We start from the raw sequence: 288,358 nt of genomic DNA, 5'->3' as shown, positions 1-288,358 counted from the left end.
ATTTCAAACGTTCTAACGAAATTGATGGTTCTTTTGTGTTATTGCAAAAGTAATGAAATAATAAGATTTTTAATTAGGTCATATTTTATCTATACAGAAATTTTACCTATTTTCACAAGTTAAATAAACGTACTACTTTCATCAGAATTTTTTGATATTTATTTTATATAAAAACAAAAAGAAATATTTAACATATGATGTTTAAACTAACAATAAGTAAAATATTTTTATAATATTTAATACTTTTATTATTATTTTTACAATTAAATGTATTTTATTCCCAATTTATTAATGATTGATAATTTTCTGTATGAATTGATACAAATTATTTAATAAAACAAAACAAAAATAACGAATAATAAAAATATGGTGTTGAAATTTGGGGGTAGGTGTAGGGGGTTAATAAGAGGAACAAACGAACTTGAAAATGTATTGCCAGATATATACTTATCGATGAACACGTGATACGAGCTTTTCAATTGAAAAAGTCACATGATAAGATTTATTGAATATATCCTCTATAAAAATTCAATTTGGTAATGCTTATCGAACGATAAATCATTCAAATGTCAAAAAGGGAATACCTAACTTGAGCTTCCCTTCATGGAAATTCGTAAAAAAGAATACAGGATATATGCACGTATACACGCGACACGATATTATTTCTCATAACGTTTCTCTTCAAAATGTTCACATACTTTCTTAATTCACAATCATCCCTGACAAATTTTTTAATATAAAACTGTAACAGAAAAATTAGCATGAAGTAATTATTACATTCTGTTTTTATTTTTTGTACAAAGTGTAACCCTTTTTGATCAAACAAGACCTTGAACTACAATCCATAAAAGGAATCATACTTAAATCTTAGCATTATTATTAAAACTTTGTGAGAAACTATAGAAAAATTTAATTAAAAAATTATTCTAATTAAATAATGTATATTAAGGTACATAATATAAATATTAAATAAATATATTAAAATAATATAAATAAATAATCAAAATAGTTTTATTCTACATTAATTAATTAAATGTAATTAAAATAGTTTTGTATTAATTTTAGGTTAGAATAATTTATTAGGATACAATATAATCAATGTAGTACAAAACAGATTTATGATAAAACTTTTATATATTATTTAACAATAATATAATAAATAAATATATTTTAATAATGGAAAAAGATGTGTTTATTTTAATATTATTTAATTTAATTATTATTTTATCTATTTAATAATAATAAAAATGTGCGCCTGTAAAGATGCAACCCTTCAGACACACTTGAAAATGTTGCTTTTAAGCGCTATCTTTTGAACCGGTACTTTTTTGCTACCCAAACTGTTTATACGCGTTTGTATTATAAGTTGCCTATCTTTAAAGCAAAACAAAAATAATTCTGTCTCAATAAATGGCGCTTGCAATTAACATTTTCAAATGTGTCTGGCGAGTTGCATTCCAACAGGCGTAAAGTTTTTATAAATAATGATAAGAATTGAATTTAAATTTTGTAATTAATACGCTTCGTAGTATAAAGTCATATTTAATAGTTTCTTATTAATCTTTCGTTAGAATATAATCAATTTAATAAATAACACGATTCTAAGGGAAAACTTTGAAGTAAACTAGCGAATGGATTACACGTGCTTATACGTCTTTAATCTCGTTGCTTTAGTCTAGTTACGCGTCTAGTCTGGTTACAGTTTGCTTCTCTTCTAAAATCTAAACACCAGGCTTCTACTTACTCGTTTGTACCACCATAGGAACCACCAACATCCTATTAAGAGACAAGCTTAAGTTGCATCAACAACTTTTCCCTTTTATATTTATTACAAAGTGTGTCAACGAATGACATAGACTATAGTAAATGGAACAACGTCGGTTAAAGAAAAATGATCGAAACGATAAGAAAGAAAATGGATCGTAATCGTTTCACTTTAGAAAATGGCTGCTTCTTTCTAAAAAGATCTTCTTGAAAAATTTCATTTTCAATCAAAATAAAATAATATTGATCTATAAGAAATGGATAGATAAGTTTTATCTAACTTATTGGATAATACATTAAAATGACAAATAATCAAATATCAATTTGTTAAATAAATAATCAATTGTTTGAACTATTCAATCATGTTTTTTTAATAATTTAATGTTCATTTTATTATCTCATTATTTTACTCATTTTTCAATAAAAAAACTTTGTATCTATTAATTTATTTTATTAAACTAAAAGAAGCATCCAATTAGAGGTAACGAAAGTTAGTAATATTTCAAAAGGATTAAAATTACTAAATATATTTTTAACAAGCATGAATCGTGTATCTTCCCTCTAATTAAATTAATAATAATTATTTAAAAAATTACAAATCTTTTTCTAAAAAGTTCGGAAAATTACATTGCATTACGAAAGAAACATTAAAAAAAGAAAAGAACAAAAAAGGGTCTAACAACTGTAAGAAAGTAATATTAGATTCATTACAAAACGAAGCTTAAATACTTACAATTAAATCAGAGTAACATAGAGAAATAGAAAAAAAGAAAGAGAAAGTAAAAAAAAAAGAACTGTCTTAGAAAGTCTGCCAGTTAAGACTTTGACTTAGAAAAAGAAAATTAAAGGGACCGAAAAGTAATGTCGTTACTGCGCATGTCAAATTTTTATATTAATATTTTAATCAAAGAACCGCTTGATAATTTTTATTGTTGCGATATAAAATATTTTGCATATCAGATAGAAAAAAATGCTCATAACCTGGGTAATAATACCATTTTTAAATATTGATAATAATTTGTTGATAAAATTTATTCATTCGAACTTACAATTCAAATTTTAAGATTAAAAAGTGACATTACATTTCAGTCAACCTAACATATATATATATATATATAATGTAATTTTATTTATAATCTTTAACTTGTAATAAACAAATGATTCTCTTTTACATAAATTATCAATTTTAACTCGTAGTAATGATGATTTAATGGTAATTTTATTGTAAATCGTTTGTGAATATATTATTACAGTATACATTATTGCAAGAAAAGAAAGAAAAAAATCCCTCAAAAAGTTGTAAAAATTATTTTGCAAAATTAATATAAAATAAAAATTGTAAGAATTTACTTCACAATTTAATTTTAAATAAAAATTCTGAAAAATTCGGTATATTTAGGATTAAATATTTTATAATGTCTTTTCCGTTCTTTTTATTTTTTTTTTTGTATCTTTTTTCTGTTGATACATTGCCCACATGTTGTAGCCCTTTTTGATTAAAAGCCAGACACAACTTTTACGTTATAATATATCACAATGAAATTATTTTGTCATCAGACACTTAGTAGTAGATTCTACATTTGATTGTATTAGAAAATATCTATTTTCGCATACTTTTACATGCATACATTCATTTATACAGTACATACATACTTAGGAGTGCACACGTCAGTGCAAATATTTTATTTAAGGGTTCATTTTGGTTTATACGCCGAAAAAAAGGCTATTTTCACGATTTTTTTTTAGGCTTTGTAGGATACACATACATATGAAAGTTGTTGGGTATGATAAATACACTCTAGAAGTACAAGAAAAATTTTTTTTTTATTGTTTTTAACGTTTTTTGACATCCGAAATGGCTGACAGACGTGAACCCGTCAAAAGTAGGTATGCTGTTGGCGGGCATCGAAATTTGAGAACGGGTGATCTAAAACAACAAAATTAAACGGTTTCAAATTCAGTATGACAATGGCTATCAGGTATGCTAAAACTATCAATTTTTATGAAAACAAAACAAAATGACGGTCATTTTTCGAAAAAGAAAAAAATCGTTGATTTTTTTCGCAGTTTTTTGTATCAAAAAAAATAGTAAAAATTAATATTTTGACTTGGATATAGCATGCAAGATAGCTATTCATGTTTAGAGTATGTGGTTAAATTTTCAGAAGGATCGGTTGAGTAGTTTCAGAGATATCATGCCTGCCAACCGAAACAACGTTGTTTCGAGAAAAACGCATTTAAAGTTTTTCTAAAAAAATTTTTAAAAAGTCTGATGTTACCTTATTTTGCGATGCCTGCTCCATACAGTGTGCCTTTTGCTTCTCCAAAACATTCATTATCTTCCACTGTAGCCTTTTTTCGTTGTGTCTTGGCCTCTTTTAAAAAATTCTCCGCTCAAATGATTGGTTAAGCGTACACGCGTGTTGTCGCGGGTACTAGCGTAATTAACTGCGATAGGGCCAAGTTTTATCCCCAAAACGTGCATTATTTTCAGTATTGGATCAAAACCTTCGTTGAATATACAAGCTGCCAATTTAATAGCTATTTCAACAATTTTTTTACCATTAAATATGTGCTTAGGCATTATAGCTCAAACGCACTTTTTAAAGCACTCATTATTATTTTGAGTGTAGCCACCTAAACATCTTTCAAGTAATTCTGTTTTTATCAGGTCAACATCAACCTTTTGTTTTTTGCTGCTATATTCATGCAGAGACATTTCCACTTACACCATCGCAGATGGTTTGTCTCCTCTATCTGTAATATCTCTATGTGTTTGGGTTGCAAAATAATATACTTAGACTGCTCGGAACGTTCTAAAATTGTTGTATGATAATTTTACATATATCTACTTTCGAAAAATGCAAAAAAAAATTGATTTTCTCAAAATGATAGACTAGAATGAACCCTTAAACTTAATTTAATAAAAATTGCAATTTTTTGCATAATGAATTTTGCCGTAATATTAACTTGACTAATTAAACCTCATCTTGTTAGCTAGGATAGTATCGTATGCGGACGATATAATAGGAGATCACAAGTGCGGTTTTAGGATAAATAGATCGACTACGGACCAAATCTTTGCTATTAGGCAAATCTTAGAAAAAAAGTGGGAATTTAATCAGCAGGTACAAAAACTTAATATAGATTTCCAAAAAGCATACGACTCGATAAAACGAGAAAAAATGCTAAAAATCCTAATACGACAGGGGACACCAAGAAAATTGGTCAAACTTGTTCAACTTTGCCTAAAGGAAACGAGGGGTAAAGTGTGGTTAGGTAACAAAATGTCGGAAGATTTTAATATCTATAAGGGGTACAACAGAGGGACGCATTGTTACCCCTTTTGTTCAATTTAGTATTGGAATTCACTGTCAAAGAATTGCAGAAAAGTAAAGATGGTCTACAGTTAAACGGAACGACACAATTGTTGACATATGCGGACGATATTGCTTTCTTAGGGGACAATGAAGAGTTATTAATTTTTAACGCAAAAATATTAATAGATAATACTAAAGATCGGCTACTGCAAATAAGCGCGGAAAAAACCAAATATATGGTAACTAATAGAGTTCAGAATAGGCCTAGTACTGGAACTTTGGTCGTCCGGGATAAAACTTTTTGAACGGGTTAGAAACTTTAGATATTTAGGATCGATCATAAACTAGACGAACGAAATTAACAAATATCTTAAGAAAAAAATCAATTTAGGCAATTCATGTTTTTATTTGGTTAAAAAATTACTAAGCTTACAGTTGCAGTCTAGGCGATTAAAAATCAGGATATACAGGACAATCATCCTGCCGGTAGTCCTTTATGGTAGCGAATCGTAGTCGCTTACGTTACGGGACGTAAAGAAATGTAGGGTTTTCGAAAAAAAAGTTCTTCGTAAAATCTTCGGTGCAAAACTCAATGAGGTCACGGGCGAATGGTGAAAACTCCATAACGTTAAAATACATCGATTGTACAACAAATCGGACATTATCAACATCGTAAAATCAAGCCGAATAAGATGAGCTGGTCACGTGGCGCGCATGGGGGAAGATCGAAGGGCGCACAAAATATTGGTCGGCATACCAAACAGGAAAAGACCTTTTGGTAGACCGAGACATAGATGGAAGGATAATATTATAAGAGATCTGAAAGAAATAGGATACGAAGACCGTGAATGGAAAGATCGCGCTCAGGGACGGGAGCAATAGCGGGATTTGGTATGTGCGGCAATGAATTTCCTAGTTCCTAATCACAATTAATAATAATAATCATACTTTAGGAGCTATTTAGGTTTCAAAAGCTGGTTAATCACATTGTATATTGTAAAATAATTACCACAAAATATATTTAACATTAAAATATAATTAACATATTTATAAAAATGAATATGACTATTTAATTTATACTGGTAAATTATAAAGCGAATCTAATTATATTGTATATACAAAAATTATGATTTATTTTTAATATAATTAGGAACTAATAAAATATTTCATTGTAAATGTTGCGATACTTTCTTAAGTCACTGTATTGTATAATAAATACTGTATTTTTTGTTTACTATGAATAAAATAGTTCTAAAAAAGTTCAGAACTCAGTATATTGATGAAAGTTTTTTATAAAAAAACAAGAATAAATTAGGAATATTTATTTGCAAAGAAAAACTCTTATAATTTATTTACCAAAAACATTACGCATTACGCGAAAGCGTAAATGCGTGTAAATATGTTATCTTGAATTGTGGGGCCGAACATAAGTGTAGTTGTTTGAAAGTAACCCATTCTTAGATTTTGCTGAGCCGTCGGACCACACTCGTTGTATGTTACAGTTCTGTATTCGTTTGAAAGCTGTTCTGCTAATTTAAAGAAGAATTCTTTTAATAGTATTTTTATTCCTGTCGTTTTTCTTGTAAAGGATCCAAGCATTTATAGCAGCCAAATCTAAAGTATTGAAGAATATTTTGAGTGGAATAGATGCCGCATATATGCGGCGCTTGGCGCGAAAGAGTAAAGAACACATCAATTTCGTGAAATACCCCATTATACCTATCTAACGCGAACAATAGTTTATTATCGGTCTGATACAAGTCTTGTATATTCGTATCTTGCTTTTGCTGCTTATGTTTGTTTCTTCATATAATATCCCTAAAGTATCCAAAGATTATGGAAGCTTTGATTGTTTGGACCTCCTCTTCTAGGATTCTATTGCTCGTAATGATCGCTAATAGGTATTTAAATCGCATCACTTGGTTGACACTTTGATTGTGTATTGCTAACTTGCATCGTCTAAGCTCCTTGAAGATGGGGAGTGATTCGGTCTTCTGTACAAAAACAATCATATTAAGTTTACCTCCCGTTTTATCGAACTTGTATAACATCCATTTAGAATCATCTTCATCTTCCGGCATGTTGACTGCGTAGTTGGCGTACCATATAATTTTTAGGTTTTTTTTCCTAGCTTAACTTCATCTCCAGATTTTTTCACCTCCTGGATTATTTCGCCAATAATCAGGTTAAAAAGGATCGAACTTAGACTGTCTCCTTGTCTGATTTCGCTTGTTATTTGGATATTTTTCGTTGTCATGTTACCTGTTATTATTATTGTTCTGTTTTGGGTGTTGAGTTATTTTATTATATGCATTATATTTTCGTTCACTCCTCTGGCTCTTAAGAGCTGTTGCACGTCACCAAGCTTCACCTTGTCAAACGCTTGCTGGAGGTCAACGAAGCATATAAATATTGGTTTGCTAATTTCTATAGCTTTTTCAGCTATTTGTCGTAGTATGAATATTGCGTCTACCGTGAATTTGTTCTGCTGGAAGCTTTGCTCTTCTTCGCTTAATCCTGTCTGTTCTATTTCCTTCGCCGGAATATTCCTCATTAACTTCTGTACTGCACTAAAGATGCTAATTCCGCGGTAGTTGTTTATATCTGTCTTTGACAATTTTTTAAATATAAGTGTATTATACCCTCCATTCCACTGCACTGGTACTGTTTTTTTATTTAATATTTTGTTGAAGAGGATACTTAATTCCTCGGTTAGTTTATTCCCTCCATATTTGATTAGTTCGTTTGTAATCTCATATGTTCCTGGAGTTTTGCGGCTTTTTAGATTGTCCCTTGTTCTATAAACTTCTTCAGTGCTTCTAATGTAGTCATGTGATTTTTCTTCTTCTTCTTTTATGCGTATATTATTAGTTTTCTTCGTCCTATCTCTGTACGGCTCTGAGAAATCTTTTTCTCATTCGTCTGTTGTGATTCTAGCGATCTGTACGTATTCGCTTACTTGTTTCTTTCGGTTTCTTAGCATGTTCCATACTTTCTTGTGTGCTCCATATAGATCATGTTCCATGTAAGCTGAAAATTTTTCCCAGTAATCGCGTTTGATCTGTCTTATTGCTTCGTTTATCCTGTTTGTAGTTCGTCGGTAAACGTCATATGTTATTATGTTATTTCGGTTCTGTAAATAGGTTTATCTTTTTTCTTCCGCTAGGGGCCATTACTTTTGCTTTAAACCATAGAGTATTATTTCGTTTTGTGTTTATGTTTTATTTTCTTCTGCCAAGGGCTTCTCCATCTGGACCTATGATGTTCGCTTTTATCTTTAGCCATGCCGTCTCTATGGAATCTGTTTCTAGGAAATTTTTTCTTTCTATTTTTCCCTCTAGTCGCCTTTGGTACAGGTTTCGTATTGTATTATTGCTCATCGATTCAAAATTAAGTTTCTTTGTTGTAATCTGTTTTTTTTTATTTTATTTTTTTTATGATAAGCGTGTTTTTTTTTATTTTCGCCTGCACCAGATTGTGATTAGTGCATGTATTTTCTGAGCTTAGCATTTTGACGTCTAATATCTTTGTGGGATGTATATTTCTGTTTAATATTATATAATCTATTGTTGATTTATGTATTCTTGTGTTTTCGTAGATAAATTTATGTTGTGGGTAATGTTGGTAGAATGAATTATTAATACGTGGTTCGTCTATGACAATAAAGTTAGTCAGCCTGTCCCTATTGTCATTTTAAATGTCCTCAATAAAACGATTTTTTATCCCATTAAAAGTCTTTTTACCGATCCTTGCGTTAAAACCCCCAAGAATTATAATCTTTTCTTTTCCAGGAATGTTGTCTAGGTACGCTTAAAGCAGTTTGTAGAATTATTCTTTTTGTTTTTGTGGTTTATCTTGTTTATATCTTTTGACTGTTATATTCAACTTCGAACTTAATTGGTGTCGTTCCCGTATAGGGAAAATAAGAGCTAGTGTATCAAGCCGTTACGGTAGGCGAGTGTCGCTACGGAGAGAGCTCCATTTACCGACTGTACTTTAACGGCTATTTTGAATCTGTCATCGGTAATAGATGCTGTGTAGAATGTAAAGTTTTTCATCCTATAAATTCCAAGGTAATTAAAAAATAATTTTTAACGTAAGATTTTTAATATATATTAAATGATTATTTTCAAAGAAACAATTTTTAAGTGGTATAATCAAAACGTTAGAATTATATCGAGAATAACAAATATTTGCATAGTAAATAAATTTATGAATTTGTTCCATATATGTGTAAGATAACAAATTCATTATATTTGTGTAATAGTAATAAACGAAAGAATATTTTTCTGTGAACAAAGAAACGACAATTTAGGTTTATATTCATCACATTCTGTTCCCTATTCAATTTCTTTACTGCTTTTATTTATAACCGTATAACCGTCTCTTTTTTTCAAAATCATCTAATCATAATTATGTTGATGTTAATGTTTATGTTATCAAATATAAATAAAGATAATATATTTTGTTTACATATATATGTAATGTATTTAATACAGTTCTAACTATGGTTTATTATATTATATTAAAGCTTTTGTAATGAAACAAATGAAAAACAATTATCATTGCAAAAAATTTAAATTATATTAATTGGCAATAATTTTATTATTGCTAAAGTAAGAATAAAATCATCGTTGTTTTAAAAATTTTCATTTCTTTGTTCAATGTAAGTACAGGTTGCCCTCATACAACACGCATCTTATAACAAGGTTTTGCTATAAAACGATTGATAATATTGCGGGAACCCTTCTACACCACGGATTCCTATAAAACGGTTTTTTTCAAAAAACCTTTGTTCAACAATGTACTTTGTTATTCAGTCAAAATCGAGAATCTTTTATATATAGCTCTTGAGAATGTTCAATGTTTATTAGTAAAAGAATATTTAACGAAGCGGAAATGATGAAAATACCATGCGAAACTTTAAATTAAAACGATTCTAAGGACTTTAGCGATGATGAAGATTGTGCAGTTAGTAATTGATCATTAAAAAAATTATAACAGCGCCTAAGTTTAGTGAAAAATCTCGAGTTATCTATCTTCAATGCCGAAAGAAGCAGAAAGGAGCAAAAAATTCAAAAGAAAGCATCATACCTATCTAGCTCCATACCGAGAAATTCAGAATGACCTGGTAAGAAACAACAAGCAAAGTAAAATTACAGATTTTGTAAAGAGGGAAGAAGATGCAAGAACTTAAGAAAAAAGAAAAACGTTCTGAAAGTCAAGGCGATATTATTTCACCGAAAAAAACGTTCTCGGTTGAATTAATCGAGCAGTGACGACGAAGAAATAAATTAAATATAATGTTGCGATAAATTTATACTTTTGTCTTGTATTGTACATTTATTTATATTTATAATTAAATTAAGTTTTTTATTTAAAAAAAAATTATATGTTTTTAATAAGTATTCGGAACATAACCCCCTTTTTTGTATTGGCTCTAGGTCTCATACTACACGGTTTAACACAACACGGCATTTTCTTGATACCAATCTACCGTGTTATAGGAGGGTTACCTGTACATACATACATATGTATAAATAAACTATTGAAGAACAATTAGGCATTTTGTTTTCACAAGCGAGTTATTTTTTACATACCTTAAATTTAATTTCATTAATATAAAATATAATAATGTATTTGCTTTATTTAATCAGTTTTATTTTATTTCATTAGGATTAAATTATTATATTTTCTATTTAATATTAGAATTTAATATTGGCATATATAATAAAAATAATTTTTTATATATTAATTAAATTTTTCAATTTTTTTTGGGTAGGTTAATTATGCTATAAGATTTATCTCTACTCTTAAATGCACTCAAAGTCAATTACTACTACGTTCGAAAAACATAACCTCTAATTGTAAGTAAAACATAATTTATATCATTACCAGAAATAATTTGAAACGTTTGCGGCACGTCAGTCAACTGTGGCTGACACTAAACTTTATTTTTAGGCCACGTTGGACACTGATGACTGATACGTTTAACTGTCTTTTCAATACAAAGTAATACCTTTGGCCTGACGAAATACTCCCTAAGTATGTATATGCATTGTAATTAGTTTACCAAAACTTTGAGATCAATTAAGCAATATTTTTGTTTTATTTTCATCAACTATTTTATTTTAATTTTTTTTATTCATAATTATTATATGCAGGTAACCCTTCTACGACGCGACATTCTATAACAAGGTTTCCTTTCAAAAAATCTTTATACAATTAAGCAGCATTAAAACAAAAGTGTCCTACGCTACTGCAAGGCAGACTGCGTTGAGCAACGGTGTTTTAAGGAATAACTTTTCATCTTTAAGACATTAAGTTTCAGTTCTAAGCCATGTCAGATAAAGATAAAAAAATAGTTGCAAAGAGGAAGAGGACTTCTATTACTTTAAAAGTCAAGATACAAATCTTGGATCGTCATGAGAAAGGAGAAAAAGTATCTGACATTGCAAAAAAGCCTGAATATGAGTCAACGAGCAGTCTATTATATTATCAAAAGAAAAAAAGCATTAAGAAGTGCAGTTTCTGCAGGAACTTCGATAACCGCAACTGATATAGTTGCCAGGCAGCCGCCAATAATTAAGAATATGGAAAAGGAACTAAAGCTTATATTGATGATTGCTTTAGAAAAAGGAATTTTAATGGATAATAATACCATTAAACAAAAAGCAATCAAGATTTACAAAAGTCTTCAAGAAAAGGGAGAACCCTCTGGCAGCAAAGCTTTTGTGGCAAGTAATGGTTGGCTCCACAGATTCAAAAAGCGGTATGCATTTGATACCAGAAAAGTTAAAAGGAGAATCTGTCGACTGATCATAAAGCCGCCAGAACGTATCCAGAAAATATTGAAAAGATTATAGAAGAGGAAGTATTCACAGAAGATCAGGTTTTCCATACCAAAAGAAAATAGACTTTGGTGGAAAAAAATGCTCAAAAAAAGATTTATATCCAAAGAATCTTAAGGTGAAATAGAAAACGTGTGTGAATCATCACAAAACGAAATTGGTGACACATTTGAACTTGGTGATTGAATCGAAAGTACAGATTTTATGAATATAGATCTTGAAAACGATCAATTGGAATTAGTGGAAGAAGTTGACAAAGCAAATTTGATGGAAATAGCATCCAAAGACTTAAATCAAATCGATCCTGGTGGCTCTAGCAATGATGAAGATTGTGCAGTGAATAAGTAAACATTAAAACAATTAGAAGAAGGCCGAAGCTTAGCTGAAAAAATCGAGACATTTTTCTTGAATGCAGGTTATTGCGCAGAAAGAAGCAGAATATTTAAAAGTGAGCTGCAAAATTGTCTAGCTTTATACCGAGAAATTTACAATGACCTGGTAAAAAAAATCAGGCAAAGTAAAATTAGATTTCGTAAGGAGGGAAAAAGGTGCAGAAACTTGAAATGGAGGAAAACGTCCTGTATGTGAAGGCGATATTATTTTATCGAAAAAAGACGTTCTGGTTTGATAAATCTCAGCAGTGACGACGAAGAAATTTGTTAAATTAAAGATGCATTCAATTAAAATAAAATTTTTAATCCTTAAACGGGGCTGCGGTATGGAATCGTCTAGGATCAAACCACTATTTAAGCCAACACACACCACTGAAACCCTATCATTTATTGTGAGTTACAAGCTTTGAAACATGCCATAGAGATAGTAGCAAACAACCACAAAAAGAAAAAAAAAAGAAAAAAAAAGAAAAAAGAATAAAAATTGAAAGAAAAAAAATTAATTTTTAAATATCAATTATTTCGAATGATGCCTTATTATTATTCATTTTATAAACATTTTTAAACATTTTATTTTGTTTTTTGTTTCTATACTTTTTCTAACTTTCATCCATTTTTTTTATAATCGTTTTATACTCGTCCTAAAAAGTTTTTTCTTTTCTTTTTTTCTCCTCGTAGCTAAAAAACTCAAAATTCAAAATTAAGGTTATTTTTCTTTTAAACTATATATTCACTTCTTTTCCTTTTTTTTTTTTTTATTTGTTAAGAATATACATTGTATATTGTACATATCTGGGACCGTGGATGTTCCACACACACATGTACGACTCCCCACCTAGTATGTATGATAGTGTCGTACGAGAGAAAGACGCGCGACGATGTGGTGGCGCTGTAGGAGTTCCGCTATTGTTTTTGTTGCACGCACGCTTCGTTAGTTTTGAATATAATAAGTGAAGTAATAAAATAACCGGTACATATAATGGCTAGCTTTAATATAAATTCCCTCCTGTTTTCCCTAACATGGTAGCAGAGCGTGGTTGCTAAAAGTTTTGTGGAAGAATTGCGATGAAGCTGTGATGTGAATGGATTAAGATTCCGGACTGTAAAACACGTGGTCGTATGGAAGAAACCGATAAGCCGGTAGTCAAGAAAGAAACCAAGCCTGTGCGTAAAAATTCTGAACACGAAGGAACGTTCGAGAAGTACGAAGACAAAATGGCAGGTAATTGTGATATAACAATTCCAGTATTTGATGGTGAAGACTACGGTATGTGGAAAAAAACGAATAATGATGTACTTGAAACTCAAAAAGTGTCATGAAGTGGTTGAAAGAGAAAAGGTAGCTACAGATAGAGATGACTGGGAAGAAAAAGACTTAAAAGCAATTAATTATATATACAGTGCTATTTCAAATAAGCAGTTGGAATTTGTATGCGAAGAAGATACCGCGTATAAAATTATGCAGAAACTTGATAGCATGCATTTGAGAGAATCAACGGCTTTACAGTTACTGTGTAGAATCAAGTTGGAAAAAATGAAATTGAACAATTATAGTGATTCGTCATCATTCTTTAGTGATTTTGAAAAGTCGATAAACGAACTGAAAGCCGCGGGTGCTAAAATTGGTGAGAAAGAAAAGTTGAACTATATGCTAAATATATTGCCGGAATCTTATAGTTATATAGGTGATTTGATAGATACATTGAAAGTTGAAGATCAAACGGCTGATTATGTTAAAAATAAGATTAAGTTAGCAGAGATAAAAAACAATGACCAAGGAGGTAATAAATCAAACGTGTTCGCTGTAAATAAAAAAGGAGCATGTTACAAGTGTGGAAAAATTGGACATTATTCACGTAATTGCAAAGATGGCGGACAAGATGGACGCAACAGGGAAACCTCGCAAGATTCGACACGTGGTCGAGGCAGAGGCAGAGGCGGAAGGAGCCATTATGGAAGATGGCGTGGACCTCCGCAACAGGCAGCCAGCACGAGCCAGCAAAGCAGCGGAAGAATGGATGCTTGGTTAGCGACGGTGGCTCACACAGCGCACGGCGTAAATTTAAATAAGATAAGTAAATACGAAATAAAGTGGCTGCTCGACAGCGGTTGTACAGACCACATAATAAATAATGATGAATATTTTGAAAAATGTATTACTTTAAAAGAGCCGGTAAATATCTACTTCGAAAATGGTAGATCGATTAAAGCGACTAAAATCGGAAATGTAATTAGTTATTTCCAAGCATTCGGAAAGAGAAATAAAGTAGATATTAAAAATGTATATTTTGCGAAAGAAATGAATGCAAATTTGATTAGTTATGGAAAATTAATGAATAAAAATAAAATTGTATCTTTTGGAAATGTAACAAAAATATTTAATGAAAATAATGAATTAACAGCAGTCGCATTTAGAGAGAATGATACACTTAAATTTAATAGTGAATTAGAAAATTATTGTAAACTAGGTATAAACTCAACTAACTATGCAAACAGTAATGGCATGAGCCAGAAAGAAAGGTGGCATAGAATATTAGGACATGTAAACTTCAAATATTTGAATATATTATGTAAACAGAAGTTGTTAACGGGCATTCCTAATGAATTTGAAACCGAGTTTATGAAATGTAAGACATGTATTGAAAATAAAATGAGAAATTTACCTTTTGAAAATAATAGAAATAAGGCAAAAGAGATATTAGAGATAATTCATACGGATTTGTGCGGTCCATTTAAAACTACAGGGTTTACAGGAGAAAAATATTTTGTTTCTTTTATTGATGACTATAGTAAAATTGCTAAAGTCTATTGTATTAAAACGAAAGATGAAGTTCATGATTGCTTAGTTAAATTCATAAATGAGTGCGAAAATTTAACAGGAAAAAGAGTAAAAGTATTAAGATGCGATAATGGTAAAGAATATATTAATAATCGTACATATAAATTTATAAAAGAAAAAGGTATAATTCTAAATAAATGCCCACCGTATGTACACGAGTTAAACGGCACGGCAGAAAGATTTAACCGAACGATAATGGATATGTCGAGATGTTTACTAACAGAAGCTCAAGTTCATAAGAGATTTTGGCCAGAGATTGTTACCGCTGCGACTTATTTGAAAAATCGAACTCTAGCTAATACGTTAGAAAATAAAACGCCTTATGAAATATTTTTCTACAAAAGACCGGATGTTAAACATTTACGTTTGTATGGAAGTAAAGTCTTTGTCAGAGTACCGGAACAAAAACGCTTGTCTAAATGGGATAAAAAATCTGATATGGGAATTTTGTTAGGCTATAGTCAAGTAGGATACAGAGTACTGATAAATAATAAGATAGTTATTGCTAGAAATGTTGACGTAATAGAAAAAGATGTAAAATGTATAGGTCTTGATGTAAATAAAAACGAGTATAGATGTACACTTCCGTCACTCGAGTCAGGTAGAGGAAGATATAACTCTGTAAGTAGCGAAAAGCGACGAGGAATCTGATGGACCAGTAAAAGATAAAGAACATGTAGTTCAAGATAGTCCGCGAAGGTCCGTACGCGAGAGAAAACCTACTGTAAGGTATCCGGAACCAGAAAGTTATAACATATATGTAAATTATAGTAAAATAGATACTCCTTGTACATTTGAGGAGGCGATAGAAAGTATAGATCACGAAAACTGGAAAAAGTCTATGGATCAAGAAATAAAATTTATAAATAAAAATAAAACTTGGAAGTTGGTAGAAAGAGTAAAAGATAAAAAAATACTCGATGTTAAATGGGTCTATACAAGAAAGAATGATAATAGATATAAAGCTCGTTTAGTTGTAAGAGGTTTTCAACAAACTGATGTACCTGATGATATATACTCTCCGGTAGCAAAGAATCAAACATTAAAAGTATTATTTTCATATTGTTGCCAAAATGGCTTGATTATTGAACAAATGGACGTTGAGACTGCTTTTTTGAATGGCAAAGTAAATACGGAGGTATATATCAGTCAGCCTAAGGGTTATGAAGATGGGTCCAATAAAGTGTATAAATTGTATAAAGCGTTATACGGTCTGAGAGAAAGTCCTCGGGACTAGTATGAATGTTTTGATGAATATATTATAAGTCTAGGATTTAAGAGAAATAATGTCGATTTATGTTTATACTCGCTTCATGAAGGACAAGTTTATTTACTAATATATGTCGATGATTTACTAATCTGCGGTAAAGATAAAATAAAAATTCGGGAAATAAAGAATTTATTAGCGAAAAGATTTAAAATGAAAGACTTAGGAGAAATAAAAGAATATCTCGGAATCAACGTAGAGTATGACTATAATAACCGAAAAATGAAACTAAACCAAACAAAGTATATCGAATGGTTAGCAAACAAGTATAAGATAGAGAACAGTAAACTGTATAGCACGCCTATGGAAACAAACTTAAAAATTGATAAGGCAGATGATAGTGAACCAAATTTAACATATAGGAATTTGATAGGTGCTTTACTATATATAAGTTCGAGCACACGGCCCGATATAAGTCAAAGTGTGAATTATCTAAGTAGATTCCAAAATTGTTATAATGAGACACATTGGAAATACGCTTTGCGAATCTTGAAATATTTGTATTTAACGAAAAATTTGAGTTTGAATTATGAGGAAAATGATAAATGTGAAATTATAGATTGCTTTGTAGATGCAGATTGGGCCGGGGATAGTATTGATAGAAAATCTACGTCAGGATACGTAATTAGATTATTTGGTAATGTGATCGATTGGAGATCAAGGAAGCAAAAATGTGTAACAAAAGCTTCAACGTACGCAGAATATGTAGCGTTATCAGAGACTGTAAGCGAGTTGAAATATATAAAAGAATTGTTAAAGATGTTTTACTTAGATATTAAGGATCCAATAAAAATATATGAAGATAATTCTGGTGCAATAAACATTGCAAATTATGGTAACTTTACGAAAAATTCTAAAAATATTGAAATACATTATCATTATGTACATGAAAGTGTAAAAAATAAGGAAATTGAGATTGTAAAAATAGATACGAATGATAATGTCGCAGATATATTCACAAAGGCTCTATGTAAGGAAAAAATTTGTAAAATTTCGAGAGCTATTAAATATAATGTAAGATTCAATGGTTGTACAATATAAATGTATGGAGGCGTGTTAAGAATATACATTGTATATTGTACATATCTGGGACCGTGGATGTTCCACACACACATGTACGACTCCCCACCTAGTATGTATGAGGGTGTCGTACGAGAGAAAGACGCGCGACGATGTGGTGGCGCTGTAGGAGTTCCGCTATTGTTTTTGTTGCACGCACGCTTCGTTAGTTTTGAATATAATAAGTAAAGTAATAAAATAACCGGTACATATAATGGCTAGCTTTAATATAAATTCCCTCCTGTTTTCCTTAACATTATTCTATGCGAAAAAAGTAATATATATATATATATATATTGTTACGTCCTAGAGGACGAAGTAAGTTAAGTAGTATAAGTAATGCCTGTTGTGGTCACTCTGCTTTCACCGAGTTTAACCGGGACCAGGCTGGTTCGTTTCTCGTTTAGAATAGTGATATAGTCTGGCAAAAAGCGTACGATAAGAGGATGGATTGAGGAAGGTTTTGAAGCAAGGAGAAGATTAGTGGACCGCAGCTCTGATTTAACAACAATTTAATGATAAAAAAATGATTGGTGACTTACAGTATTCGGTACAGTTGCTGGTTGCTTTCGAGATTGCACAGGAGGCTTGGGCTGGTTTTCTTTCCAAAGGGGTCGAGACACTCAAAGACCCGAAAGTTAATTATTTATTATAACTGATCAGTCAGATAATATTTAGATATTAAATAGCTGGTAGCTAGTAGTAACGATCAAGATATAAATTTAAGTCAAACTATAATTTGAGGTCAAAATTGTAAGTAGAACTATAAGTTAAAACTGAAGTGAAAACTGAAGTGCAGTGAGTACTGAAGTAAAGTGAAAAACTGAAGTGAGAACTGCAAAAACGCAAGTGAAGGCAAAAACGTAAGTGACCGCGGGGGCGATGAACTCTGGCTTATATAGCCCCCGAAAATCCTTCGTGGAGGGGGTAGTTTTGGTACCCCCACTCCTAGTCCTAGCTGGCCCAAGCGTCCCGGGCATCCTCGTTCGAGAAAATTCTCTCGCCTGCATGGACTACAAATACATTTATATATCTAGCATTTTCTCAATATACATATGACCTCGTAGCTTACTATTCGAGTGTTAACATCTTCCTTATGCTTATTACAATTATTCTCATTTACATTTAGTCAACCATGAATTCGTTATTCTCGAACGGTTGCATTATATTATCCTTCGATTAGCTACTTAGCGCAATTCTAGAAATTAATTATTTGTACTTTATCCTAGGACATTCCTTATCCTAAGGTATCCTTAATTACATATATTCCATCAGGCGCATAATATCGCAATTTACATTGTATCGACGCGAAAGTATTTTAGAATTATCCTCGATTACACATATTCAATCAGGCGCATAATATCGCAATTTACATTGTCTCGACGCGAAAGTATTCTGGAATTGTCCTCGATTACACATGTTCAATCAGGCGCATAATATCGCAATTTACATTGTATCGACGCGAAAGTATTTTAGAATATTCTTTGATTCTCGAAGGTTCTACAGAGTAATATTTCGTTGGGCTTACGTAGCCTTTGCCAGCATTTCCTAGCCTGGCGGCACCTAGTCGCGGGAAAAGGTTTTATGACTTGAGAGGGTTAACATTCGGTTGCAAGGGGGACGGTCATTCCCTGGATGCAGGTAAGGGTTGCCTACCTGCGTTATAGGCGGTGGTTTTATGATAGGTTTGCGAAGGTGGAGGAATTTCCTGGGGAGATCTCCTTTTTATTAGTGGGCCCATGCGAAAGGATCGGAACATATCGATTGCTATTAACACCTTTTAGTTGGTTAAAGGAAGTTAGGGGTTCAGCAGTAAATATTACTGATGCCACGGAAAATCTTGGAGTGGTTTCAGAATTTAATATATAAACCGGTATTTATTCTTCTAGGAAAACATTCTTCGAGGAATGTTTCTATCGTTCCGACTTTGTGCTTTGCACGGGACAGTCTTTCCACTAGTTTATTTCGATAAAGAGAACGAATGTTCGAGAGTTACGAGTCATAATTATTCTTCTATCTGTACTACTTATAATTGTTTCTATTGTTATTTGGTGAACTACTCGAATGATGTCTCGCGAAACTGGATTTGAATCACTGCGAAAAATTTTGGGTGGCGAATCGTGGCGGAACATCACAATATATATATATTATTTTTGTAATGAAAAAAATTAATAAAATAGGTAAAATTAAAATAATTGATAAGAAAAGACAAATTTACATTAACATTATCTTTTTTTATTACTATTATTTTTTTTTGCAAAAGTAATATTATTTACACGTTTAGTTTTTTAACGTAAAACAACAATAAAACAGTATAAAAATATTTTATTTATTAGATGAATTTTATCTCTTTTAACTTAAAAAAAAAAATGTAAAAGAAAACAAAACAAATTATTTAATATATTTTTAATTTTCGTAGAAAAAAAAATAAATTACATATCAATAGTAATAGATTTAATAATATGTAATACAAAAGAAATATTGTTACTCAAGGAATAATATTGTATTAATAATTTATTGTTTATTATTATATTTGTAGCATATACTTTACATGTTTTTGTGTAACATACGTTTAATAATTTTATTAAATATAATTCAATAGCTTTTAAATTAGAAACCTTAAATATTATTATATAGAGGTAGCAATGCATGTTTAAATAAATAAATATATAAATAAATAAATAAAATAAGACAAAATAAATAAATAGTAAAGAGGAAGAGAAAGAGTATGAATAAATAATCACGATTGTGTGTTCATAATAATATGTCGTATCATTTATATAAAAAAATCAAACGAATATAAAAATGAATTAAAGAGAGAAAAAATAAAATACCACATAAAAATAATCGAAATAAAGAATTATAATATTTTATTGACGAGTAAGAATATGTTTTGTTATCATTTGACATAATTGTTATCGTGAAAAATTTTTAATGAACTGTTTTTTTTTTACCTAAAAAAATTATTGTCAGAAAGAGAGAAAGGGAATTTGACAGAGAAAAAAAATAATATAAAAATGTAAAATTTAATAAATAATCTTTGAAAATAGAAAAATAGGAAAAAGAAGAAAATAAAATGATAAAAACAAGTTGTAAATAAACGAAATATCAAAGACATAATAAAACAATAAAATATATTAAAAGATTATTAGCGATCGATATGTGATAAAAAAGTTAATACACACACATACTAATAAACCTAGAATTTTTTTATTTGAATGATAAAATTATTGTAACAAATAATCAGTAGATCTCGTGATAAAAAAATAAATGAATCACAAAATATATCACATAAATTTTGATTTACGTATTATATAATAATTATTGTTTTGTTTTTTGTTATTTGTATTTTTTATTTTACTACGACAATGAACAAAATGATAAATGTTGTTTGAAAAGGTGAATAACGAATAATTAATTTAGGATATTTCATTAAAAGTACTCTTCGCGTTTTAAATAAAACATTTGCACAAACGTGTGTACTCCTAAGTATGCATGTACTGTATGTAAAAGTATGCGAAAGTAGATATTTTCTAATAGAATCAAATGTATAATCTAGTAATAATACGTGTCTGATGACAAAATAATTTGATTGTGATATATTATACCGTAAAAGTTGTGTTTGGCTTTTAAACAAAAAGAGTTGCAACATTTTGTACAAAGTATCAACAGAAAAAGATTTTAAAAAAAATTAAAAAGAATGGAAAAGACATTATGAAATATTTAATCCTACTTATTCCGAATTTATCAAAATTTTTATTTTAAATTAAAACTGTGATATAAATTCTTACAATTTTTATTTCATTTTAAATTTGTTAAATAATTTTTACAACTTTTGGGGGGGATTTTTTCCTTTTTTCATGTAATAAATTAATACAATTTAATTAATAAAATTTGAATATTCAGTTAGAATGAATAAATTTTATCAACGATTTTTTATTAATAATAAAAAATTTTATTATTACCTATGTCTGTTCTATTTCCTTTGCCAGGATTTTTGTTTTCAACTTCTGTACTGCACTTTGAGGACTAGTTTAGCGGTAGTTCTTTATGTCTGTATGTGACCCTTTCTTGAATATAGGTAAGATTATACCCTCTTTTCACTGCACGTGTACTTTTTGTTCATTTAATACTTTGGTAAAGAGGATACTTAATTCCCTTTGTTAGTTTATTCTCTCCATATTTTATTAGTTTGTTTGTAATCTCATTTGTTGCTGGAGTTTTTCGGTTTTTTACTTTGTTCCTTATTCTATAAACTTCTTCAGTGCTGCTGATGTAGTCATGTGATTTTTCTTCTTCTTCTTCCATGCGTATATTATTAGTTTTCTTCGTCCTATTTCTGTACAGATCTGAGAAATATTTTTCTCATTTGTCTCATTTGTACGTATTCGTTTACGTTTCTTTCGGTTTCTTAGCATGTTCCATACTTTCTTTTGTGCTTCGTATAGATCGTGTTCCATGTAAGCTGAAAATTTTTCCCAGTAAACGCGTTTGATCGGTCTTATTGCTTCGTTTACCCTGTTTCTAGTTCGTCGTTAAACGTCATATGTTATTATGTTATTTCGGTCCTGTTAATAGGTTTACCTTTTTCTTTCGCTAGGGGCCATTACTTTTGCTTCAAATCATGGAGTAATATTTTGTTTTGTGTTGATGTTTCATTTTCTTCTGCCAAGGGCTTCTCCATCTGGACCTATGATATTCGCTCTTATCTTTTGCCATGCCGTCTCTAAGTTATCTGTTTCTAGGACTTTTTTTCTTTCTATTCTTCCTTCTAGTCGTCTTTGGTACAGGTTTTGTGTTGTATAATTGCTTATCGATTCTAAATTAAGTTTCTCCGTTGTTGTCTGTTTTTTTTTCCTTTGTTTTTACGATAAGCGTGTTTTTTCTTATTTTTGCCTATACCAGATTGTGATTAGTTCATGTATTTGCTGAGCTTAGCATTTTGACGTCTAATATCTTTGTGGGATATATATTTCTGTTTGTTATTACATACTTTATTGTTTATTTATGTATTCTTGTGTTTTCGAAGGTGATTTTATGTTGTAGGTCATGTTAGTAAGATGTTTTATGAATACGTGGCTCGTTTATAACATAAAAAGTCAGTATACTTGTCCCTACTGTCATTTTTTAAGTACTCAATAAGACGATTTTTTATCCCATTAAAAGTCTTGTTACTAATTCTGTCGTTAAAATCTTCAAGAATTTCAGTCTCCTCTTTCTCAGGTATGTTGTCTAGGTATGCTTGCAGCAGTTTGTAGAATTCTTCTTTTTGTTTTTGTGGTTTATCTTGTTTATATATTTTTGACTGTTATATTCAACTTCGAACTAATTTCGGGAGTGATCTGAAAAGTAAATAAATGGAAACAGAGCTATGTAACGAAGCTATGAAACAGCTGCTATACTAAATAATGAGAGAAAAAGAGACAAACATATAGGATTGAGCCTACGAGAGAATGAGACGGAATATAGCTATACAGTTTTTCCTATTCTCGGTCTCCTCTTTATGCTATGCTTCGTAGTTATCGCTCCTGGTTGTATATGTGTGTGTTTGTGTGCGACTGCATACAACAAAGCGTGGACACGTATTCTTTCGATACTCGAAATGTTTGTAGGTACGAGCGGAAAAAGGGTACAAGAATAATTAGAGATAAACACGTAGGTATGCGACAAAAGTGTAAGGTTAAATGAACAGACGCTCGAAATAGAGAAAGAAGGTGTGAAGTCTGTCTTTATAGGTTGTATAAATGTGTAAGTCTGTGTGAGTCTGGAAGCTATATATATACATATCTTTTTTAATTTTACAAATTAATTTAGAAATGTGCTATTATTTAGAGTCGAGGATTGTGAAAACCTCTAGCCTAAAGACTGTTCCTAGCGTCTGCTACACAGATTTCTAATAAAGCTCCCCTTAGCGAAATTAAGGAGACCTTCTACTCTGCAATTTAAAAAAATTTTTTTTTTTTTTTTTTCACATTTTTCGAATGTATATATATGTAGAAATATTGTGTTAAAATTTCAAAAAGATCCGATGTCACTAACTACATTTTTGGTGCCTGAACGTGACTACCTCGGACCGCTTTCCTGAGCGTTCGGCGCGCACAGACGACTCTTATCTTGTTCAATCCCTTTCTCTTTCATTGTTTATTCAAGCAGTTTTTTTTATTGTAATCTGTATAATCCTTCGTATTGTCAGGTATATTTTTCGGGGGATCAGACATAGAGAAATATATAACTGTCTGAAGATGATGATATATAGATTATTAAATTATGATGATGTTAATGGGCTAATAATTTGAATAATACGTGGCTCATTGCTGGGCCCATTAATCGGCCAATGATCAACTACCATTAATGGGCCGATGATAACTACCATTAATGGGCCGATGATAACTACCATTAATAGGCCGATGATAACTGCCATTAATGGGCCGATAATAACTGCCATTAATGGGCCGATATTAAATGCCGGTAATGGGCCGATAATAAATGCCGGTAATGGGCCGATAATAACCGCCATTAATGGGCCGATAATAACTGCCGGTAATGGGCCGATAATAAATGCCGGTAATGGGCCGATAATAAATGCCGGTAATGGGCCGATAATAAATGCCGGTAATGGGCCGATAATAAATGCCGGTAATGGGCCGATAATAAATGCCGGTAATGGGCCGATAATAAATGCCGGTAATGGGCCGATAATAAATGCCGGTAATGGGCCGATAATAAATGCCGGTAATGGGCCGATAATAAATGCCGGTAATGGGCCGATAATAACTGCCGGTAATGGGCCGATGATCAACTATTATTAATCGGCCAATGATCAATTACCATTAATGGGCCAGGGTTATCATTTGGATATTGAGCCCTCTATGGGCTATTAGAAAACGTCAATGATCGGCCGTTAGTTGTCATCCTTTGCCCGGCGATTGGCCATCCAAGGGCCTGTTTTCAAACTTTGTATGGGGAATTATTAATATCACTCGACTTGAAAAAAAATAAATAAATAAAAGAATAACTCCACCCCAACTTTTCACCTTTACCAACCCCTACCTTAACTTCTTCTTCATATTCTTCTTCTTCCTCTTCCTTTTCCGCGTTGTGTTTACACTTCCCTTATTATTTTCATTTCAATTCTCATTCTAATATCTTCGACAAGGAAACATTTTTATTTCATAAAAAGAAAAAGAAATGAGAAATGTTTAATTGATCATTGAAGTTTAATTTTATAAAATAACAGATCCATGTTCTCAACCCTTTTCAAAGTTTGTTTGCATTTTAATTTATTTTCAATTCAATTTGTTCGTACACTTTCGACGGAGACTGTATCTTTCCTTACAAATAGAAAGGTATCATAATATCTCACGATTCATAAAAAAAAAAAAGATAATAATAATTACCATACGTGTTCCATCGACTGGTGTAAGTACCTCAAAACTAAGGCACTGAAGCAAAAATACAAGCATCCTCCGGCACTTTCTAAAGATGTACAGAAAGTGCTAAAGCCTATTTATGAGAATCTGACTAAGACAGAACTGCTGGAAAGATGTTTAGGTGGACATACGCAGAATAATAATGAAAGCTTTAATAACTGTGTATGGAACATGGCACCTAAACACCTGTTTAATGGCAAAAAAGTTGTTGAAATTGCGTGCAAAGTTTCAGCATGTATCTTTAACGAAGGATTTCAAACAGTGATGAAGATAATGGAAACGATGGGCATGAAACTTGGGCCAGGAGCGATCGACTTTGCTAAAAGACGCGACGACCGACGTATCGAATCTGCGAACCGTCGAAGCTCTGAGTGCTCAAAAGATACCAGATCAAAGTGGAAGAAGGCAAGACTGGAAGAAATTGAAGAATATGAACAAGAAGAAGGTCTATTGTACGGTCCAGGCATCGCAGATTAAGTTTAGGTAAGAATTTTTAACGATTTTGAGTAGAAAAAAACTTTAAACGCGTTTATCTCGAAACTATGTTGTGAAATACTAGCTCCATCGTATCTCACGAACCAGTAAACCGATTCTTATAAAATTTAATCCACATATTCTACACATGAGCTGTAACAAAGTGACAAAGAGTTTTTTCTTATATTTTAATTTTTACTATTTATTTTTAGTCAAAAACAATAAAAAAAAGGTCAAATTTACGTTTTTTTTGTAATTTGTTAACCATTTTTTTATTTATTGATAAAATTTTTTATATAAAACTGTCACTTTGTAGCTGAAGTCATACAGAATATAAAACCATTTTACTTTTATGTTTCAGGTAAGCCATTCTCAAGTTCTGATGGAGTTACCAAAGCACTAAAGTTTTAAGGTGTTTTTTATACTACTGTTTTTGCAATAAAAAATTAATTAAAATGAAAAAATAAAAATTCATTTATATAGTTTAAGACTCAATTTAACAAACCCAACAACTTTTAGATCGATATCTTTTATAGTTTTCTTGGAAAAAAATTCGCGAAAATAGCCTTTTTTTTAGGTGCTCAGAGTAGAAGATCCCCTTAAATAAGCGATTGGCATTTAGTTCTTAATCTAATTGTTATATAAATTACGCGTTTTTAGAATTAATTATACTTCAAACATTTGTTTATTTCTTTAGTTGTGTAAAATATATTGTAATTTCTTGTGCTAAAATAAACATATTAAAAAGTCAAAGTCAAGCGTATCGAACTAAACTCTTAATCTAGAGATCGTTGGATCAAGTCTCATCAGATTAACTTCTTAATTTCCTTTTTTCTATTTTTCTACAGTAAGTTGTAATATTTTTATTAATAATATAATAGCAAATATGGTCTGTTTTTTATTACCAAACATGTCATATTTTTTCTATTTAGAAATGTTTCTATTTTATTTAAAAATTAGTATTAAATTCTTTATTTCGCAAATATTATAATTAATAATTATGAAATACATAGAATATATATAATAATTGTATTTTCTGAAATATTTTACAAAAAAGAATGATTACAAGATATATAAGAGAAAAAGAATTAGATAACAGTGTAGAATTTATTAGGAGAAGATGATGAATTCCATTCAAAAGCAAGTAAATTACTGTCAAATTTTTATTTTGCTTCTATATAAAATATATTTGATTCATAAAAACATTATATTAATAATTGTAACATTTGCGTATTTAAGAAACTTGTACTAATATTTTAATAAAATGAAAGCATTTTTAGGATTTTGAACACCCCACGTGAATCGGTGGAGTTTACCACTGAGCTGAAATCTGAGACTCGTAGTGTACACAGTTCGATAAGCTGAGAGAGCGATACTAGACTACGGGCCCGACCTAAAAAATCGATTGGTCATATGATCCCGCAGGAAACCTGTATTGGACGATAGAAGAGCATAAAATAATAATTTTTAGCACTATGCCGTGACTTGTAAGCTGTCCAACTGAGTGCAGGTGAGAATTAAAAAGCACAAAATAACCGGGTGCTTTTTGATCAAATGATTTTTTACGGCATTCTTATCACCTATAGATCCATCAAAAATAATGAGAAAACACGTAGTGCCGTTAAAAAATAGTAAGCCACAAAGTCGGAAAAAATTTTTGATTTTCTGACAAAACCCCGGGTCTTTTACATCATTTGATTATGAACGGCGTTTGTTGCATACAATTTAAATACCTATTCTAATTGATTATTCCGCAACACCGTGAAAATATCATGCAACAAGGGAGAAAAATCAAGGGTTAAAATCCACCTTTTTCCACGGGGCTGGGGGATAATCTGAAAATCCACGGCATCACTTTCAGTTTATTTTTTAGCACTCAAAAGTACTAACTAAAATAATGCCGTTTAAAAATTGTGGTTTTTTGGATGTATATCAATTATTAACTTAACTTAATCGTATATTTGATTTTTAAAGCTGTAAAATCATTTGACTCTGTACGGCAACTTGTTTTTTAACATGATATTGCTAAGTACAATTGTTCTGTATTACTGCCGATAAAAAAAACTGTTCTAAAAAAAAATATAGAGAAAACAAAAAATAAATATTTTTCAATTTTTGTAAAAGTTTAAGTTTTCGTACAATAATAACTTAAAACAATTTCTTCAATGTTATTGTTGTTTTAAATAGTATAAGGGTCAATGAATTAAAAAAAAATCATGCCGTTGATTTTAATGCAGACCATATTTTCTGGCGGATAAAAATAACACTTCTGTTTTAGGGGGGTACTTTATGGTCATCTAAAACTGCACGGCAAAAACATATTTTTAAGGGAAACAGTTAATGATATGTAAAAATCATTATGCCGTTTATTGAAAGTAAACCAGTGTCATTATTATATTTAAAAAATAAAAACTATCAAACTCAGTATTACCATTTTTTTAATAATTTTCGATGGAATATACTTCAAATATTGTTATAATTTGTTTATATAGGAAATAAGAATAACAAATAAAAAAGAACTACAATTTTATTAAATAATTTTACATATGTTTTATGAGTAAACAATAAAATTGCTGATAGTTGACTTAAACTACACATTATTTATGTGGAAATATATATATTTTTAATTTTATGACTTGCTTATTTAATATTGAAAGTACTATTAAAAATAACTAGTATTGTTAAACTAAAAAGTTGTTATAAAGAATTTTTTTTTGTTACGAAATTCCCAGCAAAAAAAATAAAAGTAAAGTCTATTGCTGTGTATTTGGTTGTACAAACATAGCTAGTTGTGATGAAAAAATTAAGTTTTTTACCTTCACGTAAGTATTTTCAACAATTATTTTTTCTGGTTATTATAAATTGTTAAATGAATAAATTTACTCATGCCTATATTGTTTTTGTGTATTGTTATAGATATTGATTCAACTCGAACTTATTTAAAAGAAAAACAAGTATTCCTAGTCAAAATCTTCCTTTAGGATCATCTAAAGAATGTGCTTGTCCTGTACATCAAATAGATTCTCGAGAAGAAAGAATACGTAGAAGATCAATTAAATTAGTGACAGTTAATGATATTGCAATACTGCAACAACATATTTACAAATACCACTTAAGCCAGCCTTGTATGAACAACTCATTCCAACTATTCAACCATTTTTTAATATTCCACCAGTTATTTCATGTGGATTTCCTTTATTATGTCAAGTTTGTAAACAAAAAGCTGAAATACTTATAATATTACAATCACGACTTGGTACTTGCCCACACTTAATCACATGTCCAGCATTTAATACACTTTCACTACATACAAAATTTTTATTGCTTGGTTTTGTAATATATTTATCTAATATACACATACACATACATATACAATATGCGCATATATTATATTGTATGTATACTTCGCGTTCATACAACCCTCCTGAACACTATATGTATGTATTAAAAATATAAATTAAAAAATAGACAAGGATTTTAATAAATAAAACATTAATTTAATAAATTATATTTATTATTTAAATAATAATAATTTAAAAAGTAGAGTTCATTTTACGAAACAAACATAAAATGAAAATTATACATAGTTATTATTTTTATTACTTTTTTATGAATATAAACTACCAGATTTGTACGGCATTGATTTTTTATAGACGATTGCATTAAATAAAAAATAAACTATCTAAACGCCGTACAAAAAAATATCGTACTTAATATCACCCAAAAGTACATATTTTTACATGGATTTTTCTGTAGTTTTTTTCCTCCTACAGACCCATTGACCAAAAAAAAATTTACAGCATGTGGAAAAATGTTATCTATGCATGAAATACTTTCAAAATAAATTAATTTTATGTAGTATCAGATCATCCCCCAGACCCGTGGAAAAAGGTGGATTTTAACCCTGGATTTTTCTCCCTTGTTGCATAATTTTGGCACGGCATTGCGGAATAATCAATCAGAATAGGTATTTAAATTGTATGCAACAAACGCCGTTTATAATCAAATGATGTAATAGACCCGGGGTTTTGTCAGAAAATCAAAAATTTTTTCCGACTTTTAGTAGCTTACTATTTTTTAACGGCACTACGTGTTTTCTCATTATTTTTGATGGATCTATAGGTGATAAGAATGCCGTAAAAAATCATTTGATCAAAAAGCACTTGGTTATTTTGTGCTTTTTAATTCTCACCTGCACTCAGTTGGACAGCTTACAAGTCACGGCATAGTGCTAAAAATTATTATTTTATGCATTTCTATCGTCCCATACAGGTGTTTTGCGGGATCATATGACCTATCGATTTTTTAGGTCGGGCCCGTAGTCTATTCCCCTATTTGCCGCAAACGCGTTGTTCTGGCATCTCTCCGATAAGAATTTATGAATCTTGCTATCAAAGCATACAGTACATAATATTTAATGAAAAACATGAAAATTAAAAACCATAATAAAAACTCTATCATTGCTATTATGAGAACCATCTTGTATTCGTATTTGTTCTCTATGTTGCCTTGCAGTTGTTCTGTAAAAGAAACAAAATTAACATGAAAGAAAAGATTTAAAATATATAAGTACAGGTAAATAAAAAACAAAAGTACATATATGTAGGAGATTTTTAAGTGTAGCAGAGGTAGACAAAAACTATTATTCAGTCCTTTCTGTAGATCTTATTTTATTGAAAAGAAAAACTCTATTCAGACTAAAAGAAAAGATTAGGTAGGCCATAAAACCATAAATGTACCTTAAGGATTATCAGGATACATTGGTTAATAAGATTTGTAAGCTCCTTCCCTCTCAAAAGGGGTGTAGGTCATTTCTGATATAAAAGACGTAGAAAGAAAGAGAAAGAAGTCTCAGTCGTAGAAGTAAAGCAGTCTCAGTCGTAGAAGTAGAGCAGTAGTCACAGTAGTAGTCATAGCCGTAGTTAGTCATCAGTCATAACAGTCGCAGTTGTATTATAAGTCGTTATCAGTTGTAAGAATACAGTCGCTCATCTAAGTTGTAACCGTAAGATTGTGAAACTAATATTGTACTTTTTCTAATACCTGTTTTAAATAAATCTCATTAGTAGGATTAAATTGGGTGTATGTTCACCTACGCACCTCTCACCCTAAATAAAATTTTCCCTACATATATTGATTTTGTGCATAATTTTTTTCTGTCCTTATATAATTTATAAGAATCCATAGATAATGTTCTGTGCAAAATCAAACTAATAATCACTATGTAAAAATGAATTTAAACATCAGTATCTGGTTTTTTTCGTAAGAAACAAACAATGTGAGAAGTGCCAGCGCTCAATGGGTCTATATGTTATTATAGTAATGATTTTGTTTGTTTTTATTTCCGAAAAATATGTTAAGAATATATGTGTATATAGTTTTTACTTACCCATCTCTAATCCTCTATACCAATTTAAACTAATTATAATAGTTATATTATCTTATATTATAAAAATAGATCTATTTAGAGAGAAAAAATATAACAATTTGATACGTGTCACACGAAAAAGTAAAATATACTGACAGAGAGAATGGTGAAAAGGGCGCTTATATAGGCCTTGGTATATGATAAGAAAAGGGCAAAGGAGCAAACTCGTGATTCAAAGTAAATTATTTCGTCTTTTATCATTTATAAAAATATAAATCACATATCTCAAATGACTAATAAGAATTTCCGAAAATAGGCCTTATTTATTTATTTATAGATAACTAACGAGCAAAGGTAAAAAGGGTCAGGGTATAATAGTATGCAAGATTTTTTTTATAAATATAGAATCAGTGGTAACCCATTGATTCATACCACGAAGATGCTTTCACTTTTTAAATAGATGTATTCATTTCAAATAAAATGTGTATGTAAGATTACATTTCTATAATCATAATTATCAATTATCCTAATACTATTTTAAAATAAAAACAATATCAAATTCTAATAACTTTAATTTGAGTTTTCTAATATTTAAAAAGACGAATAAAATAAGATAAATATTAGGAAAATCGTACTGCTGCAACCATTACGCACTGTGTATACAAATCCAGTAAACGATCAAATTCTAAAAAGAAAAATTTTTATTCTGATGGTGCAAATTAGTAAAAGAAATAATTGATAAAATTTAATATGGATTGATACGTAGCAAATGCATGTAACTCAAAAAATGTAATGCATACGTGAAATAAGGAGACGTCATATTTTCTTTTCGCTCGAAAATATTTCCGTTAACAGTGTCAAACAAGAAAGTTCTTGACTTTTATTCAAATATCTCATCTCAAGATCACTAAAGTACTTGACTTTGGCTATAAGTGTCAAATAAATGCTTTTAGGGATATATTTTCTTTTTCTTTTATCCTATTTGTGAGGATACTAGTTGATATTAAATGTTTAATGTTGTGTTGCTCTTATACTTGCATAAGTATAATTTTGCAATCACGGGAAAAATCATTTGGAAGGGTAAATGTGTAACATCATGTTAAAAAAGGAATAAGAAAGTAATCCTCAATTTCATCTAACCTTAATGTAATATTCAAATATGCGCGCTCAAAGAACAATAGTTACTAATAGGTAAGACAAAAGAGGGATAGGAAGTATATCGGGAAATAGTTACTAGACAGTTGAAGAAGATCACTTAAGAAGCGCGGACGTATTATAAGAAAGGTTCTATTATAAAATTTAAGTGTTATACAATCTTTAATATTAAAAATAAAGTAAGACTGAAGCTTTGCATTTAATATAATATAATATAAAACCTTGCCGAACCCGCTGCAATTTTCCTTAATTCAAAAGGGAAAAATTAACAGGTTATGGGCCCAGAGCACGTGTTCGGCAATTGAAACGACCGCGTGTAAAATAAAATAAAATAAAATAAAATAAAACTAAGTGTGCAAGAAAATATACATGAATATCAAGAGAGAAATGATGGCTAGTGAAAACAATATAACTGGAACAATGGATAATATTGAGAAATTGCGAGATGCAAATGGATATAACATGTGGAAATTCCAAATGACGATCTTTCTAGAAGCAGCTGATCTGCACAATCAAATAAATGATGAAACACCAATAGAAAAACGCAATGAAGTTTGGAGGAGAAAAGATGCGAAAGCAAAAGGATTTATTGTAAGTACGATAGATAATACCCTTAAAATTCATCTAATAACATGTGATTCAGCATATGCCATGTGGCACAAATTAAAAGGAATCTTTGAAAGAGACACTGCACAGCAAAAATGCTCTGCAATGCAAGAATTTTTTGAATATAAAATGAAAAGAGACCACAATGTGGCAACACACATTGCTGAATTAAATAATATAGCATATAAAATAAAATCTCTTGGAGGAAATATCGATAATAGCATGTTGATATCCAAAATATTAACGACATTACCAGAAAAGTACAGGTACTTCATCAGTGCATGGGAATCAACACCAGCAGATAATCGAACCCTCACAAACTTGACGGCTCGTCTTTTAGCTAAAGAAGCAAGGGACCATGTAGCTGAAGAGGAAGAGATAGCAATGAAAGTTGAAACAAGAGAATGTTTCAAGTGTCACAAAAGAGGACACATTGCAGCAAACTGTAAGAAAAGTGGAAAAGACACTATGTATTGTCACAACTGCAAGAGAAATAATCATAACACCAGGAATTGCAGAAAAGGATCAACTGCAGCATGTAAAATTTGTAAGAAAACTAATCATACTGAAAATAGTTGTTTTTTTAGAAAGCGATTAAATGAATATGAACCAGGAACAAGTAGTGGAAAAGTGGCATTTATGGCAGGTATGGAAGAGTCCAAGGAAGAATGGATAGTCGACTCGGGAGCCTCGGTACACATGACAAACCAGAAGGATCATCTGACAAAGTCAAAGCCAGTAGATACTAAGATCAACATAGCTAGTACCAAAGGCACAATGACAGCACGAGAGCTCGGATCACTAGAAATGGCTAGGTGCGAACTAAAAAATGTTCTCTATGTTCCCGACTTAACACAGAATTTACTTTCAGTGAACGAAATTACTAAAGCTGGAGGAAAGGTAACATTCAATAAAGATAAAGTAGTTATAAGTAAAAATAATAAAATTATATTAGAAGGAAGAAAAAACACAGTTGGATTATATACTATCAATGCAAGAGAAGAAGCTATGCAAACATCACTTAAGATTAATGCAGAACTACTTTGGCACAAAAGACTTGGACACCTGGGTGTAGATAATATGAAAAAACTCCTGGAAATCTCAACTGGAATGGAGATAGACAAGGGGATACTTGGTCAGCTAAGCAATTGTGAAACCTGTATAAAAGCAAATCAGAAAAGGAAACCATTTAACAGTGTAAGAGAAAGAGCAACAAGACCTTTGCAGATAATACACACTGACGTTTGCGGCCCAATAACACCAGTAACATGGGATAAAAAGAGGTATTTCTGCACATTCATTGATGACTATACTAATTTCACAATGGTATTTCTCCTAGCACATAAAAATGAGATGGAAGATAAAATAAAAGAATACATAAAATTAGCAGAAAATAAATGGGAGAAACGGGTAAAAACAATTAGATGTGACAATGGCAAGGAATATGCCAATAATGCAGTAAGGCAATGGTGTAAATATAAAGGAATTAAAATGGACTTTACTCCACCATACACACCTCAACTAAATGGTAAAGCTGAAAGGATGAATAAAACATTAACTGAAAAGGTAAGAGCAATGCTTACAGAAAGTAACACAAATAAAAACCTTTGGGGTGAAGCAGTGCGAGTTGCAGCTTATTTACACAACAGAAGTCCAACCACCATAAATGAGAAAACTGCATATGAGTTGTGGAACTCAAGAAAACCTAACCTCAAAAACTTAAGAATATTCGGTTGTAAAGCATATGTAAAAACTCCAGGACCATTGAAGAAACTGGATGTTAGAAGCAAGGAAATGATATTTGTTGGATATGCTGAAAATGGATATCGACTATGGGATCCAGAGAATAGGAAAATAAGAATTTCATGAGAAGTAACATGCATTGAAGAAAAGATGGTGAACAGCACAATAAGAATAAACTGTAATACAATTGAAAATATTAAGACCAATGAGGAATTTAATGAAAAGAAAGAACAGCATGATGAAAAATGGAAGGATCCAGAAACAAAAGTCTATGAAGAACAATCCGACAGTGAAAAAGAGATGCTGAATGTAGAGGAAGACCAAGAAGGATTGGAACAGATACTAAGAAGATCAAAAAGACCAAGAAAAAGCCCAGAACGATATGGAGAACCCATTGCATATTTAACATACAGTGAGGTTATGAACAGTGATGAAAAGGAAGAATGGAAAAGGGCAATTGAGGATGAAAAGGATTCATTACATAAGAATAATACATGGGACATCGTAGATGAAGAAGAAGCAATGAAGAACCAATGCATTTCCACAAAATGGATATTTACAAAAAAGGAAGACGGGAGACACAAAGCACGTTTGGTTGCAAGAGGATTTGAACAAAAGGACCAACTAGACTACGAGAAACTCTTCTGTCCGGTTGTCAATACCGCAACCTTAAGAGCACTATTTGCATTAGCATGTAAAAACAAATGGAAATATATAAAATTTGATATACGAACAGCATTCCTATATGGAATTATAGAGGAGGACATATTTATAAAACTGCCTGAAGGTTATGGAAAAGAAGAAAAATTTGGAAAATTAAAAAAGGCATTGTATGGACTGAAACAAGCACCAAATTGCTGGAATAAAAAATTTACTGAAACACTAAAGGAACATGGATTTCAACAGCTCATTACTGAAAAATGTATCTTCAAGAGGAAGAACAACACAGCAATTTTGGCAATTCATGTTGATGATGGAATAATGTTCGGAGATAATAAAGATGTTTTAAAAGACATTGTTTCCAGATTAAGAGAAATTTTCGACCTATTAATAATTACTAATCCAAAATCTTTTCTAGGTATACAGATAAAAAACGGTGATGGTAAAATAAAATTGTCTTTAGAACAATATACCAGGAAAATTCTGGATACGTTTAACATGAAGGATGCAAATCCAGTAAACACACCCATACTTGGAAACAGCAATGTGAAAAATGAAGTCCAAGAAGAAAATAAAAATTATCCATACAGAGAGGCCATTGGTAATCTGATGTATCTTACTGCGAAAACAAGACCAGATATATGTTATGCAGTAAATTTTTGTAGCAGATCAATGGAAAAACCCAATGGTAGTGATATAACAAATGTTAAAAGAATTTTTAGATATTTACAGGGTTCTTTGGACTGTGGAATCTCATACACATCGACTGGGAATGACGATATACTGCACTGCTACTGTGATGCAGATTTTTCAGTTAATGAAAACAGGTATATTTAATAGAAGATCTAAGCACATAGATGTAAGATATCACTTTCTAAGTGACCACATAAAATTAAATAATGTTACCATAAAACATGTTAGCACCAATAACCAAATAGCTGATATATTAACAAAAGCATTGAATTACAACAAGTTTGAGAGATTTAAAGAATATTTAGTAACAAAATAACATTGTAAAATACAACCAAATTTTTTTCTGCGAGATAGCTATTTAAGAGAACTAAAATTTATTTTTTCTTGTAGTATTGTTAGAGTTAATAATTGATTAGGCATACAAAAGGATTACATATTTGTAAAAAAGGTATATATATAAAAAATATAATGTAAGGAGGAAATTGAGGATTAAGAGGAAGTGTTAAAAAAGGAATAAGAAAGTAATCCTCAATTTCATCTAACCTTAATGTAATATTCAAATATGCGCGCTCAAAGAACAATAGTTACTAATAGGTAAGACAAAAGAGGGATAGGAAGTATATCGGGAAATAGTTACTAGACAGTTGAAGAAGATCACTTAAGAAGCGCGGACGTATTATAAGAAAGGTTCTATTATAAAATTTAAGTGTTATACAATCTTTAATATTAAAAATAAAGTAAGACTGAAGCTTTGCATTTAATATAATATAATATAAAACCTTGCCGAACCCGCTGCAATTTTCCTTAATTCAAAAGGAAAAATTAACACATCAAAATCAATATAAAAAAACACCCCATGCTAAAGAAGTTTTTATTTTAAAAATTTGCTATATTATCGAAAACTAATGAATCAAAACAGTTAGTACCTTGTTTAAAATATATATGTTTTGTGAAGTGGTTGACTTGGGCTATCCCCAAACCAGCCTGGGACTGTTGTGCACATTACTTCAGGCTGGCCGGCATGTCTGATTTTCCTCACAGTTTGTTGGTCAGCCTTCTAGGTATCCGTCTATTCGTTTTTGTATGAGTATGTACGTCACGTAGCGCGACACGTCATCTCACTTGTTCTGGTCCTGAGTCATACCGGACACAATGTTGTCCGGGGTTAAATCTCCTGTCCTGGTTCGTAGCGTCCGTCTGGCGTCTGTCCGGTGCGGGCACACGAAAAATGTGTGCTCAGCGTCGTCTTAAGTATGTCCGCAGTACCTGCACGACGGGGATGTTACTTTCCCCATACGATACTTGCAGAAGTATCCGTGGCCAGAGAGAAACTGAGTTAAGTAAAAGTTTACTTCCCCGTGGTTTCTTTTCGACCACGATCGTACGTCCGTTATGAGCCGTCTCGTCCACCTCGTCTTTGTCGCCTTCCATCCAGCGGGATTGCCAGTTGTTCATAGTCCCTATCCGCGCCTCTGTGACGGCCCTTTCCTGCCCCGACTTCTACGCATGACGCGAATATCTTTTTACGCTCCTGCGCTAAGAGGTCTATGGGAATGACGCCTGCTATCACGAGCACCGCTGCCGCGGAGACAATGCGGTAAGCGCACGCAATGCGAAGTGTCCCCCGCCGCTGTACCGCAATCATCGCCTGTCGGTATTTCTTGACCCGCATCGCGTCCCCCCATATCTCGGCCCCATAGAGAAGGATCGAGTGGGTGACCGTCATCAGAAGTATCCTAATTTTTTGACTGGGTTCTCTTGTGTTTGCAATGAGGTGGGCGAGGGCAGTCGTCTTAATAGCCGCCTTTTGTGCAGCGGCCTTGATATGTGGCCAGAAGGACAACTTCGTATCTAGGGTTACCCCTAGGTATTTAGCAGTACCTCCCGGCAGCAATCGGGTCGTATCCACCGCTATAGGAGCAGTCGTGTCTATCCGTCTTCTCGTCAGGTAGAGTAATTCTGTCTTGTTTACCGCTAACTCCAGGCCGTGTCCGTGCATCCATTCGCAGATTTGTCTGAACGCCCGGCTCAGCCACGTTTGCGCCAGGTTAGTGTCCTTTGCGACTATTACTATAGCAATGTCGTCTGCGTACCCTACACGGGAGACCCCAGGCGGCATCGGAAGGCCGAGAACCTCGTCGTAGAGTCCGTTCCAGATGTCGGGGCCCAAGATTGAGCCCTGCGCTACGCCTGCTGTCAGATTTCTCGTCTTTACCCCTTGTCTCCGTCATGTACGTAATGTGGCGCTCACGTAGGTAATCCTTCAAGACTCGGAGAAGGTAGGGCGGCAGCGGGAAGACGATTAAAAACGCCTGCACGATGTCCACCTACCTCGCCGAGTTGAAGGCGTTTCGTACGTCTAGTGTTGCCAGGAGCACTACTGGCCTGTCTTTGTGGGGTTTAGTCTGTGTTCTGTCAAACGCGGCCACGACCCTTTGGATCGCGCCCATCGTAGATCGTCCTTTTCTAAAACCATATTGTCTGTCGCTCTGGTCCCCCGGCCGCCCGTACAGCCTGCTGGATCCGGGTTCTGAGTAGTGTTTCGAAGAGCTTGCCGAGAGAGTTCAGCAAGCTCAACGGTCTATAGGAAGACGGCACCTCGGGGCCCCACCCTTGCCTTCAGGGATGAGGATCACGCGGGCCGTCTTCCACTCTCTGCAGAACACTCCCGTCTTCAAACATGCGTTGTACAGGCTGAGAAGGATCCCCGGGCGTAGTCTTGCAACTATCCCGAGGACATCCGCCGGGATGCCGTCCGGTCTCGGAGCTTTTCCCCCCGCGAGCTGAGTCACCGCCACTGTAAGCTCAGCCCGAGAGAATTCCGGGATTTCGTCTTCGTCTTCATCGTCCCCCGTCCACACTTGTTCAGGGTGCGTCCGCAAAAGTCCGTCGACGATCCTGTCCATGGTCTTTTCGTCTCTGATGGCAGGTAGTCCGGACCGTCCCAGGTTGCGGGTCACGATCCTGTAGCCCGTTCCCCAAGGGTCCGAATCCACCTCGTCAATAAGTTTGGTCCAACTCTCGCGTTTGTTCACGTTGATCGCACGCCTTAGTTTCCGGCGCGTAGCCCGGTATTCCTCGGAGAGGGCCAGCGCTTTCGCTCGTTCACGTGAGCGCTGGGCCCTCCGTCGGAGTCCTAGGCATACGCTGCGGAGGCGTGCAATCTCGTCCGTCCACCAGTACGCTGGTTCCCTGTCGCGTCTCGTCTGTCTTCTGGGCATAGACGCGTCGCAGAGCTGCCTCAGGAGTCCCGCCGTCTCCTGGAACCAACCTCTCCGACTTTTTCCTACCCCCGATGTCGCAGGGGATCAGCATTGCAGGGTCAGGTTCCGTCTCCAGTTTTTCTGTCAGTCTGTTCACGTCGAGTCTCTTAACGTTCCACCCTATAGGAGGTTGAAGAGCTCCCGTCCTTATTTGTGGTCTTGCTCTGATTTTCGAAGGTTATAAATTGGTGGTCGCTGGCAGTATAGTCTTCCAGCACTCTTCAATTTATAACCCTCGCTAAAAATTTTTCGGACGCAAACGTCACATCCGGAATGGATGCACCGTAGCCTGGTCTCTTGTAACGTTTCTACCCTACCCACGTTGGCTACCGCCAGGTCCAGTCTTGCTGTCATGTTAAGTAACAGTCGTCCGCGTTTGTTTGTCCTTGGCATCCCCCACTCAACCGCCCTAGCATTGACGTTCCCTGCGAGTACGACTTCCCCCACCGAGGCATCGAATCGCGTCCTCGAGAGCCACCACTTTACGGTCGATTTCCCCTGAGCTACAGATTGGGGATAGGTACACACTTGCGTAAGTTATGCCCCAGACGAAGTCCTTCCCCGCTCTGTGCCCCGTCACGCGGGACGTAGCTCCCCCACGAACCCAGATAGCCGCGGTGCGCGAGGGGTTAATGTACCATGTGGGGGAGTCGCGATCCCGATAGGGTTCGGAGATCAAAATGATCTCCACGCCTTTTTCGTCCGCCAGCTGTGGAAGTAAGGCGTGGGCCAGGCTACTCCTATTTAAGTTGGCTTGGAGAACCTTGGCCATATTCATTTCAAGTGTTAACCTGCTTTGTCCGTGCCTCCGTTAGAGCTCTCCTGAAAGAGGTTCAGAGGGCAAAGCCCGGCGCGTGCGACCCTAGCCTCGTGTCCCTTTTTTACGCATTGCTGGTATGCATCACTTCGGTCGGGTCCCTTGCATCCCGCACGAAAATGTCCGTATCCGAGGAACCTATGGCATCTGGGTACCTTCACCCGAACGCTAACCCGGCAACTTATAAATCCCACCCTTATACGGCCGGCTTGTAGAAGACGGTGGCGTCCAGCCTGGTCATCTCGCGGACAGCCAGTCTCTGCCCTAGGCTATTGGGGCCCAGGACAGAGATCTTTTCTGTCCGCGTTTTTGCCAAGCTGTGCGTCAAGCGCTTCTTTACCTCTTGTTTTTCGGCCAGAATATCCAGATCAAGCGATCTCTAGGAGTTTCCTTGGAGGTCATATCTTTGATCTCGCCGTGATTTCGGAGCACCTTCCGGAGACGGTCGTTAAAACCTGGTTTGCGTCCCCGCTGGTACGTACGAGGAAGGCTCCCTTTTTTGTCTGCGTAATCCCCCTAATGTAATCGTCCTTGTCTCGGGCATCAGTTGAACGTAATGTCCGCACAACATCCACGAGCGAATTACCCTCTTTGGGAACGATCAGAATAGCCCCCCTTCGTTGTCCAGGCTTCTTCCTTTGTGTTAGTTTCTCTGTCTGCTTAACCGCAGGGAGGGTCGAGGGTTCATTTTCTCTTTTGCCCCTACCTCTCCGCGTTACTGTGGCCCAGGTCTCTTCCTGGGAGTGCTCTGAGCAGGACCCCAGTCTATCGGCCGGGGCGCCGCATCTTCCGTGACCTTGATGACCGGGGTTCTGCTATTGGCCACCCTCTTCTTACTAGCCCCGTCTGCGGCCTCTGAGCTGTCCCTCGTCCTCTTAACTGGCCAAGGCTGTTTGGTAGCTTTTTCCCCTTGCCTTGCCTCATCTCTTACATTTTGAGGTCCTCGATGTGGGCCTTGAAACGTTTCATGCCCTCGGTGACCTTCCTCGAGATCACTTTCTGGGAACTGGCCGCCTCCTCCATAGTCGTGATCTCGCGCATCATCTTTTGTGTGATCTGGTCAATCTTGATTAGTATCAGTTCAATGGTGTCTGCTGTAGCGGCCGTCCCAGCCGCTATCTCTACTCTCCTCCTCTAGTTCGCTCCCGCCGCTGGTGAAGCTGTGGTAGCTGGAGGTGCTATCCACTCTGCTGCGTGGTTTCAGCATGTTATTTTTGTTATTACTTTGATTCATATTCATTTTGTAATTGTTATTTGTAAAGACGGTTCGCCCATCATGGGAGCCACACCGCGGTGTGGCTGCTATCCCCGCCTCGGAAAAACCCTAGTTAAGGATGCCGAAGCCGAGAAGCAGTTTATCAGGTAGTCAGCCCTGTCAGCATCACATGACTCTATCAAAAAGGTTACGGGGTAGGCCCGCGCCATATTTTAACAAAAGTTTTAACGTCACCCCTATCGAATGAGCGATACCGGATCCGAACCGATACCAGACCCAGACCTCATGCTAGACGGTGTGCGATTTGCCCTACGCAGCTTCGAGTATAAGGAAATACTGACCAGGTAATCCTTCACACCTGCGCCCGACCTGCTTAGCTTCAACCCCCCCATTGGCTCCAGTCGGTGACACGGAGCGGTTTGCCCACTTTAAACGTGCGTTTTCGCGTGATCACAACTCGTTGGGAGGAGTCCCAGCGAGCTGAAACCACGCTACTAGCACAGAGGTTAGGTACAGACATCACGTGTCACCCCGGTCGAGGTGTTTACTACTCACCCCTTGGCTAGTCTGAAGGGAATATCCACTGAACCACGGCCGCAGCCCATTCACACTTCCCATTCACTCGCAACTCCATGTGGCGTCCCCGTGTCTGTCTGCTAGTGAGCATTTGGGTTCGTGCCAGTGAATTTTATTCGATCGTAAAAACCTTTTCGGTTTTTATTAAATTTCGTGTTTGACATTTTCCTTTGTCTATCCCTAGACAAAATTCTGTAATAGTTTTTCTAACGTTTGATTTAAGCTGAGTCGTTAGATTTAAATTCAGTGTTTTAAATTTCAGTCGTTAACTGTTATTTCGAAAAATTTCTATCCATCAGGTGTAGTTATTGAAATTATGCATTTAATATCTGATTTTTTCATCTGCTTTTGGTTTCACCGCCGACTTAAATCTTTACGTATTTTGTAAAATATTTGCAGAAGATATTGTATTTTAATGAGTTTTCCATTTGGTTAGAATCTTTGATACGTTATCTTTTCAGATAAAGACAAGGCGTTACACGTTTTGAAATTTTTTTTTTTTTCTTTTCCTTCAACATTAATTTTGCGTGGGGATGAGGTTTAGTTTTCACTTTTTTCACATTTCTTTTACGTGCCGGTACTCGTTTCTTTGGCAGCAAGTTACGTACGAAGTTTTCGACTTGGCGACAAAGGAGCGTGTTTACGCTTCGGCGGTTGCGCACGTACTCGCCTTGTTTAAAATACCGCATTTACATTTACATAGATGGAACAAATGATCAAATAGTTAAATAACTACTTTTATATTAAAGTCTTATTAAAAATTATTTCCCCTTTTTTATAATAATAATAATAAGAATTTTTATACTTTAATATTTATAGCTAATCTCTATCTCTATCTTCTACCAATCTCTATCTTACTCTTATTATTGTATTTTTATAATTTCTAATTATTGCATTTTTTTCTAATCACTGTATTAATAAATTCTTGCTGTTCCAATTTTGATTTGAATCTTAATCTCAGTTACAAAATGCCTTTCAGAAATTTTCTTCCGTTACCTCTATCCACCTATTTTCTTCACCGAAAAGTTGTCAGCGATCTTAACGCGGAAATTATGGTGAATTTTGTCCTTTCCTCCAGAATTCATTTCAGTACTTCAAACATTCAGAAAATAATTGTTTTACGAATATTTAAAAAATGCCCTAATGAGATGTGATATTTTTGAAAAAGGCGGCTTTAAGGTACAGTAAAGCTGTATTTAAAGGAATTTTTGAGTATAGTGGTAATTAAGTAAATATATTTCTTACAACATTACACCTTTTTACGCAAAAAAAATGTCTTATTATCTTCATGATCGACTCGCAATAAAAGGAACCGTTCTGGTAGCAAGTATTTCTGATAGCGATAGTGGTAAAATATTATATTTATAAAATATAATATTATATTTATTATATTTATTTATTATATAATTTTATATTTGTTCCGTGACTAATGTAGTACTGGATATTAAAAATCACTAATATGAATTCTTAAAAGATTGCAGTAATTTATTTCTGTAAGTTTCAAACTTATCTTTGATAATAATAAAAGGTTATTTTTTTAATGCTTAAAGTTAGGAGATATCATGTTATATTTTAAATAAAGTGGCAATAGTGAGATAAGTGATATACACTTATTATTAGACAGTAATTATATCGACTAAGAAATTCAGCGCATCTCTGTTTCAACATTAACTCATACTTCTTTCATGTTTATTTTCTTTTGATATGAATTTATCTTATAATTTTAATCATGAAGTCAATAGGTTTCATGTATTGATATCATGCACGTAATGAAAAGTAAACATATAAAATTCGCGCAGAGTTTACTACTGGATCAACGCGCGATCTGTGGTACTGATCTTGCTACCAGAAGAAACGATACAAAAGTAACTTGAAATAATATTTTTAGAATAAGTTTATTTTCAATATTTTTCTTTTAATTATTATGGAAATCGTCAATAGAAAGTTTTTAATTTCACTTTGCTGTGAGTAATACAATTACATTATATTATCTTATATTTCGAAAGATTTATATAAACTTTGAATTTTTTTATATGAACTTGATGCTTTACTTAAAATTATAGAACTAGATAATTGTTTGTAATGTAAGTTTGTAAGATAATATTTAAAATTAAGTTTTCTAGAATATTCGAAAAAAAATATGTAAATAGTATTAGTAATCTTATTGAATTAGGTCAAAAATAAATTAAACAAATGTATCGCAAGTAAAAGTATCCAGTAAATAGTGTAGATTTTATCATTAAAATTAATAGTACTTTTATTAAATAAATGAATAATAATTTGTATAGAAAAAATTGGTCAATAAATGAGTTAATGCACACGGATATGACCTGTTTTGATATAAGAAATCAGAAACCAGATTTACGTATGATTATAAAATGTTCTTGAACTCAACGAATAATATTACTCATATTCACGAAGGTAGAAAGACCATGTTATTATAAAAGATTTTTATCTATTACTCTGTATAGTTCTTATAATATACTTTAGTAAACACACACACACACAAATAATGAGATGTTTAATCAATTACTTTTCTTTCTTAGACTTCTTAACACGAATATCACCTTCCAGTAGTGTTGAAATTGCAAATACTTGCTTAGTCCCTCCCCAGCCTAAAAAATGGTAATCGGAGATTACATTATTTAAAAAGTCACAAACAGAAAAACCTCACGGTACAAGAAGTTGCATGAAATCCTATTTGGATCCGTTCTACTATATAAATGTAATCCGAGTTACGAAATAAGGGGCTGTTCTCTTGTTGTTTGTGATTACGATGGAAATTGAACAAATATTCCAGTGTGTACAGGTGAAATTAATAATCTTTACCGTAACCAACAAGTTGTCAATATATACACAAAATGTTTTGTATAGTATTTTAATTTTATTTCGTAAATTATATTTTTATTATTCTAGAAATACCTTGCAAAACACTGGTATCAGAATTAACGGACGCTGATTGTACATTTAATGGTCAGGTTGTATCTTGCGAATCTCCTGTTTTGTATGAGACGTTAGCAGTAGTGAGTTGTCGCTACGATTATCGCAAAGAAATATATTATTTGTCAACACGAAGTAATCAGGTTAAATGTAACGAGAGAGGCGAATGGGAACCAGAACCAATGCAATGTTAACAAGGTTTGATTTGTGTTAATGTTCATGTTAGGCGTAGCAGCATAATGTTTTAACCTATTTATAAGAAAAATCACTCATCCACTACATAGTACTAATTAATACCACTCGAAATTATAATGAATGCAGGTAGTCGAATCCTAAATAATTTGGATATCGTTGTTAGAATTGTAATGTTCCTTAGAGCGGACAGGGGTTTGTTTACACCAAAAACAAACTTTTTAGCCTCCATAAAAGAGATGTTATCATAAGCCATGATAATATTAACTCTGGCATATTGCTTATAAACTGGACATTTGGAATCAAAACTCCTGTGGGATTCCTTACAATTTGCACAATTTGGTATTTTTCCAGCTCAATCTCTCCATGTGACTCATTTCCACACATTACGCATTTCTTTTTACCTCTACATATCTTGGCCGTATGGCCAAACAGATAGCAATTAAAACATTGCATTGGTTTTAGCACATAGGGTTCAACAGAACTTCTTACATGGAAGATTGATATTTCTCTTGGGAGAGATTATCTAGCAAAAGTTACGAGAATAGTTTCGCTATTAATTCATTTATCTTCTTCATTAGTAGGCGTTCTATTTTTCCTTTTTAATCTGATGACTCCAATAACTTCAATTTCTGACTTAATAGATTCCAAAATTTTTTCGTTGGAAAGTTCTACAGGAATATTTTTAACTATACGTTTTCTGCTTTTCCCGTATCCAGGGAGAAAAGCCTCTAGGTTGTGTGATTTTAAAGAAGTGTCTTTTAAAATTTTGTTTGCCTCTGATCTAGTTTTAAAAAAATTTAAACATTCGATTTGCCTCTCATTTTTATGTCAATAACCTCTTTATAGGATTTGTTTCTTACCTTAAAGGCATTTAAATCAATATTGTCTAATTTAGATTTACGTATCCAGACACCAAAAGGACCAGCGTTATTTTCATTCAAAAAATTTTGAGTTAAGCTAGCCATTTTGCTTGATCTTTGTCTTTGTGGACCATAAGTATCCAAACTTGAGCTTGAATTCGGGTTCTTCTGACTTCCCGCATTGGTTATGCCATTGCATTTTATAAATCCTTTTTTCGCATTACGAACATCAAGATCGTCTATAAAAGGTCCTTTTCTTTTAGTTGCTGCTCCATCAACTTCCATATTTTCGTATAATAAGCCACCCGTATAAACGGGGGCGATCGAACTGAAGACCACTAAGTAGTGATTGAGGTTAGTTTATGCTCGAACTAATAACCACGCACTATGCGAGGAATCACCGCGACTATAATACTTGCACAAGTTATTTTGCAGTTCAAAAACAGTCACGGTTAAATTACGGTTAATTTATTAAAGAAAACGGTTAAAAAAAAAGAAAAATAATAAATTAATCACTGCACATTAATGCTCGTTCCCATCCTCTCTCTATGACGAATCATACAAACCGAGATATCGACGCTAGCACCATCTATTAGCAAATTCCGAGGATATTTTCTTTCAATCCAATATCCGATACCATAAAAGATATTGATAATATTGCATTGAAAATAAATTTTTAACGATTTAATGTAAACACGAGCTGAGAAACGACCACGAAATATGATAAGATTCAAAAGTTCGATAATATGTGAATGCAGCATTCGTACATCAATTCTGGGCCTATAATTTGAGTAATGCGTTTGAAATCAATAGACGCATAATGGCTGTGATGGGACTCTTGGAAATCGCAGCAACTGAGTGAATCTTTCTTTCGTTTTATAGATCTAATACGTAAATTTCATACTCAAATTTTCAGTAGATAATTTGCGAATTTATAGACAACAGCAGAATAAATTTTTAAATTGAGTACGTAAAGCGCTACAGAAGAAGAGAATAATATGATGTGGGAGAAAGAAGGTTCTGAGTCAAATTTGTCGATTTCTGGAGATAGCATGTGGAGAAAACGTAGCCATACTTCATGTTTTGGCGTAGTAACGCTTCCAAAACAGTACAGTAAGAAGATCATCGACTTGTGTGTCAAGTCTAGTTACTATCAGAGTTGTGTCTTATAGGAATAAAAAGTTGGTCATTCTGAGGGTTTTTGAAGAATGGCTCTCGCATATAATGATTGCTACATCAATCACAAAAGATCTGCTTCAAAAATAAAAGTTAACAGTGTAAAAAAGATTTTTGGTCGATCAATTGATAATTACGAGATGGAATATACGCCAGAATCACAAAAGAAGAATGGGGAAAACATTTCACAAAATTGTACAAAGATGGAACAAAAGAGAATAACAACATATGCGAGAAAAGGGCAGAAGAAAAATCACATGAATACACCATTAGCACTGAAGAAGTCCAAAAAACAGCGGATAAACTAAAAAATCGTAAGACTCCAAGAACGAATCAGATTAAAAACTAACTGATCAAACATGCAGGAAAAAAAACTAACACAGGAATTAAGTATTTTTCTTCTCTTTACCGTTACTAACGCAACACGTGCCTTCTCATTCCAAGTTAAAGTTCTCTCGCGTAAAGGGTGTTAATGTGATTAATAGAATCATCATTGCCTAGCTCTTATCTAATTAATATAGTGAGAGCCTGCTTGTAGTAGTCTAGCGGAATTAACGCAAATAAATCTGTTGTTTAACGGTCACTCATTTGAATTTTCATAATCGACACGCGGTGTACGCTTATGTCAATAAATCTGATTATTAGTGCTAGTGTTCGGCGTCCATCTCATTTTTACTCCACTCATTCCCCAACAATTGCTCCTTCGAGCCGGATCAAGCACTTGCATTTGCAGATTTGTGAAAATTCATCGTGTGCGTTACATATTGCCATCTCTCTCGCTTTCGTACGGTGCGAGACAAATTGCCATCACTCTCGCTTTCGTGCGACAAGTTAAGTGGTGCCTTTTCACTCGCACTCGCGCGACGCGTGAAATAGTGCCATCTCTTTCGCTTTCGTGCGACAAGTTAAGTAGTGTGTCTCTCACTGCACTCTTACAGCGCTTGAACTAGTGCCATCTTTCTCACTCTCGTGCAGTGTGTAGAATATTGCAATCTCTCTTGCATGTGCCGTTCAAAACATAGTGCTATCCCCCTAACTCGACATTGACTTCTCGTTCGCACGGCAGCTCTAACCTGCTCGTTCCGCAGTGTTGTATTCAGTGTATGTTCGTAGCTATTGTTTGCAAGCTCCTCAAACAGTGACACTCAACCTTAAGACATCTCAATCCGTATTTACAATGGTTCTCGTGCTCGATGAGGATCAGAAGGTCAAGGGTAAGGTGACCATGATGACCAAGCAACATCTCAGGCATCTCAACCTTCCAGCTTGACCATACCAATGGTGTCTTCTCATGGCCAAGGTCCCTGGACCAGAAGCCAGTCTCTGGCTCATCAGCGAGTTGACGCGTCAGAATGAGCTTATCGAGACGATAGAAGACATGCTTACTCAGGTCAGTGAACCGTCGGAAGGAATCACTTTGACTGAGGTCAACATGATGCTCGAACAATTTGAAGAGCTGCATCAGGCCTTCCGACTCGAGCACGCGCAGCTCGCATGCAATTCGCCTCCCAGCCAATTAGAACACCCGTATTTTAATCAAGGGTCAGCATCACAGAGTCAAAGCTGATGCTAAAAATCAAGAGATGGCTTGGTCGACTCAAGGAGCAGCTCACTCAGGCCGCTCAACCAGCTCCTCCACCTGAAGCTGGGGCTCGTGCCCGCTCACAGCTACCGGAAATGACCGTGCCGAAGTTTAGTGGCAAATGATGGAAGGGGCCAGATTTTAAGGCCATGTTCAGCTCAGTGATAGGGAACCGCTCAGATCTCAGTGACCTGGAGAAAATCCAGTACCTGAAGTCAGCGATGCAGGGTGAGGCCTATGAGCTCATCGCCAACATCACTCCAGACCACTCTTCGTATGAATCGGCTTGAAATCTGCTAAATTCACGCTTTGAAAATAAACGACTAATGATCAAGTCACATACAGAACGACTGCTCAATATCAAGCCGATGCAGAGGCGACAGGCCACCTCGCTTACAAAGATGGTTAAAATCATTAATAAGACAACTCAGGCTCTCAGGACACTCACAGTGGAAAGCAATAAAGATTGTCTCATGGTTACTCTCGTCACGGGACTAATCGATCGAGACACTCGTGAGAGGTGGGAGACGTCTCTTGCATCCACCGATGAGTTTCCTACCCTCAGCCAACTCACTGACTTCCTTGTTGCTCGTGCTCGCACATTGGAGACTATTAAGGCAACCTCAGCGCCGGCTCAATCTAATGTGTCAAAGGGGGCTGTGTCCACTCGCGCTAGCTCACATCAGGCGTCTCAACAGCCCCAAGTCAGCTCAGCCAGGTCAGATACTCATCAGGCATCTTATCCAGCTTAATCTCGGACGGTTTATCCTTATGACTGCTGCGGGCAAGATCACTATGATGCCATCTGTCCAAGGATGCGAGGCTACTCTGTCGACCAACGTTTGAGGGTGCTCAAAGAAAGGAGTTTATGCTGCAACTGCCTAGGCAGGCACAACTCTACGGAAGTGCAACAGCCGTCGGCATTGCAAGAGTTGCAACGATTTCCACCAAACCTTGTTGCAGTGCGCAGACCTCTCGACCATCTTCGGTCCACCGAAAGATCGAACTCAGACAGATCAGGAGGCGTCAGATGCATCCCCTTCCTCAGAAAAACCGTCACCAGCATGAAGCTCAGGGCAGATCGTCGAGAGTTGCGATCTCCCTGTGTCGATCTCAGTAGCCAGTCTCAGTCATCTCACCTTGCTGGCCACAGCTACAGCAGTAGTCATCTCATCAACCCTTCAAGTTCGTGTTCTCATTGACCCTGGATTAGAAATCTCATTCGTCTCAGAAAGTCTCACCCAGTAGCCTAATCTTGAACGAAGACATTCAAGGCTGGACGTTTATGGCGTTGGCGGAAAACGGACTTCTCAAACAAGAGGAGATGTCACGCTCGACCTTCACTCAAGGTACAGACCACTCACAGCGACAATCTCAGCTCATGTTCTCAAGACAGTTACTACTATCCTGCCGACCCTAAAGATACATTAAGAACCCGAATGACAGCATCTCAAGGGTTTAAATCTCGCTGATCCAGAGTTTCTCATCCCAAAGGCAGTAGATGTTATAATCAGAGCAGACTTCTACATCCAACTCATTAGGCCTAATATCGTCAGGCACTCAGACAGATCTCCCATTGCTTAGTTGTCCATCTTCGGGTGGCTGGTCATTGGCCCAATTCACTCATTTTCACACTTGCAAGAACGGCACATCATTGCATTTTACAGGTATCAAACTCATCCTTGCAGGAATTGTTGACAAGGTTTTGGGTCCAAGAAGAACCTTCAGCATCAAACAACTCACAACTTACTCCTGAGGAGCAGGAGTGTGAACTCCATTTCAAGACTACTCATACAAGGGACTCAACAGGGCGTTACATCGTTAGGATACCGCTCAAGTTGCCCCTAACAGTCCTGGAAGATTCTCATCTGTGAGACAGCTCAACTCGTAGAAGGCCACACTATTACCTGCCTCATCATGGGGTGCTCTAAGCCAGACAGCTCAACCACGAAGCTTAGAGTTTTTTTCAATGGTTCCAGCGCCAGCTCCACTGGTCACTCGCTCAATGACATCATGCACGCTGGTTCGAATCTGATGCTCAACATCTTCGACTTGCTCATTTGGATACGCCGACTCAAGTATCTGTTTGCAACTGACATCACAAAAATTTATCAGCAAATCAAGATACACCCGGATGATCGAGATGTACAACGCATCTTGTGGGTGAACGAGCAGCAAGTTAAATCTTATTTTCAGCTCACGACCGTCACGTATGGAACAAAGTCAGTACCGTTCCTAGCAGTAAGGACGCTGCTTCAGCTCGCTGAAGATGAAGGCTCCCGCTACCCGCTTGCTGTGACACCGATCACTCACGGGCGATACGTTGACGACATCTTCGGAGAATAAAGATACAGTGGAAGAGCTCGTGAAGACAGCTCACCAACTCATACGGCTCTGCCATGCGGGTGGATTCTCGCTGGCCAAGTGGCACTCTACATCTTAGCAACTGTTGAGAGAGGTTTCGTCGGAACTTGGCGAGACCTCAGGCATCTCATGCGACGATTGTGATACCAAGATTCTTGGTATACGATTGTCACCTCAACAGGATGCATTTAATTTTTCAACAATCTCGTTTACTCTCTCAAACCGATTCTCGAAGCGCCTCGTCCTATAAGAAGTAGCACAAATATTTGATCCATTAGGTTTTGCCTCTCCAGTCATAATAAGAGCTAAGATGTTCCTTCAATCTCTCTGGTTGCACAACCTCGACTGGGACGACTCACTTTCAGAACAGCTCATCTCTCAATAACTCAGCATCAGACAAGATCTCACTAGTCTGGCCAGACTCTGCATCCCACGTTGGTTCAACACGCTCTCTGACTCAGCTGTTGAACTACATGGCCGAAGCGTGCATCGGCGAGCGTCGTTTCCCCATTTCGTGTGGTAATAACAAGTGCCATTGAGGTTTAGTGTCAGTTATCTCCGTCTCGAACGTGCACGACTTTCGTACCGTAATGTGTTTTGTAGCTGGTTTATGGTCTGTAATTTTTGTTGCTGTTAAGAATGCATCTCATACAATTGTTTCTGGATGAGCTGTTGACTCGCTTGTAGGTTAGCTAAACTATTTAAACAGTCTTTTAAAGCAGTGTTAATTTCAAATGATTGTCGTTCGATTTGTGGAGTTGTCGTGCTGCCGGAGTACTTGACGTGACTGGTTGTATCTGCACCATGTACAGCCAAAACTGGAAGTATATCTAAATTATTCACAAGCTGGTCAGCTATTGCAGCGAGTTCATTGAGACCTAGGTATTCCGATATTATCAACAACGGACGTATTTTTGGTGGGAGACGTTCGGTCCAGAGTTAGTGAAGCACGTCTTCCTGCACAGAGTCCTGAGCTAGTGCTCTTATTTCGCGTAGTAGTTGTGAGGGTCGTTTATCACTAATAACCCTTTCATTTAAAAGCTTTTGCAACTTTTTTCTTCGTGATAGAGAAAAACGTTTAAGAATCGTTTTTTAAGGTTTTGTACTTATCTTGTGCGGGAGGATTGTTAACAATGTTCTGTAACTGTTCTGCAATTTGATAGAGTAAGGCCTTGAGAAGTTGAACGTATTTTTGTGCATCATTTGTTATGAGATTCACGTTGAAATCCACCTCGGCTATTGAGAACCATAGATCAGGTGACTTGTGGTTGAATTAAGGTAGTTGCAGATTCACCGTATAGACGACTTTAAGAGCATTATCCGGTGAAGTCTGTTTAGTGGACGGAATGGTTCCAGAACATGATGGAAGATCAAGCATAAATTGATTTTGTCGATCAGTTGTTGTGTTGTCCACTGGGCTTTTATTGTCGGCCTGGCAAATCATGTTAGATGTTGCTTTTTTAGGTGTCCTGTAGATTAGTTGAATGGCAGCTAGAGTTGTGTTTCGTCGCACAAAGATACAGCGTATAGGTTAACAACTTGTATATCACGTCGGGGTCACCAACTTGTAGCATCACTACTCACTAATACCACTAGATTAAAGATATACAAAATGATTGACGTATATAGAAAACTTTATTGATAAATCTGTATATATATAATATGTATAACAAGTAGTTAAATTCAGTCTTGGAACACGTGGTGAATGCAATGCGTTATGTGTCGTGTAGTATCTATATGCCATTAACTATTGTTCTTTTTGTTTTATATGTTGTTGGTCTATTTTATCATTTAAGGTATAGTTGTATAAGCGGCCTGCAGGGGCGTGACTGTAGATACGTGTCCGCCACAGCTGCTGCTGACATACACCACCTCTCTGCTGCTGCTGGAAGTTTCCGCGCCTTCTGACGTAACTTCCTCTTCCTCTGCCGCTGCCACGAGGCGATCCTTTCTCGCCGTTGCTGTTTCTGAAACCGCCGCCATCTTGTCCCGCATGGCATTCTCGTGCGAAATGCCCATACTGTCCATACTTGTAGCATATTTCTATTCTTCTAGACTACAGGCCCAACCTAAAAAAATCGATGGGTCATATGATCCCGCAGGAAACCTGTATTGGACGATAGAAATGCATAAAATAATAATTTTTAGCACTATTCCGTGACTTTTAAGCTGTCCAACTGAGTGCACGTGAGAATTAAAAAGCACAAAATAACCAGGTGCTTTTTTATCAAATGATTTTTTACGGCATTCTTACCACCTATAGATCCATCAAAAATAATGAGAAAACACGTAGTGCCGTTAAAAAATAGTAAGCCACAAAGTAGGAAAAAAATTTTTAATTTTCTGACAAAACCCCGGGTCTATTACAACATTTGATTATAAACGGCGTTTGTTTCATACAGTTTAAATACCTATTCTAATTGATTATTCCGCAACGCCATGAAAAAATCATGCAACAAGGGAGAAAAATTAAGGGTTAAAATCCACCTTTTTCCACGGATCTGGGGGATGATCTGAAAAACAACGGCATCAGTTTCAGTTTATTTTTTAGCATTTAGAAGTACTAATTAAAATAATGCTGTTCAAAAATTGTTGTTTTTTGAATGTATATCAATAATATACTTAATTTAATAGTATATTTGATTTTACAGCTGTAAAATCATTTGACTCTGTACCACAACTTGTTTTTTACCATGATATTGCTAAGTACAATTGTTCTGTATTACTGCCGATAAAAAAAACTGTTCTAAAAAAAAAATATGGAGAAATCAAAAAATGAAAATTTTTCAATTTTTTTGTTAAAGTTTAAGTTTTCGTACGATAATAACATAAAACAATTTCTTCAATGTTATTGTTGTTTTAAATAGTATAAGGTTCAATGAATTAAACAAAATCATGCCGTTGATTTTAATGCAGACCATATTTTCTGGCAGATAAAAATAACACTACTGTTTTAGGGGCTACTTTATGGTCATCTACTGTACGGCATAAACATATTTTTAAGAGGAACAGTTAATGATATGTAAAAATTATTATGCCATTTATTAAAAGTTAAACAGTGTCAATATTATATTTAAAAAATAAAAACTATTAAACTCAGTATTAACATTTTTCAATAATTTTTGATGAAATATACTTCAAATATTGTTATAATCTGTTTATATAGGAAATATTATTAAAAAATAAAAAGTACTACAATATTATTAAATAATTTCACATATGTTTTATTAGTAAACAATAAAATTGCTGATAGTTGACTTAAACTACACAATATTTATGTGGAAATATATATATTTTTAATTTTATGACTTGCTTATTTAATATTGAAAGTACTATTGAAAATAACTAATATTGTTAAACTAAAAAGTTGTTATAACGAATTTTTTTTTGTTACGGAATTCCAGCAAGAAAAATAAAAGTAAAGTCTATTGCTGTGTATTTGGTTGGACAAACATAGCTTGTCGTGATGAAAAAATTAGGTTTTTTACCTTCACGTAAGTATTTTCAACAATTATTTTTTCTGGTTATTAAAAATTGTTAAATCAATAAATTTACTCATGCCTATATTGTTTTTGTGTATTATTATAGCTATTGATTACACTCAAACTTATTTAAAAAAAAAACAAGTATTCCTAGTCAAAATCTTCTTTTAGGATCATCTAAAGAATGTGCTTGTCCTGTAGATCAAATAGATTCTCGAGAAGAAAGAATACGTAGAAGATCAATTAAATTAGTGACAGTTAATGATATTGCAATACTGCAACAACATATTTACAAATACCACTTAAACCAGCCTTGTATGAGCACCTCCCCGAAGGTCTACCACCTTGTCGTGGTGGGGAGGCTTAGGTGCTACCATGGCCTCTGTATGGGATTATTCCTTCACACTGGTCGGGAGCACTGACCAAGAGTAGACCAAGGTAGCGGTCATCATTGTCCTGTGGTCCTGACAGGACATTGCTCTGACTCAAGGTTCCGCCCTTGCCTTCGCTAGGCATGCTTAACACTTACTCCTTTTGCCGAGTGTAGCATGATCCTAAAATCCCCTTTTTCCACTCCCCGTAACAGCTTAACCCCTCCTCTCCTATTCTCAACTTTGGAGCTTGCCTCCAACCAGTATTAAATATGATAATGGAAGCTAAAATTATGATTACAAAACGGAGCGGGAGGGATACCCGATCCACGGCGGCTTTAGGGGTGGTCTGACAGGCCCCCGGTCGTCGACAGCCAGCGACTGTCATGAGTTTGAGGCAGGCAACCCGGCCTCAACTCTGGAAAAGGCGACGGGAAGGCCTCTGCAGGTGAGCAACCTGGCCTGCAGTGGCAGTTATGCTACAGTAAGCTTAGCCGGTGATGATGGCTCGGAAATTGAAGAGTGGCAGAAAGCTACTCAAGCCATCAAGAAACTTGGTCTTAGCGGAGCGGTTACTATAACCGCCTCTCAAGGCCAAAAAGGAGACGACAGACTACTATGTCTGACGAAGAGGAGGATCTGGTGACGGAATCGTCCAAATCCGAAAAACTATTTTCGAAGACGTCGATTCGTCTGCTAGAACCAGGGCGGCTGGCGGAAAAGGCCAAAAATCTGATCTCCGCCGCGGAAGAAGAAAGAAAGAAGTCCAAAAACATGAAGGGAGAAGTTTCTGGGCGCATGAAGAGTAATCTCATGGGTGCCTTGAGCCTCGTTGCAGAGATGGAGAGGCGTCTCATCCAGGGGGACGAGACCCTCTCCGAGAGCGTGGCGATCAGTTCATTGAGAAGAGAACTGAAGGAGCTTGAAGCCTGCCATGAAGCAGCTCTTGAAAAAATCAAGTCGCTAGAGCGGAGCCAGAGGGCAAAAAAATATACGTTGCCCCCCTTCTCTGATAACATCAGTGACAAGGTCCTTGCGGAGGTGCGGACTCTTGCCAAATCGGTGGCAGAGCTGCAGCGGTCGAAAAGGGAGGTGCCGGCCCCGGCTGCGGCTGTATCTGCGGCCCCGCCCGCAATTAAATTTAATTTTGGACCCAAGACGGGTGGTGCATTCGGGTTGGGAGCGGGAGTTGCTTCACGCCCTGGTACTTTTCGCACCACGAACAAGTGGGGTATCATGCCCGACCGAGGGTATTCAGCGTTCTAAGCCTGGGGTTGCGCCGGAACCAGCGTCCAAAAAGGACGAGATCTTCACGGTAGCGCTGGGCAAGAAGAAAACGCAGGGCCATGGCAAAACTTGCCAAACCTGCATCTTGCCAGGGTACTGTCCCCACTGTTGGAGGAGCTCCCCTCAAAAGGGAGGAATAACACTAAGGGTGTTAAAAATGCTCCCACTAGGGCTAACAACAAAAAGAAACGTGATACGGGAGTGGAGCGATCCGCAGCTGTCTCCCTCACGTGCCCGGGGGAGTTATCATACCGGGATGCCATACTCCGAGCAACGGAGAAAATTAACCTTAAGGAGCTCGGGGTTACAGACATGCGGTATAGGAGAGGCCTAACAGGCTCCTTAATATGGCAGGTCCGGGGTGCTAACGCGGACAAAAAAGGCTGATAGTGTCGCTGAGGCTCTCAAGGGAATCCTCCCGGAGGCCAAAATTACAAGACCTCAGCGTATGATCGACGTGCGGCTTATTAGGCTAGATGTCGCCGCAACAAGCACGTCGATTAGGTGCTCTCTCATGGAGACTAAATCGGGCATAGACCCAAATTCAATAAAAGTCGGAGAGATTCGCGCGGGCCGTGGGAGAGCAGGGGAAGCAACAGTCTCCGTCCCTGCTGCCATGGCTCAGGCTGCCCTTAAAAAAGGGAAGATAGTGGTCGGGCTCTCGACTGTACGAGTCAGAGAGCTCAAACAAAGACCTCTAAAGTGCTATAAATGCTGGGCCAGAGGTCACGTTGCGGCCTGCTGCCCATCATCGTCTGACAGGGATGGTCTATGTTTCACGTGCAGCAAGCCGGGGCACAAGGCCAAGGGTTGTACTGAGAAGAAACCCTGTTGCCCGGTTTGCTCGTCTGCGGGGCGCCCTCAGGCAAACCACCGGGCTGGATCTTGGGACTGCCCAGTCGTCCCTCCCAGAAGAGAGGGGAAGGCAGTGCCCTCTCTGGAGGAGAGAACACCTGATGTAAGTAATGTGTCCAGTAATTCAACCGCAGTGTTGGAGGAGGTTGAAATGGTGGTCATCACCTCTGACACTGAAGGAGCTGAAGAGGACAATACATCCAAAGAGGATCCGGAAGGCCAGATAACTGCAGGTGAAAATCTTGACAAAAAATGATGGAACGGATCATTCAGATAAATCTGAATCATGCGCGCCAGGCACAACATCTCCTGGCTCAACGCATAACTGAGCTAAAAGCCAGCATTGCGGTTATCTCGGAGCCGTGGTGGGTTCCCGAGGGGGACAGAAGCTGGTTCTCGTCCAAGGGAGACGACCCGCTCTCTGCAGTGCTGGTTAGCCGAAGCAGAAGGGCCTGCAGCCTAGTGCGCCAGGGCTCTTATTATGTTGCGGTTAAGTGGGGGGACTCACTGATAATATCGGTGTACTTCCCCCCCAGCGAGGACATCACGCGATTTGAAGAGCTCCTCGAAGAGCTCCTACGGCTTATGGAGGACTTCCCTGCCCTCCCGGTACTGCTGTCCGGAGACTTTAATGCTCGGTCTCCTAACTGGGACCCAAACGGCAGGGGTAATCGCAGGGGTGCCCTACTTAATGATTGGGCCAGCGAGCTGAACCTACGGCTTGCGAACCAGGCTGGCCACCCCACGTGCATTCGGCCGTCTGGGTCGAGTGTTATAGACCTTACGTGGGGCTCATCAATCGCTAGCGCCCGCCTCTCGGGTTGGAGAGTCGATGAGGTTGAGTCCCTCTCGGACCACCTCTATATTAGCTTCTGCTATGATCAGGGGACCGCAGGGCCCGGAAACTTCCGCTCATCAGGAAGGAAACTTCCCCGCTCGGGCCATTGGTACTTTAGACGGAGACAAGCTCTCCGCGGCACTCCCTGACGGGGAGCCTGGTCCTGCCTGACACCGAGGCGATGGGTGATTCCAGAAGCCTTGTTGGGTGGGTTCGGGATACCCTGAGGCAGACGTGCGACACGGCCATGTCTAAATCAAGACCTGGGTCTGGCTGGAGGAAGAATGTTCCCTGGTGGTCAAGCGAGATCGCTGACCTCAGGGCATCTGCGACGGCCGCTAGGAGACGGCTGACTAGGGCACGCAGGAGAAACGATGCGGCGCAGGTAGATCAATACCTGGAAGCTCGGCGGGCAGCAAGGGGAGCTCTTACCAAGGCCATTAAAAAGGCCAAGAGGAGCGTTTGGCAGGACTTCCTGAGCCTACTCGAAGATGACCCTTAGGGCAAACCATACAAAATAGTTATGGGAAAATTAAGGCCCTTTGCACCACCTATCACCGAGACAATGGAGGAGGCGGATCTAGAGCGGGTCTTGGCGGGGCTGTTTCCAAACCAACCGGAATATGCCCCGCCGCCCGTGACTGCCGTCGGTGACACAAACATCACGGAGGAAGAGGTAATTACCGCTGCCAAAAAGATTGCGGGAGGAAAGGCTCCTGGCCCTGATGGGGTGCCGGGCTGTGTCGTGCGCCAAGCAGCGACACTCTGTTGTCGTGGCCTTGCGAGATGCTTCTCGGCCTGCATAAGTAACGGCACATTTCTGACCGAATGGAAGGAAACAAGACTAATACTTATAAAAAAAGGGCAGAGATAGGCCCCTGGATCAACCCGGGTCATTCAGACCAATCTGCCTCATCAATGAGATAGCGAAGTTATTTGAAAGAGTCCTCGCTAATCAAATAAATAACTTCTTGGAGCGAAACGAGGCCTTGTCCCCGGCACAATATGGGTTTCGGACGGGCCGGTCAACAATCGACGCCATATTGTCGGTAAGGGAGTTTGTTGGCGTGGCTCTGCGAGATCGCAAGGTGGTAATTTTGGTCAGCCTCGATATCCAAAATGCCTTCAACTCGCTGCCGTGGCCAATAATTATCGAGGCAATGGAACGTAGGGGTCTCCCGCCACACTTACTTGGCGTTTTGCGGGATTACTTTCGAGACCGCAAGTTGGTTTACAGCACTAAGGACGGTGGACTGGCGACCAGGGTTGTGAGATGCGGGGTGCCACAGGGGTCGGTCCTTGGCCCTACTCTATGGAATGTGGCCTATGACAGTGTCCTCCGTGTCCCGCTGACTAGCGGTTTCCGTGTGGTCTGCTATGCGGACGACACGGCCCTCTTGTCGGTGGGGCGGGACCTGTTGTCGGCCACTAAGAACGCTGAACGGGACCTCCGGGGCATCGTTGACGCGATCAAAGGATTGGGCCTTGTGGTTGCGGCGCAAAAGTCAGAGGCTATGGCCTTCCCCGCCTCTGTCCTCCGTAGACGCAGAGGTGCTGCCCCTCTTGAAATTCAAATAGGGGGATCATCTATCCCAGTGGGATTTAAAGTTAAATACCTTGGAGTATTGTTAGACTCAGATCTAACATTTAGGCCCCACTTCGAATCCTTGATTCCAAGGATCGATAAAACCTTTCGGGCCATCCAAAGGATCCTCCCGAATCTACATGGACCAAGGGAGAAGAGGCGGCGCCTCTATAGTGGGGTAGTCCACTCGATGCTCCTTTATGGAGCCCCAGTATGGTGGCGCACGGTGGTGGAAGACCAGAAGGTGAAGAGGGCTGTCCGGGGTGTGCAGCGCAGGATTGCTATCCGGGTGTGCTGCGCATACCGGACGGTCTCCTTCCACGCGGCCATGATGGTTGCGGGGATTATCCCCCTCGACCATCTGGCTCCTCGGCTGGCGGAGTCCTATGACGTCCTTAGAAGTCTGGAGGGACCCGTCCTTCTAGGCACTAGGGCCAGGCTGGGGGTTCTTGCCAGGCGTGGTGCAATCGCGGCGTGGAGGGGAAGAAGAACTTGAGCTATTGGATTCCCCAGGCTCAACGGGAGTACGTGTGAGGGAGGCACTGGCCGATAGGTTGGTTAAGTGGGTCGAGAGGCCACACTCTATTGAGTCGACCTTTCGCACCACCCAGCTGATGACCGGTCATGGATGCTTCTCGGCATACGTGCACTGGATTGGGAGGAGAGAGTCCACGCAGTGCTTCCACTGTGAGGCACCGTGCGACGATGTAGAGCACACGCTGCTCGACTGCCCGGCATGGGGTGACGCCAGAGACAATCTGGCTGCTGCAGTAGGAGCGGGAAGGCCCACACTCCCTGAAATAATCAGGGCCTCCCTGGATACTCCGGGAGGGTGGTCCGCCTTCCAATCCTTCGCTGAACGCGTCATAAAGACGAAGGAGGAAGAAGAGAGGAGAGAAAGGCGTAGAGTGCCCGGGAGGACGCATGCGGAGCCGCAGGAGAGAGTGCCTCCAAGACGGCCGCCGCGGGCGAGGCTTCGGCCAACCCCGGCAGCGTCTGGCTTAGCCTAGCGCGCTGCCACACTCCCATCGTTTGGTGACTAAACACAATAGGTGCACGGCGTTACGGTCGGTTTTTTGTTGCTTCGCCTTAGGAGAGTAACAAGACTGACCTTCACGTCATGACACAACTCCAGGGAAGATCCCCGTGGAGTAACCTCTAACTTCGACGATTCTTTGGTACATTAGTACCAGCTGATTAGAGATCGGGGAAATACCGCCCCAGATCGTACGGGGTGGACGTAGGGCAAAGTAATCTGCATAAGTGGAGTTTCTGCCTATCCACACCCAACTGATGCAAGTAATCAGGAGGTTTTTTAGTCGGTAGGCGATGTTTTTACATCGAATCCGACACTCCCCTGGGTACCGGGCCCAGGGAGTCTTTGAAAGATTTTTCCTCCCGACGAAAAAAAAAAAAAAAAAAAAAAAAGCCTTGTATGAGCAACTCATTCCAACTATTCAACCATTTTTTAATATTCCACTAGTAATTTCATGTGGATTTCCTCTTTAATATGTCAAGTTTGTAAACAAAAAGCTGAAATACTTATAATATTACAATCACGACTTGGTACTTGCCCACACTTAATCACATGTCCAGCATTTAAGGGTTCATTCTGGTTTATAATTTTGAAAAAATTAATTTTTTTTTTTTTTTTTTGCATTTTTCGAAAGTAGACATATGTAGAATTATCATACAAAAATTTTAGAACGATCCGAACAGTCTAAGTATATTATTTTGCGACCCAAACACAGAGATATTACAGAGAGAGGAGACAAACCATAAACGGTTGTTTAAGTGGAAATGTCTCTGCATATTATTCAGAATGGTGTAGGAAAACAAAACTAGTATTCAGTTTTTTTCGCTATATTCTTTTTTTTGGAAAGGTTTTTTGGTATTGGTGTGCATGGTATAAATATGTTTTGCAAACTTATGGACCTCGGAAAAGGTTTAAGTATCTCTGCATATTATGGAATCGTTGACTTTATACTAATCGCGGTCAATACTGTTTTTAACGTAGTGTCGCATAAAGCCGTCACCAAAGAGCAACTCGAAGACAAGATACGAGGAGAACCAGAGAATATTCTGTCTGTTTCTGGCGACGGCTCTTGGGCTAAAAGAGGATTCTCTTCGTTGATTGGAATAGTTTTTCTAATTTTAAAATACAGTGGAAAAATTGTCGTCGTTTCTATAAGGTCAACTTACTGTAAGGGATGTGAGATGTGGAAAAGAAAAGTGAAGGAAGTAAACTATCTTGCCTGGTACGAACAGCATAAAACGCATTGTACGATAAACCATGAAGGTAGTGCCGGGAAGATGGAGGTTGATGGTATCGTGGAGATGTTTCTTTGATCACTCAAGAAGATCTCCGTAAAATATGGTTTTTATATCGGCGATGGCGCCACAAAAACTTTTCAAATGTTGCTAAATGTTTTTCCCTACGGCAAAGATTTTGTTATCAAAAAATTAGAGTGTGTTTTACATGTTGCCAAACGAGTTTTCAACCGTGCTAATGAAGCACGAAAAGCACTGATTCAAAAGAGAAAAGCTTTGAAACAAGCGGAAGCCAAGAAACCTGCTGCAAAAAAAGGACCGAAGAAAGTTGTAAAAAAGAAAAAAGTTATTAAAAAAAGTGTTCCAGTGATTAAAACTCAACGATTGACTATAAAGTTGATGAAGGAATTGTCAACTAACTATGGGTTAGCTGTTCAAAGAAATAAAAATTCAATTGAGAACATGAGAAAGGAAATTTGGGCGGGGTACTATCGAAAAATTTCTACTGATGATGACCCGCAACATACATACTGTTCTAGCAACTGGTGTAAGTATCGTAAAGTTGAGGCAGCTAAAACCCTTGATACTTATAAACATCCTCCTCCTCTCGCTAAAGATGTCCAAGAAGTATTAAAGCCAGTGTACGAAGACCTGACAAAACCAGAAATGCTTGAAAGATGTTTAGGTGGCAACACTCAAAATAATAATGAGTGCTTCAACAAATGCGTTTGGGCTATGGTGCCTAAACATCTATTTAATGGTAAAAAAATTTGTGGAAATAGCTTGTCAATTGGCAGCTTGTATATTTAACGAAGGTTTTGATCCAATACTAAAAATAATGCACGTTTTGGAGATAAAACTTGGCCCTATCGCAGTCAATTACGCTAGTCACCGCGACAACACGCGTGTGCGTTCAGCCAATCGTTTGAGCGGAGAATCTTTAAAAGAGGCCAGGACACAACGAAAAAAGGTTAGAGTTGAAGAAAATGAGTATTTTGAAGAAGCAGAAGGCATACTGTATGGTGCAGGCATCGCAGAATAAGGTAGAGTCAGACTTTTTAAAAATTTGTTAAAAGAAACTTTAAACGCGTTTTTCTCGAAACAACGTTTTTTCGGTTGGCGGGCATGATATCTCCGAAACTACTCAACCGATCCTTCTGAAATTTTAACCACATACTCTACACATGAATGGCTATCTCGCATGCTACAACCAAGTCAAAATATTAATTTTTACTATTTTTTTTCACAAAAAACTGCGAAAAAAATCAACGATTTTTTTTTTTTTCGAAAAATGGCTGTCATTTTGTTTTGCTTTCATAAAAATTGATAGTTTTAGCATACCCGATAGCCATTGTCATACTAAATTTAAAACCGTTTAATTTTTTTGTTTTAGACCACCCGTTCTCAAATTTCGATGCCCGCCAACAGCATACCTTTTTTTGACGGGTTCACGTTTGTCAGCCATTTTGGATGTCAAAAAACGTTAAAAACAATAAAAAAAAATTTTTTTCTTGTACTTCTAGAGTGTATTTATCATACCCAACAACTTTCATATGTATATGTATTCTACAAAGCCTAAAAAAAAATCGTGAAAATAGCCTTTTTTTTCGGCGTAGAAACCAGAATGAACCCTTAATACACTTTCACTACCAACAAAATTTTTATTGCTTAGTTTTGTAATATGTTTATCTAATATACACATACACATACATATACAATATGCGCATATATTATATTGTATGTATACTTCGCGTTCATACAACCCTCCTGAACACTATATGTACGTATTAAAAATGTAAATTAAAAAATAGACAAGTATTTTAATAAATAAAACATTAATTTAATAAATTATATTTATTATTTAAATAATAATAATTTAAAAGTAGAGTTCATTTTACGAAACAAACATAAAATGAAAATTATACATAGTTATTATTTTTATTACTTTTTTATGAATATAAACTACCAGATTTGTACGGCATTGATTTTTTATAGACGATTGCATTAAATAAAAATAAACTATCTAAACGCCGTACAAAAAAATGTCGTACTCAATATCACCCAAAAGTACATTTTTTTACATCGATTTTTCGGAAGTTTTTTTCCTCCTACAGACCCTTGGACAAAAAAAAATTTACGGCATGTGAAAAAATGTTATCTATGCATGAAATACTTTCAAAATAAATTAATTTTATGTCGTATCTGATCATCCCCCAGACCCTTGAAAAAAGGTGGATTTTAACCCTAGATTTTTCTCCCTTGTGTCATGATTTTTTCATGGCGTGGCGAAATAATCAATTAGAATAAGTATTTAAATTGTATGAAACAAACGCCGTTCATAATCAAATGATGTAATAGACCCGGGGTTTTGTCAGAAAATCAAAAATTTTTTCCGACTTTGTGGCTTACTATTTTTTAACGGCACTACGTGTTTTCTCATTATTTTTGATGGATCTATAGATGGTAAGAATGCCGTAAAAAAATCATTTGATAAAAAAGCACCTGGTTATTTTGTGCTTTTTAATTCTCACCTGCACTCAGTTGGACAGCTTACAAGTCACGGAATAGTGCTAAAAATTATTATTTTATGCATTTCTATCGTCCAATACAGGTTTTCTGCGGGATCACATGATCCATCGATTTTTTAGGTCGGGCCTGTAGTCTATTCCCCTATTTGCAGCAAACGCGTTTGTGTTTTTATCTGCTTGCTCCATCTTATTTTTCATTTCATTTAACTGAATTTTACTTTTAATATATGCCACAGTTTGTTCTTCTTCTTTCAACATGTCAATCAAATCTCCGACGTAACTGCATTTACATGGAAGTGTGTTTAAGATATAATTTAATTTTTCTTTTTCACTAACTACTGCGCTCGCATTTTTCAGCACGTTAATATTCTTCTTAAAGTCACTAAAAAATATTGATGTATCACTATATTGTTCTAATCTCATTTTTTCTATTTTGTTTCTACAAACAATCTGTAATGCCGACGACTTTTTCAAAAAAATCTCGTCAAGTTTCTTAATAATTTCAAATGCTGTTGTCTCTGCTTCTAGAAAATTCAGCTGCCTGTTCGATATTGCACTATATATCACACGTTTATGGTTTTCATATCTTTTTCATCCCATTCGTCTTTATCTGCAGAAGTTTTTGCTCTTGTTACCACTACTTCACATTTTTGCCATTTTAAGGAAGTTAAGACTCTTTTCTTCTACATAGAATAGTCTTTTATATCAAACACTGGTAACGTGATTCCATTCACTTCCCTTTTGAATAAACTTCTCTTCTCTTTTCTCGAACTTTCTTTTCTTTCGTTCTAAACACGTGGCACTTCGGCGTTTCACTTCCGCACAAAAAACAAAAAAAATTCAAAAACTGCCTTTCCCAAACAAACCAACGAACTGCTACCATGTAAAGAAAAGTGGATAATTGGGTAAAGGCAAAGTAACTTGAGAAGTTTTATTATAATCACTGTATGAAAGCTTTTACAACAAAGTATACGCGTTGCGACTTCTTTGCCGTTACGTCTTGAACTGAGCGTACGTTACAAAACAACGAGTTAGCTTATCTCACACACACATACACACATACTATTCCTTACTATGTATGCGTGCCTATACAGTATATGCTTAATATTCAAATACAATGTAACTGTAACTCTATTTTCAACATTAATAAAAGTCCATTCTCCTTTTTCTGCGTTTTCCTTGCTTCCATTCAGTATTCCTAAGCTGTTTTCCGCTACCATCTTCAGTAATTCATATTTTTGTGCGTTTATCACTCTGTCCTTTGATTTTCTTCTCTCCGCTTCTCCTATCCAGCATGTTCCTCCTTTATCCGAAATCCTTGCATTGAAATCACCGATTATTAGCAAATTTTTTTCTTCATTTCTTTCTATGCAGTCCTCCACTTCTCTCAGTTTTTTCCTCTCTCCTCCTCTGTTGTATACAATTATTATTGTTAAATTGATTTGAGATCTGGAAAAACATAAAGCAAAAAAATTTTACTAATTATTTATTAAACAAAAGAACAAAGACTATTTTATAACTACACATCATGCGTTCGAGAGCAGTTCTTCATTGTGCCGTCGCTTGCGGCATCTCAGTTCCAACTGACGTCATACATCATACAGTTACACACGCATACTTCTACTCTATTTAGAGTGCGTTCGCAACGCTCATCTCATGATACGATAGAAATGTACCTTTATTTTCCAACAATTATGTGTCAAATTTCTTTTACCATTCTTATCTCAAGCTGTATAATTTCTTCATTGCGTGCTTCTGCTTTCTTTATCTCTAAGTCCTTTCTTATTCGTACTGCAAATCCACCAATGTATCTACCTTTTATTCTATCCTTCTTTGCCTCTTGAACTATCCAGTTGTAGTTTCTTGAGATTGAGTCTTCTGTCTTCTTCCATTCTTTCTTGTCTAACCATGTCTTCTGTAGTCCTATTATGTCGAATTGTTCTATGTATTCTCCAAAATCCTTTTCTTTATTCTTTATCCCTGCTACATTCCATGCTATTATTCTCACATTTTTTCTTTTCTTTGCCTCTATTCTTTTTCCATTCTGTTTTTTTTCTTTTCTCCTTCTTGATTCTTCTTGTTTTTCTTTTTTCTTTCCTTTCTAATTAATTTCTGTTCTCCTCTATCATTTGAAAATCTCTGTCTCTAGTTAACTCTAAGTTAACTCTAGTTAACTCTAGTTAACACATTGTACGCCGGATGGCATCTGAGCCATTCAAAGTCTGAGCGCCAGCACCGTGTCAACCGCCTAAAGCGTGGGCGCCGGCATGATTCGCTTGTTGACGACCAATGAATAGGTGAAGAAAATATTTAAAATTTTATACTGTTAATTTTTCCTTTTGAATTAAGGAAAATTGCAGCGGGTTCGGCAAGGTTTTATATTATATTATATTAAATGCAAAGCTTCAGTCTTACTTTATTTTAATATTAAAGATTGTATAACACTTATATTTTATAATAGAACCTTTCTTATAATACGTCCGCGCTTCTTAAGTGATCTTCTTCAACTGTCTAGTAACTATTTTTCCGATATACTTCCTATCCCTCTTTTGTCTTACCTATTAGTAACTATTGTTCTTTGAGCGCGCATATTTGAATATTACATTAAGGTTAGATGAAATTGAGGATTACTTTCTTATTCCTTTTTTTAACACTTCCTCTTAATCCTCAATTTCCTCCTTACATTATATTATATATATATATACTTTTTTTTACAAATATGTAATCCTTTTGTATGCCTAATCAATTATTAACTCTAACAATACTACAAGAAAAAATAAATTTTAGTTCTCTTAAATAGCTATCTCGCAGAAAAAAATTTGGTTGTATTTTACAATGTTATTTTGTTACTAAATATTCTTTAAATCTCTCAAACTTGTTGTAATTCAATGCTTTTGTTAATATATCAGCTATTTGGTTATTGGTGCTAACATGTTTTATGGTAACATTATTTAATTTTATGTGGTCACTTAGAAAGTGATATCTTACATCTATGTGCTTAGATCTTCTATTAAATATACCTGTTTTCATTAACTGAAAAATCTGCATCACAGTAGCAGTGCAGTATATCGTCATTCCCAGTCGATGTGTATGAGATTCCACAGTCCAAAGAACCCTGTAAATATCTAAAAATTCTTTTAACATTTGTTATATCACTACCATTGGGTTTTTCCATTGATCTGCTACAAAAATTTACTGCATAACATATATCTGGTCTTGTTTTCGCAGTAAGATACATCAGATTACCAATGGCCTCTCTGTATGGATAATTTTTATTTTCTTCTTGGACTTCATTTTTCACATTGCTGTTTCCAAGTATGGGTGTGTTTACTGGATTTGCATCCTTCATGTTAAACGTATCCAGAATTTTCCTGGTATATTGTTCTAAAGACAATTTTATTTTACCATCACCGTTTTTTATCTGTATACCTAGAAAAGATTTTGGATTAGTAATTATTAATAGGTCGAAAATTTCTCTTAATCTGGAAACAATGTCTTTTAAAACATCTTTATTATCTCCGAACATTATTCCATCATCAACATGAATTGCCAAAATTGCTGTGTTGTTCTTCCTCTTGAAGATACATTTTTCAGTAATGAGCTGTTGAAATCCATGTTCCTTTAGTGTTTCAGTAAATTTTTTATTCCAGCAATTTGGTGCTTGTTTCAGTCCATACAATGCCTTTTTTAATTTTCCAAATTTTTCTTCTTTTCCATAACCTTCAGGCAGTTTTATAAATATGTCCTCCTCTATAATTCCATATAGGAATGCTGTTCGTATATCAAATTTTATATATTTCCATTTGTTTTTACATGCTAATGCAAATAGTGCTCTTAAGGTTGCGGTATTGACAACCGGACAGAAGAGTTTCTCGTAGTCTAGTTGGTCCTTTTGTTCAAATCCTCTTGCAACCAAACGTGCTTTGTGTCTCCCGTCTTCCTTTTTTGTAAATATCCATTTTGTGGAAATGCATTGGTTCTTCATTGCTTCTTCTTCATCTACGATGTCCCATGTATTATTCTTATGTAATGAATCCTTTTCATCCTCAATTGCCCTTTTCCATTCTTCCTTTTCATCACTGTTCATAACCTCACTGTATGTTAAATATGCAATGGGTTCTCCATATCGTTCTGGGCTTTTTCTTGGTCTTTTTGATCTTCTTAGTATCTGTTCCAATCCTTCTTGGTCTTCCTCTACATTCAGCATCTCTTTTTCACTGTCGGATTGTTCTTCATAGATTTTTGTTTCTGGACCCTTCCATTTTTCATCATGCTGTTCTTTCTTTTCATTAAATTCCTCATTGGTCTTAATATTTTCAATTGTATTACAGTTTATTCTTATTGTGCTGTTCACCATCTTTTCTTCAATGCATGTTACTTCTCGTGAAATTCTTATTTTCCTATTCTCTGGATCCCATAGTCGATATCCATTTTCAGTATATCCAACAAATATCATTTCCTTGCTTCTAACATCCAGTTTCTTCAATGGTCCTGGAGTTTTTACATATGCTTTACAACCGAATATTCTTAAGTTTTTGAGGTTTGGTTTTCTTGAGTTCCACAACTCATATGCAGTTTTCTCATTTATGGTGGTTGGACTTCTGTTGTGTAAATAAGCTGCAACTCGCACTGCTTCACCCCAAAGGTTTTTATTTGTGTTACTTTCTGTAAGCATTGCTCTTACCTTTTCAGTTAATGTTTTATTCATCCTTTCAGCTTTACCATTTAGTTGAGGTGTGTATGGTGGAGTAAAGTCCATTTTAATTCCTTTATATTTACACCATTGCCTTACTGCATTATTGGCATATTCCTTGCCATTGTCACATCTAATTGTTTTTACCCGTTTCTCCCATTTATTTTCTGCTAATTTTATGTATTCTTTTATTTTATCTTCCATCTCATTTTTATGTGCTAGGAGAAATACCATTGTGAAATTAGTATAGTCATCAATGAATGTGCAGAAATACCTCTTTTTATCCCATGTTACTGGTGTTATTGGGCCGCAAACGTCAGTGTGTATTATCTGCAAAGGTCTTGTTGCTCTTTCTCTTACACTGTTAAATGGTTTCCTTTTCTGATTTGCTTTTATACAGGTTTCACAATTGCTTAGCTGACCAAGTATCCCCTTGTCTATCTCCATTCCAGTTGAGATTTCCAGGAGTTTTTTCATATTATCTACACCCAGGTGTCCAAGTCTTTTGTGCCAAAGTAGTTCTGTATTAATCTTAAGTGATGTTTGCATAGCTTCTTCTCTTGCATTGATAGTATATAATCCAACTGTGTTTTTTCTTCCTTCTAATATAATTTTATTATTTTTACTTATAACTACTTTATCTTTATTGAATGTTACCTTTCCTCCAGCTTTAGTAATTTCGTTCACTGAAAGTAAATTCTGTGTTAAGTCGGGAACATAGAGAACATTTTTTAGTTTGCACCTAGCCATTTCTAGTGATCCGAGCTCTCGTGCTGTCATTGTGCCTTTGGTACTAGCTATGTTGATCTTAGTATCTACTGGCTTTGACTTTGTCAGATGATCCTTCTGGTTTGTCATGTGTACTGAGGCTCCCGAGTCGACTATCCATTCTTCCTTGGACTCTTCCATACCTGCCATAAATGCCGCTTTTCCACTACTTATTCCTGGTTCATATTCATTTAATCGCTTTCTAAAAAAACAACTATTTTCATTATGATTAGTTTTCTTACAAATTTTACATGCTGCAGTTGATCCTTTTCTGCAATTCCTGGTGTTATGATTATTTCTCTTGCAGTTGTAACAATACATAGTGTCTTTTCCACTTTTCTTACAGTTTGCTGCAATGTGTCCTCTTTTGTGACACTTGAAACATTCTCTTGTTTCAACTTTCATTGCTATCTCTTCCTCTTCAGCCACATGGTCCCTTGCTTCTTCAGCTAAAAGACGAGCCGTCAAGTTTGTGAGGGTTCGATTATCTGCTGGTGTTGATTCCCATGCACTGATGAAGTACCTGTACTTTTCTGGTAATGTCGTTAATATTTTGGATATCAACATGCTATTATCGATATTTCCTCCAAGAGATTTTATTTTATATGCTATATTATTTAATTCAGCAATGTGTGTTGCCACATTGTGGTCTCTTTTCATTTTATATTCAAAAAATTCTTGCATTGCAGAGCATTTTTGCTGTGCAGTGTCTCTTTCAAAGATTCCTTTTAATTTGTGCCACATGGCATATGCTGAATCACATGTTATTAGATGAATTTTAAGGGTATTATCTATCGTACTTACAATAAATCCTTTTGCTTTCGCATCTTTTCTCCTCCAAACTTCATTGCGTTCTTCTATTGGTGTTTCATCATTTATTTGATTGTGCAGATCAGCTGCTTCTAGAAAGATCGTCATTTGGAATTTCCACATGTTATATCCATTTGCATCTCGCAATTTCTCAATATTATCCATTGTTCCAGTTATATTGTTTTCACTAGCCATCATTTCTCTCTTGTCTTTTGTGTATATTTTCTTGCACACTTAGTTTTATTTTATTTTATTTTATTTTATTTTACACGCGGTCGTTTCAATTGCCGAACACGTGCTCTGGGCCCATAACCTGTTAAATTTTCCCTTTTGAATTAAGGAAAATTGCAGCGGGTTCGGCAATGTTTTATATTATAATATATTAAATGCAAAGCTTCAGTCTTACTTTATTTTAATATTAAAGATTGTATAACACTTATATTTTATAATAGAACCTTTCTTATAATACGTCCGCGCTTCTTAAGTGATCTTCTTCAACTGTCTAGTAACTATTTTTCCGATATACTTCCTATCCCTCTTTTGTCTTACCTATTAGTAACTATTGTTCTTTGAGCGCGCATATTTGAATATTACATTAAGGTTAGATGAAATTGAGGATTACTTTCTTATTCCTTTTTTTAACATATACATTATTGTAAAACACTAAATTTGGTTTGCATATTCGTTATATGCAATTTAACGATAACGAAAAATAGAAGCAAAATAAACAAATTTAATTTATAATTATAAAAAAATATACCTGTTTTATTTGATGATTGATTATTACATATATATATAATATAAACACAAAGAAAAATATTAGTATTTAAGGGATGTATGGTATTGTTCAAAACATTTTCCAAGATGTAAAGGTACTTGGCAAAGAGAACACATAAAGCTACTCTCGCTTCTTTTTTTGCTAGCAGAGCAAACTTTGCATGGACGTCGTACATATCGGTTTTTGTTCCCAGATCCAATAATTCGAGTAACGTTGTGCTTCTTCATATCACCCGATAGTCTCTGATGGTGATCATATTTTGATGTGCGAGGTGTAGGAACTAATACCGAAGGTTGTTCGCCACGAACATTCGATACATCTTGAGTACTTGTATATTCTTCGATCCATAAAAGTGCAACAGCATGTAAAAATTTCTGATATTTTATAGTGTTACCATTGAACTCAACATATAATCTATATGCATTGAACAATGCGCAGTTTCAAAGAAACAAAACTGTTTTTTTTTGTCCATTTCACGGTTTTCCTCATATTGGAAAAATATGATAAAAACTGATCGGCCAAATCTACGCCCATCATATATTTGTTATAATCTATGACCGATTGAGGTTTTATAATTTCTTGTTTTGTTTTCCAATGTACTTTTTTTGTGTTTGTTAGTTCTCCCGAATGTATTGTAGAAACCATGTATACGATTTTGCGTTTTGGCTTCCATGCCTGTACTAAAATTTCATTTTTTCTTTTAAATGTATAATCTCCAGTTTTTAAACTGATATGCTTCATAGATTCTGGAACACCTCTATTTACTCTCATTGTACCGCAAACTCGTGTGCCATTTTTCAGAAGCAATTCTGCGGTACGAATACTGTTATAGTAATTATCCATCTATACATGATATCCCAAACCTATATTTTTATCGAGCAACGACATTATAGTTTGGTCCAGTTTTTTGCCGTTCGCACAGTATATTTCTAAGTTGCAAATATATCCACTTCTAGCTTCACATAACATACGACAAAGTAGGCCATACTTTACTATTTTTGCTGGATTGTACGTTTTTATAGACAATTTTCCACGCCATGGAATGATGGATTCGTCAAGCGAAAGCTCTTTTTTAGGCGTGTATACTGATTTAAATTTATCTAATAAATAACTTAGTATCGGCTGAATCTTCTCGAGCTTATTAAAACCAGCTGTTGTAAGATTATTTGAAAAATGCCATGTGTCCTAAATCTGGCGAAATCTGTTACGCGACATTACCGTGGAGAACGATGGTGTTTTGGTATAAAACTCTGAGGACCAGTAATCATCTTTTCGATCTTTCTTTACTTGGCCCATCAATATAATCAAACCAGGAAATTTCTTCATGTCGGCCAGAGAAACATCATTCCACTTAGGCATTTTTTTACCCTTACACATCTTATCCTTATTTTGGTGATAATAGATGTTTGATTCATTTACCATCAATTGAAATAAATCATTGCCAATAAACATTTCCACAATTTCTTTTATGCTTTGCTTATTGGCAGGAAGGACTTTTGGACCAGATTGCGCAATAAAATCTGGTACATTAGGAGCTTTATCAGCATCCGACCATGATTCGATGTAACTAGGTGATTCTGTAAACATTTCACTATCACTCAGATCATCGGAATCACTGGAATACTGTAATGGAGCAGCTCTTGATCTTCTTTTTGGCATCACATCACTGTCACTGTCCTCGACCCCTATATCAGAATCTTCTGATTGTATTGAATAATCTGATAGAGGATCAGCAATATAGTCAGTAAATTAACTCATATTAGAGGGGTAAAAATGCACAGAATAAGAAGGCTTATTATGCTGTTCAACTAAAAGCGTAAAGCTATGAAGGATGTACTAGCTACGGAACACGATACTCAAGAATGACTCTTGTTTGTACTTGTTCCTGAACCATCGTATACATTTTGTTTCGACGTAATAAAAAATGACGATCGGCGTAGTCATGACGACAGCAAACAAATCGCCAAAAAAAAGAATGTTTCATTATCGCAGAGCCGGCGCTGAAACGACAGACCTTGAAACCCGCGTTTTCGCGGGGGCGGCGCTCAAGCGATAGACTTCGAATCCCGCGTTTTCGCGGGGCCGGCGTACAATGTGTTAAGACTTTCTTGCTTAGTTGTACCCATATGATCTTCAACTCATATCCCATTAAATTTGCTTCTTCTACCTTCACTTCTGTGTTCAATTTTCGTTGGAAGAATGCCTCCATCTCTTTCTCTAAACCTTTTCTTTCTTTTTTGAGCCTTCTTATTATTATGCATCTTTTTTTTCTTCTGCCTCTAACTTTTTCCATCTCTTTTCTACCACTTTTACCTATTTTTCCACTTCCGTTTGTTTTTCTGTTTCAATCTTTAAGTTCTGCTGCTCCCTGCTACGGCTTTGATTCTTGCTTTCATTTTGTTTTTCCTATCCTGTAGGTTTTTTTTCTATCCTTTTTTCTAATTCTTGACTTCTTCTCACCCACTCCTTTCTAAATTCCTTCTTATAAAACTCCTCATTATTATAAATTTTTTTAAGTTACTCGGCCTTGAACCAACTATCCATTTTTCTTAACAGTAATTAATTGATTTAACGGAACTGCAAAGCTCGACATTGATATGAGCCTCATACGTTGTTGAAAGTAATAGTGAGTATGGTACCACTCACTGATTGTCAATGTCTACTTGATTTGTAGAATTTGGCAGTCGCATTGTGAATGTGTAGTCACCAATCTCAACATTTCTGCGGTGATACATTGGATAACCGTCAATATCTGTGATAGTGTCATTCGTATACGGCTTTGGGAAACTCTTCTTACATTTTCCATTTTCCATGCATAGTGCCCCATGTTGAAAGCACCGCACGGTCCGTGAGTCATGTGTTTGGTAACAATATCAAAAAATTCTTGATCAGTTAATGGGTCTGGAATTTCCGACTGAAATTATTTGATCAATTTCTTCTAGACAGATTTTATCTTGAAATCAAATTAAAATGTGAGCATAAGGCAAACCTCGCTTTCGCCACTTAACCCAAAACAGCTAACAATGTGTGTTACCAAAAATTAAATATTTAACAATGAAATCAGATAAGGATATCAGTTTTTGTTTGAATACACGTACAGTAATGTAATAATGATGAATTGTTTTTTGTCCTGGTAATAATAAAGTTTGTATCTTCTATCCAATTCGGATTACATACAGATACAGATAAACTTTATTTCATGTCTACCCTCGCGGGTTTCAACATAACCTCCTTGCTACATACAGTGTCATACATCTCTTATACTACTTTCTTATATCTACTTATTTCTTATGCCCTTCCCTTCGCTACCTTCTCAAAAATCCTCGCTACCTCACACATGTCCTCTACTATCACTTTCCCTTCCAACGCCTTCTCCCATCAACTATCCGGGTCCCTCTCTCTGCTGTTCTTCCCATTCTCTAAAGTTCCTATGAGTCTGCTCTATCCATCCGCCTCAGGGTCTCCTCATGCCTCTGGGCATGTGCCCTAAGGTTTCCTCCGCTCTCCCACATACTCTGCACCTCGTGTCTCTAAAGCCTCTCCATGCTTCTCTCCCTACGCTCCCGCATCTCATTCTTGCCCATATTTCCTTGTTTTCTCCTCTCGTAGTTCCTTTGTCCAAATACCCTTCTCTTCCCGGTGCTTTTTTCCTTTCCTTGTACTCTACGCAGAAATTTGAGGCGTTTATTTTTCTCCCCACATCCTCTGTACTTCTTGCCCCGCCAGCTTCTGCACCGCTCTTCCCGCCTTCATCCTCCACTCTTCCACATTTCCTCTTCTTATTGCTTCTCCAATCTGACCCTCTCCTGCCTTCTCCAATGCTGCCTTCATTTCCTTACCCCATTTGCTTCCATCGTTGTTTATCAGGCACCACGCCTCCTCCATTAGACATTTCTTTGGCCATCTTCCTTCCTCCATCTTTATTATTTTTCCTATGTAGGAAACTCAACTCTCTCTCTTCTTTTCCAGCCCCACACTTCAACCCCGTACAGCAACCTGCTCCTCGCTATTGCATCCGTTATTCTTAGCCTATCCGTCAGTCTTCTGATTCTCGCTCTCTTTGCTATTCCCAACGCTCCGTTCGCTGCCTTCCTTAGCTTGCTTTCCACCATCCTTGTGTGCTTGTCGTAGGTGTTCCTAGTTGAAAAGCACACACCAAGGTATTTATACTCTTTCACCACCTCCAGTTCTTTACCATTTATTGTCCAGCTCTTCTCTTTTTTCAATCTCCCTCCTTTCCTAAAGATCATTACTTTAGTCTCTTCGATTTTATTTCCAACTTGTTCTTCCTGCAGTACTTTTCTAGCTCTCTAAGCATGTCTCTCAGTCCCTAACCAGTATCTGCCACCAGGGCTACGTCGTCCGCGTATTTCAAGGCATATATCTTCTCACCTCTCATTACCGTACCCCCCCTCTTTTCGTTTTTTTTCCATTCGCTCTCCATGTCCTCTATGAACAGGTTGAAGAGCGTAGGGCTCAGGGCACATCCCTGCCTTACTCCTCTTGTTGTGCTAAATTTTTTCGTAAACCCTTCTGTCGTTATAATCTCATTCTGCGTGTCCTTGTATATCCTCTTGATCATTCCTAGCGCCCTTCCTTGTACTCCCCGCCTTCTCTAGCTTCTTTAGCATTTCCTGTCTGTCCACTGAGTCAAAAGCCGTTCTAAAATCTACGAACGCCGTGAAGAGCTTGCCTCCTCAAGCTTTTAATCTGTTGTTGATGAGCGCGTTTAACATGAAGACTTGGTCTCTAGTTCCTCTTCCCGCCCTGAATCCCGCTTGCCCCTCTCCCATTATCTTATTCGCTTCCAGCTGGTTCCTCACTCTGTTGTTCAATATTCTGGTCATCACTCTGTATCCTGTGTCCATTAGCGTTATCCCGCAATAATTTTGTGCCTTAGATGCGTCGCTAGCCTTGTGAATGTGGTATATTCTTCCGATTTTCCACCCCCTTGCTATTTTCTCTTCCTTCCACAGCTCGTTTAAAATCTTCGCCAGTTCTATTCTCCCCCCCCCTTCCTTCGGCATTCCCTGGAAGAATTCTACCGAGAGTCCGTCTTGTCCGGCAGCCTTGCCCTTCTTCATCCTCTTTAATTCTCTCTCCACCTCATCCGTGCTTATTTCGCTGTTTAATATTTCTTCCTTTCTAGTGCCTCTACTCTGTCCTCTTGTGCCCTCCTCCTCCTCTATGTTCATCAGGCCCGTCTTTTCTCTCTCTGATTCCTTGTGTGGGCTGTCTCCCTTACTTTTCAGCAGTTCCTGGAAGTGGTTTATCCATTCCTCCTCAGTTACCTGACTGCCGCTTCTTCCCGTCTTCTTGGCTCTAAAGGGTTTTAGTGCTCTACACAGTTTCGTAAGATTTCTATTTTGGCATACAAGTTAACATCGCTCCCCTCCAGCTCTCCTCGGTTTCCTCCTTCCCGATTCTCTTCAGCACTCTCCTTGCCTCTCTTAGCCGCTCTTTTTCTTCTTCCTCTGGTTTTTTAAGAAATTCCTTCAGACATTTCCACACTACTCCTTTCTGTTCTTTTATTTTTGCACTTGTCCTCTTGGCTCCTTCGCTGTCTGCTCCGACCCATCGCGTCATTCCCGCTTCTTCGGCTGCTTGCCTTATGATCTCTGTTAGCTGTTTCCCATCTATCTCGTGCTCCGATCTTCCTCTCCTTTATCTTCCATGCTGCGGTAAACTTTTCGGCGTACTCTTCTGCTTTTCTTGATTCCACTTTGGCTTCTTTTTTCTTTTTCCTTTTTCCCGTTTTCGTGGGTCTTTCTGCCTCTCGCCTTCCCCCACCCTATCGCGTCTCTCAAACGTTACTACTATCGGTAGGTGGTCCGATTCCGTTCTAGCCTCAATTTCTACTTTCTTTACCATTCCCTCTGCAAAACTGTTTATTACTATATAATCTATGACCGATCCCCCTCCTCCTTTGTCACCTACATACGTCAGGCTTCCCTGCCTGTCTCCTTCCCACCTTCCGTTTGCTACTAGCAGCCCATTTTTTGCGCAGATTTCGAGCATTTTCTTCCCTTCCGCGTTCTCTGTTTTGTCTTTTGATTCCCTCTAGCCCTCCCGCCCTTCCCTACCCGCTATGTCCGCCTGTCGGCTCCCTATTCTTGCGTTAAAATCCCCAAGCATTACTACCGTTTTCCCCCCTTTCCTCTGCCTCGTCTATAATTACATTCAAATCTCCTTCTAACTCATTCAAGTTTTTATTGTATATGCTTATCAGGGTACCTTTCTTGTGTCGGTTTTTTCCTAGTTGTATAGACTTTATTACTAATCCCCCCTTCCTGCGTCTCACATTTCCCTCGCCCAGTATATTTTTCCTGACTCCTACTAGTTGCCCACCCTTCGCCCTTCCTTTCCTTTTTTCCCTAATCGCTGTTAACGTGAACCATACAAAGTCCATCTTATTTCTTTGTTTTTCCTCCTCATTCTCTTCCATCCACGTTTCCTGTACTGCGATGATGTCAAACTCCTTAAGCCACTTCCAGGTCTCCGTCACTGTTTTCATTCCTGCCACGTTCCACGTTACCGCTCGTATCTCCCGATATGCTGCGGACCCTTCCATCGCGGGTCCAACCGTTGAAACCCCGCCGTCGTTTCTCATGCCTCCGGCTTGTCTTGCTTGTATCTGTTCGTTTCCTCCAGATCTCCAATCCTTTCGTTCCATATCTTCCATCTCCCTTCTACCAGAGCTTTGAGGTATCCGGCTCTCGCTTCCTTTCCATGCTTCCTCTTGATCTCCGCGTATTCCTCTATCCATTTTTGAATCTCTCCTTCTCTGCGGGTGGCGTCGTCTCTTAGCGTTCGCTGCCTCCCTCTGATTCAAGATGGGTGTTTCGGGTGAAACAAGATTCTGAGACGGGTTCTAAAAAGTTCAAGGCGAGACTTTGTGCGCGGGGATTCAAGCAGCGACCAGGAATCGATTTCTCGAAGACATTCGCGCCGGTCGTGCGATACGATTCTCTTCGAACGGTACTGGCAACGGTGGCAGAACGTGATTTGAAGCTTATGCAATTTGACGTGCAGACGGCATTCCTCTACGGCCAACTGAAGGAGGAGATCTACATAGAGATTCCGGAGGGCTTCAACAGCGAAAAGAATGCAGTTAACAGTGAGATAAGTGACGTGGTGTGTAAACTAGAAATATCGTTGTACTGGCTAAAACAAGCTCCAAGGTGTTGGAACGAAAGATTCCACGAGTTCCTGAATGAGTATGAGTTTGAGGCTAGTGAGGCTGATCAGGGTGTGCTTATTGGCAAAGTAGAGAATGAGAGAGTGTATCTAGCAATATTTGTTGACGAGGGTTTGCTCGCTGCGCGATCAAAACATACCTTAGAGACAATATTGAATAGGTTAAGTACAGCGTTTAATATAACTATCGGGGATGCGTCACTGTTTGTAGGATTGCAAATCAAGCGTGATAGAGACACTAAGTCACTCTCGATACACCAAACGGCGTACACGAAAAAGGTAATCGAAAGATTTAGCATGACTGAGTCAAAGTCAGTCGGTGTGCCTGCCGATCCGCACACAGTTTTTTCTCCAGTTGAGAAGGGTGGCGAAACAATAAACGTACCATACAGAGAAGCAGTGGGGTCTTTAATGTTTTTAGCAGTAGTGTCTAGACCAGATATAGCATTTGCTGTAAACTCAGTAAGTAAATTTACAAACAATCATAATCAATCCCATTGGCAAGCTATCAAGAGAATACTTGCATACCTGAATGGAACGACGGATTATGGGATAATGTATCAAAGCGGCGGTAGCGAGTCAAGCCTGAAGGGCTACTCAGACGCAGATTTCGCCAGCGATGTGAGGACAAGGCGATCGAATACTGGTTTTGTGTTTTTCTTATCGAATGGACCAATAACCTAGTCTTCGGAAAGACAAAAACTTGTTACATTAAGGGGTTATATACAGTTAGAATTTTCAAAAAAATCGATTTTTTTTTAATTTTATTTTCTTAATGTACATATATTTAAGAATACACACAGAAAATTTCATATCGTTCCGGTGAATATTTTCAAAGTTACAAGCTAATTTGAAAAGGCGTTTCAGAGTGCTTGGAAGTACAAGGTCGGAGCAGCAGCGACTACCTGGAACGCTATCCCTTTTATGTACCTGCCTATTGTAAATTTTCCCTTCTAATGTATTTAGATGTGTAAAGCAACAGTGTGTTAGTGTTTTGCTATACCTGAAATGTAAATTTGTATTTTTCTAACCCCAAACTGGAAAATATTTAAGAGTGGTAGTCAGTATAAACAACAAAGCCAAGCAGTAAACTTGTGAGTTTGTTGATATTTTTTGTGTAATTTTTCGTGAAAATGAAGGCTTCCAGAGAAATCAGAAAATCTCTTAACATACGTAAGTCGAGAACAAAAAAAGCGCAAAAATGTTTTTAATCCAAAAACAGCTGAAACGGATGAAAGTAGTTTCAGTGCTTCGGCGAAAAAATTTAAAGAACAAGAGGAAATCTCAGTTCCACGTGATCCGTCTATTGAGTATCGCATTTTAAATTTTATTACAGTATTTGCAACAATTTCTGAATATGTGAAATGTAAGATCTGTGACGGAAATGTCAAGTTTTAAACTGCTTCTGAACGAGGACTTGGTTTTAAAATTGTTTTGCTGTGTGATAAGTGTGCAGATCGTAACATAAATTCTAGTCCTTTTGTCGCGCATTCTTATGAAATAAATCGACGATTTTTATTTGTCATGAGAGTCCTCGGATTAGGGTTAAAAGGTACAACAAAATTTTGTGGATTAATGGACATGCGAGCCTTTATATCACAGCCCACTTACAATTTGATAATAGATAATATTCACTCCAGTATAAAAACAACCACCGAAAAACTTTTTCAAAAGGCTTGTACTGAAGAAAAACATTTGACTTCCGAACATCAAGGCAATGAAGATTCGACAGAATTAACTGTATCTGGCGATGGTACATGGAAAAAGCGAGGGTTTTGTTCCTTGTACGGTGTGACATCGATTGATCGGATACTATTCTGGTAAAATCATAGATATTGTTGTGAAAAGTTCCTACTGCAAACAGTGTGAAACTTGGAAGAAGAAACTCAGTACCGAAGAGTATAAGGAATGGTATGCAGAACATGAAGATACTTGCACTGCAAATCATTCTGGTTCTTCTGGAAAAATGAAAGTTGATTCAGTCATCGAAATGTTCCAATGTTCATTGAAAAAAACTTGGAGTCATGTACAAAAATTACATCTGAGATGGTGACTCCAAAACGTACTCAGGAATTTTAAAGGCTGCACCTTATGGTGATCAAGAAGTTGTAAAAAAGAGATGTGTAGGTATTTTTAACCAAAACAACAACGAGAGCTACAATCAACTGATTTGGAAAATCTCTCCCAAAATTGTTCCAGCCGGTTCGAAAACTGTGGAAATTGCTGCATACATAGCTGCTGGCATATTTAATGAAGGAATGGCATCACTATTGTATTATATGAATGCAATAGGAATTACACTTGGGCCCAATGCGCATTCATATGCCGAAAAAGAAGATGAGAAGCGCGTGAGAGCACCCGAGATGGAAGGATGGCTCGCAGACAACATCTCCAATAAATTCTCACTGCTGAGATCTGTGAAAATCGGATGTATAGCCTCAGCAACATCTTTTGGTAATGGCTCATAATCATGTTTGAAAGTGGATAATTGATTGGTAGCTGCAGCCTTCTGCCAGTCGCACCATGATTCTGGTCCTTCCGGGCACTTGTGGTGCTGAGGTTCTTCGTCACTTGAACAATAATGGTAATATGTGGCCCATATAGCATTATACATTTTTTGAAGGGAATCACAATTTCTCCTTATTGCTAAGCCATAATAAACTGTCAACTTATCGATCATCTTTCCAGTAAGTTTGCCTTTTCCCCCGAGAGTTTTTTTTTTGTATTTTTTTTTCCTTTTTTGTTTTCAACTGTTTTAACATTTTTGTTGACACAATCTCTGAGTCGCGTGCCCATTCGTTTCTGTACGTGTCCAATACATTCTTTTTTTACAACTTCTTGATCACCATAAGGTGCAGCCTTTAAAATTCCTGAGTACGTTTTGGAGTCACCATCTCAGATGTAATTTTTGTACATGACTCCAAGTTTTTTCAATGAACATTGGAACATTTCGATGACTGAATCAACTTTCATTTTCCCAGAAGAACCAGAATGATTTGCAGTGCAAGTATCTTCATGTTCTGCATACCATTCCTTATATTCTTCGGTACTGAGTTTCTTCTTCCAAGTTTCACACTGTTTGCAGTAGGAACTTTTCACAACAATATCTATGATTTTACCAGAATAGTATCCGATCAATGATGTCACACCGTACAAGGAACAAAACCCTCGCTTTTTCCATGTACCATCGCCAGATACAGTTAATTCTGTCGAATCTTCATTGCCTTGATGTTCGGAAGTCAAATGTTTTTCTTCAGTACAAGCCTTTTGAAAAAGTTTTTCGGTGGTTGTTTTTATACTGGAGTGAATATTATCTATTATCAAATTGTAAGTGGGCTGTGATATAAAGGCTCGCATGTCCATTAATCCACAAAATTTTGCTGTACCTTTTAACCCTAATCCGAGGACTCTCATGACAAATAAAAATCGTCGATTTATTTCATAAGAATGCGCGACAAAAGGACTAGAATTTATGTTACGATCTGCACACTTATCACACAGCAAAACAATTTTAAAACCAAGTCCTCGTTCAGAAGCAGTTTAAAACTTGACATTTCCGTCACAGATCTTACATTTCACATATTCAGAAATTGCTGCAAATACTGTAATAAAATTTAAAATGCGATACTCAATAGACGGATCACGTGGAACTGAGATTTCCTCTTGTTCTTTAAATTTTTTCGCCGAAGCACTGAAACTACTTTCATCCGTTTCAGCTGTTTTTGGATTAAAAACATTTTTGCGCTTTTTTGTTCTCGACTTACGTATGTTAAGAGATTTTCTGATTTCTCTGGAAGCCTTCATTTTCACGAAAAATTACACAAAAAATATCAACAAACTCACAAGTTTACTGCTTGGCTTTGTTGTTTATACTGACTACCACTCTTAAATATTTTCCAGTTTGGGGTTAGAAAAATACAAATTTACATTTCAGGTATAGCAAAACACTAACACACTGTTGCTTTACACATCTAAATACATTAGAAGGGAAAATTTACAATAGGCAGGTACATAAAAGGGATAGCGTTCCAGGTAGTCGCTGCCGCTCCGACCTTGTACTTCCAAGCACTCTGAAACGCCTTTTCAAATTAGCTTGTAACTTTGAAAATATTCACCGGAACGATATGAAATTTTCTGTGTGTATTCTTAAATATATGTACATTAAGAAAATAAAATTAAAAAAAAAATCGATTTTTTGAAAATTCTAACTGTATATAACCCTTAAGCACGACTGAATCAGAGTACGTAGCAGCGAGCGCTGCAACCAAAGAAGCTGTTTGGCTAAAAAAGTTAGTCAAATGTCTGGAATACTCATGTGAGGAACCAACAGTATTATTTGTAAACAACTTGAACGCGATACGACTTGTGAAGAATGCTGAGTTTCACAAGCGTACAAAACATATAGATATAAGGTATCATTGCATAAGAGAAAAGGCAAAGAACAATGAAATCCGTGTAGAGCATATAGAGCCTCAGATATACAGCGCGCGGATATTTTTGCGAAGGCGTTGCTAAGAGAACATTTCCAAATGTTGAGGGAAAGTCTAAACATGTGTAGGGTTTAGGTGAAGCATGCAAACGGCGGTAGTGTGATGTAGGTTTGTCACGCTTCACATGTTGCCGATCGGGCACATGCTACTGCGACGGCGCGCGTGTCTCCTCGGACGAAGTCGGAGGCGTTCGAGTGAGATCAGGCGCGAGCATCGATTGTTTATCGATTACGATTAGGTTAGTTAGTTAGTTAGTTGATTGTCTTAACGCGTTACGAACGTAATAACGGGACTTTAAGTGGAATAAAACTATCTAAGTACAATTCTCATTATTTCTATGTTTTTACCTACCTCCCTACCTCACATCGAACAATTACCGAGCTGCGTTAACAGTTTATATTGAAGAGATTTTACAAACAGTAAATTAAAAATAAAACGCTAATGTATGATCGGATAACAAAGCAAGACTAAAACAGTTTTCATTTGCTAGTTCTCAAGTGATACTAGGTAAATTATTATTTAACGCAAACTCTATTAGCTGAATAGGCAGACTACCGACAGGAAAGAACACAGTTTTTCCCGCCAGGCCCAATTCGGAAGGGTGGGAACACCTCCCACTTGCGCAAAATGCTTCCCCCACTACCCACTTTCATTCGGTATTCTGCTAATTTAGTGATATAATATACTGCTGACTACGATTTTACGAGCTGGATAAATATCAGTTATTATCAACCGTGGATCCCGCGAATTAAGAAAAATATTCATTTTCATTTCTCTGAAGCGTGATCTCGACTATAGTCAGCAGGAGAGTGAGTACTGTAGGATTGCAAAAGTTTAATTATCATTTACTTCACAAAATAAAATAAAATTAAGAATACAAATATTTCAAAGTACGAATATAGCTAAAGTAGTAATTAGTAAATGACTTATAAGTAGGACACTCGCACAATTGGCATAGCAAAGTTCGAAATTAGTCGTCACTAGACCCTGACACCTTCCCCTTTAAAGAGAACGTTAGGGAATTTATTCCCTAAGGTTTCGCAACTTGTGAATTTTGTAAAGGAGTTCGTAGTCCATTTGGAACCGCACTTGTTTACTGGATGTATCGTCGGTTTGGGAGCTGGCCCTCGTCGTTTGAGGTCTGCCAGCTACGCTGCAGGTCGGCTGTGGTTGCTCCGTGAAGATTTCTCGAAGTTCAGGTCCCTCCTCTATTTCTGATGTGTAAGACGTAGCCACGCAAAATAGAGTCGATCCAACTAATTTAACCAGTTGGAATATAAATATAATACCTAATATTGCTGCACTGACTGATCCGAATTTCAAAAGTCTGTTCCACACTCGTGAAGTTACACTTTCCGCAAATTTGTCTATATCGTGTTCACTCACAAGGTTCATGAGGTTCAAAGTTTCTGTTAGGACTTTTTGTCCTGCTGCTCCCCTGGTGATTGTATTCAATATGGAAGGCTGTTCTATGGGAAACATTACGTGATTCCTCAAGTTATCCAAATCGGCTTACGAATAGATTCCACTCGTTGTCAAGGATCCCGCATCGGTATATTTCCATAACATATTCGTGCTTGGTTGCAAAATTTGTGGATCCCTCACGTAAGTTGATTTGGGTAGCAATTGGTACCAAACTCCTTCAACCTGATATTCCTTCGGTAGTAGTGCACTGTAATATTCCTCGGTACCCTTACTGACCAGAATTCTAGATTTGGGTTTCAGGTACATGCTAATGTTCTGATATGTCACCGGAGTACGCGATAGAACTCATTTGAGTGCCTGACCTTCACTGGAACCGGGGTGCATTTGATGATGTGTGCAACTTCGCTGCCTATCACTGTCATGTATCCCGGTTTCTTCATCACTGTGTATGAAAACACATCGGGGAGAATAGTTGCTAAAGACAATTCCAGTTGCTCACGATGGTGTTTCTAGAATACAATACGAATTTTGAGTTTATGTAGGCGAATAAATCCATATTATTGGTGTTATTCTTGCCTTTGTTGTAAACTTTTGTCCTTATTGTGTTTCCAAAATGAATAATGTAGGGTGTTCTGTCGTGATCAAACTATATCCACAGTTATAATGCTCTTCCTTGAGGTGGTGATAGGTGATGGTATTATTGTTGCTAAACCGTCATACAAGGATGTGTATACTGTTCGAAGTTGCACGCTGATTTAGGAAATATTTCCCAGAAGGCACTCCAATTTTCGTCCGTGTGAAAAGGTGCATCGGGCGTGCCCCCTCAGTGAGATCACATCATCCCTAACTTTCACTGTGAACTTATATGTTCTAATGTTTGTTCGCACTACACTTTGCACTACTGCACTGTCCCATGTTCCGTCGGTGTCTGAGTACTGCGTGCCGTGACACCTACCGTCGGTAGCTATAAAGCCTGCCAGTGTAACACTCCGAAAGTCGGTTGTATTTACGCGTAATCCGTTCAACTGAGTGAACGAGTTCAAAGAAAGTGCACCGGTATTAATGATGGATCTGCAAACGTCAGCAGACACGTCCATCAAATACATGCGGCTTCCGTTGTGAACAGCTGATATGTGTGAGTTCATGCCGCAATAGTAGATGTCGACCTCAATCTGACACTGGTATACCAGTGTCGTCTCATGGCCAGTCAGCTGCAACAGCTGTACGTAGGTCATCTTCTTGGGCGTCTTGGTTGAAAGATTGCACTCCTCCGTCTCTAACAATGATGCCGACGTTATGTTTGCGGCTGTTCTGCCGCAATCGTATCCCAACAATGCAGAAGCTACGGTAACGTAAAAGATGATGCAGCAACGTTCGGAATGTATCTTCTCTGTTGCAAACGTACAGTTCGTTACAAGATTATTTTAAAAAAAACATAAATATACAGGGTGGAGCAATAACTATTAAAAAAAAAAAAAAAAAAAAAAAAAAAAATAGCACCACAGATATCTTCGAAACTATAAGGTTCACAGAAATATTTACTGAAATAAAATTGCACAGTACGAAGGGATACATCAGTATCAATGCAACATTGGATTCTTTTACGATTGATTGACTTGCAAGTCTTACAGTGTCAGAACTTATTAATGTACAGGCTGCAATAATTCTTTGTTGCATGTCGTAGAGTGTAGTTGGTACTTCTTTGTACACTTTATCTTTCAGTGTTCCCCATAGAAAGAAATCTAGAGGTGTTAAGTTTGGGGAACGAGCTGGCCACGATATTGGACCGCTGCGTCCAATCCAACGATTTCGAAATTTTTCATCGAGTTCTCTTCGTGCAATCAATGAATAATGTGCTGGACATCCATCATGTTGATACCACATGATTTGTCGAGTAAGTAAAGGTAACTCCTCTAGCAGAAGACCCAATGTATCCTTGATAAAATTAGCGTAGATGTTGCCATTCAAATTTCCATTGATAAAATAAGGACCAATAATTTTAGCACCTATGATACCGCATTATACATTCACAGACCATTGTCTCTGGTGTTCAACCTGCCGCAGCCAATGTGGATTTTCCGTTGCCCATAAATGCATGTTATGCAAATTAACATTCCCGTGATTTGTGAATGTTGCCTCATCAGTAAATAAAACGGTATTCAATAATAACTCATTGTTTTGGATCTGAACTTTAATCCATCGACAAAACTCAACGCGATTCATGAAGTCGTTTCCGTGCAATTCTTGTTGAAGACTAACATGGTACGGATGAAATTTGTGACGGTGCACAATGCGAAGTACGCTCCTCCTACTAATGCCAGATTCATTTTCAATTTGTCGCGAACTAATGTGAGGATTTTTAGCCACACTTCCGAGCACACCGATTTCCATTTCTTCATTTGTTACTCGTTTCTGGCGTTCACTTTTACGAACACTGAAACTACCGGTTTGCCTAAGTTTAACACAAACATTTTTAAATGTTTGACGCGGAAGCTGGGACCGATGTGGATATCATTCAGCATACAAGTTTTTCGCCCTTACAGAATTTTGTTGGCATTCGCCATAAATAAGAAGCATATCGACTTGCTCTTCAAACGGATATATTGTGCCCGATTGACCGGTTTATCGATACTAATCTTATCATGTTTATCTTATCCTGCAAACTTATTAAAGTGTCCTTGAAACAATGTTTATTTCTAGTGAAGTAAACCGTAAGTATTATCATTTCAAACACCTACTAAACGTATAATTTTATTTACTGCCAAAACTGTAAGTATTATCGCTTTTATGTACTTTCAATGACCTTCAATGACCTTATGTGATAGGTTGTTGAACTCGTTTTAAGCTCCTCTATCATGGAACAGAAACAAAAACATACCGATCCATTTGAAAAAATGTAGGTGACCTTCAAATGTCCAAAGTACCTCCACCTGCAAAAAAACTATTATCGCTATCGGATGACCCCCTTCGTACTGTGCAGTTTTATTTCAAAAAATATTTCTGTGAACCTTATAGTTTCAAAGATATCTGTGGTGCTAATAGTTATTGCCCAACCCTGTATACATATTATGTCATTTTACAAAGAGAAATGTAAATTCGTTATAAATGTAAAATTTCGTTATATTCTAATTTTTTTGTGTAGCTATTTTCACTTTGTCTCGATGGACAATTTTTCTTCCATTTTTAAACCTGATTTTAATATTATTTCTAGGCAGCACTTCTAGAATTTGGTGGGGGCCAGTGTATTGATCTCCAAATATAGGTGTTGCGTACAGGTGCCTTAATCAGTACGATGTTCTTCATTTATCGTAAAATGAAAAGGTTTTAAGGGATTGTGGAGGAATGTGAATCGAATTGTTCCTTTATTGCTTGTTATATAATACGCTGTTGCGTTGTTGTATGTTAACTATCGCCCCGATGCTGAGCTGCCTGATGATTGCGTGATGAGATGTGGTTAGGCTGCTTTGTCGGGTGCCGATGAGTTTTCCTTGCTCTTGATGCGTTGGTTGTATGTGAATCGAGAAATGTTGCTGACTGAATGAATGCATTGACGATTTTCCGTGGCCTTTTATAGGGAACGGATAGTCCTGTGCACCCCCTTCCCCAAATTGATTGACCAATGACCGTCGGATCACTCTCCATGGTCCGCCGAACTAGCATAGGGTTGTAGAGGGAAATCAAGCTGCGCGGGAAAGCCTTGTCTTAAAGAAGCAGCGTTGTGTCCACTTGTGCTAGCGCATGCGCCGAAAGAACCGGCGCCGGTAGGTCCTGCTTCTGTGTGTCTTGTTCAAAACTTTGATCGCGTCAAACAACACCTCACACAATCCACATCATATATTGCGCAATACGCAACAATAGGTATCTATTGTTTTAAAAGATAAATGTTTTGTCAGACTGCAAGATTCTGGCAGCGAGCATTTCGATCATAATACAATTTTGATTTTCTCTTTGCACCCACCAGGTTCTGTCTTGCTATTTTCTGAGCTGTCCTAACCTTATGAACTAGATCTATGTAATATTTCAAATATGTGTTTTCTAACTCGGTATTATTAAGCGTTGTTCCCGAAGGAACATTGGCTTGTCTGCCAAATATTAACTCGAGAGGGTGAACCTTGTTCCCTCATGAGTACTCATGAGAGTGTTATACGCGAACATAGCGTATATTTGACTGTAAAAAATGCGACAAAAAGAATAAAATGTAGATTATGTACTCTTGAATAAAAGAAAATATATTTTTATACTGGTAAGCTGGCTATGGGTCTGCATTCAATATTGCAAAATATAAGTTGTGAACGACCGGTCATTTGACAGAACGCAGTAGGAATAGGTATACGTGAAGTGTCGGTAGGAATAGTATTAAATCATTAAGTAAAAATAATGCAAAGGGACAAAAAGAAAATGCTTATGATTCTGATTAATATATTTCTTTTTAATGTTAGCAATACTTTCATATCTTCTAGCAAAATTTAAATATTTTATATTTTATAGTTAATTAAGGTATAAATTATAAAAATATTTTCACAAGTTTCTTAATATGAAGAACTTGAATTTTCATAAGTCGTTTGCATCCATAAAAATTTCATAACTATTAATAACAATAATTATTATTATCATTAATGGTTATTTAGTAAAACTTTAACATAATCTTATTTAAATAGAAAGTAAGTGAGTAATTTTAACAGATTAATAACTATTCTCTTAATATCAAAGATTTTATGGTAAATTGAGTATCGTAAGAACTGTTAGTAAGTTAACGCAATAGTTGAGAGAGCGTTAGCACTTCTACGTGTTACTCGAACAACGTACCGATGAGAAGAGGAAAAGGAATGAACGGTAAGACAAAGGGACCGAGGCCCTAATACAAAGGAATGCCTAATCAAGCCAGAAGGGCGCGCACGCATCATTACCCTGTCGATAAGTTATAGATGGATCGCATATCGCCGTGTGCACCGGCACACCAATTACCGACACTTCTCCTCGAGATGCGAGTCCACCTCGCAAACTACGACGAATGACCTCCAACGCTCAAAATCTCCACGCATCGCCGGAACTTGTTACCGGGCAATGCCTTCGTTAGCACGTCCGCCACCATGTCTTCAGTAGGAATGTATGCAGCCTCCAGCTGCTTGTCTTCGAGCGCTTCTCGTATGAAGTGGTGTCTGACGTCTATGTGTTTATTCCTAGAGTGGAACACCGGGTTTTGCGCCAACTTCAGTACGCCCATGTTGTCGTTCAGTATCCTAGCCCTGGCCAGCGTCGCGAAACCTAGCTCGGTCAGTATCGCCTTTAGATACAATGCCTGCTTCGCAGCCTCGGCCAGCCCCATGTACTCAGCCTCAGTTGATGATAAGGCAACGGTCCTCTGCTTCTTCGAGTCCCAAGTAATGGCCCCTCCGCTAAGGATGAACGCGTGTCCCGTATAGGACCGCCGGTCTATTGTACATCCAGCCCAATCCGCATCCACGCAGCCTGTCAATGGCCTTCTCGATGGACTAAAGTGTAGACCCAAGTCAGCCGTTCCCTTTAAGTACCTAAGAACGCGCTTTGCCGCCACCTAGTGGCGTTGTCCGAGCTTGTCGTTGAACTAGCTCAAAACGCTGACAGCATGTGCGATGTCCGGTCTTGTTGCTACAGCCAGATACATCAGGAAGCTTATCAACTCCCAATATGGGAGGCTATTTTCCTCCCCGTTCTGGGGTCGTATCAGCTCCGTTAACTTGGTGTTTATGTCCAGTGGAGTGCCAACGGGCTTCGACTCGCCTATTCCGAAACGCTCCAGGATCTCGAGCACGTACCCCTCCTGACGCATGCTTATTCCGCTGGCTGTTCGCTGGAACTCTATGCCCAAACAGTACCCCGGTTTCCCAAGATCCTTGACCTGAAAATTGGAACTTAAGCGATCTTTTAACCGCGTCAGAAGATTAGCGTTACGAGAAAATGCCAAATTGTCATCGACATAAATGGCGATGTACAATGACCCTTCCCCTTGCTCGAGTTTGTATATGCACGAGTCCGACTCGGTGGGTTTCGCTCCAAATCTTCTAAGGACGTCATCAAGTCTTTTATGCCAACTTCTTCCGGCCTGGCGTAGACCGTATAACGCCTTTTTCAACCTACAAACCTTATCCCCGGTTTGCAAAGCCTTCAGCATGCTCCTTGCCTTTATTCCAATGTCGCTCCTCTCGGCCTCTGTTTCGCCGATTAGCTCGAGCGCCTTGGACAACGAACCCGGCACCTCCATGTAGATTTCCTCTTCTAGTGCCCCGTTCAAGTACGCGGTCTCGATGTCAAACTGCCGCATTTCCATCCCCTCGTTCGCCGCCAGTGCCACCAACAAGCGTATAGAGCTCAGACGTGCGACTGGTGCGAAAGTCTGGTTAAAATGAATGCGTGGCTTCTGAGCGAATCCTCTGGCAACTACCCTTGCTTTTCTCCTAATCAGCGTACCATCAGGATCGTACTTGTTCCGTAATACCATGCGAGATCCGATGACCTGTCGACCCGCAGGACGTTCAACCAGTTCCCATGTGTCATTCCTCAGAAAAAACCTGATCTCGCTCGCCATAGCGCGAAACCACTTCTCAGCATCCGGACCTGAAATAGCCGCCCTCATGAGTACCTCGGCCAACGATGCATACACAGCATCCGCTTATCTGGCTTCCTCTGGTCTCACATGGAACAACTTCCGAGGTCTTCCCCTTCCGCCGGTCCTTAATATGATCGGACTTCCGGGACCTCGTCTCGGTGTTGCCGCCACCTCGACCACGCTGTCCTCGTCAGCGTCGTCCTAAACTGCGGTTTCCTCGCCGACGTCGTCCTCAACCGCGCATTCCTCGTCGACGCCGCCCCCCTCGGTCTCCACCGGGGCAGGACCCAACTGGATTTCGATGTAGCTGGAGTCCGGGACCTCAGCACGCTCCAGATACGAGTCTGATTCCTCTTCTGGGGCGAAATCCATGCTAGCGGACTCTGACGTCGCCTTGCGAGTACCTTGAGTCTCGATGTCCCTCGTTCTTATGACGCTTCTTTCTTCGGGACGCCATACTCTGTACCCTTTAGCATCCGCTGCGTATCCCAGGAAAATTCCCTTTTTGGCTCGAGGTTTCAGCTTCCCCTTTCCGGATGATCTATCGAGATAAAGCACGTTAGCTCAAAATTCGTGGAAATAAGTTACGTCAGGCGTTGTTTCAATCCACAACTCGTGCGGTGTCCGACCGTTCAAACGTTTTGTCGGGCACCTATTTCGAATAAAGTTAGCGGTCGAGACCGCTTCGGCCCAAAAAGACGCCGGCAGTCCAGATTGTATGAGGAGGCACCTCGCTATCTCGACAAAGAGTCCTATTTTTCCGTTCAGCGATACCGTTCTGCTCTGGGTTGTACGCCACGGAAAGACGCCGCTGAAATCCATTCCTCTTCAAGTACTGGTTGAACTCTGAATTCACGAATTCTCTCCCGTTGTCTAATTGCAAGAACTTTATTTTTCTATCCATCATGTTCTCCACCGAGGCCTTATATTCCCTAAATGCTTCAAAGGAATCGCTTTTGTTCTTCAGAAAACGTGCCTCGCACCACCTGAAATATTCGTCGATGAACGTGATGTAATACCTGGCTCGACTGTTAGATTCCACTTGAATCGGTCCACATATGTCCGAGTGAGTAACCTCCAACAGCTCGCGATCACCCTTCCGTTTTGCTGAAAAGACTGCTCTAGTCATTTTGCCTCGAATGCATACCTCGCAATCCAACGAATCCCCGCAATTCTCGAGATTCAACCTCCGTATCGCTTTGTATTTTTCGGCCCTCTTAAGATCTTGTATGTTGAGGTGACCTAAGCGACGGTGCCATATCTCCAGTGGGTTTATTTGTCCTTTGCAGTCACTTCGTTCTGCTATTGCGTTGCATTCAGCCTGTTCCTGTTCGCGTACGTAATATAATTCGCCGATTCGATTCGCCTGCAACCTCACAGTACCGTCACAGTCGATTACCGAAGCGACATCTTTATCGAACCTAACCTCAAAACCCCTGTCCGTTATCTTGGCGACCGACAATAGATTAGTGCGAAGATCCGGAACATGAAGCACGTCACTTAACCTTACTTTTCTTTCTCCGTCGCGATCTTCACATACGAAGTTGACTGTTCCCCTAGCGAGAATTTCCGCCGACGCGTCACTAGCCAGCTTCAGTGTGCCACGCTTCGTGTCACTCACTTCGGTGAAGTTCTGTAGCTCTCCACACAAGTGGGATGTGGCGCCGCTATCAAGGCACCATGCTGCCGCGAGCAAAGTGTCCTTCGCGTGCAGCACCTCTTGCGACGTGGCAACAGCGCACAGCGACACGCTTTCCGTATTGTTGGCTGCGTGGGATCCCCCACTTTTCCGATTCGGATAATCTGCGTATTTGTGCCCCTTCTCCTTACATCGAAAACAACGAATGTTCAATTCCTTCTTGTTCTCTGTTTTACCGGCAGCGGGCTTACGCTTGTTTGAACACCGACCTTTGTATGCAACCATGGCTTCCCGCGTGGAGGCGGCCGCGTCGTTCCTTCGAGCGTCACTTTCCTCGATGATTTTCCCACGCAACGCTTCCGGTGATGGCAATTTGTCCCTCGACTCAATGGCGCACCGAAAATTCTCGAACGAAGACGGTAGACTATACAACAGCAGGGTGGCCTGCATATCCGGATGGACTCCTACCTCCATCTCGCTGAGTTTGTCTACAGTGTCAAAATATATTCGCACGTGCTCTCGCACGTCGCCATTTTCGTCCATTCGTTGAAACGCTAGACGCTTCAACAACGTAGCTTCCTAGCCGGTCCCCTAGACTCGTATATGCCTTCCAGCTTCAACCACAATTCACGAGACGTTTTACAGCCCTTTATCGGTTTTAATTCGGATGGACTCATCGTTAAGATCAGATCCGACCTCGCTTTCTCATCAATCTTAATCCACGATTCCACCGCGCGTTCGGATTCCACGTTTCCAGGTACTAACTCGGGTTTTGGAATCTTACCGTTTACGTAGCCCTACGCCTCGTTTTTGATCAGCAACGCTTGCATCTGTATCTTCCACGTGTCGAAATTATCTTTGTTCAAGGTTTCAATCCGGGCGAGACCCGACGCGCTTATTGTCTCAATTTTGCGACGCACAACGTAACAAAGATTCACCTAAAAAATCTCATGATTTCTGCGAAGTCATTTCGACTCATAGTTGTCGAGAAAAATGACGGACCCCATTTCGTGTTCCATAAGTTTGATAAATTAATATTTTTTGCCTCATATGCGCCGCGTGCGTATAGAAGTCCAATAAATGCATATAATTTTGCAATAGATAAATTCCATTTCGTTTTCAACACTCGAAAAGCCTCTGATTCCGTATATTCTCTTACATGTTCAATCATTTTATGATCAATAATCAAAGAAAATGCTGATTTACCTCTGCCCTTCATAATATTTCGTTTAGCGTATCCTGTTGGTCCTGATATTTCCTTAAAAATATTATAAATCGATGTTCTTCCACTGTTAGACCCTTCTTTTATTTTTTCAAACAGTTCCGTCCATAGCAGTTTCAATCTCTTCCTCATTTTCACTTTCGGAACTAACTATAAATCTCTTTCTTTTTGTCCTCTTCGTATATTCAAAATATTCTCTTCGTCCGTATCGCTGTCAAATTAGTCACAATAATTTTCTGCAGTATCATCATTAATATGGTAAACTTCTTGATCATCTTCCGAACAATCCTCGTCGATATTATTTATTTTGTCTAATAAATTGATATTCCTCGAATGTCTTAACATTTTGGGGGATGAATATACAAATGATAAAGTAAAAACTAAAATATAAAAATTTAAATCAAACGGGGCAAAAACATTGAGACCAGAAATAAAAAAATAATTGTAAATCATACAGCAAAATATTGTTTGCTCTGTTGACTTTGTCGAAACTATCACTTATACCACTAATAATTTTTATTATAATAAAATTATAATTTCTATTATACACTGAAATTTTGATGCTCTCTGTTCGTATCGCAAGACCTTACTGTCGTACCAAAAATACTATTTTCTTTTGCTCCAATAACAACAAAAACGCCATGCATTGATTCTAATCGCACATTTGTCTACAATGTAGACACATTGATTAGATTGTAGATTGTCTACAATTACATTATAGACTCGTAAAATAATTTCAACAATGCGATTATCGAAGATATATAGTCGTAAATAACAAATTTTTCAAACGGTCAAATTACCGTTCGTGGTAGACTAGACATGGTATAATTTGTTTTCGGAAAATAAACGATAAAAAAAGTTGTAGATATGGAAAAATAGGTTGTATGTATATTTTAGGAAAAGTCAATAAGCTACATGATGATACAGTAACGTTACATGCGAGAAAATTTTAACGAAATTTTAAAAACGGTCGTTTGATCGCGCATGGTAGGTTTAGTGTTAACCTATCTTAACACTACTCTCTCCCTTACTTCTCCCTTCCCCCTCAACCGGTCCAAAACCTCCACTTCTTCCTTCTTCAATCCCAACCTTGTCCCTCTTTCCCCTCTCTTATACTCCCAATCCTCTTCATCCACTCCTCCCCCATTCCACTCTCATCCATAGTGTAGGATTATTGGGTTCTTCTAAATGAATATTAACACAAAATATAACTTTATAACCAGAAAACTTTAATATTTAAGTGCACAAGGAATGGCACGTCTTTACCGAAGGGCTGTTTCTTGTAGACTAAAAAAGGAACGAACGCTTACACACAATAGGCATATGGCCAGTTCAGTCCATCTGCGGCATCCATGACGTCAGCCGATCTCCACACCATGCAAGTTTAAACGTGTTAATAGAAAACTATGGCCTTCTAGACAAGAAAGAAGAAAACCACAGAGATTGATTTTCGTTCTTGAATCCGAGTTACATATTCCAACACGCCCCCTCGAAAATTAATCCTCTTTATAAAGTAAAACTTTTGAATAAAAACTTACATGATTCAAGCTTGATAACAAATTACTATTACTATTACACAGACGGCTATTCCTTGTACTGTTGCGAAAATACAAATGGTCCAGCATTCACTGCAAGGATAAGGAAAACCCAACCAAAACCTTATCAGACCATACCAAAATCATAAAAATACATAATTATTGTTATGGTTTATTGTATAAATTGTTTCTGCAGGTTGTTCTCATTTAAGACCTATCCCTGTTCTTAGTTCCAGGAATTTTGCAGCTGGCAGAGGTTTTGTCAGTATGTCTGCCAATTGAATACCTGTTGGAACATGAATAAGTTTAATCACATTATTTTCAACCTGTTCTCTCGAAAAATGATATTTTATATCAATGTGCTTAGATCTTTTGTGGCTTGTTAGATTGCTGGCAATACTTATCCAACCGGTATTATCCTCATATACAATAATAGGTTTATCAATATTTATATTAATACTATTTGCTAATGACTTTAACCAAAGAGCCTCTTTCACAGCTTCATAAAAAGCCATATATTCCGCATGAGTTGAGGCACTTGCGACCGATGCTTGCCTTTTTGTATTCCAACATATCGTGCATCGTTTAAATAATTTAAATAAGAAACCACTAGTACTTTTTCTATCAGTTCCGTGATCTCCGCCCCAATCTGAATCAACATAGCCACATAAGATTTTATCATAAGCACCTCGCTTATAAGTTAATTTTAAATTTATTGAGCCTTTTGAATACCGAAGGACTCTTTGCTAACATTGCCAAAGTTCTTTGTTATTATTATTGGAGTATCTACTCAAAATATTTATTGTTGTACTTAAATCAGGTCTTGTGCATACCATTAGATACATTAAACAACCAATAACATTTCTACAAGGGGCATCATAATTTTCATCTGAATCTAATAATTCATAGTTTAATTTACTCGGAAGAGGAGTATTAACTGGATTGCAATTATACATATTGAACTTAGTCAACACTGTTTTAATGTATGCACTTTGATCTAAACTTATTTGGTTTTCATTTCTTTCTATTATTATTCCAAGAAAGAGTTTTATATCTTTCAAATCTGTCATATAGAATTTATGCTTCAAATAATTTTTAAATTTATGCATTGTGTCATTATTAGCCGTAGCTATTACTAAATCATCAACATACAGTACAACATAAATATTTTCCGAGACATCACCTCTGTCTAATATGTAAATACATCGGAATACTGGAATTGTTATATCACAATTACCTGCCATTTTGTCTTCGTACTTCTCGAACGTTCCTTCGTGTTCAGAATTTTTACGCACAGGCTTGGTTTCTTTCTTGACTACCGGCTTATCGGTTTCTTCCATACAACCACGTGTTTTACAGTCCGGAATCTTAATCCATTCACATCACAGCTCCATCGCAATTCTTCCACAAAACTTCTAGCAACCACGCTCTGCTACCATGTTAAGGAAAACAGGAGGGAATTTATATGAAGGTTAACCATTATATGTACCGGTGATTTTACTAACTCTCTTTTTTATTATAAAAAAAACTAACGAAGCGTGAGTGTAACAAACGATAGCGGAACTCCTACAGCGCCACCACATCGTCGCGCGTCTTTCTCTCGTACGACACTCTCATACATACTAGGTGGGGAGTCGTACATGTGTGTGTGGAATATCCACGGTCCCAGATATGTACAATATACAATGTATATTCTTAACACGCCTCCATACATTTATATTGTACAACCATTGAATCTTACATTATATTTAATAGCTCTCGAAATTTTACAAATTTTTCCTTACATAGAGCCTTTGTGAATATATCTGCGACATTATCATTCGTATCTATTTTTACAATCTCAATTTCCTTATTTTTTACACTTTCATGTACATAATGATAATGTATTTCAATATGTTTCGAATTTTTCGTAAAGTTACCATAATTTGCAATGTTTATTGCACCAGAATTATCTTCATATATTTTTATTGAATCCTTAATATCTAAGTAAAACATCTTTAACAATTCTTTTATATATTTCAACTCGCTTACAGTCTCTGATAACGCTACATATTCTGCGTACGTTGAAGCTTTTGTTACACATTTTTGCTTCCTTGATCTCCAATCGATCACATTACCAAATAATCTAATTACGTATCCTGACGTAGATTTTCTATCAATACTATCCCCGGCCCAATCTGCATCTACAAAGCAATCTATAATTTCACATTTTTCATTTTTCTCATAATTCAAACTCAAATTTTTCGTTAAATACAAATATTTCAAGATTCGCAAAGCGTATTTCCAATGTGTCTCATTATAACAATTTTGGAATCTACTTAGATAATTAACACTTTGACTTATATCGGGCCGTGTGCTTGAACTTATATATAGTAAAGCACCTATCAAATTCCTATATGTTAAATTTGGTTCACTATCATCTGCCTTTTCAATTTTTAAGTTTGTTTCCATAGGCGTGCTATACAGTTTACTGTTCTCTATCTTATACTTATTTGCTAACCATTCGATATACTTTGTTTGGTTTAGTTTCATTTTTCGGTTACTATAGTCATACTCTACGTTGATTCCGAGATATTCTTTTATTTCTCCTAAGTCTTTCATTTTAAATCTTTTCGCTAATAAATTCTTTATTTCCCGAATTTTTATTTTATCTTTACCGCAGATTAGTAAATCATCGACATATATTAGTAAATAAACTTCTCCTTCATGAAGCGAGTATAAACATAAATCAACATTATTTCTCTTAAATCCTAGACTTATAATATATTCATCAAAACATTCATACCAGTCTCGAGGACTTTCTCTCAGACCGTATAACGCTTTATACAATTTATACACTTTATTGGACCCATCTTCATAACCCTTAGGCTGACTGATATATACCTCCGTATTTACTTTGCCATTCAAAAAAGCAGTCTCAACGTCCATTTGTTCAATAATCAAGCCATTTTGGCAACAATATGAAAATAATACTTTTAATGTTTGATTCTTTGCTACCGGAGAGTATATATCATCAGGTACATCAGTTTGTTGAAAACCTCTTACAACTAAACGAGCTTTATATCTATTATCATTCTTTCTTGTATAGACCCATTTAACATCGAGTACTTTTTTATCTTTTACTCTTTCTACCAACTTCCAAGTTTTATTTTTATTTATACATTTTATTTCTTGATCCATAGACTTTTTCCAGTTTTCGTGACCTATACTTTCTATCGCCTCCTCAAATGTACAAGGAGTATCTATTTTACTATAATTTACATATATGTTATAACTTTCTGGTTCCGGATACCTTACAGTAGGTTTTCTCTCGCGTACGGACCTTCGCGGACCATCTTGAACTACATGTTCTTTATCTTTTACTGGTCCATCAGATTCATCGTCGCTTTCAAAAACATTATCGTCGCCTTCGCTACTTACAGAGTTATATCTTCCTCTACCTGACTCGAGTGACGGAAGTGTACATCTATACTCGTTTTTATTTACATCAAGACCTATACATTTTACATCTTTTTCTATTACGTCAACATTTCTAGCAATAACTATCTTATTATTTATCAGTACTCTGTATTCTACTTGACTATAGCCTAACAAAATTCCCATATCAGATTTTTTATCCCATTTAGACAAGCGCTTTTGTTCCGGTACTCTGACAAAGACTTTACTTCCATACAAACGTAAATGTTTAACATCCGGTCTTTTGTTGAAAAATATTTCATAAGGCGTTTTATTTTCTAACGTATTAGCTAGAGTTCGATTCTTCAAATAAGTCGCAGCGGTAACAATCTTCGGCCAAAATCTCTTATGAACTTGAGCTTCTGTTAGTAAACATCTTGACATATCCATTATCGTTCGGTTAAATCTTTCTGCCGTGCCGTTTAACTCGTGTACATACGGTGGGCATTTATTTAGAATTATACCTTTTTCTTTTATAAATTTATATGTACGATTATTAATATATTCTTTACCATTATCGCATCTTAATACTTTTACTCTTTTTCCTGTTAAATTTTCGCACTCATTTATGAATTTAACTAAGCAATCATGAACTTCATCTTTCGTTTTAATACAATAGACTTTAGCAATTTTACTATAGTCATCAATAAAAGAAACAAAATATTTTTCTCCTGTAAACCCTGTAGTTTTAAATGGACCGCACAAATCCGTATGAATTATCTCTAATATCTCTTTTGCCTTATTTCTATTATTTTCAAAAGGTAAATTTCTCATTTTATTTTCAATACATGTCTTACATTTCATAAACTCGGTTTCAAGTTCATTAGGAATGCCCGTTAACAACTTCTGTTTACATAATATATTCAAATATTTGAAGTTTACATGTCCTAATATTCTATGCCACTTTTCTTTCTGGCTCATGCCATTTCTGTTTGCATAGTTAGTTGAGTTTATACCTAGTTTACAATAATTTTCTAATTCACTATTAAATTTAAGTGTATCATTCTCTCTAAATGCGACTGCTGTTAATTCATTATTTTCATTAAATATTTTTGTTACATTTCCATAAGATACAATTTTATTTTTATTCATTAATTTTCCATAACTAATCAAATTTGCATTCATTTCTTTCGCAAAATATACATTTTTAATATCTACTTTATTTCTCTTTCCGAATGCTTGGAAATAACTAATTACATTTCCGATTTTAGTCGCTTTAATCGATCTACCATCTCCGAGGTAGATATTTACCGGCTCTTTTAAAGTAATAAATTTTTCAAAATATTCATCATTATTTATTATGTGGTCTGTACAACCGCTGTCGAGCAGCCACTTTATTTCGTATTTACTTATCTTATTTAAATTTACGCCGTGCGCTGTGTGAGCCACCGTCGCTAACCAAGCATCCATTCTTCCGCTGCTTTGCTGGCTCGTGCTGGCTGCCTGTTGCGGAGGTCCACGCCATCTTCCATAATGGCTCCTTCCGCCTCTGCCTCTGCCTCGACCACGTGTCGAATCTTGCGAGGTTTCCCTGTTGCGTCCATCTTGTCCGCCATCTTTGCAATTACGTGAATAATGTCCAATTTTTCCACACTTATAACACGCTCCTTTTTTATTTACAGCAAACACGTTCGATTTATTACCTCCTTGGTCATTGTTTTTTATCTCTGCTAACTTAATCTTATTTTTTACATAATCAGCCATTTGATCTTCAACTTTCAATGTATCTATCAAGTCACCTATATAACTATAAGATTCCGGCAATGTATTTAGCATATAGTTCAACTTTTCTTTCTCACCAATTTTAGCACCCGCGGCTTTCAGTTCGTTTATCGACTTTTCAAAATCACTAAAGAATGATGACGAATCACTATAATTGTTCAATTTCATTTTTTCCAACTTGATTCTACACAGTAGTAACTGTAAAGCCGTTGATTCTCTCAAAATACAAATTCCAACTGCTTATTTGAAATAGCACTGTATATATAATTAATTGCTTTTAAGTCTTTTTCTTCCCAGTCATCTCTATCTGTAGCTACCTTTTCTCTTTTAACCACTTCATGACACTTTTTGAGTTTCAAGTACATCATTATTCGTTTTTTCCACATACCGTAGTCTTCACCATCAAATACTGGAATTGTTATATCACAATTACCTGCCATTTTGTCTTCGTACTTCTCGAACGTTCCTTCGTGTTCAGAATTTTTACGCACAGGCTTGGTTTCTTTCTTGACTACCGGCTTATCGGTTTCTTCCATACAACCACGTGTTTTACAGTCCGGAATCTTAATCCATTCACATCACAGCTCCATCGCAATTCTTCCACAAAAACTTTTAGCAACCACACTCTGCTACCATGTTAAGGAAAACAGGAGGGAATTTATATGAAGGTTAACCATTATATGTACCGGTGATTTTACTAACTCTCTTTTATTATAAAAAACTAACGAAGCGTGAGTGTAACAAGCGATAGCGGAACTCCTACAGCGCCACCACATCGTCGCGCGTCTTTCTCTCGTACGACACTCTCATACATACTAGGTGGGGAGTCGTACATGTGTGTGTGGAATATCCACGGTCCCAGATATGTACAATATACAATGTATATTCTTAACAATTAGACACCGCACTTTCATACATTTGGGGTACTACATCCGCTATGGAGGCATAACCAAACTCGTTATAGCGGTCTGGCACACGTAATGTTCTTCTATCGCGCAATTGTCTACCGGTTTGTTGCACTTCATCCTGTTGACGGTTGCTTACAATTGGAGATGCTTCGTCATTATCTTCACCTGATGATTCAGCCGACTCAAAATCTTCTTCGTTCTCTTCAAGTGATTCATTATAATTTCCAAAATCCAAGTTTACAGAAAAACGTTTACAGGACTCTTCATCAAAATTTTCTGTAGCTTCTTCATTAAAGGTGACTTTACAGGCTATATGTATTTTCCGTGATTTCTTGTCCCATAGTCTATAATTAGTAGAATCGCTTTCGTAGCAAACCAAAACCAACCGAAGACTTTTACTATCCAACTTCTTCCTACTTTCCTTGGGAATGTTCTTGTAGGCGATGCTTCCGAAAATTCGCATATGTTGTACTTCCGGTTTTCGTCCAGTCCATTTTTCATATGCAGTCATTTCATCCAACTGTTTTGTAACAGTCCTGTTAAGAATGTACGCTGCTGTTTTTACCGCTTCCGCCCACAAATATTTTGGTAAGCCTTTTGAAATTAACATGGACCTTGCACTTTCTACAAGAGTTCGCATTTCCCTCTCGGATCGTCCATTCTATTGAGGAACGTACTGCGTAGATTTTTCGTGGATGATTCTTCTCGATTGTAGAAAATCTCGAAATTCTTTCGAAATATATTCTCTCCCATTATCCGAACGTAGAATTTTTATCTTGTTACCTGTCTGCCTGTGGACAAGAGCTTCAAATTCCTTAAATTTATTTAGAACCTCCGATTTGTTCCGTAGGAAATAAATTGTTCGAAAACCTGTACAATCATCCTTAAACAGTAGAAAATACCGCGATCCACCTGCAGACTCCACATTTATTGGGCCATACACATCCGAATGCATCATCTCGCCCGGTTTATCTGCCTTGACCCGCCTACTTGAGAAATGAGGTTTTTTTGCCTGTTTCCCCAGCGTACAAGCCTCACAGAAAAACTGTGATCCATTTTTAATTTTCATACCATTTACAGCTTTCATTTCATCAGTTTTCTTGATGGCGTTTACATTGATATGGCCTAATCGCTCGTGCCATAATTTTAACGAGCTTTCTTGTATTAAATAACATTCCATAGACTTCTTCGTTTTAAATAGCATTTTAAATAATTGTCCATGGCGCTCTCCCACTGAAGATAAAGCACCGCTACTATTTCCGAACTTCGCACCGCTTTCCGATAACATGAAATGAGAACCCTCTTTCAGTAATCGCTCCCACTGAAAACAAATTCTGTTCCAAATCCGGAACAAAAAGAACATTTGAAAGTTGGCGGCTCTCCTCTTTACCGTCCACACACGCGACGATATCTATTGTCCCCATACCCGCCACGGATAAAGTTTCGCCTCCTGCCACTTTCACATATCTTATCTTATCGGCCGGTCTCAATTCTCGAAATATTTCTTTATGTGGCGACATATGCATCGACGCCCCCGAGTCAGCTATCCATATCGATTGTTTTCATTTGTTGCCTCCAAAGAAAACGCCGCGACATTATATGTTTCTTCAAGATTAGACGGCTTATCCGATTTCTTTTTATTTTCTTTATCAGCAATTCTTTTCTTACATTCACGATACCAGTGTCCTTTTTCATGGCAATAATTATAGGAAAATTTTTGTTTCATTTCATCCACTCTGGCTTTACTTTTCTTTTTCCCAGCTTGATTACTAGAAACTGCCTTATCGTTGGACCTCCCGGGCTGCAAATTCATATTTCTCACCTTTAACGCTAACGACGATTCTTCTGCTTCGACCGATGTGAGACGCTTATCTTCTCGGATTATTCTTGCGATTAATTTATCTTTCTTCCTCTCTCCTGCAGTTGTACTCTCCCATGCCATTCTAAATGTAGAAAACTTCGACGGTAAACTATCTAGAAGTCTCGACATAACCGCGCTATCGGAAGGCTTATCTCCGGCATTTTCTAATTTCCTACAAATGCTTTCGAATTTTTCAATACTCGATGCTACTGATTCACCATCAGAAATTCGAAATTTGTAGAAAGCTTGCCAGTTGCTCTGCTTCAGATCTTCACTGGTATCCCCGTACAGCGTATTTAGTTTTTCCCAAATTTCTTTCGGCGTGTCACAGTTTATCAAATTTCCATGTAAGGACGTTTCCACCGAGCTAAGGAGAATAACCGACGTTTTTAGCACGAAGCGTTTTCCAATCTTTCCATTCCTTTGACGTTTTACTTTCTGGCTCTGTGTCCGTTCCTTTGACAAAAGTCGTTAAATCTTCTGCTTCAAGCAAGAACGATACACTGTATTTCCATAAAGCAAAATTTTTCCCATCGAATTTTGTAAGACTATATTTCTCCCTATCTGCCATTTTGTTCTATATTACAATAAAACACAGCCGAGAAAACACACTACGGAACACTACAGAATATTCTTTTACAAGTAACGCGCACGTATCATAACCCAGAAAATAACACTTTAAGCGCAGTGGAAGCGTGCTGGGCCCATAACCTATTGGAAAATTCTATCCAATGATTTCCAACACTCTTGGTTAAGATACTGAACAACTATATTTCAGATATAATAATATGCATTACATAAAAGAACAAAAGAAAACTAAGAATAAGAAACGCTACGTCCACGCATTTCGGTTGACGTCCTATAACTAACAACGCACGCACTTCGAGGCGTACAGCACTCAAAAAAACAACGGAAGAACAATGTAGCGTCTACGAGTCCACCGTCACGACGCCACCTGGCACTCTCAATACTACATTAGCCTAAATATTCTTCCAATACGATAGATGTAGCACACAATAAATAATCATTGCTTGTATTAATTTCCTCATATGAAACATGAGGCTTGCGTTTTATCCTATCACTCCTTCTGGGTTCGGGCTCAATTTGTTTTTCACTCTTATTATTGTGATTCTGATTATTGTGTACATCTGTTTCAATCACAGATTTATCATTATTTAAAGGCATTTTATCTAGTTCAATTGCTTTACTAGATTTTTCTTCTTGAGTTGACTCAGACATTTCTGATTCAGAATCATCAGAATTATCTGTTAGTGTTATATCTGATTTATTACTATCAGATTTATGAGACTTTACGGTTTTTATAATATTACCAAATATACCGGATTTATCCGTTCCTGAATTTTCAGTATTTATTCCGTTTAGTCTCATTTCCGGCCTTGATTCCAGATAATTTGTTTCGTCAACAATGACATCTCTTGCCACTATAAACTTTTCATTTTCCACGTCCCACACTTTATAACCGTTTGGCTCATAACCAACCAATATTCTTTTGAATGATTTATTATCAAACTTTCTTTTTCGAACTTTGTCATGTATATACACCGTACTACCAAAAACTTTCAAATATCTTAATTGAGGCTTTTTGCCATGCCAAAGTTCGTATGGTGTTTTCTTTTGCTTCAAAGCTTTTGTTGGGATTATATTAATTAAATAAGTAGCAGTTAAAACTGCTTCACCCCAAAATGCTTTGTTTAACCTAGCACCGCTTAGCATTGCGCGGGCTTTTTCAGTGACCGTTCTAACCATGCGTTCAGATACACCATTTAATTGAGGGGTTCGTGGAACAGTTAAATGAAAAGTTATGCCTTTTTGTACACAAAAATCTTTCATCTCACTTGATAAATATTCCCTTCCATTGTCAGAATAAAAATTAACTACTTTAAAATTAAAATGAGCCTCGCTTTTTAAAATAAAATCTTTGAAAACCGAAAATACATCTGATTTATAACTAATCAGGTACGTGACACAATAATGAGTGAACCCATCAATAAATAAAACAAAATAATTTTTATTATTTATTGTAGGAGGAGTGATTGGACCGCATACATCAGAATGAACAATGAACAATGGTCTTTTTACATTACTTTTATCTTTTGCCTTATTAAAACGTAAACGCGCTTGTTTGCCATATACACAAGCTTCACACAAGTTGTCATTAGGCGTTACGTTATTTATTTCACTTATATTATAGACCATTTGTTTATTCTTCAATTCTTAAAATTTACTTTTGCCAATATGACCTAAGCGTTGATGCCACAATTCATAATTATTTTGTATGGCACTATAAGCTTTCAAACTAGAGCTTACTTTACTTAAATCAACACTGAAGTCAATTGCAATTAAATTATTCAATGGCTTACCTTTCATTACGGCTTTACCATTTTTTATTACCTCAACGCCTTTGTCATTAAAAAGGATACTCATCCCGGCTTGTTGCATCTTTCTCACAGACAGCAAGTTGTGAGGAACTTCTGGGCAGTATAGAACGTCTTCGAGGATTCCTTTGATACCCAAGTTGCTTGTTACGTTGACGACTCCCTTTTTCGATGCAGTTATGTAGACGCCGTCCTTTGCTACAGCTATTTTTACCGGCGGATCCAATTCGATAAAATTATCGAATAAGTCGTCGTTGTTGATCAGATGATCAGATGCTCCAGAGTCCAGTAGAAAATTTATATTATTGCTTAATCCTTCGATGTGTTTGAGTATGACGTTGATGATTGAGTTTCTTGTGTCATTTGAGCAGACTTCTTTTTCTTCTCTTCCTCCAAAAATTTTTCTCTCCTCTTACGGAAAATACAATCTTTGATGACATGATTTTTTCTACCGCAAAAATGACAGTTTATGCCTGATTGTCTGGAATTATTATTGCGCTTGAAGCCTTTCTTGTGTAGTCCTCCTTTCTTGAATGGTTTCGACTTTTGAGAATTTCTATAGATAGTCACTTTATTATTATTGTTGTTACTAGTTGATTTTTCTTGACAGGCTACTTGCAAAACTTTTGCACTTGTATCAATACTCTCATTTTTCAATTTTATCTCGTGGTCTAAGAGCCTTGTTTTTACAAAAGCTAATGTTATATATTCATCAGACAAAGTTTCGATCGCTGTTATTATGCTACTATATGTATTTGGCAACGTTAATAGTAAGTGAGCTATTTTGTCACTCTCTTCAAGTTTGGCACCGGCAGCAGCTAGGTCGGAAACTAATTCGTAAACACTTACACGTGGTGCGACAACAACCGGGTGCGAAGCAACTCCCGCTCGCGAGACCGTTCCCGACCCGGATGCACCGCCCATCCCCGACCCAAAACCGAACTCTACAGCAGATGGGGCCGCAAACCGCACCGCGACGCCCGCAAACCTGCCTCATTGCTGCCCCTGCTTTCTTTACCCTATCCTTCAAGTGCGCTTCCTGTCCTCCATTCTTTTTGAACACATAGCCCAGATACCTGAATTCCTTCACCTCCTCTATCCTCTTCCCCTTCCAATTCCAGTCTATTTCTCTATTTCTTCCCCCTCCTCTTCTTAATCTTAATATCTTCGTTTTCTCCACGTTGACCTCTAATTTCTTCCTGTCGCAATACTCCTCCATTCTCCTCAGCATACTCTCCATTTCCTCTTCTCTTTCCGCTAACAAAACCACATCATCTGCGTACGCTAACGAACCTATCCTTTTCCCTCTCACCCTTACACCACCCGATCTTCTTTTCATCAATTCCTCCTCTAAATCCGCTATCAATACGTTAAAGAGCATCGGACTCATTGGGCACCCCTGCCTGACCCCTCTTGCCGTCCAGAATCTATCCCTCCCGCTGCCTTCACCCTACTCGCCGTTTCCTGATAAACCTCCTTCACCCTTTCTCTAAATCCCTCTCTAATCCCTCTCTTCTCCATTTCACGCAGCAGAACCGCCGCCTTCAGGTCTACGAACGCCGCCACCAGCTTCCCTCTCTCTTTCCCTACCCTGTCTTCCCACCAGATAATTTATTCATATCTCCATTCACATATACTGTCACCACCGTCCAAATCTCCTCCCTTGCCTTCACCCTCCTCACCATGATTCTCTCTTCTTCCTCCTCCTTATATCCCTCCCCCTCCTCCGCCATCTCCTTCCTCACCCTTACGACTATTCCCCCTATCCCTCTTCCTCTCTTATTTTTCCTCTTTGCTCCTTGCACCGTCCACACATATCCTCCCGGCAATCTTCTCTTTACCTTCTCCCAGCTTTTTTCTTCCATCCATGTCTCAATTAAAACAATTACTTCCCACTTTTCTATTTCCTTTAAAAAATCCTTGTCCTTACTCATTAAGCCTGCCACATTTCAGAACCCTATCTTCCAGTTCCCCCCTTCTGTCCTACTCCCTCCCTTCAACTCCTTTAGTTTTTTTCCAGCTTCCGTTCACCACATTTCTCTTCTCCCTGATCTTCCTCCCTCTCTCCTTCCCTGCCCCCATACCCCCCTCCCTGCAAGCTTTCAAAGTCTCTTTCTCTTCGTCCCATACCCATATCCTTCCATTTATGAAGATCTTCGCATATTCTACTCTTACCCTCTTCCCTTTCCTTACCTCCCTACTCCCCACCTCCCTAAGTATCCATTGCAACTTTTTCTCTTTCCACGCCCAATCATCCCCTATTAGCTTCCTCCTTCCTTGGAGCCTGCACCTTTTAACCATCACCTCCCTTTTTTCCTCCACATTCCTTAGCCTCACCTTCAGTACCGTCTCCTCCGCTTCCCTCCTCCTCCTTCCTATCTCCTCCACCTCCTCTACCTTCACTCCTGCCCCTATTCTATCAAGCAACCTCTCCGCCGTTTCTTTCGCCGAACCTCTTCTTACCACTCTTTTAATTGTTAAATTTCTTCTCCTATCCTCCCTTTCTTTCATCTTCATCCTCTTCTCCATTTCCTTCACTTTCCACCTTATCCCTTCCCCCTCATCCTTCTTTGCCCCCATATCCACTGCTCCCCCTGCCACCCCCTCTTCTGCTTTTACCCCAACCTTGTCACCCTCTCCACCCTCCCCTTTCCCCTCCAACTCTTCTATCCTTTTCTCTAATTTCTCTCTTTCTTCCCTTCATTTCGCTTCCTTTTCCTCCATCTCACCTCTCACTCTTTCTAGCTCATTTTTCACCCCACTAATTTCTTTCTTTACTATTTTCTTCACCTCCTTCATCCAATCTTTGTCCAACTCCATTCTTACTTCACTTCTTCCCATCTCCCTTATCCGCTCCTCTTGCCCATCTTCCACCTCCCCTTTTCTCTTGCACGCCACCTCTTCCTTCCTCACCCCTCCCCGGCGACCTAGATATCTTCTGACTTCTTCTAAACGCTCTCTCTTCCTCTTCATCCTCCATCTCTCTCTTTCTCATCCACATTTCCTTCACTCCCGCAGTTCTCCCCCGGCTCTCACTTCTCGTTCTAACCATCCTTTCCGCGTTTGTCTTCCTCCCTCTCTTCTTCTCACCTCCTATCCCCTTCTCTTCACTCATCCGCCTGCTTGTCTCCTGACTCTCCGTACCTCTTCTCCCACCTAATTCCACGCTCCTCCACCGATGTCGCTGTCGCTGTCGTCACATCAACATGAATTGCCAAAATTGCTGTGTTGTTCTTCCTCTTGAAGATACATTTTTCAGTAATGAGCTGCTGAAATCCATGTTCCTTTAGTTTTTCAGTAAATTTTTTATTCCAGCAATTTGGTGCTTGTTTCAGTCCATACAATGCCTTTTTAGTTTTCCAAATTTTTCTTCTTTTCTATAACCTTCAGGCAGTTTTATAAATATGTCTTCCTCTATAATTTCATATAGGAATGCTGTTCGTATATCAAATTTTATATATTTTCATTTGTTTTTACATGCTAATGCAAATAGTGCTCTTAAGGTTGCGGTGTTGACAACTGGACAGAAGAGTTTCTCGTAGTCTAATTGCTCCTTTTGTTCAAATCCTCTTACAACCAAACGTGCTTTGTGTCTTCCGTCTTCCTTTTTTGTAAATATCCATTTTGTGGAAATGCATTAATTCTTCATTGCTTCTGCTTCATCTACGATATCCCATGTATTATTTTTACGTAATGAATCCTTTTCATTCTCAATTCCCCTTTTCCATTCTTCTGATTAATCATTCTGATGATCATCTGACAAAGTCAAGGTCAGTAGACACTAAGATCAACATAGCTAGTACCAAAGGCACAATGACAGCACGAGAGCTCGGATCACTAGAAATGGCTAGGTGCAAACTAAGAAATGTTCTCTATGTTCCCGACTTAACACAGAATCTACTTTCAGTGAACGAAATCACTAAAGCGGGAGGAGAGGTAACATTCAATAAAAATAAAGTAGTAATGAGTAAAAATAATAAAGTTATATTACAAGGAAGAAAAAACACAGCTTGATTATATACTATCAATGCAAGAGAAGAAGCTATGCAAGCATCACTTAAGATTAATGCAGAACTACTTTGGCACAAAAGACTTGGACACCTGGGTGTAAATAATATGAAAAAGCTTTTGGCAATCTCAACTGGAATGGAGATAGACAAGGGGATACTTGGTCAGCTAGGCAATTGTAAAATCTATATTAAAGCAAATCAGAAAAAGAAACCATTTAACAGTGTAAGAGAAAGAGCGACAAGACCTTTGCAGATAATACACACTGACGTTTGCGGCCCAATAACACCAGCAACATGGGATAAAAAGAGGTATTTCTGCACATTTATTGATGACTATTCTAATTTCACTATGGTATTTCTCCTAGCACATAAAAATGAGAGAAGATAAAATAAAAAAATACATAAAATTAGCAGAAAATAAATGGGAGAAAAGGGTAAAAACAATCAGATGTGACAATGGCAAGGAATATGCGAATAATGAAGTAAGACAATGGTGTAAAGATAAAGGAATTAAAATGGACTTTACTCCACCTCTTAATGGACTTTACACCACACACCTCAACTTAATGGTAAAGCTGAAAGGATGAATAAAACATTAATTAAAAAGGTAAGAGCAATGCTTACAGAAAGTAACACAAATAAAAACCTTTGGGGTGAAGCAGTGCGAGTTGCAGCATATTTACACAACAGAAGTCCAACCACCATAAATGAAAAAACTGCATATGAGTTGTGGAACTCAAGAAAACCTAACCTCAAAAACTTAAGAATATTCGATTGTAAAGCATATGTAAAAACTCCAGGACCATTGAAGAAACTGGATGTTAAAAGCAAGGAAATGATATTTGTTGGATATACTGAAAATGGATATGGACTACGGGATTCAGAGAATAGGAAAATAAGAATCTCACGAGAAGTGACATGCATTGAAGAAAAGATGGTGAACAGCACAATAAGAATAAACTGTAATACAACTAAAAATAATAAAACCAATGAGAAATTTAATGAAAAGAAAGAACAGCATGATGAAAAATGGAAGGATCCCGAAACAAAAATCGATGAAGAACAATCCGACAGTGAAGAAAAGATGCTGAATGCAGAGAAAGACCAAGAAGGATTGGAACAGATACTAAGAAGATCAAAAATTCCAAGAAAAAGCCCAGAACGATATGGAGAACCCATTGCATATTTAACATACAGTAAAGTTATGAACAGTGATGAAAAAGGAAGAATGGAAAAGGGGAATTGAGAATGAAAAGGATTCATTACGTAAAAATAATACATGGGATATCGTAGATGAAGCAGAAGCAATGAAGAATTAATGCATTTCCACAAAATGGATATTTACAAAAAAGGAAGACGGAAGACACAAAGCACGTTTGGTTGTAAGAGGATTTGAACAAAAGGAGCAATTAGACTACGAGAAACTCTTCTGTCCAGTTGTCAACACCGCAACCTTAAGAGCACTATTTGCATTAGCATGTAAAAACAAATGAAAATATATAAAATTTGATATACGAACAGCATTCCTATATGAAATTATAGAGGAAGACATATTTATAAAACTGCCTGAAGGTTATAGAAAAGAAGAAAAATTTGGAAAACTAAAAAGGCATTGTATGGACTGAAACAAGCACCAAATTGCTGGAATAAAAAAATTTACTGAAAAACTAAAGGAACATGGATTTCAGCAGCTCATTACTGAAAAATGTATCTTCAAGAGGAAGAACAACACAGCAATTTTGGCAATTCATGTTGATGTGACGACAGCGACAGCGACATCGGTGGAGGAGCGTGGAATTAGGTGGGAGAAGAGGTACGGAGAGTCAGGAGACAAGCAGGCGGATGAGTGAAGAGAAGGGGATAGGAGGTGAGAAGAAGAGAGGGAGGAAGACAAACGCGGAAAGGATGGTTAGAACGAGAAGTGAGAGCCGGGGGAGAACTGCGGGAGTGAAGGAAATGTGGATGAGAAAGAGAGAGATGGAGGATGAAGAGGAAGAGAGAGCGTTTAGAAGAAGTCAGAAGATATCTAGGTCGCCGGGGAGGGGTGAGGAAGGAAGAGGTGGCGTGCAAGAGAAAAGGGAGGTGGAAGATGGGCAAGAGGAGCGGATAAGGGAGATGGGAAGAAGTGAAGTAAGAATGGAGTTGGACAAAGATTGGATGAAGGAGGTGAAGAAAATAGTAAAGAAAGAAATTAGTGGGGTGAAAAATGAGCTAGAAAGAGTGAGAGGTGAGATGGAGGAAAAGGAAGCGAAATGAAGGGAAGAAAGAGAGAAATTAGAGAAAAGGATAGAAGAGTTGGAGGGGAAAGGGGAGGGTGGAGAGGGGTGACAAGGTTGGGGTAAAAGCAGAAGAGGGGTGGCAGGGGGAGCAGTGGATATGGGGGCAAAGAAGGATGAGGGGGAAGGGATAAGGTGGAAAGTGAAGGAAATGGAGAAGAGGATGAAGATGAAAGAAAGGGAGGATAGGAGAAGAAATTTAACAATTAAAAGAGTGGTAAGAAGAGGTTCGGCGAAAGAAACGGCGGAGAGGTTGCTTGATAGAATAGGGGCAGGAGTGAAGGTAGAGGAGGTGGAGGAGATAGGAAGGAGGAGGAGGGAAGCGGAGGAGACGGTACTGAAGGTGAGGCTAAGGAATGTGGAGGAAAAAAGGGAGGTGATGGTTAAAAGGTGCAGGCTCCAAGGAAGGAGGAAGCTAATAGGGGATGATTGGGCGTGGAAAGAGAAAAAGTTGCAATGGATACTTAGGGAGGTGGGGAGTAGGGAGGTAAGGAAAGGGAAGAGGGTAAGAGTAGAATATGCGAAGATCTTCATAAATGGAAGGATATGGGTATGGGACGAAGAGAAAGAGACTTTGAAAGCTTGCAGGGAGGGGGGTATGGGGGCAGGGAAGGAGAGAGGGAGGAAGATCAGGGAGAAGAGAAATGTGGTGAACGGAAGCTGGAAAAAAACTAAAGGAGTTGAAGGGAGGGAGTAGGACAGAAGGGGGGAACTGGAAGATAGGGTTCTGAAATGTGGCAGGCTTAATGAGTAAGGACAAGGATTTTTTAAAGGAAATAGAAAAGTGGGAAGTAATTGTTTTAATTGAGACATGGATGGAAGAAAAAAGCTGGGAGAAGGTAAAGAGAAGATTGCCGGGAGGATATGTGTGGACGGTGCAAGGAGCAAAGAGGAAAAATAAGAGAGGAAGAGGGATAGGGGGAATAGTCGTAAGGGTGAGGAAGGAGATGGCGGAGGAGGGGGAGGGATATAAGGAGGAGGAAGAAGAGAGAATCATGGTGAGGAGGGTGAAGGCAAGGGAGGAGATTTGGACGGTGGTGACAGTATATGTGAATGGAGATATGAATAAATTATCTGGTGGGAAGACAGGGTAGGGAAAGAGAGAGGGAAGCTGGTGGCGGCGTTCGTAGACCTGAAGGCGGCGGTTCTGCTGCGTGAAATGGAGAAGAGAGGGATTAGAGAGGGATTTAGAGAAAGGGTGAAGGAGGTTTATCAGGAAACGGCGAGTAGGGTGAAGGCAGCGGGAGGGATAGATTCTGGACGGCAAGAGGGGTCAGGCAGGGGTGCCCAATGAGTCCGATGCTCTTTAACGTATTGATAGCGGATTTAGAGGAGGAATTGATGAAAAGAAGATCGGGTGGTGTAAGGGTGAGAGGGAAAAGGATAGGTTCGTTAGCGTACGCAGATGATGTGGTTTTGTTAGCGGAAAGAGAAGAGGAAATGGAGAGTATGCTGAGGAGAATGGAGGAGTATTGCGACAGGAAGAAATTAGAGGTCAACGTGGAGAAAACGAAGATATTAAGATTAAGAAGAGGAGGGGGAAGAAATAGAGAAATAGACTGGAATTGGAAGGGGAAGAGGATAGAGGAGGTGAAGGAATTCAGGTATCTGGGCTATGTGTTCAAAAAGAATGGAGGACAGGAAGCGCACTTGAAGGATAGGGTAAAGAAAGCAGGGGCAGCAATGAGGCAGGTTTGCGGGCGTCGCGGTGCGGTTTGCGGCCCCATCTGCTGTAGAGTTCGGTTTTGGGTCGGGGATGGGCGGTGCATCCGGGTCGGGAACGGTCTCGCGAGCGGGAGTTGCTTCGCACCCGGTTGTTGTCGCACCACGTGTAAGTGTTTACGAATTAGTTTCCGACCTAGCTGCTGCCGGTGCCAAACTTGAAGAGAGTGACAAAATAGCTCACTTACTATTAACGTTGCCAAATACATATAGTAGCATAATAACAGCGATCGAAACTTTGTCTGATGAATATATAACATTAGCTTTTGTAAAAACAAGGCTCTTAGACCACGAGATAAAATTGAAAAATGAGAGTATTGATACAAGTGCAAAAGTTTTGCAAGTAGCCTGTCAAGAAAAATCAACTAGTAACAACAATAATAATAAAGTGACTATCTATAGAAATTCTCAAAAGTCGAAACCATTCAAGAAAGGAGGACTACACAAGAAAGGCTTCAAGCGCAATAATAATTCCAGACAATCAGGCATAAACTGTCATTTTTGCGGTAGAAAAAATCATGTCATCAAAGATTGTATTTTCCGTAAGAGGAGAGAAAAATTTTTGGAGGAAGAGAAGAAAAAGAAGTCTGCTCAAATGACACAAGAAACTCAATCATCAACGTCATACTCAAACACATCGAAGGATTAAGCAATAATATAAATTTTCTACTGGACTCTGGAGCATCTGATCATCTGATCAACAACGACGACTTATTCGATAATTTTATCGAATTGGATCCGCCGGTAAAAATAGCTGTAGCAAAGGACGGCGTCTACATAACTGCATCGAAAAAGGGAGTCGTCAACGTAACAAGCAACTTGGGTATCAAAGGAATCCTCGAAGACGTTCTATACTGCCCAGAAGTTCCTCACAACTTGCTGTCTGTGAGAAAGATGCAACAAGCCGGGATGAGTATCCTTTTTAATGACAAAGGCGTTGAGGTAATAAAAAATGGTAAAGCCGTAATGAAAGGTAAGCCATTGAATAATTTAATTGCAATTGACTTCAGTGTTGATTTAAGTAAAGTAAGCTCTAGTTTGAAAGCTTATAGTGCCATACAAAATAATTATGAATTGTGGCATCAACGCTTAGGTCATATTGGCAAAAGTAAATTTTAAGAATTGAAGAATAAACAAATGGTCTATAATATAAGTGAAATAAATAACGTAACGCCTAATGACAACTTGTGTGAAGCTTGTGTATATGGCAAACAAGCGCGTTTACGTTTTAATAAGGCAAAAGATAAAAGTAATGTAAAAAGACCATTGTTCATTGTTCATTCTGATGTATGCGGTCCAATCACTCCTCCTACAATAAATAATAAAAATTATTTTGTTTTATTTATTGATGGGTTCACTCATTATTGTGTCACGTACCTGATTAGTTATAAATCAGATGTATTTTCGGTTTTCAAAGATTTTATTTTAAAAAGCGAGGCTCATTTTAATTTTAAAGTAGTTAATTTTTATTCTGACAATGGAAGGGAATATTTATCAAGTGAGATGAAAGATTTTTGTGTACAAAAAGGCATAACTTTTCATTTAACTGTTCCACGAACCCCTCAATTAAATGGTGTATCTGAACGCATGGTTAGAACGGTCACTGAAAAAGCCCGCGCAATGCTAAGCGGTGCTAGGTTAAACAAAGCATTTTGGGGTGAAGCAGTTTTAACTGCTACTTATTTAATTAATATAATCCCAACAAAAGCTTTGAAGCAAAAGAAAACACCATACGAACTTTGGCATGGCAAAAAGCCTCAATTAAGATATTTGAAAGTTTTTGGTAGTACGGTGTATATACATGACAAAGTTCGAAAAAGAAAGTTTGATAATAAATCATTCAAAAGAATATTGGTTGGTTATGAGCCAAACGGTTATAAAGTGTGGGACGTGGAAAATGAAAAGTTTATAGTGGCAAGAGATGTCATTGTTGACGAAACAAATTATCTGGAATCAAGGCCGGAAATGAGACTAAACGGAATAAATACTGAAAATTCAGGAACGGATAAATCCGGTATATTTGGTAATATTATAAAAACCGTAAAGTCTCATAAATCTGATAGTAATAAATCAGATATAACACTAACAGATAATTCTGATGATTCTGAATCAGAAATGTCTGAGTCAACTCAAGAAGAAAAATCTAGTAAAGCAATTGAACTAGATAAAATGCCTTTAAATAATGATAAATCTGTGATTGAAACAGATGTACACAATAATCAGAATCACAATAATAAGAGTGAAAAACAAATTGAGCCCGAACCCAGAAGGAGTGATAGGATAAAACGCAAGCCTCATGTTTCATATGAGGAAATTAATACAAGCAATGATTATTTATTGTGTGCTACATCTATCGTATTGGAAGAATATTTAGGCTAATGTAGTATTGAGAGTGCCAGGTGGCGTCGTGACGGTGGACTCGTAGACGCTACATTGTTCTTCCGTTGTTTTTTTTTGAGTGCTGTACGCCTCGAAGTGCGTGCGTTGTTAGTTATAGGACGTCAACCGAAATGCGTGGACGTAGCGTTTCTTATTCTTAGTTTTCTTTTGTTCTTTTATGTAATGCATATTATTATATCTGAAATATAGTTGTTCAGTATCTTAACCAAGAGTGTTGGAAATCATTGGATAGAATTTTCCAATAGGTTATGGGCCCAGCACGCTTCCACTGCGCTTAAAGTGTTATTTTCTGGGTTATGATACGTGCGCGTTACTTGTAAAAGAATATTCTGTAGTGTTCCGTAGTGTGTTTTCTCGGCTGTGTTTTATTGTAATATAGAACAAAATGGCAGATAGGGAGAAATATAGTCTTACAAAATTCGATGGGAAAAATTTTGCTTTATGGAAATACAGTGTATCGTTCTTGCTTGAAGCAGAAGATTTAACGACTTTTGTCAAAGGAACGGACACAGAGCCAGAAAGTAAAACGTCAAAGGAATGGAAAGATTGGAAAACGCTTCGTGCTAAAACGTCGGTTATTCTCCTTAGCTCGGTGGAAACGTCCTTACATGGAAATTTGATAAACTGTGACACGCCGAAAGAAATTTGGGAAAAACTAAATACGCTGTACGGGGATACCAGTGAAGATCTGAAGCAGAGCAACTGGCAAGCTTTCTACAAATTTCGAATTTCTGATGGTGAATCAGTAGCATCGAGTATTGAAAAATTCGAAAGCATTTGTAGGAAATTAGAAAATGCCGGAGATAAGCCTTCCGATAGCGCGGTTATGTCGAGACTTCTAGATAGTTTACCGTCGAAGTTTTCTACATTTAGAATGGCATGGGAGAGTACAACTGCAGGAGAGAGGAAGAAAGATAAATTAATCGCAAGAATAATCCGAGAAGATAAGCGTCTCACATCGGTCGAAGCAGAAGAATCGTCGTTAGCGTTAAAGGTGAGAAATATGAATTTGCAGCCCGGGAGGTCCAACGATAAGGCAGTTTCTAGTAATCAAGCTGGGAAAAAGAAAAGTAAAGCCAGAGTGGATGAAATGAAACAAAAATTTTCCTATAATTATTGCCATGAAAAAGGACACTGGTATCGTGAATGTAAGAAAAGAATTGCTGATAAAGAAAATAAAAAGAAATCGGATAAGCCGTCTAATCTTGAAGAAACATATAATGTCGCGGCGTTTTCTTTGGAGGCAACAAATGAAAAACAATCGATATGGATAGCTGACTCGGGGGCGTCGATGCATATGTCGCCACATAAAGAAATATTTCGAGAATTGAGACCGGCCGATAAGATAAGATATGTGAAAGTGGCAGGAGGCGAAACTTTATCCGTGGCGGGTATGGGGACAATAGATATCGTCGCGTGTGTGGACGGTAAAGAGGAGAGCCGCCAACTTTCAAATGTTCTTTTTGTTCCGGATTTGGAACAGAATTTGTTTTCAGTGGGAGCGATTACTGAAAGAGGGTTCTCATTTCATGTTATCGGAAAGCGGTGCGAAGTTCGAAATAGTAGCGGTGCTTTATCTTCAGTGGGAGAGCGCCATGGACAATTATTTAAAATGCTATTTAAAACGAAGAAGTCTATGGAATGTTATTTAATACAAGAAAGCTCGTTAAAATTATGGCACGAGCGATTAGGCCATATCAATGTAAACGCCATCAAGAAAACTGATGAAATGAAAGCTGTAAATGGTATGAAAATTAAAAATGGATCACAGTTTTTCTGTGAGGCTTGTACGCTGGGGAAACAGGCAAAAAAACCTCATTTCTCAAGTAGGCGGGTCAAGGCAGATAAACCGGGCGAGATGATGCATTCGGATGTGTATGGCCCAATAAATGTGGAGTCTGCAGGTGGATCGCGGTATTTTCTACTGTTTAAGGATGATTGTACAGGTTTTCGAACAATTTATTTCCTACGGAACAAATCGGAGGTTCTAAATAAATTTAAGGAATTTGAAGCTCTTGTCCACAGGCAGACAGGTAACAAGATAAAAATTCTACGTTCGGATAATGGGAGAGAATATATTTCGAAAGAATTTCGAGATTTTCTACAATCGAGAAGAATCATCCACGAAAAATCTACGCAGTACGTTCCTCAATAGAATGGACGATCCGAGAGGGAAATGCGAACTCTTGTAGAAAGTGCAAGGTCCATGTTAATTTCAAAAGGCTTACCAAAATATTTGTGGGCGGAAGCGGTAAAAACAGCAGCGTACATTCTTAACAGGACTGTTACAAAACAGTTGGATGAAATGACTGCATATGAAAAATGGACTGGACGAAAACCGGAAGTACAACATATGCGAATTTTCGGAAGCATCGCCTACAAGAACATTCCCAAGGAAAGTAGGAAGAAGTTGGATAGTAAAAGTCTTCGGTTGGTTTTGGTTTGCTACGAAAGCGATTCTACTAATTATAGACTATGGGACAAGAAATCACGGAAAATACATATAGCCTGTAAAGTCACCTTTAATGAAGAAGCTACAGAAAATTTTGATGAAGAGTCCTGTAAACGTTTTTCTGTAAACTTGGATTTTGGAAATTATAATGAATCACTTGAAGAGAACGAAGAAGATTTTGAGTCGGCTGAATCATCAGGTGAAGATAATGACGAAGCATCTCCAATTGTAAGCAACCGTCAACAGGATGAAGTGCAACAAACCGGTAGACAATTGCGCGATAGAAGAACATTACGTGTGCCAGACCGCTATAACGAGTTTGGTTATGCCTCCATAGCGGATGTAGTACCCCAAATGTATGAAAGTGCGGTGTCTAATTGTTAAGAATATACATTGTATATTGTACATATCTGGGACCGTGGATATTCCACACACACATGTACGACTCCCCACCTAGTATGTATGAGAGTGTCGTACGAGAGAAAGACGCGCGACGATGTGGTGGCGCTGTAGGAGTTCCGCTATCGCTTGTTACACTCACGCTTCGTTAGTTTTTTATAATAAAAGAGAGTTAGTAAAATCACCGGTACATATAATGGTTAACCTTCATATAAATTCCCTCCTGTTTTCCTTAACATGGTAGCAGAGTGTGGTTGCTAAAAGTTTTTGTGGAAGAATTGCGATGGAGCTGTGATGTGAATGGATTAAGATTCCGGACTGTAAAACACGTGGTTGTATGGAAGAAACCGATAAGCCGGTAGTCAAGAAAGAAACCAAGCCTGTGCGTAAAAATTCTGAACACGAAGGAACGTTCGAGAAGTACGAAGACAAAATGGCAGGTAATTGTGATATAACAATTCCAGTATTTGATGGTGAAGACTACGGTATGTGGAAAAAACGAATAATGATGTACTTGAAACTCAAAAAGTGTCATGAAGTGGTTGAAAGAGAAAAGGTAGCTACAGATAGAGATGACTGGGAAGAAAAAGACTTAAAAGCAATTAATTATATATACAGTGCTATTTCAAATAAGCAGTTGGAATTTGTATTTTGAGAGAATCAACGGCTTTACAGTTACTACTGTGTAGAATCAAGTTGGAAAAAATGAAATTGAACAATTATAGTGATTCGTCATCATTCTTTAGTGATTTTGAAAAGTCGATAAACGAACTGAAAGCCGCGGGTGCTAAAATTGGTGAGAAAAGAAAAGTTGAACTATATGCTAAATACATTGCCGGAATCTTATAGTTATATAGGTGACTTGATAGATACATTGAAAGTTGAAGATCAAATGGCTGATTATGTAAAAAATAAGATTAAGTTAGCAGAGATAAAAAACAATGACCAAGGAGGTAATAAATCGAACGTGTTTGCTGTAAATAAAAAAGGAGCGTGTTATAAGTGTGGAAAAATTGGACATTATTCACGTAATTGCAAAGATGGCGGACAAGATGGACGCAACAGGGAAACCTCGCAAGATTCGACACGTGGTCGAGGCAGAGGCAGAGGCGGAAGGAGCCATTATGGAAGATGGCGTGGACCTCCGCAACAGGCAGCCAGCACGAGCCAGCAAAGCAGCGGAAGAATGGATGCTTGGTTAGCGACGGTGGCTCACACAGCGCACGGCGTAAATTTAAATAAGATAAGTAAATACGAAATAAAGTGGCTGCTCGACAGCGGTTGTACAGACCACATAATAAATAATGATGAATATTTTGAAAAATTTATTACTTTAAAAGAGCCGGTAAATATCTACCTCGGAGATGGTAGATCGATTAAAGCGACTAAAATCGGAAATGTAATTAGTTATTTCCAAGCATTCGGAAAGAGAAATAAAGTAGATATTAAAAATGTATATTTTGCGAAAGAAATGAATGCAAATTTGATTAGTTATGGAAAATTAATGAATAAAAATAAAATTGTATCTTATGGAAATGTAACAAAAATATTTAATGAAAATAATGAATTAACAGCAGTCGCATTTAGAGAGAATGATACACTTAAATTTAATAGTGAATTAGAAAATTATTGTAAACTAGGTATAAACTCAACTAACTATGCAAACAGAAATGGCATGAGCCAGAAAGAAAAGTGGCATAGAATATTAGGACATGTAAACTTCAAATATTTGAATATATTATGTAAACAGAAGTTGTTAACGGGCATTCCTAATGAACTTGAAACCGAGTTTATGAAATGTAAGACATGTATTGAAAATAAAATGAGAAATTTACCTTTTGAAAATAATAGAAATAAGGCAAAAGAGATATTAGAGATAATTCATACGGATTTGTGCGGTCCATTTAAAACTACAGGGTTTACAGGAGAAAAATATTTTGTTTCTTTTATTGATGACTATAGTAAAATTGCTAAAGTCTATTGTATTAAAACGAAAGATGAAGTTCATGATTGCTTAGTTAAATTCATAAATGAGTGCGAAAATTTAACAGGAAAAAGAGTAAAAGTATTAAGATGCGATAATGGTAAAGAATATATTAATAATCGTACATATAAATTTATAAAAGAAAAAGGTATAATTCTAAATAAATGCCCACCGTATGTACACGAGTTAAACGGCACGGCAGAAAGATTTAACCGAACGATAATGGATATGTCAAGATGTTTACTAACAGAAGCTCAAGTTCATAAGAGATTTTGGCCGAAGATTGTTACCGCTGCGACTTATTTGAAGAATCGAACTCTAGCTAATACGTTAGAAAATAAAACGCCTTATGAAATATTTTTCAACAAAAGACCGGATGTTAAACATTTACGTTTGTATGGAAGTAAAGTCTTTGTCAGAGTACCGGAACAAAAGCGCTTGTCTAAATGGGATAAAAAATCTGATATGGGAATTTTGTTAGGCTATAGTCAAGTAGAATACAGAGTACTGATAAATAATAAGATAGTTATTGCTAGAAATGTTGACGTAATAGAAAAAGATGTAAAATGTATAGGTCTTGATGTAAATAAAAACGAGTATAGATGTACACTTCCGTCACTCGAGTCAGGTAGAGGAAGATATAACTCTGTAAGTAGCGAAGGCGACGATAATGTTTTTGAAAGCGACGATGAATCTGATGGACCAGTAAAAGATAAAGAACATGTAGTTCAAGATGGTCCGCGAAGGTCCGTACGCGAGAGAAAACCTACTGTAAGGTATCCGGAACCAGAAAGTTATAACATATATGTAAATTATAGTAAAATAGATACTCCTTGTACATTTGAGGAGGCGATAGAAAGTATAGGTCACGAAAACTGGAAAAAGTCTATGGATCAAGAAATAAAATGTATAAATAAAAATAAAACTTGGAAGTTGGTAGAAAGAGTAAAAGATAAAAAAGTACTCGATGTTAAATGGGTCTATACAAGAAAGAATGATAATAGATATAAAGCTCGTTTAGTTGTAAGAGGTTTTCAACAAACTGATGTACCTGATGATATATACTCTCCGGTAGCAAAGAATCAAACATTAAAAGTATTATTTTCATATTGTTGCCAAAATGGCTTGATTATTGAACAAATGGACGTTGAGACTGCTTTTTTGAATGGCAAAGTAAATACGGAGGTATATATCAGTCAGCCTAAGGGTTATGAAGATGGGTCCAATAAAGTGTATAAATTGTATAAAGCGTTATACGGTCTGAGAGAAAGTCCTCGAGACTGGTATGAATGTTTTGATGAATATATTATAAGTCTAGGATTTAAGAGAAATAATGTTGATTTATGTTTATACTCGCTTCATGAAGGAGAAGTTTATTTACTAATATATGTCGATGATTTACTAATCTGCGGTAAAGATAAAATAAAAATTCGGGAAATAAAGAATTTATTAGCGAAAAGATTTAAAATGAAAGACTTAGGAGAAATAAAAGAATATCTCGGAATCAACGTAGAGTATGACTATAGTAACCGAAAAATGAAACTAAACCAAACAAAGTATATCGAATGGTTAGCAAATAAGTATAAGATAGAGAACAGTAAACTGTATAGCACGCCTATGGAAACAAACTTAAAAATTGAAAAGGCAGATGATAGTGAACCAAATTTAACATATAGGAATTTGATAGGTGCTTTACTATATATAAGTTCAAGCACACGGCCCGATATAAGTCAAAGTGTTAATTATCTAAGTAGATTCCAAAATTGTTATAATGAGACACATTGGAAATACGCTTTGCGAATCTTGAAATATTTGTATTTAACGAAAAATTTGAGTTTGAATTATGAGAAAAATGAAAAATGTGAAATTATAGATTGCTTTGTAGATGCAGATTGGGCCGGGGATAGTATTGATAGAAAATCTACGTCAGGATACGTAATTAGATTATTTGGTAATGTGATCGATTGGAGATCAAGGAAGCAAAAATGTGTAACAAAAGCTTCAACGTACGCAGAATATGTAGCGTTATCAGAGACTGTAAGCGAGTTGAAATATATAAAAGAATTGTTAAAGATGTTTTACTTAGATATTAAGGATTCAATAAAAATATATGAAGATAATTCTGGTGCAATAAACATTGCAAATTATGGTAACTTTACGAAAAATTCGAAACATATTGAAATACATTATCATTATGTACATGAAAGTGTAAAAAATAAGGAAATTGAGATTGTAAAAATAGATACGAATGATAATGTCGCAGATATATTCACAAAGGCTCTATGTAAGGAAAAATTTGTAAAATTTCGAGAGCTATTAAATATAATGTAAGATTCAATGGTTGTACAATATAAATGTATGGAGGCGTGTTAAGAATATACATTGTATATTGTACATATCTGGGACCGTGGATATTCCACACACACATGTACGACTCCCCACCTAGTATGTATGAGAGTGTCGTACGAGAGAAAGACGCGCGACGATGTGGTGGCGCTGTAGGAGTTCCGCTATCGTTTGTTACACTCACGCTTCGTTAGTTTTTTTTATAATAAAAAAGAGAGTTAGTAAAATCACCGGTACATATAATGGTTAACCTTCATATAAATTCCCTCCTGCTTTCCTTAACAATACTGACAAAACCTCTGCCAGCTGCAAAATTCCTGGAACTAAGAACAGGGATAGGTCTTAAATGAGAACAACCTGCAGAAACAATTTATACAATAAACCATAACAATAATTATGTATTTTTATGATTTTGGTATGGTCTGATAAGGTTTTGGTTGGGTTTTCCTTATCCTTGCAGTGAATGCTGGACCATTTGTATTTTCCCAACAGTACAAGGAATAGCCGTCTGTGTAATAGTAATAGTAATTTGTTATCAAGCTTGAATCATGTAAGTTTTTATTCAAAAGTTTTACTTTATAAAGAGGATTAATTTTCGAGGGGGCGTGTTGGAATATGTAACTCGGATTCAAGAACGAAAATCAATCTCTGTGGTTCTCTTCTTTCTTGTCTAGAAGGCCATAGTTTTCTATTAACACGTTTAAACTTGCATGGTGTGGAGATCGGCTGACGTCATGGATGCCGCAGATGGACTGAACTGGCCATATGCCTATTGTGTGTAAGCGTTCGTTTCTTTTTTAGTCTATAAGAAACAGCCCTTCGGTAAAGACGTGCCATTCCTTGTGCACTTAAATATTAAAGTTTTCTGGTTATAAAGTTATATTTTGTGTTAATATTCATTTAGAAGAACCCAATAATCCTACATTTTGTTTCACTTAGAGTCCATTTTTTACCCAAAACTCGAAAAGCTTCTAATTCCGTGCAAGATATTATATAATCAAGAATATTCCCGTCAATCAGTAATAAAAATGCGCTATTTACTTCACCTTTGATAATATTTCTTTTAGCATATTCTGTGGGGCCGGATATATCTTTGAAAATATTATGAAGTGGTAATCTTCCAGTTGTAGATCCTTCTTGTATTTTTTCCCAATTGTTAATTCACTGTCCGAGTAGAAGTAGCAAATGCCAAAATTTATTCGAATTCTGTTTAAGTTATAAAAAAATAAAAATTATTTTTACAAACCATTCCTTATATCTAGAAAAGTCATCATATAATTTTGAGAAAAAAATGTAACGTGAGGTGGGAATTAACACTAGAACTACCAGACCAGTCAAAATGACTGGTCGCGCAACTTCATTATTTAATTCCCAGTTTATAGTGGTAATAATGATGAGTTTGATGAGTTTGAAGATCATGAAGAAGTTCGAGAGTCCTCGGACAGTGAATTAGAAAATATTTTGAATTTACGGAAAAAAAGACGTGCTCGTATAGTTTCAAGTTCTGAAGAGGAAAAAGAAAATATAAATAAAAAAAATGAAATTGCTGCAGACGGAACCAATTGGGAAAAAATACAAGAAGGATCTACAACTGGAAGATTACCACTTCATAATATTTTCAAAGATATATCCGGCCCCACAGAATATGCTAAAAGAAATATTATCAAAGGTGAAGTAAATAGCGCATTTTTATTACTGATTGACGGGAATATTCTTGATTATATAATATCTTGCACGGAATTAGAAGCTTTTCGAGTTTTGGGTAAAAAATGGACTTTAAGTGAAACAAAAATTAAAGCTTTTATTGCAATTTTATATGCTCGGGGAGCATACAAAGCAAATAATTTGAATCTGTCATATTTATGGGACAAAGAATGGGGACCGAATTTCTTTTCCAAGACTATGAGTCGAAATAATTTCAGTGAAATTTTGAAATTTATTCGCTTTGATAAAAAAAGTGAAAGAAGCCAACGTTTGAAAAATGACAAATTTGCTTTGATATCAACAGTATGGGATAGGTTCATTCAAAATAGTCAAAATTGCTACAAGCCAGGAGAAAATATCACAGTTGACGAACAACTCTTTGCAACAAAATCCAGATGCCGATTTACGCAATATTTGCCATCTAAACCTGACAAATTTGGAATAAAATTTTGGCTGGCATCTGATGTAAAAACAAAATATATTTTAAATGGGTTTCCTTATTTAGGGAAAGATGAAACACGAGCAAAATCGCAATCTCTTAGTGAATATGTCGTACTAAAACTTATCGAACCATATACTATGAAAGGAAGATGTATAACAACCGATAATTTTTTTACAAGCTTACCGCTAGCATCCAAATTGCTTTCAAAAAAAACCACGCTTGTTGGCACTATACGTGGCAACAAAAGAGAATTGCCAAAAATTTGTAAAATAAAGAAGGATACTATGACTCGTTTTTCATCACTACTCTATAAATCAAATAATATTACCCTTACAATTTACAAAAGTAAACCGAAAAAGAAAGTTTTTATATTGAGTTCTAAACATAAATGTATCAAAATTGGTAAAAGTAATAAAAAGTTACCCGAGACGGTTGAATTTTATAATAAAACTAAATTTGGAGTGGACATTACAGACCAAATGGCAAAAAAATATAGCGTAAAATCCGGATCTAGAAGATGGCCGCTCCAAGTATTTTATAACATTTTAGATTTAGCTGGCATAAATGCCTGGATCTTATATAAGGAAACCACAGGTGAGAAAATATCTAGACAAGACTTCTTGTTTCAACTAGCAAATGAACTTGCCATTGAATATGTACAATCAAAAATCAAGCAACAAGAAACTACTGCTCCAAGTACATCAACGAGTTCACCTTCTTCACGTAAATGGTGTCAAATAGGGTTCTGCAATAATAATAAGACTACTGTCATTTGTAATTTATGTAAAAAATATGTTTGCAAACAATGCACTACAAAGATAAATTACTTTTGTAAGAAATGTGACGAATCATAATCAGGTAAATAACAATCATTTTAATATTTTATATTAAAAATAATTAATAATAATTTTTTTTCTATTTCAGATTCTATTACATTTTTAATAATAAAATACTTCTTATATTTACTTTATTGTATGTTTATTTTCTTCTTTTTGTTTCTAAAAGTTCTATTTATACTTGTTAGTATCATTAAAAATGTTGTTATTATAATTAAATTATTATATTTTTAAAAATTGTCATCATGTAGATGTATTTCCATACCCTTATATTCATTCTATATGATAATATAAAACAAAACAATAAAAAAATTCTTCTGTTTTTACGATTATAAATGACCAGTCATTTTGACTGGTCTTGGTAGAAGTAGCATTGTTTTTTTTCCGGTAGTTCTAGTGTTAAATAATGAAGTTGCGCGACCAGTCATTTTGACTGGTCTGGTAGTTCTAGTGTTAAGAATAACTGAGTTCAGCGCATTTCTGTTAGCGACTGTACTCCGACTCGAGCCGGGCTCGACTCGGATAACTTCGGCAACTCTCGTGCTACGAAGCGAGCCGAACGGCTGCCTATTCTGTCTGTCTCGAACCCCGAAGCGGAGCACATGTTAGCGCGGCTTTGTATCTACGAATATATTAATCAATAAATAGTTAATCATCATTCATACTGGCCACCTCAATTTATGTGTTTACCCGTTCACAATTTCATGCATTAACAGGTTATGGGCCCAGTTAATGTTAACTGTGAGAAAAGTGTGTGAACGCGGAGTGAATTAGTTGGCGTGAGGCACGTGGCGCGGAACGGAAGTCGACCATTAGACGCGTGCTGGTGAGAACGTGAAAGTGGAGAGACGCTCCGAAAATCGAATCCGCGATGTCGGTCGGCATCTCAGTGAAAATCGTGAAGCCGTTCAATGGAACGAATTTTTAGGGCTGGAAAGCTCAAGTGAAAGCGTTATTTGTCATGAATGATGTACTTGACGTCGTCGACGGCACGAGAGGAGTGCCGGCAGCGGGAGCTGGCCAAGCGGCTGCACTGAAAAAGAACGTGAAGGACGACGTAACGACGAAGTTTATAATTTTGTCAAATCTCGATGAGGCTCAGCAAGTGTGTGTGCTCTCGTGTGTTTCTGCGAAAGCAATGTGGGATAAGTTGTGTTTAATTCACGAACAGAAGTCAGTGACAAATAAACTGGGTCTGCTGCAGCGTTTCCTCGCGTATCGAATGTGTGAAGCGGACACGGCGGTGCAACACGTGGCCAAAGTGACGAACATGGCGGGTCAGCTCAAGGACGTTGGTGAAAACGTATCGGATGCAACAATTATGGCAAAAATTCTTGCGAGTCTGACCACGAGGTTCAGCACGCTGCAGGTCGCGTGGGACAGCGTCGATCCGGCGCGGCAGACGCTCGATAATCTGCAAGAAAGACTGATTAGAGAGCACGCGAGGCTGAACGGCGATGAAGACGCTTCGGAAGCACTGGCCGCGACGGGGAAGAATCGACGTCCGCATGGAACGAAAAGTGCTGAATATAAAAAGACTGCAAATAAAAAGGAGAGACAGGAAATACAGTGCTACAAGTGTCAGGAAATGGGACATATCGCGAGTCGCTGCCGCAACAAGCGGAAGCCACGTCAGGACAGTGAAAGGTGCTATCCATCGCTGCCTTCGCATCGGCGACGATTCATTCTCTGTCGGGCTTCTTAATTGTAAAGACGTGAATAAATCGGAAGTATTTTAATCAACGCTTTTAGTTCGATTATTTACTCGCCTATCCGAACCAAACAAATTCGTTATCGTTATTTTCTTGCGTGTTTGTAAATCTCTATTTCGGACGCTTGTAACATAACTGGCGCAGCCGGTAGGATACTGTGAGGCTGACAAATCTGGATTCTCCGCCAGATCCTTGACGGAAATCATCAAAGAGGAGGCAGCTGGTGTTTTAACCCCATCGTCACAGTCCACTACGTCATGCTTTGGAATCCACTTGCAAGCAGAGTCTCACTTGGAATCGTCAAAGAAATTAGTAAGTCTTTGAAATTCCTTTCATTCCATTTCATTATAACCCTACTCCCAAACGATTGTTGGAAAATATATAAAATGGCTCAGAATATACTAATTGGTTTAGAACAATATAAATTAGGATTAGCAATACGGCACGACGCGATTCCTATTTATGAGGGGGGAACTAGATTTTTGTCGCACTTTCTACAAACGTGTGACAAGTTCGTCGAGAATTTTGCAACCAATGATGATGCCATAAATATATCATTATTTGCAGTCATAAAATCCAAAATACAAGGAAAAGCATTGGATTTAGTAGTTGCGAATAACCCGCCGAATTGGACCGCATGTAAAATACTCCTAATAAATAGATATAGTGATCCTAGCTCCGAGGAGTTATTATTTAATAGGCTCAGTACGTGTTACCAATTGACGAACCAAAACTATGAAAACTATGCAGACGAGGTCAAGTTGCGGTTAAACAAACTAAAAGCGCATGTACAATTAAATGTTCAGGACGCTCCATCGGTCGTTTTAAAATGTTCATTGTATGAAAATGTCGCAAAAAATGTATTTAACCCATTCGAGACCGATTGCACACCGTGTGTGCAATTGCTTTCCGAGGCTAAAAGACGGGTTGCACACCGTGTGTGCAATAATAATAATGAGCAATTATCAGTTATTCTGAGTAAAATAATCGTCGAGAGAAGATTTTTTTTGAATTAATAGTATCTATAAAGTATAGAAAAACAAAATTTGGCATTGGTTTTATTGCGTACCAAAACAAAACAAAACAAAACATTTTGTTTGGAGTTTCAAAATCTACATTTTTAGAAAATATCAATGTAAGAACCCATATTTATCTAATTCTATTTTTCAAATTTATCACCAATAGCAATAGTATCGCCTTCTATATATACCGCCTAATCAAATAATGTAAGAAATAATTTCTTACATTGAATATTGCGTATTCATAATTTCTTATAATGTAAGAAATTATGAATACGCAGGCTGCGCTTGATATAATAAGATACGCGCTGGCTTAAGATAATAAGATTTTTTCTTTTCTTTGACCCATTTTTATCCGTGAATAAATAAGAATTTTGTTTCCACCACTCTGTACCTTTTTACCCGAAACACTCGAGCATCAACGACGGCGCGTAACAGTTTAGTCGTACAGAAAAATTCTCAAGCAAAAGACAGTTTTAAATTTATCCCCTAAAATGGTAGATCCTAAAGCAGGAACATCAGGAATGCAGGAAGCAACCAGTGATAATGAAAGTGATGATTTCATGCTTGCAAGAAATAGAAAAAAGAATCGAAATTTTGTTATTATGGATAGTGATAGTGATTTAGAAAATGAGGAAAGCAGGAATGTGAATATTGAACTCTTAGATGATACACAGGATGAGGTTTTTGAGGAAAGTGATTGTGACGATTGTACTGACACTGAAAGTGAAATTGAACAGCATCAAAGTGAACTTATTGATGATACAGAGTGGGAAGATGATGGTTCCCTTACAAAAATTCCTTTTGAGGGTAAACCAGGTCTCCAAAAGTTACCAAACGGAGGTAGTCCAAACGATTTTTTTGAACTTTTATTTGATAATACGTTTTTCTCTTTGATTGTGAATGAAACAAACAAGTACGGCGAGAAGATTTTAAAGGAAAAATGGAAGGACTTAACCATTTCTGAATTTAAGGTATTTTTAAGTTTATTACTACATATGGGAACTATCAAATGTCCAAGAATTGCTAACTACTGGAGTAAGAGCGAACAATTTAGTTTTCAGTATTTTTCCCAACATATGAGTAGACAAAGATTTCAAAATATCTTACGATCGCTTCATTTTTCTTCTGATAATGAAAGTGATCATCGCCTACGGAAAATAATTCCAGTAGTAAATTATTTTAATAATAAAATGAGAGAAATATATTATCCTCACAGAGAATTATCAATAGATGAATCCCTAGTTCCTTGGAGAGGAAGATTAATATTTAAACAATATATTGCCGGTAAAAAACACAAACATGGTGTAAAGTTATACATTGTGTGCGAAAGTTCTGGTATTGCGTTACGAATAAAAGTATATACGGGAAGTGGTGACGATATAAGTGGAAAAGGACATGTAGATAAAGTTGTCTTTCATTTGATGAAAGATTTTCTAAATCAGGGACATTCTGTCTTCATGGACAATTATTACAGTTCTTTTGGTTTAGTTTCAAAATTGCTTCATTACAAAAGTTACTGTACAGGAACATTGAGAAAGACAAGGAAGGGAAACAATTCCGAAGTAATAAAAAAAAATCTGTTGAAAAATGAAGTAATTTCTCGGTTCAAAAACAATGTAATGATAGGTAAATTTAAAGATAAGAGAGATGTGTTATTCATATCAAGTGAATACAAAGCAAATTTAAAAGAATATGAAAATAAATATAAACAAAATATTCTGCAACCAATTGCGTTGCATTACTATAACAAATATATGAACGGGATAGATCGCAAAGATCAGATGTTGGTTTATTATTCTTGCTCAAGGAGGACATTTAAATGGTACATAAAATTGTGGATTCATTTAGTTGAAACTTTGGTTTTAAATTCATTCAATTTATATAAAACATATTCACCAACAACAAGAAAATTGAGTTTTTATAACTATCGTCTAGAAATTTTAAAAAACTTAATTGGACAACCCCGAGACAGAAGGTCGCCAATACCAGAAACAAATGATCACCTACCTGAAATTTTACCAAGAAATGAAAATAGAAAAGTAAACAGAAAGATGTGCCGACAGTGCTACAAAGAAGGAAAATATAGACGTAGTAATTACTTTTGTCCTGCTTGTGTCGGTAATCCAGGATTATGTTTGGGAGAATGTTTCAAGCGCTATCATCAACCAACTAATGTATAATTATTTTACGATTATTTTTCAGTGTGCTGTTTTCTAAAAATGTATTTACAAATTGTATTTTCTTTTTCATTACTGAGTTACATTACTTTATTACCTTTAGACATTTTTCTGAAAATTTATTTCTTGTTTATATTATTTTCTTCATTGTTCAAATTATTTTTTTGATTTTTTACTATTTCTTAAAAATTTTCTTTGCATTATATTCTGTTCTTCATTATTGAAAGCAACATAACGATTTTATATTATCTAATTATTTTTAAAATAAATATTTATCAATTTTAATGATGTATTTTTATTTTACCTTACATTGCACACATGGTGTTCAATCCGCTCCTCGCAATAAAAATTTTCTGAGGAGCGAGTTGCACACACGGTGTGCAATCATCTTATTTATGCAAATTCGCTTACGAATTGGGTGATTTCTGTAGTAAACAAGTTTTTTTATTAAAAATGAACAATATGAACAAAAAAAAAAATTTCGCTCCTGGGGACCGTGTTCGAAAAAAATCGCCGTCTCGAATGGGTTAAAGACACCCAACGCTCGCCTAATTCGATGAAGAATTAAATTAGAAAAATATGACTTCGACATTAAATATAGGAAGGGTCGTGAAAATAGTGTGGCAGATGCTTTAAGCAGGATAGAACTCAATGCTCAGGAGAAGGTTCGTGCATCGGGTGAAAATCTAGACTTCTCTTTGCCCATAACGTAAATAAACATTCACATGTTTAATTACGGTGTAATAATCAAATCAGGAAGAGACTATAAGGTGAAAACGATCAAAGATAAACTCAAAATACTATACACGGTCAAAATTAATAAAGATGATGCGGAGACACAATTACTAAAATTTTTAAGAGAAAACATCAACCCTGATAAACAATATGGAATTTACTTTGCAGACGAGAATTTGGAAACCATTATGTATAAAATACTCAAGGGACATTTCAAAGAAAGATTGAAATTGATTAAAACTAACATCTACACACCTGTAATAGATCGAAAAAACTTTGTGGAAAAATTAGAGGAGAATCATAACCAAAACCATAACGGCATACAGGAAACTATAACTCACTTTAAAAGAAAATTTTACCCTTTAAACATGGACCGTATCATTCAAAATTTTATAAACCAATGCGAACTAGGCCTAGAGAATAAATATGAAAGAAGACCTTATACAACGGAGTCTTATGGCCCTATAATTACTAATAAACCGCTGCAACACATACACATGGATATTTTTCATATTTGTAAAGAAAAATTCTTAACGATCATAGACATATTTTCCAAATACGCTCAAGCCTATCACCTAATGGACGGAAACGCCACAACCATTTTAAATAAATTAAGGCATTTTGCCTCACATCATAATTTTCCAGACAAAATCAATACAGATAACGGCAGTAAATTTAATTCGTCTGTATTCAGGGAGTTTTGCCGCATACACAAAATAAATTACCACTAAACCACCATCAATCGCCATACGTCAAATGGACCGATATAACGTTTACATTCCACTCTAAGAGAGAAATTAAGTATCCTTATGGAACAAAATCCTGGAGAAACGATCAAAAACCATATGACTACAGCAATTTTAATTTATAATCAAAGTATTCATTCAACCACAAACTTTGCACCTTTTACCCTTTTATATGGACCGTACGAAGATTTACATAAACACGTAATCGAACCGGAGGCCGACACGATCGAGAAATATAATGAGATACGGAAAAATGAAATTTTACCTTTCTATAACACTTTATATAATAAGCAAATAAATAAGCAAAAATTACCTAACGACTCCGATAAAACATTAGAAAATAAAGAAATCTATATTAAAACACATAAACAACAGCGTGACAAAACGGCAGCACGATATCAGAAAGTACTTGTAAACGAACAGAAGGGTCCCGCGTTAGAGTGTTATATACATGGTCAACCCCGACGCTATAATTTACGAAGCGCCAAGAAATTAAGAAAGATCTCTTCTTTACAGGACGATGAGGATTGCACTGGTCCTGTTACTTACGGCAATGCTCGCGAGGGGTGTCAATGAGGGGGACATTGGTTCGGCCCATTATGATTATCGGCAGGGAGTTAGGAGGATCATAGCGGAGTATCACCACATATACTTCAACATAAACATTCATAATCTCAGAAGTTGTTTGGGATTTCTAATGCCCAATCAGAACTCACGACAGTTGTCGCTCCATGCAGACTCGCCATAACTCATCACGGCGGTTGAAGAAGCGCTGTGACACCGGCTTCTCAGACAGCCATTTTTATTAGTACTCTCCATCTCGTTCCAACCTGTGCTGTCAGATCGTGGGTAAATCTTACCCTCTCCCTGTGCCACTGGGATTGCACACAATGAAAGTTTTCCATGTCCGTGTGTTTGGGATGTCGAGGAAAGCCGAGTGTAACCGAAGTTGGCGGTTGGCCACGAAGTGGCACACTATGAAAGCGACTCGTGTCGTCCGAACACATGAACACACATCCAGTAAGCGTAAGAGGGATTCTTCTGCTCATGAAGAAAGTGTTAGTGATAGTGATATCGACGAATATTGGGTTAAAAACAAGAAAACTCCTAGGAACAGTGTTAAGAAAGGTAGTGGTAGGGGCAAGGGTGGAGATCATTCTAGCGCTATTACATTGTCTCCTAGACTAGCGGTAAAATTTAAAAAGGCCAGAGCATTGCGAAATAATTGTCACGGAATTTGTAAGCGGGTGAAAACGAGGGACAGAGGAAGACCAGAACGTAAGCCGAAAAAAAAAGAAACATGAAAGCATTAGGGAAAAATATGTTGGAAGCTATAGTAATAATTTTCGTTCTTCTTAAGTAAAGACTCAATTTACCGTTTTGTTCATCTAGTAGTTTCAATTTTGTATGACTAGTTCATAAGATTAAACATATTTGACTTTTTATATTATTAGTAGTATTGTGTAATTGCGTTAAAACTTTGTACAGTGGTGTTGCGAGACAAAAGCGATGGAATGAATTTAAAATGTAAACGTGTGTGAGAGTTTAAGATGTGAAGCAAGTAAGAGTGTGAAGTTTTCATATTTTAAATCGAATGTAGCGCAGCATTGTCGCTTGTAATATGTGTAATTTCGTTGACAGTTTGTATAGCGTAAGCATTTGTGTTGGTTTTAAGAAGAACGAATATCTGAGGCCAGATATCATTTTCAGAATGACCGAGTGTGGGAGTAGGAGCGTCTGTTGTATGTGTGTGTGCGTGTGCGGCGTGAAGAAGCTTCAAGGGTACGTTGCCTGGTAGCATAAACAGGGGCAAGTTCGTGGCGTTTTGAGTCGTAGCCATGGGTGAGCGTTCCCTGGCAGCGCAAACTGAGACAAACTGGTTGCCTGGCGAGATGTTGCCACGGGAGTATCGCCTAGCAGCCAAAACAAGGGGGCTTTAATATATAAATGGGGAACAAGAGAACAAGAGAGAGATTTAGAGAGAGCTATACGTGCGTACGAAGGTGTGATCGAGTGCGATTAAAAGGCGATTAATAAATTAACGATTTGCGAGATAATTTGAGCGAGAGTGTTCCCGGAAAAGTAGTTTAGTGCGTTCCTTTACTTTTGGTGTGTTTACTCTTGTTAACGTTTTGTTTTGTGTTCATTAAAGTGTTTTTCCTTAATCTTCTGTGTGGTACCGGTTTTCTCGGGGAAATCGGATATCCTTAGCTGGATACTTAATAAGTGTTTTCCCTACAATAGTAATTTAGAACTACTTAACTATCAACAGCAAGAGGATATAGTCATGATAAATAAATCAATAAGTGTAATATATAAGGTTGGCAAGGACATAAACGCTAACATAGGAATTATCAACGGGAGTTTGTTAAATATGGCAAAAACTTTGAATAACCAAAACATCAAATTTAATCTCTTCGAAGGAATAACCACGCTTATTATACAGGGACAAAATTTTCTCGATTTGTTAGGCAAAATAAAAAGATCTTTCATCTTTTTGGGACAATTATTCGATTTGGAAATACTTACATACGAACAAATGTCAAATATTCGTGCACACCTTTTGGGTATTCATTCTTATAAGGAGCTTATGTTACATTATCATAGCTTGTTAGATTTTCGCTTTACTAGGGGAACAATCGTATTTACCCAAGACTTCATTATATATGCCCTTAAAATTCCTATCCTAAATCCCATTGAATTCGCCTTAATTCAAAGACTTGCTATTATAAATAATAATAATCAAACGGAAATTATTACCACACCTTGGACTTTAATTGGACCTACAATCAAGCTATATGCAAAAGAATGTCGGCTCGTTGATAAAGAAGTACACTTATGTCAACAAATAACAGCCGTCGGAACGGGGCCGATCATTGTGGGTGTGGGCTCCTCACTGTTGCTCGTTTACAAATTAACCGAGAATTCAACGTTAATATCAAGCAACTACTATATAAGGATTAAGTATGGTAACAACGGGAACATAATCAGGGGGACACATTTGGTACAAGGGGGTAACCTACAAATCCAAGGGTACGAACTCGACAAGGATTTCGGAGAAGCAAAGCAAATTAATCTTTTACAACCTCTCATAATCAGGAATCATCAACTGAATTTCGAACCGCTGAAAAGTTTGGTAGTACCCACAATAACTACCCCAAAATTCATAACTCCTAATAAATCATTCGGATTGGAATTTCATACATCGATAACCTCGATTGTGCTGGTGTTGTTGCTGACATCGGTCATGCTTGTTTACTTGTTGTATAAATGTAAGAACAGGGGGGGGCAGCATGGGGAGAGGCAACATACCACGGACGTCAAGGGCGAGGACGTCCTCGAACTTCGGCAGGGAGGAGTCATATGACTCGGCCACCGGGCCTCTGGAATTCCCGGGCGGCTGGCCTCGTTATCAGCGTGGGTAGACTAAACATCCTCCTGGTGCTCGATTACGATGGGGGGAGGGGCAAGGGAAGGTGCTATCCATCGCTGCCTTTGCATCGGCGACGATTCATTCTCTGTCGGGCTTCTTAATTGTAAGGACGTGAATAAATCGGAAGTATTTTAATCAACGCTTTTCGTTCGATTATTTACTTGCCTATCCGAACCAAACAAATTCGTTATCGTTATTTTCTTGCGTGTTTGTAAATCTCTATTTCCGACGCTTGTAACATAACTCACGCTACATCAACTTGCTAACGACGAATCAAGACAACACCCAAGGGCATCCATTATCTTAAAGGAAGATTTTTATGTCGATGATCTATTAACGGGAGCCCATACGATAGACGAGGCTAGACAAATTCGCGACGAGCTCAAAGCGGTAACAAATAAGGCGGGCATGCAGCTAAGACAATGGGCTTCGAACAGCACCGAAGTATTAAAGGGTTTAGATAATAAAAAGGATAACACGTTTATAAGCTTAGACATATCCGCTACGATAAAAACATTAGGAGTACAGTGGAATGCCATGCAGGGTATTATAGGATATTCAGTAAGACATAATGACAATCCCACTAAAATCACCAAGCGCAGTATATTGTCAGAGATTGCACAAATATTCGACCCATTGGGGCTATTGGGGCCCGTTATAATTAAAGCAAAAATGATGATGCAGGAACTATATCAGCTAAAATCGTCATGGGATCAAGAAGTTCCTGACGGTATAGGTAGGACTTGGAAATCATTTCGTCAAAGCTTGCATGAATTGGAACAAGTAAGATTCGCACGTAGAGTGTTAGGCAACAATACGGAACTGGAAATACACGGATTTTGCGACGCAAGCGAAAAGGCGTACGGGGCATGCATATACATCAAAACAATAGGCAAAAAACCAACGGTTGAATTGGTGTGCGCAAAATCAAAGGTGACACCTCTCAAGACACAATCGCTTTCGCGTTTGGAACTGTGTGGCGCGGTCTTGCTAGCGCGCCTGTACAGAGCCACTAAGAACGCGCTGCGAAGAATTAAATTTCGTCGTTCGGTGTTTTGGTCAGATTCAACAATAGTTTTGCATTGGCTCAATACACTACCACATTTACTAAAAACGTTTGTAACGCATCGAGTGACAGAGATTTTGGAAAATACCGCTTCAGAGCAATGGCGGCACGTAGCATCTCAATATAACCCGGCTGATTTGATATCGCGCGGCGTAACGCCGACTGATTTCATTAAAAACGAAATCTGGAAGGCAGGACCTTCGTGGCTAATTCAACCAGAATTATACTGGCCACAGCACATAGTAGAAAAAGTAGAAATACCCGATATGAGAAAATTCGTGGCGGTCGCGGCGTCCGACAAGCCGTTCGATTTATATAGGCGATATTCCTCATTCCGAAAATTAAAGCGCATAGTAGCTTACTGCATCAGATTCGCACAGAATGCAAGAGAGTCTAACGTAAACAGGGTTGGCCGTGAATTAGCAGTAAGCGAATTAAAAAACGCAGAAACAATCATAGTCAAATCCGTGAAGAGAGATTTGAAATCATCAAGCAAATCCAATCTGAAAAGGATATTCGCAATTCGATAGTAGCCCTCAGCCCATTCATTGATAATCAAGGAGTTCTAAGAGTTGGCGGGAGATTGAGCAAGGGCAATCTGCCATATGATCAAAGACATGCGGCATTATTACCAAAGATACATGTTATTACTGAACTTATAATACGTGAAAGGCATGAGAAAATCTATCATGGCGGAACACAGGCCACACTTAATGCCGTTCGCGAAAGTTTTTGGCCTCTGAACGGTCGAACACAATTAAAGCGTGTAATAAGCAAATGTACCGTTTGTCGACGTTTGAGACCAATCATGCTCAATTACAAAATGAGCGATTTACCAGCAAGTCGGTTACAACCAAATCGGCCATTCCTCCACACCGGGGTCGACTTTTGTGGACCAATATTCATAAAGGAAAGGCAGCATCGGAATCACGGACGAATCAAAGTATATGTAGCAGTCTTCGTCTGTTTTACCACACAGGCGGTGCATTTAGAAATAGTAAGCGTTTTGACGACAGATTTATTTTTATCTTCATTAAGAAGGTTTATAACTCGCAGGGGGAAATGTCCTGATATCTATTCAGACAATGCAACAAATTTTTTGAGCGCTGCAAATGAAATACAGTCACGCGTTTCTCGACAATTGTCCAACGACGATATTAGGTGGCATTTTATTCCTCCTAGATCACCTCATTTCGGAGGTCTCTGGAACGCTGCAGTAAAATCATTGTACGATCCAAAAGGATCATACGGTAATTAGCGGTATTCTAAATTCGCGCGCGTCCGCCTCCAAAGATTAGGATTCTAGATCGATACTCATTGCGAGCATCGATTTACTACTAGTAACTACCGAAGCGCCCCTCTAGTTACCCCCACCTCTCGCCTCCCCACTTCTCACTCCCAGTCCGTACGCCCTGCTGGGACAGTACAAAAGGACATTCTTTCATTCCATTATCGGACGCCTGTGAATATATATCGAAATCAAAGGAGTTAAGTTAAATTAGTTAAGGAACGTAAGCGAAGCGAGCGAGAGGTGAGATCTTTCCATTATATACATTTTATATGGACGGTATTTTCCCGCGTGGTAATACCACGTGGTGGACTCTCATTGTTATAATCAAATAACATCCAGGGTTTTTATGCCGCAAGGCTTTTCCCTGACGAGCCAATAAAAAAGGCATTGTTTCTTTGTTTGGCTCAACCACGTGTTTGATTAAGTTTATTCTAATCCCTTCTTCCTCATCCCCAGCAACTAATTACCAGAGGACTTTTCATTGAAGAATCTTTTGGTCACAACATTCTGGTGCAATCCTGTAAGGTGCGAATTCCCGACTTCTGATTTACGAAGCAGTGAATAGACTACCACCACGCCGAGCAAACCGATTAGAGGACAACGAAGTCGAGAAAGTCCGCCATCTTGCGAACATCTTCATCGCCCAGCTTAACCATCATCACGAAAGATCTAGAAACGAGATAAGTAGTTTGAATTATCCGTGTGTGCGCTTATGCGTACACACCTTTATTCATTAACATATATTTCAAGTGAAATTGCGTTCTCGAATCCAGTAGAAGTTTGCAATTTCCAATATCATTATTCATTTATTCATCATTTGGTAAGAAATTGTATATCAAGCTCTGAATCAATATATGAATAACTTAATTATTAATAACAACGGTAGAAACGTATATATTCATGAAATAGTTATTTCTTAACCGCGCGGAAATCGCTTTATCCTTGTACAAATAACGATAACATTTTCGGCGGCCCCACCGTCACGCCGCATTCCTTTATTTGAACGGTCGACTAGAAATCGAAGACGCCCTGACGTGTAGAGGGTTTCCCTATAGTAAAAATAAAACTAGACTGAATTTTCTTTGCGACTTGCTTTTCTTTATTGTACATTTATCAACGGCTACGTACAGACTAGTAACTACTTCCTGTTAGCGTGATTCCCTAGCCTTCTAGTAACTTTAGAGGGCGCGATCTTCGATCGTACCGCCCCAGACGTTGTAGCGGACGCGTATCTACAGTCACGCCTCTACAGACCGCTCATACAACTACACTCAAATGATAAAACAGACCAACAACTCATAAAACAAAAGAGAACAATAGCAAATACCATTAAACAGTTACCTAAAACAGTCGATAAAAAATGACAAAACAAAAATAGCTTGGACACCTGAAGCCAGTAAAGCATTCATAGAATGCAAACAAAAAATAGCAAACACAACTTTACTCGCCTATCCATCTCCAATTGCACCAATGGCCCTCACTACTGACGCGTCATCATCAGCAATAGGAGCAAAACTGGAACCACTCGTCAACGATATCTGGCAACCATTGGGTTTTTTCCCACGAAAACTCAGTGAGACAGAAAAACGCTACAGCACTTACGACCGTGAGTTATTAGCAATTTTCACCGCTATTAAATTTTTTTATTATCTTTCAGACTGCCGAAATTTCATCATAAAAACGGACCACAAACCACTAATCTATGCTTTCAAGCAAAAGCTCGACAAATCATCAGAACGACAAATCAGGCAACTAGATTACATATCTCAATTTTCTACGGACATAGTACACGTGAAAGGCGGAGACAACGTGGTTGCAGATGCACTTTCACGCATTAATACTATCACCATGCCAACAATACTGACGCCTGAAGCCATTCACGAGGCTCAACGCGCTGACGAGGAACTACAGAACATAGTTCAAGGCTCCACATCACTAAAGCTCCACGAACTCGAGATTGAACCAAAAACTAAAGTATACTGCGACATTTCTACAGGAATTGTTAGACCATACATTCCATCGTCCCTCAGAAAAACAGTCTTCCAAACAGTTCACAACACTGCACATCCAAGTGGCAGAAACACGTCGAAACTCATCAGGGAGAAATACACATGGCCTGGAATACGCAGGGATTCCCTACAATGGTCTCGTGAGTGGATAGCATGTCAGAGAGCCAAGACTCATCGACATACAAGAACTGAACCTAACCACATTGAAGTACCCAGCAACAGATTCAACCATCTACATATTGACATAATATTCCTTCCAAACGTTCGAGGATACCAATACTGCCTCACAATGATTGACAGATTTTCAAGATGGCCAGCTGCGGTACCGATAAAAGACATGTCAGCGGACACAGTCGCAACAGCATTATTCAACGAGTGGATATCCCACTACGGAACTCCAATCACCATAACGTCGGATCAAGGCACACAATTCGAATCAGCTCTTCTCCAATCTCTCGTCCATCTAGTAGGTGCCAAGAAAACAAGAACGACTCCTTTTCATCCTCAATCAAACGGCATCGTCGAGCGCATGCATAGAACCTTATAGGCCGCTTTAATGTGCTCTCCAAAACCTTGGCTCGACATCTTACCCGTGGTACTACTCGGACTTCGAACTTCATTCAAGGAGGATATCCAAGCCACTCCGGCAGAAATGTTATACGGAACTTGCTTAAGAGTGCCCGGAGAATTTATCACTTCGACCGATCAACCTCTCGACTCACAGATCTTCGTGGAAAAACATCGAGAATACATGCGGGGCATACGACCAACGCCTACCGCACACCACTCCAAAGCAAAAGTATTCATACTCAAGGACCTAAACACCTGCAAGCGTGTGTGGTTACGCTGTGACCACGTAAAGGCACCGTTAGAAGCGCCTTACCAAGGTCCATACAAGGTGATTGACAGAATCTCCGATAAACTCTACAAAATACTAGTAGAAGGTGAAGAAAAAAACGTCTCAATCGAAAGACTAAAGCCTTGCTACATTAACAAGACTGATCTCGACAACGTCGAAGACCAACAATTAGTACCTGAGAAGATGAAACCATATCATTGGGGATCTTCAATGGATATACCAAAGAAAACGTACAAACGCACCGTGACTTTTAAGCTTCCCGCGCAAAGTCACTCGGGGGGAGTAGTTGTAGCGGACGCGTATCTACAGTCACGCCTCTACAGACCGCTCATACAACTACACTCAAATGATAAAACAATCCCACAACTCATAAAACAAAAGAGAACAATAGTTAAAGGCATTGTACACGCTTCACAACACACAACGCATTGCATTCACCACGTGTTCCAAAAACTCATTTTAACTACTTGTTATACTTATTTAATACAGTTTTATTAATAAAGTTTTCTATATACGTTAACCATTTTTGTATATCTTTAACTCGTGGTATTAATAAGAAGAGATACCACAACGTCTCGCCGGTCACCCCATCTATCGGCATACAGCTAGCGACGATCGTATACCCCCTCCAACGATTTACAGCATCAGGACTGTACCCGTGTGATCGAGAATCCAACGCACAGCAATACATTCGTACAAAAGAGATTTTTATATTTACCACAAATTGATTTGAGTAGTTTTCGCGGAATAGAATAGACGATACCGATCCATAATGACATCGCAAAAACAGCTCGAACAAAAGCGGCAGAATTTAGAAACGCGATTAACGCACTTCGAAAATTTAATTGAAGAAGGAAGTTTAAGTGTAAATGAACTAAGAAAGCGTTACGAACGTCTTACCAAACAAGTAGATGATTATGAATCATTGCATGAAAAGTGTGGTAATAACAGCGCCGGAGAGACAAGAGTCGACGATCTAGACCAACTCATAGAAAGATACCACGTGATCGGAGACAAAATTCATTCAAACGATACCGCCGCAGTTAACAACCCGAATAACTCTAACGAAAACAACGATATCACGAAAACTCGCGATCAACAAATACAATTACGGCGTCTTGAGATCCCGCGATTCGACGGGAATATAGGGAAATAGATCTCATTTAAATCTAGCTTTTTATCGGTACATATTAACAGCGGATATCGAGAAAATGTATCGGCAAATATGGATTCATCCAGACGATCGCCAATATTAACGGATATTTTGGTGGCATAACGAACAGATTCGCACGTTCGAACTTAATACGGTGACATTCGGAATAGCGTCAGCACCGTTTCTTGCCATACGAACCATCAAACAACTCGCGAAGGATGAAGGTGCTAATTATCCACTCGGAGCCGAAATACTTAACCGCGATCTATACGTGGACGACCTCATTACGGGAACTGATAATGTCGAAACCCTCGGAAAGATACGCGATCAAACTATTGAAATATTGAAACGAGGCGGTTTTAATATACGACAGTGGGCGTCTAACTTCCGACCGGTGCTCGAAAATTTAGACATAAAAAACATCGACGTCGAGCTCTGCTCTGGGGAAAATCCTATTTTAAAGACACTCGGTATTTCATGGAACGCACATCATGATTGTTTAATCTACTTCGTCACGCCAGTAGATATTCACGAAAGAATTATCAAACGACGAATTTTATCCGAAGTCGCAAAGATCTTTGATCCACTCGGACTCCTAGGACCCGTCATTCTAAACGCCAAAATCTTCATCCAAGACTGCTGGAAAACACACGTCGACTGGGATGAATCGGTACCCAGTACGTTACGTACCTCGAAGATAACGTTCGCAGAACAATTGACATTAATTGACAGTTTAACGATAGAAAGATGCATTACACTCGACAACCTGATTGACGTGCAAGTGCATGGTTTTTGCGACGCGAGTCAATCTGGTTACGGCGGCTACTTATATGTAAGATCGCGAGATAAATTCGGTAACACATATGTACGTCTACCTTGCGCGAAAAGTCGTGTGGCTCCCCTTAAGGATACCACTATACCACGTTTAGAGTTATGCTGAGCATTAACACTCGCGCAGTTATACAGAGAAGTCCGGACTGCCGGCGGATTGAAACCCGACAAGATAACTTTTTGGTTCGATTCGATAATTGTACTGGGTTGGCTGAAAAGAAACTTCAATACGTTAAAATTATACACGGTGAATCGCGTGCGCGAAATACATGAAATCTGGGAAGATATCATATGGCGACATGTGCGATCCGAGGACAACTCAGCGGACGCTTTATCTAGGGGACAACTTCCGCGCGATTTTTTGAGGAACGAGGCATGGTTCCATGCACCACCCTGGCTCGCGCAACCAGAGACTGAGTGGCCCAACCCGACGGAAAGGGAAATTCTCGAATTACCGGACGTGAAAGGATTGTCGGTATTAACGACGCGAATTGAATCCGGAAATATATTTCAGCGATTCTACAGTTACGCGCGATTATTAAAAATTGTAGCTCGATGCCGACGATGGCTTAAAACTAACTCGTATAAGGGAGAATTGTCTACGGCGGAAATAACAGAAACGGAACGACACGTTTTAAAGATCGTGCAAGGCAAACAATTTATGCATTCGCATAATTGCATTATAATTCGCATTTATGCATATCGCATCACGAGTTCATTGCAATACCTAACCCTCCTTTGGAGAGAAGCAGCCCAAGCCTCCTGAGCGATCTTTGGAAGAACCTGCCACTGTACAACAATCTGTAAGTTATCAAATTCTTTATTTTCATTAAACTGTTGTTAATCAGAGCTGCGGTCATCAATACTTCTCCCGTCGATAAAACCTTCCTCAATCCACCCCTTTTACCGTACGCGTTTCACCACAGTTTACCACTGTTTGAACAAGAAAACGAACCAGCCTGGACCCGGTTAAAATCGGTGAACGCAGAGTGACCACAAACAGGCGTACTTTATACTACTTATTTAAATTCGTCCTCTAGGACGTAACACTTATATTCAGTTATTTTTTCATATATTAAATTTCATTTGAAGAAAACCATAACTTAAGTTTATGGAACCAAATATCATAGAATATGTCAAGTCTTAGGTATAAGATATCGTCTATTTTAAAGATTCCACTCAAGGATGAAGAAAATTTATGATTGCCATAAATTTTCTAACCATTTCAATGACCATCGAATCATATTGGGCAACTAAAAGCATACCAGTGTTGGGTCCTTCGAGTGATATACAATACTTAAGTGAACATGAGACAATGCACATGAGAAGGGTACTATTTAGAAAAGAAATTCCTTATGTTCCTAGAAACCCCCACTACTATCCTTCCCAAAAAACATAAACTTTCCCATCGGGTCACTCTGGTGGGTGGACCCTCCTATTATTGGTTAATAAGTTGCATTCAGTTCCTTCCTTCTCCAAAGGGGTGTAACTATTTCAGATATAAAAACATGTGCAATCAAGTAAGATCGTTCGTCTCTGTTCGTAATACATCCTCTTCTTCATATACATACACTCTGTCCGTCAAAGTCTCTTATACACTTTGCTTATTATACATTTTTGTGTCATACACTTTACATCTATACAGTCCACATCGAACAATTGTAACATAATCGCCAAAGACTTAAGTTAATAAAGCATTGTTGACTGAAGAAGTGACTTTAGTAATACTACAAAACCACTCACACTGTATTAGTTTACCGTCGTGAGACTTTCGTGCAACTCGCGTATAATTGCATCTTCAAAAACGGTACGCTAGTTGAAATCGGATTCGCGTCAGCATAGCATATAGTGCGCGCGAACATAATTTTGGTCCTTCGAGCCGGATATATCAGTCGAACTTATCGGTTGGATATATTTACTACATACGCAAGTGCGCGATCATATAGAGTGAAGTCAAGAGTTAACATGAAGCAAAGCTACGGACAGTCGAACCTTCTAATAGGTGATCTACCACAACAAGGACATTGGCAACATGGACTACACCTCTTCATACAAAATCATCATTCGTAAATCAATCAAGGTAAGCTCGTTATATCAAAGAATTACCAAGTCCTTCCATTACCAATCCTATTTTACTTACCTACATTTAGTCAAAAAACCAGATGGTACAAGCATGAGACCATTAAGTCTAACGCAGTGTCTATGTAAACTCTTTGAAACGTTAATAAAAAATCGATTGCAATGGTGAGTTGAGCAAGAAAAAAAATTCTTCTAAAAAGCCAAATCGGATTTAGAAAAGGGCAATCAACATCAGATAATCTATTAAGTCTAGCCCTTCAGGTAGAAAAATCATTTATTAACAAAAAGGATACTCTAGCTGGTTTTCTTGATGTCAGTGGAGCATTTGACAATGTTAACATTGAAATTCTATTACTTAAACTCACACAAATAGGCTGTCCGCAAGAATTGACTAAATTTATAAAATTTATTACACTCGAAAGATCTATATACACTGATAAAACAGGTAATGAAGCTAGAAAAGTTTATAAAGGAGTGCCTCAAGGTGGTGTGCTTTGTCCCCTACTATACTGTATATATGTTTCTAACATTATTGATAGGATTCCTAAAAGAGTAAAGATATCACAATTTCCAGATAACATTGCTCTTTACTGCAATAGAGGTTTTTTTGAAACATGTAAAAGACTGCTTGAAAAAGCGTTAAAACAAATGTTCGAAGATCTTTGTGAATTAGGGCTCTCTTTAAACGAGTCAAAAACCATTTTTATACATTTTAATAATCGTTAATGTTACGCCTGGCGAAACTAAAATAAATATTAACAATACGATCATTAAATCTAGTAACCACGCACGATTTCTTGGAATTTTATTTGACTATAAATTAACATTTAAAGAACATGTAAATAAAGTCTTGAAAAAATGTACAAAAGCAATAAATATCATTACATTCTTACGAGGTATTAAATGGGGTGCAGATCCTGAAACTTTAATTATTATGTATAAAAGTTTTGTACGATCAATCATTGATTACGCTAGCTTTGTCTACTTTCCTATACAAAAAACTCAAATAGAAAAACTATAAAAATTACAATATATGGCTATAAGACTAGCTTTAGGATATAGAATCAGCACCCCAACTAATATTCTTATCTCCGAATCAAAATTAACTTTTATACAAGAACGTACTATGTATTTATGCAATAGTTACTTGTACAAGATTGCCTCAAATACTAGTTTAAACATATATGAAAATGTTTTTGATTTTAAAAAACAGATAGAATGTAAAGAAAATTTATTTGTAAATAATAAACGTATTTTTGTGAATTGCATAAAAAATATCAAGCAAGTAAACTCTCTTATATTTAAAAGCGATTACTATACTTGTTACAAGCATGCATATGATATAATAATAGGTGATATAAATATCGATCTCGAATTTGGCAAAAAATTAAAAAGTTCTAACGATTTTAACTTGCTGATAGACGAACTTACTAAAGATAGAAATACGTATGCAATATATACTGGTGGAAGAAAATCAGAAAATTCTAACTCTGTAGCGCTTGCATCTGTCCGAAATTAAATATAAGTATTCTGATTAGCTTCAAAAAACATGCTTCAATATTTACTGCTGAATGCATAGCCTTATCAAATGCAATCGATATTACTATGAATCGTCCACGCTGTAACTTTTTAATTTTTACTGATTCTTTAAGCACTTTAGTTTCATTAAAAAATTGTAAAAATAGTGTACATACAAACCCTTATATATACGAAATCAAAGAGAAAATCCTTGCATCAAACAAAAAGCGCAATGAAAATTGTAAAATTAAGCTTGTCTGGGTACCGTCCCAAATAGGTATCAAAGGTAATGAAGAGGCTGATGCTAAAGCTAAATTAGCATGTGGAAATCCTTTCTCAACTTATGTTAAAATTCCGTATACTAATTTCAAAAAATTAGCGGAAAAAAGCTTTTACGGCCACTAATAACATAATTATTGGAAAAGGACGAACAAGAGGTTTTGATTTTTTCCAAAAGTATCGTAACACTAAAGCTAAATCTATGTTCAAAAAAAAAATTACCACGTAAATTTATAGCTACAATTAACAAATGTAGATCTGGCCATTATAGTTTAAATGCATCGTTAATAAAAATCAATATCATTAATGATCCGTCTTGTAATTATGGTTACCAACAACAAACTCTTGATCACATACTTTGGCAATATCCTTTATACGAAGAACAACGCAATAAATTTAAAAGAAAACTTCACAAAATAAAGCTAACCCAACCACTTGCATCTTTCGTTCTGCTCTATACTCCCACAAAATATATTTGTAATAATTTCCGTGCTTTTCTGGAAGACTGTAATCTTAACTTATAAGCATACGACTATATAATAATGCACATATATATTTATGTAAATATTTCTAATGTACACATTTTCTTTTTTCAATAAACTACGAAAAATAATCGCTCTTTAGAGATTAAAATTGCTTATATAAAAAAAAAATGTATATAAATAATATCCGATATCCGATGTGGGACACAGAGTGTTTTGTTCTATCGATAGGCGGTCCTTCTTAATCTTTGTTTTTTTTATCCTTACCAAAGAGCAGCTGCATCCTAAGTGCTTGGCGACGAAATATTTTTCTTTTGGTTTATTCGTTATTCGTTTATTCTTTTTCTACTCCTGATAAAGTAAAGACGTACTTCCACCTTATCATATAAAATAAAAAGAAAATTGTGTTATAAGAAAGAGTATTTTAAACATCCCTTATAACTCAATAGTTTATGGGCTCAGATCACGCTGTGCATTAATTGTGTTTAAGTTTTATGTGTTGTTCATTTTAGATTTACATATATAAATATATATATATATATTGTTATGCCTTGGGAGAAAGATTTAACTTTCTTTTAAAATAACTTACACAAGATTTTAATGTCTAAACTATAGTCACATTTAATTGTTTATTTGATAACGTAAAGTCGCACTTTAAGATTCTTTAACTTATTCTCAAATATTTTCTGTAACTAGGAATGCATAAAGATTCGTAGTGTATTCTGTGAGTACCATTCTGTAACTAATTAAAAAGGTGTTAGAGAACACACACCGCAATTTTAAGTATCACTACGCCATGGGAACAAACAGGTAATAAGATGTGCTCTGCCCAGCCGCTAGCGTGTGAACATCATCGTCAGCAATTTTGAAAAATAACGTTAAAAGAATAAGAAAAATCTACAGAGGCATAACACCCCCACCATAAGATTGAAAAATCCCCTTTTACAATATACAATCGGGGTTTTTCTTTCGGAATAGTTGAAGTGCATTTTACATAATTGCTCTTAATACAACAAAAACTTTAAATTTAAGCAGAATAATGAGTACAAGTAAAGTTGAATATAATAATAATAATAATAATAATACATGTGAATTATGTAATAAATTTATATAAAATATGCTAGTATGCGATAATATAATATTTTTAAGGCAAATCTTCAAATTCTGATATCTGCAATTTATATTTATGAATTTTATTAACAGCTAATTGTTTATTAAACTGTTTTGTTAAAGGATAGTTTAAACTGTCATATATAAATTTTGAACGAATCAGATCTCTCAAAACAATCTGATCTCCAAGATAACCGTCGTTAACATGATGATGTTGTACGTCCTCAGGCTATGCATTTTGATTGCTATATTTTTTTATACAAATATGAATAATTCCAGTTATCAGACATTTGAAGATTTGATACAATTTCAATTTAATAATTACATATAATAATATCAAGGCAATAATCACATACAAAATATATAAAATCCAATTGACTATTTGTTCGTAAATAGTTTTTGTTCTTTCATGATTTCCAATTTCGATTGCCTCTCTCTTAATCTCAGTTAAAGTTTTTCCGTATTTTGTCAAATCACTTAATTTTAAATCCGCTGCTTCTACAGCATGGATTTTTATTAAACTTAAATTTAAAAGTGGATCATTTAATTCTTAGAAATGAATAGAAATTCATTTGACCCTCTTTCGCCTCGAATTAATTTTATAGAACTTATAAGTTCTTCTGGTGTTAATAATTGCGGATTTATTTGACCAATCTTTGCAAATATTAGTGATTGAGTGAACATATTTACATCCTTACCAAATTCCGTCAAAGCTAACTCAATTTCCAAACACATTTCAGTTATTAAAGAATCTCTTTGCAACGAATTTTCTTGTAAAATAATTTTCTTTATGTTATTATCGAAATTTTGAAAATTTGAATTTATTTCTATGAATTTTTTATTATATTCTCTAAAAAGACTTTCAGTTTTATGAATAGTTAATTGTAATATATATGTTTGATTCTTAAATAGTTCTCCAATTCTTTTATTGTCTTCATGGACTGCATCAATTTCAGAATTATAATAATCTGCATTGTCCTGACTCATAGTACCAAAAAGTATTTTACTAATTTTACCAACAAAATCAAATATCCCCCGTCTATTTCTAATCAACGTAGGGATCCCTATAGCAGAGAATAGCTTACACTTATCTTGTTTTAGACTTTCTAACTGATTTCTTAACCTCATAATCAAGTGTGATTCCGTACAATTATTTTGACACGATGATTGGACTTGATCAATACTTTTTAAGATTTCTGACTCCTAGAATGTTAATTCGTCCAAATTAAAGTAAGATACAATATTGTACGTCTCATGGAAAAATCTTACGTCTCCTAAATACTCCATGTAAATATTTGGTAATGTAGAAAAATTTAATTCTTCGTTACTTTTGACCTCTATCATAACCAAATGGATTAGAATTCTTCTTTCTTTAGCCAAACCAAATCACCTACTTTAAACTCCTTTGGATTCGTTAGTCGATCATAATGTATTTTTGTTCTTTGCTTACTTTCAGCTATTATTCTTTTATTTTCCTCGATAGTTTTATTGATTTTAGCTTGTAAATCACCCAAATACTCCATATATGTTACGTTAGTAGTCTTCAATGATGATACATTCCTTGGATTCATTCCGAAAACTAGTTCTAAAGGAGTAAATCCCGTACTTTAATGTTTGGATGTGTTGTAATATATTCCAGCTAAATAAATCTTCGTATCCCAATCATCAGCATTTTCGTTGGAAAAGTGACGTAGATAATCTTTTAATACTTGATGACTTCTTTCCAGTCTGCCATTACTTTCTGGATGAAAACTTGTAGTTGTAATATGTTTAATGCCCAACATCTTTTGAAAATTTTTCATCAATTCACTGTTAAAGTTAGTTCCTCTATCTGTCAATATATTACGTGGTACTCCAATATAACCCACATAATGCTTCAGAAATTTATTTATAACTGTTAAAGCTGTACTGTCTGGAATTGGTATTCTAACAAAATATTTAGTCAGGCAATCTTGAATTGTCAAAATATATTTATTGCGTCTTTCTGTCAATGGCAATGGTCCACAAATATCCATAGCAATTTTGTCATTGAAATTCATCGGAATGTCTGTGATTATCATCGGAATTCTCGTAGGATGTCTATTAACCTTATTTTTCTGACATATTTGACATCTTTTTACAGAAGCTTCGATGTCTCTTCTTAAAGTTTTCCAGAAGTAATTCTCACTAATTCTATAATATGTTTTCTTTATTCGCCCATGACCTCCAAGGAGACTATCATGATTTTCCTTCAACATTTTCTCGATATCTTCTTTCTTGGGTACTATTCTTTCTTTATCGTGTAGAAAAACTGTAGTATTTCCCTGGCAAAACACTTCTTTCCAGATTTTCTCAATTTCTTTCTTGGAAAATCCCGTTAATCGAGCACACTGATTGTGGTCGATGTGAAGTTCTTTGAATTCTTCAGCAACGGCTAAGTACATCAATTCATTAATTTTTTCTTTCAGTTCATTTTTTTATGTATGTGAATTTGCCTCGACGATAATATGATATTCCCCGTAATCTTCTTCAAGATAAACTTCTATTGTTTGTCCTCCATTATCTCGGACAAATGACACATCAACGCTGCCCTCGGATATCGCTGAATTTGTCAAATATAACTGTTTTCCTAGTTTAATAATTTCTTGTTCTCTCTCATTTTCTTCTTTTTCTCCAACATCTTCTTGGTGATGATCTTCTTGATGATGTTCGTCAGGTTGATTATTATGTTTACTACCTTTTCTGCATTCTGTTTCCAATGTTCTTCGTTTTTTATTTATTTCTGAATTCATTTCTATTAAATTCCGTTTCCGTTTACCGGCTAGGGTTACTGGTTCCTCGTTGCTGTTTGTAGGGTCGTCCTCTCGAGTACGTACCCTTTTTCTTGAACTTGGATCCAATATATCCTTTCTTCTTTTCTTGTTTGATGTACACTCTTCCGAATCTTCTTCTTCTGATGCTGAATCCAATAAAGTATCAGCATCCATTCTTCGAAATACAAAAATAGGGTTTCTCGATAATGCATTAGCATTAGTATTGAGTTTACCCTTTTTGTAGGAAATTTCATAATCATATTCTTCTAAACTTATTCTCCTCCTCATTAATCTTGAATGAGGATTCTTGTGGTTCATTAACCAGACCAAAGGTCGATGGTCAGTAACAATTTAAAATTTTCTGCCGTACAAATATGGGTGAAAATGTTTTACACACCACATGATTGCTAGTAATTCTTATTCAGTTGTTGAATAATTTTTTCTCTGCTTTATTTAAAGCACGACTAGCGTATGCAATAGGATTTTTTTTAATTTGGGATAATATACCACCAATGGCGATACCAGAAGCATCCGTTGTAAGAATGAATTCCTTAGTGAAATTCGGGTATGCCAATATTCAGAAGAACACAATTCTTTCTTCAAAAGATTAAATGATATTTCTTGATTTTGTCCCCAATAAAATTCTTTATCTTTCCGTAACAGGTCAGTTAGGGCTTTCGTTTTCCTGCTATAATCTTTAATAAATTTTCTGTAATATCCGATCATTCCCAAAAATTGTCTTATTTGTTTAATATTTTTCGGAGTTGGAAACACTTTTACATTTTTCTGGGTTCGGTTTAACTCCATCTTCAGTAATGATGTGACCTAGATATTGCAATTCGGGTTTCAAATATTCACACTTATCAGGCTGAAGCTTCAAATTAGTTTCTCTTAATCGATGGAACACAATTTTCAGATTTTCGTTATGTTCAACCAATGTTCTTCCGTATACAATGATATCATCGAGGTAAACGAAACATACTTTTCCGATAAGTCCCCTTAAAGCGTTATCTATCCTTCGCTGGAATGTAGCTGGAGCATTCTTCAAGCTGAAAGGCATTTTCAAGTATTCAAAATGACCTTGGGGTGTGCTGAATGCCGTTTTCATACGATGCTTTGGATTTACCGCAATTTGGTGAAATCGACTTGCAAAATTAAAAGCAGAAAAGTACCTGGAATTTCCAAGTTGATCCAGAATTTCTTCAATGTTGGGAATCGGGTATGCATCCTGAATTGTTTTGTCATTTAGTTTTCTAAAATCCGTTACAACTCTCCATTTTATTTTATTTGATGCATCTCGTTTTTTAAGTGCAATCCATAATGGCGAGTTGTAAGAGGAACTTGAGTTTTGAATCACTCCCTTCCCCTTCATTTCTTCAACTTGTCGAGCAATTTCCTCTTGTTGGGTAGGTGGAAACCTATATTGTTTAACATTGATAGGAATCTCATCTGTTGTTTCTATCGTGTGTTCCGCCAAATTTGTAGTAGGTAAAGGGTCACCCGGTAAATAAAGAATATCTTGATACGAATCAATGATTTCCCAAATTTCTTCTTTCTCTTTAGCTTTAATAATGTGAGACAGTCGAGTATTTTCTTATAATACTTGACTACGTTTAGTTGAATATTCGCATCGCAACTTGAGAATTTGTGACTGATCCCGATTAAAAATAATTGTTCTTTTCTTCGTAAGTATTATAGCATCTTCTTTTTCTAAAAACGGTCGACCTGCTATTCCATCTTCTTCTAACGGAAAATCATTCGGAACTACTAAGAAAATATGATCTATTTTATAAACTGTTATTTTACACTCTTGATTACAAATAATTGGGATATCATTAATTCCAGTAATTTCTGCGTTGATTTTTCTTACTGGTAACCCTAGTGTACATTTTAATTTAATAACATTTACAGCTGCTCCTGTGTTTGTCAGGAATGAATGACTTCGCTGTCCGACGGCGGTGTCGACTGTGAACATAAAGCTTGCTCCTGGATTTCTTCTGTTTTTTGACATTGAGTATATTTTATCTGATTTGATGGAACGTTTGGCACCTGCCGTGATGAAAAATTTTGATATGATACTCGTCGTTTAAAAGGACAATCTTTTATAAAATGTCCAAATCTTCCGCAATGATGACAAGCATATTTGTTTTCCTGCGCTGGTTTCTGTGGAATTCCTTGACCTAATAGCCTTGCATTTTTGTTTTCCCGTGATTTATTCGAAGCCTTGTAATTGTAAACAGGAGTTTTTTTGTAAATAACTTGTGAAATCAATTCTTCTTTTTCTGTTTCTAATGCTAGATTTTGAGCTTCTCGAATCGTGGTTGGTTTGCCCGATTTTACAAATAATTTAATGCTAGCGCGAAGACCCCGTACGTAGTGAGCAAGACCCTGTCTTTCTTCATTCTTTAAAATAAACATTCGGTTTTCCGCATCAAATTCTGAATTATTATCAAGCCCACGTTTTACATTTAAATGACAATCATTAAACTTTTTGTTGTAATCGAGAACACTTTGGTTATTTTGTTGACATTGACTTCGTTCCAATAAAGCGACATCATGCGATTTATTTTCCCCAAAATTAATACGTAATATTTGAATCAAGTCCTCTAGTGATCGAATATCATTACCGTCAATCACTTTTCTAGACATTAAGATGCTTGTTCTCATGTTTCCAATTGTTTCTGATGCACTGACTAAAGATATCCTTTTCAGCTGCCACCAAATTTATGTTATGACTTCGGAGAAAGGTTTAACTTTCTTTTAAAATAACTTACACAAGATTTTAATGTCTAAACTATAGTCACATTTAATTGTTTATTTGATAACGTAAAGTCGCACTATAAGATTCTTTAACTTATTCTCAAATATTTTCTGTAACTAGAAATGCATAAAGATTCGTAGTGTATTCTGTGGTACCATTCTGTCCCTAATTAAAAAGGTGTTAGAGAACACACACCGCAATTTTAAGTATCACTACGCCATGGGAACAAACAGGTAATAAGATGTGCCCTGCCCAGCCGCTAGCGTGTGAACATCATCGTCAGCAATTTTGAAAAATAACGTTAAAAGAATAAGAAAAATCTACAGAGGCATAACACTCCCACCCTAAGATTGAAAAATCCCCTTTTACAATATACAATCGGGATTTTTCTTTCGGAATAGTTGAAGTGCATTTTACATAATTGCTCTTAATACAACAAAAACTTTAAATTTAAGCAGAATAATGAGTACAAGTAAAGTTGAATATAATAATAATAATAATAATAATACATGTGAATTATGTAATAAATTTATATAAAATATGCTAGTATGCGATAATATAATATTTTGAAGGCAAATCTTCAAATTCTGATATCTGCAATGTAGATTTATGAATTTTATTAACAGCTAATTGTTTATTAAACTGTTTTGTTAAAGGATAGTTTAAACTGTCCTATATAAATTTTGAACGAATCAGATCTCTCAAAACAATCTGATCTCCAAGATAACCGTCGTTAACATGATGATGTTGTACGTCCTCAGGCTATGCATTTTGATTGCTATATTTTTTTATACAAATATGAATAATTCCAGTTATCAAACATTTGAAGATTTGATACAATTTCAATTTAATAATTACATATAATAATATCAAGGCAATAATCACATACAAAATATATAAAATCCAATTGACTATTTGTTCGTAAATAGTTTTTGTTCTTTCATGATTTCCAATTTCGATTGCCTCTCTCTTAATCTCAGTTAAAGTTTTTCCGTATTTTGTCAAATCACTCAATTTTAAATCCGGTGCTTCTACAGCACGGATTTTTATTAAACTTAAATTTAAAAGTAGATCATTTAATTCTTAGAAATGAATAGAAATTCATTTGACCCTCTTTCGCCTCGAATTAATTTTATAGAACTTATAAGTTCTTCTTGTGTTAATAATTGCGGATTTATTTGACCAATCTTTGCAAATATTAGTGATTGAGTGAACATATTTACATTCTTACCACATTCCGTCAAAGCTAACTCAATTTCCAAACACATTTCAGTTATTAAAGAATCTCTTTGCAACGAATTTTCTTGTAAAATAATTTTCTTTATGTTATTATCGAAATTTTGAAAATTTGAATTTATTTCTATGAATTTTTTATTATATTCTCTAAAAAGACTTTCAGTTTTATGAATAGTTAATTGTAATATATATGTTTGATTCTTAAATAGTTCTCCAATTCTTTTATTGTCTTCATGGACTGCATCAATTTCAGAATTATAATAATCTGCATTGTCCTGACTCATAGTACCAAAAAGTATTTTACTAATTTTACCAACAAAATCAAATATCCCCCGTCTATTTCTAATCAACGTAGGGATCCCTATAGCAGAGAATAGCTTACACTTATCTTGTTTTAGACTTTCTAACTGATTTCTTAACCTCATAATCAAGTGTGATTCCGTACAATTATTACAGAGTACATAGTTCAGAGGCATAACAATAGATATATATATATATATACAATATAATTAGTGAAAATGGATATGTCTAAAGACAGAAGAAACATACCGCAGTTTGACGGTACAAGATACAATTCGTGGAAACATAGAGTGAGAAATCTATTGCAAGAACTCGATGTGTTGAAAGTGGTTGACGAAGAACCTCCATCATTAGCTACTACGAGTTGGTCTAAAGCTGAACGTATTGCCCAATGTACAATTGTACAACATCTAGCGGATACTCATCTTAAGTATGATACACCTGGTAGTACAGCGAAGTCCATCTTGGCGAGTTTAGACGCAATTTATAAAAGCCAAAGTACGGCAATCGAATTGTCTATTAGAAAGAGGCAATGTAGTCTAATATAATTATAATGTAGTCTAAAAAAGTGATCATGTAGTCTTATATAGTGTAATATAGTCTTATATAGTTATAATGTAGCCTTAACCTACGATTCATGTTTGAGAATTTTGGACCAAAAACGTAAACAAGTTCGCACGGCCTTCGAGCCATTTGCACGACTTGAGTAATACACTGATCGAGCTAAACGCGAATATTATGGGCATCGCTCGTTGTAGGAAGGTCGCGGTTTAATAACATCACGCTATGTGCGTAGCACCGGCAGTCGCCTTTTGTAGTGCCTAACTGCTAGACGTGTTGCCTAACGTCATTAACTTACTTCTTTCAAATTACTATTATTATAAAGCACAAATTCATTATTATTGCTTTAACTATCAAAGCATCCTTGTCGATAATTAATAGTTGTATAATTATTACAATTTACTTCTTGATAGCGCTTTTTGTTTTGAGTTAATAAATTAGTGAAAATATAAAGAGTAGTGTAATACCATTCGTCAGTGTAATAACCTATAATTTATTAATTCACCCTCACATACACACCATTTCCAGAGTCTTGCTCTTTTCTTAACTCAATATTATACATTTTTGGTCCTTCGAGCCGGATTGGTGTGTAAGTGCAAAAAGTGATGTATAATAAATGACTATTAAAAAATGAGCAATACAAATTTTTGTAGGAAATTAACTGCTCTATAAAATTGGTGTCTTATGTTTTGGCGATTAAATTAAGCGTTCAAAAGTTATTTATCATCAAACTTTCATGTGTACTAATTTCAAAAGTTTTTGATTAGATATTCAAAAAATTTTAATTTAATTTATAAGTTTTGAAGAAATTTACACGAATTTTAGATTTTATCAACTGAGAAGCTTCGAAATATTTTTCAAATTTTTTTTTATGTGTAAGTATCTTTGTCTACATTTAAAAAAATAAATTGTACATTATTTATCGCTTAGTTAATTATTTATTAATAAAATAAGCAAAGTTTTCATTATAAATATATTATATGTTTCAGTTTTAGAGAAAAAAATGTCCAATTAGTTATAAACAAGTTTTTCATTTCAATTTTCAACTGAGTTATTAATTTTTAAACAATTTTTTGTCGCAAGTAGGGTAATTTTCTCGATGCTTTTTAATACCTTGCAATAAAAATTGAAATTGCTCTTCGTTTTTTGTTAAGCATTTGTTATATTTACTTACTAATGCGACACTTCGCTCTGCCACATCATTAACAATTTACAATTGTGCGAAAAATTCTTTAATCAAAAATTTTCAATGACTTCTTAGAAACAAAGTCACTTATGTTTTTTTGCAAAATTGAATCTAAATTTTTTTTATCAATTATAAATCTTTTTACTTTAGAATTTCTACCTTCGCGAGTCTTAACAGCTTCAACAATATTCTTCTTTATGTTTAATGGAACGGTATCATCAAATAGTGATAAAATTGCAAGTTCATCACTTAAGTACCTGTTGCGTAGCACGCAACGAAAGGCATGAGTTGCAGTGTGCTGTGGAAGTGTTCTGTGAATAGCCTCGTTTCAACAAAGCAGCGATGCATAGTAGGTGCTTTACCTAGTTTTGTGCTTCTCTAAGTCTCACTAAAACACAAGCCTTTCATTGGAGAACACAGCGGAGTGGGGGAACTCTATTCCTAATGGTCAATCAAGTTGGGGAAGAGAGGTCCGAAACCCATTCTGAGTATAAAGGGGCACCAGAATCCGAGCCGCGGTCACTTCGGTACAACTCACGATTCACACTACATCTCCTGGAAGAAGAAGAAGGAGAAGAAGAAGAAGACCGAGGAGACGCAGAGGCAGCGGAAGACACGCAGCTAGCGGCAGTGGCACTAGCGGCGGTGGCAGCAGCGGTATACACGCATCAGCGTTATACTCGCACTCATCAGCTCCAGTCGCGGTATATACGCATCAGCGTTATACTCGCACTCATCAGCTCCAGTCGCGGTATATACGCATCAGCGTTATACTCGCACTCATCAGCTTCAGTCGCGGTATATACGCATCAGCGTTATACTCGCACTCATCAGCTCCAGTCGCGGTATATACGCATCAGCGTTATACTCGCATTCATCAGCTCCAGACGCGGTATATACGCATCAGCGTTATACTCGCACTCATCAGCTCCAGTCGTTCCAGTAGCAATATACACGCATTAGCGTTATATTTGCATCAATTATAAACAACTCGCATAACCAGGGGCGCAAAAGCGCCCCCCAATTCAATAAAACGTTAAATTACAACAATCGATTCACAACCCACATTCCTCCAACTCCTTCTTACAACAGAATAAATACCATAGTACTGATCAAGGCACCAGTACGCAACATTTTTTGGTCCTTCGAGCCGGATCTACTCTGCCGGCACCTATTGCAAGCAGCTACTTTCAAGCGGACGAGACAAGAGGCAAGGAAGACTTCAATCACGTGCCAACGAATGATCGAGACAACCGGAGTGTGAATAACTTCAAGCAGCTCTAAATACGTGCAGTCGGTCGACGCAGGGGATCAACGCATCAAGCCAACCATCCCAAGGTTAGACTGTACCACTACAGAACATCAATCATCACGTGAGTCTCACAATACTTATAACGAGTCATCAATTTGTTGAAGTCACAAATTCCTCTCTTATCTCTCCCCATTCGTGCCTTTCTATCGTAAAAATGTCTCGACCTCTAAAGGAATGTACTGAATCGCAGCTTAAGCGGAAACGTGCTCCATTAAAAACTAAATTCACGGTATTTAAAAAATTCATAACTGACTTGAACGAGCCTGATAGTGAAGGAATAGACATATTAAAATCACGAATAGAACAGATCGAGTCAGCTTTAATAGAATTTGAGAATGTGCAAGCCGCGTTGATAGATTTCGTGTCTGAGGAAACTTGGGAGTCATACGTAACCGAGGGTGAAGATATTCGGCAGTCAATTCATAATGCGATAATAAGAGCGCGAAGGATAGTGCACACTTTCGAACAGGCCACGACACCCAACTCCAATCCGCCGATTAATAGCCCAATAGCAATCGTTTCCGCGGGTCCATCAAGCGAGACGCATAACCCTCCGAAGAACGACAAATCTAGATATTTACCACCAATGACGTTACCGCGTTTCGATGGACGGTACGAGGACTGGCCAAGTTTCTCCGAGAAGTTTCAATCAATTGTTGGTAGGGACTCAGAATTATCCGATACAGAAAAATTTTCATATTTAATGTCCTGTCTATCGGGCAGTGCAGAGAAACGAGTACGTGATTTAGCAATCACCGCAGAAAATTATCATGTAGCTTGGGAATTATTAGATTCATGTTATAACAACCCGATCGCACTAATTGACAAATACGTAAAGGCAATTCAAGAATGCCCACGGATAAATAAGCAATCGCCAGAATCTTTAACCGAGACTGCTACTACCCTTATCACGAACTACAAAGCTTTAAAATCAACTAAAATGGATTTCCGCGACGCATTTCCTATATATACGGTAGTTTCGCGAATGGACGATCAGACAAGGTATGAATGGGAAAAACATCGTCCCAAACGAGAGTTACCAACCGTAGAACAGCTTGCTGATTTTTTGTTTGAGACCGGAGAAATTCTCACCAAATTGCATCCTTCAAGGAATTCCAGAAATACGGGAAAGAGCCGCGTAACTACTTCATTTAAGTCGACTCCTCGGTACGAGAATCCGCGAAATACATCGCAATCATACGCGCGCTATCCAATTCCGCAAAGAGCACAAGGAAATGCATATTGGAACGCAATGCAAATTTACTCATCGCGAACTCCCACAGTATGTTTCTTATGTTCGGGTACCCATGATACTTTTATTTGTGAACAATTCATAAAGGCTAAACCCGACGAGCGAACCAGAATAGCCGAATCGGCGGGGTTATGCAAAAACTGTTTGCGGTCCAACCATTCTATCGATAAGTGTTTCGCCAGACATTGTAGAAAATGTGGTGAAAAACACAACACACTATTGCACGAAGACAAATCAAGCCTAACTGCATTATGCTCACGTGTCAGAATCAATTATACACCTTTACCAACATTGCTACTAACCGCAGTAGTGTCGTTATTAGATCGCGATGGCAACCCCCATAAATGCCGTGTGCTACTAGATTCACGTGCTGAGGCCAACTTTCTAACATCAGATTTTGCAAATAAATTGCGTGTCGCTCAGCAAAGTGTAAGCGTGCAAATAGTCGGAATAAATGAACTAAACACCAATGTTGACAAGACCGTTGTTACAGTAATGCAATCACGTGTAGAAAAGTACGCAATAGAACTTAAATTTTTATTGTTACCAAGATTAACTAATATCCTACCAGCGCAACCTATACCTTTAGGTGTGTTAGACATACCTTCTAATATCCAATTAGCTGATCCCGGTTTCGGTCAACCAGCAATGATAGACGCAATTATTGGTATGCCGACCTTTTGTACTTTATAGCGCGCCGGTCACATTCTCCAAGTAAATGAATCAGTAGCCTTGCAAAATACGCGACTAGGATGGATCGTGATAACAAATGTAAATACGCGCAATCCACAAACTGTCAAATGTCACACTGTTAGCACTAAATTAGACGAACAATTAGAAAAATTTTGGCTCATTGAGCAAACACCAAAGGGAAAATTTAGGTCTCACGAAGAAGAAGCTTGCGAAAATCACTATAAAAACAATATACGTCGGGAACAATCAGGTAGATCCGTAGTGAGGTTACCATTCAAGGACAATGCGAACCAATTAGGAAGTTCGTACATCATCGCGTTAAGGAGATTCCACGCGCTGGAACGATCATTATCGCGAAAACCGGACACGCGTAAAGAATATGTAGAATTCGTTACGGAGTATGAAAGATTAGGTCACATGGTGTACGATCCAAAAGGATCATACGGTAATTAGCAGTATTCAAAATTCGCGCGCATCCACCTCCATCGATTAAAGGTCTAGATCGATACTCATGGTGAGCATCGATCAACTACTAGTAACTACCGAAGCGCCCCTCTAGTCACCCCCACCTCTCGCCTCCCCACTTCTTACACCCAGTCCGCAACACCCTGCGGGGCCAGTACAAAAGGACATTCTTCCAGTCCATTATAGAAAGCCTGTGAATACATATCGAAATCAAAGGAGTTAAGTTAAGTTAGTTAAGGAACGTAAGGGAAGCGAGCGAGAGGTGAGATCTTTCCATTATATACATTTTATATCGACGGTATTTTCCCGCGTGGTAATACCACGTGTGGACTCTCATTGTTATAATTAAATAACATCCAGGGTTTTTATGCCGCAAGGCTTTTCCCTGACGAGCCAATAAAAAAAAGGCATTGTTTCTTTGTTTAGCTCAATCACGTGTTTTATTTTACACCTTAACCTAATCCATTATTCTCCACTTCATAGCATACAATTAATGATCAGAGGAATTTTCATTGAAGAATCTTTTGGTCAGAACATTCTGGTGCAATCCTGTAAGGTGCAAGTTCCCGACTTCTGATTTACGAAGCAGTGAATAGACTATCACCACACCGGGCAAACCGATTAGAGAACAACGAAGTCGAGGGAGTCCGCCATCTTGTGAACATCTACACCGTTCAGCGGAGGCAGCATCACGAAAGATCTAGAAGCGAGATAAGTTGTTTTTAATTACCCGTGCGTACGCCTATGCGTACACACCCTCATTTACTAATATATATCTCAAGGGAAATTGCGTCTTCGAACCCCGTAGAAGTTCGCAATTTCTTATATATCTATGCATTACGCTCATTTTCTCTGTAAAATTCACATTTCAATATCGAAAAGACTTATAGAACTTAATTTCTAAATTTGAACGGATACACGATATATAATCGAATGTTATTCTCCATCTCGGAAAACGCTTTATTCTCGTACAAAGAACGATAAGATTTCGGCGGCTTCACCGCCACGCCACCTTCCTTTATTTGAACGGTCGACTAGAACGAAGACGCCGTGACGTCATCGCCGGACATCCCATCTATCGGCATATAGCTAGCGACAATCGTATACCCCCTCCAACGGCCTCTTATACTATACATAGGTATACCCCCTCCAACGATCTAGCCTCAGGGCCGCACCACGCGATCGAGAACCCAACGCGCGGTCATTCATTCATATAAAGGGGATTTTTATATATTACCGTAAATTAATTTGAGTGGATTTCGAAAAGTAGAATAATTAATAACGGTTCGTAATGGCATTGCAAAACAGCTCGAACAGCTCGAACAAAAACGGCTAGTTTTAGAATCGGGTTTAACACACGTCGAAAATCTAATCCAAGAAGGAAATTTAAGTAAACAGGAAATAAGAAAGCGTTACGAACGACTTACTCAGCTAGTAGAGAAATACGAGACCTTGTATGAAAAGTGCGTTACTGCTATCAACGAAGCAGGAGGAGTCGATAGTTTAACTCCAATCATAGAGAGATATTGCGCGATCGGAGACAAACTTCATTCAAACGATACCGCCACAGTTAACAACCCGAATAACGCTGACGAAAGCAACGATATCACGAAAACCCGCGATCAACAAATACCATTACGGCGCATTGAGATCCCGCAATTCGACGGGAATATAGGGAAATGGATCCCATTTAAATCTAGCTTTTTAACCCTCGTAGACACGCGTAGTGATATATCGGATTTAGAAAAACACGTATACCTTCGCGACTCCCTTCGCGGCGAAGCCCTTCAAACGATCGAACATTATCAATTAACTGTGGAAAAATATAAGGACGCGTGGGGAGCTTTACTGAAGGCGTTCGATGTACCACGGATACTATTAGCTCGGGTAATCGACGCGTTAATCGACATACCCCGACCGAAGGCCGGATCAGCAAAGGACGTAACTCATTGTTATAATTAAATAACATCCAGGGTTTTTATGCCGCAAGGCTTTTCCCTGACGAGCCAATAAAAAAAGGCATTGTTTCTTTGTTTAGCTCAATCACGTGTTTTATTTTACACCTTAACCTAATCCATTATTCTCCACTTCATAGCATACAATTAATGATCAGAGGAATTTTCATTGAAGAATCTTTTGGTCAGAACACATGGAGAGGGTCGATTTGCCATGTCACACAGGCGGCTATTATTTACCACACCACGCCGTAACAAAACAATCAAGTCTTACCACCAAACTTAGAGTAGTTTTCGATGCATCTGCGAAATCAAGCAGCGGTTTATCGTTAAACGATACATTAATGATAGGTCCCAACATTCAGGAGGATCTATTCTCCATTTTATTGAGATTTCGATCACACGCCATCGCGTTTACGGCTGATATAGCAAAAATGTACCGCCAGATAATTATGGACCCTCGAGATCGTATTTACCAAAACATTCTTTGGCGTCAAACCCCGAGCGAACCGGTAAAAACATATCGCCTCAAAACAGTAACGTATGGAACAGCAGCCGCACCATTCCTAGCAACGCGCGGGTTATATCAGTTAGCCAGCGACGAATCAGAGCACTACCCAAGAGCGTCCATCATTCTTAAGGAGGATTTTTATGTAGACGATTTATTAACGGGAGCGCATACGTTAGACGACGCAAAGCAAATCCGCGACGAGCTTATCACACTAACAGGCAAGGCAGGCATGCAACTGAGACAATGGGCCTCCAATAACGCTGAAGTGTTAAGAGGCCTTGCTGATAAAAATGATAACAAACTCATCAGTTTAGACATATCGACCACAATCAAAACATTAGGAATACACTGGAATGCCATGCATGATACTATAAATTATGCTGTAAAACACAACGATAATCCATCTAAGGTCACTAAAAGAAATATATTATCAGAAATTGCACGAATCTTCGATCCATTAAGGTTATTAGGACCGGTTATAATCAACGCAAAAATACTAATGCAAAAATTGTGGCAGCTACAATCCTCATGGGACGAAGCCGTGCCAGAAGACATAAGCAGAGCATGGCAATCATTCCGACATGAATTGCACAGAATAGAAGAAGTTAGGTTTCCACGCAGGGTCTTCAACTGCGGTGTAGAACTGGAAATTCACGGTTTTTGTGACGCAAGCGAAAGGGCATACGGGGCATGTATATATATAAAAACGACGGATAGCAGATCGAGCGTTCAGTTAGCATGTGCAAAATCTAGGGTAGCTCCACTCAAGACGCAATCGCTTCCGCGCTTAGAATTGTGTGGCGCAGTTTTATTAGCACGTTTATATCGGGCCACCAAACATGCACTACGAAGAGTCAAGTTTCATCGCGCAGTGTTCTGGTCTGACTCGACAATAGTACTACACTGGCTCAAAACACCACCACATATCTTGAAAACATTTGTAGCACATCGGGTGACAGAAATTTTAGAGAGCACTGCTCCTGAGCAGTGGCGGCACGTGGCATCGGATCATAACCCGGCAGACTTAATATCTCGCGGCATAACGATAACCGAATTTATTAAGAGCAACCTCTGGCGGGCGGGACCGGCGGGCGGATAATGTAATCGTTCGAGAATAACGAATTCATGGTTGACTAAGTATTAACGAGATGTAAACGAGAATAATTGTCCAAAACGTATAATAAGCATAAGAAGGATGTTAATACACGAGTATTAAGCTACGAGGTTATATGTATATGTAAGAAAATGTTAGATATATAAATGTATTTGTAGTCCATGCTGACAAGAGAATTTTCTCGAACGAGGATGCCCGGGACGCTTGGGCCAGCTAGGACTAAGAGTGGGGGTACCAGAGCTACCCCCTCCACGAAGGATTTTCGGGGGCTATATAAGCCAGAGTTCATCGCCCCCGCACTCACTTATAGTTTTCACTTATAGTTACCTCTTATAGTTACCACTTATAGTTAACACTTATAGTTGTCACTTATAGTTTAGTACTTACTTACAGTTTTCCTCTAAGCAGATAGTTTTAACTTGTCACTTACTGTTTTTCTCTCACTTACGTTTCCACTTTCAACTTACGTTTTCATTCCAACAATTATAAATTCAGTTAGTCATCGCGATACTTATAATTTAACTTATAGTTTGACTTCGATTTATATTTGGAACGTCAACTACTAGCTATCAGCTATTCAATATTTAAATATTATTTGATCAATCAATTATAATAAATAATTAACTTCGGGTCTTTGAGTGCCTCGACCCCCTTTGGAAGGAACCAGCCCAAGCCTCCCGTGCAATCTCGGAAGCAACCAGCAACTGTACTGAATACTGTAAGTCACCAATCATTTTTATTATCATTAAATTGTTGTTAAACCAGAGCTGCGGTCCTCTAATCTTCTCCCTTACTTCAAAACCTTCCTAAATCCACCCTCTTATCGTACGCTTTTTGCCAGATTATATCACTATTTTAAACGAGAAACGAACCAGCCTGGTCCCGGTTAAACTCGGTGAAAGCAGAGTGACCACAAACAGGCATTACTATTACTACTTAACTTACTTCGTCCTCTAGGACGTAACAAAATTGGTGTCAGAAGTGGAGTACGAGTTCGTCTTTCGTTACAAATAGTGATAGAAAATGGATATAATAATATGCATTACATAAAAGAACAAAAGAAAACTAAGAATAACAAACGCTACGTCCACGCATTTCGGTTGACGTCCTATAGGGATTGAGAAAGAACTGTAGAGGGACAGCACTATTGCTGAAAGTGGAGCGATCTAGTGTAATAAATATAAAGCTTAGTGATGAAAACATTGTAATAATTAGTATTAGTTAACATTAAGAATGCAAAAAATAATAAAATTCGGGTTCTTGCCCGTCAAAAATACCCTTATTAGGGGGTCAAAATGACATTAAAGGTGAAAAATTATTTGAGTCAGGACATGGACATTTTTAATGTTGTGGAAACAGAAGATTCCAATAAACATTCAATAATAACCGGCTCAGTTGTAGCTCAAACCAAAATTTCTGATGTGTACAAAATAAAAATTTATGTTAGTTACTAATTATTTTTACAATTATTTTATACAATATTAAAAATATGATAAATCTGGTTACGTTGAAGATGTCTTAAAATTATTATTAATGTTCATAAATTCACAAAATTTATAACTAAATATAAACCTGGTTAAAAGTTTCGAAGTGTAGAAGTAAATTTTATTTCAATTTTTAATGAAATAAAAAAACGACAGATTATTTATATTTTTAATATTAATTACATTGTTTAAACAACTTTCAGTAACTTAAAAATTATTTTCAGCTTGATAATAATCGAAATATTTTCAGTGCTAATTGCACCTGTAAAGCTGGAGTGGCGCAGCAATGCAAGCATATATGTGCCGCAATACACTTCGTTAACTCACCGGATTCTGCAGCTAGTAAAACTAGTCAATCGCAAGAATGGGGTAAACCCTCGCATCGTCAGCTGTTGGGTTATGACAAAGGGGCTCGAATGTCAACTTTATTTTCACCTCCTTTTCAATCAGATTAAAAAAATAATTAATTTAATGTATTTGCTATTATTTTGTATAGCACTTGCCATCACTTTGCTTTACATTTTTCCCAGCAGGTGCCGTCAAAGTCATCTTTCTCAATCTCTATAACTAACTACGCACGCACTTCGAGACGTGCAGCACACAAAAAAAACAACGGAAGAACAATGTAGCGTCTACGAGTCCACCGTCACGACGCCACGCGGCACTCTCAATACTACATTAGCCTAAATATTCTTCCAATACGAAGAATTAGAGAAATTAAAGGCGCGTCTAGAAGCTTTTGAAAAGTCCGCGAATTCCGAACCGTCGTACACTCCTCCCTCCCACACTCCCGTTTCTCGCCAATTCCCACAACTCACAAACTTCAGTCACGCGTATTCACCTAGAGAGATAATCGAACAAGTGCCTAAGTTCAACGGAGATGGTTCTCAGACCGATACCTTTATTAAAGCTTGTCAACGGGCCGCGCAGTCATTGCAAAATTATCCGGTCGATGAGGTAATAGCCGCGTTGAGGAGTAGGTTGACCGGAAACGCAGACGATCTTTTCGCAAACGCCGAGTTCGAATCTATAGAAGCGTTCATAAGGAAGTTAAAAATAAATTTCAACCCGTGTAAATCCACGCTCGAGTATGTCGCCGAACTATCTCGTTGGGAACAGGGGCGTAATGAAAGCCTGATCCACTATAGCCTTAGAACACATCGAATGGAAGCTGATTTAACCCTTTCATTACGGGTGCCGCCTATAGGCGGCGGCCGCGCGACGACCTGTGTGTACGGGTGCCGCCTATAGGCGGCGGCCGCGCGACGACCTGTGTGTACGGGTGCCGCCTATAGGCGGCGGCCGCACGACGACCTGTGCCGGCTCACGCTGGTAAAAAGAAATGTACTGTACCGATAGAGTATCTCTTGATTCTATCGACCCATATTGGATTAAATCCTAATAGAAATATATCCTGCATACGAAAGAAGCTTTTGTTTTTTTCTACTGGATACTGGAATATTTGTACGATACAAGACGCGACTATATGAAACCAGGATTATAGTACAAAATCGCTCTTGAACCGTTATAAGTAATTGAAAGAAAGCGAGAGAAATTGGAAAGATTAGTGTCTAATTTTACAGTTTTGAGGTTAATTTTCAGGTTAGAAACATTTGATAAACATTTGATCATACTTGAACATTTTGTTTGAAGCTTTGTTAAAAATTTGTTTTATATAATGTTTTTTGCGCCCTTGTTAGAATGTCACGGTGGAATTCAAAGAGAAATCTATTTTTCAATGGATTGACTGATACAGAGTCCGATTCCGAAAATGAAAACGAAAATAATTTCATTGTACACAGAAAAAAAGGACTATATGTGATACCTCACACTCAGAAATAGAAAAGGATGACGAAGATAATGACGGCCACTGCGACACATGGACTTCAAAAACTTTCGTTCCTAAAATACATCCGTTTACGGCAAAACATGCAGGGATTATACCAAATATCAGCAGATCGGCAAAAATCATTGATTATTTTGAACTTTTCGTCTCAGAAGAGTTCGTACAATACATTGCAAACGAAACGAATGATTATTGGACAAAAAAAGAAAACAACAATATGAAGGATGTAAACGGAACAACAGTATCCGAATTGTACTGTTTTTTTCGCTCTTTCATTTCTTATGACACGTAATAAGAAATTATCCTTGGTCGAATATTGGAGTAAAGACATACTTCTGCGTAGCGATGTCTTCGGTGAAATTATGGCTAGAGATCGATATTTGAAACTGTTAGAGATGCTACATTTCAGCCATGATGTTAGAGCCACCAATGATCGGATATATAAAATAAGGAACATCATTGATATGCTCCGAAAAGCATTTAGCGAATCATTCTATCCCTATCAAAAATTATGTATTGACGAGAGTTTGCTTTTGTATAAAGGGCGATTATCTTTTAAACAATATATTCCTTCGAAGAGAAGTAGATTCGGCATTAAATCGTTTATACTTAGTGACTGCCGAACAGGGTTTGTGCAAGATATTATTGTGTATGCCGGATCATCGACCGAAGTCCATAGCGAAAATAAGGAAATTGGGAAGTCGGGAGCAATAGTAGAAACACTTTTGAAGCCCTACTTAGGAAAAGGCCATACCCTGTTTGTAGACAACTGGTATTCCAGTCCAGCCTTGTTCAATTTATTATATAACAACTACACAAATGCATGCGGAACTGTAAGCAAAAGACGCAAAGGAATGCCGAAGATTCATGATAGACTAAGAAAAGGAGAGGCATCTTTTCGGTCATCCAAAAATTTACTAGTTATAAAGTGGGCAGACAAAAAGGATGTATACATGCTGTCTACCATGCATACATCAGAATTTACAACGGTTTCTAGGCATGGCGGAAAAAAACTACTCAAAAACCTCTCTGTGTATCAGATTACAATGATTCTATGGGTGCCGTCGATAAAGCAGATATGGTAATCAGTACTGTCAGTTCAACGCGCAAATCCTTAAAATGGTACCGCAAATTCTTTTTCCATTTATTAGACATATGCGTGTGGAATGCGTATTGTCTGTATAAACATAAAACCCAAGAAGCCATTTCTATGGCCAAGTTTCAGTTAGAATTGATCCGGGAACTACTGGAAAAATATCATAAGACAACTAATTATCATCAGCGAACAGCCAATAATAATCCATTACGATTAATAGAGCGACATTTTCCTTCAGTCTATGTACCAGCTGGAAAAAACCGAAAGAGAAGGTGCGTTGTCTGCAGCGCAAACGATAAAAGACGCGAGTCTAGATACGAATGCCAAAATTGTAATGTAGGTCTCTGCGTCGACCCTTGTTTTAGGATTTATCATTCTCAATTACATTACTAAAAGTTATAATTTAATGTCTAAGCACCCCAAATTGTATTTTTACTTATAATAATATAATAGCAAAATTTGTAAATATGTAAATAACTTAATATTCATACAATATACTCATTTTCATGTTTTTCCTATAATACGATGAAACAGTTGTTATGTAACTCTTAAAAAAGTGTACATACAAGTCAATCATAAAGTGGCGTTGAAAAACGTTAGTCCGAATATCGAAGACTACTGACGAGCAAAGTGCACACTTCGCGGCGCGGTGACCCGTTCAGTGGCGTCACTCCAGCGGAGCGGACCGCCGTAAGGAAAGGGTTAAGGAATTCCCTCCGTACCAATCCCATGGAAATCGCCATCATCGCGGATGGACAAGTTAGTCAGTTAGTGATAAGTCGGTTCATAAAGGGTCTACATCCATCGATTCGTACGGGCATGCAAAATACGACTTTCGCTAACCTAAGAGAGGCTACCGACCGAGCAGCCGAAATCGCGGGGAGTGACAACATCGGTTTATCACTTAACCAAACCTATCAGCCGAGAGGACAACCCTCTTCTTATAGAAATAACTATCGCGAGAATACAGAAGACAGAAACAGACGCATCGACTATTATCGGAACAACAATGATCAGCCGAGACAACCGAGCGACCTCGAAAACCGGAATTCCGAACGACCTATTAACCCCAGATATAACAATAATTTTAGCCCCCGTCGCTACACCGATCGACAGAGCCCGAGTTACAAACCCAACGTGTATAATTCTCAAAACACTTATCGGCAAAATAATTACCGCCCGAATAATTATCGTCCCACCATGCGTTTTGTCCCCGCGCAGAATCCAAAAAAGACTGTACCGCCCCCGGAAAATTACGCTCCCGCTAGAGACCAAACCGCGCAAAATCCAAAACCGGCGAAAATTTGCGCGTTATCAGCGCAGGAAGCCTCAGAATCCGCCTATGTAGCTCCCGTCCGCGATCTATCCGACGTACTTATGGAGAAAAGAAATTTTTTAGGGGAGGAACCCCTTACCCGGCGAATTCCCAGTAAGGGTTTCGACAAAAAGACAAGGGGGTAGAGCAAAACTAGTAGCTACATGGTTAGAAGGAGTAGGAAAAATCATCTTAGCTGTAGACACCGGAGCAGACTTTAATATAATAAAATGGACGGCACTCCCCCCGAAACTGAAATTAACGGCACATTCACTCGACGCTTCTCCGGAATAGGAGGTTTATCCACGGAATTCGAATCAATAGGCATGGTAACTTTATGCGTGTACGGCAAATATTTACCTTTTCACGTAATACCGGCCAACATAGGTTTGCAAGCCGACGGTGTCCTGGGAGACGAATTTTTTGAAGACAAGGTCGCCCTACCTAGATACGACAACCGAACTGTAGAATTCGAATGTGTCAACGTCCCTTTTTTCGAATCGACCATCAGACTTCTCCCGCCGAAACAAACGTCGAATGTAAGAGTATGCGTTCTGAATCCAGAAGTTCGCCGAGGTTTAGTAAGAGGAAGAAATGCAGGCCCAGGTATATATTTCAAAGATACCATAGTAGATGTCGAAGAAGGAAGATGTATAATCAAAGTTTATAACGATTTTGATAAAACCGTTCCGCTAGAAATTCCTACTGTCCTAGTCCACCCGCTAGAAAATGGAAATCCTTTGGAATTGGGCGAAGTAAGTGATCATGCTGCGTCAGTCGTAGACCATTACAAGGAGCCTTCGTTCGAAGGGAGTTCGTTGAATAGCAAAGGACAAAAGGAAAATCACCAAACAAATAAAGAATTTACGTCCGCGTCACGCGTAGAATCGGCGTTCGAAGAATTGTTAGGTATTTCGCCAGACTTATTTGAAATCGACAATGTTAAAGAAGGATTAAAATTGAGTAGAAGTAACGAAAATATTATTGAGGATATTAACGAGAATATTATTGAGGATATTAACGAGGATATTAATGAGAATATTACGATTGAAGAAAATTTAAATGTAGATGAATTGTTGGAAAATGTTTAATTTGATGATGATGAATTGTTTTCAGAAGAAATTTGTAGTGAAAGGAACAACGTTAGTAGAAATTTCAATGAAGGAAACGCGAAGATTAACAATTTGAATAGTATAAATGAAGAATTCGATCCAGAATTAGAACCGATTATTAATTACGCGGAATTACAAAGAATGGAATTTGAGTTAGAAATTGATAAAGAAAAATTAAGACTTCGGAACGATGATAATTGTTATAAAATAATGCCATGTAGTGCGATAGATACACACAAGGCCGTCATTTTAACTTCTTTACTAAACACAGATAATCTAGGAGAAAAGGAAAAATCATGTGTAGAGCTAATTGCAAGTAAATACTCCGAAAATTTTCACCTACCAAACGATACTCTTGGCGCGACGAACATAACACAACATAGAATTTTAACCACAGACGAAATCCCGATACATGTAAGGCAATATCGATATCCCGAAGCTTGTAAAGACGAAATCAAGGCACAGATACAAACGATGTTAGACAATAAAATAATTGAACCCTTAAAGTCCCCATATAACAGTCCTCTTTGGATTGTGCCAAAGAAACCGGATTCGCAAGGAAATAAACGCTGGCGTGTAGTGATTGATTATCGGAAATTAAACGAAAAGACTATTGCCGACGCTTACCCTATACCGAATATAACGGATATCTTAGATCAGCTAGGTAACGCGAAATATTTTAGCACGCTCGATCTTGCATCAGGGTTTCATCAGATAGAAATGCATCCAGCAGACGCTCATAAAACAGCTTTCTCAACTCATTCCGGTCATTACCAATTCAGGAAAATGCCATTCGGTTTAAAGAACGCTCCAGCCACCTTTCAACGAACAATGAACGAAATATTAAACGGCTTAATAGGCGAAATATTATTTGTTTACTTAGATGACATAGTGATTTATTCAAAAGATCTAGATGAACATATGCACAGAATCGACGCATTTATGAAACGCATTAAAGACGCAAACTTAAAATTACAATCGGATAAATGTGTATTTCTGCAAAACGAGGTTCACTATTTAGGTCACGTGATAGGAAGAGACAGAGTCAAGCCGAACCCCGATAAACTAAAGGCAGTACAAAATTTCCCAGTACTTAAAAATCAGAGAAATATAAGAGAATTTCTAGGTCTCGTAGGCTATTATCGTAGATTTATACCTAATTTTTCGAAAATCGCCAAACCCCTCACCGACCTACTAAAACAAGATAAGGAATTTAAATGGACAGACCTACAACAACAGGCTTTCGATACCATGAAAACAGCCCTATGTACGAAACCGATACTGCAACACCCGGATTTCTCTAAAACCTTCATAATAACCACCGACGCATCGAATTACGCAATAGGAGGCGTTCTCAGCCAAGGAGAAATAGGAAAAGATTTACCCATCGCTTACACATCACGTCTGTTGAAATCCGCCGAATCTCGTTACTCCACAATAGAAAAAGAATGTTTAGCAATTTTGCACTGCGTTACACAGTTTAGACCCTATGTTTACGGACGACACTTTAAGTTCATAACCGACCACAAACCTCTCGTGTGGCTAAATTCAGTAAAAGATAAAACTTCCAGACTATGGCATTGGCACCTGAAATTAAGCGAGTACGACTACGAGATAATTCATAAACCGGGAAAGGTGAACGCGAATGCCGACGCACTCTCGCGAAACCCAATAGAATCATTAGTCCCCTGGGACACAGAAGGGAAAATTTCCAAGATCATGTACCTCTACGGCTATGATCAAGGTCAGGGACTTGGAAAGAATTCCGATGGAATTACAGTCCCCATTCAACCGACATTCCAACCACTGCGCCGTGGCATCAAACCCGTGCTACTCGGAAATAGAGAAGTTAATGTAATTGCTCCTATCCACACTCGTTCAAAACGTAACGCCTCCTCCTCTTCACCTACCGAAGAAGAACAACCATCTCGCTCTCCTCCCTCGAAAAGACCAACCACCAAAGCCGACACGGCTATAGAGGGTCCCAACACGCGTGTCCTCTCCGAACATCCCCTCTCTTCCCCTGACCCATCTCCACCACAGTCGCCACTGTCTTCTAGACCTTCATCCCCCTCTTCTTCAAGCTCCTTGGACTCCGATGAACCCGAACCACATGCAGTCCCTCGCCCCGCAGCTCTGACTTCCCTTTTTAAACTCGTTGATTCCAGAGATTGCTTAAAATTCAGGAAAGACAACTTAGTAATATTCATATCATACCAAGGCAAACCCCTTGATAAAGGCGCCTTGGAACTTCATGAAAGCAAAATGCTGCAAGTATTTAAAGACATCATGCCCGAAAGAGCGAAAGTAACGAACATAACAAAAGATAAGAAATTAATAGCATTACCGATAGCCGATCCTCCAACCAAACAGAGCATAGTCGAAGCGTTGAAATCATTACTCGACGTAGTTACCGAATTAAGATTAAATTCAATAAGCATTTCAAAAACAAATTACATGAGTGATCTTCCATGGAGAACAGTAGAAAACAAACTTAAACAAATATTTTTGGAATCTGATTTAGCCGTAATCATTTGTAAATCATTAGTTCGTACTCCTTCTGAGGACGAAAAAAGTAGTATACTACAGGAATATCACTCATCCCCTACCAGAGGTCATAAAGGTGTGAGCAAAACCTATTGTCGTATAAGAAATTATTACTTTTGGAAGAACATGAAAGACGATGTAAGAATGCAAAACGTGCCAAATGAAAAAGATGACGCGAATAAAACCAAGAAGGCCAATGATACTCACCGATACTCCCGGTCGAGCTTTTGATAAAGTAGCTTTAGACAACGTGGGGCCTCTCCCCATGACCCGTAAACGACATTCATACATATTAACCGCGCAAGACCTATTGACTAAATTTTCTCGAGCCATACCTTTAGCGTCAATCAGCGGCGAAGCTACCGCCGAAGCTTTCTACCAAAAATACATTTGCCTTTTTAGGGCTCCTCGTGCCATAATTACAGATCAAGGTAGAAATTTCATATCTACTGTATTCAGGAAAATAGCAAAGAAATGTAACATAAAACAATTTACCACAACCGCCTATCACCCTCAATCTAACGGATCTCTTGAAAGATCTCATCAGGTTTTACTAGAATACTTAAATGCTTATGTAAACAGTAAGGGAAACGACTGGGATTCATGGTTAAACTCAGCCATGTTCTCATACAACACTAGCGTACACGAAGGAACAAAGCACACTCCATATGAATTAATTTTCGCTCGAGTCGCCCGTTTGCCAAGCTCTTCCCCTCCTATAGAGGAAGACGTACAGTTGCATGCATAATTATCCGGCCAACCATATTTTTATATTTAACTGAGGTTTAAATAGTATAAAATGAAAACAGTAATATATCATTATAAAGTAGATTTATTGTGCTACATTACTACATAGTTAGATAATTAAATACAACAAATAATAATTTTTAGAACAAAAACAACAATTTTTGATACTTCATAAATATCCGGCCAAACAGAAATTACTCAATATATAACAAAAAACTTAAGAAAAAACAGTTACAAACTATTATAACTTGAAATAAATAAAAAAGTTAACGTTTTTCATCAATATTTAGCAGCCATACCCTTTGCTGCTATCACGGCAGCACATCGATGAGGCATTGATTCGATCAGTTCGACAATTCGTTCTTGAGAGATATTTTGCCACTCTTCTTGAACTTTTTCCCATAAATCAGCTTTATTTGCACAAGTTTCACTCCCTATTCTTAATTTTAATTCTTGCCATAAGTGCTCTATTGGATTTAAATCCGGAGATTGACTTGGCCACTCTAAAACTCGGACTTTTTTATGAGAAAAAACTTGTTGAAGGAGATTTGATCGATGTTTTGGATCATTATCCTGCTGAAAGATCCATCCTCTTGGCATATTTTTACGTGCATAAGGCAGCATTACATCTAATATAATATCCCTATACTTAGTAGAGTCCATAATGCCGTCAATTTTGAAAATCGGACCAACGCCTTTCCAAGAAAAAGCTCCCCATAGCATGATATTTCTGCCACCGTGTTTCACAGTTGGTGTTTGATACCGTGGATCATTTCTGGTACCTTTAGGTCGTCGAACGTATCTTCTCCCATCGTTTCCAAATAAATTAATTTTAGTTTCGTCTGAGAATAAAACTTTTTTCCAATCGTCAATAGTCCAGAACTTGTGTTTTTTCTGCGAATTCCAATCTATCCTTCTTATTTTTCTTACTGATCAATGGTTTCTTAACACCAACGCGTCCAAAAAGTCCCACTTCATTTAGTCTTCGAGATACGGTGCTTTGACTAATGTCAGTTAAATTTTCTTCACGTAATTCACGTGCAATAATAGCAGCATTTTTCTTCACGTCTGAAACAGCCTTTCTTTTGATCACTTTATCAACACGCTGAGTTGTTTTTCGAGGTCGCCCAGGAATGCGTTTAGCTTCTACAGTACCAGTAGTCTCAAATTTTTTTAGTATATCATTAACAGTCGATTTTCCCATAGCTAAAGTTGAGGATATTTCACGTGAAGTTTTACCTTCATTGTGTAACTTCAAAACTAATTCACGTTTGTCTAATGACGTCCTTTTCGGCATCTTGGCGAATGATAACTGATCGGATAATACAGAACAAATAGCGTACTCAATGTTTACATGCCACACAGAGCGAAACACATTCTTTCCCGATTAGTAAATACCTTTAAAGATATTGGCCGGATATTTATGAAGTATCAAAAACTTTTGTTTTTGTTCTAAATAATTATTATTTGTTGTATTTAATTATCTAACTATGTAGTAATGTAGCACAATAAATCTACTTTATAATGATATATTACTGTTTTCATTTTATACTATTTAAACCTCAGTTAAATATAAAAATATGGTTGGCCGGATAATTATGCATGCAACTGTAGATGTAACCTACGCGCAATATTTGAATGATCTTTTCGACGAAATGGACAAACTACAAAACCTCGCTCGCAAAAATTTTGAAGAGGCAAAGGCCAAAAGCAAAACGTACTACGATAAAAAGGTTGTATCACAAAAATTAAGTCGGAGATGATGTCTTTCTTATGGCAGTAAAACAGGGAAAATTCGGAAACACTTACAATGGTCCCTTCAAACTATTAAAACTGTTAGAAAATAACAATGCTATCACAGAGTTAAAAGAGGGAAAAGCCAGAAGAGTACACGTCGATAGATGGAAAGTTTACAAAACTTAAATTTAGGTTATACATACACACTTTATACCCCGTTGTAGTCGTCATTTCTCTTATCTCATTTAAGTATATACAAATAAAATAGAACAACCAAGAAATGGAAGCAATAAAAGAAAATTTACGAATGGAGCCGAGAAGTCGACAGAGGCCCCTTCCCCTCCCCTGAAATCTCAAGGCAACTACTCATGGAGCCCTGCAGTAAGGCACGTGCCAACCCCGACAGGCGCCTGACACCCGAACCTAGTCCCGAGGAAAAACCGACGAGAGGGGCGCAGCGCTCGGACCATCCATCTCACCATGAGTGGGACTACTACTCCCCCCCCCTCAATGCCCGCAGGCATGAGCGAATCGGAACTTTGGGAGGTCCATCTACAAAACCTCGCCGAAATAGACCGGGCAGTCCTTAGAATGTTGTCAAGATACGACATTCCCGTTAAATTCGAATAAATCCAATTTTAAAACATTAACAATTTCAAACAAATTAATTTAAGAGAGAAATGACGATCCACCACTCTTACATACCGATATCCGCCAAAGGTTTCCCTTCTATCAGTGCTAAACATATGTGAAATAGACACCAAACTCTTCCTACGAACGAATCGTTGATGTACACGCATATCCCCTCCTTTTCGACCAAAAACACATTATAAACACGTAATTATAGATAGGAATGGCGCACCGCACGCTCCTGGTTCTCGCCTTCGTCTCGCGACGTCATTAGACAAACGTGAATTAGTTTTGAAGTTACACAATGAAGGTAAAACTTCACGTGAAATATCCTCAACTTTAGCTATGGGAAAATCGACTGTTAATGATATACTAAAAAAATTTGAGACTACTGGTACTGTAGAAGCTAAACGCATTCCTGGGCGACCTCGAAAAACAACTCAGCGTGTTGATAAAGTGATCAAAAGAAAGGCTGTTTCAGACGTGAAGAAAAATGCTGCTATTATTGCACGTGAATTACGTGAAGAAAATTTAACTGACATTAGTCAAAGCACCGTATCTCGAAGACTAAATGAAGTGGGACTTTTTGGACGCGTTGGTGTTAAGAAACCATTGATCAGTAAGAAAAATAAGAAGGATAGATTGGAATTCGCAGAAAAAACACAAGTTCTGGACTATTGACGATTGGAAAAAAGTTTTATTCTCAGACGAAACTAAAATTAATTTATTTGGAAACGATGGGAGAAGATACGTTCGACGACCTAAAGGTACCAGAAATGATCCACGGTATCAAACACCAACTGTGAAACACGGTGGCGGAAATATCATGCTATGGGGAGCTTTTTCTTGGAAAGACGTTGGTCCGATTTTCAAAATTGACGGCATTATGGACTCTACTAAGTATAGGGATATTATATTAGATGTAATGCTGCCTTATGCACGTAAAAATATGCCAAGAGGTTGGATCTTTCAGCAGGATAATGATCCAAAACATCGATCAAAGCTCCTTCAACAAGTTTTTTCTCATAAAAAAGTCCGAGTTTTAGAGTGGCCAAGTCAATCTCCGGATTTAAATCCAATAGAGCACTTATGGCAAGAATTAAAATTAAGAATAGGGAGTGAAACTTGTGCAAATAAAGCTGATTTATGGGAAAAAGTTCAAGAAGAGTGGCAAAATATCTCTCAAGAACGAATTGTCAAACTGATCGAATCAATGCCTCATCGATGTGCTGCCGTGATAGCAGCAAAGGGTATGGCTGCTAAATATTGATGAAAAACGTTAACTTTTTTATTTATTTCAAGTTATAATAGTTTGTAACTGTTTTTTCTTAAGTTTTTTGTTATATATTGAGTAATTTCTGTTTGGCCAGATATTTATGAAGTATCAAAAATTGTTATTGTATTTAATTATCTAACTATGTAGTAATGTAGCACAATAAATCTACTTTATAATGATATATTACTGTTTTCATTTTATACTATTTAAACCTCAGTTAAATATAAAAATATGGTTGGCCGGATAATTATGCATGCAACTGTAGGAAAAACAGGTATTTAGTCATTTCATCTTCAGTTATATATATGTAAGAGTGCGAGTGTATGGTGTACATGGAAATAATTGATGAAAGATTTGTAGCGATATGGATATGAGTGCGAGTGCACGCAGCGATATGGATACGAGTGCATGTGGCAAGAAAGAAAGGCTGATATCGGCTGATGTCATCGTTTGTAAACACCCCGAAATCTCTCGAATGTTCCCGAACCGGAAATCGGGAAGAAGTCTTTTTGTTTGACCGATTGGGAATAGTCTGGAGATTTCTAGAATGATTAACGGAAGTGATCGGGACCATTGGTGGGGTGAGTGCATATATAAGCGCGGTGAAGAAGGCGGTCCTCGCCTTCTTGATTCGGTGTGACTAGTGAGTGTTATACGAGTGTGGTTACGGTTTCTAACTATTATTACTTACTTTTTCTTTTCGATTTTTATCTTAAACTTTAATATTTTTAAGTCTTTGTTATATTATAACAAACATTTCTTTTATTTCAATTCAATAAAATCTTACATATATATTTCTCTGTCTGTCTAAAACCACCCTCACAGTTCAGAAGTGGGATAAAAAGAAATAGTGGGATCTGTGTCGAAGTGAATACGCGATTTTTTTTGAAAGTGATAATTCTGTTCTTCTGTTCGCTGTGCGGAAATTTCTGTTCGTTAGATACGAAATCTTTTCTGTCCGTTGCGCGGAATATCTCTGTTCGTTAACGAGAAGTCTGTTCTGTCTGTTCTATATGCGAAATTCTGTCGACATATTAATTTCGACATATAGCATGGAAGAACATCTTAAAATATTACGTGAGGTTTTCCGAATAGCCGCGCAATTTTCTCTACGGTTCCGGCTTGATAAATGTTACTTCGCTTATAACGAGATAACGTATCTGGGATATCGGGTGAATGAGTATGGTATTCGGCCGAGTGACGAAAACATGAAGTCTGTAGTAAACTATCCTGTACCGTGTAACGTAAAAGAATTACATAAATTCATATGTCTGGCCAGTTATTTCCGGCGGTTTATACCGGCGTTTTCGATAAAGGCAAAACCATTATACGATATGATAAAATCTGATAAGAATTATCATTTTGGTTCTAAGGAACAAGAGGTATTCGAAATGTTAAAAAATCTGTTGGCGTCGCAACCGATATTAGCGGTTTATTCGCCGATTCTTGAGACGGAATTGCATTGCGATGGAAGTACTGCTGGATTTGGTGCTATCCTGTTGCAGAAACAAAAAGACGGAAAATTCCAACCCGTGTCATCTTTCAGTAAGCGCACCAGCTCTGCCGAGTCGAAATATCATAGTTTTGAACTCGAATGTTTGTCAGCTATCTACACCATTAAATGTTTCCATACTTATCTGTTCGGGATAAAATTCAAAATAATTACCGATTGCGATAGTTTTAGGCTTACACTCAGCAAACGCCACGTGAACCCTCGAATTTCACGGTGGGTTTTGTTTTTGGAAGATCACGACTATGAGATACAGCATCGTCCAGGGAAACGTATGGCACACGTCAATGCGTTAAGTCGATGTCATAATATTTTAGTTATAGAAGGAAATACTTTCGAACAAACTTTATCTATTATTTAGGAGCGCGACGATAAGATACGGGAAATCCGAGAAGCCTTAGAGAAAAACGAAGATAAGTTTTACGAGTTGAGCGATGGTCTCATCTATCGGAAGGATAAGTCGAAAGGACTTCTATTTTATGTACCGGCTTCAATGGAATGTAACGTTATGCGAACATGTCATGACGATTTGGGTCACGTAGGAATTAATAAGGTAATTGAGCATATTACAAATGTATATTGGTTTCCGAATATGACAGAGAAGGTAAAGGAATACATTAGAAATTGTCTTAAGTGTAATTGAGTTTTTTTCAGTTAGCGGCAAAAACGAAGGATATTTACATTCTTTAGAAAAGAATAAACTTCCGTTCCGTACGGTTCATGTTGACCACTATGGTCCGCTAGAGAAGACTAAACAAGGATATCGATACCTTTTGTCCATTGTTGATGCGTTCACGAAATTTATAAAATTGTATCCGTGTAAAACGACAACGGCTCAGGAGGTCGTCAGGCATTTGAAAACATACTTCTCTGCATATAGTAAGCCAAGACCATAATAAGCGATCGAGGAACGGCGTTTACCTTCGAGTTATTTAAAGAATTCTCGGAAAAAGAAATGTTCGACCATGTACTCGTTGCGGTGGGTACGCTTCGCGCAAACGGTCATGTAGAACGATTTAATCGTGTTATTACTCCCATGTTAGCGAAATTGTGCGAGTCTACAGAAAAATGGGATTGTGTAATTGATAAAGTAGAATTTGCTTTGAATAACACGGTTTGTCGTTCAACGGGTAAGACCCCCCAGTAGATTGTTATTCGGCGTGGACCAACTCGGGGAAATAAACGATAACATAAGGTTAGCATTAAACCGATGTAATGAGGAAAACAGAGATCTAGTAGCCATTCGAGATAAAGCGTCAGAAAGAATTTCGGAGGAGCAGCAGTCGAACAAGCGCTATTATAATAAGAGACGTAAGAGACCCATCTCGTATTATGTCTGAGACTTGGTGATAATAAAAAATGTAGATATTATCATCGGTGTAAACAAAAAACTAATCCCCAAATACAAGGGACCATATGAAGTAAAAAAGGTGTTAGATATGGACCGGTACATCGTCGGGGACATTGATGGATTTCAGGTAACACAAATACCATATACAGACACTGTAGGCCCTGATCAGATGAAGCGATATATTCGTCCACGATAGAAATAAGGAAAATCCACATGTATACATATAAATTCTGTCATCTGAAACTGTTTTCTTATATGAGTCATATTTTATCTTATCTTATGTTTTAAGGTGCGATTTCATGTTGACGCTTGACGCTAGCTTTGAGCGTCAAATTTGACCACATTATATAATTTCGATTGAAGTGCCATCTAGATAAGAAGTAGCGTCAAATCTGAGCGTCAAACTGTAGCGTCAAGCGACATTGACGAATAAAAATAGCGTTTTTAGCGTTTTTCGTTTTGTTAATGTCTGCAAATTATAAATACCAACGATAGATTTATCAGTACCGCGAAATAATTCGACAAGCAGAAATTGATAAAATTAAACGAAGGAGAATCTTACTAGCTCTCACATATAATGAGATATATTTACAGTTGAGAAAAAAAAAGTATGCTGAAAAACGTTTTTGGATTCATTCGATATTTAAATTATGATCTGAACATGGATTTTTCGAAGCAGTATTTCCCACACTTTCTTCATTTTCTGATAAGTTTCAAAATTATTTTCGATTGTCTGCAATTGAATTTGAAGAATTGTTATGCTTGGTTAGTCTGTTCATATCCAAAGAAAATGCTGTTAGAGAATCAATCTTGGCAACAGCACGACTGGCAATGACTTTAAGGTAAAATTTTGTTAAGATAAATTATTTACAAAAAATGATGATAACAAAGCTTATAAAATCATTTTTTATCAGATATTTAGCAACTGGTGATTGTTTAACTTCAATATCATACCAATATCTTGTTGGTTTCACAACAGCAACCAATATAATAACAGAGACATGCCAAGTTCTGTGGGATAGCCTCTATAAGGAAGTTTTACCGTACCCTTTGGAAACGACAGACTGGTTAGAAATTTCTAAAGAGTTTGATAGGCAAAATCAGGCGAAGTGGCAGTCACGTTATTGAAACCCTATTTAGGAAAGGGGCATACATTGTTCGTTGACAATTGGTATACCAGCCCGACTTTATTCAATTATTTATATCAGAATAAAACTAACGCCTGTGGTACGGTAAAACCGCGAAGGCAACACATGCCTGTCATAAATGAAAAACTTGAACGTGGCGAAATATCCTTTCGATCGTCATCCAACATGCTCGCTCTCAAGTGGCAAGACAAACGGGAGGTATATATGTTATCAACTTGCCACTCCGGAGATTTCATAAATACCAAAAAAAGAGACAATCGGACAGGAGAAACTAAACAAAAGCCATCGTGTATTGTTGATTATACTGCTAATATAGGCGCAATCGACAATCGGGATAAGGTTACATCGACTGTACAGTCAGTTCGGAGAAGTATCAAGTGGTACAAAAAATTTTTTTTCCATCTACTGGACATGTCAATATGGAATGCGTATTGCCTATATAGGTTTCAAACAAAAAACGTAATAATGCGAACGTTTCATCTTACATTACTAAAAGAAATTTCAAGAAAATATGGGGATATAAACAATAACATTAGCTGCAGTAGATATACCGTGGACCAATCGTTTAGACTAACCGAGAAACATTTTCCATCCCACTGCAAATCTAAAAATTCTAGAAAACCGTTACGAAATTGTATAGTGTGTTCCAAAAACGATAAGAAGGCGAAGATCTCGTTATGAATGTGAAAATTGTGATGTAGGTTTATGTATTGAACCATGTTTCAAAATCTATCATACTCAATTATATTATTAGTTATTAAAGTGGATTGTTATAGTTAAAGTATGTGTAATATATATTTTTTTAAAATTATGACTTAATCATCAAATATTTGATTTGAATGTTCTCGTGCACAGAACGGAATTGCCCGTCACACTTTGCAGTGTTATATCAATTATACGTTGTTCACGTCAGACCCTGCCGTCCAGGAAAATAGCCACACGCAGAATTCAGCCGTATCTAAAAGGTTAATAAAGCTCGCGATACAATATCGATAAACACTGTGTTGGTTAAAGAGATTAGTGACGAGATAACAAAACGTAAGGTTCTTTCGACTGCACATAAGATATTTGATCCAATCGGGTTCACAGCACCGGTTATGATAATTCCGAGATTAATATTAAAAAGATTGTGTAAATCGGGACACGATTGAGATTCACCAATAGATGAGAAATCACATAAGGAATTTTTTACGTGGTATAATCAGCTACATTACTTGAATAGAATAGAATTACCGAGAAGTTTCGGTGAAGGCGTTTTTTCTCTACACATCTTTTGTGATGCGAGCCAATCAGCATACGCTGCGGTAACATTTTTACGTGTAGAGAACGAGAACGAAGTAAAATTGCATTTTTTGGCGGCGAAAGCGCGAATCGCACCAGATAATTCGACTATACCGCGTCTTGAACTTTTAGCCGCTTGCATAGGTAGTCGACAAAATGAAGATGTTCTACAGGCCATTAGTTGTAAAGATATACCCGCCCGTTTTTTGTTGGTCCGATTCGACTACTGTATTAACATGGATAAATCGTGATAGTCAATGGGGCGTATTTGTGTGGAATCGCGTACGCGAAATTAGACGTTTGTCAAAGTCGTGGACTTGGCAATATGTACCCGGTCCTCAAAATCCAGCCAATCTACCGTCGCGCGGCTGCCAAGCAAAACAATTGTACGATTCGTGCTGGTGGGAGGGACCGGATTGGTTGTACGGGAGTCGAGACACCTAGCCATGTGCGAAAGGTGTCGTTGACGAAAGTGAGGTAAATAGCGAGCTCAAGAAGTCAGCTGAGCTCACGATGCTTTATGTGAAATGTGTAGATGTGAACTTGGTAAACAGGTTCTCCTCATATAATAAATACCTAAGATTTCTATGTATTATGATTAGATTCAAGAATTTGTTGATAAAGAAAGATGTAAGAACCAAATATTTGACTTACAAAGAGATTCATGAAACAGAAATAAAATTATTAAAATGTTTGCAACACGATATGTTTTTACCGAAAAACGATCCGAAATTGTCAGCGATTAAAGTGTTCAAGCATACTGATGGGTTATTACGATTAAAAACGAAAATAATACAGCGAAATGATAATTTCTCCTTTTTGTGTCCAATATTATTAGATAGTAGACATAAAGTTGTGGAACTGCTAGTTCGCGAAACACATGAGAGTATGAATCATGCTGGTGTACAGACTGTGATGTGTCAATTGAGAGAAAAATATTGGATATTACGTATGAGAAAAACTGTGCGAGAAATTATCTCAAAATGCGTTATTTGCAAAAGACAGGGTGCTAAGCCAATGAGAGTAAATCCTGCCCCTCTGCCGCTGAATCGAGTCAAAGACGCCGCTGCGTTTCAAATAACAGGAATAGATTTCGCAGGGCCATTATATTTACGCGGGCGGCAGAAAGCCTGGATCTGTTTATTTACTTGCGCGGTCTATCGAGCCGTACATTTAGAACTCGTAACCGCTATGTCGATGGCGGCATTTCTAGATGCGTTAGATAAGTTTATTAGTCGCCGCGATCGACCATCGGTCATTTATAGTGACAATGGCACGAATTTTATTCGAGCTAATAACATGTTCGAAAAATTAAATTGGAATGCAATCGCTAAGAATAGCTCCGCGAAACAAATAAATTGGATCTTTAATCCACCGACAGCAGCATGGGGAGGTTGGTGGGAGCACCTAATAGGTATGGTAAAAGTCATTCTGCGAAAAATTCTGGGAAAAGCGTGCCTCACATACGAGCAAATATATATATACTGTGTTAGTTAACTGCGAGCGCACAATAAATTCGCGTCCTTTGACGTACGTGTCGGATTCGTCGGATGACTTAAGGCCCCTTACCTCGGCCATGTTTCTGCAAGATCTTAGAGAATCTGAATGTCCAGATGTAGATATTAGTAGAAGAATTAATTTTGAAAAAGCTATTCAACATAAGCAAGAACTTATAAAACATTTATGGGAACGCTTTCGAAAAGAATATCTTAGTCAACTAGTTTTAAAAGGCGACGTAAAAGAATCTCGTATCTTAAGACCAGGTGATGTCGTCATGATAGGCGACGACAATCGAAAACGTATCGGGTGACCTTTAACTAGAATCGAAAGGCTGATAATGGGTCGTGACGGTACAGCGAGGGTCGCGATTCTGCGAACCAAAGAAGGGAATTTAAAGAGACCGCTACAACGTATTTATCCGCTAGAAGTCGAGAGCGATAGTATGAATGTAGAGAACGAGAGTGTGACAATGAATGAGAAAATTACTCCTACCAATGCAAGAGAAAAAGAGTGTAAACCTAAGACGGAATGCGATACGACAGACATAGTAAAAACGCGAAGTGGACGAATCAGTAAGAAACCTTGTTTCTATAAAGCGTAATCTCTGTGTAATTTATATTTTTATTTCACTCTGTAAATTAGTATAATAACGTGTATGTGGAGTTGATAACTCCAGGTGGGAGGATGTGAAGAACACTCACCAACGTCGTATACGGACATATGTCTAGGACGATTTATTATTAAAAAAAAAAAGGAAATATTTGAAAGAGCTATGCGGTCATAAGACCTAAGGGATCACTAACATATGGGGTAATAAAATTCCACATGCTGCATCGGATCCGGCGAACAATTGTAAATATTTGTTTAGGTTTTATTTTTCTGATAAAGATCTCCTTGTGCACTGTTCCCTCTAACGAAAACATATGCGGTACCCATTAGTGGACCATGGACTATGGACCCTTGTGCTATTGGTCAATCGAACTGAGAATCTCCTACTCTTTCCAAAAGGGGTGTTACTTATTAGACTATAAATGTGTGGAAAGAAGAAGACTGTTGCTGCTACTGTTACTAAGGATTGAGAGTCGAGTGTTTGTTATTAGAAATTCGTTTCACTCGTCTTATTCGTCTTATTCGTCTTATTCGTTTTATTCGGTTTATTCGTTTTATTCGTCTTATTTTATATTATTCGTGTATTTTATATTATTCGTGTATTTTATATTATTCGTATATTTGTAACATTTCTACATACTGTAACATTCGTATTGTGCTTACTTGTAAAAATAAAGCTGTTTTTTGTTGTTTACCTTCAATCATCACGAGTTCCTAAGGTGTTTTACACAGAAAGAAAGTTAGTGCAAGACTTCACGAGAAAGCAAATGCTGATGTCAGAAAACATGTCTTTCCATACCTTCATGAGGATGAGATAGTTCGGTCTATCAGGTACGACGAGTAGTATTTGCCAATAAACAGTGCGAGAAATATGGTACCAATCAGCATCTTTACCAAATGATCAGAGCTAGATTGCGGTTATTTAGTCGGCTGCTTGTAGCAATCAAAGCACTGAACTCTCGTATTCAAAGTTTTACGGATATATTCCAGCCTCGTCGCTATGACTTTTTGAAGCTGTTAAAAAAGTAGCTGCTTTTCTTCCAGAAACTAAAACTTTTCTACATCCAATCGTTGAATCAACTTTGGGGACTTTATTAAAACAGGTTGAAGAAGTCTTAAGATCTGAATACATTAAAAAAGAAGAAATAGAAAATCAGAAAAAGGTTGAAGATTTTCTAAAACTACTTGCTAAGGACTATAGAATAAGCATCAACAGAATAGTAACAGAAACACAAACACAACATTTTAGAACGAAGGAAGTAATTCTGCCCAGCACAAAAGACATTAAAAAGCTGTACCAGTATCTCGTTGACGAAAGAAAGAAATATTTTAAAGAATTGCTGGTGAAATTCTCTTTCGGAACATGAAAAAAGCTTGCTGAAATGACATTGTTGACATTAATAGTTTTCAATCGACGTCGCCCTGACGAAATGGAGCGAATGTATAATTAAGGAATTTTAAGAGCTGTCGCGATATCAAAGGCATGGCAGACAGGCAAATTTATGAGACCTTGATTACAGAAAGAAAAACATTAGCGGATAGGTACATGCGCTTTGAAATTCGTGGGAAGCGCAATCGTAGTGTTCCAGTTTTGATTGATAACAATCTCAAAGAATGCATGGATCTTATCCATAAGTATCATAAAAATGCTCAAGTTTCGCGTAAAAATGAGTACTTCTTCGGAATGCCTTCTGTCGACAAGGATAGGCATAAATATTTAGGAGCATGTTATTTATTAAGACAATACGCAATAAAATGTGGTGCTGATTTTTCTGGTCTCCTTCGTGTCAACCAGTTGCGAAAGCACGTTGCCACCCGATGCGTCAATTTAAATCTGGAAGGCAGTCAGGTTACAGATCTCGCTAACTTCATGGGGCATCATGAGAATATCCACAAACAAATATATCGACAGCCAGTGGCTGCTACTGAAATTGTAAAAATGTCAAAGATTCTCCAGATGGTGCAAGGCATGAATGATACCAGTGATGACTCTACCGATGATGAAACTGAGCCAAACACTTTACGTGTCACAATCACTGAACCAAATGTTTCCACGGACGATACAGTTTATGGACCTGATTCTTCAAAATTCAATTTTGAATCTCACGTCAATCAATCGTCCATACGATCTGATTATTCAACGCCAAAACCTTGGACAGATGAAGCACGGTCCACTACTGTTTTGTCAGCTTTCAGAAGACATTTGGAAAGTGGGACTATACCGTCAGGGAGAGAGATGCAAAACTTGATTGATAAGAATAATTGTTTCAGAGGACGTTCTATACCCCAAATGAGAACGTGGTTAAACACTTACAAAAAAAAATGAACCATTAATTTATTGTTTTCATTTATATTCTTTTTCTTCTAAAACTCTTTAATAAGTTTCCTGACTTATAAATCCGATGAGAATAGCTGAATCACTATATTTTATTATGTGCCAGCACGAACACGCCTCTTCTCGGAGCTTACGTCACGGCAGCGGTCAACAAGAGCTTGGGAGGAGAGATAGGAAGATAGCGAGCCGGTCGTCCAGTAAAATTCAAGCTTCGGCTGTAGTGTCTGCTCCCGCCGACGACGGTGCTGCTCGGTGCACTCGGTTTTCAAACTTATGCAAAAATCTCAAAGGTCTCAATCATGTTATGTTATCAAAAACTTTAAATTTTTCGATTTTACAGATACAATCAATGCTAATTATAAGCATTTAACAATGAGAGAGATAAACAATGCCAGAAATTACTGGGTTTTTACTCATCAAAACTTGTATTTTAAAAATGAGATAAAAGCTCTCAAAAAATCTGAATCTGTTAGTAAAAACAGCAGTTTAATAAAACTCAACCGCTTCTTAAAAAATGATATTCTTAGAGTTGGTGGAAGAATAAGCCAAGCTGAACTGATTGATGATTGTAAACATCCTTTGATACTCTGTCCCAATGATCACTTGACTAATATCATTGTCAGATATTACCATAATTTGTTATTACATGCTGATGTTCAATTAACACTTTCAGCACTTAGACAGCACTATTGGATTATCAGAGGCAGACAGGTTGTTAGAAGTATAACACATAAGTGTTTAAGATGTAGGAGGTATGCAGCAGTTCCTCAGCATCAGTTAATGGGTGACTTATCCTCAGTTCGTGTTCAAATTGAACCTGCATTCACCAAGACAGGTGTGGACTTAGCAGGTCCATTTTCTATCCGATTGTCCAAAAGTAGAGGAAAGGGCACGCAAAAGGGATATGTTGCAGTTTTTACCTGTATGGTAACAAAAACAGTTCATCTGGAAGTCGCAGAAGATTACTCTGCTTCTGCTTTTATTGCTGCATTTCAAAGTTTTGACGCCCGTCGAAGGCCATGTACCGATCTTTATAGTGATCAAGGCACTAATTTGATTGGTGCAGATACTGAGTTTAAATTTAAGCTGAAGGAGTTTCTTGCCTTCGACAGCCTTCATAACAAATTTGTAGGAAAAAACTGGTATTCAGTTCTTCTAGATATATTTGATTTTCTTCTATATTTCTGTAACCACGCCACTTTTTGTAAGCTTATGTAAATACCGCTCGACATCACATCATCATAATTTAATAAACTATATCATTTCATCTTCAGTTATATATATGTAAGGGTGGGAGAAAGACGAAGAGTCGAGTGCATGGTGTACATGGAAACAATTGATGAACGTGAAAGATTTGTATGAATATGTAGCGATATGGATATGAGGGTGAGTGCACGCAGCGATATGAGTATGAGTGTGTGTGGCAAGAAAGAAAAGTGTGCGATATCAGCTGATATTATCGTTTTGTAAGCACCCCGAAATCTCTCGAATATTCCCGAACCGGAAATCAGGAAGAAGTCTTTTGTTTGATCGGTGGGAATAGTCTGGAGATTTCGAGAATGATTAACGGAAGTGATTGGGACCATTGGTGGGGTGAATGCATATCTAAGCGCGGTGAAGAAGGCGGTCCTCGCCTTCATGATTCGGTGTGACTAGTGAGTGTTATACGAGTGTGGTTACGGTTTCTAACTTTTATTACTTACTTTTTCTTTTCGATTTTTATCTTAAACTTTAATATTTTTAAGTCTTTGTTATATTATAACAAACACTTCTTTTATTTCAATTCAATAAAATCTTACATATATATTTCTCTGTCTGTCTGAAACCACCCCCACAAATTACTAAACTTGAGTGTAAATTGGCACTTTAACCCCCCCAGCTGCTCCTCATTTTGGAGAACTCTGAGAGCCATGGGTAAAGTCTTTGAAATATCACTTAAAAAGAGTGATTATAGATCAAGTTCTAACCTTCATCGAAATGTCAACCTTACTTTGTCAGATAGAAGCGTGTCTGAATTCGAGACCACTGATACCTTTATCAGATGATCCTTCTGGCCTTCTAGTACTGACACTCTCTCATTTCATAAAAATAAAACCCTCTCGTATTATAGCTGAGACTTTAATTAGTAAAGATTCTCTCTCTCTCCCCTTAGAAAGTGGAAGTTTATAACTTTTAGTTTACAGCATTTTTGGAAGCAATGGTCTTCTGAATATTTAAACTCCTTACAATCTCATTACAAATGGGCTTTAAGGACTAGATCCAAGCAAGAAGGTGATCTTGTACTTATTAGAAATCAAAACTACCCTCCTGGTCATTGGCCTTTAGGTCGTATCATAAAAGTATGGTCTGGTACAGATGGACTTGTGCGAGTTGAGAGTGAAAACAGCAACTACAGAATTAGATAGACTAGTTACAAAGTTAGTATTGCTTTTGCATAATAACGATTTAATTAATAATTTTGATGATGCGTTGAAACTTGAGTCTGATATTAATATTAAGTAAAAATTTTGTAAACCAATTATTGTAAAATACTGATCGAGAAAAAAATCGTCATATGTCAAAATTAAATAATCTTTCCCTTTTTGTCAATTTAAAAAGTTAATTTTCTTTATTTTATTTTTAATGGTAGCACTTCAAAAAATGATAATGATTTAAGTTCAAAGATAACATATTTAAAGATACTACATTCTTCTGTTTTCTAAATAATGTAAGATAACATATTAGAATTCTGAATTTTCATTTTGTTTTACATAAATGCACCCGACGCTCCGCTGATGCATCAACCGGGGGAGTATATTCAGGATCGACATATATTACAAAGAAACCCCCTTTTGGGCTATGTAATAAGTGTGTGTGTCTGTAGTGGTATTGTCACTACAGCGCGTTTGTTAGTGAGGTGTGTCTGTGTTGCGTAGTCCGCGGTATTGTCGCGGGCTAATTGGTGCGGGTCATGTGTGTGTTAATGCGTGAGTTTTGGGCTAGCGCGTGACATAGCTCGTCACGCTATGTGCGTCGCGCCGACAGTCGCTTCTTGTAGTGCTTAACTGCTAGCCGTGTTGCCTAACGTCATTATCTTACTTCTTTCCAATTACTATTATTATAAAGCACAAATTCATTACTATTGCTTTAACTATCAAAGCATCCTTTTCGATAATTAACCCTTTCGGCCCGAGCGGTGACTATAGTCACCCAACGCCCAACGCTCGCTCTGTACGAGCGGTGACTATAGTCACCCAACATTTGACGCTCGCTATGTACGAACGGTGACTATAGTCACCCAACATTTGACGCTCGTTATGTACGAGCGGTGACTATAGTCACCCAACATTTGACGCTCGTTATGTACGAGCGGTGACTTAGGTCACTCGCGACTCTTCATGAGCAGAATATATATGTTATCTCCATGGTAATCCATCGCAAGTATTTTGCACTTGTTTTACGTTGCCTAATAAAACTGACGAAATGAGCAACAGTATAAGAAAAGTATTTTAACAGTACGCTTGTCTCTGCTCGCTCAGAAGTTCGGAATATTTTCACGGTATGTGTGAATTTTTCTGCATTATCACATCATTTCATTTTATTATATTTTTCGTTTATTTCGTACCCTTCAAAGATAATGAATAGGAATTGCAAAAGAAGGAAAGGAAACTGTTACTCCATCGAAAATGAGAGTAATGAGATGTACGACAAATCTTCGGAGTCCGATAGCGATACTGCAGTCAATAATATTTATACTAGAAAGAAGCCAATTCGTCGGACAAAAGTACTTAGCACCTCAGAATCTGAAGATGATAATATTGAAGATGCTTTGCCACCAACTTCTTCTCATAATATTCAATGGACTACGGAGAATGCTGAATTAACATTTCATAACTTTGATCTTTCCAATTCCGGACTTCAGACAGAAAACTTAAAATTTTCCTCTACAATATTACATTATTTTGAATCATTCTTTTCACCTGATCTTGTAGGCTTTATTGTAGATAAGACAAATAAGTATTGGGCACGTATAGTAAGTGATAAGACGTGTAATGTCAAAATTGGAACAACTGTTGACGAACTCTACTGTTTTCTCGCTTGTACCTTACTAATGTCGCGAAATAAAAAGTTACGGCTTCGTGAATATTGGTCCAAGGATAAACTTTTAAAATCTGATATTTTTAGCGAAATTATGTGTAGAGATAGATATTTAGTTTTATTGACAATGTTGCATTTTAGTGATGATAATCAAAATTCTTCTGATCGTTTGCAAAAAATAAGTAGCGTTTCAAGCAGACTTCAAAAATCGTTCAAAGACTTGTTTTACCCGTTTCAAAATTTATGTATAGATGAAAGTCTATTACTGTACAAAGGTAGGCTATCTTTTAAACAGTATATACCGGCCAAAAGAAGCCGATTTGGCATAAAAACGTATGTATTATGTGATTGTAAAACTGGCTATGTACTAGATATTATCGTATATACGGGCAGTGAATCACACGTGACAGAGAACATGGAAAACATTGGCAAAACAGGAAATATCGTTTTAACACTTTTGAAACCGTACTTGGGAAAAGGCCATTCACTGTATGTTGATAATTATTATAGCAGCCCCGCTCTTTTTAAGTTATTACATACAAATGTAACGAATGCTTGTGGTTACATAACATCTGCATTAAATATTTTTGAAGTGAAAACTTCTTTAGAATGGGCGATACTAAATAATAGGAGAAAAAGAGACAAACATATAGGATTGAGCCGGCGAGACAATGAGACAATATAGCTACACAGTTCTTCCTATTCTCGGTCTTTGCACGCGAAGGACGCTTTGCTCGCGGCAGCATGGTGCCTCGATAGCGGCGCCACATCCCACTTGTGTGGAGAGCTACAGAACTTCACCGAAGTGAGTGACACGAAGCGTGGCACACTGAAGCTGGCTAGTGACGCGTCGGCGGAAATTCTCGCTAGGGGAACAGTCAACTTCGTATGTGAAGATCGCGACGGAGAAAGACAAGTGAGGTTAAGTGACGTGTTTCACGTTCCGGATCTTCGCACTAATCTGTTATCGGTCGCCAAGATAACGGACAGGGGTTTTGAGGTTAGGTTCGATAAAGATGTCGCTTCGGTAATCGACCGTGACGGTACTGTGAGGTTGCGGGCGAATCGAATTGGCGATTTATACTATGTACGCGAACAGGAACAGGCTGAATGCAACGCAATAGCAGAACGAAGTGACTGCAAAGGACAAATAAACGCACTGGAGATGTGGCACCGTCGCTTAGGTCACCTCAACGTACAAGATCTAAAGAGGGCCGAAAGAAACAAAGCGATACGGGGGTTGAATCTCGGGAATTGCGGGGTTTCGTTGGATTGCGAGGTATGAATTCGAGGCAAAATGACTAGAGCAGTCTTCTCAGCAAAACGGAAGGGTGATCGCGAGCTGTTGGAGGTTATTCACTCGGACATATGTGGACCGATGCAAGTGGAATCTAACAGTCGAGCCAGGTATTACATCACGTTCATCGACGAATATTCCAGGTGGTGCGAGGTACGTTTTCTGAAGAACAAAAGCGATGCCTTTGAGGCATTTAGGGAATATAAGGCCTCGGTGGAGAACATGATGGATAGAAAAATAAAGTTACTGCAATCAGACAACGGGAGAGAATTCGTGAATTCAGAGTTCAATCAGTACTTGAAGAGGTATGGAATTCAGCGGCGTCTCTCCGTGGCGTACAACCCAGAGTAGAACGGCATCGCCGAACGGAAAAATAGGACTCTTGTCGAGATGGCGAGGTGCCTCCTCATACAATCCGGACTGCCGGCGTCTTTTTGGGCCGAAGCGGTCTCGACCGCTAACTATTAGGGTGTCCCATAAGTTTCTTCCGCGCCACGCTATGAATGAGTCTGACTGGCTATGTTTATATAAACATGCAGGCTTATCTCTTAGCCGTTTATGGCATCGGTTTCAGTCGTCCCAGAGCTCTTTCAAAGTACGTTTCGTTGGTGACAAAGTCTCTTTTAAAATTTTTTCAGCCCCGTTCAATATGGAGAACCAAAAGAAGCATTTACGGCATGTTATGCTTCATTGCTTTAAAAAAAGGCAATAGTGCAAAGGACACTGCAGACGAGATTTGCACCGTTTACGGGAGTGGTACTACGACCATTAGGACCGTCCGCAATTGGTTTAAGAAATTTAGAGCCGGCAATTTCGATTTGCAAGATGAAGACCGCAGCGGCCGCCCAGTAACGACGGATGCGGACCTTATCAAGACTGTGCTCGCTGAAAATCCGCGATATAGTGTGCGCGAGATAGTGGATGACACTAACATTCCCAAGACAACGGTACATAAGCATTTGATCAAGATGGGATATGCAAATCGGTATGAAGTTTGGGTTCCACACATATTGACGGAGACCGGCCTTATGAACCGCGTCTCTACGTGCGATTTGCTTCTTCAGCGACATGAAAGAAATCCTTTCTTAAAGAGTCTTGTCACTGGAGACGAGACTTGGATTTTGTTTCAAAATGTGTCTCGAAAACGCACTTGGTCCAAGGAAAATAGACCTTCAACTGTTGCAAAGCCTGGACTTCATCCGAAGAAGGTTCTTTTATCCATTTGGTGGGACTGAAAAGGTGTAGTGTACTACGAGCTCCTTCCTCAAGGTGAAACGATCAATGCTGACAAATATTGTAATCAACTTGATCAACTGAAAGCCGCCATAGCAGAGAAACGGCCAGAACTGGCGAACCGATGAGGAGTCGTTTTCCATCACGACAACGCAAGACCGCATGTTGCAATGGTCGTGAGACAAAAATTATTACAGTTCGATTGGGACGTTCTACCTCATCCTCCGTACTCCCCAGACCTTGCTCCTTCCGATTATTACTTGTTCCTCTCCTTAAAAAATTCTCTCCGTGGTAAATCTTTCAAATCCATAAGCGAAATAAAAACGCACACAGATGAATATTTTGCAAGTAAGCCTCAACAATTTTGGAAAGAGGGCATAATGAGGCTTCCTGAGAGATGGAAGAAGGTTATAGAACAGAACGGTTCATATATAACACAATAAATCAACCTCAAACAACAAATATCGTGTATTCATTTCGCATCAAAAAAAGGGAAGAAACTTATGGGACAACCTAATATAATACTTCTTTCCATGAGTCCGCAGGGTATACACCATACGAACTAGTATTCGGAGCACCACCAAATCCAATAAGTAGTCACGCAAACGAGTTCAAAAACACATACGAAAATTACATCCAGGAACTTGGAACTCATCTAAAGGAAATGCGTAACAATGCACGAGAAGCATTGAAGGAGGCAAAGAGGACTTCCAAAGAAAGATACGACCGATTTGCCCGTCCTAACGTTTACAGACAAGGAGACATGGTTTGGTTAAAACGAGAAAAAAGAGATAAAAACCTTATGAAGTGCTTGACGTACCGAGTGACGTCAATATATTAATAAATGTTAAAGGGAAACCCTTACTTGTACATTGTAATCGGTGCAAATTCGCTAATACTAATTTGTTGCAGGAATGCTGCTAACCATAATATTGATGAGCCTGTTGCCAGGCCAATCATCCAGCAACTTACAGGAGAAGAAGCCTCCATACTACATTCATACGTTCACTACACTACCAGCAGTCTACTTGGAGCAACTAGGCGAGGTTCGTCTTTATCATTCTACGTGGACTCTGCTCGCATACGTCGACCACAACGATCTCGAGGTCCATGAGCGTCACCTTATCCGAGGAACGACACTTGTTTTAAGAACTTGTAAAGACTGTCTTCAAAAAACGTCTATTCGCAACCTGCAGCATCAACTATTAATGGCTAACGACAGTCGCGAACGACTATTCTCCTCCATTGGACATCAAGTAACAAATACAAGGCGCCGACGAGGTTTACTCGACCCGCTCGGCGACATATGTAAAATCTTATTTGGCACTATGAGTGCCAGCGACGCGCAATATTATAATAGCGAAATAGATTTAGTACATAAGGATAGCAAGCGTAACGCGGAATTATTCAAAAATCAAACCCAATTAGTAAAGATATCTTTAGAAAAAACCAACGAAATGTTAATCTATCTATCTATCTATATATATATAAAAATCTCGTGTCACAGTTTTCGTTCCCATACTCCTCCGAAACGGCTTGACCGATTTTGATGAAATTTTTTGTGCTTATCCGGTATCTATGAGAATCGGCCAACATCTATTTTTCATCCCCCTAAATGTTAGGGGTAGTCCACCCCTAAACTTTTTTTTTCATTTTTTAGACAAAATTTTTAATTTCTATTTTTTTATGATACAACATACAAAAATACATACAATCCTCAATTTTCATCCTTCTATGATCAACCCTTATTTTTTAATAGCCATTTTAGTAATTTAATCATTTTTCCTCTCCGGTCGAAAACTGATCAATCGTCATTTATTTAGTTATTATTATCCCCGCCAGATGTCTATAGGTGTCACTTCTGACCCAGTAAACAGCACGGAGTAGGGATGAGAACGAAGCCGGTCTCCAGTGATCCCATTCGTACGATAATTTGAGGTCCTGTACGATCGAAAATTCGTGGCGTACGATCCATTTGGAATTTCGAAAACTTGATGACCTTTTTTTTTAGTCAACAAATTTTCGAGAGGTGTACCCCCACCTCAACCCTTACTCCCACCACGACTCCCACCAGCACTCCCACCACCACAATTCCCACTACCACCCACTACCATCTCACCGCCGCCCCCAGTACGATCTCCCGTTGGACGACAATTTTCATCGTTTTCATGATAGCATTTCAGAACTTGATGAGTAAAAAAAAAAAAAAAAAAAAAAAAAAAAGTCATCAAAATTTTTTTTTTCGACTTGGACACTTTCCCGTACAGCTATCGAACCGCCGATTAGACTAAACTTTTTCCACATTTCTTAAATTACAGGGGGAATAATTTTTACATTTCTTATTTTATACATTTATATTATATTCATTACATATTTTCTTCGCTCACTTCTTTACTGCGTTACGCGAAGCACCTCCCGCTCACCACCCTACTCCCCCTACACCTGTGACACTGCGACAGTCACACATAGAAGAAATAAAACACATACATCCGAAACTATATACGGACACTTTTTTTTTTTTTTTACTTCTTTTTTTTTACGTATCAAACATCGTTAATGACGTCAGTCTATCCATAGGAAACCTCACAATGAGAAAATTGAAAGTTGAGGTCCTTTCTTTTTTTTCTTTTTTTTTCTTTTTCTCTCTTTTTACTCATCAAATTTGCACACGAGTCGCTTCTACGGTTAACGGTTAAACAAAAGTTGAAGAGATGAACAACGTACAAAACAGAAGACACGAAAAAAATATGAGGATATATGACGATATATGAGGATACATGAAGATATATGACGATATAAAGAAAACAAGCTAAGAAGCAAGAAGACAGAAGAAAATGAAGAAAAGAAGCAAGAAGACAGAAGAAAACTGAATAAACGTTTGGAAAAATTGCTACAGAGCAGCATAGCACCATTTGCATACCAGCAATACCTCAGAAAGCATCTCAGAGAAACATTACTCGCTCCAATTTTTATTTTAACATTTTACTTTTTTTCAGTTTTTCTTTTTTTCAGTTTTTACTTTTACAGCTTTTTTTTTATTAACATATTACCAACATTAGGACGTCACAGAAGATCACACGACAACAAAGAAGTTTTACTAATTTTACAGGTAAATATTTTAAAATTATTAATCCAGGTAATTTTTAAAGGATAAACATATTCTCAAAATTTTATTAAGTCTTTGAATTTTTTTCAACTATTTAATTAGTATTCTATTTATTTTGTCATTTTAGTCTTTACATTTAGAACAGGGCGATTTCAACATTTAGAACAGATAGGACATATAGGACATATAGGACAGATAGGACATATAGGACATATAGGACATATAGGACAGATAGGACAGATAAAATAGCCGCTACAGAATCTACTATAATTTCAGTAAGTCTATATAAATCTATGTAAACATATAGTAACATCACGGAAGATCGCACAAAAAAAAGTATGTTAAAAATTGATCAAGTAAATATTTGATAATTATTAATCCAGGTATTTTTTAAAGGATAAACATATCCTCAAAATTGAATATAGTCTTATAATTTTTTTCAACAATTTAATTATTAGTCTATTTATTCAGTCATTTAACGCTATAAATTAATTATGTTATGCAGATTATTACTGTTGTAACATTATCTAATGAAGTTCATAGTAAAAAATATGACCCGATCATTTTATGTATTCAATTATACATGTTTTATTTTGAGCTAAAAATTTATTCCGTAGGTATTAACGAACATTTGAGTTTTGCTGAAAGAAGAGAAGAGTTATTTTTTAAACATATTTTTTAAATTAATTTGCAAACATATTTTGTAACACTTCTTCTTTAATTATTCAAGTTTTTATTTCTTTCGCATTTTATATTGATTATATTTATAATGACAGATAACACATCTCTTACGCAATTTAAAAAACAAAGCACACGGCGGCCACAAAAGTTCCGTAGGGAGTGGCTTAATAATCCGGATTTTTGTTCGTGGCTCCGGCCTCATTCTGATAAATTAAAAGCTCAATGCTCACTCTGCAAAGCAACAATCACTGCGGAGTTATCGGTTATTCGCAAACATGCGACTAATAAGTCTCATTTAATAATGTTAAAAGGTTTAAATAAACAAGCGAAAATGTCTAATTTTATAGAAAAAGCTTCAAATGAAGTTCGAAATGATTCAATGAATCATAAAGTTTCCCGCGCAGAAATTAAATTGTGTAGTTTTTTTGCAGAACACAATGTACCTTTTAAGATTATGGATCACTTAACACCGTTACTCCAGGAGTGTTTTCCTGATAGTGACATTATAAAGGAAGTCCGATTAAAATCTTCGAAAAGCGCATGTGTTATTAAAAACGTAATCGGATTTGCTGAAAAAGAAGAACTAGCTAGTAAATTACAAAAAACTCATTTTAGTGTATTGATAGATGAGTCAACTGACATTTCAATGACTCAAACATTGTGCATTATCGTACGGTATTACGATGAATCTCTAGGAAAAATAGTTAGTCATTTTTGGGAGTTATGTAGAATTTTTAATGATAATTCTAGAGAAGTATCTGCTACAGCAGAGCATCTTTTTAATTGTGTCCGGGAATCTTTTCAACGTTTTTCTGTATCTTTTGATAAAATTATTGGTTTCGGGTCAGACGGTTGTAATGCGATGATGGGTAAACATAATTCAGTAAGAACAAGATTTGAAGATAGTTGTCCTAACATTTACATCATGACGTGTATTTGTCATTCGCTTCACCTTTGTGCCAGTGAAGCTTGTGACGCAATACCGTCTGATTGTGAAAAATTATTTCATTCAATTTATAATCACTTTTCATCAAGTTCTAAGCGGCAGCATGAATTTAAACAATATCAACAATTTTTAGAGTTGAAAAATCATAAAATTTTGTGTCCAGTGGAGACTCGATGGCTTTCAGTAACGGCTGTAATTACCAGGCTTCTAGAGCAGTGGGACGCGTTAACTTTATATTTTAATAATATCGTTTACGATATAGAAACAAAAAGATCCAATTCACGAAAAACTTCTTCGGCTTTAAATTTTGAAATAGAAGAATTTATACTTCAAAACCTTAATAATCCAATTACAAAATTATATTATCATTTTCTGGAATGGATTTTACCTAAATTCACAAATTTAAACAAACTTTTTCAATCCGAGAAACCATTAATTACAGTCGTTCATAAAAAAATGAGTTCTACATATATAGAAATATTTAAAAATTTTATGATCCCGGATTACGTTAATAAAACACCGTTAAGTTTGATTAATCCGGCCGATGAATCTAAATATATAAATATTATGAATGTTTACACGGGTGTTTATTCAATGGATTTTTTTAACAAGCCGGAGTACTCGACATCTCCACGAAAAGAAGTAAAAATCGAATTCCTTACAAATTGTAGAAATTTTTTCGTAAAAGGCTGCTTAGCAATAAAGAAAAGGTATGATTTCGAGAATGTACTATTAAAAAATCTAACTATTATTAATCCTGAAGAAGCTGTTTCTCAATTAACACGAAATAAAACACCTTCTTTATTACCGGTAATGCGACAACTACCTCGACTTGTCCCTACACAATGCTACCAATCAATCGACGACGAGTGGCGACAGCTACCAAATTTTATTTTACCGGAAAATATTAAAATCACCGATCCTGTAGATGCATTTTGGCACAAACTAAAAAAATTTGAAGATTCAGATGAAATTTATTCTTTTAAAAATCTTGCTAGTTTTTTTAAGTATAATGTCACTACCGTTGTCAAACGCAGATTGCGAGCGTATTTTTAGTAAAATTAATTTAATTAAAACAAAAACTCGGAATAAATTATCTGTAGAAACGCTTAATGGGTTGTTACTGTCTAGTCAAAGAGTAGATTCTAATTGTGTAAATTATGAACCCAGTCAACGGGAATATAATTTAATAAAAAATTCTTTATATGTTAGTGAAGAGAAAAGTAATAATGATAAAAACATAAACGAAGAAGAAGTGAATTTCGAAATGACAGACATGGACGACTGATTAGAGCCAAAGTAATTGTTTTGTTTAAGATTATTTGTTAAACCATTGAAATAATTTAATATATTGTTATAAATTTTGTTATGTTTTTTTGAAAGTTTAATTGAATTGATTGTTAATTAGGTTGTATGAAAGTATAATGTAAAAAATGTATTAAGTTGAGAAGTATGAAAATCGAATGGAATTATGTCGCATAATTGCATTCGAATTTCATACTTGACAGTCTAATATAATATTGTATAATAATTATTTAATGTATTTAAAAAATGACAGACATGGACGATTGATTAGAGCCAAAGTAATTGTTTTGTTTAAGATTATTTGTTAAATCATTGAAATAATTTAATATATTGTTATAAATTTTGTTATGTTCTTTTGAAAGTTTAATTGAATTGATTGTTAATTAGGTAATATTAAAGTATAACGTAAAAAACTATTTAAATAAAAAAGAAATGTTAAATTCAATGTTATTACCGAAGAAAAAGAAAAGTGGATGATTTCTTATGTTTCTGTTTAATAAATCAGTAATAATAAACATTTAAATAAATTATGTTTTGATACTTTAATTGTAGTAACTGTAAGAATGCGTAACGTTATGCTTATATGTAGCAGTATCGTAATGCGTTACATGAGTATTGAAGGAAAAAAATAGCTAGAAAACTTGTCATTCCATTTAATAATGGAGCAATGATGTAGGCATAGATTTGAAAGTGCTGTGGAATTCTTTTCGACATGCGTTGATGTTGAAGTATCGATATATCGAAGCATCGATATATCGAAGTTTCGGCATATCGAAGCATCGATATATCGAAGTTTTGGTACACATCGATTGTGTTGTTCCGCCATTGCTGGAATGATACTGTTGGAAGGGGAAAAAAGGATGCTTTTGGGGTTTCTGTGCAGCTATCGAACCGCTGATAAGACTAAAGCAATAATGAACGTTTTCAACCTAAGAAAAAAAAAAAAAAAAAAAGGTCATCAAAATTTTTTTTTTCGACTTGGACACTTTCCCGTACAGCTATCGAACCGCCGATTAGACTAAACGAAAAATGAACGTTTTCTACCTAAAAAAAAAAAAAAAAAAAAAGTCATCAACTTTGAAAAAGTTGGAACTTGGAAACTTTTTCCACATTTTGAAAATTTTGTCCGAGAAAATGTTGGATTTTTGTCCGATTTCAAATTTTCCCGGGGCGTACGATAATTTTGTGCCGCGTACGATAATTTTGCGCCCCTGTGTCCATCAAACGAACTAAAGTCTCTGGGATCACTGCCGGTCTCCTTTCTTTCTCACTCCCTACACAGTTGTCGCCCATCATTATTGTTTATGCATCAAGTGTAGTAGTAACGTTGACAATTATTATTTTGCTATCTCAGTGTAACTCTTATATTAACTTTTAATCATTCCTATTTTATCAATAATAATTAAATTATCAATTTTGAGTGTATTTTGCACGATTAGTTAATCAAGTGATTTTATAACCTCAAAAGTACTCAACACGTGACACGAGCTTCCAATAACAACGGATTTTGTGTTGTAAGTATACTTTTTTTTATTTATATCGAAAATGTTGTTGATCTTATAAAAATGTAATTTTAATTTAATTTTATTAAAAAAATGTAATTGAACAATTAAGATTTTCATAGTTTCCAAAAAATCAATCATTATGAATCTTTATTTTGAAATGTCAATGGAAATATTGGTTGTATGAAAAAATTATAAGAGACAATGTTTTCATAAAATTTAATTTTTTACTTTTGTTTGAAAAATTTTTCCATAAAACTTATATTTTTGTTATAATTTCATAAATTAAAACTAATCATTTCAAAACTGCGACAAAAATCCTGGCCCTAATTATACTTTTAACATTTTTCATCATTAAATAATTTCATTAATTCTATTTATGTATGTTTTGCTCGAAGGATTACTATGCGTATCGGTTGATGATTAGACGCGGTCAGGACAAAATCATTCTACGATTTCGTGAACTTTGCCAACAATTCATAGTAGACATGTACGTGAAGATAGGGAGCGAATGACTATGATACTTACGATTTAATCAACAGAAACTGCGTGCGGAAGAATACAATCACTTGCGTGGGACTATTGTAAACAACGCCGAAACCGCAGAAATTGGTAATTCAGTCATTCTACCATAATCGTACATAGGCAGTCCACGTTACATGCAAGAATATAAAAAGGAAGCTATGACTTTCGTGCTAAAATACGAACGGAAAAACATCGTACAATCCATAAAACTTACAGATTTATAATGTTTCTTTTAGTGTTATTATGATTAGTGATTATCATATTATTGCGATATGTAAATATATAATAGATTAATTGATGTTATTAAGTACAATGAATTAAAGAAATGGATGTTTGGTGTTTTGAAATTATGCTAGGTGCTAAGTTGGAAAAAAACGAATGTAATAAAACAAATTTCAATAAGATAAGATAAGCAGTTTCAGAATTATTAATAGACAAATAAATTGTGACACTGATTTTTATATATAGACTTTTATTTAGTAATTAATATATAGAATAAAAAATTATATAATGAATTTTATTAATTAATAAATTATCTTTGTTTTATCAGTTTTACGTTCTTTCATTTAACGATTTTTAAATCGATCTGATTTTGAAAAAGTTTTCACCTCAAAAAAAGCCACAGCAACGCGTGGCCGGGGCACCCTAGTAGACTATAAAAATAAGTTAAGGGTCATAGAGGAAAATTTTAGCACTTTTTCCAAGCAGAACGCAAACGGTAGAGAAACTGAACAAATATTTAGTCATGTATTTGATTTAGAAGTAGCAACCACCGAGTATATACGAACCTTAGACTTACTCCACCAGGCAATCATAAATGCTAGAAGGGGTGACATATCTCCACAGTTAATTGAACCGGCGCTCTTAAAAGACGTCTTATTACAAATTAGATCAAAGGAAGGCTCCGATCGCTTACCGATAGAAATCAACGATAATAATTACTTTGAATATCTAACCGTTAGTGAAATAAGCATAGCGTCTATCAAAAATAGACTACTGTATCACATAAAAGTCCCCATCATGGAAAAAGATATATTTAAAGCAATCTAAACTAGTAGTCATACCCGGTAGAAGTAAGGAAGGACGGTTCATCTATATAGACAATCAATATGAATACATTTTAACAAACTTAGCTAGAACCGTAATCACACCCATAGACAAGGAATACCTAAAAGATTGTAAAACATTAGAGGGTAAATATATTTGTAAAAGAAAAGCAGCCAAGTTTCTCACAAATATGCAAGGTGCATGTCTAAAATAAACTATAAATTCTGTAGATTACGTAGACGCCTCCAAATGCACACCTCACATGCTTGTCATAAACTCACTCACATTCATTGCCTTATCAAATGGCCGGTCTTGGGTTGCTATACCGCCCACCGAACAAGAAATAAAAATCATTTGTAATAATTTATTATACAGTACTACTATAAGAGAACCATGCATATTATCTATGAGACCTGGTTGCACTGCGGCAACAGATACAGCAATATTAGGCGCGCAGAGTAACACAAACAGCGAAAATCAAGAGAAAATCAAATTAGATATTATTCACTTTAATATAACATCATTACAAGACGATCTTAACAAAATCGATAATGCAACATTATATAGTCTTAAATCTTTAGAATCACCGAAGATAGACACATCCGACTTTAAATTATATGGCAAAAAATTGGACGAACTAGTAAATGAGGCCGAAGTGATAGGTAGTCATATGCGAACTCGCACTCTTATAGAAAGAGCTTCGTACTGGATGCCTTATGCGGGTTATGGCCTCCTAGCAACCCTTTGTTTGTACATTGGAATCAAATGCAAAATATTCAAATTATTATCAAGATCAGCAGAACCTTGTACCGTAGTATATATGTAACAACTGTTTCAATTCAGGGGGAAAACACAAGATTTCACAAGACACAGAGTGCTCTATAGCTTTAAAAAGTATTAGGGACATAAGACCAAGTACTTCCGTTCATGTACAATCACCAATGACGAAAAGAAAGCGTAGCTTCAGATTAGCCATTCCATTATCAGAATTTGATGAAAATTCTATATAAATCTATAATTTTCATTCTTATCGGAGGAGGGGGAGGGTTAGGCCCAACGTGAACTATACCTGCTTAAATGTATTATCTTGATCCCTTGGAAAACCTGTTTAAACCTGATAGGGCTAGTAGATAAAACCTACACTTGCGCTGCATACTAATTTAAGGAATATCCGTTTCTACTTTTTCACGCCGAACATAAAATTTGGAACTTTAAACAATCCCCCACAGCACCGTGGGAACACCAATAAGAATCCCTTAACTTATGAAAAAACGCCCTTCTTCTAGAACATTCCTTGTTCCGATTTCCCTTACAAGGGGCTCCTTCAACATCCGAAACTCTCTTCTATCCTGGCCGTTACGCTTGTAAGTTGTTTTGTATCCGAACGTAAATCTGTTTTAAATAAAAGTTATTCTTTCCAAAACTTGGAAATCCTTGTTTTTAATACAATCACAAGAATTCAATAGGCCGAATTCTTACGTTATTCGGAAATAGACGCGAATTTAACTTCACGTGAACATTTCCGCGTAACAAATAAATAATATTTATATTTTAGGACGCAAAATGATTCGTACCGATACTCTATTTAATTACCCAACTGCTTCAACTGATATTGGTACAATAATAGGAGAAAAATTTTCCAATTCAGCAACAATATTTTCAATCAAATTAATAAAAAATAAGTGTATTTTATTGAATAGCAATAACAATCTCTGTGCAATATCTTTATTGCATATGTAATTGAATTAATAAACTATTCATCAAATCTATTATAAATAATAATTTCCAAATAACAGCATAAACATGTATATCTTTATAAAAACTATCACTTGTAAAATTTTTTGCATTTAGTGTTCTTAAAAATGTGACAGAATAACCGAAAGATTTCACGCGATTTTTATCGAGCATTCAAAACGCGCATCAGGGATTGAGTGTATATAAAGAAAAGTGGGAGAAATTGACTGTAATTATAAAATTACTTAACAATGATAGCCACATCTCATCGATTGACAAGCAACGCAATCATCAGGCAGCTCAGCATCGGGGCGATGACCCACAAGCAACAACGCAACAGCGTGCTATACAATTAACAATAAAGGAACAACAATTATTCGATTCACATTGATTCACATTCCTCCACAATCCATTAAAACCTTTTTTACGATAAATAAATAACATCGTACTGATCAAGGCACCTGTACACAACAGTGTGTTAAAAGAGGAAATTTACATGAGGGTTCCTGAAGGCGTAAAAAGCAATAGTGATCAAGTATGCAAATTGAATAAAACTTTATATGGTCTAAAACAATCTGCTAGATGTTGGTTCGAAATGTTTGATAAAGCCCTTTTAGAAAAAGGATTCCGAAATTCGTCAGTAGATCCTTGCATTTATATTTTGGATAAAAAGAATATTTGGAGAATATATATGTGGTACTATATGTGGATGATCTTGTGATTGTAACTGCTGGGATAGAGAAAATGAGAGCTTTTAACCCTTTCATTACGGGTGCCGCCTATAGGCGGCGGCCGCGCGACGACCTGTGTGTACGGGTGCCGCCTATAGGCGGCGGCCGCACGACGACCTGTGCCGGCTCACGCTGGTAAAAAGAAATGTACTGTACCGATAGAGTATCTCTTGATTCTATCGACCCATATTGGATTAAATCCTAATAGAAATATATCCTGCATACGAAAGAAGCTTTTGTTTTTTTCTACTGGATACTGGAATATTTGTACGATACAAGACGCGACTATATGAAACCAGGATTATAGTACAAAATCGCTCTTGAACCGTTATAAGTAATTGAAAGAAAGCGAGAGAAATTGGAAAGATTAGTGTCTAATTTTACAGTTTTGAGGTTAATTTTCAGGTTAGAAACATTTGATAAACATTTGATCATACTTGAACATTTTGTTTGAAGCTTTGTTAAAAATTTGTTTTATATAATGTTTTTTGCGCCCTTGTTAGAATGTCACGGTGGAATTCAAAGAGAAATCTATTTTTCAATGGATTGACTGATACAGAGTCCGATTCCGAAAATGAAAACGAAAATAATTTCATTGTACACAGAAAAAAAAGGACTATATGTGATACCTCACACTCAGAAATAGAAAAGGATGACGAAGATAATGACGACCACTGCGACACATGGACTTCAAAAACTTTCGTTCCTAAAATACATCCGTTTACGGCAAAACATGCAGGGATTATACCAAATATCAGCAGATCGGCAAAAATCATTGATTATTTTGAACTTTTCGTCTCAGAAGAGTTCGTACAATACATTGCAAACGAAACGAATGATTATTGGACAAAAAAAGAAAACAACAATATGAAGGATGTAAACGGAACAACAGTATCCGAATTGTACTGTTTTTTCGCTCTTTCATTTCTTATGACACGTAATAAGAAATTATCCTTGGTCGAATATTGGAGTAAAGATATACTTCTGCGTAGCGATGTCTTCGGTGAAATTATGGCTAGAGATCGATATTTGAAACTGTTAGAGATGCTACATTTCAGCCATGATGTTAGAGCCACCAATGATCGGATATATAAAATAAGGAACATCATTGATATGCTCCGAAAAGCATTTAGCGAATCATTCTATCCCTATCAAAAATTATGTATTGACGAGAGTTTGCTTTTGTATAAAGGGCGATTATCTTTTAAACAATATATTCCTTCGAAGAGAAGTAGATTCGGCATTAAATCGTTTATACTTAGTGACTGCCGAACAGGGTTTGTGCAAGATATTATTGTGTATGCCGGATCATCGACCGAAGTCCATAGCGAAAATAAGGAAATTGGGAAGTCGGGAGCAATAGTAGAAACACTTTTGAAGCCCTACTTAGGAAAAGGCCATACCCTGTTTGTAGACAACTGGTATTCCAGTCCAGCCTTGTTCAATTTATTATATAACAACTACACAAATGCATGCGGAACTGTAAGCAAAAGACGCAAAGGAATGCCGAAGATTCATGATAGACTAAGAAAAGGAGAGGCATCTTTTCGGTCATCCAAAAATTTACTAGTTATAAAGTGGGCAGACAAAAAGGATGTATACATGCTGTCTACCATGCATACATCAGAATTTACAACGGTTTCTAGGCATGGCGGAAAAAAAACTACTCAAAAACCTCTCTGTGTATCAGATTACAATGATTCTATGGGTGCCGTCGATAAAGCAGATATGGTAATCAGTACTGTCAGTTCAACGCGCAAATCCTTAAAATGGTACCGCAAATTCTTTTTCCATTTATTAGACATATGCGTGTGGAATGCGTATTGTCTGTATAAACATAAAACCCAAGAAGCCATTTCTATGGCCAAGTTTCAGTTAGAATTGATCCGGGAACTACTGGAAAAATATCATAAGACAACTAATTATCATCAGCGAACAGCCAATAATAATCCATTACGATTAATAGAGCGACATTTTCCTTCAGTCTATGTACCAGCTGGAAAAAACCGAAAGAGAAGGTGCGTTGTCTGCAGCGCAAACGATAAAAGACGCGAGTCTAGATACGAATGCCAAAATTGTAATGTAGGTCTCTGCGTCGACCCTTGTTTTAGGATTTATCATTCTCAATTACATTACTAAAAGTTATAATTTAATGTCTAAGCACCCCAAATTGTATTTTTACTTATAATAATATAATAGCAAAATTTGTAAATATGTAAATAACTTAATATTCATACAATATACTCATTTTCATGTTTTTCCTATAATACGATGAAACAGTTGTTATGTAACTCTTAAAAAAGTGTACATACAAGTCAATCATAAAGTGGCGTTGAAAAACGTTAGTCCGAATATCGAAGACTACTGACGAGCAAAGTGCACACTTCGCGGCGCGGTGACCCGTTCAGTGGCGTCACTCCAGCGGAGCGGACCGCCGTAAGGAAAGGGTTAAGAGTTATCTAATGAATAAGTTTTGCATGAAAGACTTAAATGAAATTAAATGATTTTTAGGAATTAAAGTTGAGAGAATCAAAGGAAAAATAACATTAGATCAGAGTTCATATATCAAAACTATTCTTCAAAGGTTAAATATGCAAGATTTCAAGCCCGTTAATACACCTCTTCCTACTGTGTTAGATCACTTAGCTTTGAATTTGGATGAAAAATATGATGCACCCTGCCGAAATTTAATTGGATATTTGATGTACATAATGGTTTGTACAAGACTCGATATGAGTATTGCTGTGAATACCCTGAGTCGGTACTCAAATAAAAGTAACAAACAACTTTGGCAAAACCTTAAAAGAGTTCCCAGATACCTTAAAGGATCAGCTGATATTAAATTAACTTACACTAGAACCGACTATAAGACCATATTGAGTGGTTATGTCGATTCTGATTGGGGAGGTAGTGAACAAACGGATCGGAAAAGTACAACTGGATATTTATTTAAGTTATACGAACAATGTACCATCAGTTGGAATACGAAAAGACAAGCATCGGTAGCTACTTCGTTTACAGAAGCAGTATATATGGCTCTCTTTGAAGCCGTGAAAGAGGCACTCTGGATAAAATCATTAGCGTTTAGTATTAATATACATATTTCCGAACCGATTGTAATATACGAGGATAAAATGGGCTGCATCAGTATAGCAAATAATCCAGGCAATCACAGACGATCGAAACATATTAATATCAAGTACTATTTCACAAGAGAACAAGTTGAAAAAGGTGTAATAAAACTCGAATTTATTCCTACAGGTAACCAATTAGCAGACACTTTCACTAAGCCACTGCCAGCAGTCAAATGCCTGGAATTCAGAGATGGAATGGAACTTAAGTACTTATATGGATAGCAGGACTTAAAATCATTTACTATGTATTCATTTATTGTTTTAAGTGGTTGGGTGGGTTTATTTATGGGTTTCCCCACTCCTTAGCAATGAATATTGGACCATATGTATTTGTTCCCAGAAGTAGAGTATGTTGAATGAAAGGATAGTTTTTCGCACTCTTGAATTCTCGCGCGCCTCCGTGCGCAGCTGCGGGGTGGGGATTCGAGGTGTGGGGCACGATTGGTCGTTGGCGACGGCTGGGGGTTTTGTGAAATTAGTCAGTCGTCCTCTGTGCTGTCAGATCGTGGGTAAATCTTACCCTCTCCCTGTGCCACTGGGATTGCACACAATAAAAGTTTTCCATGTCCGTGTGTTTGGGATGTCGAGGAAAGCTGAGTGTAACCGAAGTTGGCGGTTGGCCACGAAGTGGCACACTATGAAAGCGACTCGTGTCGTCCGAACACATGGACACGAGTCGCTTTCATAGTGTACCACTCCGGCGTGCCCGCCAACTTCGGTTACACTCGACTTCTTTCGACATCCCAAACACACGGACATGGATAACTTTTATTGTGTGCAATCGCAGTGGCACAGGGAGAGGGTAAGATTTACCCACGATCTGACAGCACAGGTCGTCCTACGAGTTTTGTAATAACAAGAAGTGAAATAATTGTCTAATAAATTTTTGTCAAGCTCTTTTGTCTTCTATAATTCGCCATTTCTGTTACCGAGTTATATCCTAAATCCACTCACTTACACTCTGCGCGGATACTTCTATAAAACGATAGAAGTGTTTCAAGAGAGTAAACTTAGTGGAAGTTTCGTCTTGACTTTGATCATTTAATTGTTGATAGTATAATCTTATTTAAAACGACATAAAAGCGAATTAAGGGTTCATTCTGGTTCATCATTTTGAAAAAATTAATTTTTTTTTTTTTTTTTTGCATTTTTCGAAAGTAGACATATGTAGAATTATCATACAAAAATTTTAGAACGATCCGAGCAGTCTAAGTATATTATTTTGCGACCCAAACACATAAAGATATTACAGATAAAGGAGACAAACCATCTGCGATGGTGTAAGTGGAAATGTCTCTGCATGAATATAGCAGCAAAAAACAAAAGGTTGATATTGATCTGACAAAAACAGAATTACTTGAAAGATGTTTAGGTGGCCACACATTTAAAATAATAATGAGTGCTTCAACAAATGCGTTTGGGCTATGGTGCCTAAACACCTATTTAATGGTAAAAAAAATTGTTGAAATAGCTTTTAAATTGGCAGCTTGTATATTCAACGAAGGTTTTGATCCAATACTGAAAATAATGCACGTTTTGGAGATAAAACTTGGCCCTATCGCAGTCAATTACGCTAGTAACCGCGACAACACGCGCATGCGCTCAGCCAATCGTTTAAGCGGAGAAGCTTTGATAGAAGCCAGGACACAACGAAAAAAGGCTAGAGTGGAAGAAAATGAGTATTTTGAAGAAGCAGAAGGCATCGCAGAATAAGGTAAAGTCAGACTTTTTAAAAATTTGTTAAAAGAAACTCTAAACGCGTTTTTCTCGAAACAACGTTTTTTCGGTTGGCGGGCATGATATCTCCGAAACTACTCAACCGATCCTTCTGAAATTTTAACCACATACTCTACACATGAATGGCTATCTCGCATGCTACAACCAAGTCAAAATATTAATTTTTACTATTTTTTTTTTACAAAAAACTACGAAAAAAACAACGATTTTTTTCGAAAAATGGCCGTCATTTTGTTTTGTTTTCATAAAAATTGATAGTTTTAGCATACCCGATAGCCATTGTCATACTGAATTTTAAACTGTTTAATTTTTTTGTTTTAGATCACCCGTTCTCAAATTTCGATGCCCGCCAAAAGCATACCTACTTTTGAAGAGTTCACGTTTGTCTACCATTTTGGATGTCAAAAAACGTTAAAAACAATAAAAAAAAATTTTTTTTTTGTACTTCTAGAGTGTATTTATCATACCCAACAACTTTCATATGTATATGTATCCTACAAAGCCTAAAAAAAAAATCGTAAAAATAGCCTTTTTTTTCGGCGTATAAACCAGAATGAAACCTTAACACTAAACATACCATAACGGGTCAAATGACCCATTTTGAACTTTTGCATTGAAAATGCACGTATAATTTTATTGCGTTTGCACATTTGACTTCATGACTTTTTCTAAGTAATTAATGCACAGTTATAAAAATTTTTTTGTTTTGTTTTGTTTTGTTTATTCTGAGTAATCCTTGTTGTATACCGATATCTACCACACGAGTCATTTGACCCGGAGAGAATTTTTTTGTTTTATGAGATTATCGAGTCATATTTGTAGTCAGTAAGTTGCACATTCTTCTAAAGACTGTTGCGTAAAGTAGTTCAACGAAAATAGCTCAGAATAATTTCAAGAAAATATCAAATTTTAGATTGAAAATAGCTTTTTAGTGTAAGAAAAAGTGGCAAAAATTGAAAGTCTTGGTAAGTACCTAGCTTATATTTTATTTTGATAGCTATAGTAATACAGGTCATTTTTTACCCAGAAAAATGTCGAAGCAAACAAGACAGTACAAGTTCTTAGAGGATATAAATAATATTGACGAAGAGTTTTCAGAAATTAGTGAAGATGAATTTTCTGAAAATGAAGATATATTGGTTGCAAATAAAAATGAGTTTGATTCTACAGATACTGACGATGAAGAGGAAAATATTGTGAATGTATGTAGTGGCCGAAAAAGAATAAGATTACTCTCAAGTTCGGAAGAAAGTGAAGTAGAAATAAATGAACAAAATGTTGCGAATGATGAATCTGTTCGGCAACAAATGCAAGTAGGTGGCACACCTGGAAGAGCACCGCTTCATAACATTTTCAGGCAAGAAGTAGGCCCAACAGGATATGCAAAACGTCATATAATGAAAGGTAAAGTTAGTACTGCATTTTCATTGATAATTGACCACCGGATTATGAACCATATTCTTCACAAGCAAATCCCTAGCAACACAACTCCTAGCCAAAAAAACTACGTTAGTTGGAACTATTCGGTCAAATAAAAGAGAATTACCACTAATTGCGAAGCAAAAGAAAGATGATATGGAACGATTTTCATCGAAAATTTTTACAACAGGTAATTGTACTCTTACAATCTATAAAAGTAAGCTAACAAAAAAAGTACTTTTACTTAGTTCTAAACATAAATTCGTTAAAGTAGAAAACAATGATAAACGTTTACCTGAAACTGTTTCATATTACAATAAAACCAAATTTGGTGTAGACATGACCGATCAAATGGCGAGGAAATTTACTGCAAAATCTAAGTCTTGCAGATGGCCTCTCCAAGTTTTTTTCAATATCCTTGATTTAGCTGGCATAAATGCCTGGATTTTGTACAAGCAAACGACAGGAGAAAATATCTCGAGACAAGATTTTTTACTCAAGCTAGCAGAAGAACTTGGCGCCGATTTTCGAGAAGCCCGTGAACAACCAAAACAAGAAACAAATACGAAAGGATCGTTGCCTAAGTCTACTACAGATGCTTATAAACGTATGAGATGTCAAATAGGATACTGTAAAGAAAATAAAACCAACAAAATTTGCTCTAAATGTAAAAAATATGTTTGCGGAAAATGTACAATGGACACACTTATATGTAAAAAATGCGATGAACTATGAATTAAAAATTTTTATTTTTTGCTTTTGTAATAGAAATGCTCAACATACTATTTTGTTTAATTATAATAAATTTAATTTATATTTTTATTTCCTTCCTAACATCCATATTTCATACATTCAAACATGAAACATAAAGTCGGGTCATTTGACCCGCTATGGTAGAAATAGGTATATATTAAGTCTTGGTATGATTAGTGTTAATGTAAACATTTAAACGATTGAATTTTGAGGGGGCGTGTTGAATTCTACGCAGTATTCTTTATTCTGCGTTTATTATACCATATCTACAAAATACAATCGATACTTTTATGTATTTAAATAATATCCGATATCCGATGCGGGACACAGAGTGTTTTGTTCTATTGATGGGCGGCCCTTCTTAATCTTTGTTTTCTTTATCCCTACCAAGGAGCAGCTGCATCCGAAGTGCTTGGCGACGAAATATTTTTCTTTTGATTTATTCGTTATTCGTTTATTCTTTTTCTACTCCTGATTGAGTAAAGACGTGCTTCCACATTATTAGATAAAATTAAAAGAAAATAGTGTTATAAAAAAAAGTATTTTTAATATCCCCTATAACTCAATAGTCAATTTAAAGATATTATTATAAAAATACATAAAAAAATATTACAAATACGTATACTGTAAAAAAATATTAATAATAGAGACTCGTTTAATTTTAACTAATATTTTTGACTGTTAATATAAATTAACTTGAAATTAAAGAAAAATAATAATAAATAAAAACTTTTTTATATTTTTTTTAAGTATCTTTTCAATTTTAATTCTTATTAAACAAAATGCTGTTAAAAATATTTAGAAATTTAGAAATGTAGGTAGCGCAATTCTACGAGTCTTTAAAGCTTTGACGAGTCGAAGGAACACTTTAAATTTTAGTTCAACTTTAAAATAATTCTTGCGTTTTTCCTGATATTTTTTTTTATTTAAAAAAAAAATTTATAAAAATTTTACATTTACTTTTGGAAGAATAAAAGAAATTCTAGAATGAACAGAAAAGCAGTTTTTTCTGTTTCGTATGAATAGAAAGAAACTTGAGACGTAGATAACGAAGAGCGATTACTATTAACAGCGTAAATACAAGATGTTTCGATAATAGCTCCGGACAATAACCGTAAAAGTAAAACCAAGGAAACTATTCTTTCTTTTGTCGAGATCTGGTAGTGTGAGTATGAGTACATGAGAATGATTTGTGTGTGTGCGTGTGCGGCATGTGCGGCGCTGCGTGCTTATGGCGTACGTGACCAAAAGCAGAACGATCATACGATCAATTGTCATTCGAGAAGATGCAAAGTGGGCATTCGAAAAAAAAGAAAAATTAAGAAGAATAACACTTCAAAAAAATGATGAAAGATGATGAGAGGAATAACGCGTATTATATATATACATGGATATGTATATTTATATGATATGTATGTTTATATGTATATGTATATGGAATGAAAGTATGAGCGCAAGGATGGTACTTTCTTAGAAACTATAAAGAGTATGTGTTTCGTATGACAAAAGATTCTGCTAACCATAAATAATACGACGAATAACAAAAAGCTAAATATACAGCGTTATAAGAAATAGTTTTGTTACCACATTGAAGATCGCTGACGAGATATCTCGTTTTCCGTATTACCTTGCTAAGGGCTGTTGATAAGATATTCCAACTATTATAAATGTAATACTTATAATTCATACTATGTGATCTAAATAAAACTGTGATCAAATGATAATTATTCCTATGTATAAATATTGTTTTAAGAAGAGCAACATTTTTCTATTTTTTTTTCATCATGTTTTATATTGATTTTATTATAGTATGATTTTTACCAAATATTAGAATATAATTAACATTACTTTATTCTCTCTTTATTTCGTAATATGCTGTTGTATTTTGAACTTTGTTAATATCATTTATAGTTTTGTTTTTATGAGCTTTTTCCCAAACTATAATAAATGATATACCATAATACACGAAATTATATAAATATACCATATTTAAACTATTAAAAAAGAAAAAATCATGTGTGTAAATCACACGTGTTAGAATTAAAATCTTCAAAAAACTAAGTTTCGAGAAAATGAGACGAATGTACAGTTTCAAGAGTAAGATAATTGTATTACACGTAACTTTCATTTTTCACCGAGCAAAAAGAACTTAGTTCCAAAAAAAAAAGTTTTCCTATTTCCGTTAATTTACTTAAATATTTGAATCTCCATAATTAATATCGTAGACATTTGGAAATAGTAAATTATTCAAATTAGAGGAAATAATGTTGGTAAATATTTTGTTTCATTTGTTTGTTCCTTCTTATTTGTTTTTTTTTTGTTAGGAGACATTTTTTTCTTTTTTTGAAATTAACCGTCATTACGTTTTTATGAAAACTAACCTATTTTTGATACAAAAGTAGAAGATACGAGAAAGAATTCAATACGTAAAATAAAAATAAAAATAAAAATAAAATGAAAAGAATATTCAAAAGAGAAATGAAAAAGTAAATAAATAAAATAACTTACTTTGATACTGAGCTGATGCATCATAAATTGCGATTTGATTTATTTTTCTCTAAGTTAGTTCGATGATACGAATTCAAATTGGTGGTCACATGGTAATTGTGTGGTCGTAGTTTTTTCGCAACGAAAGTTGAGTAGAACAAAAATGATTAATTATGTCGTTTAAGTTGCACTCAGACGTTTCCTTAATGATGCTATTGTTGTTGTATAATTCATAAACCAGCGATTTGCCATCACGAACGTTTTTGACGAACGAACACGTGCACAAGAACTTTTGGAAAAAAGGCAATGAGCTGATATTTCATTGCCTATAATAGTGAATTGTACTTTTGATGAGAACAATGCACTTTTCAAAACCATATTTTTTCTCTTCTTTCTTTCTTTTGTTTTATAGATCGAAAATAATTTAAATATTGAATGCCGGCAAATATAATGAAAGAAAAAACGTTACGAAAATGAATAACGGTTGAAATCGAAACGTTTCGAATTATCGATATCACTGGTAACGCGTGAATCGATTATTTTATAATAAAATATAATTTTCATTGTAGATTATTTAAGGTTATGTACTTTATAGTTAATTATATTTCAATACGAATTGATTAACTTCTCGAAAAATACCGATCGATTTTAAATAACGATGATGAGAAAGAGAATGAGAAGAGAAATGAGAAAATGTCGACAACACTAACCTAAAAACGTCCGTTGAGAAATAAACTGGCAGTGGCATGCTCGTTGCGGTATGAAAATCCGTTTTTGTCAAACTTGGAAGAGAGGGCAGCACCATAGATCGTTCCGTGTCGCGCAAATATTCAAATCAAAAATAGAAGTTGGGTGTCTTAAAAAAAAAATGTATGAAGAAAATTAATATTTTATGTGGAATGTTGAACAATTAAAGAACAAATTAAAAAAGAGTGGTCTTTGTACTATAAGTAAAAAAAATATTCTGCAGGAACAATGAGTATTATATAAATTATCATAACTAACCTCATTATCACACGATTTTCCAAACAATAATTAATTTAGACAATGTTTCATTAATTTAAATAATTTTAAAGAAAATAATTATTATTTATGAATTAGGATAATATTTTGTGGTCAAAATAAAGAGTTATCCAACTGCCCTCTCAAGACCTTGATTAACTACTCAATTAATTACTAGAGCAACATTTTTTTGTTATTTTTAATATCTTAAAGGCAAACTATTGAAATGACCTCACATTAAACTCTTTTGAAGGGGTGACTAGCGAATATGAACATAGTAATTGGAAAACCTGTCCAAATAGAATGGTTTCCGGATAATCATTACAGCGACAAACACTTCTCATGATACCAAAAAATTTCTGAAAACGATAAACGTAAAAATGTTAAAATAGTAAAAGAATGATAAATTATACAAGATAAGAACGATAATACATACTTCCAGTTGATCTTGATTAAGATGACACGTCAATAAATATTCGTAGTTGCTTTCTTTGTGTAAAAATTCTCCCAATTCAAGAGTTGCTTGTAAGGTAATTTTCAATCTGATGAGAGTACTGGAAGTGATTGCGAAAAAGAATTTTCAACCTCTTCTCTTCCATTTGCAAATTTCTCCTTCTTGGTCTTCCGCTTTTTTTTTGTTAAGTAGTTTTTTGTTATTAGCTTTAAATTCCCACATTTTTAACCCTTTCACTGCGGTGGGCGTATATATACATTCTCAGAAGTCCATCAATATATACAACAGGCGTAAAAATACGTTCTGCGAAGTCCATCAATATACACGGTAGGCGTATATATACGTTCTTAGGAGCCCATCGATATATACAGCAGACGTAAATATTCTAGACTACAATAGTTCTATGGGCGCTGTCGATAAAACGGACATGGTTATTAGTACTATTGAATGTACAAGAAAAATCTATAAATGGTATAAACAATTTTTTGTTCATTTGTTAGATTTTGTAAGTATTTGGAACTCTTATGTAATATATAAATGCAAATCACGTAAGTAGTTATTGTTCGCATCATTTCATTTATTACTTACGAGGTCTGTCCCAAAAGTATCCGACCTACCTCCATATTTCTCCCCCGAAGTTACTTTTCATCGTCTGGCTTATGACATCCTTTAAAGTAGTCCCTATTTGATTGAATAACACGCTCCCAACGCCCTTTCCACTTTTGAAAGCAGTCCTGGTACTCGTTTTTCGGTATCGCCTTTAAAGCGTTCGTCGCATTAGTTTCAATCGTTTGCACATCGTCAAATCGGTGTCCTTTAAGGGGTATTTTCAATATTGGAAACAGTCAAAAGTCGCAGGGAGCTGTATCGGGACTGTACGAAGGCTGACGAAGCTGTACAACACGATGTTTACTTAAATATTGCTGCACGAGGTTCGATACATGTGCTGGCACGTTATCGCAAATCTGCAAATCTTCAGTTAAAATCCTCCAAACACTACTTTTCGTTATTCCAAGGTCATTTTCTAGTTCTCGCACAGTCAATCGACGATCTTCATTGATTGCAAGTAGCACACGTTTGATTTTATAGTTTGTTTTTGCTGTCGAAGGTCGCCCAGAACGTGGGTCACTATCAACAGATGTGCGGCCATCTTTGAACCGTTTATACTACTCTTTTATTTGCGTATTGCCCATACACTCGTTCCAAAATGCTGTCTTCATCATTTCGATAGTCTCTGCACAACTCTTTTTCAGTTTAAAGCAAAATTTAATACAAATTCGTTGCTACAATTGCAGCAAAATGTGACGAACGCTTTAAAGGCGATACCGAAAAACGAGTACCAGGACTGCCTTTAAAAGTGGAAAGGGCGTTGGAAGCGTGTTATTCAATCAAATAGGGACTACTTTAAAGGATGTCATAAGCCAAACGACGAAGAGTAACTTTAGAGGAGAAATATGGAGGTAGGTCGGATACTTTTGGGACAGACCTCGTATAACTGAAATATTTGAGAAAAATCTAAAAACATCAGCTGCATACCGAAGAGGTAGTAATATGGATGGTAGCCCATTACGTCTTATTGAAAGGCATTTTCCAAGCAAATATATGAATCCGTCAGCCAAAAAAAATCCTGTTCGAAAATGTACAGTATGCAGTAATCACAGAATTCGTAGAGAAACCATGTATGAATGCAAGGTATGTAATGTAGCCTTATATGTCGATCCATGTTTTAGGATATACCATACAGAAGTGGATTATTAGATTTCTTCTATTATATTTTTGTTAGCTTTATTCGTTTATAATGTAAAATTGTTTATCATTCTTTTTTCTTTATACGTAATTAGCAACTGTTATTGATGAAATCTGTAAATTGAGTTATGTAAATTAAGATAGCATAAAAGGCTACTTAAAATAAATAAGTAATGGATATTTTTCATTCACTTGCGATTACTTTTTAAGTCCTACGAATAGTTTCAAATCTCCAGGTACTGTTTTGGTCACTGGTTGCACGGAGTAGCAACCGACGTGCGTATAACGCGCTGTCCCTGGTGATGGATTACTCCGAGGTCGCGCCGCAGTGAAAGGGTTAAATATTCCAGAAAATCACTTATTACCTAGCGAAATTCAAGATTATTATTTTCTTATTTCAAAATGCTTCAGAAGTAAACATTAGTAAAGAAAAAAGAAATTATTTGAATTGTTCAGTTAGGATAAAGGTATTGCAATTTAGTAGAAAACAGGGTGTAGGGACCATTTATATCTCAGTTTGATTAATTTTAGAACATTTTCCAATTATTTAATTTAACTCTTTGGGGCACAGTGGGATTAAAAGTGTCCCACTTTTTTGATACACCGTAATGCACGGTGGGACATTTTTAGTCTTACCTCGAAATATTATTGCAATAGCTAAACATGCTCTTAAGATTACATTTCGTTTTTTTTACGCAAAATAATTAGTTATTAACTCTTTTTTTTATGTTTTTACATTATTACATTATGTAATACTTTTATTAATAAACAATATACCAATTTGGTTTCATTTAAAACTTAATCAAATTTTTATGCAACATAGGGCTATTTTATTATCTGAAATTCCATGCCGCAAAGAGTTAAAATAACTGAATATATATATAGAGACAGAAATCAGTACACATGAAAGTTTGATGATGAATATCTTTCGAACGCTTAATTTAATCGCCAACACATAAGACACCATTTTTATAGAACAGTTAATTTCCTACAAAAATTGATATTGCGCATTTTATAATAGTCATTTTTTGTCGAGTTATAAAATTCATAAACAAAAATGAAATTTGTCTTAAAATAATCAAACTTAAATCATCAATATCATTCAAATGGTGAGGTTTACGGAAAAAATGTAAGATACCTTTTTTGTAGAGCATTAAATTTCCTACAAAATTCGTCTAGAACATTTTTCTGTACAATCAATTAATGATGAGGTATGAATTTTATTCTATTGGACTGAGAAAAAAATAAAAAACTGCGATGCGGAGGATTTTCCTATTAAAATTAAGAGCTCATATTTTGTGAGAATTTTTTTATGGTGTCTTGCAACTCATTTTTCCGTGGCTCTTGTAAAAAAAAAAAAATAATTGATTTTTTTGACCCACCCTAATAAATATTTATAATATTTATATATAAAATATATTTAATAATTAATAAATTAATAATAATATTTTATAAAATATATTAATTAATATATTTAATATTTTATATATTTTTTAAATATATATATATAGTCACCACGTAGAGTTTTATTTTTTTATAGTAATTATTAAAGTAAGGAATCATTTGAAACTTTGTTATGAGTCAAACATGAATAAGAGAAATGTCATTATTAATTAGTAGTTTCATAAAACTACTCATTTTTTATTATACTTACATAAATTTGATGTATGTTTTAATTATTTATTCCAACATTTATTAGCAGAAATACTGAGTTTTCCCAACTTCCGGATGTATCTATTAAGTGTGTTTTTGCAGGGAAGAGAGAGGATTTTCAAATTTCATTTCTTAAAGCTTCATCTTTAATTGTCATAGAGTTCACTTTCTGCGCTTTAATTATTTGTAAGAGTGATTTAATCTGCAAAAAAAAAAAAAAAGAATAATTTTATATAAATCATCTCAGACAGTTAACTGCTAATCATTCTCCAGCACCACATAAATTTTGGAATTTGCAAATCTTTGATACACAATTGTATAAAAGTATAATCATGAACGTGTAACTCAAATTGGTAAAGTTTTACGATTATTGAGATTTATCTTGTAATAAATGATCTCGAAACAAAAATAAAAATGATTAACAGGAAATATAAAGATATACTTTTCGTTTAAGACGCTTAATTTGCTTTCTTTTGAGACTGTCCTGATATTTCAAACTATCATAGCGATCTTTGATATCAGGCTTGATTCTATAAGATTGATTCAGTAATTTGTATCGCAATTTTCGGCAAGCAACACATCGGAAACCATTCATATGTTTCTTGTATTTTTCGTTAGGCTGTGACACACCAGTGCACGATGATGAACATCTATGATAGATAAAGTAATAAAATTATCTAATCTTGATTTGAAAACAATAAAATAAATATAATTAGTAATAAAAGCTCAGAGATCTAAAATGTTATAAAAGATTTACAATTGTTTTTACTAGGAATTTATAACCGTAGTGCGCGACATATTCAAAAAGATTTGTTGTCATAAATAATGATTTACATAAAAATTATTACTTCTTGCATTGACATACAGTAATTACCTTTCTTTATCAAATCCAGTCCCATCACATAACTCACAATCTTCTAAATCTTTTAGAAATTTCCAAAAGTCTGATATGTCAGAAAAATCAGAGTTGAATTCAACCAACTCTTGCGTTTTAAGGTTTAACAACTAATCAAGAAGAAATATAATTAGATTATATTATAGAAACTATAGAAATATAATTAATTAAAATTAGCTATAATAATTATATATTATATATTAATTATATTAAAGAAATATTAGGTCAAGTCATAAATAACTTCCCTTTTTATGAAACAAAGAATAGCGTTTCTGCTACTAATAAGTGCACGACACTTTTCATGGTGTTTCTTTTTGCACTCTTTGTATTTGTTGAACGTATCTATTGAATTTTGCTCCAATATTACCTTTAAAAGGTTCGTCAAAGTTGGAAAGAAAATCGGAAGTTACTTATGACTCGACTTAATATTTAATTAAATAGAATTATAATTATAGTATTAGAAATAATTATTACAATTGAAATTCCTTACCGAGATATTGGAGTTGTCATTAATTGTAACACGAAATTTCAAATTCATATTTACTTTATCCAAATAGCATAATACTAGACTGTGAGGATTGACCAAATCAGTTGTCCAGCACCAATTTTTTGGTAAAGCTTTGATTTTTAGCACATTAATAATTGTTGACGTAGATAACTTCTTAACATCAATCTTTGAACCAGGCAACTCGTGTGACTGTGAATAAATAATATAATTACAATATTATTGTAGTTTTCAACTGGTAAATTATAACGATAGGACGTTACAATAAAATTTTGCAGAATATTTTTTACCTGTTCTTCATTCTCATAATTATTAATTTCTTCAGAACTTAGTGAAGCAACTGGACTTTTTGGACGGTCACAATTTTTAACAGAATTATTAATAATTATTATTTTCTCATTTGTCTGTGCTACATTTCCACTAGTATCAACATTATTAACACTTCCATTTGTTGATAGTACATCACATACAACATTTGAAGTTTTAACTGTATTACTATTACTATTAGTACTACTTCTGATTTCACACAACTTTGTAGGATTTAACGTTGGAATAGCTTCGGGCTTAAGTGAATACCTTTCCCTAAATATTTCTTCAATCCCATTAGCCATTTTTATTTTATCACTCTTAATGATATCCTCTTCATTAAAATGTAACTCACAAACGTATTGTTTTTTTGGTATTAATTGCAGATTTAATCCACTACTCCATAATTTTACCAGATCAGGATGCTGTTGAAAGAATAAAATTATTATGTGAATTGCAATAGATTGAAGATAGATAAACGTAGAAAAATAGAAAAACTGTAGAAGGATTTTTTAAAGATAGAATTCAGCAACAACAACAAAATACAATTTTTTACTTTCAGTTTGATTAACCCATTTACATCATTGTATTCTTTTATATTAGTAATTAATAAAACTATCAATTAAGGTTATCTTACCTGTGGTACAGTGAATAAAGACGTATTTCTCCGATTTAATTTAGCATTCCTGTTACGATCCTTGACTCGTCCACTTATACACCCATGAACAATACATTTATTTACCATTTTTAAATAAATATTACTTTTTATAAATTAATATTATTAACAATTGTCAATGAAAAATAAAATATATGTTACCAAAGCGCAACTCTCTACTCACTCCGACAGATGGCGCAGCGGTCGTCGCTGCCAACCGCGTTAGCAACAAGATCTGCTAGGGAATTTTCCCCAAGCCACTCTTGGTTTATACAACAATATTATTATTATATTATTTTTATATTATTTTTATATTATATTATTATTAACAAAAGCCGAGCTGTACGGACGCAATAAAAGTCACTACGTTACAACTAACATTTGGGCGCCTAGTTTCTTTCTCCTCCCGCACGTAGGATAAATCTTACACTATCGACTGAAGGACGAGCTGAGCTGGTAAAGCGCGGCAAATTTGAATTAAAGATAGTATACTTTCTTTACATATATATATATTTACTTCTAAATCTCTCAAACAAATTTCATTCATAAATTCAATGTTTATTAATATCTTAACAATTTATATTTTACATATAATATATTAACATTGACTTATATACTATATAAAAAAATATAAATTATCTCTTTCCCTTTATAATGTTGTTACAACTTAAAAATTAATTCGCACACGACAATTACTTCATTATAATATATCAGCATTTCACAAATAGCACGATAACTGCATATATATGCTATATATATTCTCTCTGAATAAAAATATCCTAATCAAGTATAACATTTTTAAGGATTTACATTGAGTTTCGTTGGTTTTTTAAACTGTTATTACGAATGGGAGAACGAAAATCAAGTGACACTCTACTCGAAGCATTTTTAAGAACAATCGGAGATAGTTCGGGTGGATTATTATAATTATAAAGTTTTTCTAAGCGCCTTTGCAAAGCTGCTGATTTAATCGACTTAGAATTTCGTGTATCTGAGCGTGGATTAGAGCCTATTGAAATAGATATATTATTTTTGGTCAATGTCTCTTTGTCTGGGGTATTTTTATCAGGAGTAATGTACGAAGATGTTCTTAAATTTGTTTTCTTTTGCACTTCTAATGAAATATCTTCTGCACATTTGGCAGCATAACTCGCATAGGATATCTAAAAAGTAAGAAAAGAAGTATATTATTATTTTATCTAACTAATAAATAATAAAACAAGAAAATAAATAAATAAATAAATAAATAAATATATAGATATATATTAAAATATATTATATACAGGGTGATTCTTGGAACGGAAGCAGGTAATAACTTTTTTTTAAGTAACAATAGAAAAAAATCATAAAAGAAAAAGTTATATGGCACAACAAATGTCAACTTTCTATGACTCTACTTTATTTGAAAATGCATTGATGCATCCGCTAGATGCAGTTGCATTTTTTTTTTAAAGAATTTTATATTTTTTTTTACACTATACGATTTTTTTTATTCTGCGTTAAAAAGTATTTAGTGAAGGTCATTGAAATATCAATAGTTTACGAGATATTAAATGTTTCATATCAGAAATGTATTTTATTACAATAAATGTTCGAATGTTTTTCCATTTCATTCTAAACAATTAGATGAGCACATTCTATTGCGCTTTTTTACATTATTCATTACATTTTTTAATTGATTTGAATTGATATTGGAACAGTACATTGTTATATTCTCCTTATATAACTTCAAATATCTTTCAAACTATTGACATTTCAATGACCTTCATTTAATACTTTTTAACGCAGAATAAAAAAAAGAATCGAATAGTGTAAAAAAATATAAAGTTCCATTTAAAAAAAAGGGTAACTAGCGAGTGCATCGATGCATTTTCAAAAAAAGTAAGTTCATAGAAAGTTGATATTTGTTGTGCCATATAACTTTTTCCTTTATGATTTTTTTCTATTGTTACTTAAAAAAAAGTTATTACCCACCTCCGTTCCTTTATATATATATATATATATAAACAAAATAAAAGATTATTTACCTTGATTAAATCTTGAATATTTTCAAAAGCTTGACGAAGATGATTGTGCCGAGGATTACGCGTAAATACACTTCTATCTGTACAATATGCTATTGGTATATTCCAGGATGTGGCACATCTCCATTCTAAATTACTACAGGCTACAAGTGAACCTGTAGTAAGAATTTCTGTATAACCAAATGTAGATACACCTTGCCAAAATAAAATAGATAAATATGAAGATCCTGACGTGTCATTTTCTTGCGAATTTTCATATGATGATAATGGACATGCTATATTTACAGCATCAAAATTTTTCATACCCTTGAAAAAAAAAAAAAAAGGAAAAGGAATATTATATCAATTAGATGTATCTTTAAGGTAGTTTAAATATAACATTAAATATATACTTACATAAGGACAATTAATAATTGAGCATACGATCCCTACAGTATCGAATTCTCCATAAAGTGGATTAAACGAATGATCTGTTATACTCCACAATGGAGTATATATACGAGATTGAGGAAAATCTTTACATATTTCTTCTTTATTGAACATTGTATTTCGAGATGCTGTAAGTTGAAGATCACCGGATCTGTAAAATATTATTAAATATAACAATAAAAAAAAGAATATATATATCTATATATATTTTTAATAATTACATACCGCTTGCCAGAAGCTATTACATTATGAATCGATATACGAGTTCCTTCCTTAAAAATATCGATGATATCTTCACTAGGAGCCCAAATTGTTAATATTGCACTTGTATTATCTTCATTGATGCGAACTTTAAGAACTGATGAAACTTGACGAGGTGCTGGCATATTTTCACGAAACTTTGATTCTAATTCTTGTTTAAATTCCTCTACTACGCGACTTCGGTTTACCATTTTTTTCTCTTGTCCATTCAAATCAATATCATCAGAATCAAAATTATCATTTCTAGCAGAATCAAATTTTTGTTCAGCTTCTGCATAAAACGCTTCTACTTTTAATCTACATTGTTCTTCAAAAGCGAGATTAGCTTTCTCTTCGCATCGACTGTTTCGAAAAACTGGAATGTTATAATATATATATATATATATATATATCAAATATATATTATTTAAGGATTAAGATTAATTGTTGCAAAAATATGAAATTCTATCATACTAGATTCTCCAGAAGGATTTTTTTCATGATATAACATAGGATATGTTCTAGTAATCATAACTTTAAGTTTGCCAACTAAACCACCATTAGGGCACACATTTTTTAACTTAATTAGCATAGGTCCAGGACAATGTGTATACCCCAATTTAGTATTCCATTTAGTTCTTCTGGTTGAATTGGTATGAATTCTTAATGATACATCGTGTGGAATCTAATTAATAAGATAATAATATTAAAATAATATCAATCATAAAAAAGACAAATTTCATTTATTTTTTTTATCATACATACTTCTAAAGGAGTGCAACCCTGATCAAGATTCAACAGCTCTGCTCCAAATATCATTAATTTTGTACCCTCGCGTATTTTTCCAGATGTTATATAACTCATCATGGTTGTATCAATAGAAGCAGGAATGCTATACCATCCATCTGTTAATATTATTTTCCAATAATTTATGTTAGATACTATTTGACTAGTTTCTTTGTTTTGGTCATCTTTGGCCTGTACGCAAAAATGAAAATACATTGAATCAATTTTTAAAGAAATATAATACAATTTATTTTCTATTAATATATATTTACCTCAGTGATAGATGATACACATAAAACCATTCGTTTGAATGCACAATCATCTTTTTCCAATATCCTTCTTAAACATGGCCTTTGCAATCTATCGATTTCACGATCGTAACGATATTTAAGTTGTAGCATAACGTTAGCTGGTGTCAATGACCTATATATTGTAAATGAGGCTTTTAGCAATTTATAATAATATATTAAAGTAATAGTATTTACCTAGGTATAATAATACAATTAAATTTAATTCTATCCATAGATGCTAATTTCCAAATAATCCATTTGTAATGATTTTCAATCCAATCTCTAGGAATAAGATTCGGATCAACTCCTGGACTTGCTAGAAAAGATCGTTTAATCTCACTAATTCCTATATAATTATCTTTATCTGGTATAAGATAACCACCATCTTCCATCTCTAATCCATTTGAATTATTGGAAATGATTTCTTCTCTATATAAAATATAAATAATTAGTATTATATAAAACGAGTTCAATAAGAAAATACTGAGAAAATTGTTCTTATATTTTACCCATAAAAATCAATACAGCGAAATTTGAATGATAAAGCTGTAGTAGATGTAATTGTTAATATTTCTGATGATATACCCCGATCTATAAGCTATAGAAAAGAAAATTGTTAAGCAATTAATTAAGAATAGATAACATTTGAATATATATTTTATTAATACCTCTTCGGGAGTGCATAGATTTGGTACGTCATTCCTCACAAGTTTTTTCCAAGATAACCGATTATTATGATTTTCTTCTTTATACAACAACAATTTACCTTTAATAGCTTTAGGTTTATCAAGCTTTTTCCCTTTAATTATATTTTCCTAAAACAATAAATATATAATTATAATGAATAAATATTTAAAAATCCAAATCATAATTTGCATTAGGTTACTAACTTGTTCTAAAATAGCTTCAAGACGTTTTTGTAAAATATCTGTGATATTATCGATTGGTGGATCCATGTTAGATTTTAAATTTATTTCTTGCTTCGATATAAGTTCGTTTTCAGAAGTATTATTGCATTTAACACTTTCTTCATTAATATCACTAATTGTATCATCTTTAATCATTAGTTTCAAATTCTGCTTCATGCTATACTGTAAACGCCTCTTTTTGCCCCTCTTTCGTGTAGTAGGTTGTCTTCCGATAATAGGACTAGACGGTACTTCCTTTTTACAATTATCTACTTGAGAAACCCATTCCATGGTTTGATCATTATCTTTTTCATCTGCTAAGAGTGCAGCTGTACTAGCCATTATTTCATTAGAAAAAGTATTACTTCGGTTAATAGTTTCTGTATTATCATAAAACTTTTGATTTTCTTTTTCTTCTATAACATCTGTATCAGACAGTCTTACTTTCTTTGTATTACATAATAATTTACCTGTAGAATTATCACACATGTTTAAACTCTTTCGTTTATTTATAGGTTTGTTAGACAAATTATTGCATTGATTAATATCGGAAGTATCATCAAAAAGAACATTTTCGGCTTTATTCAATGCTTCCTTAGAAATAATAACTTTACGTCCTGCTGCGGTGGTAAATCCAATTTTTGAAACTTTGTATTTTTTTAAAACAGATTCATTTAAATTTGTGTTAATATCTTCTGAATCTTCTAGTGACTCAACTGGTTCTTTTAATTCATTTTTAACGTTCTTATTAATTTGAACGTCACCCAATTGTTCAAACAGCATTTTCTTCGTATTGGATAATGTTTCATTGCAAATATTCAATGATCGATCATCTACTGTTGCAAAAGAAGATGATAGATTTTTTATTTTATGATTATTACGTAAATTACTGTTATTGTTTAATTGAATATTCGTTAAGGATGTGATGTCATCTGCTTCAAGTAAAGATTTTGCTTTAGATATAGAAGATTCTGATACATTAATTTGTTTTCCACTTGCTGTAGAAAATCCCATAGGTGCTATGTCATCAGTTTCCAGTACCGACTTTGCTTTCAATATAGCAGACTCTGATACATTAATGTATTTTCCACTTGCTGTAGAAAATCCCATAGATGGTATATCATCTGTTTCTAATAAAGATTTTGCTTTGGATATAGAAGACTCTGATACATTAATTTGTTTTCCACTTGCTGTAGAAAATCCCATAGATGGTATATCATCAGTTTCCAATACCGACTTTGCTTTCAATATAGCAGACTCTGATACATTAATGTGTTTTCCACTTGCTGTAGAAAATCCCATAGATGGTATATCATCAGTTTCCAATACCGACTTTGCTTTCAATATAGCAGACTCTGATACATTAATGTGTTTTCCACTTGCTGTAGAAAATCCCATAGATGGTATATCATCAGTTTCCAATACCGACTTTGCTTTCAATATAGCAGACTCTGATACATTAATGTGTTTTCCACTTGCTGTAGAAAATCCCATAGATGGTATGTCATTAGTTTCCAGTACCGACTTTGCTTTCAATATAGCAGACTCTGATACATTAATTTGTTTTCCACTTGCTGTAGAAAATCCCATAGATGGTATATCATCAGTTTCCAATACCGACTTTGCTTTCAATATAGCAGACTCTGATACATTAATGTGTTTTCCACTTGCTGTAGAAAATCCCATAGATGGTATATCATCTGTTTCTAATAAAGATTTTGCTTTGGATATAGAAGACTCTGATACATTAATGTGTTTTCCACTTGTTGTAGAAAATCCCATAGATGGTATATCATCTGTTTCTAATAAAGATTTTGCTTTGGATATAGAAGACTCTGATACATTAATTTGTTTTCCACTTGCTGTAGAAAATCCCATAGATGGTATATCATCTGTTTCTAATAAAGATTTTGCTTTGGATATAGCAGACTCTGATACATTAATTTGTTTTCCACTTGCCGTAGAAAATCCTATATTATTCATTGTCACATTTGTTATTCTAATATTACTATTCAATATTTTCTTTTCATCACGCTCATCTTTATCTACATTATAATTTTCTCTTAATACTGTAACATTATCTTTTGATACTTCTTCGAAACGCCTCTTTTTATTATTACTTTTAATATTATGCATATCATTATTTTCAGCGAATTGTGCACAAATTTGATCTACGCTGGCAAAAGAAGCATCAGAGAAAAAATCTTGTGCACTATTACCTTCTAAAAAAATATTTTTCTTCTCTATATCGTCTAATGTATCCATAGCTACAATATCATTTTCTTCACTACCTTGATTATTCAATGCAATATTATCGACGTTTACGTTAGATGAAATATTCTTAAAAATTCTTCTTTTAGTTCTTCGTCTCACTCTTGTATAATTTATCACAGGAGACGTTGAAGTACATTCATCAAAAATATTCTTAATATTTGAATTATTTGGTGTACAATCTTTTAAATAATTATTTTGTTCGATCTAAAATATAATCGATGATAATATTATTACATTATTAAACATATATTCAATCGATACATACAATAATAAACATGTGTAATAAATTAAATCAAATTAATTACCTTCTCTGATGATTTTGTAGGAAAATTTTTATTCATTTCAGGTGTCTCTAAATCCGATGTCCATTGCTCATTAATCTTTGATATAAATGGTAATAAACCTAATGGTGTACTTGGAATAACTGCTGGTTTTTCAACGCTTGAAGTCCTATTTGAAAAACAAATATATATATATATATATATACATATATATATTTACTTATGCTACATATACTATTTATTAAATAATAAAATATATAAATATTATCTTACTGGAATAATTTATTGGTATCTAATAAAGACGTTTCAGAAATATTCAAAAACGAAGTATCAGCTTTTGAAACATTAGGTGTATGATATATTAAATCATTTTTATTTTCATTCTCATTCTCATTATCTGAAAAACATTACTCATATACAAACATAAATATATATGTATTTATGTTTTAAAATATTATAATGATAAATGAATTAAGTTAACAAATATTACCTGAAAATAATTCACTCGAACTGGCCGTACAGTTAGTGTCTTCTGATACATAGCCATTTGTTGTGTTTTCCCTAATATTTCCTTTACTATTTTTTATAGGAGTAGAATCTTCATAGATAAATTCTTCTGTATTGACATCCATAATCAAATTTATGGTATTGAGATACCATTTATATGTATAATATATTTCATATATTTTATTCACTTGAATTACATAAATCTTTTATACGTGTATATAAAAATTATTAATTAATTATAAATGATTCGAATTATTTTTAAATAATTCGAATGATGACCTAAATTGTGTCATTGAATCCGTTCAATTCTCTCATGAGATCCAACTAAAACCAAACAAAGAATCTCATCATCAATGAATATAAAGTACATATTATGTAGATACAAAAGATACATATCTATATATTATAAACAATATTAATAATAATCAAAAGTATACAATTAACATATGAGTTGATTCGTTTAAATATTAATATTTTAAACAATTATTTCAAAAGCCAATAATTTATCATTCAAATACCGGAAATCATTGATGTATTTTTGCTTTGATACTATTTAATATTATCAATGAATTATCATATAGATACACAATTTTGTAAATTTATTATTTTACAATATTTCTTTATAATGTAAATATATAATATGTACGTATGTATATATTTAATTTTGTTTTATAATTTAAACAAATTTTATATTAAATAAAAAATACATTTTACAATGTTACCACGTGAGGTTAGGAATATTTAATTCTTATGGTTAACCTCACTGATTAATATTTATTTTAAACCAAATTGTTATTTATGTTTGCAATTCAAACCGATATTATTCAATTTAGGAATTTAATATAAATGTAATAACATTTGCAAACTCAAATAATAATATTTATTAACCTTACTTAAGAAAAGTAATATAAGAAAAATATGTCACTACTATTTGGACTTCAGCCACACACACGCAGTGTCGCTACTGTAGACAACTATGTGGGGAACCAGGACGGTGGATAAAGGATATCTAAAGAATTTATATTCACTTTCGGATTTAACCAAAGAGAAAATATCAAATTTATTATTATTATTAATAACAAGTACACTCTTTGATACCATATATAAAACTGATACCTTCCGAACGTTACATTATTCTAGGACTTAATTAGTGTAGCTCCCGTTTAGGGAGAAGAGGCGCTAGAGTATCACGTCAGTACGCTAGAGCGCGTATCCCTACAACTAGACTACTGTAGTTAATGAAATATGTATCCACGTGAAATTTTAATCCATGTCTTTTATTAAAGGGCTAAACGAAGTTTAAACAATTAATAAATATTCTCATAATTATTTAAAATTCTATGTGAAATATAATTTGTGAGATCTACAAAAGATTTCATTGGTTTATTATTTAAATAACTCTGTTTCAAGTGTAATTGTAAGAACTTAATAGATCTATTTATAAGTTGATTTTTACAATAATATTTGTGACAAGCGTCGAATAAAATTAACATGCTTTTGTAATTTTACAGTAGTCCCTCGACTTTCGCACATAATTGATTACGGAAAATATATGTTGATCGTTTGAAAGTAGAGGGACGTTAAAAAATATTCACCAAAAACTGTTTTAAAGTATTTATCTATGTATCTATACAGGGTGATTCTTAAAACGGAAGCGAGAAATAACTTTTTTAAGTAACAATAGAAAAAAATCATAAAGGAAAAAGTTATATGGCACAACAAATTTCAACTTTTTATGAACTCACTTTTTTTGAAAATGCATCAATGCACCCGCTAGATGCAGTTGCACTTTTTTTTTTAAACGGAACTTTATATTTTTTTTTACACTATTCGATTCTTTTTTTTATCCTGCGTTAAAAAGTATTTAATGAAGGTCATCGAAATGTCAATAGTACTTACTGTATAATTTATACCAGTGGTTCCCAAACTTTTTTGTCCTATCGCTCCCTTTCCAGAAAAAATATTATCGCCTTCCCCCCTGAAAATTAATTTTTTGGTTTTCCGTTTTTTTTTGTAGTAACTCAAAAAAGAAAATTCAAAAATTCATCGTCCTCCTTTCCTCCCTGCAAATGCGCCTGTAGCCATCATCATCGCCCCCCTGACTCTCTTCATCGCATCGCCCACTTTGGGAACTACTGATTTATTCTATACCATACTATACTGTATTATTTATATATAAGGTAAATCCAATTATTAATTATTAGACGAATTTTTTTTTATAATATTTCTAATTATATATTTCTATTACGATAAAATAAATATATCAATTTAACAGTTTAGTAATTTTTAAAATAGGTTTATTATTTAATTGCAATTTAATTTCAAATTAAAAATTTAGAAATATTTCTAAAACAATAAAGTATTCTTCTACGATAAAATAAATATATAAAATTTTAAAAGCTTGGTAATTCCTAAAATAGATTTTCTGTTTAATGGGATTCTAAAGCTTTTTTTACAGTCAAATAACAAATTATTTACAATTTATAATATAAGACAAGTTAGAATACTATTGTATGATTTGCTGTATATTTAAATATATTTTATATTTATATTTCATGTAGGAATTTGTACTTTCATTTTGTACAATTCCAAATTAATGAAATAACTTTAAAGACCTTGAAGATATTTAAATGGTTTTATATCACGTACGAACGTGAGGTTTACTTTCAAGATAACTGTGTGTTGGATATCTTAAAACTTTTCTCGTAAAACATATCTATCTTTCGTACGACGACATTAAAGATTTGTTCTTTGTTTGCTAAGGTTTCTCCGAATCTGTCGGCTATTTAATATATTTATAGGTTATATCAATATTTTCCCCAGAGTTTATATATTAGAATACATGCAGTTGGTATAAAAAGTATTCCTACACCAATCAATTTGAAATAAAAGTTTTAAAATTGTCGTTTATTAACTAATTTTTTACAGACAATGAATTTGTACATATTCTTGAGAGTTTCTCCAGTAGATATTATGAATTAAAAATTTTTTTTAAATAAATAAAAGTATTGACAAGGAAAACGAAAAAATCGGCAGAGACATACAAGCAATAAGTATTCGTACAGTTCTTATTTCGAATTATTTACAAAATAGTTTTTATATTAACCATAATGTAAACACAAAGAAGAAAAAAAATATTATCCAAAAATGTTAAATTAAATTTGACTTTTTTACCATTCATTATAAAGCTATTTCATTAATAAGAAAAATAGTATAAAAAAAGAAAAAAAGTGTTAACAGCACACGGTGTTCCCAAGCGGTCACCCATCCAAGTACTAACCGTGCCCAGTGATGCTTAACTTAAGTGATCGGACGAGAACTTGTGTTTTCATCACGGTATGGCCGTTAACGTTAACTAATAATATACTAAATGAACTTGCCATGCACTCCCTAATTTCAAGTATAAAAAAAAATATTTATTTTAAGGCTACTAGGTATGTATATCATAAATGTAGGATTTTGGTTTCGGTTAAAGATGCGAGGTTAACATACTCCCAGTTTAATCCTACTGATAAGATATATTTCAAATAGGTATTAGAAAAATATATAATAGTGCTTCACAGTCTTAGGATAACAACAGATATAAACAACTGAAGAACGGCTGATGACGAATTGCGACTACGCGACTACCCTCTGACTCACCCCGTCCCTTTATATTCATCGGTACGCTGTTCTTGAATTTTCCAATCGTCCGGTCCGATGCAATAAACGAAGCATTGATATCGCTTGAAAACCTTCCAACTCACACAGAATTACACACACAACTTACACAACTTACAAAGCAGACCATACACAGTCTTTCTTTATTTCGACTATCGTTTTATTCTTTCGTTGCCTATCTGCTTATCTATGTTTATTTTTCTACACTCAAAACTCTTCTACATATACAGGATCTTTCACTTAACTATCCCAGCTTAAATATATGACATATTTACTACGACATTTTTCTTTTAAGTCTTTTTCTTTTTGATTTTTTTGATTCCCTTTCACACCCACAAAATTTAGATGAGTAGTAAATTGTTTTGTAGGTTAGTTCATAATTTTGTACGTTATGTTGTTAAAAAATGTTTTGAATCGCATAAATTATTGGTCTACAAGTACATTTCCAGTGTATTTGTAATAAATATTTTCATAAATTCTTGCACACACACAAAAATACACGCACACACTCTGACACATTTCTTTTCTCTCTCTCTCTCCCTCTCTCTCTCGTTCTCTCTCTTTCTCTCTCTCTTGTTTATTTACTTTTATCATATAAAAATATCAATCCCAATGATTTTTTCAATTGACGATATTTTTATATAACGGATCGACGAAGAGGAGGGAGGGGGGGATTAAGACGAAGCAAAAAATATTATTTTTACGTAAAAAAATAGTAGGACAAAAAAGAAGATATACCTAAAAAGAAAGAATATAAAAGTACTTATATTATTTTACGTAAATGTGAGTTTTCTACAATTATACTTAAAACAAAACATTTTCTTAACAATAAAATATTCACATACATACACACAAACACAAAGAGAGTGAAAAGTGTAAATAACATAAATAAACGAAAGGTCTTTCGTAAATGATAAAGAGTATGGATCGTTTCTTTCTTCTAACTGAAGAACAAAATAACTGTTTTGCATTGGAGTACGTATTTATAAATAATAATAATAATAATAACAAAAAATTCTTTTAAAAAATTTAAAAAGAACAAAATAATTGTTTTGCATTAAAATACGTAATTGTAAATAAAAATAATAAATAATAATTTTAAAAAAATATACAAAAGAAAGAAATGGGGAGGGGGGAGGAAATAAGAGTGTAAAACAAATAGAATTAGAATAATCACGTGACTTATAATATTATATATCAATCGATTTGAATTGATTACTTTATTTTTTTTCTTCTTTCATTTTTTCGTATTTCATTTTTCTTTTTTCTTTTTCTTTTCCTTCGAAAAAAGAAAAGAGAATAATAAATAGATAGATAGATGCATTTTACTACTTCCCCAAAGGGTTACACTCCTTTTACAATTATATTCTTAACCTATCTTAGCACTACTCTCTCCCTCACTTCTCCCTTCATTCTTTCCTCCTCCACTCGTCCTATACCCTCATTTCTACCTCACTCACTCCCAACCTTGACCCTCCTTCCCTTCTCTTATACTCTCAACCCTCTTCATCCATTCTTTCCCTATTCCACTCTCATCCAAAATCTCTAAGAAAAGAGAATAATATCAAATTACATTGATTGTATCAGGTCAAGAAACGAGATTTCTTGATTAGGTATTACTATAGTGATTATACACTATCCGAAGTATCAAAATGTCCTTTTGATTAGTAAACTGATCCTGGTCAATTCACTGTAACTTTATACTTTCTGATCTCGTTAGAGAAAAGTAACAATCTAATCAAATTACAATTCTCCTATCTATAACTATATATATATATATATATATATATATATATATATATATATATATATTGTTTTTCATTTAAAGATAACAATTTTTCCTTTCAAATTAACCTTTTTTTCATTTCAATTAAAAAAGCAGTTACGAATAAATTAAAAAAATAATTCACATAATAGTCCAAGTCCGGCTGCAAGTTTAGTGTACCTATCGAATTTTTGCTAAAAACCTCATTTTTACGTAAATTTATGATTAGGAGAATATGTATTTACAAGATTTTCTATCAGAATGTGGCCGCTAGTATTTTTAATTAAATGATTGTTAATTAATTTTGGGGAAAAAATTCACTCACTTGGTTTTTAAATAAAATATCATCCACTTCACGGCAATATATGTAAATACTTTGAAAAACCACGATTGCCGTTCGACGTGCGTCTAACGCTAGTGTTCTCAACCACCGGTGCAAACAGTAGCTCCAAAACAGCGTGTTTAGAATAATAATGTCGCAGCTATTCAGTTGAGAACATTAACAATCGACGCATGCGCAGTGGCTTTAAAGTGTCGTGCAGCTGGCAATCGCTATCCTCCTCTGACAAGTGATGTTGCGCGATAACTCTCTCTCACTCTACCTTTAATTTTTATTTACCATCTTTAGCAGCCGGCAAACCTTATTTGCGGCCAGATTTAATTAGGCAACCGTATATCATAAAAAGCAGAAAAAAATTAGCTTTAATTTGAAATACAAATAATAAATGTTCATTATGAATATATAAATATATCAAAATCATACCTGTTTACACCTGACTGCGAAGAGGTGCGGTCAAGTGCGCAACAGCAATCGTGATTTTTCAAAGTCTTTACATGTATTGCCGTGAAGTGGATGATATTTTATTTAAAAACCAAGTGAGTGAATTTTTTCCCCAAAATTAATTAACAATCATTTAATTAAAAATACTAGCGGCCACATTCTGATAGAAAATCTGGTAAATATATATTCTCCTAATCATAAATTTACGTAAAAATTAGGTTTTTAGCAAAAATTCGATAGATACACTAAACTTGGATCTCGTATTACAATGTGCTATGTTAATTTTTAAAATTTATGTGCAATTATATTTAAAACAGTATTTATGGAATTAAATTCAGAAAATAATAATCTTTAAAAACAAATAAGTTTGATAAAAAAAATGCATTGGATTTACGTCCGCTACACCGCTGTCAGTATTTTTGGAATTTAATAAAACAAAATTAGAAAAAGACATGTTCATAAAAAAAATGTATATTTATATAGATTGTCAACCAATGAGCTTGTACCAATGATAACTATTTATCATTGATATCATCGGTATTTATTAGTGGTTACTAAATTCTCCATTGGTTAGATTTAAAGGGGGTGATTCACCCTTTAACAAAATGGATAATGTTAATAATGAATTAAACAGTGACTTGAGTAATACTTCCTCAACGAGATCCCATTATGGTAGAATTATGGAATCAAATAATGATTTTGATAGCAGTAGTGATGAAAATGTGGAAAATTTAGTTGTTGAACAGAGAAGAAATCGTATTTCAACAATAAACAACAATGATAGAGTTAGAAAAAAAGAAATTTTAATAAAACTACATGAAAAAGGTAAAACAATAGTCGTGGCAGCGCAAATATCAGGTATTAATAAAAAATAAAGCTTATAATGAATTGAGACGTTATAAAAATGATGCTGGTGTTGTTTTAAACAAAATACGAGGTGGTAAAAGAATGTTCAAACTGACCGACGAAGTTTTAACCTATATATTGAATTACAGAACGCAATCTAGCAATTACATTAAAAAATATCAAAATTAAACTTCTGCAAAAGAAAAACGTAAATCTTAGTACTACATCAATTTTGAACCCAATGAAAACTTTGAAGATAATTCTTAAAATGGCTATTTTGTATTCATTTGTAATCTTAGTTCAATAAATTATCATTCATTATTTTATTTCTTACTGTTTCTTTTAATTGTTAATTTAAAATGACCTGAAAACCTATATATGTAATATACAGGTTCATATTATTCTAATCTCGAATAATGTAAAATCTTCTATTATATTACTATGCTTTTGTTCTTTTTTTTTTTCTAAAAGAAAAGTTAAATTATAAAAGAATTTAAATGCTATACGATAGAAAAAAAATTCAAAATATATAAATCATTATCTTGTAAAAATAAATTACAAAATTATTGTTAATATAAATAAGTATAAAATATGAAAAGTTTGATCTTACTTTTTTTGAAAATGCATCGATGCACCCGCTAGATGCAGTTGCACTTTTCTTTTAAATGGAACCTTGTATTTTTTTTTACACTATTCAATTCCTTTTTTTATCCTGCGTTAAAAAGTATTCAGTGAAGGTCATCGAAATGTCAATAGTTTACGAGATATTTGAAGTTTTATATCAGCTATGTATTTAATTACAATAAGTGTTCGAATGTTCCTCCATTGCATTCTAAACATTTTCTAATGCGTTTCATTAAATTTTTCATTACATTTTTTAATTGATATTGGAACAATACATTGTTATACGCTCCTTTAGAGCATGTTTATTCATTGCGTCTATAAAACATTCTATTGTTCGTAAAAGTGCATTCATCTGTCCATAAAATTCCTTCTGCAAAATGTTCCCTTCGTTGTACTTGTCTACGAAAAAATTGACAAAAACGCATTTTTCTAATATCATCCCCCACATGTAAAGTATGTCCTATCTAATAACGATATGGATGTGTATTCACGTCCTTTTATATCAGTCGATGATTTAAAGGAGCGTAAAACAATGTATTGTTCTAATATGAATTCAAATCAATTTAATAAAATACATTACTGATATAAGACATCAAATATTTCGTAAACTTTTGACATTTCAATGACCTTCATTTAATACTTTTTAACGTAAAATAAAAAAACGAATCGAATAGTGTAAAAAAATAAAATATAAAGTTCCATTTACAAAAGAAGTGCAACTGCGTCTAGCGGGTGCACCGATGCATGTTACTTAAAAAAAGCTATTACCCGTCCCCGTTACAAGAATCACTCTGTATATATATACATAATGAAGTTAAAGAGGCGTGTTAAGTGCTTTTTTAAGAGTTAGTTGAAGATGCTTCATTCATATTTTTAATTGTCAAAGTCTTGATTTTTTTATCAGCTTCCTCTTCCTCACTTTCATTGTGTATTTCACTGTTACTCAATTGTTGCTCAATTAAGTATTCATTTGACAGCGGTGCTGAGTGAGATTTACTGAATTCATTAACATCTTCTTTGTTGATGTCCAAGTTTAGTTCATTCATTAAGGTAACTATTTCATCTGAAAGAGTTTCCGGTGTTTCTTCAAAATTTATAAAATCGCTCATCATTTCTGTGTATCAAATTGTTTCCAGGAACCTTTCATTGTCGACTCTTTTATTTCAGTCCACGAGTCTCCAATATTATTTATTGTGTTCTATATATTGTAATTTTTCCAAAAATCTGCTAATGTTGGCCCATCTTTCCTGTCATTTGCTTTAATGGCCTTAGTTATTATTGTCCTCATATAATATCGTTTAAACGTAGGTATCAATGTTTGGTCCATGAGCTGTATGAAGCAGGTAGTATTAGGAGGAAGAAACACAACATTGATTTCTGGGTATAAATTCTTCATAGATTTTGGGTGTCCTGGAGCATTGTCTAAGATTAATAATGCTTTAAATTGTAAATTATTTTTTTTACAATATTGTTAAACTGTCGGCACGAAATGCTGTGTGAACGAATCTTTAATTTAAACGTAGTAATTCAGGAATTTTTATTTGATTTCTAAATGACCGGAAACAATTCTTTATTTTTCCCTTTCAATGCTCTAGGATTTTCTGCTTGGTAAACTAACAATGGCTTCCATTTTCAATCACCAGTTAAGTTTCCACCAAAAAATAATGTCAATCGGTTTTTGAAAGGCTTATTTCTAGGAGCAACTGATTGTATCTTTGATAAAAATGTACGATTAGACATTTTTTTCCAAAACAAACTCGTCTCATCTACATTGAATATTTGACTAGAAGAATATTCTCTAACTGCAATTATTTTGGATAATAAGGAAATAAATTCTTTCGTAGCATCTTTATCTGCATCGGCTGATTCTCCAGTGAATTTATTATTATGTAAAGAATATCTCATTTTAAATTTGTTAAATCAGTCATTATTTGCTTGAAATACAGTGTTAGAATCTTCATTTAATTTAGTCTTCAAACTTCATGCAAACTAAGAGCCTTAGCTCTCTTGTTTACACTGTTTACACCATGTTGATAAAGATCTTTCCATTTTATCCATCACTATGCCGTGTCTTTTGGAAACAGTCTTTGTAGATATATTTCTACAATTTTTAACGTATTCCCTAATTTTACTCTTGTTTTTCAAAATTTAACATATCATAGATCTGTTTACACCGTACAAACGTCTGATTAAAGCTAAAGATTCACAGTTTTCAGAACGTTTAATTATTTCCATCTTTATCTCGATCGTATGAAATTTATGAGTCCTTAATTTGTTTTTGTTCGTATCAACACTGCAGTTTTTCCATTTCTTACTCATGTTCATAAATTTATAAGGGCAAAATATTTAAACTGAAATTGATAAATTAGTAAAACACACAACACGTTGACACACGTCCTAATGCAGGACTGTGAAACTGTTTTGTTCTCTTTATCCGAACAACATTGTAATTTGATGACTAGTCTGATGTTCACTGAGAGAGGACATCCGATCGCAGAGGATTAAACAGTTAAATTTAGAAATGTGCGAAATAACGAATTGCGCGAAAGTAGAATGCGCGAAAGTCGAGGAAGACTGTATTTTGTTTGTTTCCATGTTACGAGAAAAAATTTAAGATATTCTAAAACAAAGTACAGATCTCCTTCCAATAACCCGGTAGATAGGTTCCTAGAAAATGCCGTGTTATTTGAAACCGTGTTGTTTGAGACCCAGAGCCAATGCAAAAAGGGGGGTTACGTTCCGAAAATTTTTTTAAAAACAAATATTTCTTTTTTTTTAAATAAACAACCTAATTTTTATTGTTCATATAAATATATGAACAATAGATAACAAAAAATATTATTTTAATTTATATATATATAAATAATCGGTTTTTCGGTGGAATGATATCGCCTTCACTTTCAGAACGTTTTTCTTCATTTAAAGTTCTTGCATCTTCTTCCCTCTTGAAAAAATCTGTAATTTTACTTTGCTTCGTGTTTATTACCAGGTCATTGTAAATTTCTCGGTATGGAGCTAGACAGTTTTGATGCTTTCTTTTGAATTTTCGGCTCCTTTCTTTGGAAGGAAGGATCTGCATTCAAGAAAAATGACTCGAGATTTTCAGCTAAGTTTAGGCCTTCTTGTTATATTTTTAATGTTTACTTATTAACAGCACAATCTTCATCAGTGCTAGTGTCCTCAGGATCAATTTGATTTACAGTTTCGGATATTATTTCCATCAAATCCGCTTCGTCAACTTCTTCCACTAATAAACCTTGAATTTCCACAATACCCATATCCACAAAACCTTCGCCTCCGATTGATTTAGCAAGTTCTAATATGCTACCAATTTCATTTTGTGACGATTCACGCACGTTTTCAATTTTAACTGAAGAGAGCCATATCTTTTTCCAACACGCATTTAACGTTGATGTTTTCAGTTCACAAAAGCATGAGACACTTTTTTCCAGGCCATGGAAATGAAAAGAAATACTTCCCGCAACACTGTCTCTTTAAGACGGTACCTAAGCATCGCCGCGGCTGTAGAAGTACAGTATTGTAAAAAGGTTTTTTGAAAGAAAACCATTTTAAAAAATGCTGTGTTGTAGGAGGGTTCCCGCAATTTGTGAATCGCGTTATAGCGAAATCGTGTTAGGAGAAACCGTGGTCTTGAAGGGATAGCTGTATTACATTTATAATAATTGGAATATCTTATCAACAGCCCTTAGCAACGCAATACGAAAAACGAGATATCTCGTCAGCGATCTTTAATGTGGTAACAAAACTATTTCTTACAACGCTGTATATTTAGCTTTTTGTTATTCGTCGTATTATTTATGGTTAGCAGAATCTTTTGTCATACGAAACACATACTCTTTATAGTTTCTAAGAAAGTACCATCCTTGCGCTCATACTTTCATTCCATATACATATACGTATAAACATACATATCATATAAATATACATATCCATGTATATATATAATACGCGTTATTCCTCTCATCATCTTTCATCATTTTTTTGAAGTGTTATTCTTCTTAATTTTTCTTTTTTTTCGAATGCCCACTTCGCATCTTCTCGAATGACAATTGATCGTATGATCGTTCTGCTTTTGGTCACGTACGCCATAAGCACGCAGCGCCGCACACGCCGCACACGCACACACACAAATCATTCTCATGTACTCATACTCACACTACCAGATCTCGACAAAAGAAAGAATAGTTTCCTTGGTTTTACTTTTTACGGTTATTGTCCGGAGCTATTATCGAAACATCTTGTATTTACGCTGTTAATAGTAATCGCTCTTCGTTATCTACGTCTCAAGTTTCTTTCTATTCATACGAAACAGAAAAAACTGCTTTTCTGTTCATTCTCGAATTTCTTTTATTCTTCCAAAAGTAAATGTAAAATTTTTATAAATTTTTTTTTTAAATAAAAAAAAAATATTAGGAAAAACGCAAGAATTATTTTAAAGTTGAACTAAAATTTAAAGTGTTCCTTCGACTCGTCAAAGCTTTAAAGACTCGTAGAATTGCGCTACCTACATTTCTAAATTTCTAAATATTTTTAACAGCATTTTGTTTAATAAGAATTAAAATTGAAAAGATACTTAAAAAAAATATAAAAAAGTTTTTATTTATTATTATTTTTCTTTAATTTCAAGTTAATTTATATTAACAGTCAAAAATATTAGTTAAAATTAAACGAGTCTCTATTATTAATATTTTTTTACAGTATACGTATTTGTAATATTTTTTATTAATTCTTATAATAATATTCTTAAATTGACATTAAATAGAAATTAAAAAATATGTAAATAAACATTTATAATTTTATTTTCTTTTCAATTTTCTGTTTAATATGTAAGGTGGTAAATTTAATTCATGCGTGGTTGATATTTTTCTTCGTTATGAATTTTTTTCATTGCATGCATTTTGTTTTTCTTATCATGTAGACGATACAATTATTATTTAGTTCTTTCTTTATTTTATTTCGTGTTTGAATACGCTATCGGTTTAGTGAAAGAAAACTCCACTCAGAGATTAAGAGGAAACGATATTCCGTTGTTTAAAAAAAAAAGACAAAGTTCCATTATGCATGATTTCTACTACGATCTTTACCAAAAAAATAAGCTGTACCCATCGGTTGACTATGTGGGGTGGATCCTTCTGCTATTGGTCGATAATATTCATAATCTCCTTCCCTCCCCATAGGGTTGTTACTCTTTTATGATATAAATATGTGAAAGAAAGTAAGAAATCAAGGCTTAATCTATCAGTTTTTAATCAGTATCAGTCTGTATATCTGTTTGTCTGTATAATTGTCTGTATCTGTTGCTTAGTCCTTAGTTTTCAGTTCAATAATTATACTTTCAGTCTGTTACATCCGTCTGCGTATTTTATCAGTCAGCTTATCAGTTTATCAGTCAATCAGTCGGTCTTATATTCATAACTATTATTATTCTGTATTTTTGTAACTACGTCACTTTCTGTAAACCTTTTGTAAATACCGCTCAACATCACATCATTACAATTTAATAAACTATCATTTTTGACTGATCATATTTGATCATTATCAGTTATATTTTTTCTGTCTGAACCACACAATCAAAATAACCCTTTTAAAAGCGTTTAAACAGAATATTAAGAAATCTAGCCTATTAAGATTAAATCCCTTTCAATAATGTAATAGCTAATCTATAGATTCATTGATTTGCTCTTTTAAAGTGCGGAATCAAGAGTTTTCTTCATTTTACTATATTAAATCTCGCTATTTAATTAAACAAAAAAATAATCTTTAAATTACACCAGTGGTTCCCAAAGTGGGCGATGACGACCACAGGTGTACTTTGGGGGTGGGGGAAATGAACTACTACAAAGGAAAAAAATGTCATCGGAGGCCGACCCGCGCTGCTATACTATGCTACACAACAAGGCCGGTTTATTGATACTGTGTCAATAGTAATAAGATATCAGAAAGAAATTTTCTTATTTAGGCGTTTCTCTTTCTTATCTTCACTCCTGGTGGGTCTGGTGAGCGATGAAGCGGTCCAGGGAGGCGATGACAAGATGAAAACTGGAATTTTAAGTGTGCGGGTGTGCTATTAAAATTAGAAGTGAAATCTTCAAAAAACTACATTTCGAGAGAATGAGACGTATGCAAAGTTTCAAGAGTAAGATAATTGTAGGATTTATTTATTATAATATTATTACCATATATAATAAAAATCACCGGTATGGTCTCTGGGTGGAATAGCTGATAAAAAGTACACTTTTCCCAATTCAAGCAATAAAAATGGAATGCATAATCAGATAGTTACAGATAGACACCAAAATCGTAGCATGTTTATCAAAGGAAATATAATTCGTAGGAAACTAAGTAAATACGAATAATCCTTTTTTTGAAACTCAGGTATAAAATTTTTTTTGTTAGTATAGTTTTAAATTTCCCATTTTCATCTACATTCTTGGGCTGTATAACAAACATTTTAGGATAGACGAAATAAAGATATTACAAAAAACATATGGAATTTACTGCTGGACTGAAGGAAGGTTCTAGTAAAATGCAATGAGAGATCTAATAGAAATCTTTGCGAGAAATACTTTTTAAACTACATAGCCTGCCGCACTTCTCTTTCTCTCTCTCTCTCTCTCTCTCTCTCGACCATTATTATATATAACATAATACATTAACATATCTCGTTTTTATTCTTTGGATCACAAACTTATCTTTTTAAATACTCTCGTCTAAATAAAGATCTGAACAATGATAAATCTAAAAAACGCATTGAATCGTATCGCTCTCTCAGCTTATCGAACTGTGTACACTACGGGTCTCAAATTTACCGTTGTAAGCTCCACCGTTTCACGCTGGGCGTTCAACATCTTAAAAATGTTTTTAGTTTATTGAAAAATTAGTATAAGTTTCTTAAATACGCAAATATTACAATTAATAATATAATTTTCTTATATGCATGAGTCAGTATATGTCTTTGGATATTTTTTATACGAACATATAAAAATCAAATTTAATAGACATATTTTGTCGTTATGCATCAAATATATTTTATAAAGAAGCAAAATATAAAAATGTGACAGTAATTTACTTGCTTTTGAATGGAATTTGCCAGCTGCTCCTCATTTATTCCACAGTATTCTCTAATTCTTTTACTCTGATGTATCTGGTAATCTTTTTTTCTTTTTAATATTTCAGACAATACAATTATTATATATTCTATGTACTTCATAATTATTTATTATAATATTTGCGAAATAAAGAAGATAATTCTAATTTTTTCAATAAAATAGAAACATTTTTTAACAGAAAAGATATAACACGTTGTAAACAAAAACTATAGGCATGAATATTATCGCATCGATAATAAAGATAATAAATGTAGATCGAATTTCAACTGACCTTTTCTGTTTTCTAGAATTTTGTTCTCATGAAAGAAAACCAACCTTGGAGTGTAGGTGGCTGAAAAAAACTAACATTTTCAAAACTCTATCCATCAAGATAGAATGCGGAATGCGATATTCATAAATAGAAACAAAAATTGTAGAATTTCTGTCGATCGAAAGATACGCCATCGTAATCTAAGTAAATATAATTCTTTTTTTTTTTTTTTTGAAACTCAGGTAGATGAATTTTTTTCCTGTATACTTTTCACACTTTTCACACTTTCTGTGAATTCGAGATATCTTTATTATTGGTCTACACATAAGCATTTTTTTTGTAGCAATTAATACCTTAAGATGCTGTAAAAAGAAGGGAACAATTGTTGTTGTACTTTTTTTCGTTTAATCGAGTATTGAAAAACAACGAATTTAAAATCTATTATTCATTAGTATTTAATTATAGGGGATATTAAAAATACTTTTTCTTAAAACACTATTTTCTTTTTATTTTATCTAATAATGTGGAAGCACGTCTTTACTCAATCAGGAGTAGAAAAAGAAGAAACGAGTAACGAATAAACCAAAAGAAAAAATATTTCGTCCCGAAGCACTTCGGGTGCAGCTGCTCCTTGGTAGGGATAAAGAAAACAAAGATTAAGAAGGACCGCCCATCGATAGAACAAAACACTCTGTGTCCCACACCGGATATCGGATATTAATTATATAAATAAAAGTATCGATTGTATTTTGTAGATATGGTATAATAAACGCAGAATAAAGAATACTGCATAGAATTCAACAGTTTGTTTTCATTGTTTTATTTTTTATAATTTATCTAATTTAAAAAAAATTTTTTTTGGTTTAATTTGTTTTTTAATTTTTTTTAATTATAATTTTTTTCTATATTTCAGAAATAATATAGATAATAGTATTTTTACTGGAAATAAAATAAAAAAATATGGGTAATTATTTATCTTACGTGTCTAGTATCTTCTATTTAAAAATGCTTCCATTTTATTGAAAAATTAGTGTAAATTTCCTAAATACGCAAACATTATAATTAAAAAACACGTCTTTGGATATTTATAAGATAAATATTCTACAGTGTTGTCTAATTCTTTTTCTCTATGTATCTTGTACTCATTTTTTTTTTTCTTAAATATTGTTGATAATACAATTATTAAATTCTATATATTTTAGAATTATTAATTACAATCTTTGCAATATAAAGAATTTACCATTAATTTTTCAATAAAATAGAAACATTTTTAAATAGAAAAAGGTGACACGTTCAGTAAAAAAAAACAGACTCCGCACCGTCTTTCATTATTTCGATCGTCGGTTCGTTTGAACCTTATTCTTTTGTCGAATACCTACGTACTTATCGCAATTAAATGAAATTAAAAATTGAACATAAATATTGAAAAATGAGCCCTAATACACACGTAATACACTCCTCGTTAACCTGTACCCAATCAAGAAGACAATCACTGGCTCCCTTCGTTATCTTTATATATTTATTAACCTCACCATTATTTTTCGCTACTTCCTTCATTCTCTCTCAAAGCCTCCAGATTATTTCTAATAAAATAAAGACTGGATCTTTTCGATACTTTCGGATCGGGTAAGTTCGGGAGACTTTGACGCATTCATAATACACAAAGCAATATTACCAAATGGTGATATCTTTCAAATAAAATAATACACGCTCGCTCTTTCCTTAGTCGGAATACTTATACGCATACATACATTCAATCGCCGCACGCAAATAAGGACATTTCCTAGAAGTTATCGATACTTTTAGAAATATTCCAACACACGCACACACGTACTATTTATCTTTGTTTTCACGCTCAATATTAATTTAAAAAAAAAAATTGTTTTTAAAGCTATAGATTTCAATGAGTGCGCGGTGGAACATTTGGACATATTTGAGAGTGAGAAAAAAGATAAAGAGTACATGTGTGCGTGTGTAGGATTATTTCTAATTACGTATACTTAGCAAGATCATATTTAAATCTTTGTATATATGTTTATTCAAGATAGAAATTGAAGAATACGGTTTACATTATCAAAATTTCGCATTAAATACGCAAATCTCAGTGTACGTAAGTAGTTTGTCCGCTGTGAAATCTGTACCTCAGAATACATGGTTTATTTCTATGCATACATAAAACCGCTTTTGTTTGTGGATGCTTAACGATCGAAACTTCTTAGAAAAAATATTATGTAGTTCGGAAAGTCGTTTCATTTTTTCCAACCCTAACGCAACCCTGACGCAATAATGGCATTAGTTGATGCAAACCTACAAATAGTAAAACATGAGATCGATGAGAGGTTAAATTTATCAAATTCAACTATCTATGATCACTTGAAAGGTTTAGGTTTAACCTCGAAGCAAACATTATTTTCATTTTTACAAAAGAAAAACGAAATGACTTTCCGAATATCTTGTAAGCTATTGACATTTCGATGACCTTCACCTAATACTTTTTAACGCAGAATAAAAAAAGGAATCGAGTTGTGTAAAAAAAAATATAAAGTTTTGTTTAAAAAAAAATTGCAACTGCATCTAGCGTGTGCATCAATGCATTTTCAAAAAAAGTAGGGTCATAGAAAATTAACATTTGTTGTGCCATATAACTTTTTCCTTTTTTTTATTGTTACTTAAAAAAAAGTTATTTCTCGCCTCCGTTTCAAGAATCACCCTGTATAGATACATAGATAAATATAGATTTAAGCGTAGAAAAACGTTGCTATTGCTCTAGTAAATATCTCTCTTTTATTTTAACGAGTTTTTAGTAAATAATATATTATAATATACGCGTTTACCCTTGCATTTATGCGATCCTTCTTATATACACAAATTTCTTTTTTCTTGGAAAATTATATCTTTATTGTAACGTACTAAGCCATTTTCTTTTCTTTTCTTTTCTGTTACTTTTGAAAGTATCGTCATCGAAGGCAATTGTCAGATCATGTTAGTTTCCTAAGCGAATGAGCCTCGTGGGCGTTAGTATCAGTATCCAATGAGCAACAAAGTTCGCATATCCTAACAACTGATTCGCCGTAGAAAAGAAGTAACTGTCAAGAAAGTGGGGGCATTCATAGTATTATAAATAGGATCAAGAAGCGAAGCGAACCATTTTTGTTTGCCCTGTTAAGTATTATATTAAAATCTTTCGTTGTTAAGTTTGTATCATCTTTACGTAAAGTCAGAGATTTTTTTATACGGATTGATCGTTAATAAAAAGATTAATTTTGATTAAGCATAATTAAATTTAAGAGAAAGTATTTTAGTAATATTTGATATTATCTCCGACTTGTATTATTTTATTATTGGTTATTGAAAGTTTGTGTGTGTTTGTGTGCGCGCTCTAGAGGTCCAATCCACGAGAGCTACTACAAAAAAGGGTAAGAATCTTATTTAAATTCTTAACACATTGCATACGGTGTTCTGTTATTTCAGAGCCCACTTATTTTTGGGTCCTTTTTTATGTATACAAACATTACTCAATTGAAATATATCGCTAATTTCACTAAGTTCATTTTCGTTTAAACTATTATTTAGTACATCTGATAAAACATCGAACTAAAATTGACTTGAACTTTTATTTTCATTAGGTACTATTTTTAAATTAGTGCCTATTTCATTAAATAATTCTTATTATAATTTATCATTAAAAGATTGAAAATATAATTGATTTTTAAAAAGCAGTTTTCCTTACAAATTATAATACACGATTCTTGAAATAACAAAATGCCGAACAATAAACCATTTTATAAGGTAAGATGTATAATATATACACACAATATGGAACTATAGTATAATATATATGACCAAAATATGAGTGTTTTCAGACAAAATGCTCTAGAATAGCACGAGGTGTATTTCTGAAAAGAAAAGCGACAATTATGTCTATTCCTCACTTTTCATATTCACTTTCTTAGTTTATTAAATCTGTCTTGTTTAAATATTCAATCTGGTCTATACACGTAACGTCTTTTCTATAACCTTCTTACTTTTAAAAGCGCGCGTAATTCACAAACTAAAAAAAATATTCTTTCTTTACGTATGTGTACAATAATTGATAATGTCCGTCTGATTTTTACGTTCTCGGACTCTGTAGAAATTAATATTTTTCTCGATAATCATTTGTTAGCAGAATACGCGTGACTTCGTTACCTTGGTAACGAAATAAGAAAATTTATTTATAATTCCTTAATTTTATCTATTCAGCCCAAAAAAATCTGAAAACGATATATACACACAATATTTTATTATTTAATTATTTTATTTCTTTTATTTTATTTTATTTTTTTTTTATTATTTATTTTAATGACCTCGTCTTTATTCACTCTATCGTCTATTGTCATTTATTCTCATCTTTTTCCTTAACTTTTTCTTTCTTTGAAATCCTTATTTCCTTCCATAGCAGATAATCGATTTGGTGACCTTGTTTTGTTTTTCGTTACGAAATAAGTACGCGCACATAAACGTACCATATACATCATGCATACACACACGTATCACATATATACATATACTCATTTCTTATACTATACACACGGACAAAAGAAAGAATAACATTTTTTGTAGCTTTACTTCCAAGAAAATGATTTCATTCTAAATATATCTATATTCGCACTTCCAATAACGTTTAAACATATTCTACGTCTTTAAATTTCTTCTGTTTTTATATACATAATGCACATACGGCACAAAACACTGCTTTTTGTTTATTCCTAGAATTCTTTTATCGTTACAAATCTTTATATTATTTTTTGGTTAAGACTTTCATATCTAGATCAATATGTAGATTTATGTCAAAAATACTGCTTTTAATGATTCGAGTAATAATTATTAATTTATTTTTATAATATAAATATTATTAAAATTACGCATTTATTTAAATATTGAATAAATATTTATTTCTTTTGTGCGAGAAATGTTATCAATTTAGCTGATTATATAGAAAAGTAGAAGTAGAAATATATTTTATTATTGATAGTACATTTATATGTTTAAATTTAATAATAAATATAATGATATATGAATTATATATTTTATTTTTATAGTGTTAGTACCTGTAATATTAGTTATTTATTTTTCTTTTGCGAGCAATTTTATCAATATCCAAATATTAGCTTATTTAGTAGAAGTAGACATTAAAATGTTTTATTGTTAATAGTTTCAGTATTTAGTTATTAAAAGACAAGAGTAAATTGCACTTTATAGATTGTTTGTAAAAATAGAATTTTCAGGAATACGCTTGAGTCGTTCGTTACTTTCATATACAGTAGTATTTTATTATATAATACTACTGTTCTACTATTTAACTAATTACAGACTTTAATATTATTTATTTAGTTGTTAACATACGTTTGTCTAATTTTATCCAATTTGAAATAAATATAAAAAGTGTTTTTTTTCCCATTTTTTTTTCATATAGTATTTTTTGTTCAAAACAGAAAAAATATATAATACGTCTCAACAATTAATTAATAGAACTCCTGAAAATAATGTAATAAAACTTGTTCTACGTGATGTTCTACGTGACCAGTATTATTTTATTATTGACAATTAAAAGTGTGTGTACCGGAGGTCCCAATCCGCGAGCCACTACAAAAACGGGGCTCCCCGTTAAAGTACAATTCTTAAATTGTACTTTAATTTTTAACACATTGCCTACAGCTTTGTGTTATTTCATGGTCCGCATATTTTTGGATGCTCTTTTAGGTCTAATAACATTACTAAATTCAAGAGTTTCGCTATTATCACTAACGCATTTTTATTTAAATCATTATTTAGTGCATTCGACAAATTTTTAAATAATAATTTACTTCGACTTATATTTTCTTCAGTTTTATGCGCGTCATTTTACTACTATTTTACAATTATTGCCTATTTCCTGAAATAATTCTTATTATATATTATCAATAAAAGACTAAAAATATAATTGATTTTAAAAAAGATGTTACATGATTTTTGAAATAACAAATCGATCACAGAGTCAAAGAAACTTGAAAAACGAGATATACACGCGATATGTTAACATTATCAAATTCTAACTAATTTCTTATTTTCTCTATTATTTATTGTTACTTTTTTTTCGTCGTTTTCTTATTAATCATTTACTTTGTTTGAAAATCCCTACTCCCTTCCATCGCAAGATAACAATGAATTTTATGTTGCTTTGTTCGGTTACGCCACAAACGTGCACACACGCATTGTACACTTACTTTTTCATGATTTGTACTCACACCATCAGAATAGAACAAAGAAAAGAACAACATTTCCTGTTGCTTTACTTTTAAGAAAATTGTCTTATTCTAAAAATAATCTATATGCTTACTTCGAGTAGCGATTATTCTCTGTTTTTATCTACGTCTGAAATTTCTTCTGGTTTTAGTTACACATTTTTTCACATAAGAGCACCGAACACATTGCTTCTTCTGTTTATTCCTAAATTTCATTATTTTCTCTACTAATCACAGATTCATTATTTTTCTACATTTAAAATAACGAGAAAACGTTTCCTATGTTTTTTCTTCTTTTTTATAAAATTGAAAATAAGAAAAATATGAGTCATACTAGGTCGATTTACTCTTGATATTTTATGTTTTATTTTATATTATTAACTTATTACAATTTTTTTTAGTTTATTGTCATACATAATAAATCATATTATGTATCCTGTACTCAGTACATAATAGATATAATAAACGTTAGAATCAGTAATGTATTTTAAAATAGATGATTACTTCCTCATACTTAATAAATTGAATTGTTTTTTTTTTTTTTTTAATTTAAAAAAATATATATTAATATGTTATATCTACGTTTGACATAAAATTGAACTACGAGCTTGACGCATGATATTCAAGTCTAACCTAATATTTTCATTGTTAAATTTTCTGACTTTTTATTTCAACATCTTTATTTTAACCATTCATTTCAATATACTTCTTTACACTTAATTCTAACATCCATATTTCTTTTCGTTCATTACAGCATATTTATTCACACTGTCTTATATCGACCTTTATGATATCACCCATGTTCTCACGCACACTACACAACACTTTATTAAAATTTTAAGTAAAATTTTTTAATTTGAATGAAAGTTTACTGTTTAGACACTCGTTGGAGTTATCGATGTAAAAAAAAAAAATGAAAATTGCCTAATCACTTGGTATACTCAGTTTCCAATCAAATTTTAATTTTTTATAGAATTCATTAGTGCAATAAAAGTTAATTAAAATACACTAATTTTAGAGATTAATATGTTTACAATTGATTAATATAAAATTTTAATATAAATAAAATTATATATATATTATATATATATATATATTAAATGCTAATATTAAAAATATAATTTTATTAATAATAAAACAATTTTAAGAATATTATTAAAACATAAATATATGTATAATTATATTTTATTTATAATATAATATATAATTAAAAATACATATATAAATATTTATATTAAATAATATTAATTTAGTAATTTTAAATTTATATTCTATTGGATTGAAATAATATTCAGATAGAAAATAATATATAAGACATCTTAAAATTTAAAAAATCATATGAATATCTTATAATATATTATTACATAGCATTAAATAATTAACTAATATCCTACAAATCTTCTATTTGGTATGAATATACTGATAAAGTAAATAGTTACTGTAAGGCCTATTGCTATATTTTAATAAAAATTTATATAATACATATTTATATAAATATATCTAAATATAAATTAATGTAGTAAAATTTACATGTCAAAATATAATAAATTTATAAATATATATATATATATAATATATATATATATATATATATATATATATATATAATGTTCTATCTTTAATTATTTAATTTCAATTATTATTTTGGTAGGGAGGTTATGAATAAATACACAGAACTGTTTCACTGTAAAATAGAGTGAAATTTTATTATTAACTTGCAAATAAAACTTTATTTTATTAATTATTTTACCTGTAAAATACCGAAACAACATTCAATGTTTATTATTCACTTTATTGTTCCCTTCTTTAGTAAAACCTTGTGGCGTCTCGCACCAGCGCAGTGCCGACACCTCTCGGCCGCCAGCACTAACATACGCAAGCACCTCGTGACGCGGTTCCGCAGGGGCATCTGATTGGCCTGACCACGCCTTTGATTGGTCAGAGCGGAAGAGTGACGTCTGCGACCGTTGCTCTCTCTACTTCCGGATGTCTGGATCGCCGCGGCGGTGCATACGCAGAAAAATATCATCACTCTTGCTTCGTCCGTCGAACTGTCCAGTCGCATTCTTCTCATCGCGCTCTTACACAACATTATTTTCTGTGTAACCTTTGTACGTAAGCACGTGGCACACCACGCCGAGGAATAAAGTATCGTCCCAAGGGATCGAAAACAAAATCGGAAGTTTCTTTCCTCCGCACGAAGTCTCATTGGCCCATTCCTTTCTCCGCGGCCCGTTCCTCGCGTTAGTGAGAACGCACCTTAACGCGTCTAGTGCCAAGGGAAAGAAATTCCCAAAACCTCTTTGGTTAACTTCTGCGCAATAAATCACGCCACGTGTATTACCTTTCCTTTTTAAGATTCTTGTCAGCTAGTCTAAGTGCGCGGGAAAATTCAAATGATATTAAGAAAGTATACTATACTTTCTTACATATATATATATATATATATATATATTATATATATATATATATATATATATATTATTATTATTTAATAATAATTTATAATTTAAAATAATTGATATTGTAAAGGGTTAACTAAAAAGTTTCACGTAAAATAAATTTTTTATTCAATTGTAATTAAAAAAATTAATTATTTTTATTATTTAATAAATTTAGAATAAAAATTTTAATTTAGTTTAATTGATAAAATGAATAAAAATTTAATTTTTGTTTGAAAATAAATGATAAAATGAAAATTATATATAAGTGTAATTTGAAAATTGAATGATAATTATTATTTAGAATTAAAATGAAATGAAAATTTTTTTAGTTTAAATTATAATAATAAAAATTGAAAAAAATTAGTGCCAGCATTAGCGGTTAAAATGTTAAATTAAAATATTTATAGCTATTATTAAAATATTTTTTATATATATAATTAAAAACTATACATTTTTTTATAAGTTAAAAATAAATTAAAATATTAAATGGTGAAATATTAATTGTATTTATTTTATTTTTAAAAATTTTTGTATTAAAATAAGTTAGATAATAAAGTAAATTTAGATTATCTGTTATATTAATTATAATTTAAATTTAAAATATAAAGATAGTAAATGATGAATCATTAAATTTAGAAGATTTGGCGGTATTTTATAAAATTAAAGGAATTTGGAAATTAATTGATAATCCACTATAAAATAAACTTAAATAAAAAATTTATTTATTGCTGTTTAAAAAATTTTATTAAGTAATAAATTTTACATTTATTATTTTTAATTTAATTCAAGTCTAAATATATTTCAATTAAGAACTATATGGATTACAATTTTTTAAAATAATGAATAATTAAATTTGAATAAAATTATAAAATGTGTACAAATTGCACGTCACTTTCAATAAAATGAAATAAGTCGTAATATTGTTTAGGTACTGGAAAGTACTTACACATAAGATTTTAGTTTAAATAAAAATACTTCATTTACAATAAATTAAATAATAAAGTCTATTAAAATTTTTAAGTGATGGATGAATTATTTGAAATATTCATTTTAAGTTTAGTTTAAATTGTATAAATAATTTTTAAATTAAAGTGAAAGTTGATAAAAATGTAATTAAAAGTTTATTTAATTATTTAAAAAGTTTTAGTATTTATTTAAAATTGATTTATTTAATACTGATACTGGTTACTGATAAACTTTATTCCATGTCTACCCTCGCGGGTTTCAACATAGCCTCCTTGCTACATACAGTGTTACATATTCCTTATCCTACTTTCTTATAACTACTTATTTCCTATTCTTTTCCCCTCGCTACCCTCTCAAAAGACCTTTGCTACCTCACACATCTCCTCTACTATCACTTTCCCTTCCAACGCCTTCTCCCACCAACCATCCGGGTCCCTTCTCTGTTGTTCTTCCCATTCTCTAAAGTTCCTAAGAGTCTGCTCATCCATCCACCTCAGGGCCTCCTCGCATACCCATATGTACCCTAAGGTTTCCTCCTCACTCCTGCATACTCTGCACATCGTGTCTCTGAAGCCCTTCCATGCCTCTCTCCCTACGCTCCCGCATCTCATCTTTTTTGCTCATATTTCCCTGTTTTCTCCTCTCGTCGTTCCTTCGTCCCAATACCCTTCCCTTTCCGATGTCTTTTTCCTTTCCTTGTATTCTATGCAAAACCTTGAGGCGCCTATTTTTCCCCACATCCTCTGGACCTCTTGCTCCGCCAGCTTCTGTACCACTTTTCCCGCCTTCATCCTCCACTTTTCCACATTCCCTCTTCTTATAACTTCTTCAATCTGACCCTCTCCTGCCCTCTCCATTGCTGCCTTCATTTCCCTACCCCATTTGCTTCCATCGTGATTTATTTAATAATATAAATAGTAATAAAAGTGAAATTTTATAAAAAATTGAAAGTAAATTTAATTAATTGTACCTTTTATGTCAGAAGTAATAAAGAATAAAATTTAATATAAAAATTTATTTCGAATTGAAAAACTCTGATTTAAAATTGTAAGTTACTGTATAATTATTATTATTAATTTTAAAAAAAAGTAAAATGTTAAACGATTTTAAAAATATTTAGTTTTTTTAGAAATGAATAAAATTCATATTTTAAGTTTAAATTTTATTATAATTTTTTTTTTTTTTATTTAAAATAATGATTCCCTTTCGGGATACATGGGATGCGTCGACCCGTTTTAATATAATACCTCTTTACAAATATACATTTTTACAGATACACCTATACACAAGTACACCTTTATTAAATTCTTCTTACTACCACATCCTCTTAACACCGCTCTCTCCTTCTACATAGTTCCTTCATCCATTCCATTCCCTTTCCCTCCTCTCCCATCAACACTTCTATCCTCTCTTCCGTTTCCGAATAGTTTCATTCCCTCATCACATGCATTCCTGTCTCTTTCTCTATCCCACACAAACTGCACATAATCTTCTCATCCTCTTTTATCCAGTATCTGCTTGCCCTCCATTCATTCCCTAATCTGAATCTTGCCATCATTTTCAATTTTTTCCCTTTACTTTTTTCTTGCAGATATTTTGGTATCCCTTCTGTTCTCCATCTTCCATATTCCCTGTTGTACTTTGATTTTTCTATCCTTTTATCCCTTTCCTTTCTTTCCTCTTCTATCACTTTATTTCTCCATATCTCTGTCACATTCTGTCCGTTATCATCTCTTGCCTCTGCTTCCCATCTATTTTAGTCCTGCTCTTTCATACATTTTTTCCCTCAATCTACCCATTCTCGTTTCCTCCCATTTCTCCCTATCCATCTCTCTCCTGCAATGTCTCAGAAGTTCATTTTCCGCCCACTTAATCTTTTCTTCATACTTAATCACCCTTACTCCTGCTTCCACTGCTATTCTTTCCACCTTCGTTTCCTCCCTTATCAAATATCCCGGTACACTTAAATCCAGTCCTAGTATATTCCTTAAGTATCTCTCCTGTATTCTTTCCAACTCCTTCCTTTCCTGTATCCCCCAAATTTCCACTGCATACATGAATATACTCTTTACAATCGAATTGAACATTATCATTCTCCTCCTAAAGTCTCCACCAAATTTCCTCTCTCCAATGCTCCATACTTATACCATAGCTGCTACTGCTCTCCTTCTTACGTCCTGAATGTGCGACTCTTCCTTGTTGTTGTACCTAAACGTGTATCCTAGATATTTGAACTCGCTTACCTCCTCTATCTCTTTCCCATTATAGAACCATTCTCTTTTCTTTCTGCTCCTTCCCTTACTGAACATCATTACCTTCGTTTTTTCTGTGTTTACTTCCAGATCCTTCCTCTTGCAATATCTCCCCACGCTCTCCATCATTTTTTCTAGTTCCCCCTCCGTCTCCGCTATTATCGCCAGATCATCTGCGTACGCCAAGGTGTATATTCTCTTCCCTCCTATCGTTATTCCTCCCTCCTGTCTTCTTTGTAAATATTCCTCTATGTCCGCAATAAATATAATAAACAAGAGTAGGCTCAATGGACACCCCTGCCTCACACCTTTTTCAGTCCAGAACTCCTCTGTTATCTTCTTCCCTACTCTTACCCTGCTCTTCGTTTCTTCATATATCTTCCCTACGTTATAAATTTAATTTTTACCCACCATCTTTTTCTCCAAATAGTCCATCAACTTCTCCCTATTTACCCTGTCAAAGGCTGCCTTCAGATCTACAAACATTACGTAAAGCTTTTCTTTCTCTTTGTTTATTGCCTTTTCTACTGCTGTCTTCAAAATATATATATTATCTATTCCACTTCTACCTTTTCTAAATCCTGATTGTGCTTCTGGAATTAATTTTAACCTTTCTGCATCCTCCCTTAATCTCTTTTCCACTATCGCTGCATATATCTTGTATGCTGTACACATCAATGTCACTCCTCTATAGTTACCTACTTCTTTTCTATCTCCCTTCTTGAAAATTGGACATACTATTCCTTCTTTCCATTCTTTTGGCCACCCTTTACCTTTCCATATATCATTTATGATTTTTCTTAATTTCTCCCTAACCTCCCTACTCGCATATATCCACACCTCATTTCTTATCCCATCTACACCCGGACTTTTCTTTTTCTTCAGTTTCCTTATTGCTTGTTCCACTTCTCCTATCTCTATTTCCTTCGTATCCTCTCCTTCTATCTCTATCCTTCTTTCCTGTCGTTTCCTCTCACCCGCCCCCTCATATTGCTTCATAAAGTGTTGTTGTTTCCATTCCTCCATTGTTATATTCTCTTCTATCCTTTTTCTTTTACCTCTTTCCCTTCTGATGTATCATCAAATCTCCCTCTCATCCTTTATTTCCATAATCTTCCTAATTTCTGTCTGCCTATATGCCTCCTCCTTATCTTCGCATTTTCTCTTGTGTTTTTTCCTTTCCTCAACATATTCTATCCTTTAAACTTTTCCCTCCTTAAATCCTCTCAGTTTTCTATTCAGGCTCGTTTTACTTTCTCTACATTCTCTATCCCACCATTTCTTCCTTTCCTCTCCCTATTTACCTGATTCTATTCTCTTTTTTGTTACTGCACTCTTTATTTTCTCTATCAATTCTACTAACTCTTCCTGCACTCCTTCTTTACCAAACTTTACACCTTCTAGCTTTTCTCTAAATTTCTTTATTCCCTCCTCTGACCAGTTTTCTATTTCAATCCTCTCCTTTTTCTTTCCTTCCTCTAGACTATCCACTATTTTTTCCCTTATCCTTATTTCTATCGGCATGTGATCCGATTCTGTTCTCTCTCCTATTTGCATTTCTTCTATCTCATCCCATGTTTCTTCATCCGTTATCGCATAATCTATGACGCTACTTCCTATTTTGCTTACAAAAGTCCATTCCCCCTTTTCATCATTTTTCTTACTTCCATTCAGTATCCCCAGACTGTTCTCCGCTACCATCTTCAGCAATTCATACCCCTGTGCGTTTATCACCCTGTCCTTTGATTTTCTTTTCTCCTCTTCCCCCATCCAGCATGTTCCCCCTTTATCCGAAATCCTTGCATTGAAATCGCTTATTATTAGCAGCAAACTCTTTCCTTCATTCCTTTCTATGCATTCCTCCACTTCTCTAAGTTTTTCCCTCTCTCCCCCTCTATTGTGTACAATTATTATGTGCCAAATTTCTTCTACCATCCTTATCTCAAGCTGTATAATTCCCTCTTTCTCTGCCTCTGATTTCACAATCTCTAAGTCCTTTTTACTCCAACTACCATTTCACCCATGTATCTATTCTTCATTTTATCCTTCCTCGCCTCTTGCACTATCCAGTTGTTATTCCTTGGGAATGAATCTTCCGTCTTTTCCCACCCCTTCTTGTCTAACCACGTCTCCTGCAGTTCTAATATATCAAATTTCTCCAAATATTCTCAAAAGTCCTTCTCCTTGTTCCTTATCCCTGCTACATTCAATGATATTATTCTCACCCTTCTCCCTTCCTTTGTCTCTATACTTTTTCCCTTCTGTTTTTTCCCTCCTCCTTCTTGCCTCTTCTTGTTTCTCTTCTTTCTCTCCCTTCCACCTAGTTCCTGTTCTCCTCTGTCATATTAAAACTCTGTTTCTCCTTCACTAGCTTCTTTTCTCTATCACTCCATCTATACCACACTCCGTCTATTTCCAATTTTCTATAACCTATTATCACCTTCCTTTCTTGCTTTCTTAATTCCCTCGCCTGGTTCACTATACAGTCAAACCTGTTTTTGTGCGGTAGATAGGGACCGCAGAAAAAAAACCGCCCAAAAAAAAAATATTCAAAAACTTCATAAATAGCTATAAGAAATAATTTTTCACAGCATATTAAAAGAAAATTTTTTTTATGCGGTAGAGAAGAGCCGCATAAAAAAAGTCTCACTTAGAAAATATGTCAAAGCTTCACGAAATGGCAAGAAAGTGCTTTCCAAACAAAATAAATAATTAAATTACACATTGAAACATTAAAAAAAAATTTTAATTTCTAATTTTAAACAAGGAGAAATTTTCAAAATGTACATAATTCAATACTACTCGTCGTAGTTCAAAACGCGCATATTTTTGCGATGAACTGGTTCGTAATCGCTTTCGTCACTTGAAGATACTACAGTTGATTTATTTTTTGTTAACATGTAGTCGGTGATAAGTTTTTGCGACGACGGTCGTTTGGTCAGCTGTTTGTAAACGTCGCGATAGCCAGATATACACAATCGAAGCTCTTTTTGGAATTTCAAACTTCTTTGAGAATTGTTATCTATTTTAATAAAATGCTTTTCCAATTTGCTGCAAACTGATCCGTGCATATATTTTATCCGCTGTAATAAATTCCGGTTTTTCTTGTCCGTCTTCATGATCTGTTAAGTTATTGATAATGTCACTATCATTTACGGTTTCGTCCTCAATCATTTCAATAAGATCATTTTCGCTGAAAGAGTCAAAACCTTCTCCGCAGATTTGATGTGCTAGCGCAATGATATCTGATGATAAAGTGGACGTGTTGTCGGTTACATTTCTATTAATGACACATTCAGGTCAACCGCTTTCCAGCACGAATTTAAAGTGTGTTGTTTTATTTGAGTAATTCTGCAGTGGCGTGGTTTATGCAGTCTAAAATCGAAAACTCTTTCCATACTTCAGTCAGGCTTATTCCATCGTTTTCTAGTTTTTCCAAAATGTATCTGAAAGTTATTTTCACATAGTGTTTCTTAAAAGTTGCGATTATGCCCTGGTCCAATGGTTGTATAAGGCTAGTCGTATTGGGTGGTAAAAACACTATTTGTACATTAGGATGCTCTAAACAAGGATGACCGGGTGCATTGTCAACAAATAACAACACTTTAAAAGGAAGACCCATTTCTGTCATATATTTTTCAACTTCTGGTATGAAGCAATCGTTGAACCATGTTGTAAAAACAGCTGATGTGACCCATGCTTTTTTATTGGCCATGAAATGCACTGGAAGTTCAGCTAAATTTATGTTTTTTAGCGCGCGTGGGTGCAAAGCTTTATTTATAAGAAGTGGTTTTAATATTCTTGCACCAGATGCATTACTACAAAGAAGGAATGTAATTCGATCCTTTGCAGCCTTAAAACCACTTGCAGCTTTCTCAGACTTGGCGATGAACGTTCGGCTGGGCATCTTTTTCCAAAATAACCCAGTTTCATCTGCATTAAATACTTGATCTGGGCAATATCCACCGTCATCAATAATTTTGGCTAGGACTTTGCAATAATTCTTAGCAGCTGTTTCATCAGCGGATGCGGCCTCGCCTTGTACCTTCACATTGTGAAGTGCTTGTCGTCGTAAAAATCCAGTTAACCATTCATTGCTGGCGAAAATTTCAGGTTTTGAACGTGGATGAGGAACTAGACGGTTCTAAATCCTTCAGCTGATTGAAATATTGTTTAGCTTTCTCCTTAATTAAATCTCCGTCGATGGGGATTCGTTTTCGAGTTGAGTCGGTAATCCAAAATATGAGGGCCTTTTCCGTTTTCTCTATTAAAATATTTCTAGAATATGATATTCTTTTACCACTTTCGTTTGTTGCAGAATTTTTAGATTCATTTATTCTACTTGCACGTTTTTGTATTCTCTTATAGTGGATTCACCTAATTTATATTCTTTACCAAGAGCTGTGGATCCTTCACCATCTGCTAGTCTATTTAATATTGCAATTTTAGTTTCTAATGTAATTGTCTTTCTTTTCACTTTTTTTGGTTACGATTATTCATTTTAAGGGAGTACTTATGACTAAAAATAAAATAAAAATCATAAAAAACTATATCTAAATAGAGAAAACAATTAATTTACCTTTAATCTCACTATAAAATTAATCCTGTCTTAATGGTTAAAAGGTCAGCAATTAACTAAAGTTATTAGATGGCGCAGTATGTATTGAAATTGGCTGATGCAATATATGCATAAGAACATTGAGCATGCCTAATGAAATAGGCTGATGCAGTAGGTATGAAAATAGCTGTTGCAATGTGTACATACACACGGATAGCAAAAAAAGTTATGCCAACACAGTTCAGATTGACCTAACCTCTCGGCGAAATTCAATGTATCGATATTCATATATCGCACAAAAAAAGAATCGCACAAAAAGAATCGCACAAAAAAAAGCGCATAAAAAAAGACTGCACAAAAACAGGTTTGACTGTATCTCTTTGAACCATTCTCTCCTCCCTTGTTCTGTCATGCTCAATATATACCGGTTCATCTCCTAACTTCTTCTTATTTTGCATAATACTTTCCTTTTATTCTCTCTTGCTCAGTTTCACTCTTATAATTTTCTTTTCATACCCCATCAGATTCAATTCTTCTACCTTCACCTCTGTGTCCAGTTTTCGCTTAAAAAAGGCCTCCATCTCTTTCTCCAAACCTTTTCTATCTCTTTTAACCCCCTTATTATTACACATCTTCTTTCTACCTCTTTTACCCATTTCTCTACCTCCGTTTGTTTTCCTGCTTCCATTCTTAAATCGCTACTGCTTCCCACAACCCCCTTGTTTCCTTCTTTTATTCTGTTCTCCCATTCCTGTAATTTATTGTTCCAATCCTGCAATTTTTCCTTTAGTCTTATTTCTAACTCTTGACTTCTTCTCTCCCACTCCTTTCCCTTCCTTTCAATCTCCTTCGCCACTTCTTCCCTTATCTCCATCCTCAATTTTGCAACCTCTTGCTTTATCTCTCTCTCCGCCTCCATCATTTTTTCCATCATAATAAACATCAACTCTCTATCCGTCTTATTCGCATATTTTTCCTGTAACCCCTCCATTACTGACCCCCCTCCTTCCATTTGCCCTGTACTTTTTTTTGTCACCTTCTCCCTCTCCTCTGGCGAACTCAACTCTCTCTTTCTCGATATCATCTATCTTATGTCTCCTGTACTATCTGGTCTGTGCCTAGACCAGGTCAGCGCCATGTTCGGTCTCCCTCTGTCCTTCTTCTTTTCCTCCTTATCCACACCTATCTCTCCTGCGCTCCCTTCAGAGCCCTTCTTTACCGACCATCTTATCTCACTTTCCCTCAAACCACCTCTCCCACCCGTTGTCGTTGTTGGCGCTTCTATCTCCATACGCTCTTCTTTTCTATACTCACTCTAACCTCCACTACCTTTTATACTTCACTCTTTTTTTACGTCTACTTCTGACCAATTTCGTCTCCTATTATCTCTTTGCACTAAGCCCTTTTTTCACCTCACTTTCCTCTACTTTTTCCCTCTATTAATCACCTTTACACTTATTTAAACTATATTTTCCCACACTACACCCACGCACGCTGTTTTCCCTTCAAGCGATCGACGCGCCTCCAAATTTATAATTATATAATTTTTAATTTAAATTTTATTGAAGGATAATTAAATTTTAAAACTTTAAGTAAACTGGAACACTGATAAATGAAAAGTTAATTACTGATAATTATTATAATTAAAAGAATAAATTACCTTAGGAATAACAGCGCAATAATTTTGGAGAGTTCATATAAATAAAATTGATTTCGACTTCGATGTTGAATTAAAATTAAATTTAAGTGTAAAAGCTTAAGATTTTAGTCTGTTTGACTCTTAAAATTTTACATGATTTGAGTTCAGATCGGTGTAAGCCAATCGGTTTTTATCTATAAATTTAATAAAATATTTTATTGTCCGAAAGGACTTAAAATATAAAAAACTTTTTTAATAAAATTGAATTTAATTATATATATAATAAAAAAGACGAGGTTAGGTTATTATTCGTGTGATAATTAATTTATTCTAGTCATTTTAGGATAATTAATAAAATTTATTATACTCTATTTTTGTGATAATTAATTTATTCTAGTCATTTTAAGATAATTTAAGTTACCCGATATAGTTTACATACGTTTCTTCGGTATTCATTTGTCCTTTCGAACGCTCGAATAATATACCTTTCATCCAGTCTAAATCAGTTCCTTTGTTTTCCTTCCCATTTTTCAAATTTTCAACGTTAACAGTCTCTCGAAATCGAGACACTTTGTTAACGTTGAATCCTTCTCCCTTTCCCTCCCTATACTTGTTTCGAGTCTTCGTAACGTCCTTATTTATTTCGTATTATCGTCGTATTTATTACCGATACTCGGAGCGCCGTCATGTGCCACTTAGACTAAGTTTGACAAGGCAAGGAAGGCGGGCTCTGTAGCGATTGGGTTATTGCCAACTTACCGGGGTGTCCCTGCCCCGGATTCTCCTGTGATACGCTGTGAGCGATTCCTATTTTACCGTCTGACAATTTACTTTTGTCTTTCGACAATCTGTTTTACCCTTTGACGTCCTTATTTTCTTGACCTAGTCCTTTGACCATAGCTCTCTTTTGACTCCTGACTTTTGTATTTTTATATTTCATACTCTTATTTATTTTATTTATTTTATTTATTCCCCTTATTTTATTATTTATTACTATTTACCTTATTACTATTTATTTTATTTTCTATTACTATTATTTATTACTGCCTCCTGAATAAAGCCTTAGAGACTAATGGCTGTGAAGATTGGGCTAAAGCGGGTTCTAACGCGGGAGCAGGGGTCTGGTCTGGAGGACCTAGGATTGAGCTTTCTTATATCCTAACCGGTACTGCCTCTGTTCTCCAGACGGAGCTGTTTGCCATTCGGGCCTGTGCCCACAGTATCCTGGAAAGGGGGTACTATGGCAAACAAATCTACATCCGTAATGACAGCCACACTGCGCTCAGACTTGTACACAGCACCGTGGTCAAGTCAGGGCTGGTGAAGGACTCTGTCGACTTGTTTACACGGCTAGGCAGTGTCAGCAGAGTAAGGTTTCTCTGGGTGTCGGGTCATAGTGACGTTTTAGGGCAACGAAAGAGCGTACGAGCTTGCCAGACTGGGAGCTTCATGGCACGATCCGGCAAATCAGTGCCACATTAGCGTGTCATGAGAGCTTATGCGGAGGAGGACTAAGAAGTGGTCCACGGACCGCTTCAGGGATCTCTAGGTGCAAGGCCCTAGCATGAGCCACACAAAGGCTCTGTTCTCAGGGCCCTCGGAGAAGCTAGGTATCGAGTTGATCAACCTAGACCGAGCCTAATTGAGGCTGGTTGTTGGATTAGTTACTGGGCACTGGCACTTTGGAAAGCACTTTACGCGACTGGGCCTTGCACAAGACTCGGTCTGCAGCAGGTGCGGCGAAAGGGAGGATTCCTCCCTCCATCTTATAACTCAATGCGTTGGGCTCACGGACGTCAGAAATTATGTCCTTGGGACTACCGCTAACAACTTCGACCTAGTGGGCTCAGGGGCGGCCAGACTGCTGCGCTTTGCAAGGGAGCCGGTGCTACCTGCGGGACCGCCACGATGATAGATTTCTCCCCGCAAGGGGCCCGGGCACAACAATGGTCCCGAGACTGAGCGCCCGGGTTAACAAACCTCAAGGAAAAAATAAAAATGGGGGAGGCGTGGGAAAATGATCAATTTAATTTTATTTATTAATGAATTACTTTCATCATCTTTATGGAAAACTATTATATATATACAACATTAGAAAATATTTTAAAACCGAATTCTTATGACAATAAATTTTTAATTGTTGCAATATTTTAAATTCACAAATTTTTTCTTGATTTTATAACATATATATTTATCAGAATATATATCACACTTTTTTTGTGAAAAATGAACACAGCTTATCTAGAACTCGATTATCTTTGGTAATATTCGGTTTATTATCACTTTTTTGTTCTTTACAAAATTTAATTAATTCGTTTTTTCCACTATTATCATATTTATTAATTAAATCTTGGTATTTTATTGCTTAAGGCGCTATTTTCCTTAATATATGACTAGGATAGTACTCCTTTTAGTGGAGATAAACAGTCCATGCTAGAAGCAGTTTTCTTTATTTTTTTAAGATGAATCAAACATCTATTGCCGATTTTAATTTGGCATGATGAGGGTAAATTTCTTCGACGATCTCTTGTTGCCTTGGAAGAGGAAAAGTAGATAAAAATGGGATAGTAAAAAATCAAAGATTTTAAGTCTCATTTTTAAATTTCATCAGCATTTATTGATTTAAACATTATGTAAAAATAAAAATAAACAATTATTGCTGCTATGTATTCAGCAAAAAAATAATAAGTAATACAAAGTTTGACGGAGAATTTAAAATAACTCTTATTTGGAATGTATGAGAACAACAATTATTTTATAAAATATGTACAATTAGCATTTACAATTTACACAAGTAAGAATAGAAATATTTATGTTAGTTTAGGCAATAATTAAGTCCAAGAAATTATATACAATTATAGACTTTTAAAAACTCTGCCTCGTCAATGACAATAAATCAATTGAAAATATCCTCATATGAGCGATTAAGAAGTATAAACAAAAAAAGTTTGTTAATATTTATAATTGATTGAATAATAGCAAGATAATATCTTCAAGCTTACAGATGTATTGCCGAATACAGTATTATTGTCTTAATCGATCAATATTATTATAAAATGAACTCTTTTTATATTTATAATGTTACTAGGAGATACACCTTTATCACTTATTTTGATTTTTGGAATCATTGGATTAAACTTAAAAACTGTCTTTACATATTTTTAGGTTTTTATAACAAGGAAATTTATTCATTTTTAGCCCCTTAACGCATAGATTTTTTGGGGAAAAAAAACAGGCTAAAAAATCAATTTTTTTAATGTAAAACAACACAATTTAGAATATTTTTTTAGCAAAAAAATTAATAAAATAAAATTAATCAAAATTTTTATAACAGCTTAAAATACATCACTGCTCGAATTATCTCTCGAGTAAGTACAGTTTCACCTCGACACTCGTTTAGCGCTCTCGAAATTACTCGAGCGCACAAGGTAAGGGGTTAATGCAGTTAGATTCTGTAGAATAATATAAAATAATATATACTGCAAGATATAACAGATACAAATATATTATATATATTAACTTACTTTTATGATTGTTAAATGATTTTTTTTTCATTATTCACTATATAAATGAAGCAAAATTGGTTCACGGAGTTTTTTTTATTGTTTCAAATTATCAATAATGCTTATATTAAAAAACACCTTTACCTGTTAACCGAGGAACTCCCTTTACTTATATATAATAAACAAAGGTTTATACCCTAATTTTAAAGCAATACATATGACGTATTTTTACATTTTTACGGAATTACATTCTGGTTTACGTCCGGTTAAAAGGTTAAATAGTCGATTAAATAACCGATTAGGATTCTAGATAAAACAACTGTGTTTAGATAAATTTAAATAAGAATTTTATTTAAATAACTTTTCTATTTGTTGTAGTCTTCGAATTATTACATGTAATAAAAAAAATTTCAAGATTTGAATTAAAATATAAAATTCATAAATAATTACCATAGCAAATTAAACACTTTTAAAAAATTATAATTTTAGAAATTTTTGACCGTTCAATATTTCTTTATAAATTTTCACCAGAGATTAGGTGTTCAAAATAATAACTTTTAAATAAACAAGATTAATGGCAAGTCCTACAAAAGTAATACCGATGGATTTGTAGGTGATTGTGATAGAACTGCTCATTTGCACAGAAAGAATAATCACATTTATTGAAGTAATTATAATATAAAAGTAAACACATGTTCTTACGTATCTCTTACACTCTTACTTTATACCGATTGCGCGACCGACCATAACCTTTCCAAAAACAAAGAAACGCTCGGAGCTACATATGGCCCAGGCCCGTACCTACATGACGATGACCCAGGACCGTATATACATGACGATGACCCAGGGTCTTATATTATTTTCCCAACAAATACTTTTATAGCAATTTGAAGAGAAAAATTTCACAATTCTACTTATTCATCGAAAACATCTAAATTAAAAAAAAATAAATTCAGTTTTATTTCCTCGTTTTTCACCACAAATAAAAATAAAGAATAATAATTTACATAATGCTATTTATAGCTTGCATTGCTTTTTTGTTATTAAGTATAAAAAAACTTAAGTAGCCGTCATTGAATGTTATCCCATACAAAGTCGCCGTCGATGGAAAAAATGCCGTAGATCGGCCGATGTCTAACTGCCAGCGTTCGGCCAAGCATTGGCTATTAGTAATGGCCCAATCCTGGTTAATTACTGGCGCTTATAATAAATAAAATATTTTTTTAGAAAAGGTTATTTTTTAATTTATATTTTTTAAAATTATTATTTTGTATTCTTCGAATGTAAAAAAAATTTACTAGTATTAATTCAGTTAATTTGCTTATGAACAACTAATTATTGAGTGATTTTTAAATATTGTAATTGAAGTTGTTAACGCCGTCTTCTGATATAAAACCGGTGGTTACATAACATCTTTAATAAATATTTTTGAAGTGAAAACTTCTTTAGAATGGGCGAGACTAAATAATAGGAGAAAAAGAGACAAACATATAGGATTGAGCCTGCGAAAGAATGAGACACAATGTAGCTACACAGTTCTTCTTCCTATTCTCGGTCTTTGATTCGAAGTCCCCACTCCTGGCTACTAAGCTTTGTGTGTGTGTGTGTGTGTGTGTGTGTGTGTTTAGTGTCTTGCATTATCTAGACTAATAAAAATTTGAATACAGACGGGCAGTTAAATTTTTATACAATTATCAAATAACTATTCTAATTAAGTAATTAAATTATTATTTAAAAACTTATTAACTATGTAATTCATAAAAGAAATATAATAATAACATAATTAATAATAATAATAATAATGATTATGAGATGAGCGCCTCCATGTCAAACTTTTTAGGCATTCGTGAATAATTTAAATCAATTGCTTTGGATAGCTCAATTGGTTAAGGAGCAGTTATAATCGCCCGGAAAGCGAAGGTCCGTGGTTCGAATCCCGACGGTTCCCAGTCTCTAGTACCAGCGATTTTTTTCACGAGTCCCACACGTTTGGGCTCAGCCGGGATGCGGAGTGGGGGGGGTCTGTTTCGTGACATGTTCCACAGTCTTACACCACCACGAAAAAAAAAAAATTAAAGAGTAAGAGTCATTGTAAAGAGAGTTTGTGTGATGTTGGGTGGCATTTTAAAATTCGAGGTCGAATGTTGTTAAAGGAGGGGGGAAGGGGGTGGATGTGGGACGATCGAGTCCCGGTCCAATTTTTTTTACGAATCCCACATAATAATAATAATATTTTATTATTATTATTATTATTATTATTATTATTATTATTATGTTATGATTTGCCGTCCATGTGCCGTTAACGGGCCAATATTTATTGGAATAATCGGCGTGTAATTAAAAACTATTAATGGGCTAATAATTTGAATAATACGTGGCCCATTGCTGGGCCCATTAATCGGCCGATGATCAACTACCATTAATGGGCCGGGGTTATCATTTGTATATTCAGCCGTCTATGGGCCATTAGAAGACGCCAATGATCGGCCGTTAGTTGTCATCCTTCGGCCGGCGATGGGCCTTCCGAGGACCGGTTTTAAAACTTTGTATGGGATATTATTTTTTTTTTTTTACAGACTTTTTAAAAATATGCATATAAAACTTTTTTACTTTCAAATTTTATTCCCCTTTTTTCTTGTTTTTGGAGAAAATATCTGCAACTTGTCCTACTTACTACAACCGGTCAGTTTGATCAATCAAAAAAAATATAACATTAATGCTCCTGAATTTATACACACGGTACAAATAATAAGATTATATGAATGTGCTCTCTGAATGACAAACTGAAAGTTAATTAAATATTTCTTATTACATTGTCTGAAGAAGATTGTTTCTTTTATTACAAAAGTGGAAGCTGACTAAAATTGAGTGGGTGTCACAGAACAATTTTATCTTTATTTCAATGTAAATTTTTTATTTTGTATTCAGTGTATTACTTTCTAGCGAATATTTGAGATATGTGTATTTTAGAAGAAGTCTTAGGAAGTCTGTTCTAATATTTATTTGTTAACTGTAATAACATTTACAAGTGGAAAAAGTGTCATAAAAAAAATTTTGTGAAAAAAATAAAGAATGAGCTAAAGTTACTTTTTAAATAAACGACTCATTTATATATAAAAAAAATGTCGAGACATTCTAAAAATATACTAATAAAAGAAATAAATAGCATATTAGAGCAGTCCTACATAACATAAAAACTTTCTAATAACTTTTTAAAACATTTCTTAAAAGTTTTAAATCTTTCAAAAAGTTTCTAAAAAATTTTTCTATAAAGTGAAAATATCCGCGTTCAGAGACTTACAAAAAATTACTCTATCAGTGAAATATTTTAGTAATGTTTTCTAAATATTTTTGTAATATCTTTTTTGAATCTTTTAAAAAATATTTTAGAATGATGCCTGCAAGGTTTTTGAAAGATTTTTTGGAAATATCTTACGAAACTTTCACTGAAAGATTTTAAAACCTTTCGTGTTATGTGCTTTATTATATATTACTTATGTTATATACATAATATAGAGTGATATTATATGCATAGTATAATATAACCTATTTGATACAAAAAACGAGTTAGAGCTTTCAGATAAGGATAATTACAAAAAAAATATTTTAGATTATAAGAAATAACTTAAAATAAAAAAAAAAAAACATTTTTGTCGTCAAATTTTTATTTTTTACGTTCAAAATTATTAGGTTAGCAACTAAGTGATTGTAGATTTTAAAAATAAATGAAAATTCAAAATTTTTGCTTCAAAAGTACAAGCTCGAATTGATCGTCTAGTCTTTTGGTAAAAGCTCAAAGTGCAAAACTCTTTTATAATCCCACAAGACTGACAGCATAGTCTTTTTTTGGTAAATTTCTATTTTAGATGTTTTTTGAGCTGGTTCATCTTGCATCACCCATGATCTCTTCCTATTGATGTTGTTATAAACTATCAATTATTCGTTTCCAGTAATTAGTCTTTTCAAAAAAGGATCAATTTTGTTGCATTTCAGAGGCGAATCACAGATGCAAATGGTAGCGTCAAATGAATTTCCTTCAGTTTCTGAGGGATCCATAGATCGAGTTTCTTGACATAACCAAGCTTTTTTAAACTTTTTGCAATGCATGTAAGCAATACATAAAGCTTCTCAGCAATATCACGTGTTGTGCTATGACGATCTGAATCGATAATGGCCCTAATATGGGTCTCATCGAGTTCAAATGGATATCCAGAGATCGTTAAACATTTTTCAATGAGAAATAAATCAACAGAACGAAATCTGGCATACCAATTCTTACACTGCCTTTTCTTCAAGACTTCATTGCCATTTATTGCACATAACTTTTTGTGTGCTTTCGTTGCGTTCTTGCTTTTTCGGAAATAATACAACAAAATATGTCTGAAGTGCACGTCTTGTTCTTTCATTTTTAGATTAGGATAAAAACAAAACTAAGAAACTAATGAATTTAATTTTTTACTGAATGAAAGGTACACGTCCAAATAATAAGAAAAAAAAGTAGGTAACGAACGAACAAAAAAAAAAACAAACAAAATCCGCAATTTCTTAGTTTCCAACCCAATAGTGATTCAGCTAATCGTGAACGCGCGCGAGGTAATTTATTACTACAGTATTATGTTATGTGTATTACATAATATTATATAAAATAAGTATTATATTATTTACTTATCTATATATATATTACCTACGATAATTATAACAAAGTAGAACTGCTTTCTAGAAATTAATCATTTTTACACAAACTTAATAGAAATAGGTATACATTAAGTAGTTTTTCTAGTTTGGATGTTCCTAGACATAAGTTTTTAGTTTTAAGAAACTATTAACTATTATTTACGTTTATAATCAGAAAATATTCTTTCTGTCCGAAAACAGGTATACATTTCTAAAAAAATTAGGAATTACCGGAAAGATAAGCAATTTAGTAATAAATTAATCTTACTTTGTATTTAATAATTGTTATAGAATAACAGCCAGTAATATACAGACATTTATTTTTAATTAAGTAATAAGTTTTTCATAAGAAAAATACTGTATTTATTTTAGATTATATTACATCTACTGTTTTTAGCAAGTAGGAAATTTTATTAAGAAGTAACACCACTCCAGGGACTAAAAAACGCCATTTTTTGGGGAATTTTTTTTTGCGAAAACTTAATGCAAAATACAATTTCTGTTTTGCAGGTTTGTTGATCATATATTAAACTATGTAAAAAAAATATTTTTATTGACTTTAGATACAAAATAGCGTCAGTATGAGACTTTAAACAAAAAATTAAAGAAAATCTTTACCTATGTACCACTACCTATAAAAGCATGCAGGGATTTTTTCCTAAATCAAATTCTGTGAAAATAGCGTTACTTAAAAAAAAAAATGTTTAAAATTTTTTTTGCTTAAGGACCAAGTGCATATTGTTTTTAAAAATTTAAAGAACACTTTCACCTAAAAAGAAAATGATCTTTTGTAAATTTTAGACTGGTGTTACCTATGAAAAATAGTATTAAATTGCAAAAAAGTTGTACTAAATCGAAGCGCTAAAAAAATAAAATTTAATAGTCTATTGAATTTTTGTTTTAACTGATAAAGCTTTAGTAAATAAAAGCCATAAAATAATTTTATATGCAAACAATTTCGAAACGCAGCACTACTTACAGGAAAATACCACTTTCCATTACGATTAACTCATTGGAAGAAGAGATAAAGATAAATGTAACTAGATCTTATTTTATTTAACCACAATCAATTTATCTTGAGGCTCAAATAATAGGGCCCTGTATTGAGTTTCTTTTAATTATATGGTCGCGATAGAAAACTATACTTTAAAACAAATTAACCCTTATAATGTTAAAAACTAATTAACACGTTGCCGCAAATGACGGCTATAGCCGTCCGATCTTCGTATTTCTAAGCACGATCGTCAAATTAAAAGTGTGCGGCAACGTGTTAACACTCTTGAAATATTTCGTAAAGTAAAACAAGTTCTAAAGTAAAAAAAAAAGTCAGCCTATCATAGATAGCAACTGAAGACGGAAAAAAGCTGCGAAACGGTCATCCGATTTTTACATTGGAAACTTACATCTGAATGCAAGTCAGTACAAACATCAAGAAGGAATTTACAATGCTGGGATATAGAGTAAGATCACTAAATTGTATTATGAAATATGATATGAAACGGGTATTGCTGTTGTTTATAATAGAATTCAAACCTAAAAGCAATAACAAGGATATTTTAAGTATAAACAAAATAATAAACAATATATTAAACGTATAATTATGACAACATAAAGAAAAATACCGCAATGCTTAAGATGTGAACAAATACTGACAAACCAAGAAATATTGCAATATAACTGCGTGAGCAAAATATGCACAAAATCACCTCTTAATTAAGTGCCTTATATTAGGAGAGGTAAAATTAGTAAGAAACTAGTGTAATACTAACAAATATGATAATTAAAAGAAATGCAATACTAAAACAATAATTCCAACCAACAACTGTATTACAATAGCTCACAAACGAGGTAACTATGAAATAAAAATGACTATCCCCAAAATAGTGTTCTAGAACTCTTTAAAGGATTGCAACAAAAAGTCGTAGCGAAAAAAAAATTCTTAATCAATGACAATATTGATATACTCGTTTTTAAATCATATTTCAGTACAAGAAGCTATTTAAAAATCCCATAATATAATATATAGAATAAAAGACGTACATCAAGGAAAGCAAACGAAAGTTACAGCATTTATATTTAAAAGGAAATCAAACACTATCCGTATATTCGAAATCGACGAGAACACCTTCAACCAACCACAATTGCAGTTTACAATCTGGCACAAATTTCACATTTCGGCTATATATGTATTGCCAAGACAAGAAAAATTACCCTACTGAAATGACTTACAGGATTACTTCAGGTCGGTAGTTGAAGAATTCATTTAAACAAGAGACAATAGTAATGCTGTAAACGACCATAGCTGTGCTAAAGACACTAGTTCTTGTCCGATCATTAAATATCACTGTGCACGGTTAGTATTTGGATCGGTGACTGCTTGGGAACACTGTGTGTTGTTAACACTTCAATCCGCCTGCATAATCATTGGGTGGATTGAGAAGCTTAGTTGTTATGTTGCCGGTCCCAAGTCCAGATAAAGGATGAGGGTTAAAAGTTTAGGTTAGTTCCCTGCCCGACGTAAAAATCTATAACAGGCTCACAGACCCGACGACTCGCCTGGCGAGTCGCGATGAGGAAAAGGCATTGTGCTTATTTGGAAGAAAGAAGAAGAAGAAGAAGAAGAAGAAGAAGAAGAAGAAGAAGAAGAAGATAATAGTAATGCCTAACATACTAGATAGGAATCAAAGATTATTACAACTAGGTAGTCATTGATAAACCATTTCGTAATGTTTGACATGAAGAGCTTTTAGATACAACGAGAACCCTCTTACGAATGCAAATGCCCAATCCTCTTGCACCATATCTGAGAGTCAGGATTGTTTTTATATAAATCAATGATACTTATATCAAAATTAAAGAAATCAAAAGTGGTATATCTCAAGCAAGTGTCCTTAGAACCGTACCTAAACACTCTGTACAGCTGATATTTCAACTACTGATGAAAGTAAAATACTGACGTTTTCTGATAACACTACTATACAACCAAACATTCTGAAGTATCAGTAGAAAAGACCTTGTTAAAAGACTATACAACAAAAATAAATAGCTTAAGGATAAAGGACAAAAGTAAAACCAAAGAAAACTTAATCATATCACTTTCGTACTGTGTACAAATGATTCTCCGGATATTAGAATAAACGACATAGTTATTCAACAATTTAGCTAAAAATCTAAGCTTAGCTTAGAAAATAAATTACAAGTTTTAAAAGAATCATTATAAACCCTGTTGTGGAATTTAAGGGGATATCACTATGGTGGAATGGCAACAATGAGTCATATAACAAAGTTATTAACCCTTTCGCTACGGCAGTCCCGTCCGCTGAGGTACCGACTTTGAAAGGAGATTCGCCAGACGTTATGGTGTGGATGCCGCATATATACGGCGCTCGGCGTGAAAGGATAAATCAATGCAATGAAAAATACTAAGAACTATAGTCGACGCATCATTTTTTATATTAAATGAAGAAATACGAAAGGACCTAATATTAACGAGAGTGATAAACGAAATAAAGAACTTTACTACAAGATGTGAAAAGAGAACTGTAATACTACACTCTAAATAACTAGCCACAAAAACGTAAAATACTAAAAAAGATTGGTAAGTAAAAATCTGGTTGACTTATATAAAAATTGTAAAAGAAAACTAATCGTAGAGATAGTAAATTACCATCTATATGTTATTTAAATTGATCAAAAAAAGAAATTTGCCTGATGTCTACTGACGAAATTATTGTAATTTAGGAAATTTGAGTAAAAAAAGGAAAAAAAAAACAAAAAGAAAACAAAGCAAAAAACAAAAAAATAAAAAAAATAAGAAAATAAAGAATATAAAAAAAAAAACAAAAAAAATAAAAGTATAAAAAATAATTAAAAAAAAATAAAAAATTAAAAAATTAAAAAAAAGAAAAAATAAAGAAAAAAGCTTCTTATTTTTATATCTGTAATTTTATTTTTAATTTTATTTTTTTATTTAAGTAAAAAAAAAGATTTTAAACGCATATCTCCTACAGTTAAAGAACATACTCTTTCATATAAAATGCTTCAATCGTTTTATATATGTATATGCAGTCCTCAAACATAAAATTTCGTCGAACACGATTGAATACGTAAAATAACTTTAAACAAATAGAAATTTGATATTTTTGTAATATTACAAGTATCTAATGAATTTTTTTGTGTTTAAAAGAGGTGAAATTCTTATAGGATTTCTCGTTTCATTAAAACATAATGTTAATCATAAAGAATAACTAGCAGCGAATTTAATACGCTTCCAACCAGACTTAGGCAAGATAAAGTTTCATTCTAATTAAAATTTCTTTGTTATTTGATTTTTGTAAATGTATATCATCAGTTAGTAAAATTTCAAAAACAAAGAAAAACTGAAACAAAACATTTTTTAATGTATACTACATTTCCGGACAAAAGGAGTAATTTATTAAAAAAAAAAAAAAAAAGGCTAATATTAATTATTGACTGTTCATAGTAGGAATTGATTGATATTACGTGATAGTTGGTAATGGCTATTCCATATTAGGAATAATTGTTGTGTAATATAAAATGATTAATTTTGAATCATGTTTTTACTGCAGATTTATCTTGAGAAGCGGTAATTTTATATCTTGTCACGAAACAGGAGACATAAATCAATGAAACAAAAAGTAGGTGATTATTTGATTAGAAAATAGTTTATTACTTTAATGAAACGATTTTGTAATTTATAAAAGTTTTGTTAGTTAACTTATGACTAGATTTATCTAAAAATGAACAAATATATAAAATATCCTATATTTTATTCTAAATGTAATACATAACAAAACTTATAACGGAACTCTAGCTCATCGTGTAAGAAGATTAAAACAATTTTATAGAATAAATAAGTAGTGTAAATAGGGGAAGAAATAGAGAGATTGATTGGAACTGGAAGGGGAAGAGAATAGAGGAGGTGAAGGAGTTTAGATATCTGGGCTATGTGTTCAGGAAGAATGGAGGTCAAGAGGCGCATGTGAAGGAGAGGGTGAAGAAGGCAGGGGTGGCTATGAGGCAGATTTGGGGATTGGGGAAGAGGATGTTCGGCAAGGATTGGGTGAGGAGGCTGTGGCTTTTTGACAAGCTAGTGTGGACGGTTTTGAGTTATGGAGCGGAAATATGGGGGTGGGAGGAGAGGATGGAGATCGAGGGGGTGCAGGAAAGATTTTTGAGGTGGACTATGGGGGTGGACTGGAGAACACCAGGGTATATGGTAAGGGAGGAAGGGAAGAGAGACAAACTGAAAATAAAGGCGGCGAAGAGAGCGTGGAAGTATGAGGAGAAGTTAAGGAGAGGAGAGGGAAGTGAGCTGGTGAGAGAGTGTTGGAAGGAGGCGCAGGAGAGAGAAAGGGAGATAGAAGTACGGAAATCAAAGTGGGAAGTAGAGAGGATAAAGTTCAAAGAGAGGATAGCGCATGACGGGGTGGAGGTGGTGGAAAGGTGGGAGGAGATTGAGAGGGAGGAAAGAAGGCGACAGGAGGTTGAGAGATGGGAGAAGATATTGGAATCGAGATACAACATGTGGTACAAGACGGTGGTAGCGGAGGGTTTGCCAGGATATTGGGTAGGAAAGTGGAGTAAAGAGAGAAAAAGAAGAGTGGCGAGATTTAGATTGGGGAATGAGATGAGGGAAGGGAGATACTGGGAAGAGGAGGAGAAGAAAAAATGTAGGGTGTGTGGTTGGGAGAGAGAGACATGGGAGCATGTGTTGGAGGGCTGCAGTAGGGCCGTCGGGGAGGAGGACGGGAGAGGAGTGGAAGAGAGGATCAAGGAAATTTTGGATGAGAGTGGAATAGGGGAGGAGTGGATGAAGAGGATTGGGAGCATGAGAGAGAAGAAGGAGAGGCAAGGAGGGGAAGAAGGGAGGAAGAAGTGGTGGTTTGGAACGGGTGAAGGGGGAGGGGAAGAAGAGGAAGTGAGGGAGAGGGTAGTGTTAAGTTAGGTTAAGGAGATAATTATTAAAGGAGTGCAACCCTTCGGGGACGCAGTAAATATCTATCTATATCTAAGTAGGGTAAATAGTAATATTTTTTACATATTTGAATGATTTAAGATTACAATTTTTTTTATATTAATGAATCGAAGTCCAAATAATATAAAATCTTAGGAATTTACCGCATTGCATTTTTATGAACGAAGCTAGTTCTTCTGAATTGTTTATATTTTCAGAAATGTTAACCGTTTATATGGATGTCTTAGGAGTCAAAAGAATAATATTCTTACAACTTAAAATGATTTCAAATCTCAAAAACGTGATCAAAATTTTAAAAAGAAAATTTTAAATTTTAAGACTTAAACTTTTGAACTCTGGATATGCTGACATAGAAAGCATTCAATATCGAACAGGAGAACGTTTATTTATTTCTATTTAAATATGTATATTTCTGCAATAATGATGTTCACTGAACCGACACGTGTACCTCCGTGTAAAGGAAAAAAGGATTTTTTGGAGTATTATTCATTTTGTTAACACTAGATATACCACCATTTTCAGTATACCTATTTCTTTTATTACACCAGTCAAAATGACTGGTGTATAAAAAAAATCTTTTGAGGCTTCCAGTCTTAATTTACTCTTAAAAAATAACAAAAAATGTTAAACAATAATAATTTTAATATATAAATGGATTTATAAACATTTTTTAATAACCAAACGCTTAATTGTATACAGTTTATCTGACGCAATTTCTACATATGTTGATTTTGTTGTGTGTACACTTTCCGCACATCCTTTTTTACATGTATTGCAAATATTTGTAGTTTCATTGTTATTGCAATATCCTATTTGATACTATTTTCGTATAGGAACTGTGCCACTAGTAGTTGCTATAACAGCTTCGTGTGGTTTTTGCTTTAAATTCTGATATTCTGAAGCAAGTTCATCTGCTAATCGAAACAGAAAGTCTTTTCGAAAGATATTTTCTGTTGCATTTTTGTACAATATTCAGCAATTTATTTCAGACAAATTTAAAAAATTGAAAAATACTTGAAGTGCTCATATAAAGTTTTAAAACCGGTCCTCGGAAGGCCCATCGCCGGGCGAAGGATGACAACTAACGGCCAGCGATTGGCTTCTTCTAATGGCCCATGGTCGGCTGAATATACAAATGATAACCCCGGCCCATTAATGGTAGTTGATCATCGGCCGGTTAATGGACTCAGCAATGGGCCACGTATTATTCAAATTATCGGCCCATTATTAGTTTCTAATTAAGCGCCGATAATTCTAACGAATATTGGCTCGTTAACGGCACATGAACGGCAAATCATAACATAATAATAATAATAATATTTTTATAATATTTTATTATTATTTTTGAAGTGAAAACTTCTTTAGAATGGGAGTGATCTGAAAAGTAAATAAACGGAAACGGAGTTATGAAACGGCTGCTATACTAAATAACGAAAGAAAAAGAGACAAACACATAGGATTAAGCCTGCGAGAGAATGAGACGGAATATAGCTATACAGTTTTTCCTATTCTCAGTCTCCTCTTTAGTCTATTCTTCGTAGTTATCGCTCCTGGTTGTATATGTATGTGTTTGTGTAAGACTGCATACTACAAGCGTGGACACATATTATTTCGATACTCAAAATGTTTTGTAGGCAGGAGCGATAGAAGGGTAGAAAATTAAACAGAGATAAGCACGTAGGTATGCGACAAAAGTATAAGGTTCAAACGAACCGACGCGTCCGTCAAAATAAAGAAAGAAGGTGCGTGGTTTTTTTTTTACCCAACGTGTCATTTCTTTTCTATTTAAAAATGTTTCTATTTTATTGAAGAATTAGTATTAAATTCTTTATTTCACAAATATTAAAATAAACAATTATGAAGTACACAGAATATATAATAATTGTATTGTCTGAAATATTTAAAAAAAAAAAAAAGATTACCAGATACATCAGAGATAAAGAATTAGAGAATACTGTGGAATAAATGAGGAGCAGCTGACGTATACCATCCAAAAGCAAGTTAGGCACCGTAGGGTAGACACGCGTCTCTCCCGTGTGTCGGACTCTCTAACGATGACCTACCGACTAAAAACCGCCTTTGTCCTGTCTCCGCGGGGTGGCACTACGTTAGTATAACCTCACCCCCGTAGGATCTGTTCATCTTTCGTATCGTGCTAATTGTCAGTCCAGAACTTCTCGTGTCATTGTGTTTTTATTACTGCTCGTATTTCAGGCATCCGTCTTCTTTTTTCCGCTTGAGGATGGTCCTGACGAATGTGGCAATTCGTGTCCGCAAATCTTCGTCTCGTAGCATCAGTCCGACTATGTTGTCGGGCGTGATGGGTCCTGTCCTGTCTTTCAGTTGCTGTCTCTTTACCGTCCATCTGTCGCACTTAAAAAACGTGTGTTCTACGTCGTCTCGCTCATATCCGCAGTACTTTCAGTCCGGCGTCTGTACTCGTTTCATTTTATGCAGGTAGCTCCGGAAGTAGCTGTGACCGGTGAGGAATTGGGTTAGGAAGAAATTTACTTGACTAAATCCTCTTTCGGTCCATGGTCTCAAGTCCTTGATCAGTCTTTTTGTCCATTTTCCGCTGCACTCTATTGTCTATCTTGCTTCCCAGTTTAACAGAGTCTTCTCTCTTTCGAGCCTTGCCGCGTCAGCTCTTTTAGTCTGCTCGCCACGTTCGTAAATCCGCTTCAGTTCCGCGGCTAGAAGGTCTATCGGAATCATACCCGCCACCACAAGCACCGCCTCTGCCGAGACGGTCCTGTAGGCACACGCTATCCTTAGTGCTCCATGTCTCTGAGTGTAAGTCATCGTTTTCTTCTACTTTTTAATGGCGAGTGCGTCCGCCCAAACTTCTGCGCCGTATAGGAGGAACGAGTGGCCTGTTGCCATTAATAATCTCCATGTTGATGGTTTCGGTCCGCGTGTATTTGCCATTAGGCGAGCAAGTGAGGCAATCTTCACCGCCGCTCTTTCGATCGTACGTTTTATATGGGGCCAGAAGGTAAGCTTCGTATCCAGGGTTACCCCCAGATACTTGGCTTCTCCTCTTGTTTCCGTCTGCTCAATCCCGACCCTTATAGAGATGATCGTCGGTATGCGTCGTCTGGTCAGCAAGAGAGCTTCTGTCTTGTTCTGTGCGAGAGTCAGCCCGTGCTCCGTCATCCATCTATCCACACGTCTCATGAACTGGTTTAGTGTCAACTGAGCAAGGTCCGCGCTGCGCTCCACAATCACTGCCGCTACGTCGTCGGCGTAAGCGACTAGTGATGCGTTGCGTGGCATCTTCAGCCTCAGCAGGCCGTCGCACGTGACGTTTACAGGTCAGGTCCTAAGATCGATCCTTGTACGACACCCGCGGTGATGCTCCTAATCGCTGTCGTATTCGACAGCGTTTTCGTGCCGTCTTATATTGTGTCGTGTGCGTGGCCGCGTATGGCTTTCTCATCTTTGTGCTCTTCTGAGCTTTTTACGTCGACATTGAATTTCTTCAAATCTTCTAAATCTGTAAAGGGCAATTTGATATCTAATTTTGTTGTTGCATCAGATACGTTAAGCCGAGGAGTTCCAGATAGATTATTAGCAGACAACGTATTTTTCAACTCATCGAAGTTTTTTTTCAAATTGTACTGTAAGCTCTTTATTTCACTAGATAGATTGCGTTTCATTGAATCATCTAAATCACATAGCTGTTTGTCCAAGTAGTCCTTAAAAGGTTTCTAGAAAAAGCAAAAGTACCTTTAAAATCTATATCTTTTTAACCCTTTCGCTACGGTGGGCCTCGCCGCGGAGTACCTCGTCTAGAACGGAGCGCCGCACCGAAAGTGGGAACATTAAGCGCGCGCAGTCTTTAGCATTCGGAGCCAAGACTTTTGTCTCAAAAACGACTTTGTAACATTACTTTTAGAAACAAAATGATTTGCGTTCATAATTTTTCCATGGATATATTTTTAATTCAACAATACAATTAATATTTTTATATTATACAACAATATAGGAACTATAATTATAACATAATATTGAACAGTAATTTTTTAATAATAATATTCTGTATGAAATTTTTCAAAACACGGATATACACATAAACCAACATCACAGTTCTCACATTGATATCGTGTTTGACTGCTTTTATCGTTCTTTTTGCATACCACACATTTTCTTAGTGGATTTTTTCTCTTCGTCTTGTTATTCTCGTAAAGTGATGGGAAATGTCTTGCAGTAAGACGCGTTATGTTAATATGACAAGATTTATTAACATTCTTTGTGGCTTTCGATAAATGGTAGCGTCTGAAAATTTGTCGAATTAATTCAATATGGAATTTAGCTATCGATATATATTTCCCACTTTTTAACTTATATAGACAATAAGCGTTCCATATGCATATATCCAATAAGTGGAAAAAATACTTTTTATACCACTTTATATTTTTCCTTTGGGAATGAATTGTACTTATTATCATATCAGTTTTATCCACGGCTCCCATAGAACGATTATAATCAACGACACACTTTGGTTTTATGATCATTTCCTTAGTGCGATAATGGATTTTTGTATCGACAAATTCTTCGGTGTGAAAGGTCGATAACATATACACCTCCCTTTTGTCATGCCATTTCATGGCTAGCAAACATTCTGACGATCAGAAACCCGCCTCGCCTTTTTTCAATTTTTTATTCATTCTTGGCATACCTTTGCGTCTTTTTTTTACGGTGCCACAGGCGTTAGTACCATTCTTGTGCAAAAAAATAAACAGTGCTGGACTTGCGTACCAGTTATCAACAAATAGAGTATGCCCTTTTTCTAAATATGGTCTGAGTAGCTGGACAACAATGTTCCCAGATTTTCCAAGATTTGCATCTGTGTTGGTAATATTGGAGAGGGATCCGTCGTAAATTATAAAATCTTGAATAAATTCAGATTCCTTATCACATAACACAAAGGACTTAATACCAAATCTGTTCCTCTTTGATGGAATATACTGCTTGAAGGACAATCTGCACTTATATAACAACAAACTTTCATCAATGCATAAATCTTGGAAGGGATACAACGCATTCTTGAAGCTTTCTCTAACCATATCACAAATTTCCCGAATTTTATATAATCTATCAACATTAGCTTGCGTATCATTGGTATTAAAATGTAATATTTTTAGTAAATATAAAAATCGGTCCCTTGACATTATTTCACCAAAAATTCTGCTTCTTAAAAGCTCATCGTTTGCCCAATACTCAGAATGAGATAATTTTTTATTCCGCGACATCAACATCTTTATACAGAGGAAACGATACATTTCAGCAAGAGAAGTCCCTCGTGAAGGACTCGGAGCGTTATTATTATTTATGCATTCCTCATAATCGTTTGTTGTTTTGACGATAAATTCCACAAAGCTCTCGGAGAAAAATAACTGGAAGTAGTCAAGAATTGATGCGGAGTGGCTAATTGGTACTCTTATTCCGGAATTTCGTTTCGAAAATTGATGAAATTTGGGTCGCGCCGGTTCGGTAGTCCATGCAATATCCAATATATTTTTTTCCGATTTTGTCGAATTTTGTTCTTCGGATTCTGAGGTGCTCAATATACTCTTTCGAGTTCTTTTGTACGAAGTAATAATATCATCTTCCGATTGCGATTCATTATGCCGCTTTCTTTTATTATTTTGATTTTTATTGTTTCTAATCATTTTCTAGAACGGGTCAAATATTTAAAAATTTATTGCAATTGCAGAAAAATAATCAGGTTTACCTTTGTCTTGCTGTACGTCTGATATATTATTTATATAATTTTAATATAATTATATCACAATTCACTATATTTATATAAATTTACTGCAATTTTGTCACTGATACATCTGGTTTTTATCCTCTGATACATTCGACTTACGACTAACTGAGTATAATTATACATTTGAGGCCCACGGGTCAATGACAAAACAATGTCGAAAAAAATTGAACGTTGCAATAGCGCTTGCAATTGTTTGCGAACAGAAATACACGAAGCGATACCATTTATTTTAACATTTGGTTCCATTTTTGGAGCGGGTGACTATAGTCACCCGTAGTAGTGAAAGGGTTAAAGTATCGAGAATCCTAATCGTCAAAATAATTTTGATAAAAATTCAATCTTGCGCAAGTCAAACACTTCATCCTTTATATCAATTGGCCCCAATGTATTATTCTGTGATTCATCTGTAAAATAAATTTATCAAGTTTTCATGGCATTACACGTAAATTATAAGAATTTTTTAAAAAACTGCAACTTTTTGAATTTTATATATCTAATTCATTTAATTAATTTCATATAATCATTATCAATCATACTTAGTGAATCTTTATAAATATCCCAATCAGTAATTTATTACCGGTAGAATTAGAAAATTTTTAATATTTAATTATATTTTCCAGCTGTCAAAAAACTAGTCAGATTAAATTAAATTGATAATTTAAATAATTTTCACTTAAAATACAATTTTTTAAATAATGAACAAAATTAATCATATTTTGATCAATTTTTTTTATATCCAATTTAATCATATTTATTTTTTTTATCTAAGAAATCAGAGTTCGTTTGATTGATAATTTTTTATATATCTGATTTGGTATCTGAATACGAAAAAATACCGTACCATTATTTAGTTTCTCCTTTTGTGAACTGTCTTTTTCTTTACGGGAAGTAGAGAATTAATTCTGATTCATTTGTAAAGGTACTATACTATATAAATTTTCAGCAATTGCAACGTTAGCTAATATTTTTGGCTTCACTCCGCTAGTACGATTATTACTTTCGTCGTCTGTCCTCTTCACGTCCAAAGTTGTAAGCGCACGATTTAAGCGTCTCTTTGTCCATGTTTAAAATTATCTATTTTAACATAGATTAAGAGTCTCATAATATACTTATTATAGTTGATATTAAATAAAGGTTTCTGATTAATCAAAAAAAAAAATGTTTACCTGCGTATGTCAGAATTTTGATCGCGTATGTTAGCCAATTTATTTTTGCATCACGTAATTCACGAGCATATTTTTCCAGCTTAGCATAATCATTGTGTGGTGGATATTGGCATGAAAATCCATCACCTACTTCCGTGATCCACTTGCTTGGTATCAGATCAATATCTTTCTTAACATTTGGATCATCGACTGTGAACTCAACTACTGCATACATATTTTTTTCACTAATGTTCGCCATCTACAAGTAAACATATTAAATCAAACAATTAATATTATTTAAATCACTTTAGCCTTACCAATTATATATATTACTTATTTATTAACTTAATCACTATTTAAGATTATAATGAAATTAGCAAATATCTAACAATTTTATATTTTTTATTATTAATTAAATAATAGCTAACACAAATCATTTTTTTTTAATTGCACTTATAGTTTTTAAAATTTTTTAAATATGAAGTTTTTTTATGATTAGAACAAAAATTTTATGATTAAAAAAACTCTTATAAAATCAATTGATAATTAACTTTATTAATTATACACTTACGTCATAAATTTTGGAATAGCAAGTCGACAAATCAGAAGAAACACACGACACCAAAGAACTGATGGACTGTTTCGCTCTGAGCCGCAATGCGGCGCACCACTCGCGTGGGATAAACTTCCGACCGAAAAGTTTATCCAAGATGGCTGCACAGTAGTCTGAGAACACGAATATAGTTTTTCGCTAATGTTTCTCTTTCGCTACTTAAGCTAATATAAATTAATATATCAGTTTGTTTTAAATTTTTTGCACTTTTCACTAATCACAAATTTATAGTTAGTAAAAGAAATATTTCACAAGTTTTCACTGGTAAAACATAGAGCGACGTGGAGACGTCCTACACACTTTAATCCAGGGGGCGCTAGTAGTAGATAGGGACAGTGGGAATCTCGTTAATCCATTCATGCGCGTCACTAATTAGATGACGAGGAATTTAGCTATTTTTTTTTTTTTTTTTTTTTGTTTAACAGGTAGTGAGAAATGCATTTACGCAGACTTGCTCCTTAATCGTTCAAAGAAAAAGCAAGTACTGTGGGACTCTGGCCGAAACAAACTACCCACTAACACACACTATCCACGGCTTTATTTCGCGCTGCCGATTTAATCGTTCGAAGGGTGCACGTTGCCCTGAATTCAAATTTTCTGAACATAAGTGCTATCCAATGCCAGTCCTTGGAAGCACGCTTCCTGATGTTATATAGATGCCTGTCATTTTGTTCCAACGACTCCCATTCATGTGACTGCCCCGAATGGCCCTAAGAGTTATAAAACTCAAGAGCCTCCGAGACAGTCCCATTGCCAATAGACAGCTAGCGGACTTCAACGACCATATTCCGCGCCATGAGATTGTACATGTTCCGAATTTTATGTCTGTTGGTCTGACTTTGTATTTAGTGCCAAACTCAGACTTTACATCTGAGTTGTCGGCATATTAGGAACATTTTCTCTCATGGGCGCCGTCTAAGGACGTTGCTCCGCTAACGACCTGCGCATCGACAACGCAGACTTCGCCATTTCTGCTAGCTACTTAGTCAGGCTTTCTAAAGCCTTGACTCGTCCGCAGTAATGGCTCCGCTACAACACTCCACCCAATATCACGCAGGCCAGATTCCAACACTTTGCATATTGCATTGTGCCTTAGGATCCGGCCTCCGTGGGTTCGGTGGCATCCTTGGATAATGTGGGCCGATGTTTCAGCTGCACTGCAGCCCGCCCGACACGTAGTATCCGCAGATACCCTCCTCACACCACGAGTCGTTCTAATGCGTGTGGGTAGAGAATTGATCCGGACGTGGTTATAATTAATATAATCTCGCCCGGATGAGCCCGTACCCCAATGTACCTAAGAGCTGGACGTCGTTACTTTAGCGCTTTCACGCACTTCGCGCCCATCTACCGAGGAATGAAGAGCCCTAGCCCACCATCTGTCAACATCATCCTTGCTGCGTAGAGCTTCCCCGTTGTTCTTGGTGAGCGCGCGGTAAGCCCATTGGATTCGTTTCTGAACCCAAAATTCGTTGTGCGCAGCTCTGGCAGCAGGAGATGTTGATTCGGCCAAGCCTTCGAATCTTGCGATGATCTGGCAAGGCACGTTAAGTTCAAAAGATGGTACGCCAAGACCTCCATCTCGGATAGTCGTGTGATAATATGCCTTAGGTACATCGGGAGGCAAACGAAGCCAACTGCGGACGGCAGCCCTGACCTGTAGGTCCAAGGATCTGAGTTTACCTAAGGTAGCGCCAGCGAGAACAAGTCGATTGTAGAGTCGAGGTAGAAGGTAAAACCTTACTACCATGAGCCGTTTTTGTGGCTTCAAGGGCGCTCTACTAATCCTCCTAAGCTCCTCTGACAATGTCCCCCCTGCTTTACGAGGCCCAATTGGTCTAAAGTCTACCCCCAGGTAACACTACTCCTGGGAGGGCGTTAGTTGTTCGATATAGTTTCCGTCACTTAGCCGGAATTGGGGTTCTGTTAAGACTTTAAACTTCTTGAGCTTCCTAGAGGGAACAATTGACAGCGCGGAACATTTGGAGGGATTGAGTGAGAGTCCTATCCCCCTAGCTCTATCCTCGAATGTTCTCACTTGCAAACTCATACCTGGGACCGTCAAAGATACAAGGATGGCGTCGTCAGCGTATAAGATGACTCCAATGCGTTCACCGCCCAAGTCGTAACCAACATCGGATGGAAGCCGAGCGATTACTTTGTCGAGGACCAGACAAAATATGAATGTTGATAGGGGGTCGCCTTGGCGGACCCCTCTGGCTACGTGTACCGCTTCAGACCTAGAGCCTCCGACCTTAAGATAAGTTATGCTCCGCAAGTAGGTGTTGTTTATGTACTGTACCAGTTGTTCAGGCATAGCTTTCTCCCTAAGGGTTGCAATAATAGTCTCGTGTGCAATGCTGTCAAACGCTTTCGCACAGTCCAGGGAAAACTACATGTAGCTCCCTAAGCCTGCGCTTGGCGTCGTCCAGCAGCGAAGCTAATATCGCAACATCCTCCACGCACCCGTTCTCCATACAGCGTTGCTTGATATTGATCAAGCCAGCACTGCGGAGGCGAGTCGCGAGGATCTTGTGCAACTGTCGAACAGCTATGGACGCAACGCTGATCGGCCTAAACTCGCCGGGGCGTTCTGCGTCCCCTCCTCTTCGGGAGAAAAATTGTCCTATTCGCTAACATGTCTGCCGGGAAGCCTCCTCTTAATAGGATGGTGTTATACAAGAGGGCTCGAATCTTAATCGGTACACTTCGCCATTGTCTGGCTGTGACTCCGTCTAAACCAACGGCAGAATT

General features: G+C 35.4%; 10 protein-coding genes, 2 long non-coding RNA genes and 1 other non-coding gene across 18 annotated transcripts; 9 read left to right on the top strand and 4 right to left on the bottom strand.

The window, feature by feature from the left end:
- Nucleotides 1–24,796: 24,796 nt before the first annotated feature.
- On the top strand, nt 24,797–26,434 carry LOC149033715 (uncharacterized). The gene is made up of 2 exons (XM_089171141.1): nt 24,797–25,405; nt 25,758–26,434. Exon 1 carries the CDS (start codon nt 25,094–25,096, stop codon nt 25,397–25,399), a length of 306 nt encoding a protein of 101 aa, XP_089027267.1. The 5' UTR covers nt 24,797–25,093; the 3' UTR covers nt 25,400–25,405; nt 25,758–26,434.
- A 23,729-nt stretch (nt 26,435–50,163) lies between these two features.
- LOC149033714 (uncharacterized) lies at nt 50,164–50,592 on the top strand. Its single transcript, XM_089170945.1, has one exon. It carries the CDS (start codon nt 50,164–50,166, stop codon nt 50,590–50,592), a length of 429 nt encoding a protein of 142 aa, XP_089027071.1.
- A 12,546-nt stretch (nt 50,593–63,138) lies between these two features.
- Nucleotides 63,139–223,168, bottom strand: LOC107073512 (uncharacterized). 5 transcript variants are annotated; one of them, XM_089171078.1, is made up of 11 exons: nt 222,961–223,168; nt 222,308–222,748; nt 222,003–222,209; nt 221,492–221,622; nt 221,060–221,267; nt 220,619–220,819; nt 219,167–219,329; nt 218,755–219,078; nt 217,201–217,628; nt 215,784–217,123; nt 63,139–65,276 (listed from the first exon to the last, which is right to left on the bottom strand). In XM_089171078.1, the coding sequence occupies exons 1-6, from the start codon at nt 223,066–223,068 to the stop codon at nt 220,736–220,738; spliced, it is 1,179 nt and encodes a 392-aa protein (XP_089027204.1). In that variant the 5' UTR covers nt 223,069–223,168; the 3' UTR covers nt 63,139–65,276; nt 215,784–217,123; nt 217,201–217,628; nt 218,755–219,078; nt 219,167–219,329; nt 220,619–220,735. The 5 variants fall into 5 exon arrangements, with proteins under 5 accessions (XP_089027204.1, XP_089027212.1, XP_089027221.1 ...); XM_089171086.1 differs by having other exon boundaries at nt 216,473–217,123; XM_089171095.1 differs by lacking the exon at nt 63,139–65,276 and having other exon boundaries at nt 216,723–217,123; nt 219,167–220,307.
- On the top strand, nt 127,769–140,630 carry LOC107073525 (retrovirus-related Pol polyprotein from transposon 412). 2 transcript variants are annotated; one of them, XM_089171074.1, is made up of 2 exons: nt 127,769–127,908; nt 138,523–140,630. In XM_089171074.1, exon 2 carries the CDS (start codon nt 139,537–139,539, stop codon nt 140,620–140,622), a length of 1,086 nt encoding a protein of 361 aa, XP_089027200.1. In that variant the 5' UTR covers nt 127,769–127,908; nt 138,523–139,536; the 3' UTR covers nt 140,623–140,630. The 2 variants fall into 2 exon arrangements, with proteins under 2 accessions (XP_089027200.1, XP_089027198.1); XM_089171072.1 differs by lacking the exon at nt 138,523–140,630 and adding an exon at nt 132,793–137,316.
- Nucleotides 163,094–164,509, top strand: LOC149033713 (uncharacterized). Its single transcript, XM_089170888.1, has one exon. The coding sequence runs from the start codon at nt 163,094–163,096 to the stop codon at nt 164,507–164,509; it is 1,416 nt and encodes a 471-aa protein (XP_089027014.1).
- Nucleotides 193,956–194,657, top strand: LOC107073511 (histone-lysine N-methyltransferase SETMAR-like). The gene has a single exon (XM_015334200.2). It carries the CDS (start codon nt 193,956–193,958, stop codon nt 194,655–194,657), a length of 702 nt encoding a protein of 233 aa, XP_015189686.2.
- Nucleotides 197,071–200,444, top strand: LOC149033712 (zinc finger BED domain-containing protein 5-like). The gene is made up of 2 exons (XM_089170868.1): nt 197,071–198,036; nt 198,379–200,444. Exon 2 carries the CDS (start codon nt 198,531–198,533, stop codon nt 200,442–200,444), a length of 1,914 nt encoding a protein of 637 aa, XP_089026994.1. The 5' UTR covers nt 197,071–198,036; nt 198,379–198,530.
- Nucleotides 201,989–203,181, top strand: LOC149033711 (uncharacterized). The gene is made up of 2 exons (XR_016176105.1): nt 201,989–202,207; nt 202,594–203,181. It is a non-coding gene; the product is annotated as an uncharacterized LOC149033711 (long non-coding RNA).
- LOC107073706 (piggyBac transposable element-derived protein 4) lies at nt 206,305–211,060 on the top strand. Its single transcript, XM_015334401.2, has 2 exons — nt 206,305–206,637; nt 206,736–211,060. The coding sequence occupies exon 2, from the start codon at nt 206,737–206,739 to the stop codon at nt 208,369–208,371; it is 1,635 nt and encodes a 544-aa protein (XP_015189887.2). The 5' UTR covers nt 206,305–206,637; nt 206,736; the 3' UTR covers nt 208,372–211,060.
- LOC107073616 (uncharacterized) lies at nt 211,083–213,344 on the top strand. Its single transcript, XM_089171124.1, has 2 exons — nt 211,083–212,507; nt 212,860–213,344. Exons 1-2 carry the CDS (start codon nt 212,135–212,137, stop codon nt 213,255–213,257), a joined length of 771 nt encoding a protein of 256 aa, XP_089027250.1. The 5' UTR covers nt 211,083–212,134; the 3' UTR covers nt 213,258–213,344.
- A 299-nt stretch (nt 223,169–223,467) lies between the features above and the next one.
- On the bottom strand, nt 223,468–231,604 carry LOC107073619 (uncharacterized). The gene is given in 16 exon segments (XM_089171036.1): nt 223,468–223,806; nt 223,809–224,141; nt 225,006–225,308; nt 225,399–225,582; nt 225,657–226,047; nt 226,146–226,356; nt 226,437–226,649; nt 226,730–226,880; nt 226,943–227,176; nt 227,257–227,345; nt 227,416–227,562; nt 227,638–230,133; nt 230,235–230,379; nt 230,484–230,607; nt 230,701–231,041; nt 231,236–231,604. Coding segments are annotated over 15 exon segments (5,193 nt in total). The 5' UTR covers nt 230,843–231,041; nt 231,236–231,604; the 3' UTR covers nt 223,468–223,776.
- Nucleotides 231,605–233,948: 2,344 nt separating this feature from the next.
- Nucleotides 233,949–234,067, bottom strand: LOC149033710 (5S ribosomal RNA). Its single transcript, XR_016176114.1, has one exon. It is a non-coding gene; the product is annotated as a 5S ribosomal RNA (ribosomal RNA).
- Nucleotides 234,068–284,925: 50,858 nt separating this feature from the next.
- On the bottom strand, nt 284,926–285,718 carry LOC149033709 (uncharacterized). Its single transcript, XR_016176069.1, has 3 exons — nt 285,563–285,718; nt 285,013–285,250; nt 284,926–284,954 (listed from the first exon to the last, which is right to left on the bottom strand). It is a non-coding gene; the product is annotated as an uncharacterized LOC149033709 (long non-coding RNA).
- Nucleotides 285,719–288,358: the final 2,640 nt, after the last annotated feature.

Source organism: Polistes dominula, unplaced genomic scaffold, assembly GCF_049000335.1.
Source record: "Polistes dominula isolate Pdom_NZ unplaced genomic scaffold, Pdom_raw_medaka contig_269, whole genome shotgun sequence".
Classification (NCBI taxonomy): Eukaryota; Metazoa; Arthropoda; class Insecta; order Hymenoptera; family Vespidae; genus Polistes; species Polistes dominula.
The sequence above is the reverse complement of the archived record's forward strand: the minus strand, read 5'-3'. Positions and strand labels throughout refer to the sequence as shown.

What these genes read in the sequence shown, in the direction of transcription:
- LOC149033715 (XM_089171141.1), top strand. Translation starts at nt 25,094, where the DNA reads ATGGCACCTAAACACCTGTTTAATGGCAAAAAAGTTGTTGAAATTGCG.
- LOC149033714 (XM_089170945.1), top strand. Translation starts at nt 50,164, where the DNA reads ATGGGGTGCTCTAAGCCAGACAGCTCAACCACGAAGCTTAGAGTTTTT.
- LOC107073525 (XM_089171072.1), top strand. Translation starts at nt 136,118, where the DNA reads ATGCAGCTAAGACAATGGGCTTCGAACAGCACCGAAGTATTAAAGGGT.
- LOC149033713 (XM_089170888.1), top strand. Translation starts at nt 163,094, where the DNA reads ATGGAGAGGGTCGATTTGCCATGTCACACAGGCGGCTATTATTTACCA.
- LOC107073511 (XM_015334200.2), top strand. Translation starts at nt 193,956, where the DNA reads ATGCAGGCTTATCTCTTAGCCGTTTATGGCATCGGTTTCAGTCGTCCC.
- LOC149033712 (XM_089170868.1), top strand. Translation starts at nt 198,531, where the DNA reads ATGACAGATAACACATCTCTTACGCAATTTAAAAAACAAAGCACACGG.
- LOC107073706 (XM_015334401.2), top strand. Translation starts at nt 206,737, where the DNA reads ATGTCACGGTGGAATTCAAAGAGAAATCTATTTTTCAATGGATTGACT.
- LOC107073616 (XM_089171124.1), top strand. Translation starts at nt 212,135, where the DNA reads ATGTCGAAGCAAACAAGACAGTACAAGTTCTTAGAGGATATAAATAAT. An exon ending in AAAACGTCATATAATGAAAG is followed by an intron (nt 212,508 to 212,859) that starts GTAAAGTTAGTA and finishes AATTTGGTGTAG; the next exon opens with ACATGACCGATCAAATGGCG.
- LOC107073512 (XM_089171078.1), bottom strand. Translation starts at nt 223,068, where the DNA reads ATGGTAAATAAATGTATTGTTCATGGGTGTATAAGTGGACGAGTCAAG. An exon ending in ACTGGATTTGATAAAGAAAG is followed by an intron (nt 221,268 to 221,491) that starts GTAATTACTGTA and finishes TATCTATCATAG; the next exon opens with ATGTTCATCATCGTGCACTG. An exon ending in TTAAGCGTCTTAAACGAAAA is followed by an intron (nt 220,820 to 221,059) that starts GTATATCTTTAT and finishes TTTTTTTTGCAG; the next exon opens with ATTAAATCACTCTTACAAAT.